We start from the raw sequence: 206628 nt of genomic DNA, 5'->3' as shown, positions 1-206628 counted from the left end.
CGTTTATCCCAAAAAGGTATTCAAGGGATCAGGATTGAGTTTTTCTTTCAGATCTGCTCGTATTCAAAAGACCGGACTTGAATTCCTGCCCTCGAACACTTCATGAAAGCTGGACAGTCGGTCAAAGAGCGCAGCCGAACATGTGAGCGTGTTTTCAGGCGGCGACGGTGAACTTTGACCAAATCAAATCAAATCAAATCAACTTTATTTATATAGCACCTTTCATACATGTAAAAACACAACCCAAAGTGCTTTACATTCAAAGAAAAGAAAATGAAACAAACCCCCCTTAACATCCCCACTCCCCGCAGAGATGATGATGACCAAGTGAGGAAACACCATTGTATGGGAGCCGTCCCCACGAGAGCCGTCCAAGCCCACGACTACAGGGGATGCCGCCACAGAGACCGCCCCGACCCAGACAGACAGGGGCCCATACCACGGTCATAAAGCCTTGGGGCAGGACTCCCCAACTATCGAGGCCCGGACAACCCCCAGGACGGCACCCCCCGCAGGCAGGCCAGACAGAGCTCCCGGAGTGGAGGGCCCCCATGAGGAGAACACTGGAGCTGGAAACTAAGACACAATAAATAAAATAAGTACTGAAAGAAATGGAAAAACCTCCTAAAACAACATAAATGAATGTTAATATAAATTACTAAGAGCAAAACAGAAGGTGCTGCAACAACTCATCCAATCGACCAGGAACTAAAAACAGCAAATCCTCAAAAGCCTCTCTCTGTGAGAAACAAACCTGCCAGAAACTCCCAGCAAGCTTTGCTTTTTGTAGTATCAATAATACCTACACTATCACCGTCTCATCCCAGGATTTCCACGCCGCAGTTGGGATAGATACGAAGGCAGTGAAAGTGTGCACGGAGCGGTGAGCGAAGCAGAGGTGGTACAATGTGAGAATGACTGAGCGTCGTCAATAAACGAGGCGCTGAAGGTTACCGTGGCCGCCTGGCTGCGGTCCAGTCCCGACTGCCCTATCGGTGCCTTCGACTAGCACAGGAAATGGCGCTGTGTCTGAAGCTAAAACGCCTCATTTTTCTCAGCACGCCGGGGGAAAAATGCGCTCTCTTAAAGCTCCCCGCTCGGACATATAAGGTTGTTCGCTTGCTTACCCTCGCCATGATGAAAGAAACAATCCATTATACATTTACAGGCTGCTGTTCGAACCTGCTCGAGTGCCGTATAGTCCTGTTTTTGTGTTCTTGTGAGCTGCACGGCCGTTGTGCTCATGCTCATTCGCCCGAAGCGCCGAAAAAATGAGACGTATTGAGAGAGTTTGATCACAAAGAGATTAAAGAGCTGCACTCCTTCGATCTTCAGTCCGGTTGAAGGCCGTCTTCTGCTGGGATGATGGCTCTGTTTCAGTCACATCCAGGACTGAGAGAGATGAATGAATGAATTACTGACATCACTCTCTTCAATACAAATCACTGAATTACAGAAGATGGAGATTTAAAACATTCGGCATCGCTATCAATGCGTGATGTCGGAGCAAAAGCAGAAAAACCTGGCAAAAAAAGAAAACAATGTTTTTTAAACAGCAGCCTGCCTTCACGGGGTGTCTGCTCTCATTTGCAGCAAAATGCCACGTTACATAAGTCATTATGCATCTGCAAGCGTGCTGCAATTGTTTTAAGTGCTCAAACTGATCACCACAGTCATCGCAGACGGCGGCACTAAACATCTAATTTATGTTTTCCGCACCAACCCTCTCATTGATGTGCAAAACAGGGTGAGAGGGAAGAAAAGACGCCGATATCTGATCTCTGCTGACTTATGAGGTCGGCGCCGGGCCGATCCTGCCAGACAATAAAAGATGCTCCCTCTTTGTTTATTAACCTCTGTTCCATCGTTGCTCTCAAAGCGTCCACCTTTCTAGTGCTGCGGATTATTTGTGGGGCCGCTGACAAACTGCCTCCGACCTCTTTGTCCAGACAGGCTCTCCTTCTTCACGGCGAATAAAGATTCAGCGCTTTCATGTGTCTGTTGGCAGAGCGACGGAGTTCGTGAAAAAAACATTCAGAGAGACAACAACAAAAACAAAAGCTCAAAGACGTCCGATTGTTACTGTGCGGTCCGACGTGAGGCCAGTCGGGGAGTCTTACATCTCGAGGAGACGGCCCGATTACACTACTGGGGAGCTTTGTTATGTAGTTGAAAGTTGCAGAAACACGTCTTAAAGGGATATTCCGGTATAAGTTTAATCCATGGTCTAAATCACCATGAAACTGTGTTAGACTCCCTCTCGAGAGATCAAGTTAGCAGACCGCTAATTTACGGAGTTTTATCAACCTCAGAAACGACCGCACGACAACAATACATTGCAGTAAATGGATCCAAATATAAACCGCCACCAAAAAGCCACAAATAATGCTCAGAACAGCACCAAACTTCAGCAACAGTACAAATAGGGTCTCAGCACATAGTCCGGGGCATCTAACCTCCGCTAGCTTAGCTTCCGCGGCTCATGGATGAAAATGTATGATTATGACTCCATGGAAAAGCATTCAAAGTTCATATGTGTCTTACCTGCCAGTTTATAACAGTTATTATCGAGAGCGGACAGGAAAAAAGAACGGAATTGAGCATTTCTAACCGCACTCGGTAATCGTCGCGTCGGGACTCTCCCGACCCGGAAGCTGATGGAGGAGAGTTGAAATCTGTTTTTAGCTTCACAATAGAAATCCAGCTAAGCTAGCGGAGGTTAGATGCCCCGGACTATGTGCTGAGACCCTATTTGTACTGTTGCTGAAGTTTGGTGCTGTTCTGAGCATTATTTGTGGCTTTTTGGTGGCGGTTTATATTTGGATCCATTTACTGCAGTGTATTGTTGTCGTGCGGTCGTTTCTGAGGTTGATAAAACTCCGTAAATTAGCGGTCTGCTAACTTGATCTCTCGAGAGGGAGTCTAACACAGTTTCACGGGGTGTTAGACCATGGATTAAATTTACACCGGAATATCCCTTTAACCCTTTCAGCTCACATGGAAAGGATTAACGCGAATGGCAGTTGTCATTTCCTGCAAGCAAAACACACACCGAGTTCAGCATTCTGCAGAAATAAAGGGCCGACGATGACGATTGAGACATGTGGGATGTGAAAGTGTTAATCGGGATGTGGAGCATTCAGAAAATGTATTTTTAACCACAGTTTGGGACACAAGGCCTGTGACCTATACAGGACAGTCAGCTAGGCCGAAAAGAAAAAAAAGACCACATTTCTCGACAGGAGGAGAAACGCACCTGCCGCTAATCATCGAGCGATATGTGACCATTCACAGGCTTCTGGGTGACGTGCAAATAAAATGTTGTTCAAGGGATGAAAGAGGGAGGCTCGGTTCTTTGATCGGCTGCATGTAAACGGGAACATTAGCTGAATATTCATGTTCATCAGCCACGTAAGCGCCGCTAATTGGGATAAGAGCGAAAGAATAAGACGTTTTGTACATGCACTCAACAATAAACAACGCCAGCTCCGCTTTGTGACGACACCACGCGGCCCTCGACCCCAAAAAAAAGAAACTACTGAACTGGGATCAGCTCGTACACTGCGACAGACACACTGTCAACTGTGCAGGTAAAACCTAAACTAGACTAAAGCGTATTAGACTCGCTAAAAATAAAGAAATGGCTTCAAGCAGGTAATTTTCCTGCTTATGATGACCTCAAGTGCGCAGTTATGAGTTTAACTTAAGCAGTAAGTGTAACAGCAGTATAAACCACAGCCCAGACGCTCAGCCCTTCAGATGTAATTATTATTGAAATTAGTGAAAGGAAGCTGTCACATTAACACTAATTACTTTGAGCTGATATATGCTTCTAATGCTGAGCTGAGTGTGAAAAAATGTGCAGATGTGACGGCTCGCTGTGTGCCACAAAAAACCTTGAGTTTGCCGTGAAAGCCGACAATACAAGGAAATAATTACGTGAGTGAATCGACGCTGAGCGAGACAGCCGTCACATTAACATCACAAAAGCCATAAAACCTACAGTGTTAACCCTCTAACAGAGACCTTCTCTCTAGTGACACATAGTCAAGGACTCCGTGAAAGAACCAGAAAAGAAGCTAAGAGGAGAATATTCAAGCGCGTTTCAGCTAATGCTTCCTACATTCAAGCACTCGTGACTCACCTGTGTCATCGCAATGCACCTTTCACATGACGACCGAGAGATACAAGGACACAACTGGAGCTTCACGCTACATTAAAGGGATATTCCGGTGTAAGTTTAATCCATGGTCTAACACGCCGTGAAACTGTGTTAGACTCCCTCTCGAGAGATCAAGTTAGCAGACCGCTAGCTAACGTAGTTTTAGCATCCTCAGAAACGACCGCACGTCAACGATACACTGCAGTAAATGGGTCCAAATATAAAACCACCATCAAAAAGCCACAAATAATGCTCAGAACAGCACCAAACTTCAGCAACATTAGAAACAGGGTCCCAGCACATATTTCGAGGCATCAAACATTTGATATAGTTGCCGTATTTGTCGGAAAAGATAAACAAATCTCACCACCCGAGAAGCCTTCCTTGTTGTGGGGAGGCCCTGTGAGTCGATTACCGAGTGCAGTAGAGTCCCGCAGTAATTAAAGTAAGTCTACTGCACTCAGTAATCGACTCACAGGGACCCATTTACTGCAGTGTATTGTTGTCGTGCGGTCATCTCTGAGGATGCTAAAACTACGTTAGCTAGCAGTCTGCAAACGTTATCTCTCGAGAGGGAGTCTAACACAGTTTCACGGTGTGTTACACCATGGATTAAATTTACACCGGAATATCCCTTTAAAGGTAAATGAAAGAAGCAGGACGGCAGAAATTCAAAGTAAGCAGACGCCAAGTTAAAGAAAAAGCTACATGCTAGCCTCGGCAGCCATTTTGACGAGGGCACAACGGAACAGTGACCACTGACTGCGGTCCAGAGAGGAGGACAGGTGAACCCCACATCCAGCTTCAGGTGTGTGTCTGAGGCCAACAGGTGACTGGACCTGCAGGACCAACAACCATTGCTGTGTCTCAATTCAGGGTCTGCATCCTTCGAAGGACCCGGCCTTTGAGTCCCTCAGAGAGACCTTGTTAACCGCGTCAGCCGTTGGTAAATGTGACGGTCTAGCCTTTAGGGCACTTCCTGGTTGCATCACCAGATGTTTTACCTTTACGTCACGATTTCTGCTGCCCAAGCCCGCCAAAATGACAGCGCGCAAAGAATCTTGGGATATGTGAGGCCACGAAGGATAGCAGCAGTGCATCCTCCAAAAACAGGGAAAAGAACTCAGCATCTGGAGGAGCCTTCGAAATGAGACAGCCTTCGAGCGGCGTAGTGACGTAATTGGCCTTTAAATGCTCCTCTGAAGGATGCAGACCCTGAATTGAGGTGGCAGCAGGTGTTTTAAAGGCTCCACTTCACACATAAGATATTTGAACTCACCAGAGATGTCAAAAAAATCACAGAAGTTGCTGATAACAACAGTCTTTGTCCTGTTCAGCCACATCTCATCACTTCACACCTCGTGTTTCAATTGTGTACATGGCTGCTATCACTTTTTAACCCCATTATAACCATTTTGACCCCATTATTACAAGTGAATTATCTCCTTATCTCAAGATAAGGAGATAATTATTTGTCTCTGAGGAAGAACAGCTGACAAGACTTACATCGTTTCACTAAAGCGAGGTGAAATGTTCAGTGTTAATGGCGTATTTTTAAGTAAAGGTTCTGATGATTGCATGTAGACTGAATGTAACTAAGTACAGTTACAACTGCTTCTTTATACATCCACTATATGCTTTTGGAGGAAAATACTGTAGTTTTCACTCACTTAGTTACTTGTTACTTTGCAGATTACATGCTGCTCCTCAGCCCAGGTAGTTTATTACTCTTTCAATTAATTCATTTGATCAGTCTGATTGAAAAAGCAACAAATGACACTGATTCTGATCATCAGAAAAATACTAAATAACCGATCCCATGATAATCTACCAGGCCAATAACCATTGTATACAGTTTATATGCATGTAAATATATGTACTATTTACTTTGTTACTTATTCTTTTTACAATATGGTGAAGTTGAGTGACTTTTACCAAAGTAATATTTCATTAATCTTTACTTTAAAGGGCTATTCCGGTAAATTTAATCCATGGTCTAAATCACCGTGAAACTGTGTTAGACTCCCTCTCGAGAGATCAAGTTAGCAGACCGCTAATTTACGGAGTTTTATCAACCTCAGAAACGACTGCACGACAACAATACACTGCAGTAAATGGATCCAAATATAAACCGCCACCAAAAAGCCACAAATAATGCTCAGAACAGCACCAAACTTCAGCAACAGTACAAATAGGGTCTCAGCACATAGTCCGGGGCATCTAACCTCCGCTAGCTATCCGTCCGTAAATTAGCGGTCTGCTAACTTGATCTCTCAAGAGGGAGTCTAACACAGTTTCACGGTGATTTAGACCATGGATTAAATTTACACCGGAATATCCCTTTAACTCAAGAACAACCTGTGGGAAGTTGTTACAGTACTGGATAACTGTGCTTTAACCAGGAATATTTGAGTCATATAAAGTTAAATCTTCATTTAACTTCCCAATGTGAAGTCCAATTGGACCATCTGCACTGGCCACCCTTGAATATGAGCAGAAAACATATTAGTCCAAGTCACTACAGGACATTTGGTTGCCTCTGCAGGAGAAACCAAATTTGATGTCAAATGCATCCAAACTAATCCAACCATGTCATTTAACATTAATACAAATTTATATATATGTAGGTCATAACTCACGGCACCACTCGCTCTCTTACCATGTCGGAAAAATATGCAATTTAGGGAGCAGTGACGGAGGCGAAGCTGACCTTCTGTCACGTTCTGTAAAAATGAAATGGAAACATTTTAACATGATCTCTCTGGAGATTTTTGTCTTCGGATTAGGCGGATCTGTCGTGGCGGTCTGACAATGCGGACTGACATTTAATGAGTCAATCATGGTCCAGCTTCTAAAAAGCCTGACCTTCATCCCCATTGTGTCTCTGACAGCCACATGTAAAGCTCGACCGTCGTCTTTAATCGTAGCCTTTGTATCGAGACAGTGCGCCGCGACGTCAGGCCTCTGGAGCCGTTCGTCCTCGGTGTCGTCTCCGACAGCTCGCTCCAGCCGGGCTCCGTCTGCGGCCCGGCTTCAGCCACACAGGTAATTTCTTTCACCAATGCAGTCTCTTCTCGGTCCTGCTTCTTCTGAGACTTGACATTTTTATTTCAGCCACTTGTCATTTAGACGAGCGAAATAACCTTTAATTAATCCAGAGAGAATCTGTAGAAGACAGCGTCCCTCAGAGTTTTTCCAAATGATGAAGTCTGTACTAGAATTATCCAGGGTTTACAAGTGATACCTTGCCTGAATGTTAACAGCACGTCGGTGTATTAACAGTGTGAGTCCTTGTCGAGTCTTGTGTGTTTTATTACGTCCTTTTCCCTGTCAACACACCCATAAAAAAAAAAAAAACTAGACTATCCAGCGTTGTTTACTCTGGCTTCTTCTCCCTCCAGGGCCCCTCCTCTTTGATGACACCTTGTAATATTAGCAAATTAACTGAAGCTCGACTCAGTTCGGCGGTTTTTCACAGAGCGAGGTCCCGCCGGCTCCCCCCGGTGCACGCCGCTTTTCAACGATTAGTTCAGGTACTGGAACCGAACAGTCACTTCGGCCTGAAGGGTTTGTTTGGTGGGGCGGGCTTTTGTAGCTTTGTTGTTAATGAGGTTGCTTCTTTTGTGTACGAGTTGAACATGTCTGCATTCATGTCATATATTCACATATTCTCATTCTGGAGAAAAAGCAATACATGTTAATCGAATCAAATCAAATTGCCTTGTAGGTTCAGAGTGTTCGAGCAGGAGCTGTAAGTGTGCTGTGTGCCCTCTAGTGCCTTTACTGGTGCACGATGCGTAGCTAAGCACAAAACCTGAAAGACTCTCGAGTTTGATCTATTTAGAGGACTTTCCGGCTCAAGTACAAATTAAATAAGCACGTATCTTTACGTAAAGGGGCAGTTCACCCCAAAATCAATGCATATTTTTGTATAAAACACTTGAAAAACTCAACAGCAATGTGTCTTTCCAAAAACATAACGACACTGTTCTTTAAAATAAAGCAAAGACCTGATGTGCTCAGGTTTCACGTCAACTGTTTTCTTTCTGTATCACCCAGCAGAGGGAAGCGTGCATCTGCTTCATGGACAAGTCGAGTCGAGCTAACTAAGCTAGCTAATTTAGCAGCAGCACTCTTAATGTTTACATCCCGCGCTGTTCACGAGCACGAGCCACTCATCCGTGATCAGATGCACGCTTGCTTCTGCACGGTGAAACGATTTAGTGCCTGAAAACATTTTTGATTTCAATTTGGTGGTGAACTGTTTTCAGATCCATTTTCTGGTTTTGCTTCCGCAGCACTGCGTCAGGTAAAGCAGCTTACGTTTGGTAACCTTCGTAAGAAAAGTTGTTTTTTGAATCTTGTTCCCAACGCGTCAAATAATGACACCTTGGGAATGGAGGCCGACCGGTCCTACGATTCCAAAGTTCCAAACAGCTGAAGACGTGACAGGAATCAGGTTAAACGAGAGGAGTGACACGCAGCAAAGGGCCCCAGGCCGGGACTCGAACCCAGGGCCGCTGCAGCGAGGACAAAGCCTCTGTACATGGGACATCCGCTCTACCAACGGAGCTAAACGGCGCCCTGAAAGTGTCAGTGTTTTTGGGAGGTGGGGAAAGTCAGAGCGTCGTTATTTGAGGGGTTTGGAATGAGGCTTAAAAATCAACTTCTCTTACAAATAGCACCTTTTAAGATGAAAATGAAGTGAAAGTTATTATGTAAGTTTCTCCTAATCAACTAAAGTAGATGGGGACTTGTTTTAAGTTTAAAAGATATATATATTTAAAACATAAACGACTCCCAAGTATCAGTAAAGCCCCGAGCTGCAAATGGATTTTAAAAAGTCAATATCTAGCTCGTGCATCCACTTCAGACAAGGTGTGCGCCGACACTTTTAGCTTAGCGGCTACTTCAGTTATTTGTGAGGATGCTGCAACGCCGTTTTGCTGTGAAGCTTCAGCAATGATTTGTGGACTGTGAGTAGATAATGACAGATTTCTTTTAATTTTTGGGTGTATTTATCCTTTAAAGATGGTAACTCAAATCCAAATAGAAAATTTGCTAAAAAAAAAACAACAAACACAAATCCCTCTTCTGGCTGCCTTTATGAAGGAATTTGCTCCGTTTCAGTATCATTTAGCTCGTTGCACCTTTAATGGCGAGGAAATTTTATCACATGTGGAAATTAGCCAATAAAAAGCAAACAACTGTTTGTGTTTCAATCGTGAGCATGGCCCCCTTTTTTTCTCTCAGATGACTGTGTTTGATGGTTTGTCATTTTGCATGCCTGGGAAGAGATCGCCTCATAAACGTCGATGACTTCTCAAGCATGCGAGAGCAGACCGGCTGGTCCGAAACACTGCGACGAGGCTGTTCATCTGGCTTCTCAGTGGTGACGCTGCACTCTGCTACTGGGACAGGCGAAGGCCCCGGTGGCTCCAGACTGTGGATGACTAACAAACGGGTCTGGAAATAAATAACGTTGTGACCCGAAGAAAAAAGTTCTACTTCCATCGCTGTAACCTCTGCAGTCGCTGAGCATTTTCTCAACCAGTGCATCAGATGTTGGATCACTGAGCTACAACACATCCAGCAGTAGCAGCAGAGATGAATATGGACTCGGTTATAAATCCGCCTGACTCCCGTCTCCGGGGGGTTCAATTTCAAATTCCACACATGATTTTTCAGCTTAAGTTATGCCATCGATTAGCGAGTTAAAATTGGACCATGTTGGCATGTTTCTCGAGCTGTTAGCACACTTGACAGCGTTGGATTAGCCGTGGAGTGGAAAAGCTCCGATGCCCCGCAGTCAGTGTGGGGTATCCTCGTGGTGGAGAACAAGTCGACAGCTGCACTCGTCCTTGGGAAGATAACCCGGGCACGAGCGGGGAAGAAAAGGCAGGGGGAAGAAGAGAGAAGAGCAGACATTTTACAAAGGTGATGAGAGAAAAATGAAATGCAGCATATTGGAGGTAATAAGAAAACGGACTGGTGCTGAATTTTAATACTTCCGGCTCCTCCTGTGGCATATTAGAATGGCTGGAGGATTAGATAGCAATAAGATGAAGCGCATTAACATATAACCTTCTTTCTTTTTTTTCCCCCCCCCCCCGACTCTGGAGATATGTGTTGGTCTTTGCCTGTCACCATGTGGACTGCGGTGTCTCCGGCCCCGTTCTGATGTAACACATTATTCCGATGCGCTCGAGGGGAGCGATGCACGAATTCCAGCGTCGGCGGTGCCAGCGACTTGAGTTTGGTTTTTTTGTTGTCTGTGTGCCTAGAGTCAGCCCACATCACATCTCCTGATAGATGATACCCTGACATACTCCCCTCCTCAAAAATCCCCCCTCCTCCTCCTCTGTTACCTCCCCCAGGAGATGCATGGATGAGCAAGCTTATTCTCCTCGTGGGGTGTTCCCCATGCATGACTGATGTTAAGATTAATATCCTTGACTGATTCCTGCTCCGCGGTGAGGAGAGGAGGAGGCCTATCACAGCACAGCCGCCCCCTCAGGAGCCCATTGATTTTCGCACCGTTCTGACAAACATGAACCTCCTCGGCCCACAGAATACTTTATTTGTTGTCCGTTTAGATGCCGTCTCCTCCGGCCCAGCTGTCCACATCTGCTTTTTTTTTTTTTAGCTCTGTTTGTCCCGCGCTTCTGTCAGCTGCACGGTATTCACCGCTAATCGCATCCACTTCAGGAATTAGTATGTAAATGTATGCAACATGTGAGTGATGCAAACTATAAAAAGGAATACGAATCTGCATATGTAGTCTCAAACACGTGCTTATTTATTTATGGTTGTTCGTCTTGCGTCGCCTAAATAGCTTTTGTTCTGTAAGCAGCTCTAATCTGCCTGCAGTCCAGCAGCAGAAAAAAAAAGATTAAATCAGTATTTCATAAAAGTTTCCAGATCAGCATTAAAGACAAAAAAAACAATCAGAACAGTAGCAGGGAGCATAATGAAATAAATGGAAGCGGACTAAAAGCACAAACATTTCTGATTAGCTGCAACCGGCTTGAATTAATGAATGTGTAATGTCCCAAATGTGGCAAGGCAGCTGCAGAAGTCGGCTCGGCTTCTCCCCCGTCATGCATGTGCAATGTGAACATGATACTATGACACTAAAATACTTGTTTGCAGTCCTTAATGTTATCTTAAAAGGTTGTGATTTGCAGTGAAGTTGCGCCTTCTCTCTAAATAAATCCTCCTCATGTGCAGTGAGAGCTGGAACCCACATAGAAACGTCGCCCCCTGCTGACACTCGCACTCACTCGCTCATCCCTTCAGAGAGAGAGAGCTGTTCTGCAGCAGGATTCAGATTCAACACCAAAAATTCATTTTTGTCGAGATAGTCTGTATTTTAACGTCGGGTGTCTGGAGCGCATAAGCTTACAGTGCAGAGTGCAGACGTTACAGGCGGCGCTTGACAAGTGTGAGACAGGATTTTGTGCATCTCTTCTTCGTGTGTGTTTGTGTCAGACTTAATCCCTTTTTATATTTCGAACAGCAGGGCTGATTCAGTTGTGACAACACTTGGCTCATGATTTTTGTGCTGCAGAGTCAAAACCAGCTTTGAATCCTAACGCTTTTTTTGGGGGGGGGGGGTTGACTCAGAGCTTTAAAAAAAAAACTGACGCGCCGCACTGTGTGAGCTCGTAAACGGCCTTTTTTTTCCCCCTTCAGGACAATTTGTCTTAATTATGGATAATAATTAAGACACCCACAGTCGATGTCTCAACCCCAAAACATGTTAAACAGTCGTCTCACACGCTTGCACCTCTGCTGGGAGGAGCAGCAGCAGCAGGAGATCCTTCCACTGTATCAAATCTGACAGAAGTGGAACATTTTGCTTCCCCGAAATGAGAAAAGTTGACATCCTACCTACGTGCAGGAATTACTGCTGAACATACTCTTGAATCCTGATCTCATGTATTGATGTTTTTGTTTTTTTTTGTTTTATGTGTTTGAATTTCAGTTGAAGACCTGTTGTTGCACAGTGTGAGGATTTGAATAGGTCTGATGAGAAGATAAAACAGCCGACAGGTTGTATTTCCATATTACAGATAAAAGCAGTCCATCTCATTGGACTAAGACTCTTTCACACTACTTCACATTAATGCTGAAAGTTAACATAACACAGCTTTATAACATTTTGGTGAGGGAACCTTCAACTCCCAAACAGTGTCATAAACAACTTTGGACACATTTTGAAATGTATGCAACTGTATGCTGCAGTTTTGAGAAGTTTAACTGCTGTAAATTAAACTATTGCTCATATTTGTTCCAGACTGGGACTGATTTGAAATGTGCCCTTGACAAATGCAACTTCTTCACTGATTGTTAGCTACAGGACAATCAATTAATAGTTAGTGTGGATGGGAATGGTCGCTTTAAAGGTGCCCTGCTGGAGAAAAACAGCATGTACCAGCAACAACATATGCCGGTCTTGCTAGTGACCAGGTATGGAGGCAGCATGTCAGGATACTTAAGGCCTGGACAGGCTGCAGCTAACTGGTTAGCATGCTAACTTCACTGGATATCATTCACTAGATATCACTAACTGTTATTTTAGTTAACCTGAGTTACATTTTTGATTGTTTTCAATTAAAATCTTACATATTGCACATTTAAAGTTAGACGTGGCAGGATTTTTGCTTGATTGAGGTAAGAGAAGGATGCATAGAGCTTTAAATTGACATGGTTACAAAGACTATCCTGTGGTCATCACAAAATGCTAAATAACTCTTACAATCACAAAAGCACAATAATAAAGCGAAGATCAACATGAGGCTGTTAATTAAGTATGTAAAATTAAATGTAAATATCACTTTTTAAGTACAGCACAGGATATAGATACAGAAAATAAACAGCGTACATATAAAGCAATACACATAAACATCATTTGCAGCCCTGTTGCCAGCAAAATAAGTCGGTACAAATGGGTGTTGAAGTGTGGCGAGAATATCATTTGCATACTGCTGCACAATCAAACAAGTCCCCTCGAGTGTTTCTGACATCGGGGTACAGTTGCACTTGTTTCTTTAAAGAGAATAAATATCGAAATGATGTATTCCTCTCTGGAGCAAAGCCGAAGCTAATGTTGAAACTGACAGCTTTTTCGGTGGGAAGAGCTGTCAGAAATACCGTATGCATGCTTCTCCATACTCCACAGGCAGTTATCTTCTGCTGTCTGCTGACGAGCGCCGCCGCCTTGAACCTATACGAGCAGACAGGAAGCTGTGCTGCTGCTCTCCTCCCTGCCCAGCTGTTCTTTCTCCTCCAATCTTCAGCTAATTGGCCCTTTTTTTCCCCCCCCACCAGACCTGAAGGGGCTTGTTTTTGCAAAGTTGCTCCTATCTGACAGTTTGTTACTTGAGGAGTTCAGTGTCTGGAGCCAGGAGGCCGGATCTCTATTTATCCCGCAGGATCAGGTGCTGGGAGGCCAGTTGATCTTTAGCCCTCTCTCTGCTCCCTGGACTTTATAGCAGACTTGTTAACTGAGTCAGAGGTTCTTTATTCCCTTATGGGACTGGGAGGAATTACTGTATTACCCTTTTAAGAGTGCTGAAAATGGGGTCAATTTAATTTTTCTGGGCAGTGAGTGATGGTGAAGAGTCTGCTGATGAGACGGTCTCCGCAGAGCGCCTTAATGGACGCCTCGATCACCTCAGCAATCAGTTCGGAGTAATCCAGGTTAATATGTTGAGGTCTTACAGAATTAAATCCCTTTTATACAAATACGAGTCTTCAGAAATGAGATAGAAAGAGGTCACTTTCATACGGCGGGCCTGAACTGCAAATCATAACGGCAAATGATGAAACACAACCGCGGATCACAAAACACAACGCGAAATAGGACAACACAACACTTCACATGCAACAACAAAACCACAGAACACAACGGCAAGTTAAAAAAACTCAACGGCAAACAGGAAAATGCAACAACTCACAAATCACAACAGCAAATACCAAAACTCAACTGCAAACAGGACAACGCAGCAATTCACAAAACACGACGACAAACGTGAAAATACAAATTATAAAACACAAGAAACAAAGAAAAAAACACAGCAGCAGATAACAAAACTCAACGACAAACAGGCCAACGCAAGAACTCACAAAACACCAAAACGAAAACAAAACACAGCAGCAAATAGAAAGACAGCGCAATCAGATCAGAAATCTAATTAACAACTGACAAAACAGAACAATAAATCAGTAAATTTCCAATTTCTTGATGTGTTTTTGAGTTGTTGACTGCACATCATACAGGGCCACCTTACTTTTGATTGGTCAGATCAGGATGTGGAGCTATAAATCCACTAATTAGTCCACATCTAAATCATGTTTATAGTGTATATAAAGCTAAAGGATCCTCTCCCACACATGAAAATGACTGTTTATACTGCAGTACACTCGCGACTTTCATGCTGCTGTGATTACGTTCCCGCTCGTGCATGTTATTTATTTATATACATATGAATTTTTAAGTCACTGTTTTCCCCCCCTTGTGCACTTAACAGCACATTATGTCATTAATAAATGAATCTTTTCATGTGAAACTCATCTTATCTAGGCGATCACTGTCAAGACTAGACACTGATGGCGCTCAGTTTCCCCACAAAACAAACCCCTCCGCAAGCAAACCGGAGCGCCACTTATTCCCTCATCGCGCATAGCAAAGTAGCTCTGGCCACAATTACAACGTTTCAACACGCCGTCGTTCGCACTCAGAACGCTGGACCTGCTTTTTCAAACGGGCCCCAGCGCCACACTGAGTGCTACACATACCCCGACACTAATGGAATCATGTCAGCGTGTGGTTATTTGAAAAAAAAATGTAAAAACCCAGAGCACCGGCCAATGAAAGCAGGCGCTGTGGGAGAAAACATTACATGCCTCTTTCACTTCTCTTCACTCACAAGCTCACGTCAGTCCGTTCCCCTGCACGCTCGTCGAGGCCACTTCATCTCCCCGTGCGAGTTTGTGAGAAAACATTTGGCGAGTTGGAGTTGGAATCCCGATCTGTGTGGAAGGGTGCGAACGTCACTACCCCCCCCCCCCCCCCCCGCAACGATGGGAACACAATGAGCCAAACGAGCATTGGAGGGAAACGGGGCTTTACAAATGAGTTCTCTGTGGACTTTGATATTGGCAAGTGTCTATTTTGTGATTCACTTCAATCAAACTTTGCTGCCTCACCCTCGCACATGAAGAGATTTCAAAGGAAGTATTTAGGTCACATCATAATCTAAATCGTGCAACCTTCCTATAGCTGCAGCCCGTATAGACGGGAAGATACATGCGATGCATTCATGAGGAAAGTTGAGCACTAACCAATAGAGCAACTTGTCGACCGGTAGCCATGATGGCAGTGACTTTAATGTGTAATCAAAGTGTCCCACAGTTACAAGTTCTTTTATGACCAATTACTCAGCATGGAGAACTCCTCTCTTGGATTTGACACCTTGCCAAGATCATCATGGCTAATCATTAACTGTAAAAAAAAAAAAAAAAAGTTATCCATTGCTTTCACTTTAACATTTATTATAACAGTAATATGGATAAAGTTTGTGCTGATGGCAGCACTACGGAGATTGTAAAAGGTTCGCCGGAATCAATTCATTTCTTTCATCCGGAACAGTGAATTTGTAAGAGAATATAGAGCGTTTACGACTAATGTTTCATTAAATACGCGGCTTTAAAGGTCATGTGTGAAGGATTTAGGGACTGAAATGGAATATTACATCGGCAGATATGCATTACAATGTTCAAAAATATGTTTTCAATAGCGTATAATCTCCTGAAACTAAGATTTGTTGTATTTTCACAACCTAGAATGAGCCTTTTATATCTACTCACCATGGAGATCAACATGTTCCATATTGTATACAAATCGAACACTATCTCTAAATGGCATAGGGCAGATTTCTATGTGCAACCGAACCTTCTGCCTCACACCCTAGGGCCCCTGCAGTTCGCGTATCGAACCAACCGCTCCGTCGATGACGCCATCACCACTACCCTCCACCTAGCACTCACCCACCTTACCTTTACCTTACCTCAGCTTTACCTGGATAAAAAGAACACTTACATCAGAATGCTGTTCATAGACTTCAGGTCAGCATTCAACACAATCAACCCCCAGCACCTGACTAGGAAGCTGAGCTTGCTGGGCCTGAACACATCCCTCTGTAACTGGATCCTGGACTTTCTGATGGGGAGACATCAGACAGTCCGGATCGGAAATAACACCTCCAGCACCACCACACTGAGCACAAGTATTTTTGCACTTGAGAACAGCTAAATGTATTATTTAAAAAATAAAAAAAAAAGCATTTGGTGTTGTTGTTGTTGTTTGTTTATTTGCTCTGTTTGTTTCTTGGAAAATGTTATTTCATTGCACCGTGTACTGTGTATATGGCTGGAATGACAATAAAACCCCTCTTGAATGTTGAATCTTGAAGTTGATGAAGACAATTCAAGCAATACAAGTCAAACATAATTATAGCCACATATTACAATGTTTGTCTCAGAGGGCTGCACATATAATAAAACAATAATCACGTCGCATCAATGGCCGAGCCAATTAAAACCATGTTTAGTAAAGTGAGAGTAACTTTATTCTGTAATTTAGGGCCCTTCTAAGGCTCAGCAATAATTAGCATTCACAATGATTACCAAAATGCAAATTTACCATAATTAAAAGAGACAGCTCAAAAAAGCATTTGAGATATCAAAGTCCTCCATTAATCCATGAGACTCTGTGCTGATAACAGAAGCAATTCTCTGAGACGCACAGATTTGTACTCATTTTTGATTTAATTGCCACACTAAAACCTACTGGTATGCCCTCTTACTGCTTCTGCACATATAATAATAATTTCCCAGTCTGGGATCATTAAAGTAATTCTATCTATCTATGTTACGGGGGAAAATGTACGGAGGTTTTACTGTGGCCTTAACGCATCGTGGCAACACCAGGTGATAAATAATTCTCTGTTGCGTGTGTATAACTGGCATAATTTAATTAACTGTATGAATGAATGGTAGATAAATACAGAAGTTAAATCGATATAATCGGAATTCATCTATCTGATAAAAGGTTCCAGGCAAGAACACATAATAGAAACAGAAATAATTGTTATTATTATGAAGTATGTCATTAATCCAGCATGTGGTGTGATGAAAGAATTCATTTGGCTGGAGAGCCTCTATTTTTTGGTAGAGTTTAAGAATAGAAAAATTGCCACAACTGCAATCACTGGCAATTTGCTCGATTTCTTTGATAAACGTGAATTGGTTCATTTACATATTTACCTGAACGCACCATTCCCAAGTATCACATATGTTGGGTTCTACTGTGCTCTCAGATTTGCCTCTCAGGCAAAGTACAGTGTTTTATGATCGGATGAGCCCACAAATTAACCACCTCTGAGCAAAATGTATAGGTAAATATTGCAAACACCATCTGTTGATACCACTAGTGTTATTATAAACAAATGCCACATGTATGAAATAAACGTATATTTACTTTTTGTCTTTATTAGTCCTGCTTTTGTCACAGGTGATAATTTTCCTACTTTAAAAAGAGCCTCTGAATGCAGCATCCTCGCCGTCCACCAATAGGATTTGAGCTCAACCTGAGAGGCAAATCACGGGGCGTTAAAAAACACCGTACGGCGCCGCTTCAGTTCAGCAAGGTAGGCTTGGTAGCTTGGTAGCATTGTAGCTAGGCTAGCTAACGTTACCTATCCGGTGTCTGCGCTGTTGCTAACACGCGCTAACCTAACGTCCCGTAAACTGCTTCACCTAGCATGGCACGAGCGCTTGCTTCATATGACGCCGTGCTAATTTGAATGTCCGCGTTAGCTTAGCTTTGGTTTTCCAGCAGTGTGAGAAGGGGAGGACGTGAGAGACGAGAGACGCCTGCCCACCAACAGCCGCTACGGAGAGTCTCGCCCACAGCTGCCTCCCGCCGCTAGCTTGAAGTTCCTCATCCGCCTGTGGATGAGGTAGTTTTTTGGGGGGAGGAGGTGGTGTTAGCTAGCTTAAACACACCAAGGCGGTGGATACATGTCTACCTCTCAACCGCGAGACCAACTACGAAAGGGAAATCTTGCAGTTCATGTTTCGCCAAGAAGTCGGTGTGACGTCTTTTATTCCATCTTGTTCGTATCTTTTCCAACAAGAGAAGAGGAATATGTCCAGATATAACATTTACAGCCTGTTGGACTGGGTCTACGGCGGGGTGGACCCGAAGTTTGAGGGCAACGGGGGCCCCGAGTGCGCCGCCTTCCTGGCGCCCCAACAGCGCATCAGTGAAAGTCTAGTGATCGTCCTCGTCTCCCTGGTGGAGGTCTGCGTGGCGCTGAGGAAGATCAACCTCTCCAAGGAGCTCAGGGTGGTCGGGAAAGACTGCACAAGGGCGAAGGAGGACAGTCTGGGCAAGAACCTGTTGCTGGTCGCCCTTTGTATGACTTTTGGAGTGGAGGTTGGGTTCAAATTCGCGACCAAGACTGTGATCTACCTGCTGAATCCCTGCCATGTCGTGACCATGGTGCAGGTAAGGATGACACCTTTGGGGCCTGAGGCTGGTGTGTGTGTGTGTGTGTGTGTGTGTGTGTGTGTTTGGTTGATAAGGCTACGTGTATGTGTGTGTTCACTCCCCGATGCTCTGCTAATATGAGAGCACCAAGTCTAGACATGCTTGTATTTAATTCCTTTTCCTCCTAACAGACTGAGTGACAATGATTTGTGTTTTTGCATGTTAATTCACTTTAATTGCATTGTTTTCATCAGCTACATCTGGAGCCTCGCCCATCGAACTGTACTGTGTGATGAAACACAGATGTGGTGTGTGTGTTGTACTTCCTGAGGAGGCAACATGATCTCATTTGAGCTCTGCAAAACCTGAGGTTGTAGTACTGAATGATCGTAATGATTAAGAAGGCCAATAACCGGATTTGTAGAGACGATACATTTGCATTAAAAGTGAAAAACTTAGTTTCAAAGTTTAAAGCTGCACTTTGTAGTTCAGGAGAAGGATTTTAAAGATCCTCATGGACAAACAAATTAAATAAACATGTTCATGACTGAATACTCAAACTGACCCTAAACGACAACACAATTTCAAACTGTTTCACTTTGTTTACATATGGCGGACCCTGCCACCTTTCTGGCTTTAAACAGTGAGTGTTCTAAAAAATGTGTTATTAACTCACTGATACTGCAGGTACTACAGTTCTGAGTTTAAATCACATATTGCCCCTTTTCAAGATGTACAGTTTCTTCATGTACGAAAACTTAAACTTAATTTGAGTATTTATTCCACTTTCTGTTATTTTTTTACTTTGGAGGCAAATACTGTACTTTTATTGAATCATAGTTATCTTATAACTTTTGGTTACTAGCTTGTTTGCATACTCAGATTATTAATACTTTATTAATATTTGGCATCAGAGCCAAAGTAGCACATTTGTAAACAAATTTATTGACCAATAAGAAAAAAGGATCAATATTGGATAAGATAACAGCCAAGCTGATAATCATTTGATCCCCTACTTTGTACAGCATTACACATTCTTCAGTTAGATTTTTGTTTTAATTCACCTCTTGGTCTGCTCAGACAATCTGTCCAATGTAAACCTGGTTATCTTAGCAGTTCTACCGGTAAAAAGAGGAAGGAAAAGATTTATGCATTTCCTTATTATATAGCTCCTTTAGAACACGATAGACTAACAAATGAGCAGTAATCAAAGTAACCAGTTGGGATTGTTATTTTGTATTTTGTTTGCGCGTTTGTAAAATGACAAAAGCTGATAATTAAAAAACAATAGAGGTGTCAGAAAAGGTCAAGAAGCCATCAGGCTTGTACAACAGACCTCCCGTCCTTTACAGGAAAAAAATCTAATTAAATGAATATCACATAATTTGGTAAATACAACAAATTAAATGACAAAAAAACACAATCAACAGAAAACTAATCATTCAAAAGATAATATGCCAGTAATCTGAAAAACAGGTAAAACACAAGATACATGTAGAAGTTCCGGGTCTTGTCTTGGAGGTGTAATGGGACACTTGTCTCGTCCATGTTGGGGAGGTGGTGACGGTCTAGACAGAATCTGCTGCCATGAAATAAGACGTGTTGTCTCAAGTTCAGCCCTTGAGGTATGCAACAGGAGCCTGGGCGTCACCTGATTTCAACCTATATCCTTGTTTTTACCAAAAAAGGCAATGTTCCCCAGGAGCTTATGGTTCAAAACAGAACAAAGGTTCTGTTGTCAGTGCTGCCATGAGAACGTACAGTACCTACCTGCATGTCTGTCTTTCACGCCGCCTGGTTGGCTGACCTTCATGGATCATGATTGCACACCATGGGTCATGAGGAACAGGTCCCTGCCAGTTTTAATGTATTTGTTATACACATCAACTACGGAGAAACAGCAATTTTGATGTGATTAATTCAGATAACATGGCGGTAGTGTGACAGCGAGCGGACGTTGATGAATGACTTGCTGTGATGACAAATTGACTGATGGTGGGAAGATGTCCTTGATGTGTTGAGGCCAAGGTAAAGATGATCCATAGTAGGTATTCATCACGCCTGTTGACATGCGAGTGTGAAATTTAAATAGTTTAAATAAGGAGGAGGAGCTCTGGAAGGAAGTGGAAGTTGCCGGTTTTGTTGTAACGTCTCTATTTTACCGTTGGAACAGGTTTACAGGAACAAGTTTTTTATTATCAGCAGGATGGCTCTACAGGGATGGCCTCCAGGAGTTTAATTGTTGCTGTGAATACAGCCAGGGGGCCTGACTGTGTGATATGAGAAAAATATGTGGAACGGGAGGAGGTGTGTTTTGCATTCTAATGTTGTTGAAGGCGATATGTGTGTGTGCGGGACGGTGCACTGTGGCCCTGCAGAGGATTCCTCAACAAGAGGGCTGGAGGGAGATTTAATATGTGTGGGATATTTAGCATCTTGGTGGTGGTGGTGAGGAACTTTCAATGTCTGACTGCCTAAGTTCACTTACATTAAGCGCACCCACCTGTTCCTTATTAGAGCTGATAACAATTGGTCAATATTATCAGCCAATCTTGGGTTATCACACACTCGTGTTGTCAGAAAAATGTATTTTTCAATACAATAAAAACAGTTTTAATCATCATTTTTCTGCGGTATTGACACATCAGTACCAGCTGGGCTTTCTCACTCTCTATTTTCTCCGATGGCAAGTTGACAACACACATCAGGGTTCCTGTCAGTGTATTCCAAGACCAGTGGCCTGCCAGGCCTAAGAACGCAGAACCATTTGAAGATTTTCTTTTAAACTAAAGTGGGTTATACAACTACCAAACCGCTTCCAAGGTTAAGTCAGTGCGTAGGTTGTGCGCAGAACGTTGCCAAGTGTGCCGTCAGGGTGAACTAATAGTGCAGTGTGTGTACAGTTTATCCAGTTTGTTGGTGAATAAATGATAAAACTCCTCAACTTCTCACCTGCACATTACCCCCTTTTACAGCTCATTACCCTGAATGTTGTGTGAAGCCATTACATATCAAATGTTTGGCAGCCACATTTAAGGGATCGTTGCAAATAAGGTTTATACCTCGACCGATATATTGGCATCAGAAGGTTTTTTTAATTGTCTTGCTCTAGTCATGAGAGTTGGTGTGTTTGCAGTCTGTGGGTGTGGCACCTTTTTTTTTAAATCCTGTCTGAGATCAAAGCATTCCATGAAGATTGCTAACATCCTCAGCTGGTCCTGTATCCTTTTTAGCTTGTTTTACTGAGCATGTATGCATAAAAACTGCATATCTGGAAGTACATTTTAGAGACTGAAAAATGTAGACTCCTGTAGGGTTTCCTGTTGAGCTTAGCAGAGTCAAGTGTGCAAGTTAACACAGTTGTCCTTGTCCACAAGCGCGCACTCCACCTGAGTGTTATTGAGCAGAATGTAAACACTTGACGGTGTTGCTGTGCCGCTGCAGGTTACCCGCCCTGCAGCCTGTTCACTGCATATTTTATAGTGGGACTGAAGAACAGTTTCGATGTTATTGCTACATACTCACACAGCAGACTGGTGCTTACGAGACAACATTTTTCAAAGACCTTGCTCTTCAGTACAAAAACATAAATATTGAATGAACTGAAATTTCACCACTGTCTAGCCAAAAATGCTGTTCTTGCTCATTCTTGTGTAAAGTGGCTGTGTCAGTTGCCAAGATCACACACATATCAAAAACACCAGGGCGAGCGGGCATCACTCAGTGCAAGGTGAGAGAGTCCCACTGGGGGTGAAGAGTTCAGTGTCTGATGACTGATGAGTTGATGCAACACATCTGACAACACAGATGTCTTTTATGTTTTCCTCCGTACAGAACATGAGCAGTCAGCTGGCAACACTGACGGACGTCTGACTGATCGCTGACTGATCAATTTACTGTCATGCATTTCCATCCAGTCCAGTGGATAAATATGGCTGAGGCTCCGTAAACAAATCAATTAACGGATAATATTAACAGATAACTCCACCATTTTTACACATTAAAGTGTGTTGTCAGGTAGAAGTAGTATGATATGTAAAAAATGGGACTGTCAAAGTTAACATAACATCCTCTTAACGCCTTTAATTTTTTTAACGCTTGATTAAAGCTCGGCATTAAAAAAAAAAAGAAACGTGCATTGTTTGATTTCAGCCGTCGATGGCACCTGTAGTCTTGATCCAGAGGGTGGCAGAAGAATAAGAAAGGGAATCAGAAGAAGAAGCAGCAGGGTTGGCGTTACCTCCAGGGAAAAAACACGGTGGACTGAAAAGCGAAAGGAAATGAAGAAAGGACTTACGAAAGGCAAATTCACTTTCTAAACACTGCCAGATGGTTCGGTCGATAGGACAAAAGTTACCTGCATGTACTGTCGACATGAAATGAGTTACCACTGAAGTACGTCGAGTCTCAAATATCATTTGCAAGTCAAACACATGGCAGATGCAGAGAGTCCACCGCTCCCCCCCCCTCGCCAAAAGCAGACATCACCATGTTTAGATCCCATTTAGGGTGAGGTTATATTTTTTGAGCCTTTTCTTTTCCTGCATGATTTGAAGTGGTGAACAAACACTTTCATAAAGCAAGCATATTTGGCTAACCCTTACCCTTTCTTATGTTGTTAAAAGTATTAAGAACATGAAAAAATACATTAAGGTACAGAACACAAAAAATGTGCCAAAAAAAATTGCGATTAATTTGCGATTTGTCGCGAGTCAATTATGGACAAATTGTGATTCATCGCGATTAAAAAAATTAATCATTTGACAGCCCTAGTAAAAAACTAAAACGGTTATGAAGGCTTTTGTGTGGAGGAAGCTGCATGTACTCTGATAAATTGCCCTCAAGTTGCATTGTGGGAGATGTAGATGCAAGCTTTTGAAATGCAGTCCACAAGTTCAGCATCGCTCTACTATAAATGGGACTTGCATTTCTATAGTTTCTACAGTTTTAAAACAAATGATCAAAACTGATACAGCAGAATCCCAGATATCACCTTTGTTATTCCACATATAATGTGTGTAATAACAAAGATGAATGTCATTCTTCTTCCCTTTTTAAAACTTGCGACCAATATTACCCACAATGCTATTGAGCTACTGAGTAACATCACTGGAGGAAATTAATCAGATCACATGTAACTTACTCTGGAGCCAGAAAAAAGACGTTCTTCTTATTTTTATATGCGTAGTAGCACGCTCCAAGAACTGTAAACACATGATAAAATGGAAAATTGGTGAAGTTACCCTTTTGCTTTAGATTGACTGAATCATATGAAATAATTTATTGTGATTCTTAGACCCCTTTTTTAATGTATAATGCAACTAAAAGCTGGTGTAAAAGGTGTAACATGAAAGCAGTTAGGACGTGAGGGGGAACAATCTGATATTCATATACCAGGAATCAAATTTCAGATGCTACAAAGGCTGTTATTGAAGTCTGCTGCAAATGTAATGACCATAACTGTGATTCACTCCGCTGCCTTGAATCGTTGAATGTGTCATTACTGTAAAAATTCTGTCCAGCCTTGCGGATGTGGACGTTCCAGGATGATAGAATAGGTTAAGGAAATTGGATTTCTCAGTTGTGTCCATGTGGTGTTCGAATGACTCATTACCTCCTCCAGGATTCTCCAGTGAGCTGGGAGTTTCCTTTTTAACGCATGGTGATAGGTACACTCCTTTCAGACACACAATGCCCTTATCGAGTGAACTTTCTTCCCTTGTAGATATTGCCAAGGGTCTGGTGTGACACTGAACATTCAGGTCATTTCAAAACAGTGATAAATACGAGGTAGGCTGATGATTAATATTGCTACAGGGTCCTTGAAAGAATCACAACTCACCCTTCTTCATAACAGGCCTCTGTCATTCTGCAGCAGCTTTGGCTCGGTTTAACAAGAGTTTACAAAGCTGCTTGGTTGCACACTGCTGCAATGAACATTACGACAATGTGCCTTGTCTTTGCACCACAGGTTGAGAGCTTGCCTATAAAGTGAAGTGCCGTGCTCCTAACAAGTGTGTAACAAACATCCACCATCAATATATCAGACTACAGTATCAGCATTATCTTTAAATACAGCCACATTTATCAGCTGTAGCCATAACACTCAGCGCAAACAGATCGTTCACTCAGTCGTACAGTTTACGCTTAAGGCACTGTGCTGTATAACCTAATGACTACACGCGTGAAAAGGAAGTATGGCTTATCAGTAATGAGTTCTGTCAATCTGTAAGTAGGCCATTGATCTTTTTTTTATCAGCAGTTTTCCAGCTTGAAAGGTCATTTACACAGTCACAGCTGTTTGGTTTATCTGCCAATGGCTGGTTAAGTTTGTGATGGCACTACTAAAATTATTAGTAGATAAATCCATAGTGAAGAAATCATTAGTTGCAGAAATGCACGCTAGTTCTTATGCAAAAACATATCAAAATAGGTTCCATTTCTACCAACGACAACAGTAAGATCCTACTTTCGAATGCACGACTAATAAGAATCTAATGATGTAATACTAATTTCTGCATTCAGAACTTTTATTTTTAATACTTAAAGTACATTTTCCTCAAGCAACATTTTCACAGTATGCTATTAGTACAAAGTAAAGGATCTGAGTACTTCTTCCACCGTCTCTGTCAAGAAACAAACTTCTTTTTTTTTTTAAGTCAGGATGGCAAATGTACAGCCTAGTGGTCTTGTGTGCAGTCTGCCCTGATGTGTGAGACAGGTACCAGCAAGTAGCTGCAGTCACAGAACATTGCTTCATGCTATAAGGGATAGTTAAGTTTCTCTAAGGTCTTCTCACACTGCACTTGCCTCCAAGCATAAAAAACATTCTTGCAACCCTGTAGCCCCAGGCTAAGATCTATTTCAAATAGGTGTATTCTTTGCACATTTCAAAGTAGGCTAACTCCAACTTTGGCCTAGGGCTTGCTTGGCCATGCTCAGGAGCAGGGTTATCCCCTGAAAATCGAATGAACATGCAGCTGAAGTAACCAGAGTAGTCATGCGTCATTCCAGAATGGAAACATTTTTCATGTGTTCCAACAGACCTTTAACCCAGGGCTAGTGGAAACACAACTCTTAGGGTCAACTCTTAGCCCTAGGGTGGTAGTATAAGGTGTGAAGAGCCCTGTCAGCAGTAACGTGTGCCAAGATGAGCTTAATAGTTACTGAAAGGTCGTGTGTACACTTGTAAAGTCCCTGTTCATGCAGCGATGCAATGGCATCTTCCTGCATTCTCCACAGCAGAGTTATGTGAAACTCTACTTGGCACGGATACATTTGAGCTAGCTAGATAACCTTAGTGTTGGTTGCATGCAGCCACCAGTGAACTAGGCCAACTTCACTGCAAACTCTCATCACCGAGATGATTGACCACAAAGACAAAATGTGAGTTTGCAGTGAAGTTGGCCTATTTCAGCAACCCACCAATGGCTTCTGAATTTAACTATTCACCACTAATTTGGCAAGTGGTTGGCACTTGTTTTGGATCCTATCTGCAACATTACAGAAATTTTTTTTTCTTAGATTATAACTGGGTTATACATAAACCCAACATTTAAAACCGCTGAGAGGTGACGTGAATAACACTAATCATCTTGTTGCAATCAAATGTCTGCTGTGAAATGCATGCAGACAAAGTAAATACAATTATGGCAACAGCAGTCATCAATGGCAGTCGCTCCAAACAGACTCCAAATTCCGTAGTCCCAATACATTCGAAGCATCTGTTTGGACGTCCAAGGGCAAGTCCAGTTCAGAGAGACCCCACTTTGGACCTGACTTGGCTTTGACTTGTTGAAGCATTGACACAGGACCTTAAGGGGTGTTCTGTAGTGTTTGGCACCAGGATGTTGTTAGTACTCCTGTCAGTTGCAATGCGAGGCCTACATAGAGCCGACCTCTTCCAACATATCCCCCCATATCCAGGATTGGCAACTGCCATTGAGGAGTGCTGTTGCCATGAGGGATCGTACTTGATCTGGAACAATGTTTGGGTGGGTGATGCATGTTAAGAGGCAAACACTTGAATGCCAGGACCCAAGGTTTCCCAGCAAGACGGTGCATTGTACCGAGATGATTTAGTTTTTGTTAGGGATTTTATTGTTGTGGCTCATCAGCATATTTTCACTGTACAAGTACGTGTTGAATGAAGGACGCTCCAATTGACCAAACAATAGCCAACATTATGTTACATTACCAACCCTATCAAAAGAAGTTACCTTCAAGTGTGTAGTTTTATTTCCAGTTATTCATTGGTTGTCTTCCAGTATTCTCTTCGGGGTGAATTTGTGAAGCTCTCTGAGATTTCACCATCTGTTATCTTACTTAGATAATTGTCTCTCTGAATGACTGCTCATTTTAAACCATCTGCCATCACCTGTAAGATTAGAAAATGGACGTCTTCCTATTTCACATCTTTCCCCATTCAACTGCGAGTAGGAAACAGGAAAGATGATGGCATGGCTCAGTCAGCTGTACCTCCCAGATGGATTTATATATTTCAGTGGTAAAATTAAATCTGGAGAAACGAGTGTCGGAGGTAATTGTGTGTTTTATGCCGCAACTACAGCGTCAAGGCTGGTTTGGCTCTGATGACTGTGATCATGCATGTGGGTATAGTCTGGGCCGGACTGTTTATTAGAGACGCAGAAGCTTGTGTACAGTTGGTTGGCCACTGGAAGAGTGACTCCTAAAGTTGCTCTTTTTCAAATCACTGACCGTATCATTACACCCAAGAAATATACTGGCTAATAAAAAACAGGCTTTATGTTAATTATGACAAACTCACTTGTCCCTGACCTTCAGATGGTGCATCTGATGACTTAACAATAAGAGTAGATCAGATAAGTTTGTTATCTATGTAGTGATAGATCTGTATCTTGTCTTCCAATTTCACTGGATTAAAGTTAAATTCAGATGCTGCATCTGAAGGTCAGGGACACTGAATAGTTTACAAGCTCATAGTTTCTCTCCACTTCAGCCAAAACTTATGTTGCAAACAAATATTCTTTTTATTTGTTACTTCGAATAAGGTCCCTGTTTGGAGCATTAACATGTGCTGAGGGTATTTCTGGCAGGTCCATGAATATAATTAAAACATTTTTTACTTCCAAATGCACAATTTAGAGTTTTCTGTACCTTTTTTTTTTTTAATCCAGTTTTTGTCGCTGAGTAAATTGACGACTCTAGACTTTTAGATGATTTAACAATGTTGACAGTAAAAGCACACAGCAGGAATTGTCTGCCCTTTCTGAAGGACTACGACAGCCACGTAATACCAACACATCCTGTGAAGTCTTGGCGAAATAACAACATTGCCCAGTTTGGTAGTTAAAGGAGCAACCTAACTAAACCAACATGCACAAGATGCATTCATTTCAGCAAGATACTGTTTAAATCTCAAAACATTGCTGTTTTGTATGTTTAATATGCAAAGACTGTTTAAAAAGAGTAGATCAGATAAGTGTGTGTTATCTATGTAGCGTTAGCCCTGTATCTCGTCTTCCAACTGCAGTGGATTATAGTTAAGTAGTGCTTCTCACCTACGAATAAGATCATGACTGCATGGGCCAGCATCTCAGACAGGGATTAATCCTAGTTGTAGACTGAAGTGGCCTTTTTAAATCAGATTAACTCAAATTGGCTTTCCCAAGCATTTTTTGGAAAAGGCCTTCATCAGCATAACCCAAGTTATACTAGTTAGTGCATGACAGCAGTGTGTCAACAGCAGCACATGGATTATTAGGTCAGTTTCAGTTTTGGACCAACATCCACACCCGTCCAACGAGTCCTTATCAACAGATACTACTTGATAAGTTATTTGCATGAAATCTATTTTTGTGTCTGTTTCCTGTGCTCAGTGGAAACGTAGAGATGTTGTCACTGCTGTAGCCCAGACATGAACATATACCCACTAGTAAGAACTGTGTTCATATGCAGCTGTTTACATTTGAGGAATAGCTTTTCATGTTGCAGAAATTCCCTTTGAGCAGCATATCAGGTCAAATTTCTATCGGGAAAAACAACTATGTACTGTCAGCTTACTTTGTGTAAAGTCACAAAGTGTTCAAAAGTAAATACATAAGTAGTTATGAGTATTGTAAGTACTAACATAAATACAAAAAGAAAAGGAACAACAAATTCCTACAATTCTTTTGAAATTCAGGATTAAAAATGTAACAATTTTTTTTGTTACACATCATGGTGCAAAACATGCTTGATGAAACCAAGAAACTTAATTTCTCATGACAGCAGGAGCAGGTTTAATGTGATGTGATGTGAGGTGTACAGCAGATCAGTCCCTGAGACTTATCCCCCTAGCTGGTGGGCATTTGAACAGATCTCAGGTAAATTGCTTTCTTGTAATGGTGTTTGCAGCCTTTGGCTTCCAGGAAAACCAACTCTGTTTTCTGTCAGATGGCGCTTTGAACCAATCCATGTTTGCTGTATCCTGCAGGCCCAATAGCACAGTGACTGAGCATGGATGAGATGTATAACTGGGAGCCACATTGTGTAACCTTCATTATCTTCAATTATGAAGTGAATAATTTTCATTCTTTTGACAGAGCAAATGAAGGAACCGGAAACTTTGAACTGGCGTCTCCTTTGTTTCCACATGTATGAATATCAGCTGCCTCCTCTCAAAGCTGTGAATCATCATCATTTGTTCCTTGAGCAATGCCAATACTTAGCAGTCATTTAAAGGTTTAAAATCCTACCCTTATTGTTGGACCACCCCCCGGGTCCATCGCAAATGTGCAGGTACTTTTCTTACATGGAACCAGAAGCACCTGGCAGTTGCCTGTGGGATGCTCCGTTAAAGGCTGCTGCTCTTATTAATAAAAACTTGTTAGAGCAACTTGTTCTTTTTCCGTACTTGCAGCTCTGAGCACTGGAAGCTCTTGAAGCTATTCCATAATGACTGAGTTTTATGCAATAATGCAATTTCTCATCTCTCTGTGCTTCCTTCTACAGATCTTCCTGCTGGCCTGCCCGCCAGGTAAAACGGCGATGGTTGTGTTTAGGTGAGTATTTGCCCCTGGCTCGTGTCTGTCTCTGTTGTTCTGTACTCTTGTTACATTCAGTGAAATTAATGAATGTATTCAGGCAATATAGATCTGATAGGTGAGCTCAAGTATTTAGTGCTACAACTCAAGGCTTCCTGCATTATTTAGTCCTCCACCTTCCATTTCAACCTGCCGGAGGAGGTTGAATGTAGTATAAAATGATTGGGCAAACTTACCCAAATGAAACACGGATTTTATTTTCATATAAAAGCAATTGCTGCATTTTATTTTAATTGCTTAGGCCTCCTCACAGTAAATTAGCGGTTCCCTGTGTTTTTTTTTGTAATGACTTTGTTGGGCTTTATAGTCTTCCCTCCTCAACAGCTGCTCTGGCCTGGGCAGTTAATTATTCAGGAGAAATGACTGTGTTTCAGCCGGTAGGGAACACAAAGTTGGATTTACTCAGAAATAAATACGAGCAAGGTCACTTTCTGTTGCTTTAGCCCATGGGACTCCCACGGTGAACAGCTGCAGTGAGTGGTAGCAGTTCTATCAAGGTAGCTGTGTCTTACCTGAAATGACCGAAAGGTAGCCGACTAAAAATCTTTGGAAAACAAAATACACCTCAGAAATATGTAACGCATCCGTCCGGCCAAGACATATTTAACTTATATAATATTGTATTGGCTTAGCAGACATTGCATGGGTGTTTCCCCTGAGAAATATTTGGACTTGTTTCTATCCTGCTTCAGGCTATTGACAGTTGCATAAACAGTGTGTTCTCTATGTGCTTGTTTAAGAACCAATGCAGACAAGAGGACTTGCACAGTGTTTGTACCATGAAAGTCAGCAGTACCTAAGATGATGGCATGAAAAGAAAGATACCGACTGATTTAAATAACAATTTCAGACCTGTTTGATTTGGCCACACCTGTGGTTGGCAAACACTCCCTGAGAAGCTACAGTACTTCCTCAGAAATACAGCAGAAGAGCAGCCAGTGCAACCACAAAAAAAATCATGTTTGAATAAAGAAATCAGTAACAACCACAAAAACAACACTGGCCAGAACATCATTGGTAACCATCTACTGAGCTTTGATGCCACGGTAGTGAGTATCCAATGTCGTATCACCAGAGTACTGAGTAGCTTGTTTTCATAAGGCTGTGAGAGTCTTGAACTCGTCCTCAACACTCCACCATAAAAGATAGTACAATTTGCATTTTGTTGCGCAACCCTACGTTGTAAAGTGACAGTTAGATCATGCGATCATTAAAACTTTAAAAGCCTCTGTGTTTCACCTGTTGAGGAGAAAAGTTTGGTTTGCAGTAACTTCATACACCTCGAACAGCAAAGAAAGGCAGCCTTTTCAGAGTTCGTTTTTATTTTTCCATTTGAATTTATAATTCCTGCCTCCTTTGCGCTTCATGCATAAGTGCAGCTCCAGCTTTTATACCAGTGCGGCCACATTGACTTAATCAAAAAACACACAGTACCAGAATCTGCATTCGAGAGTGGGTGGCCACTTTCAAACACTAGTAGCCTCCGTTCTGCCTGGTTTCAGCTCATTTTGTTCACTAGACAGACGAACCATTGTGTGAGAAACAAGCATGTATCATTATCTTGTGACAGCACAATAACATCAGAGACTTCATGCAGTGTGAGATGATGGATGAGATAAGAAACTCCTTTTTATTGATCACACGGAAGGGAAATTCAGGTGTGACGGAAGTAAATACAGATAAGCAAAGACATGTCGAAAATAAATAAATATATAAAAAGTAAAGAATAGATTCAGTAGAAACTACAGAAGTAATTGAATTCAGTAATCACACCCACATTTGAGGAATGGTGATATAACATCTCAGGCAAAATAAGGGTTTAATTTGTGGCGGCAAATTAGGAAAGTACAGTTCAAGTCCACCACTACACACATGTAATACCGTTATGTGTGGTATGAGTATATTAGAGGATGATGGTACAATATTACTATGCAGAGGTTACTAATGATCAATAAATGCAATGAATTCAAATTTGAATGAAGCCGACTGTTGTTTCAAAAAGGTCTGGCGGCCCCCGGAGTGACAGCCGGGCTCATCTGAGCCGACATTCCTACAGCACTGCTGTTTTCCCAGTGACCTTGGCTGTCACAACAGTTATTTTGGCTCATTTGACAAAGTGAGCAATCAGAGGATATAGATGTAGATCCGCACTCTGACACATAAGCTCGTGGGCTTTTCTGTACGGTGCTCTTAGAATAATTGTTGGTTAAAAGAAACATTTCTCCTGCTGTTGGATGTGCAGAAGGTGACTGAACAAGCATCACGCTCCCTCTGTCTGCAGGAGCAGACGAGCTGTGTGTGGACTGGATGGTGAGTGAGACGGGGTTAAATCTAACCGTACACTAATTCTGAATGAATAGCTAGAGTTACTGATTTGTCAGAATCATGACATCAACTGTGTGTGATTCCCTAATGGATCGTAAAAATGCCAAGAAGCGTCTGAGTGGATCCATCAGCGGCCTGACTTCTCTCGATCTACACTCCCAGCAGGAGCTGATCCTGCCAACAGATGAGAGACAGCTGCTGCTAACAGCATCAGAGAGGACTCTGATTGGTTTTCATCAACGTAGAACATAATCTACGCTGTCCTCCACCTGTTCCTCTGTTCTTACATCAGAACTAATCGATTCAAACTAATGTCAGTGCGATGATGCCTTCAGTGGCCAAATGATTGTTAAAATGTTCCTGGGAGTCTCAGGCAGGTGTGATGGAAGATATGAGGTTCATCAGATCTATTGACATCTCCGTGTTGTTCCTATTATCGCCTAATTGTTTTCCTCCTGTGTGTTTTCAGGCTGCAGGTCCACATGTTGAACGGTGCATTGCTGGCTTTAATGTTCCCTGTAGTCAACACAAGACTGGTAAGTAAACCAGTGTCTTTATCAAAGCCTCAGATCTTGTTCTGAAAGACTTCTGCTCTTATCTTTGCAAGCTCTTGTTCTGCCTCTGAGGTTAACACGGGTACGTGTCTTGTTCAGAGTCCATATATTTCATTTTTTGACAGCTTAACAGGAGAGCAAGTTTTATCCCTAAGCTTCAGTAAGTTTAGGACTTATTTTTTTGATCTCCTCCTTGTCAGATATGTGATGTTTTGAATAAATGTAGTTCCTCTACTAGAGCATGAATCTGAAGAATTACATCTCAGCATTCAGGAGCCAAAATGTCAGATCCAAATGGCAGAAAGTACGAGCGTGATTGATGGTGGAAAACTGCTGTTTTAGTGAAAGGAAATCTGAGTTCAGATCTGGCAACACCGCCTTCTCAAAAAGGCTTCGACTAACAGCTGCAGACGAGGAACAAATGCAGCAGATGATGTGCTAACTTTAAATTAAATTTGCTTAAATGACATCGAGCTTCGACAAAGCGCTGAGAACCCTAACATGAGCTCTGAGAAGGTCAAACTACAGAACAAGTCTTACCAAACTAAAGCGCCTGCCGCAACGCTATCTGATAAAGAACTTGTTTTCTCACGAGAGAGATACGACAGTTCAGGTGTGTTAATGGTGGGAACTTTTTATTTAACGTCAGTGTACATTATGTCATCAGTCGGCTGCCTTTTAAAAAGGTTTCAAAGCAGATAAACTTTTTAAATTATGCGTTTATTGACCTTTTTTATGTTGTTTTTGGAAATCCCTTTTCAAGCTTGAACTATTTTCATCGTACACCGAACTGTTAATTAGTTAAATGATTTATTACTATTTCCGTGATACTTGTGGTCGTCCAAAAAAGGAGTTTAAAATAATTAAAGTCCAGTTGCCTACGATGTAGCAATTTGTTCTTGAAGATCAGGAGGCTCTGAGTACATCATCATTATTGTGTCTTGAAAGAATTGAAATAGTTTATTATTTTCTTTCTACAGCTGCCGTTTGAGAAGGAGATCTACTACATCCAGCACTCCATGCTGTACCTGGTGCCTCTTTACCTTTTCAGGAAAGGAGGTAGGTGTTGACCTGATTGTTTCTCTCTACACTGACATTAACGGATACGATAAAATACCCTTCACATGCCGGGCTGTTGGTGATGTCGGAGGTACCTGCTCTTTCATTCTCTATGCCCGCATCGCAGCTAAACACTCGTGTGTTTATTCTAAACAAACCTGTTTCTGCTTGTTATATAATGCCGTCAGTCTTATCCACCATCTGCTGTAAAGATTTGCATGATACATACAGCAAATGTGAACATGCTTGAAGTGGGAAGAGAGTAATATGTCCAGTGTATATTCCAAAGGTCTTCCAAAGAGCAAAAGATTACTTTTGTGTGTCAGGGGAGGGATCCCAGTGCTCCTGTGGATATAAGAACAGCTTACTTAACCTTTAGGTAACCAACAGCACGTCAAACTCTGCAGCATTTCACCTTCCAGTCTGAAATTCAAACCTCCGGGCCATGTAACAAATGTGAAGGCATGTCTGCGTGAACCAAATACTGCAGCTTGGGCATTCACTGACAATATGCCCCTCAAGAAACAGCTGTCAGGTTGCCCTTACAGTTGTTCAGGGGCAAATGTTGAAAGTTCCCAGGTGTAACTGCAGGGAGAAGTGTCAGTGTGAAGCAGGAAATCGGCGCAGATTGAAACCACTTTGCTCCATCGACTTTTCCTGAATGATTAAAGAAGTTAAGAAAGCCTGAGATAGAAACGAGATAAACTAGAATGAGACGGGTCCGATTGGAATTACTGGTTACATCCACAAGGTTTGAAGCTTTCTATAAAATTAAGTATATTTAATTGGCAGAAGTAAGGTGAATGTCAGATATATTTATAGGGTGTAGCACAGTAATGGAATCTCTGCCCGCGGTGCCTCATTGTTCATTAGTAACAATGCTGGAGAGACAAAAGGACATCTTCATCGCTGTCGTTAAACCAATATAATTGCAGCACATTGAATGCCTTCCTTTGGTAAATGCCAGCAGTGAGGAAACAGGAAAAGCGAGTTTGACACCACATCCTGTTACTGCTTTAACTGCGGCTGCAGGATGTTGGCACGACTGACGTGTTACAGAGCGGAGAAGGGAAGAGAAAAAGCATTTGATTCCTTAATAGTTTAACTTTGTCCAAGATCCACAGGTGGCCAGAGCTGGCACGGAAGACAAACTATTCATGTGCTTTCTCTCGCTTTAAACCCTCCCCAGATGTTTTACAAGTGTTTCTCTCTGCAGGAGTGTACAAGCCGGAACCTCTGGGGGACATGTGGTGGGCGCTGCTCTCCACCGGCCTCCTCTTCCTCTATCACTTCGTCTTCTTGCAGGTTCTTGGCCTGGTAAGATGGAGCCCCCTGCTGGCCGTTACACGATATTTCATCACAACATGGATGTAATGATCATCCCCGTTACTCATATGACTGGTTTTATTTCTAAGGCGAGGCAGGATTATTCAGACACAAGGTAGTTCAGAAAAAATGAGAAAGTCAGATATAAGACATTGAGTCGTTATATATCTGTTTTATTGGAAAGTCAAAGTAAAGGGGAATGTTGTCAGCCCTGATTTAAAGAAGCTTTTGGTCAGGATCTGTTTTTTTACACAAGACAAATAACCACATTGTAAACCAGAACAAGTGGTGCAGCTCCATTTACTGTGTAAATGCTGTAAATACTGGTTTTATAGGAGAGCAGAGATAATGGGGCAGTTTATGTAGGAGAGACTTACAGAGACGTAACATACAACACAACTCCCAGTTCTCGGGTAACAACGACCGCCACCCCGTTTCATTAAAGACACGATGGGGACTGAGGATTTTATCACCTGGGATAAAGCTGAGTGGGATAAACTTTTGGACCACCGCGGCTCACTGGTTAGCATGATTACTTCAGTAGATATCTCTGCAGCGCATCAAAACTTTTACTCCTTCACATTCTGTTGATGATTTGAGCTCATTTCTAAACGTTGAAATTCTCACATATTGTACCTTTTTAATGTTTTAACTTTACAATATACTTAAAGTTTGATGGATAAAACTTGAGGCCTCTCAGTGACTGTTGGTGGGGGTCTACTTGTGACCACTGCTATATTAATTTTCGTGTGTTTTGCTTATATATCCTGGAGCTGGTTACTTCAAAATGAATATCCTGTTTTGTGATATTATTTTGTCCCTCGACATTCAAATGAGTCATGTGTTAAATACCAATTAGAAGTCTCTTTCTGTAAGAGCGAGTCTCTGAGGTTAATAAAGCTAAAGAATATATGGATGGACTAACTTTAAAAAGTGGCCAAAGCAGAGAGAAAACAGGTCGTTCTCTCCGTCGCTGAATGACAGACACTCGGTGTCGGTAATGTCTGGAAGTGTTTGTCATTTTTCTTCCCTCTGCCGATAATAAAGAATCATAAAAACACTGGAAATCTTTATAAGCCTAACTGAGGTTTAGACAGTCACAAAGTGCTTAAATAAGGTGAGTCATTCAGCAAATTTATGCGGTCAAATAATAGTTGTGGAGGATTTACAGGTCATGAAACCGTCCGCCGGGCAATTCGGTGATAGTGCTCTGGAGCAGAAATGAATGATTCTAAAGATATGAAGTGAACCGTGGCCCAAACCTCATTATCCAACAGGGCAGTACTTATTATTCTGATCTATCATATTAGAGCTCGTGCCTGCTCAACCTGTCCGTCTGCTCCCCCCCCTCCCCCACCTCCAGGTGACCGAGGTCAACCTGAACAACATGCTGTGCCCGGCCGTGTCCGATCCCTTCTATGGGCCTTGGTACCGGGTGTGGGCGACGGGCCACCAGACGCTGCTCACGCTCCTTCACGGGAAGTTCCTGACGCTCCTCTCGCAGCAGACGGGCTCCGTGTGCCGATACCTGCTGGACACACTCCGACTGCGCAGCAAGAAAGTCGACTGATTGTCCACAAAGACGCACACAGACCTCGCCTTTCATTCTAAATGCCTGCTCTCTTCATGGAGATTTTTTATTTTATTTTATTTTAAATCATCCTTTTAATGCATCGTTTGAGACTTACAATCTGTTTTACTGAAACACCGGAGCATTTCAGGGCCAGTGAATCAATGTGTCATTCATTTAGTGCTGTAGTTGGCTTGCATGCACAAACATAGGCGTTTTGAGGCTGGTAGTTAGCATCGTGGACTTGGAACGGAATATTTTTGTGGGGAACGCAATCTCCAGAAACATGTCGGTGAATTTGTGGGAGATTTCCCAGCTGCCTTTTTGTAAAAGTCCTGAGGACGGGAGTCACACAAATGTCACTTCTACACTGCAGTTGTTACACATTCAGTTCTTTGTGTTAGTTATGCTAGTAGGTAAAGCCGCCATTTTATTTGTCTCAAGTGCGTTTTTTGAAGAAAAAAAAATAATAAGATTGTGAATGTGAGCTGTCGTAAAAAGTTATTTGCTCGTTTGTAGTCGGGAGGATTTCTGTTCGACACGTATGATCGCCTCTTGATGTTGTCATGACTGAAAAAGGAAACTTATTTATGGTGTCCCTCTGTTCCCACTTTACTACACACAAACTCACAGGTTATATAAAAAAAAAAACATTGTTGTACGTGGCCTCTTTTGCATTTCTGTCTCCAGCCCTTTCAGATCATTCCAGTTGTGATAATCAGGGGACACGAGGGTGCTTTATTACGTGCTGAGATTCAAAAGCGATGAATGAGGATGTATGGATCTACACTTGGATGTTATTATTACCTCTGCCAAGCAGGTTACGTTTCTGTCTGTGTTATTTTTATTGTGATATTGGACCATTTCTGGTGAGAGATGAACTTCAGTGTCGTCGGGATGAATGTGTTTTTTGTTTTTTTTGCCAAGATTGAGCGGATCCTGATGAAATGTGCATCTGGGCTGGAAATAATGCATCGTAACACTTGAATAGAAATTGTTGCTTGATCCTCAAGTTACCTTACATCCTGAATTCACTCCACCATAATAACTGTAAACGAGTCGCAGTCTGGGGTTTTTGTATAGAAAAATAATAATAAATGCATCAGATGAATCTGCATGAAGTCACTTTGGGTCATCTGCTGACAACCCAGTGCAAAAGAAAGTATTTACTAGCAGTGATAATTTGGAATATGTCAGTCATGGTATATATCATTGCAAGTGTGAGGGAAGTGTGTATTACTGTAGCATAAACTGTACTTCACTGTAAAGAAGGGACGAGACAAACTTTTGTATTTCTATGGGTTTGACTGTATGTGCTGTATTGACAATAAAAATGATTTCAGTTGACCAAAGTTCTCGTTGTGTTTACCAAAGATATATTTTATTTTTCGTCTCTAATTTAAAAGTTTGTGCAGATAAAATAATTAAATGTATGACACTTTACCCAAATGTTACAGTGCATTAACAACCTTAATACGTAACAAATAACATTAAAGAGAATAAATGTAAAAATAGTCTATGAATAAATGCTTGATCCTATTTCATTGTTATATTATGTTTTTGTGAATGTCCCTTTATTTTAATATAATACTGAATAGATGAAGTTTTTTGAAGCTGGTGGCTGGAAAGACATTTTTATTGCTCTTCTCTGTTTTGTTCTGAGACGACGGTAATCTTTACTTTTTTTTCGGCAGACCAGGACTCGAACCCAAAGCCTCTGTACACGGGACACCCACTCTACCAACTGAGCTAATGGGTGCTGTGTTAGTAATCTCTAGCATTAGAAGTGACTCTTAAAAATGGAGAAAATAAACTTGAAGCATCAGATATGAAAGGTGATACCACTCTCACGTCTCTCCGATCAATATGAACCTGGAGTCAGCAGTTAGCTCAGCTGCTGGCTCCAGTTTCAGAGCTGTGTCGGAATAATCATAAAAAATTGAGTTCCAGTCACAAAAAAAACGAAAGTAAACAGTTGATCATAAACCTTTTATTTATTCATATGATGCATATCAGGTTGTAAGTGCTGATGTTTGCAGTGGTTTAGATTAGTTCGAAACGTTAATGTGAAGAAAGACTTCAACAGGAATCCCCCTCGTCTAACTCTCAGCGAGGAAGCAAACAATAAAAATCCATTTCCATTCTCAAACTATAAATAAAAGCGCCCCTGAGAGCAGAAAACACTGATGCCAAGCTGCAAGCCTGAGTCATGTACACTCAAGTTTTCTGCCCTGCATGTTTGGGTTCGCCGTTTCTCTGAAAGGCCACGAAGGGTAAAGAGCTGCGAGTGCAGCGCGGCGACTGAAGTGAGCAGCAGAGAGATTTTCACAGGCCTGCAAGCGCTTCATCAGCGCAGACGGTTCAAGAGAGGAGGTCAATCTAACACCACCAAAGAGGCCTCAAGGTGACTGAGGGATTAAGAGGAGGAATATGTTAAAATATGCAGCTCTTCTCTTCGAGCGCTTGTTGTCTGCACTTGAAACAAACCACACACAGCACAAGTCCACGATGGCGCCCCGGTTCATAAAATAAACTCGAGGTTCCATTGTGATTTCAGAGCAGAGGAAAGACAGAGACTTGACTTATCCTCTCTCTCTCTCTCTCTCTTGGTCAACCCCGACATAATCACTGCCAGAGGAAGTGAAAAGTACTTAGCGACGGCGTGTAATGGGATTGATAAGGTTGACACATTTGTGTCACACAAAATGGCACCGAGGGCAGTGTAAATCCCTGCTGAAATAAATTGAACTGAATGAGAAATGCTTTTAACGACACCAATTTCATTCACTCATCAGTGTCGTTTATTCAGGGTCGGACGGGTGGGAACCCCGAGGCGAGAGTCAGGAGAGACGGTGAGGAGCTGGTTGGATTGGATTGGATCTCAGGCCCAGCGCCGGGTTCATGCGTGGTTACACGGAATGAAACCGCCCGACTATCTCCGAGGCACTTGAAGCACTGGAGATCATGTTACAGGCGGCAAGGTGTTTTCAGATACACCTGCCCAGACATCTCCTGAGTTTGGCACCGCAACAAAAAGCTTTGCAGAAAGCAATATAGTGGGAGCGTCCAAATAACACAAATAAAGGAGGAATACGTATGACTGCCTGTCAAATTCATACTCAAAACAAATGGCGGAGCAGCATGTCGTTAGAGCTACCGCTAACTGCTGCTAACTGTAGCTGCTGTTAGCTCAGTTAGCCGTGCAGCTAGGAGTCCAAAGTGGGAGGTCATGATCACAGTGACGGTGATAACATGTTCACTGTAATGCAGCCTCAACACTTGTGTCAAATTTCAATGTACTTCAGAAACATTTCCAACTTTTCATTACGGATCAACGGCAAAGTTTGATGAACTTTGCCGTTGATCAGAATTGCTTTATAAGTAATGCTTATTAAGAATAACTTATAAGTTAAATACTAATAAGTTAAGGTTATAAGTTAATGAATGTCTACATAATGTCGGAAGTAAATAGACGATCACTATTCTCAAATAAATATGTCATCAATTAAATGGCTCAGGTGTCAACTTTACAACGTACACATTAATCCCCATCTTTATCAGCCATATGCTGACATAAGTTAGTACTTTAATGTGCATATAAATCATAAATAAATGTTAATAAGACATTATTGCTGTATCAACCAATCTGGATGCTGTATCGTAGGCAACTGGACCTGTTTCAGTTTGTTGGAAGACATTTCAGGCTTCTAAACTCTGTGTGGGAGTGTCCTCACAGAGTCGCCTTCCCACACGAAGGCCTGTTGGATCAACAAGTGGCCCGAACAACGCTCACACGTGTCCTTAACGACTCTGTAAGGACACTCCCACACAGAGTATAAAAGCCTGCGACTCCCCTCCAGGTAGTTAGAACTGAAGAAGCCTCTTCTTCAGTCCAGTTACCTACGATACAGCACTTAAAACTACCATGACCCGGACGACTGAGAACTTGATCAACCAATGGTAATGCAGCTTCTTCATAAACTATTAAACATTAACATATAAATGCATATTGTAGCATGAAAACACATAATATACTCAGAGCAAACAGATCAAGATCAACAAGGAAGCAAAACCGTTGACAAAGAATACAAGAAATAAGCTAAATTACACGATGCAAAGACCTTTTTGTTCAGCTGATCACTAATCAGTCGAACTTGATGATTCCATCCAGAACGTCTCTGAGTCCAAAAGAAAAACGACCTTCCTGAGTGTGAAACGACGTGCAGTGTCTGTGGATGTGTGCTGAAAGAAAGTAGAATGACACATGTTCTCTTTTCAGTTGATTTTATATTTTTTTATTGAATAAATGATTTTAAAAGGTAATAACAATGTTTAAAACTACATTATCTTCACAGCCATCGCGTACATACTCAGATAACCCATCTATATATATTCTCTCAACCCTCCCCACACTTTTTCTTTTGCATTTTTTTTTTTCTAAAATTTCTTTCTTTTTGTTTGTATTTTTTTTTTGTCTTGGTTTTTGTTTTTGTGTTTTTTTTTTCCTTTTCTAGTCATACTATCAGAATAAATGCCCATTTCAAGTCGCGTCACACTAACAGCAATTCAATAGGAAAGGAGGAAGGGGTCTAGCTCTACAGGGGGGGAGGGAGGGGGTGGATTTGAAGTTCCCAGTTCATATTATCCATCAACATTTTTTCAAGTGACTAAAGCAGAAAAAAAAAAAAAAAAAAAAAAGATCCAAAAAATCTAAAGGAAAAGAGAAACAAAAGTTGGTATGAGGAGTTACACCAGGCAACCCTCCCAGCCCATCAGGCCACTGCAACAGAAGAAAGTCGTTTTGTACAGTGACACGTCTGAGAAGTCAGTGTCTCAAAAATTCAGAACATAGAAAACCACTAAAATAATTTTGAAACTAGATCCAAAATATTCTTTTGAAAAGAATTTATTTTGATGTACAAAAACAGTCATTTTCTTTTTTTTTTTTATTTTCTTTTTTAAAATCTTTTTATTAATAAAAATTTCAAACACAAGTTTATTGTAGTTCTTATTTCATTTGTCATTATCATTATTATTATTGTTTCATTTATTCTTTTTTTTTTATTTATCTATTTTTTATTCATCTATCAGTGCGATTGTATACCAGTGCAGCTACTGGGTCCGGAGTAAAGAAAACAGGCTTTTTTCATCTTTAATGGCATAAAAAATAAGGAAAAATCCATCTTTTATACAAAGTATAACTGCTGGTCTTTAGGGAAAAAAACATTTATAAACCCATAAAGCTAGGAGGCACACCATGGGATTTTCATTTTTGTAAATAATAACAATAATAATAATAATAATAAACAAAACAAGTAACAACAATTTGCAACCACTTTTTTTTTTTTTACCATCCTTGATGCCATGTACGGCTTCAGAGATAGACAATGAAAAATTCATTGAAAAATCGGGTTGCGTCATAAGTCTAGACAGTTGAGAAATCGCACAAAAAAAATAATAAAATAAAAGACATAAACAACATTTTGTCAATGCAGGGGGTGTCTTTTGGAAGGACAGGAAGCCAGGCCTGTAGAGCAGCATCTGGGCATGGCCGCTGGCATCTTTGGTTCGGTCGAACATACGAAGGTAACACGAGCTTGAGCATTCCACGAAATATGAGAATGACCACGCAAGGAATGCTGAGGCTGAACTCTAACCCTGGTATGGAACCAAAACACAATCTGCTACAACAAACTACTAATGTCGTTCCATAAAAATCCCATGAGGTATCGATGCTTTAAACAGTTAGTCAGTGCAGAAACGGGACCAGTTTCTGCGCGCTCTTTTGTAAAACATTAACTCTGCGTCCCACTACCTTCGACATAGTTTGAGAGGCCGCGAGAGCCTCGACGACGGGACCTTTTTCACGAGTCCACGACTTCGCCTTTAACAGAGGTCAAACGATTCAGCAGCTGAAGGAAAACGGGAGGACGTGCTCGGAAAAAAAAAAAAAAAAAGAGCAGCGTCCCATCTTCCAGGAGAGGCAACGACCACTACTACTGCCACCATCTACCGAACGACACACATCACACCTTAACAAACTAGGCCATGAGGTCGGGCCACAGTGTGGGGGAGGGGGAGCAATCGGGGGGAGGAGGAGGAGGCTACGCGTGACTTCTTGTCCTTTCAAACCTGCAGGGGTGTTGACTTGCACTGGTAGGAAAAACAAAAAAACACCTGTTGAACAGATCTGCATATATCAAGGATAGTAAAGGTAACACATGTAGGATTTTCTCTTAATATATCGCTGTTCAATTGTAATAACAACCACTGACAGTACATTCTATAGCCCCATTATGACTGCAGGGACTTCTACCTCTTCATTATAAGTGTAAGAATAACGGTCTGTTTTTCCCATAGGGAATTGATCCCAAATCACCCACATTGAACTTAAAAAAAGCACAGATTCACGGGGCTACTGTTTGTTTTTGTTTTGTTTTTTCTCTCTCGCCGACGGTCACATCCTTTTTACGGTATTAAAAATGTGCCGCCGTGACTCAATTCACAGCAATACACTCAAGAGCAAATCTTACATGCAGCATCTTTAAGTATGATATGATCAATGAGTCCGCATGACCAGTCACGAGCTGTGACCACCCCAATATGAGGTCCGATAGCACCATATTTGTCTTTTAAATCTCTTAATGGTTAATAAGAGTGTCTAAGCCATAGATCAAGCATATCATGGATAAAACCATAGGTCTCATACTCATACATACATGCAACAAAATACATTGCATGTGTATACAAAGACATATATGTAAAAGAGCATGGTCAATTTGGTTTTGCAGCAGAAAAATTCAGGTTGTGCTGTATTAAATGGACCAGGAAATGAGCGCCTGACTGCTCCGCCTTTGAAAACGTTCGATGTAGTGTGTTTATCATAAATGCACACATTTTACAAGAGGCGTGAAAGCGTCTTCCCATGGTTTCAACGTTTAGGGAAACACCACCACAGTGCCCGGCTGTTTTTTGAGAGAGACAGAGTGTGAGTTTGTGTTTGTGTTTGTGTTTGTGTGTCTTTCAAAAATGAAAGAATTGAGGACCAGCAGCGGGGTAAGACTTGAGCAAACAGGAGACTGCAGGCATACAGGAGCCCCCATATGTCAGAGATAGTATCAGCAATAGCATTCGAGTGAGAGGAACGTCATCCGAGGCCATTTCCTACACTGTGGTGCGAGGATGGAGCTGGGAGAGAGAGCAAACCATGGGGGAGGCAGGAGCACTCAGAGCATCATCTACTGGTCCATCGTTTATTAAATCATTCGTTTAAGGCAACACAACTTAAATCTGGGTCATTTCGGGTTACTGTGGATGGAGTGCCAAAAGCCCTTGACGTTTTGCATAAAGAAAAATAACCTGTCAGTTAGTAAAGGCTGTTACGAAGACAGATGTTGGTCAGGTAACAAGAACCTCTCAAAAAATTCCAGTTCGCAAAACTAAAAAACCCAAAGCGAGCGGATCGACACGTTGATCCACAACGGTTCAGAACATTCTGGAAAAAGCAAAATCCAACTAGCCTAGTGTGTGTGGATGTGACTCACAACAAGTAATATTTGGATGGGAAATGGCTTCTTAACTCCTTACAAAGCCCTGGCTTTTTTATTTTGATTTGTAGACCTTAACTGCAAGCCGCTCGGCCCCATGCAGAGATTCTGCTCTAACTAACGCGACCGTGTTTGCTCGAACCTACTGCCAGACAGCTGACAAAACAGACCACGGATCGGAACACTTCTTGTGCCGTGGACACACAGATCAACGGGATCTCACCGAACAGCAGAGTATCAGAGGAGAGAACGGCGGTAGTGCGGTTTCAACAACTAAAATCGACTCACTGCAGCGCCGTGGCTGCTCGAGACTCTAACGAGAGCTATGACATGCACTCCTAAATGACACGAACATGTTTATTAGATCACTTACTTTGTGCGTCAAGTGGTGTGTCTTCATTCAAAATGACAATTTTTAATGCATCATACTACGTGGATGAGTGACAATGGTTAGCTATAATCTGAAAAGGCAAGACAATGTTTCCACGGTGACAATATACGAGACAAATGTGACAAATGACTGAAACGTTCCAGGTCCGACTGGTGTTCAGTGATGCAGCCCTGCCTGAGGCTGGCTGGTGTAAGGTTGCATTTAGAGGTTTAACATCCAATAGATCAGAGGTCACCCAATGCAAACGCTTCAAGCCAAACAACCGACGACTCTTACAAAGTGTGGAATAAAAAGAGAATATGGCTTTAAGTAGTTATAGCATGTCCCTGTCAAGTGACTCCCTGCCAGTTAACTCAGAAACCAACAGACACAGTAAATTCAAATCAAAGCATTGTTCATGCATTTACTTTTTTTTTTTCTTCCTCTTCTTCTCGGGACCTGCAGATACGCCTGCTCCCCCTCTCCAATGCGGGGAGGTCAGACCCACGTGTGGCCCATTTTACAAATATAATTAACAAATCACCTGCGCAGACAAAATGGCTTCCTCCACGATTACCTTAAATCTAAACAAAAAAGTTCAACAACAAAAAAGAAAAAGAGGGAACGTAGCTGTAAGCTCTAGCCAAACAAACGCAGTTCAAGGTTTACAGGTTCCACCACAAAACACTACGAATACTCAGGAGGTTTCCAAAAAAATCTCTGTAGGGAATCTTTAGGTGAAATCCAATTTCTAATTGACTCTACTGGTTTTTTATCTTGTGGCAGACCAGCATCTATATCCACACACAGAAACACACACACACACGACTGTGACCTGAAACAATAAACACTACCAGCGTGGGCTGGTTTGAGGGCGTCACAATCCTACAATCTATACTTTGGAGTACACAGATCCCAATATATAGTTCCGACTACAACACTACAAGTTTACAAGGCTAACAACCTCAACAATCAATCGTTTTTTTTTCTTTTTTGAGAGGAATCAGAAGAGAGACGACACAGCCTTTGTGAACTGCAGTTGCCTTGCTACATGGAATACATGTCTGAATAGTAAGAAAGAATAGAACGAGGAAAAAAAAAAACCAAGGAATTTTCTTAGTGAATGTAAAATCGTAGCAAAGCCTAAACGATATAAGCGCAAGGCTAATCCACCAGAAGAGACCTTCTTCCATCCACAGAATATAACGTGATTAGGTTTCGCTTAACATACTTAAGATTAATAAAATCTAGTATTTGTTTGATTTTTCAAAAAATATGAATGAAGGGGGTTATAGATATATGTATACATATGCTGCAAAAACTTAACCATAGGCAAAGAAAAGAAGAAACGTGGATTTCTTGCCATAATCAAATGATGCTTCGTTGCCACCCGTTGCCATGTCAACGTCTGGGAGACGGCCAGCATGGCAACGGAAACAATCATCATAAAATGGTACAGTAGTAGAAATAGCTAGACCAGGAGGGGGCGGGCTCTCCTGGGAAAAGGTCCGCGGAGAGGTCCAATGATTGGTCATGCGGCTCGCTGTCAGGAATAATGGTTGTAGGGTGGTAGAGGGTGCCCAATGCCATTCTGGTAGTGGTGATGCTGGCGGTGGGCGATGTACTCTGCATAACCCATTGTCATCTTCTCGCTACGGTACCTAGGAATGAGAAGAGAAGCGTCAGTAAAGGATCGGTGACCCTCGTGTCATGTTAGGAAAGCTGTGATAAGCCACAGTCTGTAGCTACTGTGACCCGGTCCAATCTATTCAACATACAACAGACTTTTTTTTGCACATTGCTGAACTCTCAGTGGACAGTTTTAAAAATAGTGTAAAAATCGATGGAGCGGAACCAGAGATGTCTTCTTTTTTTATCCCATGCATTACTATTCCTCCCCATCGAAGGCTGGCACCTACCTTACCCACAATGCACCTCAGATGCCAAAAGTTCATTAAGATGTTTGGGTGAGATGCTAGTGGCAGCATCACTTGAGGCACTTTATCAGATTCGAGGCAGCTCCCACTGGAGCCACAAAGGCTTTATACAACTTTTCAGCATATAGTTAAAAAGGCACAGTGTGCAAGTAGTGCTCCTCAAAATCTAGAAACAGACTTAATGGCAGAACATACGGTGCGTCGAAAAAGCAGGACAACACTGGCTTAGATCCCATATGTGACACTTGTTCTTTTAAAAATCATTTTATCTTCACAAGGTTCTGTTCTACCGATTCTGCTCGGCTGGCTAAAACAAACTCTAACGTGCTCATGTGCATTAATCAGTGACTTTGGTCAGAATAAGTTTTAATACTTTAGGTTTTGTGTTTGGTTACATGCCAAAAAAAAAAAAAAAAAGCAGTGACGATGTTTTTTCTGGGACCATCTCAAATTTTCATATGAATGAGTCTCCAATAAAATGTGTGTTTCTGATTTACTGCAGTGTTAAACTAATTAAGGCTAGAGCCTGATCGATACATCACCTATCACAGATATTTGCTGATATATATGTATATATTTCTAATAGGTAATAATGTGGGAAAAGATGCTTGGGTAGGTTATAATCATTTAACTCAAAATTAAGTTTATCTTTTCAGTGGTGGTGTTCATTTAGACAATAAGGTTGATTCTTAAACCAGAAAATTACAGTCATCACCCGAATTTTATATTTATTTTTCATTTTGCTCTCATGTTGTGATCACTGACGCTATGAACACGGGATCTTGTCAGCACAAGATCGATACGCAGATGTTAGTAATGTGTGATAAATTTTTTTTGACACCAGGATGCAAAGCTAACAATATCCCTGTGAAAGTATGTGGGTAAACAAAGTACATCTGTGACATTAACATATGACCATGTTTGAAGGTAATTCAGTAAAAGTGTATCCTCACCTGGTTAACTTAATGGTCTTCCTGAAGTCATTTGTGATGGGAGCTTTGTAACCTCCCTTTCGTAGTAAGGAATCTATGGTTTGAATGTGGTCCCAACCTTGATAAAATAAAGCGTTCTTTACACATTCCTGATAATCCACGTCTAGAAAAAAACACTTCATCACATAGAATGTATAAAAAGCAGATGAGGCTGCATCGTTTAGGGGCGCAAATGATCTCACCTTGCTCCTTTGCAACCTCTGGTAGGTAGGTGGCGGTGCGCTTTGATCCTTTTTCATTGAAAAACTCTATCCTAATACCGTGAACACCCACCTGGAATTCAAGACAGGAATAACAAAGAAACCATGTATTTCACCTTCACAAATTACTGCATCCAACAAAGTCAGATTCAACTTTTTAAACTTGAAGGAGCTACTGTGCATTTACAGCAGAAAGAGTGAGTCACCTATGCATGAGAGTGTCAGCAGCCTCAATGCAAAACATGTCGCTTACCTCCCAGTCAAGGTAATCACCGACGTCTTCAAAGTTGGTGAGAAGAGACACTGAGCAGAAGAGGCGAGGCAGCTCATCCCTTGTCATAGGGGGGAAGCGGCTGTCTTTAAGGGCACTGGAGACATACAAGCACAAAGAACATACCGCTGTAAGAAGTGATTCAGAAAACAGTTATCGCAGGCGAGTATCAGGAGGGCCAATAGGTTGATTGCTATGTTTAGGATTTGAATGCAATGAACTCGAGTAATTAATATATTTTAGTTTTTAAATTGAGGGCAAGTTTTTCACTCACACTTCCAGCGTGAGATGAAAGATAATCAAGGCCTTTTTTATCCAATGTAGATGGCCTATGAACATTAAGAGGTCAGCACGGCCGCAGCATCACGCCTGCTGCCAGCAGCTAAGTGGGGTTTCTTATGCATGTGTCAGCACTCAATACCAGTAAGCAGCTGCATGTTTTTGCATGCATTTGACAGGTCAGCTGTGTCTGCCCTCGGGTCAAGAAATGCTAATGAAAAACATTCTACACCAGGTTTTTACAGTGGGCTCTGTTTACGCTCAGGCTTTAAGTACACTTGAGGCTGTAGTTCTTAACAATCATCTGGTAATGTGCTGCCTCTCAGTCATGTGATGGGTCATGTCACATTCAAAAGATCAGTTTCATTAATATTGAATTCAGATTTCTAATTGAACACTTGTCGACCAAAGTGAGGCAGTGCCTGACCAGCGATTAACCCACCGTCTGGACAATCCATCCCTATGTGTGTTTAACCCGTGTGCTTATGTTTGCCTGGAGAGGTTATAACACTGTCAATAAAACTACACAAGGACTCTTTATTATCACAATGAATTAAAACATAGTTACAATAGTCCTTACATTACAGTAATAGTAAAAAGGTACCAATACATTTCATTTGTAGCACTGCCTATCCTCTTTATGTCAGTGCCAGCTCATCAAGAATGAAATGCTTTTATCAACTTTCTACATCATCCTCAGTGTTAAGACTAATCATGTTGCTAGCACACTCCAAATGCTGTTTTTCTGTTGATGAAAAATGCGTACACATACAGAGTAGATACCTTCTCTTTTTTTTTTATAATACTATTTAATTCAACCTTCATGGTGGGAAAAAATGGGTGAAGTAATTACTGTGAAAAAACAACAGTTGTATTTGCTCCAAGAGTAATTTAGTTCTAGTGACTGCAGAAAATCGCCCATTTTAAGGGTCTTGTTTCCAATAGACTCATTTACAGTGATTTACTACAATGTCATTCTAGCAATGAAAATATCTTACCTAGTAAGGGTGTACTCCCTGAGTCCTGAGTGCAGATTCATGGCAGAAAATGTACCTATACAACCCCTCAACCGCTTGTCTCTGCCTATTTTCCATGTGACAAACAGCGGGCTGAAAAACAAGGAGAAGAGATCGTGTTAAAGAAGTTAACTAACGTGCACAACACATGTACATTTCTGTTGTGTAGAAAGTTTGACGGATACAGCTCAATGTACACATCACCAGTTAACTCTGTTTCAGTGTGCCACAGTTGTTATTCACATCAGGCAAAACTGGCACCATTGTCTTTTACACCACAATGGATCAGTTTTCATCCAAGTCTGCAAGCTTTTGTTTATATCCATCTGTTCATCCATGACTGGATAGCTATCTTTTTTCCCCAAAGCAATACATTTTACGTTTCATGAAGTATGGTAAAGACCATGGGCATGTGCATTAGCAAAGAGAACTCCAAACTGATTACAAGAAGAACTTCTAACTTGAACGGATGTAACTGAGACCATCTCGCGATGGGATCACAGCAGCTGGGATGCCGTCAACATGTCCATGCTCCGGCCCATTACTACATTACTGCACAAGTGCTCAGTACTAATGGGCAGGACCGTGCCCATCTTTGAACAAAGCCTTTATTTTGATATCAGGTGCACACATCTAATCTTCCTAACTGCATCTTGCACAGTTGCAACACTATCATGGTGACAAAATCTGTCCGCAGACAGATAAGGTGCAAACCAGCTGCACTACAGTGGGTGTTAACAATTGGAACTAGGTGATTCGCAACAAATGTAGGCAAGGGGCCTAAAGTGGGGGACCAACTGCTACTTTCCTGCTTCCTACCTCCCTGGTTCTGGTACCCTTGCTGAGACAATTCCCATCTTCTGGGTGTTTGGGTGAACACTTCAAGAAAGGTCCTTTCTTTTCTATAGAGTACTGATACAGCAAAGCTTTTCTCTCTCTCTCTCTCTCTTGCTTGCTTGACTCATGTAAATATGTGTAAATTAAACTGTATAAAAAGGGAAAAAAAGAGGGGGGAAAAAAGAATTTCCCTTATGAATAATCTTCAATACAACAATCACCTTTGAAACTATCATAAAAAGTATTTTTTTCATGCATTAATTCACGAGCCAGTCTTTTTAGTTAAATGCTTCGAAATCCCAAATTTCTCAAAAGAAACATACATGAGACATTTCTCTTTGAACCAACCGTTCAATTTTATTTTTAGCTTTTTCACACATTAAACAATTGTTTTACAAAATCAAGATCAAAATTTGAAGCTCTGATTCAGTGAATCCTTTTTTTTTTTTTTTAATTACAAAGGAGTAAAATATTACAGCTACAACAGAAAGGTGCTCAAAGACTAATGAAAAACAAAGTGATGTCAAGTACATGTTGACGTGTCACAGACATTTCACCCAGCAGTTCCTCCTCAGAAAACCTTTGCATGGCAACTGTCCTATGGCTTCAGTTTACCCTTCGTGGATCATTTGCCCTCTACCAGTGAGGAAAGGCGAATGTCTTCTGGTGTTGTCCTAAAAACAAGAGAGCAACAGGGGCAAAGGTTGATGAAGAGGAGAAAATACTGCTTGTGTTTACTATTTGGCAGCACAAAGGATAAGATAGCATGTTCGTTATCTGGCTATTACTTTCAAACTGTAATCTTATATTAGCTCTTTCCTTAGCACACTATAGCTGCAAAATCTGTTGGCTTACATTTCACATATTACTTCTCTGATTAACTTTATCAGCCATTGTAAACTATAAAACCATTAAGTTAATTAAAGTTAACTAGCTTAAACAGCTGGCTGGTTATGCTAACGTACCTGAAAGAGCGCTCGCCGGCAGATGTGGTCCAGTGGTCTTCACGCAGTCAAAATGAAGAAATAAGCTTTTAAGGTTTTGTTGTGTTGGCTGAGGCAGCTACCTTTGTGTCACAGCTCTCAGCATGTGTCCCTCCATTTACAGAAGAAGACTTGCCTTTTTTTATTAAATGTCAACAACATGTACGCCGAACAGCCAGTCACCTCACCAGACAGCAACGTGCGCCGTCTCAACAAGCTTCACCATTGCTTTGGGTTATACCATTTTCATCATTTTGAAATAAATTTTGATATTTACAAGAAGCATGGTTCTTATTTTCAATGTTTTTGTGCCACCGTCTTAGAAAAATTATCACATCCACAATCTCAGGCCCTTCATTGTTTACTGGCTGAGCACAGCACTGCGTCTTTGTCAGATGTTGTGTTTGTTCCGAGCATTTCAATAATTCAATCTGACAATGCCCCCAAGTGAAGGACATGCCGAGGACACCACAGACCAGAAGTATGAGTTTCTCAGACCTGTGGGAGTTTTCACTTTGGAGGGCATTTGTAAATACATTCCTAGTTATGGTTGGCTGGCTGGGGTTAGACGTCGATTTCAAGTGTGTTCTTTGTTGACCCTTAAAGGCTGACAGACCTGAGCTCAATCAGAATGTGGTTCGTTTTCTACAAAGGGTTTAAATATGTTCAAATCAGTCATGATGTTAGATGGTCCATGTCCATAGCCAGCATCTAACTCCCAGTTGTATCAAACCACATTCACAATTTGAGCTTTACACGGTACTGCTAACAAAAGCATCACACACTCTAACAACAAGGCACTTACTCTGATTGCACAGGTGATGTCAGTTAATGTTTATGATGGTTTGATGCCTAGCGCGGACAGTGGGACCGTGCCTTGGAGAGAGCTTTATGGAGGGCACTATTACATTAACGTACAAGCGCCAGATTTTTATTTTGTTAACGGCAACACTAATCTGGCTTGCCAAGCTTGGCTCGGGCAACAGTGGAAGCCATGTATAAAATCAGTAACGTCTGAAATAAAAACCAAGAGGGTGTTTTATGCGTGTTTATTTGACATGAATTTGGTTAATCTAGTTTACACCAGAAAGGCACAGATCAGTGAGCTGTATCCACCACATCTGGCACATATCAAATCATTTTCCCAGTGTTTTGAATAGAATCTGACATATATTGAATGTGTAAAACCTTTCGCCTTGAGTCGGTTTGGAGATGGTCTCTAGATGGAAATCTTAGTGTGATGGATGTTGAAGATAGAGCTTGATAGTTAAGAGACTTGACATGCCAAAAGCAGCATTTGAAAAATACCCATTTGATGTGAATGTGCAAAGACAGCAGAAATGGGACTTGGTTAATCGTGTACAAACAGTGTGTATGAGAGATCGCTTCCTGTAATATCTATAATGATTACCAACAAAACAGCTTTGGGGTGTTAAACAAACGCCATAAACAATTCAAGCGTAAAATCAGAATTGCGTGCAGACTGTCCTCAACTCTTGATTTTACACTTGAATGTGTCACATGACAGCAAAAAAAAGGCACATTCACAAACATTATTGTTAGAAATACAAATTTTGAAACCTTTTAATGTAGCCCTTGTCAATAAGTTACCCCAAAAGTTTCTATGAACCGTGACTGCAGTTGTTCAACCATTCCTTTCATAGCCTCAAAGTGTAAGTTAAACGCCCATATAGTCGTGCACTATCACATTACAACACATGTATAAGGAGGGGTCGATACATTTCAGCGGAGTGCAGTTGTGGGGCACGACATGTACATTTAATCTTCTCCTAGTTAAACTGGTCACAACACGATTAAACTCGTGTTTGGTGAACGCTTCGAGTGTTTGAACGTTGTGTTTCTTTGTTTGCCACACGTATTGAAGACTGTCATGATGTTTACAGTGACATGTAGCCATAGGGAACTGCTTAGTCCTCAACACCAACCACATTTTTCTTTGTTGGCTGATGCTAAATCGGCTGTCATCGCTGAGTTTCCCTTCGACTCGACAGTTGGCAGTAAAGCAGACACGCTGTTAAAAACAACTCAGCTACACGATCGGTTATCTGACAGTGACGGCACAGAGACGTTTTAATACATTTACCATTAAATAAATTACCGCAAGCTCATTAGTGGCCGGTTGCTAAGCTAATGCAGCGCATAGCTAACAAAGCTAAGCCTGGTGGCAACCCGGAGTTCATTGAGGGCAACTTAAAAGAATAAGAATGCCAACATTTACTTTTAGGGTTTTCTATTATGGTAGTGTCAATGGACTGTCGTAAATGTAAAAACTGCAGCTGTTAAACCGAAAAAATAAGCGATGTTATCTTACTCGTTCCACCCTTTTTCTTTTAGCTTAAGTGTTTGGTGGCTTGCTAATGTTAGCATGTAGCACACAGGCTTAGCTAACGTTAGCCTGTGGTTGTTCGAGTTGGATAAACAGCAGAGCTAATATTGTGGGGGGGTTTTCCGCCAAGAAGCACATTAAATGTGAAAGCGACACGGTACATCATCCAGTCATGTGCATTATAAGATCGATAAACTCAAATAAAAAAACATTCATTGTAACGATAATGTGATGTGAGTGCAGCTACAGGCCAGTGCAGTCAGTCTCTGTTCGACGAGGCCCGAATTCCAAGTTGGTACAAATTAAGCTAGCATCGGGAGGGATTTAAACGTTAAATACAGCAAAAGTAAAATGTTGTCTCGACGTGACAGTCTGTGGCCTGAACAGTGGAGCGGGATCCGGAGGTGAATCAAGCCCAAAGAGTGCCGCTAAACACACATTCGCTGAGAGGGGGACACATCAGTGAGCTTTTAGTGACATGCAGCAAAACAACAAAAGACAAAAACAACAAAAAATACTCACTAGGGATCATTTGTAAACCTGGGTGTTCTCGGAGGTTGGTATCCGTACAGATGGCAATAAAGCACGTCAAAACAGAAGCAGCACATCTCCGCTGAGACGACCATTTTTCTGCCTCCACTTCCCGAACCGGGTCCCGAGCTGAGATTCGGGGAGAGGCCGGATGAAGTGTAACCGGCCGGGGCTGGGGACAGAGCGTTTGTGCCGCTGCTACCACTACTACTACTGCCGCCGCTAACGTTACCCCCGGGTCCCCCCAGGCCGTTGGCTCTGCTCACGTTCGCCCCTGCTGCAACGGTCGCGGAGGAGCCAATCCCCAACTCCGAGCCACAATGTCCGGTTCCTGCCACCCCGCTTCCCGCCCCCACCCCGCCGGGACCCCCCGACCCGGGCGATCCCGACAGTTTCTGCTTCTTCACCCCGCAGCACCCGGCCGCCATCTTGGAACAATCTGCACCGACACACCGCTTCCGACCCATAACCGTCACCGCGGGAAGGGTGGGGGGGAACGCCGACCAGACGTAGAAATCCCACTGCGTTGATACGTACGACGGACAATACTCCACTTTCACTCTTTTGTTTTTTTTGTGTCGGACGACGAAATAACCGATGTGGTGAGAAGACTGCAATGTCACCCTCGCGTTGCCTTTAAAGATGCGTGACTTCGCTACGCAAAATCCATAGCTGGACGAACGCCGTTTCCATGAGTAGTCAGCCAGTCCAGCTTTTTTTTTTTTTTTTTTTTTTTTTTTTTTGGACCACGGTGTTCCGAGTGGATCACCGATAACGTCAAAAAATAAAAGTCCAAAGCCCACCCCCCCTAAAAAAAAAAAAAATATTCAGCCCCCCTTTTCTCTCCCTTCAATACGCCACCATCCGAGCCGATCTCAAGTCAGTTCCCCCCGTCAGCATACAAGTTCAGGGAGTGCACGGTCCGAACAGGCCGCAGATGACAGTACCCGGGCGGTCCAGATGTGAAGCCGACAGCCAGTGTGCCGAAGCCCCGCAGCACACCTCTCCAAGTGGAAGCCGGGAGCTTGAGTACGCAGGACCCATAAAAGCTTCAGCACGCAGCGTCGCTTCTTCTCATTGCACCAGCGTGTTGTTGTCGTTGTTGGGTATTTTTTTTTTTTATTATTTTTTTTGGGGGGCCTCACGAACTTCTAATTACACAACAGGCCCAGTATGTTGGAATTCCAGACGCTGGGGTAATAACGCAGAGTAAAATGGCATCTGACAATGCGGGGTTGGCATGGCACAATGAACCGCGTCAGCACCACCGAGCAAGAAGTCATGTCAGTCCACGTTCAGCCCACCACAGTTTGCACCTGCATCATGTCTGCTGCTCTTTGGACCTGGGCTTTTTTTTAAAAAAAAAAAAGAAAAAGAAAAATCTCAATAAACACCCTCCAGCGTCAGATGCAGAGCTCAAAGTTTTCAGTATAGGTTTGTTTGGAGGCTGTCATCCGTGTATGAGGACACACAGAGAGGATCATTCTAGTCCGGGTAGAGAAATCCTCCAGGTTCTGGCAGAGGGAGAGAAAAAAAAAACCCAATCGCTCCGCAACCCGTCTCTCAGCTTGCTACCGTTCGGTGCTGTTCGGGTGGTGGAAGCAGAAGAAGAAGGAGAAGGAGAGGAGGGAGAAGCCCTGTGTGATCGGGTCTGTGTGCATCGGTGTCGTCGGCCACTCCGGAAGCGGATTCAGAGAAATGTGTTGCGCCCGGTTCTACACATAATGCGTAGCTTCTCGGGGAACCAGACGGTTCAGAAGAGAGAGAATCTACGGTGCTGTGGAGGCATGCGCGCTCTCGACGTCCCGTACGCGTGGATGCGTGCGTGCGCTGCGTGCGTGCGCTGCGTGAAAGTATCGGTATCCCTAAGCTATAAAAGGCGTACAGCCATAGATAGGGTTCTGTAGGGGTTCTGGACTTTATGGATCATGAGAGGGGAGTTGATTTAGTCATTTATTCTGGAAACAGTCCCTCTGTCTGCTTCTGTTAAAGACTTATACACAGATGTTTTCCTGTAAATAGTTTCTTATTTGATTCAGAGTGACTATGACATCTTCTTTATATCAGTCTGTGTGTCAGGACCGTCTGTAGATGTTCTCCGGGCCCCGTCTCGTGACCACATCTCATCTAGGGACCCCCCAAAACTGTGAACATACACACTGAAATGTCTCCGGTCCGTGTCATGTCTACATCTGAATGTCAGTGATTAATAAACATTGTAGGATCAGCTGATGATGATGATGATGATGATAACGCCCTTGCTCACACTGCTGGACGTAGATGGTGGTGTTTAGGGGTTCTGGACTTCAGGGGATCATGCGAGGGGAGTTGATTTAGTCATTTATTCTGGAGACAGCCCCTCTCTCAGTACACAGATGTTTTCTTATAAATAGTCCCTTGTTTGATTCAGAGTGTTATCTTCTTCATGTCATGTCTGCGTTCAGGGCCGTTTGTAGATATTCTCGGGCCCCCTCCTCGTGACCACATCTCATCTAGGACCCCCCGAAACTGGACACTGAAATGTCTCCCGTCTGTGTCATGTCTACATCTGAATGTCAGCGATTAATAACCATTGTAGGATCAGCTGATGATGATGATAATCACACCCTGACTCACACTGCTGGGCTGAGTGTGCTGCAAAGTAAAAAAAAAACACTGAACGCCTGACGGAGTGAAATACGGCCCGGGTCGGTGGCACGGGAGGGGGCTCAGGAGAGGTTGATCTCTGGGTTACTAAATATAAAACATGTAGACATTGACATTATGGAATTCAGGGCGTGTTTAATGCGAAATCAGCCTCGTACACCTTTAACTGATGTAAGGCGGCATGTGTAAATGTTGACGACTGTCTGGAAAAAACTCAAGGCGCAAATGACTCGGGCAGTTGTTTTCCCGTACTTTAATTCATGGCAAATGTGTCAGGAGGAATATATTTGGTTATTAGTCATCTCTCTTCTAGGTTTGTGCTCCCAAATATATTTAAAAACTTAGTCTAAGCTGCGAACTTTGGAGAGGAAAGACGATAAGGTCGTATAAATCATCTGAGAGGAAGATGATCCCTGTCGCTGAGCGTTTAAAGCCCGGCTGACAATAGAGAACCTGTAATATCCTCGGTGCTATTTTCTTTATGTGAGGTGTTGATTCCCATTCTAAATTCATCCTCCGCACTCCACCCCTTAAAAATCTGTTTTATTTTTACGACTCCATGACTCTTGACTATTTATATAACTTCTTTAGGACAACAAACTAGCATTCATTAGTGTAGCAGACTGATAAATGAATAACTGAACCGTGAACAGCAGCAGCAGCGCTAATGAAGCTGACGTTAATGTCTGCAGTATTGCAGCGCTTGTGCTTTATGTTAAAGCCGTCTTCAGGTTAATGTGCCTTTCAGTGTCCATTTGCTTCATCCTTCCCCCCCATTCGTTGTCAAGTCCCGACATATATGAGTTTATCATCTGAGCCGCAGCAGCAGCAGCGAGCAGACACCCCCCTCCCATAAAGTGCCTCATGACTGACTCAGCAGAAGGCTTCAAACCTAAAATGTACTGCTAATTATTGTTGGCTCTTGACCGACTGATATTGACTGAGCATTTTCCTGGTAACAGGCCTCTCCGGGCCGGCTGAAGTGCACTCAAGGCTTAATAACTTTAGATTAAGTGCAGGTTTGAGTGTAACCATCATCCTACTGCATGAATGACGCTCCTCTATGAAATGTAGTAAACCTACTTTAATCAATCAAGAAATTAGGGCAGGGTATCACCAGGTACCTCGCGATACGATACTGTCACGATATTTTGCCCACGATAACGATAATATCACGATACGACGATTCTGCGATAATCGATATATTGCAAGAAATTTCATCCACGATACATCACGATATCTGTGTCACTGAAGAAATTCTGAATTTATTGACTGCCCTGAATCCATTTCACAGGAATTACAAAACATTGTCAATCAATTTCACATGAATGACAGCCAAGTAAACAAAGAGTATATTGCACAGTGACTCTGCTTAACACACACACTGACTACAACTATCATTAAATATTGATATGTGTGGGTTTCGGAGCTGCTTAAACCATTTTAAAAATGTTATTTGGTTGTATACCTATGTTTGAATAAAGATAAAGTTGTCCTTCGAAGAGGGGTGGTGGTGGTGGTGTCTTTTTTTTTTTTTTGTACATTTTTTAAATATCGATATTTGGCGCCAGTGTATCGATGACGTACCTCAAGACGAAATATCACGATATATCGTACTATCGATATTTTGGCACACCCCTACTAGAAATTATGTTGTCCTAAAGAAACTGATGTGGTAACTGGCTTTAGATATATATGTTTTCATTATGTATTATACATGAACTGTAAATGAGGCAAGTGCTCATAATTACATATTTTTTAATGATTTTAAAGGCAAATGACAGTTAAGCCCTTAAAAAAAATTGTTGCACCACCTCCTTCCAGAAAATCCAGAGAATTTAAATATTTACAATATTAGTGAGGTTATAATACAAATTCAGAAATATTAATCTTTTCCATAACAAGCTGTTCTCAGAGGAAAATAAGGTCCCCAGAAGACTGAGGCTAGACAGGTGGCAGGGTCCGCCAAATATGAACACAAATCTCACCGAAGTATGACATTGTGTGTGATCAATTTGTTTATTATGTTCATTCAGCCATGAAAATGAAGATAGTTTGTTTATTCAGTTTACTTTATGCGAAAAATCATCTTTCTTTTTATAAAACTACAAGTGCACTTTTAAAGGTTGTGCTCATTTTAATTACTTTTGGGTTGTTTAGACTTTTAACTGCACCTTAATTAACTCCACCTTTACCTACTGCTATTACTTTGATCTAAAAGCATTGTATCGTATTGTCATCATCAGATCATTATGATTGTCTCTCTAGAAAAGCAGACCTGCTCTCAGCTTTGTGAGGATACCTATTTTCAAAGCCAGTCCAAGGTTTTTTAAAAGTAACTTATTTAGTTGAAGAGGTAGAAGAATTTCCTCGACACACAAAGGAACACTTAATCCTCCAGTTTATTGAAAAGAAAATGCAATTAAATTGGAGATACACGGTTTTCAGTGTGCAATATTTTCCTCATAGAAGTCTAAAGTTACATAAAATGGAAATTCTCAGGTGAAGAACAATACTTGAGTAAACGCACGGTTACATATCATCACTGCTGCTCATCAAAACAGTTCATATAAATGCTCTTGCAGTAGGATCAACTCTCACACGACTTTCCTCATGTGTGGAGGTTATTTGACAGTATTCAAAATGTAAAAATGTCCCACTTACTCTTTTTATGACAGCAGAAACTGTCATCTCACTCTGCGTTGGAATATACATCAGCCCTCAGCCGCTGTAGCCTTATGTGATGTGATATGATATAAAGTCATGATATGTATTCAAATGAACTCATACCAGACTTCATTATCGTTTTAGTGCTTTTGTTTAATCTAAATTCTTTTGATGACATTTTGAAATGTTCCGCAGTCGAAAGGGGGAGACCATCATTATAGAGCGTTTAGCTCAGCGGAGCGTGAAGCTGGTATGTAGCCGACGTATGGCTCAGAGAAGCTGACCGGAGTGTTATCCTCTTCACAACGCCATTCATGCAGCCGTTGGATTTTTTTTCAGGCACGGGTGATGTCACTGCAATGCAATCCAGCCCAATGCAGATGATCTTTTGAAAACTACAACAGGAAAGGGGGGAAGCGGGCTGAATTTCCTCCCATTCCAAATACAGTGTAAGAGTGAGGACTGCTGTTCAAGGTCACCGCGGCTTTGACTAAGTCCACTCAGCTGAGCCGACAGCGTTATTGTTGGCGTCGTAATCTTCCGATTTAAGGCGACTTCTCACATGCACAGTCATCATTTAGTGATTATGTATGGAGAGAATAGGCCAGTTTGTTCCATTCATTCGCTGTCTGTTCTATTCTGGGGAGCAGAGACAATCTGGCGTGTTGTTATTAGACCTTGTGGTGGAATTTCCCACAGCAGCAGCAGGAGGACTCGTTCCGCTCACAGCGTACAGCGGCTGGCTGAAAACTGAGAGTGAGCCACACTTGTGATGATTCAAATAAACAGAGAGTTCAGTAAAACTTCACATGTACTTCAAAAATGTCCAAAAATACCAAATAACGCTGCGTATACACAACTCCACCCCTGGTCGATTGAATCATACACGAATAATATAACGGCTGTGATACACCAGCAGGGGTTTGATCAATACCAACGAGCCAATTGATCACTCCTCCATTCTCCCGCTGAGATTTCTGGATGATAAAACAATCACTTACTGTTGGATAATCTCATGTTTTGGCGGAAAATATCTCCACCCACTGAGGTTTTTAAGGCACTCTGAATCCCCCTGTATACCTTGTTGTGTGGTTTCAATCGCTCAGTAATGGATGATAAACAATCGACACAGTTACACAAGACATTTTACCACATTAAAGGTGCACTGCGTAGTTTTGGGGAAGAAATTTTAATCACTGACTGATTTTCCATGCACACACAAACTAAATAAACCAACTCCAATCATGTTAATGACTAAATGAACTGAAAAAGAAGGAGAGAAACCCTTTTTATACTGTTTTACTTCATATTTGGCGGACCCTGCCACCTTTCTAGCCTCAAACCGTGTTCTGGGGACCTTATTTTTCTCTGGCAAAAGCTTGTTTATTCAGTTACGGCAACATAGATATATCTGCAATCTGGATTATTACCTCATTAATATTTTAAATATTAAGAAATCTGAGTTTGAGTTTCTCCTCCAAAACTACATAGTGCCCCTTTAATGTTCATTAAATACCTCTAATAGACACGTGCTCTCGTAGCGAATGCCTGCACTCGCTAATTTGATTTGCTGACCACACTTCATTTCTTGTATGCGGGGTCAACAGGGTCAGTCACAGGAGGGTTGGAGTCTGAGCCAAACATCTGTATCGCAGAGGATGAGATCCATCGATGTAGCAGCATTCCCAGATGTCACAACGTTGATAAAGGTCATGGATTGCAAAGGGCCCAATTACAACACGGCTGTCAGTGTTTGCTCCTCCTGTAACGTGTCATAAATCCTCTCGGTGGAGCAGGGTTTGGATGCAGGAGAACTCTTACGGTGACACTGGTGTGCAAACACCATTTGGGGAATATTAATGCACGCGTAATTGCAGTCCACGCTCTTACTTCTGGCACTTTGCTGCCTGCTTAGTTACTGTCTTCCCTTGTCATCACTTTGTCTGGACTCAGCTGTTTTCCCCCTCTGGCTCCCAGTGTAATGACCTTTCTCCTCCAGCCAGAACACAAGAGTCACTCCCTCATTTTCCATTGTAGGCTGAAAACTCATCTCATCAAGAGGGATGTCATGTCACCCACTCAGCTTCCCTTTCTGCTCTGTCCTCCTCCATTGGCACTTATCTTGAAGTGAAAAAGAAAAAAAAAAAAACTCCACCGAGCTTTTTTATTTCTTAACTTGGCATTACTGTCAAGACCATTACTGAGTCACACGCTGTTGCATGGGCAGCACGGCTTACTCCCTTCACTCCTCACACCCTTATAATGGCTGTTTTGTAAAACTGGTCATCTTTAGGCCATGAGCTGTATTTTCTAATTCCCCTAATTGATTTCCAGCTGGGAGTTCAGAGAACCGGGGGAGTGTTCGTGTTTCCACTGCTTGCACACACGCTTTACAGCGGAATGATGGCGATGAGCTGTCATAACATCAGAACTGTTAGATGATTATAGTGAGACCTGTTTTCGCCTATAATTCTTACATATTACACATTTAACTCATGGCCCAATGTCCCTCCAGATTCTCATTATCCATTCATTTCATCAGCTGGCGATAAATCAGGAGGCGGTGAAATGATAACGACTTGTCAAATTCCCTACATCCATCCGACTTGCAGCCTGGAACGCAGCAGTATAACATCATCCCAGCAGTCGAGCTTCACACCCTGAACGTGATGTCAGTGGAAAATGGCCTGTACAGCTCATCTGGCCACAAGACCGGAGATGCAAAATTCATTTAAAAAGACATTATTTACACCCTTGATGCATGGTCCACTACAAATTGAGTTTGCTAATGTTTTGAGCTTGGCAGCAGCAGGAAGTGAGGACGCTGGCATAGATAAGGGTGTAAATTAAATCAATTGGGGATCTTGAATGCTTCTGGTGACTTGGATAACATCAGATCGGATGCATGCGGAGCCATTTTATGCTTTTATTTTCTGCTGTTTTTTTAATGTGTTTAAAACACATCCCCGTCTGCTTCAGTTGCTCAGGAGAATGCTGTAATGCTGTTCTGCTTTGAAGCTCCAGAAAAGCTTGTTTTACTTTCCATCTGCATGGGTGTGAGTACTGTAGACAATGACTGAATTTGTATTTTTGGGTGAACCCGTCCTTTAACCCTGCAAGCTTGGGTCTTATGCATGCAAGAAATCAGCACAGAATCCCTGTTAGCTATTCATTCGGTTCGTTTGACTAAAAAAATAGTATGCACAGACATTTTTATCGCGCTCACAGTCCGACACAGTATTGCCATTCTGCTCATGAAAGGATTATTCAGGGAGCTACATTATCGGTTATGTGCTCAGCTCATTGGGACACCCGTCTGAATACTGATGACTCATTTACAGACTGGATTAATTTCAACAGTCAGAATGAATAGAAGCCCTTTGAGTTTTTGAACCCGATTAATTTGTTTACCGCCGGCTCCTTCAAACGTAGCCTCCCAGTTTTCTGAATGCACCAAAGAAAGGCTAAATATGGAAGAAAATCAGGATTTGTTAGACCACTGACACCAAAAAGGGAGAGTAAATTAAAATAAAACTAAACAAATAAATAACTCTGCTGCGTTGGGATCAATTGGGGATCTTCAAAATATCCCAAATTTAGTAGAAAAAGAGCAGAAATTGTCTTAATGTTGTTATTTTTTACCATTGAGGTATTGTGCACATACTGTAGTTCCATCTTTGTCCTGAGGGTGTCAGTGTCGCTGTCGACCCGCGGTTACGCTGCCGTGTGGCAGCCGTAGAAGAAGAAAGGGGGCGGAGCTCAGTGTTTGAAAGTGGCGGGCACTGCAGTGACAACAATCATCTCATAGACATCGGTGTAAGGGCTGAAGTTAATTGAGTTAGCCGCAACAAGTTGTGTTTTATTTATAGCGTCCAGTATCACAGCTTGCTGTTATCAACCATAACCGCTGAATGCTTCTGGAGTGATATTTAAACGCTGGCACGGGAGGGAACGTGACAAGGTAATGCTATAAGGTCCAACATCTTGCTAACGTTAATGAGTGCAGCTATCAAGCTAGTCAGTTAACGGTGAACTGACGCCAACTTTAACTTAATTGTCATCCATCAGCAGGACTTAACGAGATTTTGTTCGTCCACTGGTGACGCTTTTTGCTTTTAGTTCAATAGAAAGTGCACGTTGCACGGCTGCTAAACAATAAATGGGTCGCTTGTTTTGAAGTATGTCTTCATTTAAAAGAAGGGAACGTTTTAGCTCGCTAGCTAACTTGCTTTAGTGCGATGCAGACGGATCGACTGAGTTACGTAACAGTTAAAGAAGAAGTCATGTTAATCGCATAGCTCGGTTGTGAGCTGTCTGGACGAAAGATAAGAGAGGATAATCCTTTAATTAGAAAGTTAAAGTGTAAGATGGACTGTATGTTATGATGTCATCCTCGGATAAGTCATGGAGCTGCTGCATAGATGGAAAATAATGAACCAACTGTCTGGACACAGTGACGACACCCATTGTGGTTTCAGGGAGTCATGTGGACATTTTCGGATTCATCACTGGAAGCCATACTCTGATTAGGATGTTGCATCTCAAACCAAACCATAAACATTACTTGTGGTTAGTCATAGTGAAAGCACTGCAAAGTGTCTTTGATGGTATTAAATGTGGAGACAGTCATTGACACTGACAGAAACTGAAACTTGCGGGAAATGTATAATGAGTAATTTTTGTTTTGGGGTGAGATTTCCTCTTTGTTTTTAGTGCTACAATTCTGGCCCCAACCAGTTAACATTGCCTTCAAGATATGGATTAAATGTGTCCATACCAAATGCAACTGTATATGTTACTATTAAGGATTTCACAATTGATGCTTAGATTATTTATTTTGTTTTTTTTTCAGCACTTACGGCCATGCTATTGTTTGACTCGCATCTGGATTCATAAAGATCAGGAGATCGCTGGTTTTATTCTCTGACAACTGTTTATCTTCTGACAACTTTACATCTTCAAATTCTTTAAAAAGATTTTGCAACAACAGTTTAACTTTATCCATGTGACTTTTGGCAAGTTAAGTCAGCATTGTAAATCTAGGTGTTGTATTGTAGGCAACTGGACTTGTTTCAGTTTCTTGAGGACGTTTCACCTCCAGACTGCAACAAATAATATCATCCTTCAGGGATTCAACAGTTTACAAAAAGTTAGAATTTCACTTTGTTACATAGTTCTGTTTCTCACATTTTTCCCAAATCCATCTTCCCAAGCGAATCAACAAAGGATCTCTAGCAATGTTTAAAAGATATTGAAAGCTTGTTTTGATTTAGTATCTACATTTTGGCACTATTGTTATTGAGATCTTTACTGTCACCCCTTTATAATCATACATGTCTGTTCACGTGATCTTTTATTATCTATGTCAGCAATGAGTAAAAGCCTAGCATTCAGTGTCGGTGTCGACGCTGTTTAAACTCCTGTTCAGAAAATGAAGGTTTATAAAAGTCTTCTGCCCATTGGACTGATCTTCCCTGGCTTCATTATGTGAACCTCTTATGTTTCTAGGTATAGGAGTGTTGCACCATGGCGAATGAGGATGCAAAGGTGATCCCAGTGCGGGTTGCCTTGCGATGTCGGCCGCTGGTGCCTAAAGAAATCAATGAGGGATGTCAGAGCTGTCTCACTTTTGTGCCTGGGGAGCCACAGGTGTGTGTGCGCAACAACAGTACTGGAGAACACTTTTTGTTGTCTGTTTTCAAGTTACATTTTATGCAAAGTATATTATATGTGTGTATGTTTTGCTTTCAGGTGATCGTTGGCACAGAGAAAGCGTTCACCTATGATTATGTATTCGATCCCACTGCTGAACAAGAGGAAGTCTTCCATACGGCCGTGTCCTCCTTATTGAATGGGCTTTTCAAAGGTATGTGTAGCTTTTAACATTATGGTGGATTGGATTTGATCGCTATCTTTTCTGTTTTGGGAAGAACTTTATCGTTTCATGTTGACCAAAAAAAGCACATATTATCTTTTGAATTATTTCTGGTCCTCACTACATTGTCCTTGTTTGTAGGCTACCATGCCACAGTTCTTGCATACGGACAGACGGGATCAGGGAAGACCTTCTCCATGGGAGGAACGTACACATCAGCACAAGAAAACGATTCTTCAGTGGGAGTTATTCCACGAGTTATCAGAAGGATTTTTGAGGAAAAGGAGAACAGGGCAGACTGTGAATTCCTTCTAGCAGTATCCTATCTGGAGGTTGGTGGACCTGTTGTCTGCACTGTGTGGATCTCTTATAGTTAATGTCATTTAGGCATTTATTGTTTTTCCTGGCATTCAGTAAATGTTATTCCATTGCTCCGTGGCCTTTTCAAGTAATTTAATTAAGGTTTCCTGCTTTTGATTATAGATCTATAATGAAGATATATTGGACTTGCTGTGTTCGTCTAAAGATAAACCTGCCCTTAGCATCCGGGAAGATCCTAAAGAGGGCATTAAGGTGAGTGACGGACCTGTTAACAAGAATAAACACAAATATTGTCACATTTCTTTGAAGCTCATACTATATATAGAAAGATAAACCTTACTGAACTGAATTCACGTCTAATTCTAAACCTTGATGACATTTTTCATGTCGGCGCATGTTTAAATCTAATCTTGTGTTTCTGTTTTCCAGATTGTGGGTTTAACTGAGAGGCAGGTGTTCTCAGCCCAGGAGATGGTTGGATGTCTGGAGCTCGGAAATTCTGCTCGCACTGTGGGTTCCACGGCGATGAACGCAGCTTCTTCACGTTCACACGCCATCTTCACCATCACTCTGGAGCAGCGCAGAGGGAAAGACAAGTACGTTTGGTGTCTTCTTTCATAATAACTTCAGCTAACATTCGTTTCGTTTAACCTTTGCATACATTTTGTTTGCGCACAGAATAAACTTTTACTGACATGTACACAAAATGCAGGTCGACTGCTTTACTCTAGTGTGTTCGGGTAAACAATCATAACGAGCATCTTTATTGAAACAGTTCTTATTGTATTGTTTTATCATCCTGTTATGGAAATAATAATTTGAATGTAACATTCACTTTACTTAGAAAGTTAGAAATGTTTTTTGCCTTGGGCTATATTAAGGTGTATCTAGATTAGCTTTGGATTTACTGCAACCACTGTGAAATCAAGTTAAGTATCCTCATTCCTTTATTAGATTGTGAAGCCCTGTAGAAAGTTTACTAAAGGGTGAACTACAATAAATGAATTTGAATGAGGATGAAAGACGTAATATGCATCATTAAAATAATGTAGGAGAAAATAGCAATGTTCCAGTTAGCCATAACTAGGTATTTTTCAATTGGACCAAAACTGATTTGACTGATTTTTGTGTTTATGCTGCTATTTTTCATAAAAATGACACTTGGCATTGTGTTCATAGGTCCTCATTCTTTTGCATATAAATCAGTATTTGGAAAACATTACCTTCTCCAGGCTGAATATTTGTATAATCTTCTGTTCCAGAGCTGATTCAGTTGTTTCTAAATTGCACCTCGTGGATCTGGCTGGTTCAGAAAGGCAAAAGAAAACCAAAGCAGAGGGAGATCGTTTAAAAGAAGGTGAACTGAACGTGGTTTTCTACAGTTTTACTCAGTTAAAAGTTTTCAGACGGGAATTTGTGATTCTCCCGAAGAAATATAACGTACTGTAACATTTCCGTGTTGTCTCTTTTGTATTGTGAACATCTGTTTTGATGCCATTCATTTTCATCGTCAGGCATCAGCATCAATCGCGGCCTTTTGTCTTTGGGTAATGTGATCAGTGCCTTGGGGGATGAAAGCAAGAAAAATACCTTTGTTCCCTACAGAGACTCCAAGCTCACCCGCCTGCTTCAAGGTAAGCTTTGATTTTAGATGTTCAAAAGTTACTTAGTGGTCATTATTGCTGGCTCGGATACAGTCCTCACTTCAAGGACCTTCAAACACCAGCAAATCATGGTTGGAAAGCACATGGAAGGCATCCTGCTTTGATGGTGGAATGGAAAGTTTTCATGCATGCATCTGTTCTATCACAAAAAGAATAAACATTATTGTGCTGCTCTTTTGATAGAATTGTTGTTTAACCCAAAAATGGCAACAGTAGTGGTTAAAGTGCATGAGAACAAGCCAGTATTCAATGATTCAACACAGAGAATGACTGCAGAATGATCTAGAAAAACTATTTTGTGAACTTTCCATGTTTGTTTCATCAGATTCTTTAGGAGGCAACAGCCACACTTTGATGATTGCCTGCATCAGTCCTGCAGACTCAAACATGGAGGAGACCATCAACACACTGCGATATGCTGACAGAGCTCGCAAGATTAAAAACAAACCTATCGTCAATCTCGACCCCAGAGCTGCAGAAATGAACCGCTTGAAGCAACAGGTACACAAGTTCAGTTACTTGTTTTCAATTTGGAAACCTTTGTTTGCTCAGACTGCAGTTTGCATAAAGGGATCGAAGACTGACGAGACAGAACTTATATAATACACGTGTTACTTCTTGTCCCATTTAAAGTTTAATAAACGTCTTGCTTTACACACTTGTTCAGGTTCAGGAGCTGCAGGTGATGCTGCTTCATGCCCGTGGAGGAGTAGCCCCAATGCTCTCTGGGTAAGAAATACATTTCACAATAAACCAATGAGCCGCCAGGATGTCAAATAGATGCATCCCAGGGAGGCTATTACCCATAACAAAGAGCCTTAACGGTTACTTGGTCCCTGTGTTACAGGCCCGAGCCAGCAGAAAATGTGTCTAAGCTGCTGGAAAGGAACCGCGCTCTGCAGGACGAGAACAATAAGCTGAGCAGGGAGCTGAGCGAGGCGGCCGGACAGACTGCCTTCATGTTTGAGAAGATCATTACGGTGAGCCAGACCCAAACAGCATTTACTAATCCTTCGTCCACAGTCATTGTTGTTAGTAAAACTGTTGCTATGAGTGAGTATGTGTTAGTTTGTGGGGTAGAGAAAAGAAAAGAACCGAAGCTGGCTCTAAGATTAAACATGAATGGGTGAAAAAAAAGTACTTAATTTACAGTCTGGTATTAATTCTTTCTCTCATATTTCTTTGTTGTGAATCCATTGTGTTTATCAAACTGTGTTTTACTTTACAGACGGAACAAACAAATGAGAAACTACAAAGCAAACTGGAACAACTGCGGCACCACGCAGCGTAAGTTTACAAAGGCATGATGTCAGCAGTGCTTCAGGACGGATCCAACAAAGCTTCAAGAAAACTATGTCTTTGAAAGCTTTGTTTGGTTTTTAAGATTTCAGGCATTTCATGTTGACCACACTTTATTTACCTTCATTTCAGATGTACAGTGGATCTTGAGAAACTGTTGGAAACACTGGAGGACCAGGAGTTGAAGGAGAACGTCGAGGTGATGAGAAACCTGCAAGACGTCATCTTGGAGCTCAAGGTACACAACTGTGCTTTTATTACAATCCACCAAAACACGACATTGTGAATTTTAGTAACGGTCACATTTGCTTTGGCTATTATATTTAACTTTTTATTCAACTGTTCTAGGGTTGGGGGGAAAAAAACACATTGTGCCGTCACATTGATTATATTTAGAAGAATCAGGTCAGATGCATTTACAGAATTTCATGGTTTATCTTTCTTTTCTCTTCTTTTTTTCTTTTAAGAATGAGAGCTCAGGCATCGCCGCCTCCATCGATGCTATGGCTGCAGGAGAGGATGATGCTGAATTGTCTCGGAGTGGCAGTAAAAATGAGGCAGATGAGTCGCCATCAGTACGTTGACAGTTTTATCGTCCTTGTATTATATCATTATTAGATTGTTTATGTAATAGTTACTTTACTAAATTGCAAATTCTCCCTTATCTTTTACTTTTTTCTGAACCAAATGTAAATTATCGTGTGTTCCACCTGTAACACATTCAACAGGATGTTACTGCCATGGGTGGTAAGGAGTCTCCAGAGGCCTTCACAACCCATCATGCACTGCGGCAGGCCCAGCTCTCCAAGGAACTGATCGAGCTGAACAAAGTCTTGTGCTTGAAGGAAGCTTTTGTGAGGAAAATGTGCCAGAATGACACGCAGCTGGAGCCGATGGCATCAGAGCACCAGGTGAGAGATTTTACCAAAAGTATATTTATGGAAAAAGTTGGTTAACATGACATGACAAGTTGAGTTGACATTTGTGATATTATATATGTATATTTTGTCCATCAGAAAAATGTCCACACTCTCCAGTCGGCAGTGGATTCACTGCAGAAGGAGAAAGAGGAACTCGTCTTGGCTCTTCAGTCTGTGAAGAAAGATACCAACCAGGCAAAGTATGGACCCTTTTTTTGGGGGGGGTTAATTTGTTTTGACATAAAAGTAGAGCACTCTCAAAAACCTCACTCTACATTTCTTCTTCCTTCATCTGACACACTCCACCTGCTTCCAGGCTTAGCGAGCAGCGGAGGAAGAGACTTCAGGAGCTGGAGGGCCAGCTCACCGACATGAAGAAGAAGCTTCTCGAGCAGTCAAAGATGCTGAAACTCAAAGAGTCCTCGGTTCAGAAAGTTAGCAAGCTCATGCAGGAAATACAGGTGAGTTGTTTTTTATTTTTATTTTATATGGCGATTGGTCCTCTGTGCATGTTCAGTGCAATGTATTGCTGTTTTCATTCCAAAGATGATGATGTAGGTTTATATTAAGTTTTTAGTTTGCCAAAATGCAAAAAATAATCCTTTTTGATTGGTTATTGCTAATCTCATGGGTCACGTTGTTAGGGGAAATAGTACTTTGTGCATTTTATGTTCCCCTATGGCTAAAGAACATGTTTTTGAATAGGGCTGGGTATCACCAGGTACCTCGCGATACGATACTATCACGATATTTTGCCCACGATAACAATAATATCACGATACAGCAATTCTGCGATAAACGATATATTGCAAGAAATTTCATCCACGATACATCACAATATCTGTGTCACTGAAGAAATTCTGAATTTATTGACTGCACTGAATCCATTTCACAGGAATTACAAAACATTGTCAATCAATTTCACATGAATGACAGCCAAGTAAACAAAGAGTATATTGCACAGTGACTCTACTTAACACACACACTGACTACAACTATCATTAAATATCGATATGTGTGGGTTTCAGAGCTGCTTAAACCATTTTTTAAAATGTTATTTGGGTGTATACCTATGTTTTAATAAAGATAAAATTGTCCTCCGAAGAGGGGTGGTGGTGGTTCCATTTTTATATATCAATATTTGGTGCCAGTGTATCGATAACGTACCTCAAGACGAAATATCGCGATATATTGTAGTATCGATATTTTGGCACACCCCTATTTTTGAAAGGCCATGCCGTCTCTCAGGCGCCACAATGCTTCATTTGTAGTGGGTATGTCTTGAAATGACCTGTTGAGGTTTCCAGATGTTAATGTATTCAAACAGCTGTCAAATCTAAGAACAGTGACACTGTGTCTTCATAGGCCATGAAGTCTCAGCGCACACAGCTGATGAGGCAGATGAGGGATGATTCTGACAAGTTCAGACAGTGGAAGAGCCAGAAGGACCGAGAGGTGCTGCAGCTGAAGGAGAAGGTTTGTGAAGATCTTCTCGAGACAATGCAGGACATTGGATTTATAATTTCACACAATCAAATCCTCTAAATCCTTTTCTCCTGACAGTTATTATTTGAGGTTCCTTGGCTTCATGTATTTTGTATCTTTCTGACAGGATCGTAAACGCCAGTACGAGTTGCTTAAACTTGGGCGGGATTTCGAGAAACAGGCCAATGTTCTGCGTCGTAAAACGGAGGAGGTGAGGGATCTTTATCTATTGTTTGTACACTTTTAAATTGTGCTGGATTTCATTTTCAACATGTGCATATAAAACATGTATTACAGTTTTTATTTTTGTTTACTTTGCTCCCCTACAGGCTGCAGCTGCAAACAAACGATTGAAAGATGCCCTTCAGAAGAGAAGCGAGGTGGCAGACAAACGCAAAGACTTCCACAGCAGAGGAATGGAGGGAGCCGCTGCACGAGTTAAGGTAGTAAGGCTTGGTTCAAGGGATTCTGTTTCTAAAAGCCCTGAATGTGCTCTACTATACTTCACTTGGTGCAACAAAAGATGATTTATTATGAAGGGTGCAGGGATGCACGTTATAACGGTTGCTGATTAGTAAATTAAGTGTTTTGTTTCAGAAAAAAATCTCTAAGTATTTTCGCTGAAGTTGTCCTGAAGTACCAACAGTGTTGTTTGTCCATATGAATCTACCCGGCAAGGTTTGACAAAGAAAATTAATCTGCTTTAACTCAACGATTGTGTTCATGTGATCAGACATGGTTTCTCAATGAAGTGGAGTTGATGGTCAGCACAGATGAGGCACGACGCCACCTCAACGACCTGCTAGATGACAGAAAGGTCTTGGCCCAAGAGATCAGCCACCTCAAACAGCAGATGGATGCAGGGGAGCGACCCGCTGCAAAAATCAGGGTGAGATGTAAATTCTCTACTGTTCAGCATGCTCACATTTAGAACAAGTGGACATCCAATGCACAAGCCGATAGATATGTTACAGGGAATCAATCCTTTTGCTTTTTGCTGTCCCTTTTCTGCAGCGTCGCACACTGATCATCTCCGAGCTGGAGAGCCAGGGGGCGCTGGAGGCACCTCTGGCCAAACAGGTGGAGAACCTGGAGACAGAGATGGGCCTCAGGTGAGTCTGACAAAGCAGCTCAGTTCTGGTCTGAAACAGTTCTGCAAATGTGAGCCATTATCCTACACAACAGCTGATGGCATGCCTTTATCGTTTAACAACTGTTTGTGCTCTTAATTCAGGTCAATGTGAGCTTTTACAGTTCATCAGAAATATCTACAGATAACATAAGTCTAGTTTCTTATTCCGGGGATTATCCAGATGTGCAGTGATTAACAGGGTTCATACAAAGTCTTGGAAAGTTTAACTTTATTTTAAGGTCAGGAATATGTTTAAATTTGAATAGATCTTGAAAAATGACATCGTCATGCATGCTATCGCAGGTATGTATTAACCTGCACCTCTGGGTTGCATCGCAGAAAACTAAAGTGTTGTGACTCATAAAATGGTGTAGCAATGCTTGATTTGTATGTCCGCAGGAATGCCCAGATCGCTGACCTTCAGCAGAAAGTTCTTGCTGCCGATGGCGAGGGGCGTCTGAAACAGCGCATAGATGGCATTACAAGCATAGTCGATGCCAAGTATGCCCTCAAGGTCCTGATGTCTGAGGTGAGCAAAATGCTAATGCATTGCTTTAAATTCACACCAGTGTGTTTAAACTAGTAATAAAACTTAATCGGTTGCTCTTCATATTTATGAAAAATAAACCCATCAACTTCTACGTTCTATTCAGCTGGTGTCTGCTAAAACAGCCAGTGCCAAGCTAGAGAGTGAAGTCAAACAGGAAAAGGGAAACGCACAAGATTTGAGGAAGATGCTGGCGGATGAGAGAAGTGTCATGTCAACCATGGACATGGAGCATCAGCAGCAGCTGGTGGAACTGGAGCAGAGGCATCAAGAGAAGGTGTTTATAACTTTTACTCACGTACCAGTTGACATCTCTTTGTAGATACATGAATATTTATGAATTCTTCCCTTCAATATATTCTTTCTTCCCCCCTTTGCATAGGTCTTTTACCTCCTTAACCAGCTACAGAGCAAACCCATCAGTGAAGAGTCAGACGAAAGGAAGCAGACCGATGAGAGTTCGAAGGAGAATGAACTTCTTCTCGAGCGCCTCAAAGTCAAGGTTTGTCTCAAGCAGCTGAAGGTTTAATCAACCTTTGTCTCTGTATTTCTCCTCGTTTTTTAAAGGAGGAGTCGTACAGAATTATCTGCAAAAGTTAATCATTATTTGAAACATTGTTTCAGGAAGAAGAATTGCGAGGATTGAGTGAACAGAACCAGAAACTCATGGAGGAGAATGAGCAATACAGACAGGTAACTTTATGATTCAGTTAATTGATATATGCTGTTTTGATTTATTTAATAATCACATTTTTCCCACAGGATTTCATGAAACTATGGTGGGTGGTTCCCAGACCTCTAGAGGGGTCCTGGTTCACAAATCTGAAGGTGTTATTGATAACATTCACCTTCTAAATGTGGCAAAATACCCCAAAAAGTTGATTGCTGATGAACCTCAGATACCACAAGATAGCAACAACGTCGTACTGTTGGCTCACAAACTTTGGAACCAAACTTCAAAATTATTATACAGAAATAATAAACAAAACTGTTATTTTTGACTTGCCAGCATTTTAAAGTTGATGACTCACAATCATGGTAATGGACACCCCCACAAGGGAGGGGTCATGGAAAACATGCAGGCAAGAACACAATCTCTACGACGTGCCAGAGGAAGAAAACGAACCAGGGCAGGCCGCACACGGAGTGCTTCAAGAGGCCGGTTCGGATCACTGAGATTTGATCTCCACCTGGGCCACAGCCAGGGTCAGAAGCCTCAAACAAACCCTGGAAAATGGAGATCGATCCAGACGTGTGTCAAGTGCCAAAGAAGTTTGTCCCAGCCTGACCACCAGGACATCAGCTGAACTCAACTGGTACATATTCACCACTGGACTTTTTTTAAGCTGTTTGTCAGCAATGAGCCCACTCCAACTATTTGCCATAACACAAACAAACAGGCCAAGGAAAGCATTGCAAATGGAAAAAAATATTCACAGACCAAAATCAACCTTCCAGACTTTTTCAGATATGTGGGACTGTCTTTCTTTTTTTGCGTCGTTGAGACTGAGTAACATCTGGGCTTACTGGAGAAAAAATACAGTTTTCAGCATTCAGTTTCCATCCAGTGTGATGCCACTGGACAGGTACGAGGTCGTGTCAGGGAACATCCACATGAGTGACCCTGGTGAAAGTGATGAGAACGAAGGGGACACCAGATTATGACCGCATGTTTGGACTGAAGCCCCTCATGGACGCCATCAGACTAGCATGCCAAGGCTTTTTCCACCCTGGGCAGAACCATTCAATTGACGAGAGGATGGTGGAAACGAAGGCTCAACACAGCATGAAAAAGTTTATACAATCAAAGCCGACCAAGTGGGGCCACAGACTCTTTGTTTTGGCCGACAGCAGTGATGGCTACACTGCAAGTCACAGTTTGCCTGTAACGTTCCCTGATAAAACCATCATACAGCAGCTGTGGCTATCATCTGTATGTAGACAACTTCTGCATTTCTGGAGGCCCCCCCCTGCCAAAAAAAACAGTGAGCACGTACCTCTGCCGACCTCTTACCAATCTGAAATGAACAAGATGGCCTCGTACGGACGTGTGCACTGCAGGCAGACCAGGGAGGTCAATCAGTCCACTCCCTGGAAATGTCAGGATTGTGATGTTGCCCTCTGTCTCATAGCTGACAGGAACTGCTTTGAGAAATGGCATCAGTGATGCCGTAGATGGAAAAACATAAACACCACGAAGAAAACAGATCCCGGAGGCATCAGGTGGATCTGTGACGCTTGCAAAGGCGTTAATATTACACTTCTGATCTTGACATGGCATGAAACTGCATTCATCTTGACTTCTGCTGTGTGAATTGGCTCAAATTAAACCATGTCTGGTTTTGTTTCCTCAACAGAAATTCTCGTTGCTCCACCTGGCGAGTTCAAAGAAAATCCTTGCACCTGCAGCCAACATTGAAAACAGCCCAGATGACTCGTTTGAGTACGTTCCTCCAAAGGTCAGTGTATGCAGATATTCTTCTTCCTCCAGTCCATTGTGTGTTTTTATCCAAGGTTATGTATTTTTTTTGGGCCAAGTTAAGGTTATTTCCCAGTTATGTTTTATTCAAGGCCAGTGTTGAAACCAAAAGGAAGCATTGCACCGAGAATGACTGATTCTGTGAACAGAATCCTTTTTATACATTTAATTCAAAACGGGCCTTTCAGCTGGACTCCAGGGATTGTAAACAGAGACGTCATTTCATTTCTTTGTGTTTGTTGAATTTCCTTTTCTGAGAAGCCTAAAGCGAAGCGCTTCACCACAGCCAAAGCCCCGCTGAGTGCAGCCATCAACATTGAAGAACTGATGTCTCCCAGCGAGGACGAGCACGACCAGGAAGAGGACGAGTGGCGTCCTGAGAAACCTGAGAAGTGCCGCAGAACCTCAAAGAAAACAAAAGCAGTTGGGGTGAGAGTGGGATTGAGACCGGGGGGGGTCAAACCAGTGAACTCCTTATGATTGCAAGGATATGTAATGAATGCTATGTGTTTTTTATTTGTTTCAGTGTGCGTGTAAAGGTCGCTGCGTCAACAAGCAGTGCAAGTGCCGCAAAGGAAAGCTGGCGTGTGGGGAGAACTGTCAGTGTGATCATGAGAAGTGTCGAAACATGGACGTCCAGGTGCCTGCGGAGGTGAGTTATCTGATCATTTTCAGCCGTTTACATGTAACTTCTATTTATGTGACGCACTGTTTTGTCCAGCAGCATCCTAATAAATAATAAACTGTAATAATCTGCTCCCTAGCTAACAGGCTACTACATAGTTTACCATTTAATACCACAGCCACAGATGTGATTCTTCCGTCCAGTCAGATCCTGCTTGTAATTCTAGTTTTTTTTTCCTCCCTCATTCAGGATGTAAGTCAGACGGAAAGTGTTTCCAGAGACTCAATGTCTCTTCAAGATCCCGCGTCCGTCAGCCCCGACAACGCCACCTTCTTCAAGCCGCCGTCCTGTACACCTACGAAGAGGGTAAGCTGGCTCCTCCTGTAAACAGGGTGTTTTCCCACCTGTAGTTCAGTTAATTTGGTATAGGGGAGGATTAACGGTTGCATTTTTAGTTCCTGTTCACATTGACATTTTTCAAACGAACCCAGAAGAGTAAACGTGGAGTCGTACAGACTGACGGGTAACTCATTGATTGAAGAGTTTAATCGGTTGTCATCATTAGTGCATCATCACAAACCCACAGGGGGAAAATCAAATGGCACTGCAGTCTATGCAGCTCTTTAAAGCTTCTGATGTGCATTTAATTCGGTGTCACAGAGAGCTCATGAGGAAATAACTAATCAAGAACATTACTTTATTAATAACATCAATTGTAATGATTCAGGGCTTCTTCCTGTGAGATTCCTGTCACAGTTTTTAATGGACTTTAATAAACTGTCACAGTACGATGGAGTTGGATTCAACACGGCAGTTTTAACAACTTTTGACATTTCACTCAGGTAAATTATCGCATTGACGTGCCAAGCCTCGATGTGACTGATAGAAATGACTTCAGATCTTGACGGATCAATCACAAGATCACTTCCTGAACAGTTCATGACCAGCAGATGGATTAATTAGTAACACAGTGCTAAAAGCATATCCATTGTCATAAATTCTGCAGTTGTCAGGTGGCTTTCAGACAAATTAACCCACCGGAGTCCCACATCTTCTCTTTGTTCGGTTGTTTGATTGAAGACAGCTTTAACACACCAGGGTCTGTTTAACATAATCAAACAGGTTAGATGTGAAAGCACCGTTAGATACATGAAGAAGGAATAATCATCCATGTGGTGGCTCTGTGATTGATTAGCATGCATGTGGACGTTATATTCAAGACTTGGTAAAAGATGTTGACAAATCCGAACAGTTCGTTCTGAAGTCTTTTAGTTATCAATTTGTCATTACATTGTTATTCCTGTTGATTTAGGTAAACATCTCAGACTGTAAAATGTAAAAACTGTACATGTGTATATTTTTGCCTGACATAGTTGTTCCCACTCACACTTAAAGGGATATTCCGGTGTAAATTTAATCCACGGTCTAAATCACCGTGAAACTGTGTTAGACTCCCTCTCGAGAGATCAAGTTAGCAGACCGCTAATTTACGGAGTTTTATCAACCTCAGAAACGACCGCACGACAACAATACACTGCAGTAAATGGATCCAAATATAAACCGCCACCAAAAAGCCACAAATAATGCTCAGAACAGCACCAAACTTCAGCAACAGTACAAATAGGGTCTCAGCACATAGTCCGGGGCATCTAACCTCCGCTAGTTTAGCTGGATGAAAAGCTGACTAAATTTACCACTCTTCTGCAGCAGCTTCCTGTTGACGGGAAGTCCCGACGAGTCGATTACCGAGTGCCGTAGAGTTCCGCGGCTCATGGATGAAAATGTATGATTATGACTCCATGGGAAAGCAATCAAAGTTCATATGTGTCTTACCTGCCAGTTTATAACAGTTATTATCGAGAGCGGACAGGGAAAAGAACGGAATTGAACATTTCTAACCGCACTCGGTAATCGTCGCGTCGGGACTTCCCCGACCCGGAAGCTGATGGAGGAGAGTTGAAATCTGTTTTTAGCTTCACAATAGAAATCCAGCTAAGCTAGCGGAGGTTAGATGCCCCGGACTATGTGCTGAGACCCTATTTGTACTGTTGCTGAAGTTTGGTGCTGTTCTGAGCATTATTTGTGGCTTTTTGGTGGCGGTTTATATTTGGATCCATTTACTGCAGTGTATTGTTGTCGTGCGGTCGTTTCTGAGGTTGACAAATCTGCTAACTTGATCTCTCGAGAGGGAGTCTAACACAGTTTCACGGTGATTTAGACCATGGATTAAACTTACACCGGAATATCCCTTTAAAATGCTGTAACACCGGCGTGCTGATCATCGCAGGTGCTGCAGGAAATCGGAGACATGGGACACGCCACTGCAGACCTGAAGCTGGTCAGGAAGCCCGTCTTCCCAGAGGAGGAGGAGGACGACGATGACGAGGAGGAGGAGAGAACGACGGCGAGCTTCCTCAAGAAGAAGAAAAGAATCCTGACGAGTTTTCAGAACAGCTTTTTCTCTGGCTGCACTCCAATCAGAGAGGAATTTTAACCAGGGTAGGGAGTTTTACGTCAGGTTGTCCACATGTGCTTAAATGTTTCGTCCACGTCGTGTCTGTTTTTATATATGTGACCTAAGTGTTGTGTACTGTAACTGGAGAGTAGCTGCTGATTCTTTGTTTTCTGTAGAGGGTAACAGAAGGACTGTGAATAGTTATGAACTTTTGATTGATTCCCTGAAGCCGAGACGTAATTATTTTAGTTTAACGTAGCACATGATGTTCACTAAGACTAAATTTACTTTGCTGGTATTTCAAATCGGTTGTCCAGACATCTACAGAACTATTCACCACATCATTTTATCACAGGATCAACTTGGATCAACCCTCAGGGTTTGGTTTCACTGTGCTTTTACTATCAGAGCTGAATAAAGTCTGACGGTCAAATCTTTCTTTTAAAATAAGAACTAACTTGGTTTTGTTTTTGGTTTTTTTTGGGGGTCTGAATGTGTTTAATGTCTCCACATCATGAGCTGATGTAAGATAATTTATTTCATTCATTAGTCTGTTGAACACGATTAATGTTTTAACTTTCATTGCTGATTCTTAGCGGCACTTAATCTCAAGTGGAAAGAGCTTTCTGACATTGTATTAAACGAGTAAATCTTAAAGTAGAGCTGTAGTGACTTTTTTTGCTTAACAAAAGAAAATTAGTTGCCGGATATTAATTGTTTCAGTCACTTTTCAAACCAAAATGTCATACACGAACTGGTTCCAGCTTCCTTAATGAGTCATGTGTGACAGTGACGGAGGAGTTTTTGACTTCTAGTTGAACAAAAATGGCAACAAAACCTGAAGTTATTTTAAAAAATTTTAAAAAAAAAAGTAAATTATGAGTACAATTTCACCGGACTAGGTTTTATTTATTTCTTTGTTATGATGGAATTTGATCAAAAGACACAAATGTCAACACGAGCATCTCGACACATCATCAGTAATCATCACATTTTGCTACACAGCCTTTTACATGTTTCACATTGTTTTTTAGTATCAGATGAATAAAATAGTGCAATTTATATAAAACTAAACTGTGTCTGTGCTTTAATTGTTGATTTCCTCAAAGGTAAATTGAAATATTTTACACATTAAAGTGTTTTAAAGGCTTTAGTGTCTCCAGAGGAAGCTGCATGGCCTCCATCGATTGTTGCTGAGTGGCGTCTAAATTGCATTGTGGGTAATGTAGGCACAAAGCCATAATCCTCACCGAAGCTAAAAGTGTTGCCACGCAGTTTGGGGCCTCGGGGAAGCCGTTTTATATTTCATTTGGTTGTTTTAGGTTTTACTACAAGTCCTCAGCTACTTCAGTCGATTATGAGAATACTGTGGAGCTTCAGAAACTACAAAACTTCCCCCAAGTTGTTTTTTGTCCAATCCAACACCAACATATATTGTAGAGGAAGAAAACTGAAGCACGCAGCAGCTAGTGGGCGGCTGAAGTGATGACTATGAGAATACTGTGAGAAGTTGTGAGTTGTTTGTTGTTTTTCATAATTTTCGGTCTTAAAACGAGCTTGAACTTTATTAAAGCTCTGTAGGAAGCTGAATTATAGGTCAACTAGTTATTTAACAGGCTCTTATGGTGGCACTATATGATTATACTGCCTCGTAGTTCACGATGGATCATCACACATCTGTGGGCAATTTTTTTTTTTTTTTTTTTTTTTCATGAATCAGGATTTTAAAGCTCTCACAAGTTGTTGACATTTCTGGCTTTTCATTTTCCAGCCTGTACTTTTCCACTTCCACATCTCCACCTGGTGGCATTTCAAAATTCATCATTTCCAGAAAACTCCCTGAACATTTTCACCTGATCAGCAGCAGATGTTGGTGCTCTCGAGGTGGAGGATGTTTTCCTAATGGCTGCCTCCCCAGAACACAAGACAAAGCAGTATTGTCTGACTGAACAATATGTTTATTGATCATTTTTTTTTAGATTAAAAAGCACAGAGGAGGAAAAACACTCAAGATATGTTTGCCCAAAATAAAGGACACAGATGGAAGGTGGAGGAATACATGAGAGACGTTACAGATTCAAATGTATGAGTGTCGGTAATCCTGCATGAAAGTGAAGCGGCAGAGAGATTTCATCAGGCCTTCAGGGAAATGGGTTATGAAGGCTCCCTCCATGAATACAGAAAATATTCATTTTGTCTGAATAACAGCATCGGATCTCTGACGGTGGGATGAAAGAGGAAATGAGAGGGCGCTTTGCATTTAATGAGAGTCGCTCATTCAGCCAGGAGAGCTGAGGAGGCAAAGGCTTTGTTCAGGCTTTTTTAGAAATGTGTCGGTGACGAGCGGCCTCGGCTCAGAGTCGAATCCTGCCGCTGCAGTTCAGTCTGTCGCCATCAGAGGTCAGAGTTCATCTTTACAGCTCCATGAATATCACATGCGTAAACTTCTAAGTTGCGTCTTAAGTGTACTGACACTTTATACTTCCATTCTTTGAATTATGGAGACAAATCTTGTAGTTTATTTACTCCAGCACGTTTGTTTCTGATAACTTGAGTCACTCTGCAGACGGCGTGCTGCTGCGTCAGAGGCAAAGCAGCAATAATCAGAAAAACTTACATTTGATATCAGATATTTAACTTTTTTACTCAAATACAAACTGCATACGGGTGAATTTAAAGTATTGAAAGTATTAGTATTCAAATGCCATCTTTTTCACTACTACTTCGACTCAAGTACGACTTTGAGTACTTTTTAAAACTCTGCGTCCTTCAAATGTTTTTCATAAAATAACGTTCTTCTACTCGGCTGCGTTGATGACTTGCAACCTGACGATGATCGACCGGAGACTCGACTTGGACTCGGACATTATAAAGGCTTGTGACTTCGTTTGACTTATAAATAAGTTTTCATGAGTTATTTGTGTTTTGTTTGAGTGCATGTATTTCACTGAACACCAACAAGTATAATACACATCGGTTGATCGGATGAGATAAATGGCTGATATCATTATCAGACAGATACTGAAACCTTCTGTTTTCCATTTTGTGAAGACCGTTTGAATATGAATGCAGTAAAAAAGGGACGTAACTTTGACTTCCGCCTCGCTTGCAAAACATCAGAAATTGATCTATCCCACCATCTTTAGTTCCAATTAAAAAAACACAAAGAAAGATCTCAATGTTTCTTTGTGTATATAAGTTCAGTGGCCACATGTCGGCTGGTGATGTGTTTCAAATCTCAGTCAACGCTGTTCAACAAGTCAAGAAGGACAGATAGAAACTTCGGAGGAGCCTGGACGACTCCACGACGATTCATCCTGCAGTTCATTTGGATTTCATGCTTTCATGTTCTCTTTGGTGGAACCGTCAGAATCTCATGATGATCTCATGACCTTCGGTGCCTGTTGGAACCGGCTCCTCCCACGCTGCTTTCTGCTCTCTTTTTTTCGACAAAAACAGCAATCCAGGCAGTTCTTAGAGAACAGCAGGCAATATAATGGCTCAGGACTGATAGAGTTCAGTGGACATTGACCCAAGCCCTGAAGTTTTATATATACATATAGATCATATATATTTCTATTTTATTTGCCTTGAATATTTGAGTTGTGTGCTTTGTTTTGGATATGTGTCCTGCAGCTTTAGTCCCTTTTCTTCCAAATTCAACATCAATGCTTCATGGAGGTCCGACCTTTGCACAAGATGGGGTCGGGCTCGAGGGTCGAAGGGAATCGGGGGAAGCTGGGAAGGTACTGACGTCTTAACAAACATCTCAGGGGTCAGAGAGGGTCAAGAAACAAGGCTGAAGAGGGCCTCGTTCTGCTCCACCTTGTTTCTCCAGAGAAAAGTTTATTGCTCCTCCTGTAGACGAGCTTGTAGATCATTACTGAGCCTCTCGTTATCAAACAGCGCTCACCAAAAGAGCCCGAAGGCTTTTTTTATCGAGGCTCGCGCTTCCCCCACATTTTATGATTGCTTCTACGTGTCCGGATCAAGAATATGAACAAAGATCATCTCCAGATTCAGCAGCGAGGATTTCTTTGAGGATCAGCAGACATGAACGCTTGATCCCACGGAGGAGAAAGTGTTGGAGGTTGTTCATTTGACTGCATTCATTATATTTCGCAGTTTGTCTACAGCTTGCTGTGAAGTGAACTTCCTCTTATTAGAGTAAAAAGACACTTTTTAGCCTGTAGAAATGTCATCATGTCTTTTATAATTGCCATTCTGCAGACGTCTGAGCCTGAGGGCGCTCGGGCGTGGCTCAAAATATCTCAAGTGAGACAAAACTGTTCCAACTTTGGAATACGGGATCCGATTGCTCTTAGAACGAAGGCCTCTTGTTGTTATTGAAGGCAAACTGCAGGTGGATTGCAGAAATATGAGCTGCTGCACCTGCAACTGGATGTCTGTTGATTCAGTGTTTCAAAATCTAAACTAGCCAACCAGAAAGAGAAACAGATGCAAGAAACATAAGTCATCAGTACGGAAGAGGATTAGGGCCACATGTGACTTTTTGTTTTAGTTCGGCCTTTAAAGTCAGAATTCTGAGATTAAAGTCAGAATTCTGACTTTAATCTCAGAATTCTGACTTTAATCTCAGAATTCTGACTTTAATCTCAGAATTATGACTTTTTTCTCAGAATTATGACTTTTTTCTCAGACTTCTGACTTTAATCTCAGAATTATGACTTTTTTGTCAGAATTCTGAGAAAAAAGTCAGAATTCTGAGAGTCAGAACTAAAAAAAAAAAACTCATATGTGGCCCTAATCCTCTTCCGTACATCAGGAATCAGATGTGTGGCCGGTCAAAGTTTTGAAGTAGCATGGTGGGAAACTGGAGTCATGAAATATCTTTTAAGATGCTCAATTTCTCAGTGAAGCTGGCAGTGTGACATCATCCCTCCGCAGCTCTCACCAGAAGTCATTTAGTCAGAATTCTGACTTTAATCTCAGATTTATGACTTTTTTTCTCAGAATTCTGACTTTACAGACTTCTGAATTTAATCTCAGAATTCTGACTTTTTTTCTCAGAATTCTGACTTTAATCTCAGAATTCTGACTTTAATCTCAGAATTCTGACTTTTTTCTCAGAATTCTGACTTTAATCTCAGAATTCTGACTTTTTTCTCAGAATTCTGACTTTACAGACTTCTGAATTTAATCTCAGAATTCTGACTTTTTTCTCAGAATTCTGACTTTTTTCTCAGAATTCTGACTTTAATCTCAGAATTCTGACTTTTTTCTCAGAATTCTGACTTTTTTTCTCAGAATTCTGACTTTAATCTCAGAATTCTGACTTTTTTCTCAGAATTCTGACTTTTTTCTCAGAATTCTGACTTTATTTTCAGAATTCTGACTTTTTTCTCAGAATTCTGACTTTATTTTCAGAATTCTGACTTTTTTCTCAGAATTCTGACTTTTTTTCTCAGAATTCTGACTTTAATCTCAGAATTCTGACTTTTTTCTCAGAATTCTGACTTTTTTCTCAGAATTCTGACTTTATTTTCAGAATTCTGACTTTTTTCTCAGAATTCTGACTTTAATCTCAGAATTCTGACTATATTCTCAGAATTCTGAGAAAAAAGTCAGAACTAAAAAAAATGTTCATATGTGGCCCTAATCCTCTTCCGTATATCAGGAATCAGATGTGTGGCCGGTCGAAGTTTTGAAGTAGCATGGTGGGAAACAGTGGAGTCATGAAATCTCTTTTAAGCTGCTCAGCTTCTCAGTGAAGCTGCAGTGTGACATCATCCCTCTGAAGCTCTCACCAGAAGTCATTTAAGCACAAATAAAAAGATCATTCGCAGACACAAAAACTGTAATGAAGGAAACAGGAAGCAGCAGACCGAAGCTAGAGATCGTTTCGACGTCAAATAATTAGATGGAGGCCAGAAAAACGGAACCGCTTGTCCATTAAAGGAACATCAACCGCTCTAACAGAGTCGGTCGTTTCTGAAATAGATCGTCGTCAGCTTAAAATTGGAGGTCTGTGACCTTGTGCAAGATATCATTCCAGGCTCAGCAGATTGATGTTGTTATCTGATCTAAATTGCGGCAAAAAAAATAAGATTATGACCTCCGGCGCCGTCGATTCAAAGCGAGGAACGCCTTTATCTGTTTGGCAGATTAATGCTGTGCACGTATGCTCCCTCGCAGAGACACTGGACTCTGCACTCATACCAATCCCTCCAACTTCTGATAAGATAGCCCAAGTTTATGAATAAAAGAGGAGGCAGAAGCAAAGTAAAAATTATGCTTTTACTTCACGGCGTGTCATTTTTTTTTTTAATACGTTAAAGGAGTTTTAGCTGCGGGCGTAGAGATGAAGTGGTGATTCCGTCTACGTGGGGACAGAAATCAGGAGGAACAACAGCGTTTCCTGCTGGTGTGCGTTCGGCTTCAATACGACTCTGTGAATAATCTGTCAGATCACCAGATAGCACTTCTTTTATTGTCCAGGCGCTCGTCTGACGGATCACAGAGGACGAGATATTAAAATAATATCCACGACAAAAACGAGTCAGGTCCACAAATCCAGCACCGCCCGCGGGGGCTGAGAGGGGAAATATACTGGACTGATGGAAAAGAGATAGGAGCTCATTCAAACCAGTAAAATCAGACAACTTTACGTGACGGCTGCACAACATGGACGTGAAGTTCCATTCGGCCCTCCAGACTTTTATCGCAATGAAATTAAAGGATAAATCCACCCAAAAATAAAAAAAATCGGTCATTATCTTCCCACAAAGTCGGTGAAACGTCACAATCCACAACATTTCTGGAGCTTCACAGCAAAACAGAGTCACATCATTCTCCTAAACACCTGACGTGGATGGGGACTTGTTTGGATAAGTAATAAAACAACTGAATAATCATAAATAAAATGGCCCCGCAGAGCTCGTTCAGACTTCTGGACGGCAGAACTTCACCCAACTGCATTTTTTCCATTTTTGTGTGAACTTTTCCTTTAAGCTCAATAAACAAAAGTTATAAATATACTTTTGCTGTTTCCTCAAAGGAAGTCAGTTGAGGGAATTTGGGATCCCAGAACCAGTTTGCATCTTAACAATCCAATCAGTATTTGCTGTTGGTCCAGTTTCAGTTTCAGGTTTTAGGTGATTTAAGCGTTAACACTTTACCACCTGTACTTTCTGTCACATGTCATGAGTCACTTTACAGTCGCCCTTAAGTTAAAGGATTACATACGTGGAGGACTTTATCGCTCGGGGTCATTAACCCTTAACTTTTCTGTATTCCGTCATTTAAAAAGGGCTTCTTTACTCGCAGTTTACCTGCCGTGATTGTTACTCATTACATGATTAATAATCTGTAAGCATCAAAGTGCACTCTGCACCCTCTTAAACACACCGTTCAATCAGCCCCTTTTATTGCGCTTTCCTTCACTCTCGCTAACGTGACCGAAGTCTTTCTCTGCTTCCTGCTGCTCTCTTGCTTCACGGCCTCCAGTTTTTTCATATCTCCTCAATTCCCGTCAAGGTGCGTAGGTGTGTGTGTGTGTGTTCGTGCATGTGAGCCTGCAGCAGTAAATGTATATTGGGCTCACGTGCCGATACCTGAGTGCATCTCACCTGGTCCTGACGCACAGGAGGCTCTTACACAATATAAAAAAAACCCTCAAATGATATGAAGAACTTCTAGAATTATGAGATTGAGGTTTTCCAAAGACTCATAAAGGCACATTTTTTTTTTGCATGGGCAGTTTGTCTTTCACCTTCCAGGCCATGTGAGGCATTGAATACATATTCAGCACAGGGGACAAAAGAGATGTGCTTGTCGCCGGGCCCTACCCTCCGTGTGGGTCGGTGTGGAATCAGGATGTTGGACTGAGGGGCAGGGCGCCGGGCCTGTTAAATATTGACTGCAAGTGTAATAATTAACCATCCGCCAACTCCTGATCTCTTAAACTGGCTGCTCGGCCTCGCTGCCATTGCTTCGCCGTCGTTGCTGGCGTTTGCATTTACTCTTTCGGTCGCTCCTCGCTGTCGGTGTCTTTCTCCTGCCTTCGTCTTTCCTCCTCTGTTCCCACTTTTTCTCTACCTTCTCCCCCTCCTGCTCCTCCGCTCCGTCCTCGGCTCCCCCCCTCCGAGTCTCGACACCTGACTGCTCTTTAAACCTTTGGCCTCGTCCTGTGAAAGCCAGCAGGCCGCGGTGCATCTAAAGGTGAGTTCGAGTGAAAACCAAGACTGCGTTTGTGTGAAGTTTTACGTATTAATTCAAAAGAATACGTGACAAAATCAGGCTGTAAATCAGAAAAAAAAATACACATTTACGCATCAGACAAAAACGTTCTTTCTTTTTTGCTGTTTTCCGATGTTCCACAGCGTATTTCTGTATTTGTCGGGACCAGGAGTGTTGTAAGAATCAGAGCCACGGTTATAGAATAAAACAAACTCGGTCTAATTGTGCAGATTTTCTATTAAATGTTTGGGTTCTGCGAGGAGGCACGAAGCCATTGATGCCACCTGATGGTTCAGTTCAACAGGGGGGAAAAAGAAAACAGCCATGTTACAGGCGTAGGTGTGTTACTCACAGAGCTGCCGATCCTTTAATTGCTTTATTGTTCTGTTTTTCTCTTCGGTTTTACTGCGAGTCAAAGTCTACAGAGATTATTACCTCGCGGCCCCGAACAAGTCAGGATGAACCAGAAACAGAAAAAAAACCCTCTGATCTGATAAAACACTGACAAACTACGAAGCCGATCTTTTAGTAATTATGAGGACGAATGTCAGTGTGAGCAGGAAATGCAGAGCCTTGCGGGTACATAGGTCAGACACACCCTGATATTCACATATTGAAAAGCGCCCTCATGTTGACAGCTACCATAAAATCTGTGTTATCTGCACAGGCCTTGGCCCTTTGGCCGTGCTGTTGGAAGAGAGTGAGCAATGATGCCGTTTACTTCAGGCAATAAAAACTGGGTGGAGGAAATTGCCGGGTCAAAGTCGCTCGCAGAGTGGACACTCCTCGCGTACTAAAGCTGCCGCCTCCGAGTTCGAATCCTGACTTAACCTCGGAGCTTCTCCCTCGCTCATGTTCTCCTCTTCCTCTCTGTCTTTTGCCTCAGGGATTTCTCCACGGCAGGAACTGGAAGTGTGATCTCAGCGTTGGTGTGTGTGTCCGTTTGGAAGAAGGACTGGAAGGAGAAGGCGCTCGCTGGATGTAACAGCAACTCCATGTGGAAAGCTGTGTGTGTTCCAGTGGAGGTGCTGTTACCTGCAGAGAGACGCCCAACGCGACACCTCAACTCCAAGGTTTTCTGGGGACGTTTCACTTCGATCGAGGGGTTTCTCCACATGGGGCACGAGGTGATGACCTATGAATTGACAGCCAGTGAGTGTAACATCTGCCTGTCAGTTCTGTAGGCCACTGCTGCGTTTGTCCTGCTGAACATCAACAAGCTCCTGGTGTCATGGACGTTTCTACAACTGGTGACTTTTTGTGACTTCTTACGTTATTGGCTGTTGTTTCTGAAGCATCTTTTGCAAATTAAATAAATCTGAATTTGTTGCTCTGTGTGCAGATGAGTCTGTCATTTATCTCCTTCGACTGATAAATCTTGCCGGAGGCGGCCGAGTGCATTCAGATGTGCGTTTAATAAACAGCTTACCTTGAATATGCATAAACGAGAAAGATAAGAGAGAGGCAGAACGTTATGCAAACATAATTATGACACACAAATGTAATTACAGGGCCATTAAAGGGGTGGTGAGGATGCAGATACATACAAAAAAAAAAACATTTATTGACTTAATATCAAACTGTTCAGCCTCTTTAAATACAACTCGGATGAGGAAGCGTCAACGGCTTTCTCGACTGCACATTTCAGCCTCGTTCAGAGGGCCGAAAGTCACAATAATGAGCTTTATACTCACATTAAACTGATCATGTATAAATGTTAAATAATTAAACAGTTAATTACACAGGGTTCGTACGGGTGCTTGAAATCCTTGAAAGTGCTTGAATTTCAATGTTGTGTTTTCAAGGTCTGAAAAGTGCTTGGATTTTAGTTTAAGTGCTTGAAAGTGCTTGACATTATAACTCTGTGTCTTTCACAAAATTGGGATCAGACCGGATAATTAATTTCTGAAGTTTTTGCTGTTATGAAACATAATTTTAGATGTTTACAGCATAATATATACATAATTGTGATAAAAAGTGAAGAATAAAATCACGAGTATATATATTCCTGTAGATAAGTACTTTATCCCAGCAATAAGGTGCTGGAAAATCTTGAAAATTACCCTTAAAAGTGCTTGAAAAGTGCTTGAATTTGACCTTGAAAAATGTGTACGAACCCTGATTACAATATGTCAATTCAAAAATTGACTTGACAATTGCCTGCATCAATGACCGATCAGTGACCCAAACTTCACTTTTGCATTCTGTTCTATCAATAATTCACCATTTTCAAAGGCAGGGCAAGTTTATTTGTATAGCAGCATTCTGAGAGCTTTAAAGAGTAGTGGTGAGATTTTTAAAAATATACCCTTTGACAGGCAGAAAGCCTGTGCAGAGATTTAAAAGACTGGTGCAATGTGCTCCACTTTCTTGATGTTAGGGAGGATTCTGGCAGCAGCACTCTGGATTTGTAATCGCCTTATGTGGCTGTCAAAATTCAGTAAATACACCAAGATCTCTGGCATGGTTTGCAGATTTTAGGGTCACAGATTCAAGGTGAGGCTTTTTAATCTTGTTCGGGGCCAGACACAATAACTTTCCGGTGCTCAGTTGGAGAATAATTCTGGAACATCCACTTACGGATTTGTCTGATGGACTTATTCAGCAAATGTCTGTAGTCGTGTGGTGTCACTGTCCTATACTTGTATGTCATCCGCATTAAGTGTGGTCACAATATTCCATTATATGAGCGAGGGGGGGAACTGGCACATGTTCAGAGAGACCCGGGTATTTGTTATAATACAATGTATAATTCTGCTAATCTCATCAGTGCTTTTGCAATATGTAATAAACAGAAAATAGTGACTTATCCTGAGTGACAGCATGTGTACCTGTTACTGAAGTGTCACCATGTGGACGGTAGGTAATCCTGCAACATGGTCAGAATACCTTCTTCAGCCACAGTGATTCCATATAGAGCATGTGAATATACCACATGAACTGCCTCACAAATAAGTTGGGTCATGGGTTCTTTAAAGTGTGAGATTGTAGGCCTCCCCTCGGTCAAAGCTCAGGAAAAAGTTGACTGCTTTTGGCGTATTTCAGTTCCTGCGTGTCTGTGGGATCACCTAGCAGCTACATGATCGCCCACACAGCCGAGAGTTGGGTTCAAGTAGCCTCATATTGCTGTTTGACATGTTTAAAACGGCATGTAAATTCCCCAGAATCTCATTAAAAAATGTAAAGATATGCAGGCAATCCTTGAACCTGATCCCCCTATGATATCTAATAGTGATTAAAAAAAAAAAAAAGATCCTTTATTTTCACTTTGAGTCTCTGAGTTTGAGTTAAGTTCACATATAACTACAAAATGATAACAAAAATACAAATTACTTCAACAAAAAATGACAGAATTTTCTAATTAAACCAGCACAAATACAACAACTGTAAGACGAGGCAGATGTAAGGAGTTGTGGTCCGGAAAAACCAACCACCAGAAGAATATTTTCTGCTGGTTTGTTGTGTTTTCATCAGAATGCAAAATGATCTGGCATGGTTGGGGCCTGTTCATGCAGGGGCCTGACAAATATACACACAAGTTGAAAATGCTGCCTTTGCTGCCACCTAGCAGTGGATAAAGCAGCCATAATGCACACATGCAGTACTAAATCAGTGTCGGTTGTAGTCACAAAGGCACCACACATGACATGCAGCTTGCCTGGTAGGTATAAAACATTGGATTTAGTTGGTTTAAGGGATAAGTCAAGGAAAAATATGTGCAGTATGTCCAGAGGGTACAGCCATCACAGTTATTATGGATCCCAATGTTTTTCCTTGTAAGATCCACCCTACACCATCTGATTGGCCTTAGTCAGGATAAACCAATAAGAAGCAGAGTTAGGCTAGGACAACGAGTACTAGCCAATAAGAAGCAGAGTAAGGCAGGACGAAGCGTTACAGCGAAGGCGGAAGTGCAGGGGAGTGAATCATACTTATCCTTACATGTTCCTCGTGAATCGTAATGTTTTCAACGGATATGGTCTTTAATTCAATAAACACTCATTCAAAACAAATAAACCGAGTTAAACACAATGTTTATATGTCAGTTAAAGGCTTACAGTCAGTCTGACAGAGTTATGGGACGAACAAATCGTTAAATTGATTTATTTTGATATTCAGAGAAACGCCGCCATCTTGCGGTGAAGCAGCGGACCAGCACTTCCCGTGACGCAGAGAAACGCGGTAAAACGACGTAAAACGACATTCCGGTTTTGCACACAAGGCGGCTCAGCAGCATGGCATCCAACAGCACCATGGCTAACGTTAACGGACGGGAGACCGTCTCCCTGAACGGGGAGCCGGTCGTGAAGCGGCCGCGGGAGTGCTCCTCGCAGGTTACGGCTCTCCGCGTCCCGAAGGAGCCTCAGAACAAAGTGACCGTCGTGCTCGGGGCTCAGTGGGGCGACGAGGGCAAAGGAAAAGTTGTGGACTTGCTCGCAATGGATGCGGATATCGTCTGCAGGTGCCAGGTAACTCAACTCACACTGTTTATTTAACCTCACAGTCTGCGTTCGACTTCACACGTCGTGATAACTGACACGTCCGCTGAGTTTTTTGTCGAACGTCGTTACCGTTAATCAGCCGTTAAATATTCATGACCCGTTAACGACGTCAACCACCTTGTGTGACCTCCCGGATGTAGAGGTGCTAAGTTGATGCTAATGAGGACTGCTAAGCCTGGTGTTATTCCTGTTTTTATCTGCTCATGTCGGATCAAATATGTGACTGAATTCAGCTCCTGACCTCCATACACTCATAGCACGTATCCGGTGGACCGTATCCGGTTATGTAAGGCAGCTGGCCGCCTGTGGTTACCCAGCTGTTCCTCTCCCTCCTTCCCTCTCCTCTCCAGTCATGTCAGCAGCATGTATGGAAGAAAAACAAAAATGGCAGTTGGGTTGTCTTTCAATCAAAACAGATCATGTGTTGTGCACAGTTGCCCTCAGTTGTGACTGATTCTCTTGTTTACCTCACCCCCCTCAGTGTTGTCTCTCATCAGAACTACCCACCATGATGTGTCCATGTTTGTTTTGTGTGTCTGCAGGGGGGCAACAACGCAGGTCACACGGTGGTGGTGGACTCGGTGGAGTATGACTTCCACCTGCTGCCCAGCGGAGTGCTCAACAAGAAGGCCGTCTCCTTCATCGGTATGAGACAATCCCTTGTTTCTCAGTTTTTGAAAGACACTTCAAGGTGGCGGGAAGATAAATGGTCCTGATAAAATCACGAGTTTATGACTCTTATCAGTGTGTTAACCAGAGCAGACAGAGAGCGTGTTCTTGTTGTGACTGCTGTACACGGATTGTCCAGTTTATTAAGTACACTAAGCTATGTACATTTACATTTAGGGGTTATTTATTGGACGCTTTTGTCCAAAGTGACTTGCATTGAATCATACATACATCCATACACTGATGGCGGTGGCTGACCAGCACATCAGGAGCAGTTTGGGGTTCAGTTTCTTGCCCAAGGACACTTGCCGACCAGGGGAAACAAACCAGTGACCTTCCGATAAAAAGACTCTGTCACTACCCCTGAACCACAGAAACCTCTACATTGAGTGCTACTTTCCTGTTGCTTCTAATCTAATGTCTTTGATTGAAGCTTATCTAAAGTCTTTATTTATATTTCCTCATATTTCTAGTCATCTTGTTTCTAATACTTACTGTCCACCCCACATATATCAACAAGAGTTGACTAAAACAACAGAAGCACACAAAACAGTGCAAACTACAATCTCCAGAATAACCATAAAGATGACCTCTCTCAATTTACACAGTGCAGCCTTAATGAAGGCAGGATTTATTGCAGTGCTTTTGAATTAAGACTGAATTAGTTTTATCCAGGTGTCGCTAGGAAACAAACTATGCATGGGTGTATATATAGAAAAATCAACACTAGTGTGCATAGTTACACAAAGGTTAACTAAAGGTGAATCTAATCGAAAGAACGGAAAAATAAACTCAATGCAAATAAACCCAGTTTTGCTTTGCTGCTCTGGAGTCACCATTTAAATCTGTAAGTGTTTTGCATTTCCTCTTTTTAAACAACCGCCTTTTTTTTCTTTCAGTACTATTTTAAAAACATGAAAAGAGGAAACATTAAAGGAACACTTTAGTAACAGTATAGGATATGTTTTCTAAATAAACCCTCAGGGGAAAACATTAGCAGTCTGCTAACCAGTAAATCGTGTCTAATGTGGTTGTGCATGAAGTTATCTCTCATGAGGATTTTTACGTTACAGGCAACGGAGTGGTGATACACCTGCCGGGTCTGTTTGACGAGGCTGCCAAGAACCTGCAGAAAGGCAAAGGTAAGGTTTCCTTTTAATGGGGGCGATGCAGTGAATTTGGAATAATGTCCTCCTGAGACTTGACACAGCTTTTTCTATCCGTTTTGAGTTTTTGTGTACACATGAACACTTAAGGTCAATGAAAACAGACTTTTGGAAAACTCCTTGGTTTTCAGTGTTTATGTACAGACAGGCAGAAACAGAGACATTTGGAAATGTTTCTTTGTCTATCGTGACTTATTAATGTATGCATGTATGTATGTATGTAGCATCATTGTGAACGACCCAAACAGGAAGCAAACATGGGCGTCTGCATCATCTTTAAAAAAAAAAACTTTCACTTTCTGCCCGGCCAGACAAACACTGAAAGCATATTTTTTTAACAAGCTAAAGCCTTTTTTTGTAAATAAATATTTTTTAAGAAGAGTAGATGGGGAAAGCGCAGGTGTAATTTAGGAAATTAATAATGGCTGATTTGTATAAAGCTGTTCAACTCTCAGGCTCCTGCTATTGTGCATGTTGGCTCTCTGTCATGGTTTTTATTAGAGACTCAAGGCAGCGACGTCGTGGGTAATGGGGGTGAACGCCTTGTTTGCCGTACTTGGCAACACATCAGAAAAGTCTTAAAGGGTAGTTATAGATGTAGTAGTATAGTTGGGGGTGTGAGAATACACTCGACTCGCAGGGCTATGGTGATTTTTGCCCGGGGCGTCATGCAGGCTAGGACCGCCGGTGGCTGTGGTGGTTCTGTAGGTGTCTTTGCATAGTGCCTGTGTCAGCTGCGCTGTACGGCACTGTTTTCTCAGAGTGCTTACATATTGTTCGTGTCGTGTCTGTCACTCTGTCGCCATTTATTGTTTCCACCAGGTACCCAAAATGCAGCCACATTAACAATTTACAAGTGGCGGGGGCATATTCTATTTCTATATCGTCATGTTTTTAAAATCGGCAGATGATCTGGCACGAGACACTGGTGTTGCTTAGTAAACAGTTTCTACCATTGTTTGCCAGACGCTGAAGCTGTCCCTCTACACTCACAGCTGAAAGTCCCTGTTGTGACTCTTTAACATACCAGTTGAGAGCCACACTTCATGTTATTAGCACGCCTCTGCATTGCTGCTCTCACAAAAGGCCTTCCTGGTGTGCTGACGTTTAATGTTGGGATTATTGTGTTGCATGCAGGATTACAAGGATGGGAGGAGAGGTTAAAGATTTCCGATCGTGCCCACATTGGTGAGTAAAAGTTTCGTTAATTACGTTTCTGATTTATAAAAATGTTTTTTGATGTTGACGTCCCTTCCCTCCTCCTCTAGTGTTCAACTTCCATCAAGCTGTCGATGGCATCCAGGAGCAGCAGCGGCAGCAACAAGAAGGGAAAAAGTAAATCTACTCATTAGTTTCAATCAAGGTCCATATTACAGTGTGTACTATTAAAAATGATTAATTTTCTATTCATTCATATTATTAACATTGTGGTTTTATTTCTTGTCCAGTTTGGGAACCACTAAGAAGGGTATCGGTCCTGCCTACTCCTCCAAAGCTGCTCGGAACGGTATTCGAGTGTGTGACCTGGTCTCAGATTTCAAGGTTTTCCAGGACAAGTGAGTTGTTTGAACCCTTCTAACTTCTTTTATGTGTTGCCATATCATCAGTGATCAGTGTTTGAAGGCCTTATGTCAGATTTTGATCCCCGAACTTATGATTGAGTTCAGGAATACAAAGCAATCATCTTCATTTGTGGGAGGAAATGTAAGATATTCAGGTGTTTGCAGTTTACAACAATATGAGCCGATTTATTTGTCAGGCGCTTTAACACATTCCTTCAGTATCTTGTCCTGCCACCAGGGGGCAACACCTCACTGTGGTATACTCAGCTGACTGACTTTAACAAACACACTCTCTCTTCCTCGCAGGTTTCGTATGTTGGCAGAACATTTCCTGACGATGTATCCAAACCTCAACATCGATATCGATGGTGAACTGGAGCAGCTGAAGGTGAGGACGAGTCATCATGTGGAGCCGAGAAACACTGACAGATCCACATATGATAGTATTTCTGAGTTCAGTTGCTCGGCTTTGATATTTTAACAGCAGACCCTGTTCATGATGGTCTAAATATGTGTTGCTGTCCCTGTGTTTCAGGGCTATGCAGAGCGGCTGCGTCCTCTGGTGACTGATGGGGTTTACTTCATGCACAAAGCTCTCAATGGACCCAGCAAGAAAATCCTGGTGGAGGGGGCCAACGCTGCTCTCCTGGATATCGACTTTGGTGAGCACCGCTTGGTTTGAGGAATTAATTATGGGGATGGCTGGATGGATGTTGGGCCTCCTCAGGTTGACAGATACGTCTCTGTTCAGGAACTTATCCCTTCGTGACGTCCTCCAACTGCACCGTGGGAGGAGTGTGCACCGGCCTCGGCGTGCCTCCATCATACGTCGGCCGAGTATACGGTGTCGTCAAAGCGTACACCACCCGGGTGGGCGTCGGTGCTTTCCCGACAGAGCAGGATAATGTGAGTTAAGACACGTTTGGAAAAGGCTGTTATTCAGTGTTGTAATGAGAAAGATCCTGTTGATTAGAGATGTATTATTAAGCTTGTCGGACCTCAGTCACATCATCAGGGTTGCAGCTTGAGGCTTCAGAGGGCAGACTTGTGGTCAGATGCATGTCAGCTGATTCTGCACTTAGGTGTGCATGTTAACAAGACACTTTACCCCCAGCTGCTCACGTGTTGACAGAAGAGCAGTGCGGCTGTGCTGATCAGCTTCCACGTGTGAGTGTGTGTGTGAAAACAGGATGTTACTGGAAAAGTGTCCAGATGATCGTCCCTGAAAAAATAACGGGTCCAACAGGCCAAATTAACACGATCTCACTTAGAATGTCTGGATTCTTCGTGTTGATTTTGACAGTGTGTGCTTCTTGTTGTCTTTTAGGAGACTGGAGATCTGTTACAGACCAGAGGCAGAGAGTTCGGTGTGACGACGGGCAGGAGGAGGCGCTGTGGGTGGCTGGACTTGATTTTGGTGCGATACGCCCACATGGTCAACGGCTTTTCTGCGTAAGAAACCATCACACCATCTCAGAATATTATCCTCACATGCTGATGTGATTACTGGAGTTAGTTCAGACACCATACACTCTGTCTGGCTCTTGTTTTTTATGTCTTTTCTCTTCTTTATTTTCTTTTTTGCAGAATCGCGCTGACGAAGCTGGACATTTTGGACACGCTGCCAGAGATTAAAGTAGGCGTGGCCTATAACGTTGATGGAAAACCTCTACCAAGTTTCCCCGGTAGGTCATTCCCACTAAACTGGTTTATAGTTGTGCTTGTTTGTCTGAAAAAAAATTACTTTAACAAGGCATTAGTATAATTACTTTAAAGAAGCATCGTGTTGCTTTAAAGTACAGAGCAGAGTCCGATGACTGCAGAGCTGCAACTAAAGGTTATTTTGATTTTCTGTCAATTATGATTAAAACACCAGGAAAATAATGAAGTTCCAGAAAACATCGTTAACATCTTTAAACAGCTTTTTCGTGCCAGTCTTGTCACGACACACCCAAAGATAAACATCCTTAGCAAAGCTGCAAATCTGTGAATGTTTGACACTCGTGCTTAAATTAAGACCAAGCGACTGTAATATTTTCTTAATGTGTGACTGAGAATATTGAAGTTTTAAGATGATTCTTCGATCCATAAAGGTTTTATTGACAGAACTTTAGGACCTGTATTCACTCACTCTCTCCTACTCACACGTTGGTTTCCTGTGAATAAACATGGCTTTTATATATATTTTACACAGGTCAGCTTTTAGTAGCAGGAAATGCGACAGCTGGGGATTTAAAAAATCTCTTTTGTAGCAGATTTGAAGGGGCATTTATCTGCTGTATCTCTGCCGCCGCTGCCTAATGGAACAAATTCAATTATTAAGCTAATGAAGCAGATGATGATGAAACAACTTCCCTGTTTTTCCTCTTATGACACTGCAGCTGCTCTCAACCTGCACGTTAACACTGATTTCCCTTTTTTATACAGTGCATTCATCAGCGCTGTGGTTTATTCTGGATGTTTGATGAAGTGGCTCTTTTCTTGTGCTCGCCGACATTTCCATGATTAATTACACGCAGGAGCCCGAACAAAAACATTTCATCTCTCACTCTGTGCTTCTGTTGTAGCCAACATGGACGTTCTGACACGGGTGTCAGTGGAGTACAAGACGTTGCCGGGCTGGTGCTGCAGCACCGAGGCGGCCCGGAGCTTCGAGGACCTGCCGTCACAGGCACAAAGTTACATTCGGTTCATCGAGGACTTCCTGCAAGTGCCAGGTCCGTAAAGAGGATTAATGGAGCGACTGCAGCCAAACTGTTTCCCCCTTTGCCAAACCTGCCAGTCACATCTCGTCTTTGTTTCTTTCTCATTTCAGTGAAGTGGGTCGGAGTCGGCAAGTCCAGAGAGAGCATGATCAAACTGTTTTGATCCGCCTGCAGTCCTCCTCAGCAACAGCTCAGATGATAATTTCAGGTTTATACAGGATTACCGGAGGGATTTAAAATGCAAACTCTTATCCTAAAGGAAATACGTCACCAGCAAGGCTATTTGTGAAACTTTTAGTTGCTGCTTGTGCTTCACATTCACAATAATTCCTCTTCGATATATAATTTATGCATTCCACATGATGTTTCTGTATTTATTAGGGTGTTAATTTTTAAACATGGTGCAGATGGATCACTCAGTCTTTATTCCATTCCACATTTAAAGCTTTTGTTTTTCCTTTTTTTTGTGAGCATTTGAGGCTAATTAACATTAATTGACATCTGTTCATCATGTTAGTTTTTTAACATTTATTCTGAGAGCAATCGATGAACAGACGTAGAATCTTTCATATTAAAGGGCGTCACATTCGGGCTTTGTAATGAGAGGGACAGAACGGTTGAAGTCAGTACGATTGTGAACTTTTTCTATTGAATAATTTTAAAGACATGTCAAAAACATGAATGCATCTCAAGTCGTCGAGTTTGTAACTATTTTTCATCCTGATTGTTGGAATGAACACGGTTTTTAAATCATCCTCAAGACAGACGAGTCAACACTACGCAAATCTGAGTTTGAACAGGTGTTGTCTTCATAATAACGGAGGAATAGTAAATAGGAAATCCACGTCCACACAGAGGCGTTCAGTGATGTTTGAGAAGTTTGTGTAAATGTAAAGAAAAAATGACCAATAGGCAATAATGTACCGGAGTACATTAGTGTGTTTCCTACAACTTTCATTCATTTTGTCAATGTAAAAGACTTACCAGCTTGCTGTTATCAATAAAAGGAAACTGTAACTTGAACATTGTTCTGCTCCTGTTGTGCTGTTTGCTCCTCTTGCCCCTGTTTGGGTTTAAAGGTCTAATAATTATGGGTTTCTGTTAACAAACATCTCGTATGACTCAAAGTGTCTCCACAGCAAAATGTTAGCTAGTTTAAAGCAGCTCTAATAAATGTTTGTCTTTTAATGGAAGATAAAATGAAATGTGAAAATATTTGCACCTTCAAACACCTCTACGTCTCATCCTGTAAGATCTTTTCTCTCGCTCTTTCTTACTTCACGCCCTCCTTCAGTTATGCTGACTTCCTCTCTCGATTCAAAAAGCTTTTCAGGACTGGGATGGATTTGATTTAAGCGTAAAGTGGATTCCCTGCAGAATCGATCGGAGGTGTAACGGTGAACTGGAGCTTCTCAGATATTCCAATCTTCCTAATGCGTTAAAGGCCCGACACACACCCACACAGGTGTTTTCCAGCTATTCTGGCTGATTAAAACTTCCGCCCGGGTCATTAAAGCTTCTATACGGCGTGTTTCCAAGAACTAAAAGTATAGTCAAGGAAAGATAAACATCCACACAGTCCTGAGAAGAGGTGAAATTAAAATAATGACTGAAAATATGTTGAAAGAAATGCTTCAGCTGTTTGATCTAAATGCTTGTTTGTGATACATTTATGCTCGAGGTAAGTTGAAGGAAGTTTTGCCTTAAACTGTTCCGTTTTTTATTTTAAAGTCAGACACCTTTGTTGACTGATGACATTGGAGTTTTGCTACCAAACTTTAGCCGGTTAGCTTCTGTTAGCTCGAGCAACAACAGTGCCGAAGTAATTCTGACCCGCTCATTCAGCTTCTTCTGCAGATAAACACAGCTCAAGTGTACGCCAATGAACCTTTTACAGTCCCCGTTAACAGCCTAGCTAGGCTACATAGCCTGCTAACTAGCATCCCAGTAAAGAGACGTGCTGTGTTGATATCCATACTTCCATGAGTACACTTACACGTAGTACACTATCCGTACTTACTAAGTACGCAGATTTCAGCAGGTGAGTGTTGTTCCAAATCTAATACTCCGTGGTGCACTTACCGGAAATTACGACAGCGACAGCCGCCGCGGCTCATCACCTGCCAAAAACATCCCGCTTTGAACGGTGAACAAAAGACATCTACGACTTTACTTTTTAACAATTACAGTCCTACAATCCTGCAATATGGCTCCGCTGCAGGCGCTGTTGTCTCGGTAGCTATTTTAAAAAAAAAATCTGTGCTGAGCACCTCTGCCTGGCTCCGCTTCTTCCGCTACGTAGACAAGATGGCGGCCGTTGAGTGCGTAAAGTGTACATCGTTGCACACTCAACGTTTTTGCCGTTATGAGGGCAACATCCGGGTCCTTTAAGTACACTTCTTTTCGCCGCGATCAATATCGGAACACCCCAAGTACTCAAACTAAGTATAGTGAGTACGGGAAGTATGGATATCGGAACACGGCAACGGTGTCAACAGCCGCTATCTGTTACCACTATAACTGTACGAATATGGTAGCGCTAAGATTACATTTCACGTAGGTGTAAAAACCTTTGTTTTCCTAAAACGTTTATGTAGTTTGCCGATTTTATGTTAGTTTTTGATGCTTTAAAGCCAAAATGAGATACAAACAGTGGGAGTTTAAAAAAGAAACAAAAGTGTGAAGTATATTATAATTATAAGTGTGAATGTTGTGTCTTTTAAATGACTGCCAAACAAATAAACCCTCATACGAAGTCGAAATCTTTGTGACACACGGCGGTGGTGCTCATACCGCTTCTGTCCACAGGGGTCGCCAGAATCAACTCCTGAAAACTCCTCGCAGCTGCTTTAACTCGTAAATAATAACAGAAAATGACGGTTAAGTGTCACAGTAACGAGTTGAGTTTAATAATTTCTGGAATTATCTCACAACAAATCGGTTCATTTACACACTTTCCTCAATGTTATTTCCTTTTTTTTCTTATTCAGTGTTGATCACGTCGGAGCTCCGTACGTCACCACATCCAGCGTTCTTCTTGAAGCCTTATTGATTGTGTGTGCTTTTTGAATTATTAATATACATGTAAATAGAATAAACAAGTTAACAGGCAATTACTTTAAACGTTCAAAAACATGATTCCACCACTTTACACTGTGTAGAATCAAGAATACTTGTGCTGCGGCTCCATTGGGTGAAAAAATGTATTTTTCTGAAGTTTTCTCTTTCACTGCAGGTTGAAAGTGCGTCTGCCATTAATTGAACCAAAGTTGCCGACGTTTGCTAACCAATCAATTTCCAGTCCGAGAAGTCCCTGCATCATCAAAAATGCCAGAAAGTGGATGCAAGAAGGCTTAATTGAAAATAAAGTGCTCGTAATAGCAGTGTGGTCCTCCTCCTCCCCCCTCACGTTCCCGCTGTCCCCCCTGCCTCCCTGTCTTTTGTTTACCACCACCTTCCCGTACTTGTAATTGGGAGAACATTTATTATCAATCAACTTGAGCGTCTTCTCAGATGTTTGTCCCTCCTCAGATCAGATCTTCTGTTTTTCTGGACCCTTATTAATTTATCTTTATTAAAAAAGGACACCTGGAATTGAAGCCATCGACCTGCAAGAAGTAAGAAATCTAAGGTTTATTTCTTAGATGTCTTTGCATGTTTTGACCAGGAGCTGTGATGGGAAAGCAGAATAATTGAGCTTTTCAGCGGAAACAGCAGCAATGTTTGCATTCTTGAGCGTTTTCTCCACCGATGGAGCATCAGAAGAGGTTTTCTGACGATGATTTATTCAGTCGGATGCAAAGTTTTGTGTGAGCGACGCAGAAAACTACAAGATGTTGCTTCTCCTGCAGTATTCTCCCTCCTCGCTGTATTCACTCAGAGCGTTCTGATCAACGTTGATCGCTGCATTTATTTCTCCTCAGAATAAATAATCATCTCTTGATCGCATGGACTCCACACACACACACTGCACCGTGTCGTGATTTATGCAGCCGGAGCGATCACACACCTGTTTCACTGCCGTCCGGCTGAGTTCAGGGAGACAGCAGCTCTCACACAGATTGAATTGAAGGAGCTAAATGTGTTTAACGGTTTATTTGGTGAGTGCATGAAAATATAAATCTAATTCTGCAGCTCAGCGAGTAGAGATCAAGTACCGGGTGTTTGCTGGAAAAGATGGAGACGGATGTGTCATGTTCGATTTCATTATTTAATATACGCGATCATTTGACAAATGCTTTTAAATACATCAACTTCTTTAGTGAATGTGTACATATATATGTGTTTTTATTCCTCGACATTAAAAAAACCTTCTTTGTATCCGTGTGTTCAGTTCCACTACACACCGTCACATACAGTTTATTCAAATAATAATGTAATAATTTCATCAATATGTAATCGTACCTTAAATCGTAATGAAATGTTCCACTTCACCTGTCTGGAAATGCAAATATATACGTAATGTAAAATGTAACAACGCCTTCTTGACCTGGATGTAATAAAATGTCCTGACATATTATTTACATACATGTCATTTGTTTTTAAATGCCTAATGTGATAACGCAGTGGAAATGTAAAGTGTGTAAGTAGCATATGACGCTGACTTAATGTGTGGAAATGTAAACAGCAGGATTTTATTCAGAATCTAAATTTAGATCAGAGGGGAGGTGGTTCTCCGTCCTCATCCATTAGACGAGAGCGGATCTTAAATATTAGAGTAATTATAATATTGGCTAATGCTAAGCTAAAGCTAACATTACACAAGGGCGAACTGAAGGTCGATCTTAATACTTAATGTGAAATAATAAGGCACTTTTAAGATTCAACGCAAAAACGCAGTCACGATTTTTGCTCTTTTAACTCTAATAAAGTGTCAAATAAAATATTATAACATCAGTCAAAACATTTGATTATTCTGTTTTACACTATTAAATTTTCAGGATTAAATTATTGTGTCCAACATGCATTAATAATTTCTTTTATTTTAAAAGAAATCCTTTGGTTCCCATAAGAGTAGAAAAAAGTCGCAGCCTCGTGTTTCTCAGAGGTTTGTGTCAAACATCTCCTCCAGTCAGATGTGATGGATTGATCTGCAGATGTGCTGATCAATAGAGGAGCATAAGAGTGATCGGCTGGCAGAGTGCAAAAAAAAAAAAAAAGTCCAATCAACACAATAAAATGACATTAAGTCTTTTAAATAAATACAGAGAGAATCCATTCTATTTGAGTTTGCTCGCTGGATCATGCTTGAAATTAACAACAATATCTAAATACAGACATGTCACGCTAACATTGACTGACACTGGCTATTGATCAGACAAAGATTATTTCATCAATCTTGCAAAAATTAAACTGCAGTTAAATCAGTAGAAACACACCTTGTTGCACGAGCGAGCGAACAAACATTTACCTGGGGAAAAGTGCACCGCTAACATCCGTTAGCCGGTTAGCTGGAGATTTAAACGGCATGTAAACATACCTGCAAATATAACTCCAGTCCATTTGACTATCCGGTGTAGTCCTCATCGTTCAGCACCGCCGCGAACACGCGAGCTGTCGGCTACAGAGCAGCTTTGTTTATCTGTCAGCCTGCCAGCTGCTGTCCATCACACCGTCGCCCCTCCAGAGAGGGAGAGGTGAACTTCTGAGGCCTGTTCACACGGAGATACTGCTCTCAGTTGACCCCGCGCTGGAAATGTACTGACGCAATTAGCCGCATTTATAACAAAGTGTAGAGTTCCCCGCTTTGTGCCCGCGCTTACAGCTCATTTCCATCAAGTGAAACGCGCTCTGTGGCTGCACTTGAACGTGACGACCTTTTGTTGCTCTTTCGTCGCTTTTAAAGCATCAACATGGCCGATCTCACACCACAGCTGCTCCCCGCTGTTCAGAAGAGTCTGTTCAACCCTGCAGCACCGAAGAGCCACAAAACCACCACAGCTTTCAGGAAAACACCCGAGATGGACGTTAGACGGGCCAGAAGACGACATTTAGCAGAACATTATGACGTACTGTTGATGTCATCACTTCATCAATTCATCAAACTAGACATTTTTGTGAGATTCTTTAATTGGCACGTGAATTCTTGACGTGGTTTGTGAGGTCACAGTGATCTTTGAGCACCAAAATGTAATCAGTTCTTTCTTTGAATCCAGTTCCTGAGAGTTTACGCCCACAAAGAACGAGGTGGACGGAGGGATAACACGAAAAAACATAATGCCTCCGCTAAGAATGTCGCCGGCACGGAGGCAGAAATACGACGCAAAAATCACAGAGATGTAGAATTTCATGTGACTCATATTACCACGTGACCTTTTGGTGTTGCCGTAGATTTTTATCCTTTGCAAATTACGGACACGGCAGATTCACAGAAGAACTCGACAGACGACTCATCAGTAAAACATCGACATTATTTGTGGGGACGTCGTGATGTCAGCTGGAACAACGAATCACATACAGTTCGTCTCAAAGTCTGATGAGTCTTTTTCCTATATTTAACCAGCCTCTGGACACCTCGGATGTTTCGTTGACAGCTTTAAAAGGCGTCGTAAAAAAAAAAAAAAAAAAAAAAAGAGTCGCTGTGACACAGAAGAACAGCCGCACACACTCATCACTCAGCAGCGTCCAGCAGAACCGGTTCAAATCGGTTCACGGGTTGAAAACAGCACGTTTGTTCGGACTTTTCTGATCTGCAGGCTCTTTAAACTGTCCTAAAATGTGCCAAACGTACAATATGTATGAATCCAGTTTTCTCCTCGCAGCTGAACATTGTGTTTCTGCTCTGTTGCTCTCAGCGGCGGCTGCCGCGTGTCAGGCCCGTATATCAGGCCGAAGCGAGATGAGCTGAGTTATTGTTGCGAGAGGAAACATGGACTTGGAATTTGAGCCGGTACGAGTAACAGTACAAGGTCACTGTAAGAGGATTAAACGCGGCATCCGCGGCACGTACGTAACCATTTATGTTCATGCCCAAACAGACAGCCCGGCCCCTGAAGCTGTGACTAATAATTTGTTACTTTCCACTCCTGATTAGGATGCTGAGCGTTGCCGGAATGATTATTGATTGAATACCGTCATCCAAACTCCAAACCCGCCCAGCAGCTGTAGAATATAACTCCGATCTTCTTTGTGGTGGACGACACCGACACACACAGAAGCAGTCATTAAAATCTGTCATTCTCCTGATTGATTACACAGATTAGTGCTTTGGCTGCTCTGTATTAAGTGGCCTGTTGGTGCTTTACTTTAAACTGTCGAGCTGAGTAACAGACGGATATATCTGATCTCTTCACGCAGCGATGTTCGTCTCTAACTGAGCAACATCTTGGATATTCGCCAGCTTGGCTTTATAATCTTATTCATGCGACTGCGCCGCCTGTTTGTTACCTCAATTTCTTTAAAAATATGATTCAGCCTCGAGTTTTTACAGCTGTTCCCATTTGTGTGGTTTGCTTGTTTCAGTGCTGTGCTGCATTCCCAAAGATAAGAAGGAAAATAGCAACAACAATTAACATTAATTATTACCTGGACTGTATCCACATGGCGGCCATTTTCCTTTGACTTCACATCCGGGTTGGGAAGCTCAAACGTTGAGCTGATGTTACACCGCTGTGTTCTGCCTTACAAGTCGTACAAACGTGGTGAAGTTTGTCAAATATTAACAAGGATTTTTGTTCAGCATCACCCTGATTACCTCGACACAAATAGCATCTTATTATACATTTACTAAACATAGAATAGTTTGCGATTTGATTACGTTTACGATTACGTTTAACTTCCCTGACCACTTCTGCATGTCTTTGGATTGTGGGTGGAAGCCGGAGTACCTGGAGAAAACCCCACGCAGTCTACAATGCAAGGTCCGCACAGAAAGGCGCCGCCCCAGCCGGGTCTGGAACCCAGGTTCTTCTTGCAATTTCAGGCAATCAACCGAAAACTCACTGACTTTGAGACAAGGGGAACTGTAAAAGCAAAAATGCTAACTGTCTTCTGGGTTTTAGGACTCATTTACAGCACTCGGTTGTCTTTACAGCTGCTGATCAGTCAGGAAGTAGTGAAATGAAACAGTTTGTCAGATTTGCCTGCATTCATACAACTTGCATCCTGTAACACAGAGGTGCTACACTGAGACTTCCACCATGAGCGTGATGTCAGAGGAAAATGGCCGCTGTTTGAATATGGTCTATGCAAGCAACATAGCTAGCACAAAGTAGAGAAGCTAGCTAGGAATGACCACGTCCATCACTCGAAAAATGGGATGCTAACATGCTAACCTAAGAAGCTGTACAGAAGAACACTACAGGCCTACTTCTGTTGTATTAGCATGTTAGCATCGCTTTTACGAGCATCTGAGTATGTTAGCATGCTGATACGGGAGCGTGCCTATGTTCCCACATTCCTTTCAAGATTTTTTTTCCAAAATTAGGCCCTATGTTACCACATTTCCTCAGAAAATGTCCTAGAAATGTGGGACCACTGGGCTGACCCCGCTGATACCAGCTCAAAAAGCACAGTGCAGCCTCAGGCAACCGTTAGCATTAGCACCCTGCAGATTTAAAAACTACACTATTGTACAGTTAGGCTGACTATAACATTACACAGTAACTAGAGGCTAATCATAATTACTCTGACAAGCAACCAAGGCTTTATTTGTGATTGAATATGAGTCAAACCTTCTACGACGAAAGAGGCACTTTTAAGATTTACCGTAGTTTCGTTTTCGGGCAAGCTAATTTTCAATGGGAGTGCTACGGGAACTTTTAGGCTAGCATCAAAATCTCTAAGAAGGCTCGACACAAAATGAAACTTTGCTCGTAGAATCACCAGGGTCTCTACACATGAACACGAGCACTGAGAACATTGTTTGTGTACGCAGAGTTTACCAAAAAGAAGGTTTTTGAACTACTCACCGTTGGAGCTGGATCTCTGGCGCGCTGCCGTCATGGCAGACAAAAAGTGTCGATCCCCAAGTGAGACCTAACAGGCAGGAAAGTAATGGAGGACCTCCTACCTGTTAGGTCGCACTCTGGGACCGACACTTTTTGCCTGCCATGATGGTGGCGCGCCGGAGGTGCTACTGCTAATGTGAGTTGTCCAAAAACCTTCTTTTTAGTAAACTCTGTATACACAAACAATGTTCTCAATGCTCGTGTTCATGTGTAGAGACCCTGGTGATACTACGAGCAAAGTTTCATGTTGTGTCGAGCCTTCTTACTGTTTAAAAAATAGCGATTTTGATGCTAGCGTAAAAGTGCTCGTAGCACTCCATTGAAAATTAGCTTGCCCGAAAACAAAACTACGGTAAATCTTAAAAGTGCCTCTTTTGTCGTAATTATGCATTTACACAAAGGTTTGACTCATATTCAATCACAAATAAAGCCTTGGTTGCTTTTTGGCGTGAGCTTTACTTTAAAGTTGCTATATGCAACATTTAGCAACATTAGTGATTGCACCATCTGCAGAACAAACAGACAAAGTACGCTATCGTGCCGTCTCCAGCTGGTCGCCACTGACAGCAGACGTGTCACTCACTTACACATCACGGAAAGCAAATCCAGCTCCGACTACCAAAGCAAATAGCGCAGAAGCTCGGATGTAAACACGCATAGCGGTCAGGACGCCATCACTCCACAACATCTTTATATAGCACGTCGTTGACTGCTGCCATGTTGCCGTCCGACATCTCATTCATAGAAGCTTTAACATATGAAACCAGGAATCAGAAAAAATAAATGCCCTGACGTGAACCGGTTGATGTGTGAGGGGGAAACATCTGAGAGTCCACTTCAGTGTCCTGGATTTGCCTGAGAAACCTTATCCTAACCCTTGTACACACACACACACACACACACACAGACACACGGGGGGGGGAAGAGAGCAGCAGCAGTTCTGTCAAGAAGAAGATGGGATGGTGAGAGGAGGGTGAAGGAGGGCTGAGCTGGCTTCCCCCCCTGCGGACTCGGCAGTGAAACACCAATCGGACCTCTGTGAATCTCTCCGACATTGATCTCATAAAGATATTGGCAGCGTGCAGAGACATGACTGCAGCCGTCACCGCTGCTGCACGTCGCTCTAACACAGATTCACTGGAGGAAAGTGTGGGAATAGTGGAACACGGAGAACAAACTGACGTGAAAAAACAGGAAGCCGAGGAAAAGAAATCCTAAAATCTTCCCAATCATCATCACGGCTCTCCCTCTCTCTCTCTCTCCCTCTCTGTCTCTTTAATTCACTCTCTCACTCTCTCTATATAAAGTCAGTTTGATTGAGTATCTTTTTCGTTTGTGGGCTCAGCAACAGCCTCCCTCCTCACACACACACACACACACACACACACACACCTCCCTGTATGCGGCTGCCTGAACCCATGAAACGCTCTGCATGAGGCGACTGGTACTCTGGATTCCTATGAGCCTTCATTTTGAGGTAAGAACACGCGGGCGGGACCGTCTGGTACCGTGCATCTTTACGGACCCTGAGGGACTCTAAGTGGTAATAAAATGGGATCACTACGGCTGTTGGAAGCAGCAGCAGCGCTGTCGGCACTTAATGCAAGCCATATTACAATGTCCATTTGTCTAGTTGTGTGTGATCTGTCTGGCATTCTGTGTTTGCAAATCTGAGGAAGGTGCACAGCTGACAACCTGCATAGTAGATGTTTCAGTGTCATGCATCTCGCTTGGTACGTGTTGGTAAATGTTGAAAGAGCATTTTTAAACGGTCACTTGTGTTTAATGTGCTCACTGTGTCTCCATAATTCATGAACCATCCCAGTACATTTGTGACCCACGTGGACCGTCACACATGTGTTGTACAAATGCATGAACTATATGTAAGAAGCAGGCATTTAAAGTAATCTTGATCCAGGTACGAGTTTTTATATTTCTGCTGCATTGTGTCCAATTTCGTAAGTGGACAGTGTCTTTGTGTATTCTCAGCAGCTGTAAAACTGTTCGGGGGAGCGAGTGTATATTTCGCTGTCACCGTGCGACAGTTTATTGCTCTAATTTTGGATGGAGACCAACGGACCTGCTGACGAAAAAGAGCTGCAGTCACCGAACTTTAGGAGCGAGGAGCTTGTTCCCCTCTCTCTGTTTTTATACATTTTTAATCCGGCCTGCAGTCTAGTGATGCAGACTGAAGTTGGAAGTGTCAGGCCCGCCGGTCCAAATGATCAAATCCTTCCCTCTTAAATCGTTTCTGAAACTTCCGGAAAACAAAGGGAGTGTCCGACACATCTATCAGTTTCTCAACTCCATCGCTTTAACAAGGTAAAGGCGCATCAGAGTGCAGAGCCTTGGCTCCAGTTTCACTTTGAAATGAGAATGCCTTCTTGGTTTTCGAGCCGTCGATGAACGGCATCATCATCATCAGCAGCACACCGAAGCCTCTTCAACACTTGCAGAAATGACTGGAGCTCTCTGAGGTTCTCATCTGCTGCTTTTTTCAAGGTATCTGCACTCAAATCTTCATCTACACTGAGGCGTCGTTGTAGATGCTCTCGTCGAGGCTCGTCCTCACTGCAGACAGCTTTTGTGTTTTTCGGGGGGGGGGGAAGTGCACTTGTTGTTCTTGACTTATTGACGTGAGTGCATTGGATCGTAAACAGCATATGAAAATGTGTGTGTGTCTGGTTCTGTCCAGTGTCCCCTCCTTCAGAGTGTGAGGTGGACGGGCTCCCCAGTGGCTACGGATCCAGGGACAAAATCCTCCAGCCCGGGGAGAAGAAGGACTGGAAGAAGATAAAACGGACTCGCAGGTGAGCTCATCATCTGTCGGTTTATAACGTGGACCGTTTCTGTTTGATAGCTACACCTGCGATCATCTCTGTTCGAATGTCAGGCCGTTTTATCAGAGATGTTGCACTGACTGTGTGTCTGCCGTGTGGTGAGGCTTGAATCCATTTAATGCCTCATGTGCAGCTAATAGTCAGACTGCTGCCGGCCTGTGTGCAGCGGTCAGTGTGAAACCCCCCTCGTGTCTGTGTGGTTGCTGATGTTTTCAGCTGCAGGAGCTGGGATTCGGGCCACGCCAGCGCCGAGGCTGGCAAAGAGCAACAGCAGTCTTCGTTTGGAATCGGTGGAGGTGTCGCCATGCGCTGCTCCACCTTGCTCGCCATCCTCACCGGGGTGCTTCTGTACTTGGTGCTGGGAGCCGTGGTGTTCCGCGCCCTGGAGGCTCCGCGAGAGGAAGGCAAGCACATGCAGCTGCAGGACGCCCGCAGAGACTTCTTGATGAACTTCACGTGTGTCGGCCCCGACAACCTGCAGGATCTAATAGAGGTACGGTGGAGAAAATCACTGCCTGGCTTTGTGTTTTGACAGATAAACAGGCGGCTTGCTGAGGTGTAGTCTCTGAGCTGAGCACCTCCTCCCCTCTGTTCTTGCAGTTTTCCAGTGGGTGGGTGGCGTCTGGTGCCTCTTCCTCTTCAATTCAGAGACTATAAATGATGTTGAGCGTCCTGGTGGCACATCACAACCAACTTATGTCAGTTTTGTGTAACCTAAAGCAGATTGTCACCTCTTCTGGATTGTGACTCCTTCAAATTAAGTATTGTCTGTTTGTGATGCCGAGCGGTGATTTTCCTTTTTGCCTTTTACTGGCCTGACTGGGTATTATTATATATAACATATTTATTTTATCTCAGAAATGATCATGTGACCCAATAGTTCTTATTTAGGGGCCCTTTTAAGGTCCAGACCACTAGATCAACAACTTGAAATGAAACTTAGCACAGCGTGTGACTGATCATAATGCTACATGTGACAGATGTTTGATTTATAGATGACTTTCAAGATTAAAGGCCGCCTCAAAAAGTCGAAATGACATGAAAGTAATATGTGAAAATTAGATTCAAGCTGATTGAGACACAAATTTGGCCTCGAGGATGCAAAGCGGAGACATCAGGCAGGACTGAAGAGGAGAGAGAGAGACCTCAAAACTAAAAATATGTGGCAGGCAATCCAGAACATCACCAGCTACAAAAAGCAGAGAGCGTCCATCATGTGTGTGGCCACGCTGCCAGATGAGCTTAACATATTCTATGCATGCTTTGATCCTCTCAACAAAGCATCAGCTGTCAGGTGCACTCAGTGTCACTCTCCACAGCGATGCAAGGAAAATCACCACGAGTGTGAATATGAGTTAACGTACGGAGCCTGATTACGTCTCTTAAAACATGTCAGCTACAACTAACAGCTGACGATTTAACAGTCCACTGTCACAGGAGAAAATTACTTCACCTTTGTTCCCATCTCTAAAAAGTCTGCTGTGTTTCCGAGCACATTAAAGAAAGCTAGCATGGACTCTTACCGGTATGCACAGAGGATGCCACATCCACTGCCCTCCACTCGGTCGTCACACATCGATTACAAAACATAAACACTCTTCGCTTGAAATTGAACTCTGCAATTGGATATTGGACTTCCTCACAAGCAGACCCCAGACAGTTCAGATCAGCACACGCTCGACTGCCTCTGGTTCCAGCTGTAGACCCACGACCGTACTCCGAAACATCAAGAGAACCCGGTTGTCATGTACGCAGACGACGCCACCATCACCATCCGCATCACAAACAACAACAACAATCCACCTCACCTGTGACAGTCCAAAGGATAGACGGTTATAGATAATAGATTGATATTCTTCTATATTCTTTAATATTATAGTTGTGTTCACTTCTACTTCTGTCTGACAGCTTACAGAGTCTCAGCAACCAAACCACAGGTTGTTGTTTACATATAAACAAACTCCCGAGAGCATCTGGAGATTACAGACTGACCACCTCTCGTAGCTAAAAATATCATTTGGCCCGGCGTCTGACAGATATCAAACAGACTCTGCATCGTGTTTTATAATCGATGGGATGTTGTTTGACTCGGACAGTACAACTTATATCCAGTCGGTTCTGTGGGTCGTCAGGGTGACCCGTAAGATTTTGTACGGTGTTTGGCATCAGACAGTTTGCGCCCTCTGTGACCCGGTGGAGCGGTTCAGCAGAACTTTTGACCGGAGAACAGGTGTGGTCAGGGCAGCTATGTAAGGAAGGGTCTAGTCTCGTCTAGTGTGTGTGTGTGTGTGCAAAAACATGAAAGCTGATCCGTTCGCAGGTCAAGCGTTACGAGGCTAGTTGGCAGAGGTGCCGTGATCCCAAGATGTTTGTCCTCGCTCCAGAATGACAGTTGTAAATTACGGTTTTAGCCTGGAAAGCGATCTAAAGATGCAGCGGTGGACATTTGCAAAAAGGTTAAAGGGGCTGAAGGACGTGACAGAAGCAAATGGTGCGGCCTGTCGTGCATCCTGTGCTGATTGAATGAGAAGACTGAAAGGCTAACGAGGACACATGCATTACGCTTCATAATATTAGCAGTGCTCGGATATGGAACCCTTACGTGTTCAAGATCTAAAAAAATATAATAGATTTTATGAAATAATCACATGAACACATTTTTTGATATTAGAAAATTAGCTGAAATATATAGATGAATGAAAAATGTCAAAAATAATCCTTCAGAGAACAACTCTGTTCATTAATAATGATGTTTTTTTTCCAAAATATCTGATTAAAATTGGGTTTTTATTTCACAATTTTCCAAATTCAGGTCAAGATTGATTTTCTAATGTAACTTTCCATGACGGTGGTGAAAATCATTGCCCTCTAAACTTCCAGTTAATGTTGTCTAGCCTACCAAGTGACAAACAAATAAAGCCAGTTAGCTCCTGTTAGCGAGAGAAACAAAACAACCTGAAGCTATTCTTAATCAAGCGGCTGCAGCTGTAAACCAACACAGCCTAAACTTAACGAGGCTGCACATGCTAACCTAGCTAGTTAACTAGCGAAGCCGGTGCGTGAGTTTAGATCATTATTATATTATTCAGAATAAGGGCCAGATTATCAGTGTTAGCTCGCTCTCGTTGGTCAGACTAGATAAGCTCCCAACCTGCCAGAGCCGGGTAGATAAACGCCATTAGCTTGTCTTGTTAAGCTAAATAGATTAAATAAGATGTTAGCTTCTGTAACGGAGCTAAAACTAGCTGATTCAGAGTGCCGTTCTTGTCGCTCTAGCTAACGGGAGCTAACGTAAATGTGAAAAAAGTGACGAAACCACTGTCATGAAAAGTGACATAATAAAATAAAAAAGATGCTATATTGGAATAAATTCAGCTAAATTTTTAGGCATATTACAAACTTGATAAAAGAATATTAAACAGCATATAATAATAAGATATTCATCACTTCTAAAATTATTTCACCAAATAAAAAACACTTTGGGGCTCCATAGATAAAAGCAACAATAGGGATGATTAAATATTCATCTTTGAGAAAAGAAGATAACATAAAGAATCTGTTGGCGTCCTAAAAACAAACTTAATAAATAAAGTCAATAAATAAGCACCCTGTGATTTGATTGTATCTATTGTTAGGTGCTGTTGGAAAGATTATTAGAATAGTTTAGATGAGCCGTCATTATAGCGTACTTATAAAAACCTGAGCACATGTGCATCTACTGACAGCTTATATAAGAGCTGAAGTCATGTCGCTCATGAGGGAACAGCTGTTCTTCTCACGATGTTCTTCGACGAGCAGCATTGTGTCTCAGGTTTCCACAGAACCGCCGTCAGCTGATGTGTCAACAGATCTTCAAAAGACTCGAGTCCCGTCCGACTACAATGTGTTTTCAACTTCAGTGAAGTGAGATGTCACGCGGCACTCTTGTACCGCGGATTATCCTGCGTCTGCTGGTAGTACATGTTGTGATGACTGTGACACGGCAGGTGTGCAGGTGTGCAGGTGTTTGTGGTCTAACCAGTCGTCAGAGTCGCACAGTCAGCTGTGTCAGCATAATCCCCTCTGTTAGATAATATTACAGGATTTAAATTCAGCTAAACAGTCTAACAGAGTTGAATGTGAGACAGTTTTTATTTATTTTTGATCTAAATACTTCAGACACGTTTCCTGCTGTGGTGGACAGACAGCATGACTGACCTCACAATTCACCCTTCGACCCTGAATTCCTTCAAGTTAACATGTGCCAGTTGAAGAGACACAAGTCGTTCTAGTCTCAAAACAAAAGCCCAGTTTCTCAAAGTATTTACCTGTTGTTATAGTCACTGTGGCCACCTGGTCCCACCCGGTACAAGTCAATGATTATTACCTCTGCCGAGGTGGTTATGTCTTCGCCTGTGTTTGTTGGTTTGTTGGTTTGTAGGCAGGATTACACAAAAACTACTACACAGACTTCCACAAAACCTGGATGGGAGATGGCTCTTGGCCCAGATTAGACCCCATTAACTTTTGGTGCTGATCCAGGATTTTGTTTGTCACTTACGGGATAGGGCGTTGTCAACATCTTTGTTAATTTCTTAGGGAATATTGCTGCATGGATTTGGTTGAAAAGAAATCTGGCGAGGACAATTTGATGTGGATCATGATGAAAATCCTGATGTAGTGATGAATTTCTCTTTTATTATCAACCTAATATTGTGTAAATATGTGAATAGACCCAATGAATTTAAAACTTAAGTTATTTCAAAGTAAAATAACTAATATAAAAGCAATGAATCAGTTTTCCCAAATGAGTTGGGACCAACAGATGCAGCGATCATAACTTAACATAACTTATTAGAAGTCATAACAGGGTCTTTATTTAATCACAGCTTCATCATAGTCAGTTTTAAATTCAGAGTTAACAAACGTCCTCAAGGAGCAACAGACAACAAAACAGATAATTAGATGAGGAGATTAGATTATCTGTACTGGCAGCGGTTCGATAAACTCTGGACAGAACGGAGCCGACACAGTTATAGATCACAGGTCGCTTCTTTGTCGCTGACTGCTGATGCAGTGACAACGCATTTTCTACAACACAGCATTTACTGTGGAACACTTAAAGCCCTGCAGCTGATTTGTCAAGTGATAAACAGATATTTAATTGGACAATAAAAAGAATCTCAGGCTCATCAAATGATAGAATCACTTAATGCAACTGAATTAATCGATAGATCTTTATCGTCAATTATTGAACTATTTCTTAAACTCAACCACTTAACTCCTGTTCTTCTCCACTGTCCCATCCCAGGAAGTGGTGGAGGCCGTCAGTGCAGGTGTGGATCCCAGCAGCAACCTCACCTTCGTCAGCCAATGGGATCTGGCCAGTGCCTTTTTTTTCTCAGGGACAATCATCACAACAATCGGTGGGTGTCCACCAGAACCATCAATAAATTCTGATGGAGTATTTGTGACTTGAATCTGAGCTTTTTTTTTAACATGCTGTGTCTCCTCCTCCTCTGACCTCGCATCGTACAGGTTTTGGAAACATCTCCCCCAAAACAGAAGGCGGGCAGCTGTTCTGCATTTTCTACGCGCTGGTGGGAATCCCGCTGTTTGGTATCCTGCTCGCTGGAGTCGGAGACCACCTGGGTACTGGACTGAGGAAAACTGTAGCCAAAATAGAGATGCTCTTCCTGGTCAGACCCTTAACAGAGCATTCAGTCTTTTCTCCTGTACGTTCTCTCTATTCGTCTCACCCCCCCGACTACCTTGTTTCACTCTGCTGACAGAAATGGCGAGTTAGTCCGACGATTGTGCGGGTGATCTCCGCCGTCCTGTCCATCCTGCTGGGCTGCGTGCTCTTTGTTGCCGTGCCCATCTTCGTCTTCCAAGAGGTGGAGAAGTGGACTCTTCTGGAGTCGGCCTACTTTGTAGTCATCACCCTGACAACGGTGGGATTTGGAGACTACGTTGCAGGTATACAACAGTTCATCTTCCTGACAGACGGGCCCCCAAATGGATATTATTATGATTATGATGTTTAGATTCAAAACTATGTTCCCATTCCAACATGCTGTGTATTCATACTTTCCAACGCTCCATTGCTGAGGACTCTGGTGTTCAAACCTCGAGGTATCACAATATGGCAGAGTGATCTCTGTGGGTGTTGAGATGGTTCCAGATCCTTTGAGTAAAGCAAAAGTGTAGCCTATTCATTATTAGGGCTGGGTATCACCAGGTACCTCACGATACGATACTATCACAATGTTTTGCCCATTGTAACGATAATATCACGATACAGCGATTCTGCGATAATCGATATATTGCAAGAAATTTCATCCACGATACATCACGATATCTGTGTCACTGAAGAAATTCAGAATTTATTGACTGCACTGAATCCATTTCACAGGAATTACAAAACATTGTCAATCAATTTCACATGGATGACAGCAACTTGAATCTTATTAAATATTGATTTTGGCGCCAGTGTATCGATGACGTACCTCAATACAAAATATCGTGATATATCGTAGTATCGATATTTTGGTACACCCCTACTCATGATCTTACTAAAGGCTTATTTATTATCATTGATAATTTGACTGATTGGTTTAGAGCTGAAGCTGTTCTTCTTGTTTACCTCAATAATATCGCATCATGTAAGCTTGTCACAAGTTTTGGAAGCAAAAATCATAATCTGTAAGTAACTAAGGATGACAAATGGAGTTCAATAGAAAGTGCAGTGTTTCCCTTAGGGTTAAGGTTAGAAGCAGGGAAATGTCCTGAATATATAACAAGAACAAATTATATTTAGACTCCAGTAAATGTAGTGTTTCAGGGAGAGGTTCATGTCAGGACACTGTTAGAGACCATCGACTGTCATCGTGCAGGAATTTAGCTTTATACTACCTTTATGTGCATTTATATGCTGCATATATATTTTAGATTATAGAGTGGTTCACTCTCAAATCCAACTCCAGTATTGTATCAAATGTTGCTAATCTGTCTGTAAACGGTGACCAGAGGATGGAAGAGGACATCTCCTGGCTTTACCAGGAGCCCCGAAACATTGTCAACTAATTCTACATTCAGAGAATTCAAAGTTGAGAATAATACATGAAGGAGGTCTTGCTGAACATTATTTCATGTCATCTTGCTTCATTACACAGCTCAATAATCATTTCCTCAGAACATTTCCCTGTTTGCTGACAGCAGCCGGAGCAGAAACGTTGTTTTCACTGCCGTCTAATTTGTTACATTTTGATTTTCGCTTGCTTTTACATATTTTTTTAACTTGTTCTATGAAAGCATCACTCTGCTCGTATGACTTAATCAGTCATTCATGAATATTCCTGTCATCTGTGATGCATCAAGTTCACTTAGCACGGACAATTTTCATTCACCTCATCAATTATTCAGGGTTTTCTTTCTTATAACAGATGAATTATTGATCATCTACTCTGCTATGTAATACCTGCTAAATGTGTGTTTTCTCCACAGAAAGATGATGGATGGATGGAGGGATGGGTAGATGGATGGATGGATGGATAGATGGAAGATGGGTAAATGGATGGATGGAAGGATGGAAGGAAGGATGGATGGATGGATGGTTGGAAGGATGGAAGGATGGATGGATGGATGGATGGATGGATGGATGGTTGGATAGATGGATGGATGGATGGATGGGTGGTTGGAAGGATGGATGGATGGTTGGAAGGAAGGATGGATGGATGGTTGGAAGGATGGATGGATGGATGGTTGGATGGATGGATGGATGGATGGATGGATGGATGGATGGATGGAAGGATGGATGGTTGGATGGAAGGATGGATGGATGGATGGATGGATGGATGGTTGAATGGTTGGATAGATGGATGGATGGATGGATGGATGGAAGGATGATGGATGGATGGATGGATGGATGGATGGATGGATGGAAGGAAGGATGGATGGATGGTTGGAAGGATGGATGGATGGATGGATGGAAGGATGGATGGATGGATGGTTGGAAGGATGGATGGATGGATGGATGGAAGGATGGATGGATGGTTGGATGGAAGTATAGATGGATGGATGGATGGATGTGCTGCGTTTCCTTCTGTAAACTCCGTCTTCGGCTCTTTTCACAGGGGACTCTGGACTCGCGGGCAGTGACCACTGGTACAAGCCTCTGGTGTGGTTCTGGATCTTGCTGGGTCTCGCCTACTTTGCCTCCATCCTGACGATGATTGGTAACTGGCTCCGGGTTTTATCCAAGAAGACCAGAGCTGAGGTACTTCTTCTTTTCTCACATCTGTTTTATCACGGCTTCTCTCTGCCACATCCTCTCCGTCACCTCTGGTCTCATCCTCTTCCTTTAGATGGAGGAACTTCGAGCTCACGCCACCGACTGGACTCAAAACATCCAGAATATGTCGGTGGATTTTCGCATTCCAGGAAAAATCGATGACCCCTTCAAACGTCGTCGGCGAAAGCGCCGCCACGGCACTCGTAGTCAGGGTCACAGCATGTCAGCTAATGGGGAGGCTGTGGGGAAAGAAGACCCGAATGTGAGTCAGACTGGGTCTGAATCTTACACCTCTTCCTCCGTCTCTAACGAATCAGGCTCTGGATCAGAATCAGACTCTCAGGCGACTCAGACGGATAGAGTGCCTGAGGAGAAAGCAGCAGAGGCTGAAAAGGAGGCGACTCCTCCAGACCCCCACCTGTCTCAGCCTCTGGACTACTTTGGGGAGAACCTTGCGTTTATCGATGAGTCTTCGGACACTCAGAGCTGTAAACTACACTTGGATCCTCTGCTGGATACGTCGCTACCCAACTCTGCACGTTCTCGCCATCACAAGAGGAGACGCCACAGGAGACCTGTTCCACCCAGAAGCCCTAGAAAGGACCGCTCCAACCCGGCCAGGAGGGAACCCAACGGAAACCCAAAACCAGTTCCAAATCTACCAAATGTACCACTGAAGCCTTAAGACGGGAGCTGAATACAGACACTGCAAAAGCTGGCACAAGTATCGACTCGAGCGATATCAAACGTGTTCAGCGGAGTTTCTCAGTGTAGCATTTTATTTGTGTACATGTACTTGCTTGTTAAAATCCTGCTGCAGAAGCCTTAGCCCACAGGTGGTTTTGCATTTAATGCTCTAAGCATGCGAGTGTGTATGCCTCAGTCACATATGATGCTGTGATTTTTATGCCAATGTTCCCATTTCTTCCTGAGGAGTTACTGCTCTCTGTTGGTCCGAGGGCAGAACTGCACTTCCACTCTCTCCACACGAGGTCTCCAGCCTTTTACTAATCCAATGAGGAGAGGTTGCTTTGGTCCCAGACAGTTTCTCTTGAATCCTGCCAACAGTTAAACGGGTACTAAACACGCTCTTGTACATTTTGTTTTGGTATTTAAGAGAAGTTTTTTTAAATACTATGTACAGCCATAATATTTTCATTTTGATGGCCAAATGCACTAATCCCACTGTACTGCATCTATGTAATAAAGATTTTTTTTAAATGAAAGCAAAACTGTGTCTTACACAGTATTTTTTAGACGTTCAAGCTTATGAGCCTCTCTGAGAAACATGATAAAAGCTGTTGAGCAAACATATTGAGTAAATGCACAAAGATGACACGTCCTGTTCTTCCATGAAAAAAAAAGTAGGTCAGCTTTTCTAAGGTGCCAAATGGAGAGCCGAATCACAATGGAGGGTTTAAATGTTTCTCCAGAGACCAAACAGGAATCATCCAGCCACTGAAAACCAGCATCTGGCAACAATATGGGTCCCGCACTTATCGTAACCATGGCAGCATCATGACAATCATCTATGGACTGGAATATATCTGCTTACAATTCTCGATAACTCAGCTCAAATATCTTTTCTCCAGAATCAGTCACATCGCAGCTGAGAGCATGAGCCTCCTCCAGGATCAAACCAGGGTAAAATGTCTTTTAGATAATTAAATCTAGTCTTTTCATTGACCATCACGTCTTTTTGATGTGGGGAGATGTTTGGAAAATATTTTTGGTTGTTATAATCAGAGAAAAGTAGTCACATATGAAGGATACGTCAGCTACTGTACTTAAGTGTGAGTACAGTTACATTACTGAAACATTACATGTAAAATATCTGGTGTTCAAATAATACTTAAGGAAAAGTACAAATGTTTCTGTTTCTCCATATCTTCGGTATGAATTACTCCACGTTCCTGCTCTGTGGTCGTGGTCACCTCTAAAAACCTGCGCCTGCTCCGGAAGTTTGTCGTTCTGTCGATGTGTCAAGAGTTTTAACTGGTCCATTTGTGATCAGATCGCCTTATTGGCTGCAAACAATACAGATGAAAGGTTTAGATATGAATGCAAATTGTACTCAGTGCTCAATTATGATATTAAAAGTAACTAAGTACATTCTGTGATACATGTTTAATCACAGAATTGAAAAAGTACTCAGTACGCCACCAAAATGACTTAATTACGGTAATTTGAGTGGCTGTAATCGTTTACTTCCATTACTGCTTAGCATGCTAACATTTGCCAAGCAGCACAAAACAATAGTGGCTGATGGGGATGTCACCAAGCAAAATACTAGAAAAATCAACATTTTGACACGATGAAGGCTCGAGGAAAGGCCGGTCCAACGTGGTGGTTCTTATTATTTTGTGTACGCAGAGGGAGGAATGCGTCTTGTAATTTCATGGCGAGGCTGAAAACATTCCCCTGGCTTCAGTGCTCAGACAGGTCAGACCGCAGGGGGCATCCCATTAGCTCACCTGCAGCGAGTGCCATGTATTTAGACTGAGTCCTCACTGCAGCAGCTTGTGTTTGATTCCATCCCATCATCCTCCTGCCTGCCCTGTGCTGCAGGATCTGAATAGCACACATACAGAGTAAATGTCCTTCAAGTTGTCAATACGGGCCTCAAAGCATGTTCTTTGGCCGCTAAGCTCGTCCATGTAAGTGATACTCCTCTGGAAACTCTACCTAAGTGTTCCTATTTGAAAAAAAAAAGGCACCAAGGACAAACACGGGACAACAGCTTTTCTTCTGTGTCATGTTTTTTGTAAAGAGAAGCTGATAACGTCGCAAAATATTTAAAACATAAGAGTTGATGTTGGCAGTAATCCCCCTCTCTGAGTCAGTTACTGCACATTCCTGTCTCTGTGAACACAACCAGCAGATGGCACACACTGACAGGTTTCCCTCCCCGAGACGCCCCAAAACTAAATCAAACAGCTGACTTCTTGGATGCACTCAGCGTCTTTCACTGAAACTGATTCGCCGATCGGAATGAACTGGAAATGAGACAAATTGCTGTCCGCCTTCTGTCGCCCTGCTGCCATTGTTTTTTTGTTTTTTTTTATGACGAGTGGGCAAAATGTTTTTAAAGGGGGCCCCGAGGCAGGTTGAATGTGCGTCTAACCTTTTTGTGGGAAACGTGACACACATCCATCCTGCAGGATATGCGGAGGAAAAAAAAGGCAGCGTTGTGGCGTCGCGATCAGGAAGTCAGCCGACAGTGATGATGTGCTGTGGCAGTGGGTGACCTTTCAGTGGAGGACACACGCTCAGCTGCTGTGACGTCATTGCTGCAGTTTCCCCTCTGCAGCCGCTAGAGGGCAAAACTACTGATGTAGGCGAAAGCTTGACTTTGAGTTAAAGGGAAAATCCACCCTAAATTAGGCATCCTGGAGGGCCTGCTGTACTGGTGTGTTAGTCCTTTGCACACATTGCACTATTTACTACTGTTTATAGTGTTTATTACTTCAGTCCTCTGGGATCAATACATCCATCTACATTGTGTTGTAGTAAGACTCAACATCTTTATCTTTGCTTGATGTACTACTATTCAGTTGGTATCTTACCTCTTTTATAGCATATTTACTTAGCTGCATACTTCTCGTGGGCCTGCTTGTACACGGCCAATAAAGATATTTTATTTCCTATTCAGACACAAATCCTGGAGTTTGGATAATTCAAATATTGGTCAGATGGATGAAACATCCTCTGAGTGAGCAAAGCATCTTTTTCTTTAGTATGAACATGAGCAACGTGTGCGCCGACGCCAAAATATCTGTGATAAGCCAATATCGGCCGATTACTATCAGCCAACCGATACATCAGTCGGGCTCTACTGACAATTCCTAAAGAATAATGTGATGACATTATAAGAAATGTTGATCTGATCTCCAACTTAGTGTAACGGCTTCTCATATTTCTAGACATTGACCTTAAACTTAATATAAATGCAGCGAGTAACACGAGCAGAAACTGAAAACCATCACGTTAAATCCTTAAACCCGGTCGGTATCCATTCATACTGCAGGCTGTTATAACGATCACGGTGTTTATAGTAGAGGTGGAGACCGTTTCTCCATCAGTTGTGTTATCTGTGACTCACTGATGCAGTGCCCCAATGCTATTTGTGTAACACAGCCACAATGGCTTCTTAGTATTCATGTAGCTGATCAGCTGACACCTGTCTGAGGTCAGGACCTGCTGTTAGGAGCACCCCGGGGACCCCAGCTGGCATTCACGGTGTGATTCTACCCCTCAAAAACAGATCCTGGTCTACACACTGTCACATGCCAGACAGCTGAATATAGGCTATATATATATATATATATACATACATACTATAACGCAGTACATCTCAAAACACAAACTGCCTCTAACAAGTCCAATCCCACGTTTTTTTTTTAAGTGGATCTAATGGATGTGGCATGATTCGGATTCGCCTCTAACAGGATGATCATGCAGACTCTGCAGCAGTGTGATGCAGCCCCGCAGAATTGCAGTGTCTGCAGCAGAGACTCGGTGACCTTGCTTCAAGGTCGCAATGACACTGCCGTCAGTTTTTCCTCTCATGCGCGCACCACGACAAACCCTGTCCCGAGCCCCGAGCCCGCTGCACACATGTGACCACACCAAGACACACACACACACACACACACACACTGCTGTCCTGCACTTATGACACAGCCAGGGTAACGCAATAGTGGCTTTAGCGCTTATTGGTTTTGAACAGACTGGACTATTTGGTCTGTAATTGCTGCCAGGTGAATGCTGGAGTCTCATCCAAAAGCGTCACCAGCACCAGCGACTATATTGTGTTTCAATCCAGCGTCCCAGCTTCTTTTTTTTAATCATCTTTTATTGTTAAATTGCTGAACAAGGTTGTCAACTCCTCTCTGGCAACTTGTCTCCTCTCTCTTTGTGTGCCAGCTGTTCGCAGGCGCACGGGCAGCCTATTTCCAGACGCAGAAGGACAAGAAATCCATGTTGTCTTTATTATCTACATTAAACATAAATAAACACACACAGGACACCATTAAAACACGTCGTTTTATTCATAACGCTTTCTCGCACTTTTCTTTTTTGCTTTCAGACTACTATCCCTTAATTATCTCCCTTTCTTATCCCACTGATCTCCTGATCTCCTCTTCGCCTGGCTCCTGTCCAAATAGTGTAGTGGTGGAGTGAGCCGGTTAGTGTCACAAGACCGACAGCATGACTACATTTTCCACAGAGGTGTAGTAGTCTACTGTAAGGGGGACATGCATGCTGCCTGTTCTCCCGATCCTTTCCTGCAGAGCGCTCCTCTCAATCTTGTAACAGAAATAATAAAAAAAAAAAAAAAAAGAAAAAAATATCCTCACAGCCACTCATAATATTTAACAGTGTGGCTATTTCAGATTAAAAGCACCACGATTATGATAATAATCATTTTTAAAAAAAGTGCTACACCAGCACAAGGTGCAGAATAAGGTCAATAGAAAGTTACATTAGGATTAACGCAGACTGGGTCATGTCTTTTTTTTTTTTTTTTTTTTTTTTCACGAGTTGCAGGCCCGTATTATAATGCTGATGACGTGGGTGGAGGGCGCGTGCGGACGTAACGGAGACTCAGCGGACGCAAATCGGGCAGAGGGCGGAGACAAGGGGCTGACGTCACGAGGCTGCATCAAGCTAGCGGGCGAAAGCTCGGGCGGGAACCGGAAGTCGCCTGGCTTGCGCATGTTGAACATTAGCAATATTAGCTAATTATATGATTCCGGTGTGTGTCAGTATGTTGCGCACTTAAATGATGGCTCTCTTGTGTTAGAATCCAGGGAGTCGTCTAGCAGGAGTACGCTTAAAAAGCTCTACGAGTCGTGAGTTTTATTGTGAAACGCGCTCTTCGCCGGATGTTCGGTTTCCGTCGTTGAAAGTCTTGACGCCGATGTCCAACTACAACCTCGGTTGTGGCAGCCGAAGACGCGAATTTATATATCAGCAGCGTACGGAACCGAGCAGGCGGATAAGACGCCGTGTCGCCGGTTGTTGTTATCGCCTTATCTACACGGTTAACGTAGGGATGCGATGTGAGGAACCCCGCGAGGCTTGGACAGCGCCGTTAAACCGGTCAAACCGTCAGTGGACTTGCCAGCCGCAGAGACTTGACTGACTTCAGATTAAAAAAAAAAACAACAAAAAAAAAAACACACAACCCTGCGATGTTTTTACATTTCCCAGTAAGTAGCTTTCTTTACATTACACAGATTAAGAGAGCGTGTTTCAGCTATTATCATTATTATTATTATTTTCTATTTTCTTGTATCTTATTTTGAAACAGTGGAGATGTCAGCTGTCTGGACGGTAGCCTGATGTGCATGCACGATTCGCCTGGCAGAGCTAAGTTCGCGTGGCCACGTTATTTAACGGGGGTATGGGGGCACGAACTGCTAAATAAATATAAACTAAAACTGTGTAATAATGTGGAGATAAACGCTTCCTGTCCGGATTACACGACACTCGTACGCTACTGATTGATTCGCACGTAAATAAACGCCGTGACACTCAATGCAATGGCGCTAATCGACGATAAGCCGCACAGAAATGTATTCAAAATATGATATGCATGGTGACTTCTTGAGTAAATTAAGCGTGCAAAGGCCCCTGGAGTGACCACGATGCAGCAGATGAGCGTCCTCGCGTGGCTCACAGCGTGTCGTCCTCACTTAAAACGCGAGCACTTCTTCAACTGTACACACTTTTTGCTTTTACATGTGTCTTTTAACCCCCTATTCTAGATTTTTTTCCGCCATATCTTAACACACTGAACTGTGCAAGACCCCCGAGCCTGCTTGACCAGGATTGAGGTCACCGATCTTAAGGCATAATCCACTATGGCAATTAACCTTTCACCGGTCCGAGATCAGTAGGCAAGGTCACCCCTGGGTGCTGTTCTCGCCGTCTCCACAGTGCGCCGCATCTAAAAAAGCCTCAAACTAACACTGAGTTGAATTTACAGTCAAGTGAGATGCCTTATCAGTGTCAATGTCCCCAAACAAGACCATGATAAGACAGCTTTAAAACCATTAAAAGACCAAAAGGAAAGGCTGGTTTGTGCTCTTTGACATGTCACTTTATTCGTGTACATGGGAAAAGTGCATCAGAAGGATTAGCACAAATAAATGAGTTTGTTTAATCGCCTGCATTGATTAAAATCTACATGAAATCTCCTTTTTTAAATGCCGTCTTAAGACGAGTCAAGTTCTGATCAATTACAAAGAACGTGGCTTGTTTCCACATACTACAATCGTGTTGCACAAGTCTGGCGTCGCTTAGAAAACATTCTTTGCTGCAATTTGGCATTAAACGATGTCTTCTTTTCCCCCAGAGCCAGTCAGGTTAACACTGTAAAGCGTAACTGAGACTACGGTATGGTTCGGGATGTAAAGGCTTCATTTATTAATGTTTATTAAACTGGTCTCTTCAATTATTTACAGGGAGTTATCACCAAACTCCGGCTTATGACTTTGTGTAAGTGAGAGACAAGGTGTTGGCTTTACTCTGTCTGTCCTTCAAGCATTCCTGCGACTGTGACCTTTGGAGTTTGTCACGCAGCGTAAGGGGGAGGGTACTCGTGCAGCGTGCAGAAACCTGGATAGATACAGTGGAATATGTATCCGAGGAAGGACAAGTCACAGATACGATCACACGCCTGACTTGCCAGAGAGGAAACAAAAAGTATTGCCAGCACATAGCTGGTGCGTGTCAAGATTGGCACTGCTATTTATTGTAAAGATCCTTTTAAATCATGGTTGTTATGAGGTGGGACAATGTGTAGAGTTACGGCGTTTGAAATGACAAGTTGCAGGTGGGAACCTGAAAAAGCGACTTGGCCGTAAATTCTTTGATGACACTTGTAAAAACCTTTGCTTACTTCGCAGGTGTCCTGATTTCTGCACACTTCGACTGAAAGCAATAGCACCTCTTGAGCTGCCGCTGGGAGTCACTGATATATAGGCTTCAACTTCAGCAACCAGGTAATCTGTTTTTTACATCACCTTTTTATGTTTATGACATATTATGTTAGGCTTTCAGAAAGGATTATGTCTGTTATTTGTGTTCTGTATCCTCCCACTTCCTCAGAGGTCATTCTTGTGAGGCTGTATTGGACTTTTACCTCCATATGTTAATGTCTTCTTAAGGAAACACTGGGGAGGTGTAGGGCTGCAGCAAAATGCATATTATGGAATTATTTTTTAAGGTATTGGCCTCTCATTTACATCCAGAATTGGCTAAAACAGCATAGTGTGCATCATTCTGTTGCAATCAAGCATCTCATAAGGCACGTCGAAAGGGAGGGCTGTGATTGAGACAAATACTGTGTGGCAGGAAGACAACATTTGAGTTCAGTTGTTGTAAATTGTAGAAATCAGTGGCACGCAAATGTTAAGGACCCCTGAATCGACACTTTGATAAGCGTCCCAGAGTCCCTCATCTAATAACATCTTTGCTTTTAGATGTTTTATAACAGAACGTGTGAAACCCATGACCAAACATTGTCCCGCATTCTGTCTTTACGTTACTAATGGATGGAAATTTAGTGAAAACAAATGATTAAATCTTGCTTTCAATTACTCCCCTTTTTGCTCCCGGGTCCCTTGGGATCCCTCCAGGACCCCTGGGTGTCACTTTGAGCCCCACAGTTATAAATCATTGAACATTTCCCAAAAAATCCTGAAGAGAAAGTATTAATATCAGTGTGAGAGGGCCTCCGTGGTGCCACAAGTTTAAAGGTCTTTGTTTTTAGGGACGCTTCCTGCAGCAAATGTAGCAAGACCGACCACTTCCATGCCATTTATGAGTAATCTGAGTAATTTATTAGACTAATGATTCATGTGTAACACACTGACAGTTGCCATTCATCACATTACAACCTTATATCAAGTTGACAATCAGGCCTGCACATATTTCTGACCTTTTGTGATGCTCCTCCATCATGATAATACAGTGTAGTGTAGAGTAATGTAGTGTAAAGTTAAGCACATGTACATTAAAGCATATGAAAGTAGCTTTACACAGTCAGGCTGCCTCTTGAGCTCCAGTGTTTTAGCTCCATCCACAATCATGTACCTGCAGTTTTTAGAGAGAAAGCCGGATTGTAGCCCGGCCCATCTCCCCCAACACAGCACACACAAGCCGACACGAGCTAGCAAAGAGGCGCTGGCAGTCTGGCAGAGCGATTTTCTCTTTAAACCTGTGCCATGATATCACGCCGCCGGGAGACTTAAGTGCTATACTAGTCACCGTTATCAGGTAAGATGCAGCCTAGTCCGGGTTAGAGTGACAGAAATAACCCGTCGGCCACAGGAGAGAGAGAGCTGGTCAGTCAGGATTAACGCTAGCCACTGCTAGCTTACTTAGCTTGTTGTTGAAGCTAATGCTAGCTGCTACGCCAAAAAAAAAAACCCAGAAAAACATGCTGATACGTTAGTTTACAGCACACACGACGCGTGTCTATGACGAGTTAAATAGATAACAGAGCACTTCCGCCCACCTCGCGTGCTTTCAGGCTCAGTTTAATGTGTTTTAATCAATATTTAGAGTGACCACGTAGCTGTTATTGCGTGCTTTATGACATGTTTCTTCACTGACACCGATGATCCACGTTTGAGGAGGCAGATGTGGAAGTGGCCAGAGGTGCACATGGTGGAGAAGGGGGTACTTGTTGGCGTCCTTTTAATGTTTTACCACATTGTCTGTTTTTTATTATTATCTGGGCTCATGTACAAGCCCTGATGTTGTTGGCTGATCCATTCCCCCAGCTTGCAAACTCAGTGCAAAGCGAGCTAAACTTTAAACAGGCTAGGATCTGCTGTGACCCCCCTGCCGCTTGCCAAACAGTGCTACAATCAAGTCCAGAGGGGGCAAACTCCACAGAAAGTGTGGACTGCCAGCTACTATAGGACAGGATTATCTGCGGCAGGACTAAATATGATTAAGGCACGCTTGGTTTGCGGTGAGTGATATCTTGAGAAGGTATTACATCCCCCTGTGCTCAGCGGATGGCAGGTAAAAAAAAGTCTTAATCTACAGCCGTACTTCACTGTATGAGATACTGTCATGTGTGAATGTAAAACACGCGACACTTCCTGTGGTTTTATTTGCAAGTTGGCATCCAGGAAATTACGATTAATCTTCATCAGTGCAGTTTTAGACACCTGAGCTCCGATCACCTTCAAATCACATCACATGTTCATGCGCAGGGTGAAGGATGGAGGTCGAAGTGTTCAGACGATAAGTAAGTAGAACGTGTACAGAAAATCAAGTTTCCCTGATAGTAGTTTTGATTTACAGTTGTCATTATAGATAATCTATAGTATAGTGATATATAACACATTCATAGACATGCAGATTGACAGACCAGGATCGAGCTCTGATTGATTATATGCCATAAACACAGATTGCTGTCTGTCAATCGGCGCGTAGTGAACGTATTTAGTGACAGCGTGTCGGTGCCTACCTGTAGTGAAATCTGCAAATCAAACGGACGATTACTCTCTTAATTAGGCCGGTGGTAACTCGATCCAGTGTGTACAGAACAAACAACTGCATTTAATGTTGTCAGCGCGGGCCGGGCAAACTGAACCGGCTATAAGCAATGCATTTTAAATATTGCAACACTCTGCACACAGATTATCAGCCCAGCTGATAATAGAGGAACGCGTTGTTGGTAATTACAGTGTGTTGCCTTGTATGTGCGCTGTGCACGCAAAAGAAAATCAAAAGTCACTCTCAGGTCTTAACCGCATCAACGGCCATTTAGGCAGCAGAGATTTCATCTCGTCGTCTTCACACAGCGCTCTATTAAGTTGGAACAAGAGCGCGATCGTTGGAGTCTCTGCATTAATGCATCCATTGACGAGTTAAAGCCCGCGGACAGATGTGGCACAAATTACAATTCATGCCATATTGACCGCCTGCTCCTTTTTTACCCGTTCTTTCTGATAAGTGAAGCGCTGCTCACTTAACTTTTAAAAACAGTGGGATCTACATTTGTCATACTTTGCTAAGAAGTCAATTTCAGACAATATGATGAATTATTAGCGATTCGTCTTTGTTTGGCGTGACTATAAACTCCCTTGGCCTCCTTATACGGGTGTAATTGCAGTAGTTGTTCGCTCTTACTACACACTTCTGAATGAATTATTGCCATAATTTGGGCACGGCAGAGTAGAGGTCACAAGAAGAGCCTGACTGATACTCGATTCTTTTGTGTCGATGCTGATACCAATATTAGGGAGCAAGAGAGATTCTGATATCGACATTTAGGCCGATAAACTCACATTTTTTGTCTGGATTGTCTGACATTATGAAATACACAGAATGTATACATAAATTCCACATTTTTTTGCAGCGATCCCTCAAATGTGCTTTGTCAAACACAAGACTCTTTCTCTGCATTTTGTTCGGCAATGAAAAAGTGTTTTCGACAACATATACGCCCACGCTGAGCCCGATACATCTGAGTTAGGTCAATATCGCTGATGCAGTTTAATACGTTAGGTTAAATATTGTTTGAAAATGCGTCGCGTATATTCCAGCCTAGACGCGATTCCATTTGTATTTGACTTGGAAGAAATGACATTTAAGTGCTAATCGTGCACATCTCTGGTGGTCGCTGTGCTCAGTCACTCGAACGCTGGATGGCCATTTGTTACGACTACAGACGGCTTTTAGTTAAATGATCTTCTTTATAATGGAACGCGATGTACGACTGACATTAAGAGCCCTGACAGAAGTCGGCTGCTGGAAGGTCACAACCGGACACACACTTAAGAAATTAAACCTCTTCTTTCTCCTGTCATAAGGATTTTAGTCGTGAGGAGTTCTCTTGTCTCCCTCGGTAAACATCTGGGCAGCATTTTAAAATCAATACAATTTAATCAGTCTGTCCGTGTTACGCTGTCTAAACTTTGTAGCAGTTTGATTCTCACATTTGCCGCAATCTTGACCTTGGACAATCCGAAGAAAACTGACAAATCTTTGGCGTGTGAGAGAGACACATTTTCACGACTTGGAGGTATATTTCATTATTGTTTGCGCTCTCTCAGAGATAGAGGAGGTAATTGTAAGAGTTTACTAATAGATTTAATGATATAGTCGGTGATTGTGCCCCCCTGCAGTACCAGAACTGTGCCACAGATGTTTCTGGCTTATTTGAGAAGTTATGGGTGCAATATAACTGCATATTAGCCATAATCTTTCCACTCATTAGCCGTCTGTGTGGTTTGTATTTTAATTCACGGACACATTTCCTTTCATAGCAAGCGTGAAGTATTTACCGTGTTTGTTCCCGTAATGAAATAGAGAAGTACAGACAGCCTTTGGCAGGCAGGGTGCTGCAGTGCTCTTACTGCCATACTTGAACAGAAGTTATGTGTCTGAATAGGGAAGAGCGGTCACTGTTCATGAGCATAGCGACCTTCATCCAGTCACCTTGGCTATTTTAATGTCTAGAAATGTCACAGACAAAGACTTCACACTGCGGGGGATGACTCCAGGACTGTATGGTTTTATTTTAGGCGTGGATGTTTTCTGGATTGGTGAATCTTAGGTGGTTTCTTTCTTTTTTTTTGACGGCTTATAAAACCGTACCGAGGAAAAAATAGCACAAACACCACGGAGACTAAGTGCTGCTTTAGAACAAGAGAGGGAACAAGGAGGTCTTTTGTGACGTTAGCGTGCTCATAATGCAAAAAAAAATTCTGTGCTTTACGCAGCTCATGCTTCCAGCTAAGAGATTGGATCATGATCTTAATGTGAAATAACTGCAGTGAACTTGGTTAGCAGTCGCTTGGTGTAGACGGCCTTTAACCGATCTTAGACGTTGGTTTAAATGCTACATACTTTTGTTTTTTTTACTGGATTAAGGCAACATTAATTTCAGGTCTTCAGTCCCAGTTAGGAAATTTGGATCCATTTTGATTTTGGCTGCCTGTTTCTTTCCAATTCCTGCATTTTACATTCAACCGTGCCATATGGATGATCCAAAGCCAGATGTTCAATCAGTAAAGCTTTGTAATATTTGGTGTGAGGGCTTGGAGACTGTGTTCAAGGCAGTAGTAAGGTCCTGTAGCTTTTCCACCTCTTTTTTCGTTTAAATATAATATGAAGAAATACCAAATTCAGACTCTTACAAGATTACAGTTATTGTGATTGTGAAAATCTATTATTTGAAGCCTGTTTACGCGTTCATATTCTGACCTTTGCTGCTCCAAAAGTCATATTTTCGTCTTCTTTCACCTGCTGGCATGATAGTGGTTGAAAAAGACGTGAGTTTAAAGGTCAGTGCCTTAACCCTCGTTGTTTTTTTTGTCCCCTCTAGGCATCATGTCTTCCAGGGAGCGTCGGTCAGATGTCTACATAAAGGCGGAACCGAGCAGTCCAGAGGGAGGCGGGGGAGGTCGGACCAGCCCCGGCGGAGCCTCCTCAGACTCCTCTCAAAGCGGAGGTGGTGGAACCAGAGGGGACGGCGCTAAGCGCTACTCCCCGCCACTCTACACGCCAGCTCTGCGGTGCCATTTCAAGGACGAGGCCGGCGACGGGGCCGAGGAGGGCTCCACTGGGAACGGAGCAGGGCGATGCAAGTACGCCCTGAGCACGCTGCCCAAGAGGCTGTGTTTAGTCTGTGGGGACGTGGCTTCGGGTTACCACTACGGCGTGGCGTCCTGCGAGGCCTGCAAAGCATTCTTCAAGAGAACCATCCAAGGTGTGTTTTATAGCAGAACAACAGTGATCACTTAATGTTTTTACCAGATGGTACAAAAATCTAGTTAAATGACACTATTGACCAGCAGCTCCCAGGAAAGAAATTGGCAAATTATATTTTAGACCATTATTGGATTATAGTTTTCCACATACAGCTGCTCACTGCCAGCTTTCCATTAAAAGCTTTTATTTAACTTTCAAACATAAGAGCACAAACTGGAATAGACAAGCCACGTAGGACCCCATCATAGACCAGCGGTACTGTACTTTAACTTGCTTTAGAGCACTACCACCCCGTCTGGTTCGTTCTGGCCTGAGTAAATGTGTAAAAGACCAGGAAGATGTAAGAAACAAAAGAGGGTGGTTGTCCTCCACATCATATGCTCATTCATACTTGTATTTATTTACCATCTTCTGACCTGTAACACTTTCTGTTCCTCTGTAAAGGTAACATTGAATACAGCTGTCCGGCATCGAACGAGTGTGAGATCACCAAGAGGCGCAGAAAGGCTTGTCAGGCATGCCGCTTCACCAAGTGCCTCAAAGTAGGCATGCTGAAAGAGGGTGAGCGCTCTCGGTTCTTTTTCTTTTATTTATTTATTTATATGTGAACGGTCTTTGTGCTGATATTTTAAATGTGCCGTTGGTTTGTGGCTCTTGTTTTCCCCGCATTGATCTTAGAACCGCTCTGATTTTTCACAATGCAGGAGTCCGCCTTGACAGAGTCAGAGGTGGAAGGCAGAAGTACAAGAGGCGCCCAGAAGTGGAGAATGCAACATACCAGAGTGCCCCTCTACCACTGACAAAGGAGAGTGAAAAAGGTGGGATTTATATTCTCGCCTTGTCATGAGTGTTTTGTTCTGCAACAGACTGCGCGGTGTAACACTACTTAGAAAATCAGATGAGATGAAAAGCATCGCAACGACGACTTATTTTTGTTTTACTATCAGATGGCAGCTATCAGTCAAAGCTACACGACTCCCCACTCATAAAATATATTTTGAATTTGATTCTCATCAATCTGTTTAGTTTTTTTTTTGCATTGAAAGGCGTCGTGCTGTTGCTAGGCAGAACAGTATCAGCTGGCACACTGCACTGAGTTTTTACATTTTAAACTTGAGGTGCTCAGAGTGCCCCGTCCAAAAAAAATGTGACACTCAGCTTGCTGGCACCACAACACGCACCTGAACTCATTGGAATGGGTTAGAAAACAGCGCCCTCTACTGCCAGAACACGTCGTTGGACATTTTCAGACAATTCAAGAGTGAAATACCAATTTGCACAAATTCTGACGTCCTTGGAGCTGAGCAAGTTCAAAGGAAAAAAGTCTCATTGGAACTCCTAGAAATTAGATTATGTGTCTGTTGACATGAAGTCACTCAGCAGGTCTAAAGCCTTTATTTGAAATATGGTTATGGATATAGTGCATTTTATAGTGCAGTTAAAACCAGTGCAGAGCAACATGTTATTTAAAACTAAATGTAATGTATTAGTTTGGATAATGAGAATGATTTGTGCACCATATTAATCCATTCTGTGTCTATTTTGTGACGTAGGTTCCTCCAACATCATCGTGTCCCACCTTCTAGTGGCAGAGCCAGAGAAGTTATTTGCCATGCCCGACCCTCTGCAGCCCGACACGGCCCAGCGCACGCTCACAACCCTCTGTGACCTTGCTGACCGCGAGCTGGTCGTCATCATTGGCTGGGCCAAACACATTCCTGGTAAGAGATGCAGAGAGGATAACATGGAGGTGAAGAGCGAGTGATAGCGTGGCAGCGGTGGAAGGGACGCAGTGATCGAATCTCACAGACCAGGAAGAGACTTGCTGCGTCATGTCTGACTCAGACATCTGCATTTATTTAAAGGAACTAGAATACTTTATAAAGCACCTAATTGGTGTAACAAACTAAATGGGTTAAAGAAAATGTCTGGAATAAATAGTCAGGATAAATGACGTTATTGGTGTGTGTGTGCTGTGTTAGAAGAGGAGGTTCTCACTGAACTGATGCAGTGTTAAACTGTTTGACAAGCTAGAGTCGGGTCACCAGCTGCCTACAGTATGTCGCCTCATTATTTGTAAAGACCGTTTGCAAGTCTGCCTCCTCTTCATTTAAAAGCCTCACTCTCTGTGTTTATTCCGCTGCAGGCTTCCTGTCACTGTCCCTAGCAGACCAGATGTCCGTGCTGCAGTCCGTGTGGCTGGAGGTGCTGGTGCTGGGCGTAGCGTACCGCTCGCTCGGCTGCGAGGACGAGGTGGTGTTCGCCGAGGATTTTGTCCTTGATGAGGAAATGTCACGTGTTGCAGGACTGACGGAGCTAAACGCAGCAATTAGTCAACTCGCTCGCCGTTTCAGGGCGCTAAACGTGGACCGGGAGGAGTTTGTCATGCTAAAAGCCATCGCTCTCACTAATTCAGGTACTTATTCTGGTGAATTGAACATTTATCCACACATAAATGGTTGTACAAAAAATATACTCGATGACTCCAAACTAATATTACACAACATATTAACAGTGAGCCTTTTAAAGTGAATTCACCCCATGTTTAGCCTACAATTAAAGGGTGCATGTGCTAATGTCGGAGGATATTTTTACATTTTTCTGATATATAACATCAAGCTTATTACCGCCTCAACTAAATAACTAAATCTTACTCAGTTTCCAGTGAATCAGATACTTCATTAGGAGTAGCATTAACAAATATTAATGCAATCGAACACGACAGCGACTCCAACCTTTACGGAGATAACGATGTTCAGTTTTTGTTCCACCTTTTTTAGAGACGTCTTGATTCAACTTTTTTGTCAATCAAGTAGCCGCAGTTTGCGGTGCTGCTTAATTAATTAGTCACAGTGAAAGGTGTTTCTTAAATGTAGTAGCGCCTGACTGACACCAACACTGACATTAAGGAGAAAAACAGGTTACAAGTTATGTAAAGGAGGCATAATTTAGCAGTGCACTTTAGAGAAACAGTAAAATTAACTTGGAATTTAATGACTGATAATTAACGATGATTACCTCATGCATCTTTTTCTGCATTATAACCTCTAAAAGAGGAATGTTGTCATACCGAGAGATCTTGTGTTCGGTGCATTAAATGCTACTACATGATAAAAAAGAATATTTACACTTCTTAATAGTCTCCTAGTCTTTGGCAGGCAAAAGGTTTGCGAAAACAAACAGTGAAGACTAGAAATAGTTGTGACAAGTTTACCAGTCGTAACCTTTACGTAGACCCCCCTTAAAGAATCACTTAGTATTACTGTCAACAGCAGATCCTGCAGCAGGTCCTGCTTTCAGTACAGATCCACCGCTTGTTTTGTAAACAAAGGCTGTCATTAGTTTGTGTTTTCTGTGTGTTACTGGGCAACACAGGCTTTTCTTTCTGTGACAAAAAGCTTAGAAAATTAAGAAAACACCCTGCTCTCGGCCTAACCAATGCGCTCCCTGCTGTTCTGTCAGACTCTGTTTACATCGAGGACATGGAGGCTGTGCAGAAGCTGCGGGACCTCCTCCATCAGGCCCTGCTGGAGCTGGAATGTCAGCGGCGCCCAGACGATCCCCAGCGGGCAGGACGTCTCCTTTTAACATTGCCTCTCCTCCGACAGACAGCCGGTCGTGCTCTCACCACCTTCTACAGTATCAAGACCCGTGGTGGCGTACCCATGCACAAACTATTCCTGGAGATGCTGGAAGCCATGATGGACTCTCCCTAGAGCCGATAGCAGCAGAAGTAAAGAGGACGCAGAGAAAGACCCAACAGAGACCTAGTCTTCAAGAGTGGATGAGTGGTTTTGTGAGAAAGGAGAGATTATATTAGAGAGTTAATAATGAGGAAAATGGTCCGTTTCCCCTAAGCGACATGAAGAAAGGAAAAGAATATGAGAAATGAAAAACCTTGTAATCATGTCCCAAAGTGGGTATTGGTTATTTGATAGTAAGATGTAACTGCCAAACTTCTGTAAAAGGCTCCGAGATCCGAGAGTGAAAACATATAACATAAATGCCAGAAAACTTGTCAGTATCAACTATTTTCATGGCGTGTTTCATCACAGCATCGATCTGCAGTTGCACAACCGCTGAAGAACATCATTTAGGTTCCCATGAACAGACTGCAACCACGTGGCTTTTTGAACATTTCAAAAAATAATGCAACATCTTCTCATGAAAGCCATAACGACATATCCGGAGAAAGGCTTGAGGGTCCAGGACAGGGTCAGATTGACATGCACATGGAGTGCTTTTATTTACTATAGTTTAGTGTGCCGTTGTAGGCAAATTCATAGGAATTACTTGCAATATGTTAAAAGCAATATAACAACTCGATTATTGTCTGTCACATTTAAAATGTGGATAAACTGGTGAGACGGCTGCTGTGCGTGTACATCAGTAGTTCTCAGCTCTCAGGAGCCCAAGTGTTGACTTCTTTTTAAATCTAACTTCTAGTAGAAAGGCTGGTGTGGGTCGGGGGGAAAGAAAACCTCAAGCACTTCCGGGGTCAAATGCGGGAGTTGGAAACCACTGGTGTACATAGTCTGTGCAGGATTCTTTATAAAAGGTTGTGCAATCGATTTGTAGTCCAGGAGAAGTGCATATGAAGATTGTGTGCTCGTGATATGCTCTACTTGGAGGGTAATATATTCAGTGTTGTATGTTAATCCTGTTGGTACACACACAAAAAAACTGGCCTCCATACCAGCAAGTGTGTGCGTTCGTGTGCAGTCTGAACCAATGAGCTACACTGAGATCAGGGAAGAACACGACTCTTTGACATTAAAGCCAGTGTGGCAACAAGAGTGGTTAGAAAAGAAATGCATATGCCTCATCTGCTTTTTTGTACTCGCCTCCTCCTCCTCCACTAGATCTAACCACTTCAGCAGCTGTGCTGTCCAGAAATAATGGTCTGACCTCACGGACCTGTTTGATTCGTGGACTATAACGTCGGAACACTAACTCATATGATTGATGCGTGTGTGATGAGATTTTTGCTGCATTTTTCTGCAGCAGTGGAGAACAAAGCATAAAAAAAGATCTCGGTTGTTTCAATGTGAGATCCCTCCTTTGTGTACGTGCATCTGTTGAACTAACTTTAAGTAGCCGTTACGGGCTCCGGGCTGCAAGAAATGCAACATATGCAACATCTTCCTTTTGGGGTGTTGAAAACTTGTGTCCTGAAAGTCCGCCTCATTGTTCAGCAGGTTTGTATACTTACAATAGAAGTGATCATTGTAGGAAGCTTCACATGCAATGCAAGGCTACAGCATCTGATGCTGACATCAGATGAGTAAATATATTTAGTGGCCAAAGGGCCATTGATCTTTTAGCCATGTACAGTTCCATTTAAATAAAACAGAAACATGCAATTTATAGTGGAAGATAATAAAGCCAGCAAATGTGATACATTTTTTCCCCCATTTGAATTATATTTGTGCAGCTTACAGTGTTCTGAAATTTGTAAAGACTTGAAACTTGCTTTTTCATACATTTTCCTTTCTAGGATTTAAGGGTATTTTATTTACATCGTGACACTGTCGTGGGTTTGGTATTGAATTGAAGCTTTCCATTCAGGATGTTATGAATACTAATTTTTTTTTTTTTTTTTTATGTGAGCAGTGGTGTGTTTTCTGAAGCTGATTGTCATTTTTAGGGATCAATTTACATGGCTCTATAGATGTTAGCAGTATGGTGAGGCTACAGAGGGGCTACCTCAGGAGGCGCAGTAAGCCAGATGGCCAAATAACTGTGGAGACAAATGTAATTGTTGATCTTTTGATTTGTCAATGTTGGGTTTTACTGAATGTCTTGCAGTTGCGCAAACACCAGAGATAATTTCCTCCTTTGTTTTCACAACTTTTTTTTTGTTTTTACGGTGTTGACGGCTCACTTGATCATGCTTTATAAGACGCCCCCATGGTACAAAGTGTCTCACACTGGAAAGGGCTGGCCTACAGTTGGCATGGTAACGGCGCAGTTTGCAAACTTTAGGTCCTTTTTACGTCGGTTCAAATTGAAAACGGTTCGACTTTGGTGATTCGTAGGTTGCAGCTTACGTGTTCCTGACATCTTAAAAAAGATTTTGTGGTCTCTTGATTTGTTGACTAACCTAATTTCTCAAATCGTAATCCCGAATCTGAAGTGAACAAATAAATATAGATGCCAGAGTATTAAGAGCTGTTAATGTTTCTTCATAGTAACTTACACAAAGGTTGATTTTTTTTTTTTCGCATTAGCATACAATATGGTTTTAGGTACGCCGGGTTAGGTCGGAGCCAAGGTCATCTGATGTGTCACTGTTAAAAAATTATACAGTCATTTGTAGTTTTATTAAATATGTGCGCATTAATATAAATGAGCAATACAATAAATTACCAAACCTCACACATTTCCTTGTATAGCCACAGTGTACATTTAACATTGCCAGTTATAATGAAGAATAGCAACTAAACGTTATATTATTTAGAAGTTCAAATCAATGTTTGTATTTTGAAAAGACTATTTAAATGATTAAATTCTATTTTTTACTCAATTTACCGTTGTTTGTTGACACTGCTTTATTTTTGTGTGTGATATTGGCTGTGAATTTCTGTGTGTAGGCTATTTTTTTCTTGTTTTTTTTTTTTTTTCCGTTTTGTTTCTTTTTAGAGAAAAGCAGTTTGATGTCCTTGTCTAAAACATGTCCACATAAAAATCACTGTGAAAAAGTGAGATCTTCCACTGTCTGACGCAACAGGGAGTGGATTACTGTAGGTGCTTTGTGTTGTGTAATAAATGGACACACCACCACCACACATCACCGGTGTCACCTCTCCCTGTGTATATTTATGTATGTATGTATGTATGTGTGTGTATGTGTGTGTTTATTAGATTTGGGACAGCGTGATAAAGACTACTGCTGAAAACTCTCAACTTCATGATTAATATTTGTGACCGTAACGCACTTTTATATCTACACACACTGATAACTGATGAGGATGAGGGAAGACGATAAATCCTGAGAAACAAATGGGCTGAAAATAATCAATAGAAGATGATTTTGAATACTTGACCATTAACACATACATGTGTTTGTGTATTCATGTTTGCGGCTCTGCATCACTTTGACTGCAGGTGTCAGTTATGTGATTCAGCAATGACAGCTGCTATATTAACCCTGACATGTCTGTGAAGGACTGCCAATGAGTGTGCACGAGCTAAGGTATTAAATAGGCTGAGGGTTTGTAATCGGCACTACGTTTACTATGGCTACAGACGGCTACAGTCGCCTAAAGAGACACTATGTAGTTTGGGAGAAAACATTCAAATTCAGATTTTTAATATCTACAATATTAAAGAGGTAATAGTACATACGCAGACATGTTTATGTTTTCCATAACTGATTAAACAAACCGAGTAAACATTCTCAGAGGAGAATAAGGTCCCCCAGAACTCTGAAAAAACTGGATAGTGCACCTTCAACACTGCTTTGAGTTGAAGCACACATTCAAAAGACTGTTTGTACAGCTAGAAAGGTGGCAGGGTCCGCCACATATAAACTAACCACAGAACTAAATTGTGTTGTCCTTTAAGGTCTGTTTGTTTATTTTATTAGGCATAAAAAAAACTGAATAACGCACCTTCAACACTGCTTTGAGTTGAAGCGTTCAGTTACAGTTAATGGTGGCAGGGTCCGCCACATGTAAACGAAGTAAAACAGTACTAAATTGTGTCATCCTTAAAGGCCCGTTTGTTTATTCTGTTGTTAAAATAAAAAGGCATAAAAAACTGAATAACGCACCTTCAACACTTCTTTGAGTTTAAGCGTTCAGTTACAGTTAAGGGTGGCATGGTCCGCCACATATAAACTTAAATGTCTTCCCCAAATCTACATTCTGCACCTTTAATATTTAACAGATAAGATAGATGTTTTGGAAAGTCAATTTTCAATCTGCTGCTTTCAAAAACATCAGTAAAGGTAAAAACAACGCTGTAGCTTCAGTTGATACACACCACTTTAGACATATGGGCTTCTTGCTAGCAGATGGCGCAGTAAATAAAGATTTAGCAGCAGGCCCCAAATCTGGTAGCTCGGGTTAAGCGAGTGAGTCCCAGCAGCCAAACCTCGATGTGGGACAGGCAGTGACAGGACAGGTAGAGTTACAGTAAGACGCAGGTCGAGACGTGTTTTGAGAGCCGAGACGCAGGACACCATATCCTCCAGGGCTGACATTACTGTAACATATTACTTAACACGGCAGCTAGCTAGCCGGCTAGCTAGATAAATAGCGAGCCACGATGCTGTCCATTACAGGCTCCCTCATCAAGAACACCCGTGTCGTCCAGTGCGTACGACTGCTCCACACTTCTCCCATCGCCAGGATGCCGATTCAGGTGAGACTCGCACCTTTAGCTTCGCGTTAGCTGCGTGTGCTACACAGCTCGTGCCAAAGACGTTAGGTTGTATGTACTTATATATATTTTACATAGAAACAGCTGAAGTTGCTAACGTTACATCGGCTACATCCTAAGCATCGATCTGTGTAGCTCACCGTTGCTAGCTTTCTCTCTTTAACCCGTCGCCATGACAGCCGTTACCTGGGACGACTGAGGTGGTTTTGTTTTCAAAAATCAGGACTTGATTTGAACGCATCATATGCAAACTGTTAATACAAGAAGCTAACTGTCGTCTGACTCGATCAGCGCCATGTTATCTATTTATTTATATATATTTTTTTTACTTGTAGCTACACACTCACCTAAAAATATAACACCGTATTAAAAACATTTTGTAGTTAAAGACTAAACACGCGTTGAAACGTTGTTTTAAATAGTGTCAGTGCATAATTGTGTAGGTAAAAGAGTGACTTGCAACTCGGGGTTAACTTGCAGCTAACGTTAAAAGTGTGTCACCCAGCTGCCACTGCACACATATATCAGAGTTCACGCTTATTTTCATGTGTGTTGTGTATTAATCATGCCGTCAATTCACACAATGAGTGGGATTTAAACGTATGTAACTTTATAGTCCGTCAATGTCAGACTTAATTTTAGGCATTCGGCCATTTTAACGAGCGTCCTGCATGTGTACGCGGTGGTTTGTCGCTACCTGGTGGCCGCAGGCTGAACTGCTTACCTGAAACAATTCACATTTCAATTATCTGCTCTGCATCTTCCACTGCAGCACCAGGCTCTGCTCTCCTGAGAGGGTTAATTACAGACTGGTTTATTCAAATGATCCTCCTGGCGATTAGGTTGAGTGGATGTGGAAATGATTAGTGCTGTTTAGTCTGTACACAATGATTAAAAACAACCGTACACATCGGTCTGCTTTCTACAAGAAGCTTCAGCCATAAAGCGACAATGCAAATACAAAAATAAATCATCTCTGTGTATACTTTGAATATTTGTTGACACTTTATGGACATAATGAATCATAATAATGAATGGTAGTCTACTTTCTCGTTCACTGTCTTCTCAATCGCCATAAATCGCCAGGTTGGTGAGCAACTCCCCGCAGTGGAGGTCCAGGAGGGGGAGCCAGGAAATAAGGTGGCTATGGATCAGCTCTTCAAGGGGAAGAAGGGGGTCCTCTTTGCCGTACCTGGAGCCTTTACCCCTGGTTGTTCCAAGGTAGAGTCCCTGATGTCATTTTTTTTTTTTTTTTTTGCAGTTTGCACACAGTCACCTTTGCTGACGTTGTAATTCTCTGGTTACTTTCAGACTCACCTCCCGGGTTTTGTGGAGCAGGCCAGCGAGTTGAAGGGCAAAGGAATACAGGAGGTCGCTTGCATTTCTGTCAATGACGCGTTTGTCATGGCTGCCTGGGGAAAAGAGCACGGAACAGATGGCAAGGTATGGACTACGTAGTTGATACGTTGACATGATTTTAGTGCACTGGCCTGTTTGCACAAGAGAGACATTTTGGAACCATCTAACTATAACACAAGCTTTTGGTTTTTGTGACAATAGTAAATGGGTGATACATTTAAGTAATATCTTGTAAAGTCAGTTGATGATACAGCAGCACTGAAAAGAGACATGAAATGCACTGTAATATTTCTGATATTAATAAAAGTTGACCTTCTACTTTCTCCTGCAGGTCCGGATGCTGGCTGATCCCACTGGAGCTTTTACGAAGGTAAAACTAAATGTCTGGGATATTTTAAGTTATATCTAATGTTGCCATGTTTACTCATCTGTCTCTTTCTTTTCCGCCTCTTAGGCAGTTGACCTGCTGCTTGACAGTGATCAGATTGTGCAGGTTCTTGGGAACAAGCGATCCAAGAGGTAATGATTGTTGAGCCTTTGTCAGCCTTGCAGTCAACAGATCAAATGCATATGTTTACTGATCTTTTTATTATCATTTAAAGCCAGTTTGAACTTGTCATTGGGTTGGAAATCACTCCCTATTCACTAAAATAGTGCTGGATATTAACAATTTTATTGTGGCTTTCAGACTGATTTAAGCATTTAGGAGTTATTGAACCTTTGCCATTGGACTCTTTTCATGCTGCAGACATCAATGATAGATTTAGAGTAGTATTTAATGTTTATAACACTGTGTACTTGTGTTTCAGATATTCGATGTTGGTGGAGGATGGAGTCGTGAAGAAGATCAATGTGGAGCCTGACGGCACTGGGCTGACCTGCAGCCTGGCCTCCAGTATTCTGTCTGACCTGTAGTGTTATTAGAGCTTAGTAAAACTGTGAACCCTGAGTTCCTGTTACTGTTGCACTAACAAAGCCCTGTCCCAACCCTTTACAAGCGCTTCATCCTTTACCCAAAGACGGATGCAAATGTCACTGTGGATGCTAATGTCAAATACAGAGCTGGAAGGTAATTAATGCGCACAACTTTGACCTAAATGGCACTCCAGATCAACACGCACCATCCTCTGTATACTGTTACATGTGAGTAAATAAAGTTCACCCTGAAAGCAATAATCACCATTTTCTGTATTGCTCATCGTGTTTGTGTGTGTTTGTGTGTGAGAATAAAATATCCCACATAACAGCTGTGGTGAACGATGCAGTAGGATAAAATGCCCAGGATCAGAATGTGATGAATAGGGTATAATTATGTAAGAAAGAAGGCTACATTTGCAATCTGAACAATTTTTAAATACGGGTTTAATACGTTCTTCACCAGCATATCCTATTTTAAAAACACATTGCTATAAACATTCATACAAACTCTATGTCCCAACGATGGACATGAGCTGAGAGCTGTTCCCTTGTGTTGGGTAGCTACTGTGTATATTAATCCTTAGTTCTTTTTTCATGACTCAACGCAACTTAATTATTAGTCGCTTGTATTGTAAGAAACATTCATGACATAAGACTGGATCAATGCTCCTTGGATTATCAGAAGAAACCATGAATTGCTGCCAGTGCCTGTGCACTCTTAGCCCTTTGCACCTTTGCATTCTTGTAACTTGTATGTACATTATTGGTTAAATGTTTATTTTACCTATCTTTGTTCAGCTTGGGTGTTCTTGTTTAGAGCTATATGTCTATCTATCTTCATGGAAATTGTTCTTTGAACTATGTGTAATACCAAGAGCAACTTAAAACCGCAGTCATATTCCCAGTATGTGTACACATACTTGGTCAACATCATTGATTGTGATGTTGCAAAGCCTGCAAGCCTGTTTATCCTGTGTGGCAATCATCAGGTCCAAACTCACCGCTGTATGAACTCCGTGACGTAATGACGCAAGAAACCAACGCATTGCATTGTGGGTGCCGGTGCCTGGACAGAAACAGAAAGTACACGACTGTTGAGCGAACTACGGTGAAACACGGCTTATACACAACATTGAAAGGTAAGTTAATACTCAGGCACATCAACGTTATCTTCTCGAAGTCAGCAGCTAAAATATACCACAAACAGAATAGCACGACGCAGTAAGAAGCTGTTAAGAGTTATTAGCGACGCACCGTGTGAGCGTTAATTTGAACGCGCCTGAATTCAAAGCTAACGGTAATGTTTCACTGCAGCTTCACGCGGCTAACTTAGTCGACTGCGCTACGGGGAAGATTATTTCAGGACCGCGTCATCTTTAAAAAAAAACCCACACACATCAGTGCTTACGAGCAGGGGCGACTTTCAGACAAACAAGCGGTTACGTACTTAGAAGCTAGTGAGCGTTAGCTCGTTGTGCTAAAGCTAGTAGCGCTAGGATGCATTGCGCGCGCAATTCAATGTCGGAAATTATTACTAGTCGTTCTGATGTGAAGGTGTTGAGATGCTGGATAAGAGCAAGCAGCGTTGGTTTCGCCACTGTCGACCTGTTTGCAGTCGTCGGGATTTCTGTCGAAGGAACTTTGATACCAATAAAAACACGCTCTTGTCGCAGTGTTGGCTAACTTTACTGTTGGTATGTCTGTTATCTTCACACGTCTACAATCACTTGATTGATTCCAGCAAACAGACTGTAGCTCTTTAATATTTGGAGTTTAAAACTGAAAAATGCACAGGTCTATTCTGTACTGTAGAATAACAATGCAGTGTTATTACTGCCTGTCTTATAGTTGTTTTTATTGTTCATTATTTGCATACTGGGTTTGAAACGAAACTCAACGTGAGGTTGGACTCATAAAGACTTTCATTCATACAAAGCAAAGCTTGGGCGTGTCTCGTTTACATACTAACAAATTAATTTAAATCCAGGAGAATTGTTGGCAGTAATCCTACCCTCTTTTGTCCTCTACTTTTATTACAATAAACCAAACATACTAGACGTCTGTAGTAAAGTGAAGATTGGTAACACAGTAATTAGTGCATGACCTCAAACAAGGTAGACCAGTTTCATTTTCATGTATGTTAAGTTTCCAAATGACTGCTTACAGGGAAATGTGGATGAAAACATTCAACGAAAAGGGAGTCAGAAGTTTTTTTCCCTGCAAAAATGTGATTGGGAAAGTTTAAATTGATTGTGTCATTTGCCCTGTTGCATGAATTTCACTGTTTGTTGGTTGGTTTTAATGTCCATTGCTTTCTCTGTGTTACAGTTCTGCAGCTGGTGACCTGTGAGTGCCTACGAAGCAGCCATGTCGTCAACATCCCAAAAACATAAAGATTTCGTGGCCGAGCCGATGGGTGAGAAGCCCGTGATGGCTCTTGCTGGCATTGGAGAGGCTCTTGGCAGAAGACTAGAGGAGAAAGGTTTTGACAAGGTGATTTGATCTGATTCTTTAAATGTTTCAATCCAGCGTAAACATATTTGGTATGAATCAAGGAACATGAAGAATACTTTGTCAATAGAGGGTGCTTATCTTTGCTGCTGTGGTGGTATCATCACAGTAATTGAATCAGTGTCTTGAAATCAATACAACAAATTTAAGTAGCAGAAAAAGCATTGTAGAAAAGCAGCTGTTAATGTGGCCTTGAGTACGAAGCAGTATGAGGTCTTTGCTGTGTTGATTTTCAACTCATGTTAACATAATAATAATGATAATAACCTCGTTAATGTTATACTTGCCATCTGGTGATTAAAATGAAGCGCGACCCGAGTGACAGGTTATCCACCATTCTTTTAATTACTCATGGCATGGCATGACAAGGCAGCTGCCACATTTTAAGTATGGGTGGGAACACTACATGTCAGTTAGTTTGACACAATACATTCCTGCAAATGTTTCTTCAAATGATGTCTCTCTGGCTGCTGACACACTAGAGGGCTTTAATTTGATACTGGCAGTGTTGAGTTTGTATTGACATTATAATGCAGGAACTGAAACTAGGCTTGGTGCCAATGTATTGTATAGCATGTAAGACAGATGAATGGCTAAAACAAACATCGGTGATTGAATGAATCATCTGCTACTTGACAGCCGGGCGTGGATGTGGAAAGTCCTATCGTACGTGCACTCCTGTCTTATTTTGACTTTCTATCGTGTGTTCATCTCTTCCTCAACAGGCGTACGTCGTCCTCGGGCAGTTCCTGGTGCTAAAGAAAGATGAAGAGCTTTTCCGGGACTGGCTGAAGGATACTTGCCAGGCAAATTCAAAGCAACAAGGTGACTGCTACGGCTGTCTTAAAGAATGGTGTGATGCCTTCCTATAAAGCAATCGCCACTGTTTTCTACGTCTGAAGTCCAAACTGTACATTACCTCTTCACTCATATTGATTCAATTCAGCTACACCATATATGTGAACTGACACTGTAGACACTGAGTGTTATTGACATCAGCTTGTTTTTAAATTATACTTAAAGCTGTAAGTGTATTTCTAAAATCCCTCGACCCCTTAACAGGACTTGGACACGCCCATCTCATGGCCTTAGAGACAGTTGGAGACTGGTAGTCTAGAACTACTTGTCATTCTTTATATTGCCATTAAAATGGTAGTTTGGATGGATAATTACAGATGTGACAGATCTGTTCGTCTGTGAATTGTCAGCAGGCATTTTGACTTTTCATAGCAGTAAAATCACAAGTGTGTCCAAGACGATTAATGGTTTCTTTTCATTACAGTTTACCAGTAAGTCTCAACCCTGAGCCACACTGGTACACCCAAATGTAGCACCCTTTATTAACATGAATACATCTGCGTTTGACAAGTCAACATGTCTGCTGTGAATAGACTGAATGTTAGTTTCCAGTTTTGGGAAAGAGCTGCTCAAGTTTGTACTGATGTTTACCCAAGAAGATCAGAATGCTGCATGTTGAATTTTAAATGTTCATCGGTTGTTGGTCATGGAATAAGATTTTATCTTTCTAAGCTACATGTGGCTCGTTTGTTCTCATTTAAACTTTCAGAAACATTTGGATTTCAGTTTGGCACGCATTCTTCTTTCTACCTAGCGCGATGACTTAGCAGTACAGTCGATACTCATATTTGTACTCACCTTCTTAGGCCTTTTGCCCCATTTTGCTGTTTTTTATTTTTAAACCCATTGGAAAGTTGATGTAAGATGTGTTTTTTTTTTTAACTTGCACATCATATCACAGCTAAGCATCATGTTCTATTCACAAACAATGTTTAAATTACTTCTTGGAGAGGTGGATTGTCTGAAGTGTCTTGCAGAGGATGAGATTTTACAAAAGCTAAACCTCAGACTGGTGGTGACGTGACAGTCTTGGTGGGGATGTGTTTTTATCACAATAGCGTTTAACTTGTGGTCCGGAAAATGTTGGAGCAGCACGGCCAGACACCAACATCTGGTCTGCTGAAACCTTGATGGAACCTGAAGATGGAGATGTACTGTATATAAATAAAGATGCCCATGCAACAAACTCGAACAATGTCAGAAATCGTGTCCATCTATTGCTGATGAGTGAGCTGCAACCTTTACATTTAAAGAAGCCGTTTACAAGCCAGAAAATACTGAAATCAGAATTGACTGAAACAGAAACCATTTGATAACAGATATTCTATTGTCTATTGATCAGTGCAAATCAATCAGCACCCTGTTTGTTCGCTCATTAACAGTAAAGACGCTGAGGTAGTTGATCTGCTGTACTCGTTTGATTGTTTGTATTTGAAGCTTCAACAGAATCTTGTTTCTTATTCTGCACAAAATCTAAAAATGTAGGGATGGAATTGTATACATGATAAATATCTCTAAAGCATTTAATAAATGTTAGGCGTTAAATCAAATCCTATAGTTATGACCAAGAAGTAGAACAGACTGATAAGATAGAAAACATAACATCACTTTAAGGAAAAAGACATCAAAACAATGGTATAATATCAGTATATTGTCCAGATTAAAAACCCAACAATCCAATAAATGTTAACTCTTCGGCTTGGATCTTTATGACGGAGCTTCATGTTGTGTCTGACTGTCTTTCTAAACATGAGATGCCTTAATGCATGTTAGATGAATATATGCTCTGCAGTAGTGCACGTCCACGCTGTGTTACGTATCATCCTCGACACATCACCGGCTCTTTGAAGAGGAAATTGTCTAGCAGCTTTTATTTTTTTAAACTGTCTCATATGTTTCGCATTTGACTGTGTAATTGCTTCAGTTATTATGTTATTATCAAAACCATAAAATAAAGGGCAACGTGTCAGATTTGGACATGAGTGGGGTTTTCTTATTTTTGTTTTCATGCGTTGATGAATAAAATGACACGGACAGAAACCATTTGATAACAGGAGACTTTATTTCAATGCCTGATATTCCATGGTCGCTTTCTTGCCAACGCTCCAAATTTGACATTTGCAAGACACTGAAAATACATGTGTTAATTTTTGAAATGATCCAGAGCAGGAGGGGTTCCCAAAAAGTTGATACGGTGATCATGTCTGAGGGAACTTACAAAATGAGATCAGTTTTCTTTTTTTTGTGTGCGAGGAAATGATCTAACAGAAGTAAACCACTGTCTGTACTGTCAATGTTGAAATAACCACGAAGAAAGTCACATGAATAAGTAGAAACGCCAGGTGCCTCCTTTACGTTTTTTGGACCCCTCTGCTCTGGAGAACCTCTCGGACCTGATTGGTTAAAATGACGATGCACACCTGTTCTTTTAAAAGTACATTATAACCGCTGTATTTATTTTTTTGCCTTTTAAAGAAATAGAAAATTGTTCACGTAACAGACTCATAGTAACTGATTAGCTGATTTTGCTTTAATGGCTTACATCATATACTGAATGTCCATAACCCCTGGAATGTTTCTCTTTTTTTGGGAGGGGGGGGATCTGTGTGCTATATCGAACTATAAAATCTGGATCTGACGGTGATCAAATGCTTAGAATTGTCGCTTAAGTTTCACAGTAGCACCTATGCAAACACACACACGTCCACATCCACACTACAGCAACAAGTATAGAAATGAGCGAGAATGTTAAAATCTTCATAAAACCTTGAAATAAAAAATAAAAATATGATAATAATCCACTCAAACAGCTGTTGTCCTTAGATGCAAGTAACTGCCGAAACTGGAAACAGAAGCATTAATCTGTAGAAGAGTGTTATTACCTCCAGATACAAGTAGCTCTGACTCAGTTATGACCTAACATAGGCTTGTCTTGTCTAAAGATTTTTAAATGTGTGGTCCATATTTACGAGAACTGACCTGATCAGAACCTCATCTTCCACCTGCAGCACCACCGTGATCCAGAGACCTCGTGTGGGGATTAGTTCAAAGTTAACAAAAGCTGTTAGAATCTGTTCCTGGGTCTGTTAAAAACACTCACCGCTCGGACTGTTTCCTTTTTCGGCAGTTACCTGTAAATATATATACGAGCATGAAATGTTTGTGTTTTCCAACCCGATGATAGCTATTTTTTTTTTAAATGTCTTATCTTTTCAATAACTCTTTATTGATTGACTGTGTAGGTTTTGTTCCAGATTCTTGTTTTTGCTCTCCCCCTCTAACACAGAGACAGTTGTTAGCAGATAAAGAATTTCGTGTTGTACTTGATCTCATGTACTGTACATCGGCAGCTTTTATGCAAGGTTACTATAGTACATTGATGTCTTATTTAGATTGGAAGTACATGTACACACTTTACATACATGTACATACTGTACAGTTGTACTTTTTGAATCACAACAATCCCTGATTGGTCTCAAAGCAGAGCGCAGAAGAATTTCTTCTCCCTGAAGGGGTTCTCTGAGGTGGGCACGGGGGAGATCAGGGGGTCGTCACAGGAGTGTGCGTCGCAGTACGCCATCAGGTCGGCCGCTGCCTTTGAAACCTGGAGAGGAAGGTGGTGGTCAGAGTCCGGGTGGATCAGGAACAATTCAACAGACAATAACAGTGAAAATAACCCTTTGTGCTTTGATTGTTCTTTATCTGTTGGTCTCTGGTCGGAGGTTGTGGTGCATTTAGAGACCACAAGAGTTCTCCACAAGGAAATGTATGCAATATTTAACTGACAGCTGTTTTCTGCTCAGTCTGATTAATCTTATGTTAACATATTCTTAACCCTCATCTAACTTGTATTTGTAGTCTAATGTCGAGCTGCTTAGTCAGTTAAATTATTAAATTCCAACTTGTATTATCGATCAATCGTTTTAATCATTTTCAAACAAAAATTATTTTCGCCCGCATTTGATGGTTCCAGCCTCTTAAAGGGTAAGATCACCAAATTTACACATTAAAGGGGCAATATGTCCAAATTTACGTTTAATTTTAGCTCATCGGGTCATCAACAGCATGTGAAGAAATAACATTGTGTGTTTACATTGTGTGTTTTGTACTGCAGAGACATATCCTGATGATAGCATGCTAGCCAGCTAGCCCTGGCACCTCCCAGTCCAAAACTTGTGTGCTTATGTTAAAAAACACCAACACTCTGAGCTCCCAGTCAGGAATCACTACATGCACGGCTAACTAGCAAATGGCGGCTACAGTTAGCAGCAGTTAGCTGATACTCTGGTGATATTCTGCCCCCTGTTTGTTTTGAGCAGCCGGACAACTCTTACAAATTCAGAAATGTTCAGGTATCTTGGTGAGTACGACTGCATATGTGAAAACAGTCATATTAAGTCTTGTGGCTCCAGAGGAAGCATGTATGTATGTCACTCAGGAGCAAGGTTGCATTGTGGGTAATGTAGGCACCAGGCTTAGAAAAGAAGTTGATATCTGGTTGTGCTGCATTGATTTTGATCATTTGTTTTTAAACTGTCTATAATGAGTTAAAAACCTAGCATCTACATTACCCACAATGCAATGTGGCAGATTTATCAGATTACATGTAGCTTCAGCTGGAGCCACAATCTACTTTATACTACTTTCTTTATACTTCTCAAGACCTGTAAACACTTTAAACGGGAGGATTTGCTGCTTTTCTTTGCTATTTTATGACAGTTAATGATGAATCTTTGGGTTTTGGACTGTTGGTTTGACAAAAGAAGCTAACTGAAGACGTCACTTTGGGGTCTGGGGAACTGGTGAAGAGCATTTTTCACAATTTTTGACATTTTAGAGATCAAATGGTTCATCAATTAATCAATATTGTTGTTAGTTGCAGCCTTATCGTTTAATGTTAAGACAGTATGTACCACTGTCTTACATCTCTGGTAATGAGTTATTTTCCATTATTGCTAGCAGCGCTAAGATGCATTCAGGCGCAATTTAATGTCAGAAATTATTACTAGTAATCGCAGTGTTGGCTAACTTTACTGTTGATATGTCTGTTATTTTCACACGTTTACGACTGCCTTTGTTTTTAGCACCCCCCCCATCCTCTGTATGACAGTCTACAGACCACCCCGCTATTCTGCCTCTTTTAACAGTGAATTCTCAGAGCTACTGTCAATAACCCACAGCAATTATAATAGAATATTAATAACTGGAGATTTTAATTTACACATAGATAATTCCTCAGATCCTATGTCGAGAGAATTTTTAAACCTTCTACACTGCCTAGATTTTAATCAACACATCACACAGCCGACCCACAGCAGGGGGCGCACTCTGGACCTGGTCATAATCTATGGCCTGTCTGTTGGTGCGCCCTCTGTTGTGGACCTGGCTGTGTCTGACCCCTTTTGTGTGTTTTTTACAATCACCAGTTTTAACCAGCGGGAGGCCCCAGTGAGAACAGTGAGGAAACGCTACCTAACTTCTGAAGTGGCTGCAAATTTTATCCAGATTTTACAGAGCACTCCTGCAGAAATTTTACCAGCACCATGTGATTTTATTGTTGACAGCTTTAACCATAAGATGAAATCAGCGCTGGACTCGGTGGCTCCACTCTTAATAAAAACAATTAATACAAGACCTACACCCCCGTGGAGAAATACAGAAATTAAAATCTCAAGAGAAACTGCAGGAGTGCTGAGAGGAGATGGAGAAAAACAAAATTAACAGTTCACCATGAAATTTTACGTGGACATCTCAAAACATATAATAATGCAGTCAAACAGGCAAGAATCTCCCACTTCCATAAAATCATCAACGACCATAGAAACAGCCAAAAATTCCTCTTCTCCCCAATTGACCTTTTAACAAACAAAAAATTTAATAGATCCTCCAAAACACCAACTGACGCCCTTTGCAAGGACTTTGCAGACCACTTCAGAGGTAAAATCAATGACATCAGATCAAGTCTCTTACCTCAACAGATTTTAAATGTCGACACACCTGAATCATTAATTTTACCCGAGGAAACATTGGAGAGTTTTGCCCTGGTTGATGCGAGGATACTTGGTCGAGTCCTCTCCCAAGTAAAGCCCACAACCTGCCTATTAGACCCAATTCCCACACCGTTTTTTAAAACACTTTGTGGATTCTTTGAGGATCAGCTGTTATACATGGTGAATTGCTCTCTTCAGACGGGTGTCTTCCCCGCCTCCTTTAAAACGGCGGTGGTGAAGCCCCTTCTGAAGACGAGCAACTTAGATCCCAACATCTTTAATAATTATCGGCCTGTATCCAACTTACCGTTTTTCAGTAAAATTTTGGAAAAACTTGTTTCAAGCAAGTAAATGATTTTTTAATCGCAAACAGCATTTTAGAAAAGTATCAGTCTGGTTTCAGGCCGAACCACAGTACAGAGACAGCCCTTTTAAAGATTTTAAATGACATCAGGTGCAACTTGGATAACAATAAACTCACAGTCTTGGTACTACTGGATCTAACCGCTGCCTTACAGTAGACCATCACATTTTATTAAATAGACTAAGAAACCTGGTCGGCCTCTCTGGTACTGTTCTTAACTGGTTCGTCTCTTACCTCACAGATCGACACTTCTTTGTAAGTATGGATACATGTTCCTCAGAAACCCACAAAATAAAGTGTGGAGTTCCCCAAGGGTCAATTTTAGGTCCAACTCTTTTTAATCTTTACATGCTTCCCCTTGGGGACGTCATCAGGAGGCACGGCATCAGCTTTCATAGTTATGCTGACGATACGCAACTGTATATCGCCGTGTCTCCTGATGACACAGGGCCTATTGATGTCCTTTTTAACTGCATTTTAGATATCAAGACATGGATGGCAGCGAATTTCCTACAGCTCAACCAGGACAAAACAGAGGTTTTACTCATTGGTCCTGAGGGCCAGAAAGAGAAACTTTTACCAAAGTTAAAGGATTTTAAACCATCACAATCTGTAAAAAATCTGGGTGTGATTTTTGACTCTGAGCTCAGTTTGATTCCACACATCAAAAATATAACAAAGATTGGTTTTTATCATCTTAAGAATATCGCCAGAGTCCGCCCGTTTCTCTCTCTCAGGCCAGCACAGAGGTGCTGATGCATGCTTTTATCTCTTGTCGCTCAGATTACTGTAACGCCTCTCTGGCCTTCCCAAAAAAAGCATCTCGATTTTACAATTACTACAAAACTCAGCCGCACGAGTGCTGACAAGGACCAGAGGGCGGGAGCTCATTACACCGGTTTTAAAGTCGCTGCATTGGCTCCCTGTGCGTTTCAGGATTGATTTTAAGGTTCTTTTACTAGTTTTTAAGTGTCTTAACGGTCTTGGGCCTTTTTATTTATCTGACCTGCTTTTAGTCTATCAGCCCCCGAGGACCCTGAGGTCCTCCGGCACTGGCCTTTTGACCATACCACAGGTTAGTTCAAAAAAGCACAGGGAGGCGGCTTTCAGTTATTATGGGCCCCGACTGTGGAACAACCTGCCGGAGAACCTCAGGGTCGCGGAGACTGTTGAGGTTTTTAAAAAGAGGCTCAAGACCCATCTTTTTAACCAGGCCTCTTTGTTTTAATGTTTTAGTCTCTCGTGTTTTTAGCCGTTATGCTTTTTGCTTTATTTTACTGTTGCAGACTGTCAGTTTTTAGTCTCCTGTGTTTCCTCATGGGGGCCTGCCGGGCTGGGAGTTGTCTCTGGTCTGGCCAGTGGGGGTGCTGTCTCGGGGGCTGTTTCGGCCCGGGCGGTTAGAGGGCTCCGCACCGAGGTGTGGGGCCTCCTGTCTGCCCGGGTTGGGGTGGTCCCTGTGGCCGCTCTGTCTGCGGCCTTGGACCGGGATTGCTCTCAGTGTGGCTGGCCCCCCCCCAAAGGTAGCTTCCTCCATGCCTTAAGGTCTCGCTGCCCAGCCATGTCTCTTCAGTTACAACTAGTGTATGTGTGGATATGAGTGTGTGAGTCTGTGTGTCTGCGTGCGTATGTGCGATTGTCTGTTTGAGTGTGTATGTCTCTGTGCATGTCTGTGGGGGTGGGAGGGTTGGGTTCTTTTAATTTTCTTCTCTTGATTTTATTTACAGTTTCTCTTTTCTGTTGTTGTTTTTAATCTATGTAAGGCACTTTGAGTTACTCCTCTGTATGAAAAGCGCCATACAAATAAAGATTGATTGATTGATTGACTTGATTGATTCCAGCAAACAGACTGTAGCTCTTTAATATTTGGAGTTCAAAACTGAAATATGCACAGGTCTACTCTCTACTGTAGAATAACAATGCAGTGTTGTTATGTCTTATCATTGTTTTCATAGTTCAGTACTTGCAGATCTGGTTTGAAATGGAACTCACAGTGAAGTTGGACTCTTAAAGGCTTTTATTCATTACAAAGCTTGGGCATGTCTCGTTTACATACCAACAAATGAAAGTAAATCTAGGAGACTCATTGGCAGTAATCCTACCCTCTTTTGTCCTCTACACTAAATATAATGAGCCAAACATACTAGGCATCTGTAGTAGAGTGAAGATTGTCTGCGAACAAACTTCACCGTCACCAGGTAACACAATTATAAGCGTCTGACCTCAAACAAGGTAACTCAGTTTTTCATTTTTCATGTATGTTAAGTTTCCAAATGACTGCTTACAGGGAAATGTGCATGAAAACATTCAATTGAAAGGGAGTCGGAGGTTTTTTTCCTGCAAAAATGTTTTAGTGAAAGTTTAAGTGATTGTGTCAGATTTGCCCTGTTGCATGAATTTCACTGTTTGTTTTAATGTCCATTGTGGTCTCTGTGTTACAGTTCCGCGGCTGGTGATCTCTGAGTGCTTACGAAGCAGCCATGTCGTCAACATCCAAAAAACATGACAATTTCGTTTCTCAGCCGATGGGTGAGAAGTCCGTGAGGGCTCTGCCTGGCATTGGAGAGGTTCTTGGCGGAAGACTGATGACTAATGGTTTTGGCGAGGTGATTTGATCTGATTCTTTAAACTTTTTTATCCATTACAAACACATTTGGTATGAACTGAGGAACATGTAGAATGCTCTGTCAATAGAGGTGCTTATCTTGACTATTCTCACAGTAATTGGATCAGTGTCTTGAAATCAATACGACAAATTTAAATTGCAGAAAAAGCATTGTATAAAAACAGCTGTTAATGTGGCTTTTGAGTACGAACCAGTATGAGGTAGTGTTGTCACTATGACTTCCTAAAATATCTCCATACCGATACAGAAACGATACCACGGCGGAAAACTAAGACATCATTACATAAAAAGTTATGGAATAAAATATTAGATGACAGAATGTGGAACTTAAAATGATTTTTTTTTTTTTTAATTAAAACACTTAAACTTAAAAATTCAAAATAAAAATATATATTTTTGTAGAAGCTGTATCCAAGAAGACAAGTGTCTTCTTGTTTTGTTCATTTGTCTTGTTTGCTCTCAGAGATTATTAAATAACCTGATTTTCCATTAACAGCTCAGTGCATGTAGTAGAAAAAAATTAACAGCACATTAATTACAATATTATTCAGCATAAAAATAATGAACATCGATTAGATTAACTGTGAGTTTGGCAATTCATAAAACAAGATAATACTTTATTCGTCCCACAAAGGGGAAATTTGCAATTAGCATTGCATGTTGCTAAAGTTCAAACCCTGGATTATTAGCCTGCAAACTACATTAGTGCACTAAAGTACAACACAAATGACCCAGACCTGGTGGAGGTCTGTGCTCCAGTCAGACCATTTTCTAATAGGCTCTGTTGGTCATTACGGATTTAAAGCATCGTTTACAGAAGGGCTTTGTGGTGTCCGTGGGCTTACCTTAACTGTTGGCAACGCCTCTATGCGTCTGCTTTTTCAACAAGCCCAGGACTGTCGGCAGGAGCACTCATGCCACTTTCAGCTTTGTGTCGCTCTGCTCTGTGACTGTCTGTCACCGTGACACCACGCACACTCTGGCTGCAGGCAGTAAGGAAGCAGAGAGAAGCTGCACACAGACACGCTGCCTCGCTGTCGCACAAAGTTCATCAAGTACTGATACTAATAAAATGTGAAAAAATTTAGTTTTTAACGGTTGGGTACCGCGGTACCTTTCTAGTATCGGTTTACCGTGCAACACTAGTATGAGGACTTTACCAGGTTGATTTTTAACTCGTGTTAACATGATAGTAATGGTAATAACCAGGTTATTATTATACTTGCAGAGTAGTTGGATTCAAATAAAGCGTGACCTTGATTGACAGGTTATTTGCCATTCTTTAAAATTACTCATGGAATGGCATCCACAAGGGAGCAGCCACATTTTAAGTACTAGTGCAGTGCCCGTAAGAAAAATGTATTCCTATAGAAAAGTGGGAGGTTAAGCAGCTTTTTCATGGATGGCCAAATGAGGCTGTATTTGAAGGTGGGACATCAGTGATATTTAGGTTTGTTGTGAAATCCGATATTACAGGGTATAATTGGCTGTTTTTGACTATTTTTGATTTTGCCATTATATTTCACCTTAAAAATTATTTACTTGGTGTCATTATTTTCAGCACAACCTCACATGTGTGACTGTACAGTTATTTTTTTATTTTGACAAACTGTATTAACACAATGAACCTAAAATCACAAAAAAACATAAAATCAGAGTAGAAAAAGTTAGATTTTTTTACTCTGAAAACCACAAATATGTTTAACAAACCATTTTTTATTACTTATAATGCAAATTCTAAATTGTTGTTTGCTAAATATGTGCATAAATTTACAAAGTTTTATGTAACTATTTACATTTAAATGCAGGCAATGCTCATTCAGTCGTCTCCTCATTGTTTTGACTCATTAAACAAAAAACCGACTCCACTACACACTAAACACACTACACCAAACACTACATAACACACTAACTATACACTCCAAACACGCTAAATGTCACAAATCTCTCAACTCTCAATATCGTTGTCTATACACCGACTGTCCTGTCATTCATCCGCCTCCGTCCCTCCCACAACTTCCTGTTCCTCAACAACCAAACTTGCTGCTTGGACACTTTCGTGACAAAAGCCCGTTTTTGCTGTTTCTTCCTGCACCAGACACAAAGCAAACGTGACGGCAATGTTCGCGAAAAAGCGTGTTGGACATTATTTACCCTAAGTCCGGTTTTGGACGTGCGGGTGCGTCCGGTCCATCGACTCGGGAGGTGGGCCATGTGGGCTAGCAGCTAGCTACACACGAACATCCACAGATTCCGATTCCACTTTGTTGTCCGCGCGTCTCCGGATCTCCTCAGACCCGAACAGACTCGGTCCGGACTCGTTTAGTCTCATTAATCCACAACAGTCAGTTTAGATGCACAGAACAGAACAGAATGCGACTGAACCGCCGGCAAAATCCCGGTCCAGCTCGCGCCGCTGCAGGTATAAATCAGCTTGTTTCTTAAGGTGTGTCATGGGCTTCAGCTCTGCAGTGATTGGCTCTGGTGCGCACGTGACTGTGGTGGCTCCGGTGGACAATGCTCACGAATTTGTAAATCATTTATGAAATAATTTATTAACGGTATCATTGCAGTCCAAACCAATGCGAAGTCACACACCCTTGAACCACGCAGCAGCCATGTTGTAAGTCTCAGGTCAGTCTGATCCTGATCCACAGAGATATTTGAGGCACACACACATACACAGACAGACAGACAGACAGACAGAGATTCCTTGCTTTTATAGAGAGATGGGTGGGAACCCTTCATGTCACTTAGTTTGTATTGACATCATAATGCAGTAGCTTTAACAAGACAAATGGGACTGAAACTAGGCTTGGTGTCAATGTATTGTGCAGCATGTAAGATAGATGAATGACTAAAACAAACATGGGCAATAAAATTAGACATCTGCTTCTTGACCGTGGATGTGAAAAGTCCTATCGTACGCGCACTCCTGTCTTAAATTGACTTTCTGTTGTGTGTTCATCACTCCCTCCACAGGCTTCCGACGTCCTCGGGCAGTACCTGAAGCTAGACAAAGACCCGGAGCGTTTCCATGGCTGGCTGAAGGAGACTTGCAATGCAAATTCAAAGCAAAGAAGTGACTGCTACGACGGTCTTGAAGATTGGTGTGCCAACAACCTATAAAGCAATCGCCACTGTTTTCTACGTCTGAAGTCCAAACTGTACATTACCTTTTCACTCATATTGATTCAATTCAGCTACACCATATATGTAAACTGACACTATAGACACTGAATGTTCATCGGTTGTTCATCGGTTGTTGGTCATGGAATAAGATTTTTTCTTTCTACGCTACATGTGGCTCGTTTGTTCTACGTTTAAACTTTCAGAAACATTTGGATTTCAGTTTGGCACACATTCTTCTTTCTACCTAGCGTGATGACTTAGCAGTACAGTCCATATTCATATTTGTACTCACCTTCTTTGACCTTTCACCCCATTTTCCTGTTTTGTTTTTTTTAACCCATTGGAAAGTTGATGTAAGATGTTTTTTTTTTTCTAACTTGCACATCATATCACAGTCAAGTATCATGTTCTATCCACAAACAATGTTTAAATTACTTCTTGGAGAGGTGGATTGTCTGCAGAGGATGCAATTTTACAAAAGCTAAACCTCAGACTGGTGGTGATGTGACGGTCTTGGTGGTGGATGTGTTTTTATTACATAAAACGTTTAACTTGTGATCCGGAAAATGTTGGAGCAGCACGGCCAGACACCAACATCTGGTCTGCTGAAACCTTGATGGAACCTGAAGATGGAGATGTACTCTATATAAATAAAGATGCCCATGCAACAAACTCGAACGATGTCGTGACAGAGTTTAGATGCTGAATAAGAGCAGGCAGCGTTAGTTTCACCAGTGTCAACCTCACTGCAGTCATCAGGATCTCTGTTGAAGGAACTTTGACACCAATAAAAACACGCTCTTGTCGCAGTGTTGGCGAACTTTACTGTTGATATGTCTGTTATTTTCACATGCTTACGACCACTTGATTGATTCCAGCAAACAGACTGTAGCTCTTTAATATTTGGAGTTTAAAACTGAAATATGCACAGCTCTACTCTGTACTGTAGAATAACAATGCAGTGTTATTATGTCTTATCATTGTTTTCATAGTTCAGTACTTGCAGATCTGGTTTGAAATGGAACTCACAGTGAAGTTGGACTCATAAAGGCTTTCATTCATACAAAGCTTGGGTGTGTCTGGTTTACATACCAACAAATTAAAGTAAATCCAGGAGACTCATTGGCAGTAATCCTACCCTCTTTTGTCCTCTACACTAAATATAAGAAGCCAAGCATACTAGGCGTCTGTAGTAGAGTGAAGATTGTCTGCGAACAAACTTGACCGTCACCAGGTAACACAATTATAAGCGTCTGACCTCAAACAAGGTAACTCAGTTTTTCATTTTTCATGTATGTTGAGTTTCTAAATGACTGCTTACAGGGAAATGTGCATGAAAACATTCAACTGAAAGGGAGTCAGAAGTTTTTTTTCCCTGCGAAAATGTGTTAGTGAAAGTTTAAATTATTCTGTCACATTCACCCTGTTGCATGAATTTCACAGTTTATTTGTTTTAATGTCCATTGTGGTCTCTGTGTTACAGTTCCACAGCTGGTGATCTGTGAGGGCCTACGAAGCAGCCATGTCGTCAACATCCCAAAAACATAACGATTTTGTGGCCGAGCCGATGGGTGACAAGCCCGTGACGGCTCTGCCTGGCATTGGAGAGATTCTTGGCGGAAGACTGAAGGAGAAAGGTTTTGGCAAGGTGATTTGATTGGATTCTTTAAACTTTTTAATCCATTATAAACACATTTGGTATGAACTGAGGAACATGTAGAATGCTCTGTCAATAGAGGGTGCTTATCTTGGCTATTCTCACAGTAATTGGATCAGTGTCTTGAAATCAATACGACAAATTCAAATTGCAGAAAAAGCATTGTATAAAAACAGCTGTTTCTGTGGCTTTTGAGTACGAACCAGTATGAGGTAGTGTTGTCACTATGACTTCCTATGAATTCATGGACAACCTGACAGTAACAACAGTATCAGTTCCTGGATGCAGATGGATCCTCCAGGGCTTGGAGAGACTAACCATCTGGGCTCGGATGCGCTTCAAGCCGGAAAAATCCAGGTCTCTGGTCCTGAAGAGAGGGAAGGTGATCAACCGGTTCCACTTCTCTCTAGGAGGTACCTGCATACCATCAGTCACAGAGAAACCCGTGAAGAGCCTCGGAAAAACCTTTGACTGCTCCCTAAAAGATGCCGCTTCCATCAAGGCAACTAATGAACAACTGGAGCGTTGACTGACAACAGTCGACAAGTCAGGTCTTCCGGGGAAATTCAAGGCATGGTTATACCAGCATGGCATCCTGCCTAGAATACTGTGGCCATTGCTGGTATACAAATTTTCCATCTCTACTGTGGAAGGACTCGAGAGGAGGGTCAGCAGCCACCTGCGACGTTGGTTGGGCTTACCTCGAAGCCTAAGCAGCATCGCCCTCTACGGTAACAAGAACAAGCTGACGCTCCCCATCAACAGCCTTACCGAGGAGTTCATGGTCACCAGAGCAAGGGAGGTGCTCCAATACCGGGAATCAAAGGACCTGAAAGTATCTCAAGCGGGCATTGAGGAGAGGACTGGCAGAAAGTGGAGGGCTCAGGAGACCATGGACCAGGCAGAATCATGGCTGCGTCACAAAGAGCTTGTGGGATCGGTGGCAACTGGCTGTGCAGGTCTGGGAACAATTCCGACAATCCACTACAACAAACTTGAGGGCAAGGAAAGGCGGGACCTTGTTCAACGCGAAGTGAGAGCCGGGGTCGAGGAACAGCGTGCAAGCCAGACAGTGGGATTGAGACAATAGGGCACATGGACCAGATGGGAAGAAGCCATGGATAGGAAGATCTCGTGGCCTGAGTTGTGGAAGGCGGAACCCTACCGCATCAAATTCCTCATTCAGTCTGTCTATGATGTCCTGCCCAGCCCGTCGACCCTCTTCTGTTGGGGAAAGGTCGACACTCCAGCATGTCCCTTGTGCCAAGGAAGAGGAACTCTGGAGCACATCCTCAGCAGCTGTCCCAAAGCACTTAGAGATGGTCGCTATCGCTGGCGCCATGACCAGGTGCTGAAGGCGGTTGCTGAGTCCATCAACACTGCCATCGACCAGAATAAGCGCTCGCAACCACCAAGGCATGAAATTTCATTCGTGCGAGCTGGAGAACAACTACCCTCCCGACCGAAAGCCCAAACAGGCCTCCTGGGAGCAGCAAAGGACTGGCAGCTAAGGGTGGACCTGGGAAAACAGCTTTGATTCCCTGAAAACATCATGGAAACCAGCCTTAGACCAGACATCGTCCTGCTCTCAGAGTCATCCAAGCAAGTCATTTTGTTGGAGCTAACGGTGCCCTGGGAGGAGAGGATGAAGGAAGCCAGTGAGAGGAAGAGAGAGAAATACGCGGAGCTGGTGGAGGAGTGCCGCAGACGGGGGTGGCGTGCAAGGTGCTTTCCCATTGAAGTTGGAGGACGGGGCTTTGCAGGAAAGTCACTCTGTAAGGCCTACAGCCTCCTGGGCATCACCGGAGCACGCAAAAGAAAAGCCATCAATACAGCATCCGAGGCTGCAGAGAAAGCCTCACGATGGCTGTGGATCAGGAGGGACAAGCAGTGGGCGACAGCTTCTTGGACACAGGCCGGGAACTGATCACTCTCGGTCGGGTCGCCTGGGTGAGGGGGTCTGAAGTTGAAAGACCCGAAACCCCCCGTGACCCCAGGTACTATCACTGAAGATGTGTCCAAGAGACTGCATCACAAGATGTATGTAGCAACCTAAAATATCTCCATACCCATTTGTCTTGTTTGTTCTCAGAGATTATTAAATAACCTGATTTTCCGTTAAAAGCTCAGTGCTTGTAGTAGAACTTAAGTACAACACAAATGACCCAGACCTGGTGGAGGTCTGTGCTCTAATCAGACCATTTTCTAATAATATGAATTACAATTACAAATGCGTGCTAATGTGCCCTCTTGGGAGGCAAAAACGTGTGCTAAAGTGCCTTCTTGGGTGGCAAAAATGCATGCTAAAGTGCCCTCTTGGGAGGCAAAAACGTGTGCTAAAGTGCCTTCTTGGGTGGCAAAACACACTAAACTGCCCTCTTAGGTGAAAATAAAACACTTAATTGCTCTCTTGGGTGGTTAAAACAAGTTTAAGCGTACTCCTGTTTGGCAAACCATGATAACCTGCCCTCTAGTCTTGGGTGGTATAAACGCGTGCTTAAGTGCCCTCGTGGTTGGTAAAACACAACTGCTCTCTTGGGTGGAAAAACACACTAAACTGCTGCCATTGGATGGAGAAAATTGATTCCAATTAAGGCATGCAAGCTTTCCCAGAGTCATTTTATGGTCTCAACAAGTTAAACCCTGTTTATGTTCAATACACTTTGTATGGCCATTAGCCCATATTTTCTGTTTTTTTTTTTTTATTAATTAATTAATTTCTTATTTGCAAACGGCCGATGGGCTAATGAACTTTCTAGATTTGATTTTTAATTTACAATTTAGGCTAGGTCATTTAGATTCATTGTATTTAGTAAATGATGGAATAAATTGATAGCAGCTAGATAGATGGTAACTTAAGTTTTAAGAACACATTCCCGTTGTTAAAATAAGTCCATTCCATCCATTTAAGTATTCAGTTTTAGACACACTCTCTCTCAAATGGTCACATGTCAGTGGGGACTTAATACTGACTGAGGCGCAACCCGGCATCCTACGGCTGTGTGAGGTAGGTAGCTAATATAGCAGGCTGTCTATTAAGTTACCAATTTTGCATTACTAAATACTAGTGTATGTAGCCTGGTGCTATTATTAGGTAGAGATGCCTATCACATGTTTAAGCCTAGGCTAAGGAGCTAGCCTAGGTAAGTCTTGCGGGAATAGCTTTTTAAAGCTAGCCAGTAAAATTAAAAGTGGGGTTAGCATTGCATATCAGGGTTTACGCCAGGTTTAAGTTGACCCCCCGCCAGGCTAAGCATTTGGGATTTTTTACTCTATTTTAATTTTTAAAAATGCCTTTCTTTAAAATGCCTTTTTAAGTGCACAGCTCAGTTGGAAACATATACAGTGGCTTGCAAAAGTATTCACCCCCCTTGAACTTTTCCACATTTTGTCACGTTACAGCCACAAACGTAATTGTTTTAATGGGATTTCATGTGATAGACCAACACAAAGTGGTGCATAATTGTGAAGTGGAAGGAAAATGATACAAGGTTTTCAAACATTTCTAAAAATAGAAAACTGAAAAGTGTGGTGTGCAAAAGTATTCACCCCCCTTTACTCTGATACACTTAAATAAAATCCAGTGCAACCAACTGCCTTCAGAAGTGACCTAATTAGTAAATGGAGTCCACCTGTGTGTAATATAATCTCAGTGTAAATACATCTGATATGTGAAGGCCTCAGAGGTTTGCTACAGAACATTGTTGAACAAACAGCATCATGAAGCCCAAGGAACACACCGGACAGGTCAGGGATAAAGTTGTGGAGAAGTTTAAAGCATGGTTAGGATATGAAAAAATATCCCAAGCTTTGAACATCTCACAGAGCACTGTTCAATCCATGGGATGGGAAGATGGATGGAGCCAAATACAGGACAATCTTGGAAGAAAACCTGTTAGAGTCTGCAAAAGACTTGAGACTGGGGCGGAGGTTCACCTTCCAGCAGGACAACGAGCCTAAACATACAGCCAGAGTTACAATGGAATGGTTTAGATCAAAGAATATTCATGTGTTAGAACGGCCCAGTCAAAGTCCAGGCCTAAATCCAAGTGAGAATCTATGGCAAGACTTGAAAATTGCTGTTCACAGACACTCTCCGTCCAATCAGACTATACTTGAGCTATTTTGCAAGAAGGAATGGGCAAAGACTTGCAGCTGTCATTGCAGGGAAAGGTGGTTCTACAAAGTAGACTCAGGGGGGTGAATACTTTTTCACACCACACTCTTCTGTTTTTTATTTTTAAAAATGTTTAAAAACCATGTATCATTTTCCTTCCACTTCATGACAAAAAGTGGAAAAGTTCAAGGGGGGTGAATACTTTTGCAAGCCACTGTATGTCCATGCTTCATCATAGTTTGTTTCTTTTGAGGTGTCAAATAAATATTTTAAATGTGTATTGTTCCCTGTGTTTTTATCACAGAGCCCTATTGGGTGAGGAAAACACACTAAACTCCAGAAGACTATTAAGACCAAGAAATACTATGAAACATTACTGTTGCAATGACTTTTATGCTGGACCCCTTTTTGATCTATATTGAGCCAGAACTATATCTCCCAGAACCAGTTTGGATTATCTGGTGCTAATCTGGTGTTAAAATGCACTAGAATACAGGAAATGGCATCTACTTAATTGAAAATCTTCTGGGGGAGGACCCCCAGACCCCCTAGGGTTTTATTTTCTTCATACATCCATGTCTCTGTGTGTTCTTCACAGTCCAATGTTGAATCTACACAGTTCTCGTGGATGCTGATCCTAACTACAAATTAACTTGAGTAGTCTGTCTAGTTAGTCTGTTTTAAGGCTATTTAATGTGCCATTTGTATAACATATAAACATGTCTAAAGTGCTCTAGGCAACACAGAACTTAGTGCCCTCTTCAGTGGCGAGAACGCGCTGTATGTGCCCTTTTTTTTCTTTTCGCCCCTGCCCTTCAAAAAGTGTGCACACCACTGCTTGTGAACACCAGCGCATGTTCTGGTAAAGTTCATGTTACCAGTGTGAACGTTGCGTTTGCATACAGAGATGTGTGGAATCACATTGGACTCTTAAACAGTTAGCTTTACCCCTGACTGCCTCGTGCGACTCTGCTGGTGAAAAAAAGTTGCTTGTCACAACCCCCCCCCCCCCCCCCAAAAAAAAAAAAAAACTTGCTTGACTTCCATCTAACCTTCCACCTAACCTGCAGCTCTTTTAACTGTTTGAACAAGTCCGCATTGCCCTCACTGTTGGCAACATGAGTGAAATATTTACATATTTCGCTCCGTGCGTCTGCTTCTTCAACAAGCCTAGTACTGTTGGCAGGAGCTCTTATGCCACTTCCAGCCGTGTCTTTGCCGGGTTGATTTTTAACTCGTGTTAACATAATAGTAATGGTAATAACCAGGTTATTATCATACTTGCCCAGTGGTTGGATTCAAATGAAGTGTGACCTGATTGACAGGTTATTCACCGTTCTTTTAATTACTCGTGGCACGGCAGCCACATTTTAAGTATGGGTGGGAACCCTGCATGTCAGTTAGTTTGACACAACACATTCCTGCAAATGTTTCTTCAAATGATGTCTCTCTGGCTGCTGACACACTAGAGGGCTTTAATTTGATACTGGCAGTGTTGAGTTTGTATTGACATTATAATGCAGTAGCTTTAACAAGACAAATGGGACTGAAACTAGGCTTGGTGTCAATGTATTGTGTAGCATGTAAGATAGCTAAATGGCTAAAACAAACATGGGCAATAAAATTAGACACCTGCTACTTGACAACTGGGCAGTGGATGTGGAAAGTCCTATCGTACGTGCACTCCTGTCTTAATTTGACTTTCTGTTGTGTGTTCATCTCTCCCTCCACAGGCGTACAACGTCCTCGGGAATTTCCTGGCGCTAAACAGAGACGAAAAGCGTTTCCGGGACTGGCTGAAGGATACTTGCCAGGCAAGTTCAGAGCAACAAAGTGACTGCTACGGCTGTCTTAAAGATTGGTGTGCCAACAACCTATAAAGCAATCGCCACTGTTTTCTATGTCTGAAGTCCAAACTGTACATCATCTCTTCACTCATATTGATTCAATTCAGCTACACCATATATGTGAACTGACACTGTAGACACTGAATGTTCATACATTGTTGGTCATGGAATAAGATGTTATCTTTAAACGCTACATGTGGCTCGTTTGTTCTACGTTTAAACTTTCAGAATAATTTGGATTTCAGTTTGGCACGCATTCTTCTTTCTACCTAGCGCGATGACTTAGCAGTACAGTCCATACTTATATTTGTACTCACCTTCTTAGGCCTTTCGCCCCATTTTCCTGTTTTGTTTTTTTTAACCCATTGGAAAGTTGATGTAAGATGTGTTTTTTTTCTAACTGGCACATCATATCACAGCTTTAGTATCATGTTCTGTCCACAAACAATGTTTAAATTACCGTTTAAATTACCAACATCTGGTCTGCTGAAACCTTGATGGAACCTGAAGATGGAGATGTACTCTATATAAATAAAGATGCCCATGCAACAAACTCGAACAATGTCAGAAATCGTGTCCGTCTATTGCTGATGAGTGAGCTGCAGCCTTTACATTTAAAGAAGCCGTTTACAAGCCAGACAATACTGAAATTGAACTGATTGAAACAGAAACCATTTGATAAGATAATCTATTGTCTATTGATCAGAGCAAATCAATCAGCACCCTGTTTGTTCGCTCATTAACAGTAAAGACGCTGAGGTAGTTGATCTGCTGTACTCGTTTGATTGTTTGTATTTGAAGCTTCAATAGAATCTTGTTTCTTATTCTGCACAAAATCTAAAAATGTAGGGATGGAATTGTATACATGATTAATATCTCTAAAGCATTTAATAAATTGGCATTAAATCAAATCCTATAGTTATGACCAAGAAGTAGAACAGGCTGATAAGATAGAAAACACAACATCACTTTAAGGAAAAAGACATCAAAACAATGGTATAATATCAGTATATAGTCCAGATTAAAAACCCAACAATCCAATAAATGTTAACTCTTCGGCTTGGATCTTTATGACGGAGCTTCATGTTGTGTTTGACTGTCTTTCTAAACATGAGATGCCTTAATGCATGTTAGATGAATATATGCTCTGCAGTAGTGCACGTCCACGCTGTGTTACGTATCATCCTCGACACATCACCGGCTCTTTGAAGAGGAAATTGTCTAGCAGCTTTTATTTTTTTAAACTGTCTCATATGTTTCGCATTTGACTGTGTAATTGCTTCAGTTATTATGTTATTATCAAAACCATAAAATAAAGGGCAACGTGTCAGATTTGGACATGAGTGGGGTTTTCTTATTTTTGTTTTCATGCGTTGATGAATAAAATGACACGGACAGAAACCATTTGATAACAGGAGACTTTATTTCAATGCCTGATATTCCATGGTCGCTTTCTTGCCAACGCTCCAAATTTGACATTTGCAAGACACTGAAAATACATGTGTTAATTTTTGAAATGATCCAGAGCAGGAGGGGTTCCCAAAAAGTTGATACGGTGATCATGTCTGAGGGAACTTCCAAAATGAGATCAGTTTTCTTTTTTTTGTGTGCGAGGAAATGATCTAACAGAAGTAAACCACTGTCTGTACTGTCAATGTTGAAATAACCACGAAGAAAGTCACATGAATAAGTAGAAACGCCAGGTGCCTCCTTTACGTTTTTTGGACCCCTCTGCTCTGGAGAACCTCTCGGACCTGATTGGTTAAAATGACGATGCACACCTGTTCTTTTAAAAGTACATTATAACCGCTGTATTTATTTTTTTGCCTTTTAAAGAAATAGAAAATTGTTCACGTAACAGACTCATAGTAACTGATTAGCTGATTTTGCTTTAATGGCTTACATCATATACTGAATGTCCATAACCCCTGGAATGTTTCTCTTTTTTTGGGAGGGGGGGGATCTGTGTGCTATATCGAACTATAAAATCTGGATCTGACGGTGATCAAATGCTTAGAATTGTCGCTTAAGTTTCACAGTAGCACCTATGCAAACACACACACGTCCACATCCACACTACAGCAACAAGTATAGAAATGAGCGAGAATGTTAAAATCTTCATAAAACCTTGAAATAAAAAATAAAAATATGATAATAATCCACTCAAACAGCTGTTGTCCTTAGATGCAAGTAACTGCCGAAACTGGAAACAGAAGCATTAATCTGTAGAAGAGTGTTATTACCTCCAGATACAAGTAGCTCTGACTCAGTTATGACCTAACATAGGCTTGTCTTGTCTTCAGATTTTTAAATGTGTGGTCCATATTTACGAGAACTGACCTGATCAGAACCTCATCTTCCACCTGCAGCACCACCGTGATCCAGAGACCTCGTGTGGGGATTAGTTCAAAGTTAACAAAAGCTGTTAGAATCTGTTCCTGGGTCTGTTAAAAACACTCACCGCTCGGACTGTTTCCTTTTTCGGCAGTTACCTGAAAATATATATACGAGCATGAAATGTCTGTTTTCCAACCCGATGATAGCTATTTTTTTTTAAATGTCTTATCTTTTCAATAACTCTTTATTGATTGACTGTGTAGGTTTGTTCCAGATTCTTGTTTTTGCTCTCCCCCTCTAACACCGAGACAGTCGTTAGCAGATAAAGAATTTCGTGTTGTACTTGATCTCATGTACTGTACATCGGCAGCTTTTATGCAAGGTTACTATAGTACATTGATGTCTTATTTAGATTGGAAGTACATGTACACACTGTACATACATGTACATACTGTACAGTTGTACTTTTTGAATCACAACAATCCCTGATTGGTCTCAAAGCAGAGCGCAGAAGAATTTCTTCTCCCTGAAGGGGTTCTCTGAGGTGGGCACGGGGGAGATCAGGGGGTCGTCACAGGAGTGTGCGTCGCAGTACGCCATCAGGTCGGCCGCTGCCTTTGAAACCTGGAGAGGAGGGTGGTGGTCAGAGTCCGGGTGGATCAGGAACAATTCAACAGACAATAACAGGAATAACAGTGAAAATAATCCTTTGTGCTTTGATTGTTCTTTATCTGTTGGTCTCTGGTCGGAGGTTGTGGTGCATTTAGAGACCACAAGAGTTCTCCACAAGGAAATGTATGCAATATTTAACTGACAGCTGTTTTTTGCTCAGTCTGGATAATCCTTCATATTTTAACATGTTAGAAAATCCCACATCTCACTTTTATTTGTAGTCTAATGCTGAGCTGCTTAGTTAAAACGATTAAATGCCAATTATCGATTAATCGTTTGAGTCAGTTTCAAGCAAAGGGCCTTAAAGGGTAACACCACCAATTTTACACTTGTAATATGTAAGAATTTTAGTTTAAGTTTTAGAAAATGAACAAAGGTCATCAACAGGATGTGTAGAAATAAGTTGTTTACATTGTGTGTATTGTACTGCAGAGACATATCCTGAAGTTAGCATGCTAGCCAGCTAGCCCTGGCCCCTCCCAGTCCAAAACTCCTGTGCTTACGTTAAAAAACACCAACACTCTGAGCTCCCTGTCTGGAATCACTACATGCACGGCTAACTAGCTAATGGCAGCTACAGTTAGCAGCAGTTAGCTGATACGCGTTAAGGTTCAGGTGTCTTGGTGAGTACAACTGCATATGTGAAAAAGTCGTATAAAGACTTGTGGCTCCAGAAGAAACTCCAGCTCAGACTGACTGCCTCCAGTGATGTCACTCAGTAGCTAGGTTGCATTGTGGGTAATGTAGGCACCAGGCTTGGAAAAAGAAGAAGAATGAGTGGAATAAAAAGAAAGTTGATATCTAGTTGTGCTGCATTGGTTTTGATCATTTGTTTTTAAACCGTCTATAATGAGTTAAAAGCCTAGCGTCTACATTACCCACAATGCAATGTGGCAGATTTATCAGTTAACATGCAGCTTCCTCTGAAGCCAAAAGACGATACCACTTTCTTTTTCACTTCTCAAGGACTGTAAACACAATTTAATGTGTAAAATCAGAGGAGTTACACTTTAAACGGGAGGATTTGCTGCTTTTCTTTGCTATTTAATGACAGTTAATGATGAATCTTTGGGTTTTGGGCTGTTGGTTTGACAAAAGAAGCAAACTGAAGATGTCACTTTGGGCTCTGGGAAACTGGTGAGGAGCATTTTACACAATTTATGACATTTTATAGATCAAATGGTTCATCGATTAATCAATATTGTTGTTGTTAGTTGCAGCCTTATCATTTAAAGTTAAGACAGTATGTACCACTGTCTTAGATCCCTGATATTGATGAGTTATTTTATGTTTTTGGCTCCAAATGGCTCAAACGAATGTATTCAATCTGGACATTTCATTGTTTGCAGTGTGTAATCCTGACACTACCTCATAAGAATGACGGTCTCCATGTACAACCAAATCGTCGTATTCAGTCCTGGGTTTTAAACGTTAGTCCGAACACTTGAGCTCAGATATAGCAAATGGAGACTTGGCAATATCGGTCAAGAACTAAAACTGAACGTTTCATATGTTTCTCTGTGAAATCTAGAAAAAATAGAGAGTGTTGAATGTGTCTGGACGTAGAAAATGTGAATGGGTATAATACCAGCAAGGTGAGCAGGTTGAAACTAATTGATTCACTTAAAGAATGCAGTGACAAAGATATGACGATACAGTACAGCACAAAAATAGACAATGAAACAATACAGATTCAATAATAGTAGAAAAAAAGAGTGTAATGTATAGAAATACTGGGATACAGTTTTTATTGATAAGTTCAATGGTGGGTTAAATTCCTAATTCAGTCCCAGGATGCCTCTGAATGTTACGGTGTGTGTTCCTATCTAAAATGGTCCCTAAAACATGATTATTAGCGTATAAATGTTTGTCCCTTACTTCATTTTTACGCTGACAGATTGTTCTTGGTGCCACTCAAAGGTTGTTTTTGATGCCACAAACATGAAAGACGCCGTTTGGAAACTCTCCAAGGAGCAGCGGCGACTTGAAGTGTATCTGAGAAGGTCACCGGTTGCTTTTGTTCCTCTTCAAACCGATGTCTTTTAATTAGAGTTTGTCAAAAACGCTCCTTTTAACTGTGATGTGAGGCTTTACGTGCACAAAAGAGGCTCAGATACAAGTCAGATCTGTCTCTTTTAATCTGAGGGCAAGTTTATGTATCTTTTAAAGCTAGTGTGGTTACGATATTATGACAGGAGCATAACATACAGCACAATTTCAGTGTCTATTCCCCACCTTTGCATCCCTCGTGTTTTATCTATCCGACTCGGGAGGTGTTCAGATTGTCTTACCTTTATCCTGCAGAAACTAGCCTCTATCTTCAGTTGTTCCACCAGCTTCCTGGCTTGGCCGACGCTCATGGTGCTGTTCACTGGGGTGTCTCCTTTCATGCTGGCCACAAACAAGAGCAGCATTTAAAGCTTCATAGGTGCATTTGAAAAAAAAAGCATAAAATGCAAATGTGTGTTCTGTAAAATGTCTGCATTTCTTTTTTGAAAATGCAGAAATCACAGCATGGTTTCTTGATAGCAAAATTAGCCTTTTAAGACAGCATTCTACGTGGTTGATCAAATGAACTACGTGTGTGACATCATATTGCTCTATAATGTGATATATGATAATACCTGTGCTGAAAAAACATACATTTTGATTGCTTATTTATATATTTTGGCTGCAAAAGAAAGCAAGCATGAAACCAGTCAGTCTCCAGCTATGAAGTATAAATATCTGTCAATATTGTGTCATCAGACCGGGCACAGCTGCTGTATTATGTCATCTTATATGGCAACAAATGCATTCATACTTCATCAAATGCAAAAAAAAAGGAGGCATGTAAACTGGGCCAAATGGTCAGATTCATCCACCGTGGCCCACAGATTCTCCCACCACGAGCACGAGCAACCAGAGAAATGTCAAATGTAGAATGAAATAAGCACTGCAGCCACACACACACACACACACACACTGTTGAAATAATGACTATATATGCACATGACTGAGAATAAATATGTAAAAGGATGGATTGTCAACAGGAAGGAAGGGGAAAAAAAAAAAACAGCGAAGGAGCGAATCTACTTGAACCATTCTGGACCTTTCCCCATTGTCTTCTCCCTTCTCCCTCCATCAGCCCCCTTTTCTCCTTACCCGTATAATATTCCTCTTCAGGTGCAATCTTCCCCCCTCTCTCTTCGCTCTCTCTTTTCCACAGTTTTTCTGCCTCTCTGGTGTCCCTCTGTCGGCTCGTGTTTGGTGGTGTCAGTGTAAGCCGGACCCCACCCCTCACAGACAACAGCCTGGATGGTACCCTGCTCTGTACAGTCCAGTGCACTGCAATTCTGCCACAATGAGCACTAGGTTTGTGGTGGATGGTTAGGATCACCCCCCTCGGTGGTGAGTGGTACCTGCCAGACGGAGGGAGGGGGGAGGTATGTGTGATGGTCTTCTTATGAGGGTGGATCGTACCATGTCTGCGACAGGGAAATTGGGGCCAACTGGAATCTTTCTGGTTTCAAATCTGTGACATGGAGCAGGATGTTCTATGTTGTGTGTGGTTTTTTAGTGCTACAAGATTATATACAGCTTGCCATGTGATTTCAAGAGGCCTGGATCGTTACGTGTGTCTGTGCCTTTTGTGATGATGCCCACCCTCTCCTCTGTTGCTATGGGGACTGCTGCAGTCTAGTGTAGTGGTTTACATCACAGTTCAAACTGTTACATGGGGGCTTATATGTAAATCAGGCAGTCATTTCACCCATAGCACACACACACAGTCGCTTTTAAATAGAGGAATAATACACGGAAGGTGAAATGTGTGTGTAGGAGAACGCAGAGTGAATGTATGTACGTGTTCTCTCACATCAGAGACCCTGTGGAGGAAAAGAGCTCCGTTAGCACAACGGACACAACCGTTCTTTCTAGGTCGTAACACTGTTTGAGTGAAAATGCAGAGCGTTGTATTTATAAACTGTCACCTTAAATGTTATTTTTACAAAAGTACATCTTCTATGTGGTCGTAATACATAGAAAAAGTTGGTAACCGGCAGGTAACGTCTACGAAAACGGCCCCGGCGCCATCTTTGCTAAGCTAATGGCGCTATGATTATCTCCGTCGCTTCGCTTTCCCGGCAGTGACCTATCTTGTAGTTTTACCATCTCTGGCAGCGAGGCGGCGGTTTGGCGCTCTTGCTAATTTGTCCTTCGTGCTTGCCGTTGTACATAAAATGAAAGAAAATAACAAATTGCGTTGTTGTGGCTTTGTGTTTGGTGGTGAGGAGTCTTTACACACTCAAAGCAGGATTAAATAAATTATATCTTTTATTTTATAGTCACATAACAAAACGATTAATGAGATTATACTATATATTTATTTCTTCCATGCCCTCATTATTTTCTTTTATCTGTTTGTATAATTCTGTATTTCTTCTTCATTAATATTGATTGTTAAAGGTTTGTAGCTCCCACGAATTTCACTAAAATCTGTAAAACAAAAATAAATTAAAAGCAATTTATATACACGTTACAAGTACATATGAAATGACTTACCTCCATCAAATTGTCATCAACATTTTGCTTGATTTATGTTTAAATAAATGTTTATTTTTTAATGTTGAAATGACTAATTTCAGCCTTGGTTCTTGCAGATGCGCTCCAGGAGGAGAGGTCATTGTGAGCAGCAGGTTATTTGGATTTATAAGCTGCGGCTTCAGTTGAAGGACTCCATCTGCTGGATGATGCTGGCAGGATTTGACTGCATCACTGATCTGCAAAGACCACAAGGCGGCTCCTAATGAACCAGCTGGGAGAAATGTGAACCCCCGAGCTCCTTCTGAGGTAAAGAGTGAAATCAAGTGAGTGGAATTCTAATAACTTGTTTACATGAACATGGTGGAGAAATCTCACCTTCTCTCTGGAGTAAATTCGTTCTCAGAGCCAGAGGTGAACTGTCTTCATCGTCTTATGTTATGTTTTAGACAAAAAGGGACCCAAATGTAAGACACACAGACAGGCAGGTAATTGAACAAGTGTGAGTTTTATTAACTTAAAGACGATAGGGATGATCCAAAATCAAAGGTCCAATTGCAGGAGACAGAAGTCAAGAGACAGAAAACTAAAAGAACTACAAAAATACAAAAATGCAGTGGGAAAACAGGCAGGTACACGAGACACACAGGGCTGATGTGTGGAAACAGAACAGGAATTCAGGAGAAACATGAAAACAGAAGAACTGACAAAGAGAAAAACACTGAGGACTAATTAACACATGAGAGACAGATGAACAGGAAACGAGGCAGGACATGAAAAGCAGGAAAAACACGACACATGAGGAGAGAACTTCAAAATAAAACAGGTGATGTGTGAACAACAAACTCAAACCATGGCATTTAAATTGCAGTGAAATGTTGAGAGAAGGTTTGAGCAGTAAATAATATTGACTGCGTGTCGGTGGTTTGACCAGATCCACCGTTAACCGGGAACAATTTTCTAAGAAACTGTACTGTTTCTTAGAGTAAAATGTGTATATTTTAAAAGAAATATATTGATTAGAAACTGAGAAGCCCTGTTTATAAAATCTTCTTGTCATACAGGAGAAACATGGGTGTAACTGATAGCATTAAGGATGAGACTCTCCCGAATAAAGAAGGAACTCACTGAGCTGCACAGCTGTGATTAATGACACGATTAATGGCTGCAATACATTAAAGGTGTGTCGCCACTAATCATGTCATCCATCACGCTGCTTTTCAAGCTCTGCAGTTTACAATTAACTCTTTACTTTTACCCCCCTTATGTAGCAAGTGTCTTTATCTCGCTATACTGTAGCTGTGAGCAGATTACAAGTAGTTTTAGCTATAATACCCATAATGCAACACCCAGACTACAAATATCACAATTCTACACTGGTTTTCAGTTAACTCGTAATAAGAATATATTTATTTAAATCCTCGTTTTAATTCCGCAGGGACGTTGGCATCATGGCTTGTAATTTGTGGAGTTTTAATCCTTTGCACCCCTTTTTATTTTTTATTTTTTTGCTTTGGCACAAACTCTGATAAAAACAGTGACAGCAGGTACAAACCAGTACGCGGCTGCGAGGGCCGAGTCTAAAGCGCTCAGCAGATGGTCCTCGAGAGCTCCTGTTTCATCTCTGCAGGTTGCGCTCTGCTGTAATTAGTGTGGGTGCACCCCATCCCGCTAATAACTTATCTCATAATGCGCCGCCTTAATTATAAAAACATCACGGTTAGACGTGTGCGTGACGATGCAGCACACCAGTGAGCTGTGAGCTTTAAATGTCTTTCCACAATAAGAAGAATCCAGCCACAGTTTGAGTTACACCGTTAACCCTCTCCTATGTTTAATTATCTCTTATGCTATATATATGACATTAATTAATAATCCTTAATTAAGATGAATTTAATTACTGTCACGGCACACTGGAGCCTTCAAGTCTTGGGACCTCACAGCTGAGACAGCCCGAGTTTTCTCTCTTTCTCATTTGATTCAAATCAAATTTCAGTCTCTGATGCAAGTAGTGATTTATTAAATCAGGTCAGTTTGACAGATGTGAGTGATTAGACAGTTTGATTTGTCTCATGCAGACCTCACACACCTTAAAGCTGTCTTGTAATCTACCTGTGCAGCGCCGTCAGATTATCGTCGCCTGTCAAACAAACCGAACCGCCCTTTGGAATAAAACCTTTGCGTGACCCTGTCGATGCTTTGTTGACATTTTGATTTGAAGCCGTGCAGCAGATAGTGCACTTCTGTGCCGCGGGGACGGATGTCAATAAATATTGAAACAATGTTGGTAAATGATTTTCATTTCAGCCCATTTGGGCCATTGATTCCGTGATTGGACCCCGATGGCGGACGGACGCTGAAATGCTGTGAATGTTTCAGGCTCGGTTGTAACTCTGGTGTTGATATTGAAGAGAATAAATGCACGATGCATTATCTGTCTGACTGTGAGCATTAATGTCGGATGACTGGGGGCTTTTTAACACAGCTGCTGCATCTAAATGTTCTCCAGAATCGAACACGGCCTCTGCATCCATGAGAGCAGTTAAACGTCCACTAACTATTCTGAGAGATCCTCCAGGTAATACTTGTAGAGCTGATGAGCTGCTGTGTGACTTACCTGAACGTTGACAGTCCAGTGGACGGCTGACGACGTGAAATCTGAATAAATCGATTACCTCATTGGAGGTGACAGCATTCAGCGTTCAGGATGATTCCCCCCTGAGCGACACATCAGTAATTATGATTTTATATTTGATTTGGTGAATCAAAAAACCTCTTTTTATATTCCAGTTCTTGCCAAAATATTATGTTATTATCTAGATTAGTGCCAACAGACTTGATGTGCAACCTGTTTCCTCTGTACTACTAAATGTTTTTTGTCTAGTATGTTTTGGAGGAAATGTAATCGCTGCAGTTTCCAGAGTTCAGAGGACATTTTGTGCCTTTTGTAGAAACATTCATCAAAAAGATTTCCTCATCACGTCTTAAGAAATGTTTATACATTGTATGATGTATTGATGATGTTTGGAGTCCGTATACGCTGCTCACAGAAACAGAAATGATGAAGATGGATTAGCAAATCTCACAGTTTAAGAAAAGAGGCTGTTTTTTTGGTTGTTCTGCGGCAGAGACTTCTGTATCGCCGATGTCCGACGGCTGTACGGTGGCCGTTGTTGGTTTAGGTATCACGTATCACTGATACTGCTGGTTATCAGTGATGTTTTGGGTGGTTTTAATCTCTCGCTGCAGAGCCGTCCCGTCCTGGGCCGTGCACAAACCACGCTAATATCTTTAACTACAGCTACCTGTGTTTCATTCTTTAGCTACAATGGAGCTTTGAGCTAAATGCTAACAACTGTAACAGCAGCAAAATCACAGAATAACAAATGAAGTCATCAGCAAATACGCAGATAATACTTTATGATAATAAGCAGCAGAAAGAAACATACGTGTTTCAACCCTCTGCTGCTGCTGACGAGCTCATTTGTTAACAAGCTCACGATGTTGTTTATAACATCAGCAGGTAATGTTTTGTTTCCGCAGAAAATATCCACCTTTTTCATAATTTTGGCGTGTTAGCATGCTAACATTTGCTAATTAGCATGAAACACAAAGTACAGCTGAGGCTTTTTTTTTGCAAATATTAGGTCTTAAAGTGAAACTCTCGCCAAAAAGCAAAATGCAGCTTTTTTTGTGAGTCAAACCTTCGTGTAAAAGCATAATTATGACGAAAGAGGCATTTTTAAGATTTACCGTATTTTCGTTTTTGGGTCACTCATTTTCAACGGGAGTGCTACGGGCAAATTAGCGATAGCATCAAAATCTGTTTTTAAAACAGTAAGAAGTCTCGACACAACATGAAACTTTGCTGGTAGTATCACCAGGGTCTCTACACATGAACACGAGCATTGAGAACATTGTTTGTGTACACAGAGTTTACTAAAAAGAAGGTTTTTGAACAACTCATGTTAGCAGTAGCTTGTTCTGCTCGCCGCCGCCATGGCAGCCGAGAAGTGTCAATCTCCGAATGTGACGTAACCTGGAGGACAGTTAAGGTGGAACTACTGTCTTCCGGCAACAACTATCCACGTGAGATCTCACGTGACTTTTCCAGCTTTTGATTTTAGTATTGTTTCTTATATGAGGCTCCTTTTTAAACTTCAAGGTCAATATTGTTTTTCGCTAACGACAAAACAACAAATTATCCTGCATTTATATGGAACTAAGCTTTAGGAGCGTTCCACCTTAACTGTCCTCCAGGTTGCGTCACATTCTGAGATCGACACTTCTCGGCTGCCATGACGGTGGCGAGCGGAACAAGCAACTGCTAACGTGAGTTGTTTAAAAACCTTCTTTTTAGTAAACTCTGTGTACGCAAACAATGTTCTCAATGCTCGTGTTCATGTGTAGAGACCCTGGTGATACTACGAGCAAAGTTTCATGTTGTGTCGAGCCTTCTTACTGTTTTAAAAATAGAGATTTTGATGCTATCGCTAATTTGCCCGTAGCACTCCCATTGAAATGAGTTTGACCTGAAAACAAAAACACGGTAAATCTTAAGAGTGCCTCTTTCATTGTAATTATGCTTTTACACGAAGATTTGACTCATATGCATTCACAAAAAAGCCTAGTTTCACTTTAAACCATTCTTTGGTAGATTTTAAGGCTCGTTGAATTGGACAAATACATCTTTTGACCTGATGATGGAGCTAGATGAAAAGTTTACACCTCGAATGTCCGTGCCCAATTATTATTCTGCACCTCTAGCGTAACTCTAGGCTAAAACTGAGAGTAGGTTTGAACAGAGAAGAGTTGCAACTTGATTTTTTAAGAGACATTATCTAAAACAAACAGTTACATACAGTCAGTCTGGTCCTGCTCCACATGCTTTTCATCTGCAGCAGTTATTGTGCGGCAGACAGTGAGTTTGTTTTAACCTCTCCCCGATCGATCCGACCCCCCGGGGGTGCCAACACAAACCAGCTCTTATGCAATGATGAGCAAAGCAGATCTGGGTGGAGTGATCATCCGAATCATCAATCGCAATTGGCCGTTCGTATTGACGGTAATGCAACAGCTCGATACTCGGACCACAAATAGACGCTCCTGACTACATTCAGAGCGTCACTGTCACACTGTTTGTTGTGTTCACACAGAAAAACAAACAGAAAACTCCCCAAAATGGTTATTTCTCTTCATTTTTTAATATTTTTTTTTATTCAAAAAGAGCCAGTTCCAGTGTGTTTACTAGAAATTAACATGGAGAACAACTTCACAATCCAGCCATCAGGTTTGTTTTTTTTTGTTTGCACTGCACACTTTAGGATGCTATTTAAGGTAACATTATCATATTCATCTATAACCAACAGAAGAGAAGACAAGACGGCAATTAAAATCACTTGATGGGGGGGGAAATCTCCAAGTCATGTCACCAACACAGGAACCAAATTATTCAGAGCTGCTGCTAAAATCGAACAGAAATGGAAGAGAGAGAAGAAGAAGTGTGAACTGAAGAGCAGCCGAACTCTTCTGAAAGACTTTGTTTTTTTTTATTAATCTCTTTACGCAGCGTGTTTGACTATCAGCTGTTCTGCCAGGGCGGGAGTTTGACGTCACGCCAATAAAGTAGAGTCGCATCTAAACTCGGTGGTCGAGTTCCCACACGGGATGCTGCTGTCAAAACCTCTCAACTAGTTTCTAATCCGCGAACATCTCTGGGAAAGTCATGGCTGCGTGGAAGGCCTGTGTATATTTAAGATAATAATCTTGACACTGACTTTGTTAACTACAGTTTCTCTGAAGCGTATGTCAGCATAAACCCCACTTGACTGTTCTGCATATTATTTTGTGCTACATTGCATTTTTATATTTCATTTTTCAGGACTTTCAAGTCGGAGATCTGCTCGAGACTCTCAAAGTCTGTTTGCCCAGAAAGCTTGTGGAAGCTGAGAATATATTTTTCATAAGGAGGCAAATTAAATCAGGTCCAAACATTTTATTTAAATGCAGGTTTCTTGTAAGCGCTGACGTCAGAAAAAACAAACATCTACAACACAAGAAGCCCCTGATTCTTCCTTCTCTAACCTGCGGAGGTCCGTTTATAATCTTGCATGTATTACTGGAATTGTAATAATCATTACTATTGTTCAGTATTAATTTCGTCTACCAATTCTATTTTTTAAAAGTACTTGACGTCACATTGTAACATGAGATCAATTACATATAATCTATACACTGTATGTGCTGTAAACAGAATATATATATATATTTTTTGCACAGTGGAAAATTACATGTGGCAGATTGTTACCTGTCAAAAAACAAATCATGACAGATGCAGGTTGTGAATGTTTGTTAACATGTTCAGATTTGTATCACAGTTATATTAAACATGTGCAGTGACAGAAGCAGCATCTTAAGAACAGCTGAGCCAACGACTTAAATCAGAATGCTAACACACACATGTTTAACACCTCACTTTAGCATGTTAGCATTAGTGCTAATTAGCACCAATCAAGAAGCACATCTGAGGCTCAAAGGAATTTTATTACTTTTGCAGACACTTGGTAAAAAAAACCCCCAAAGTACTGGATAAACAGATGTTTAAAAAAGGATTGAAGTTTTTACAAATCATCTTCTGGGGACCGTGAATGTCCGAAACCAAATTTACTGGCAGTTCACGCAATCGTTTACGAGATCTTTTCAATTAAAGAAAGTCAACCTCGTGGTGACGCTGCAGGAAAAGTCAGGGGATGATGAAAATTTGGTAGGATGCATCATCTGGGAACCACGAATGTCTGAGGAACATCAACAGTTATAGATATTCCTAATGAGGAGCAAAGTGTTGGACCAACCTGCACTGTTTATAAACTGATTACGTCGGATTTAAGTCGAGGAAACTATTACATTTAATGTTCTAAATAAAGTTGTACAAGCTAATTGTAAGTGTGCAGGCCAACAATGTGAAATCCCAAAAGCTATTCAGCTTGTTTGGCTAAAAAAATTGATTAGAAATATTCTGAGATCTTCGTTTAATCCGGTCACAGATGTGTTTGTTTCACCCCAATCTTAATATGCTGCATGTCAACACTGCTGCGTACACACATGCACTTTTAATTACACACGGCAACATGTGATACAAATATGCTTCTTCAGATATTTCAGCTACAGAATAAATTATTTTTACTTGACAGTTTTGATTCCGGGTTGTTGTCAAATAATCCTAATTAGACGTTAGGCGTTAAACTGAAGGGCAAAATGAAAACTGCTGCAGAAAAAGCAACATCGCAGTTTTAAGGAAGCGCACTGAGCGATGAGACGGGCCTTTAAAAACAGTTTACTGCTACATTTGTCTGTTTTCTTTCTATCATGCTTGTAGAGGAAGACCATCGAGAGGAGCTACAGATCCTACGTTTGTGCACACGATCAATCTGAGATTAATACGCTGCGACGAGGCGGCACGAAGAAGCTTGGATTGAATTTTGGAACGAATGTAAAGCTGGTTCTTCTGTACGTCGAGCCCAGTTTCTACCAGCCACCTTTAGCGATGTTCTCCGACTTTGCATCGGCTAGAACGTGACGTACAAAAAGAAAAAAAAAAAAGTCTTTGTGATATAGCAGCATTGTATTAGTCACAGTGCATGAAGGTAAAAACGTCGTCTAAATACAGGGACCGGGTTACTACAATATGAAAATATTACATTTGCTCGAGAGGAACAGTCCGTTATGAAAAGGAGGAGGGCGACAGAAGAGCATCACAGGTTAGATAACATGAGTTCTCGGGTCTCTGGAGGTCGGACGGTGGGGCGGAACAGCACGGCGTTACTATGAGAGTCATACCTGAAGAGTTCTTACCCCCTTTGTTAGGAAGGAAGGAGGTGATCTGCTTTTTGTTTTTTCTTGAATCGTTGCATCATCGTCGTCGTTGAATCCGCGTCCTTCAGTTGAATATTTGGTACAAGGAAATGTTGTTTTTTTTTTAAAATGAGCAAGAAAATACAAACAGGAATAATTAAGTTGCCACAAATAAGCACGGATATACAACGTTCCTGGAAAAAGTTATCGTACATACAAGAAACAACGGTTCCTCTTTTTTTTTTTTTTTCAACAGAAGGTTTTTGTACACACACACACACACACACACACTGACGCTCACGGAGACACTGGCCCTTCAGTTTGTGTGAGATAAAGAGAAAATGTTCCTTTCGGCGCGTCTCTGACGTTGAGTACAAACGACTGAGGTCAGCGTTGACACGGCAAGAAGCCCGCACAGCGCGGACTTAAAAGAAATCGCTCCGACAGCCATTTTGCATATAAAGTCTGTATAAAAACAAATCATGGAGCGTCAGCAACAGGCCCTCTGCAAAAGGTTAATCCTACACCTACTGTGAGCGGAGAGACCGGAGAAGTGAACAGCATGTTTGGTTGAAGTCTCTCCAGCTTGAAAAGAAAAAGGCGAGAGGTACAAACAGGATGTGGACCCTCGTTTACTGAGGTCTGATAACAAGTGGAACTGAAACCTGTCCTTATCGTCGCTGCAGAGGTGGAAGATGTCGTTCTGCCCTGAACGGCCTTTCGTACAAAACAAAGATTCATGTAAAAAAAACAGTATGTGCATAACCGACATGATGAAGAAGTTTGACTGTAGAAAAATATATAGCCTATATCAAAGTCACTTAGCCAGAAAATAAATCCAACCAGCAAGAAGTCAGGATCGTTTTACAAAGTCGAGGAGCGAACGACACACGGCTGAACTGAACTGAAGGCATTTTGGTTGTAGAAACTTGTCACAGGGCGTTTTTCTTTAAGTTTAAATCTGGGAAAAGGGGGCGACTCGGGTTCAAATATGACAAGAAGTTAAAAAGAAACACTAACAAAGCTTGGACGTTATATTCACTCTCCGTACTTTAAATTTGTTTGGGTTTTTTCTGGACACGAGCGACTTCTGTACGTTCCCTCTTTAAAGGGCAGCTCCACTAATGTCGCACATTAAAAAGTTGTATCTGTTTATCTCTTGTGTCAGCGGAGGAAGCTGCATTTAATTTGATGAACTGCCTCCAGTGATGTCGCTCAGTGGCTAAGTTGCATTGTGGGTAATGTAGGCACCGGTTGTACACCTCAACACGCCGGTCAAGCAGCTCCAACAGCTCAGGAACATCATGACGTCACAGTGCATTTAAACTCTGACTGTTTGGATATCAAACGTCATCACTTCATTATTTTATCTTATTAGACATTTGTGTAAAATTGTATCATGGTTATCATATTAACTCTTGAGTTATGGCTAAAATATTAAATCCACCAAAATCCTTAAGTCAAAGTTTCTATCAAATTTGGAGAAATGACCTCAGTGCGCGAGATAATGGGGCGCCATGAGGTCTCAGTGACCTTTGACCTTTTGGCCACCAAAGTCTGGTCGGTTCATCCGGCTGTGGCTGCCGCCGGCGTGGAGGCATTAAAATGCGACATCCAATTTGAAAATCTTGTTTAAAAACTGTCAGGTTAGTGTGCAGTGAGTCGGTCGACTAGTGGAATACTTCCTGGTGCCTACATTACCCACAATTCAACGTAGTGCCATGAGTGACATCACTGGAGCAGCTTCTTTCTCCATTCTTCACATCTGCTTCAAAACTGTAAACACACTTTAATGTGTAAAACTGGTGGAGTGGCCCTTTAACCCAAAGTGTGTCAAATGATCGTTAATCAATAACATATGTGTGCCTGTCGCTGGACCATCAGGGTCCCTGTCAGACTGCACAACCAGTTATTTAAAAGAAAAATACACAGATAAGTTAAAACAATAAGCGTCCCCTCTTCTTTCACCTTCTTTTGCATAAAGGAACTGAATTATTCTCCACACGTTCGTCATATTTGACCCAGTTTAACGACCGATTCCACCGCAGCAAAAACATTTTCCTCTGTTGCAAACGCTCAAGTCGTAAAATGACTGCATGTTATCAAAAGTGTGTTATGGTGTCAGCGTAGAAAATGTGCAAAATAACTCTCATCTTTAGCTCACAGATTAGAAAACGTCAATTTTGCTGATATAATATGCAGTTTGAGCAGGAAGTTATGAAGCTCTGCGAGTCTAATAGTGTTTTTCGTGGAGTTTATAGCCCCGATTTTATGAGCTGCACAACACAGAAGGCAATCTGCTCTGACCTTGTGCATTATAATTGATTTATGGGCCTCTCGTGGGAACAGTTTGGTAACTGCTCTGTCATAAAAACACACTTTTAAACAGCCCCATATTTAATAAATTCCAAAGCCCTGTTGTGTTTTTTTTCTTTCTTTTTTGCCGACCCAGAAGATTAACTGTGCAGATTGGCTGAACCTACAACTGGGACTCAAGGCCTCGACCACATAACTGTACGAAAGAAAGAATTCACAGTGAATCACGTCACTTTCTCCGATCAAAACAAAAGCCTTCGTAATAAAACATGCATAGTCAACCAGGGGCACAGTTAAGAAGATCAGTAAGGATAATAAGGCAAAGGAACATTAATCAGCTACGAAATCACCATCTATTCTCTCCTTCACATATTAAAGTAACTAAATATAAAGTAGATTTTGGCTTTAAGAGTGTTTGTGACAAAGGGAAGATACTGTACGCTGTATACGTTTTTCAAATTGGTTCTTGGTTCTCAAATAAAACTTAGGATGTTAAAAACCACATACGCAAGTCAAGAAATCAAGAATTATATAACAATTCCCACAATTAAGGAGGATGTTAAATGTGGCGTCTTTACTGCCACCGTGTCGTAAAATCGAGCCACCGTGTGCTCTTTAAATTGAAGAAACATCCGTCTGTGCGCCATGAAACAGTGTAAAAATTAATAAAAAAATAACGCATTTCTCTTACGAATTAACCTCAAAATAAAAAGTGCACAGTTGAGGGAAGGTCTGTTTGTTTTAAAGCACATTATAAGAACACCTGCCGACTCCACACCTGGAGTCAAACATCCTGGAAATCATAAAAAATAAAAGCATTAAAAAAACCTCTGGAATAACTGTTGAGTTGTTTGTTTGTGTTCAGAATGAGCTTACGTCAGTGTGTTCACCTGCGTATTAACGCGTTGTACTTCTTAGGACACATTTACACCGATTGATAACAGCTGTACTTTGCATTTTTGTTACTCACAACACGTCACACATGAGAGGTTTTTAACTGCAAAGCTCTTGGATTATTAACACACAGGCTGCTGCACTGAAATAAAACCATTCTTACACATTTCCATAATCCGCTCGTCCCCTTTTTTGTGATAAGTTTCCAGGTAAATGCTACTCAATGCTACCGACTAGGTCCGTGCTTCTCTATTGCACAGTTCTCACATAAACATGATCATATTAACCCAAAAAAAAAAACAGTGACTGAGGTCTGTGCGACAGATTCTTTCTCATCGTTGGCGATACTGAAAAACAAACGCATGGGAGGTAAAGTGCATTGTGTTGTAATAACCTGTGTGTTGCTACATGTGGCGGCGTTGGAGATGAAGTAGGTACGTTCCATTTTTTTTTTTTGCGTTACCGTTCTGCATGCATTTTTAACGACTAATGGCAGCAAAGTCACTGTGTGTTTGTGTGTTTGTGGCTGAATGTAAACGACGGGGAAACGAAGCGGAAGAACCATCAGAATACAACAAAAGAGATATCTGAGAGTGATGTTAGGTCTATACAAAATATTGGCACATTATCTTATAAACAGTGTACTGGATGATGGTCACGTTGTCTAAGAGTTAACGACCTAAACAACAGAAGCATCCAGTCTTTTGTCTCGTGTTTCACAGTATTAAAAGTGCACTAAATGCCCTTCGTTTTCCCAATCGTAATATTCCTCGTCACGGCTGCACTCTCACGTTAATGCCACTTTAATCTCTCCTCGTTAGCGCTCTCAGCCCTGACCTTTTTTCTCACACCTGCGTCTCCACACCGTTAAGTTTAGGCATCAGGATACGAGGAGTCACCCCGGAGTTGAGGTCCCTCTCGAACTCCAAAAGCTGGCCCATGAAGTTTAGATTCGGGGACACCACGGGACGACGGCTCCTCACGTATTTGTAGGCATCTGTCATTGTCATGAGGGTGTGCTTCATAAGATAGGCGATGACAATGGTTGCAGAACGGGACACGCCCGCCTGGCAGTGTACCAACACTCCCTGTCCACTCTGATATGCCTCCTCTGGGGAAGAGAACAACAAAACAAATGAGCTCAATTTAGCTGAATTCAAGGACTAAACAACTGTCTCAATGCTACATGGTGGCTGGCTGTGAATACAGAAAGTACATCCTGCAGAATTAAGACAGTTTACAACATATTCCTACATTATTTCAGACAGTCGCTATATAAACTTGTCTGAAGGTGAATCTCTTCTACCTTCAGTGTGGGCGACATGAGCAGGTTCTATAATTAACCTCAGTAGTCGGGAACACAACAGGCAGCAGCTTTGGAACGGAACGAAACTCACTGCTACATACCCCAAAGATATAAAAGGTAGCACACACACAACCAAATCTTCAGGACTTCCAATTTCACGTACTTAGTCTGGCCATGTAAACCAACATGCAACCCCAAGTTACATTCCGTCTAAGGCACCTTTCAACAACTCCAAAGCCTCCAAACATCAAATAATCTGTATTTGCAATTGGAATATAAAATATGGTAGTTAAACAAGCTGCCAGTCAACGATTTGGAGGTATATATTAACCTCTTAATGAACGCCCCCATTTTAAGGTTCTTTTTCCAAAATGACATACCGAAATTAAAAGCACGACAGCTCCCACATAGTTTGAGACTCAGGGATGTGCTTGGAAAGGTAACACCCTCAAGTTTTTTGTGTGATTCTATGACATATTGACACAGAATTACAGAGGTTGGAACACAGGTTTTGGTTTCCGTCCAAAAACAAGGGTGTTCCTATGTTGGAACGGTGTTCCTTAAGGGGTTAACTGATTGCTAACCAGGGGTGCATCTAGAAATGTTTTATTTCGAGGGGCCAGAAGGGGCCAATGAAACTCTTGGGGTGGGGGGCTTTAACAGCTAGGTTAGCCCAGGTGACTGTACGCAACACACAAGTCTCAGCTCCAAACAACACCCAGGTGTTTCCATCCAAGACACATCTATTGGTGGCTAGCTAGCAGCTAAGGAAACACAAACACTGTTTGGGTTACCGTGAGGTGTATTACTCTCCTCACACCTACCGCCACTTCACCAAGCCAATATGTTGTGGACTACTCTCTACACTGGACTGACTCTACAGCATACCGTCACAAATACTACGATATATCAGAATCTCACCAATGAACTCAAAAACCTCCTCAAAGTACTGCCGGAGGTTTTGCTTGCTGTTATCGGTGGCCGGCAGCCTTTTGTAGCGCAGTCCAGAGTTGACGTGGTAGAGGGGCAGGTGTGTCGTCACGTTGACCACGTAGCCGATGTTGAGGCGCAGCAGCAGGTCCAGGTCTTGGGCGTCTCTCTCGTTCCCCAGGAACAGGAAGGGCAGGATGGGACTGATGACGGCGTTCTCCGCATCAGGAGTCATCACACTCTCATCGGACAGAGAAGCCGGCAATGAAGAAGAGAGCGGCAGGGAAAGGTGCACTGGAAGAAGACGGGAGAGATAAACATGTGTAGAAACATCGCCTGTCGTGTGTGAGGACAGTTACATGCAAATAATAAATCGCCAATGAAATCACTGATTCAAAGGGGGGTTATGTTAGTCTGGAAGCTAAATAGCTGTGTTTTTTTTTTTGGCTTTGAAGCAGTCAGGACCATTAGCACTTGCTACAACATCTTGCTGAATGTGGCTGCATCTGTTTAAACCACACGGCAAAATTATTTAACACGTCAAGAGGAGCGGGCTCAGAATCATGACAGCATATGCCAAACACAGACGGGCTGCACTCCCTAAAAGGAACACCAGTCGCACATTGAAACCAACAGGGATCTTTTGATGGACAACTGTGTTGTATAAGGGGGTTGAAAAATACAGCTAAATGACATTCAACCCAAGATGACCCAGCATTATGTCAGTGATTGCAGTGGAAAATAACCTACTTCTACTGTAGATATTATAATATATTCTACCACTTGCACAGGTGAACTGTAAGCATGTCTTACTTCTGCTGTTCTCCTCATCTTGCTCTCTGTTCAGAGAGTTGAGAGCCAGGTGAAGTGACTGGGCCGACGGCAGAGAATGTCCTCCCTCCCTGTCTCTCTGCCAGGGTTTGGGTTTGATGAGTGTGCTCGGGGCGGACGGCGGAGGTGAGAAGGACACAGGTGATGGTGGGGAGGCAGAGCGGGGAGAAGGGGAATGTGGATATGCTGCATCTCCGTCTTGCTCAGAACCGTCGCCCATCCCTACATCGTCGCCTTTATTCAAGAGCCTCTTCAACGAGCTCCGGCCATCGTCGTACCCAGATGACCTGTGGCCCATAAAATCGAGGGCGGCCATTTTCCCCTGCTGAAGCCGCCTTCGTCCAGCATGGTCTGTTAGCTGAGGCTGCGTGTATTCCTGGAGGTTTTGACAGTCCAGAAGGACGAGGCCTGTTCCGTTACTGCCATTTTGGGCCTGGCTTGCGCAGCTCTTCCCCACTCCTCCTCCCATCCCGGCACAGTGATTCTTTTGGGCTTTGGAATGGGTCATCTTCTTGGCCAGTTCTTCGGGCCAGATAGTGCGCACGCTGTAGTCATCATCATCAGCTTGGTACATACCCATCTGATGACCTGCTCCTACGCCTCTTCCCGGGGGTTTGCCTCGGCGAGGGTTGAATGTCACCACTATGGGGTCGCTGCTGCAGTAGCTGCAGGTGGAGCTGCCTGTCTGAGAGGCTTTGGGGTTGCAGCCCGTGACGCAGCTCTGAATTGCCCGGAGAGGTGCCGAGGAGGCTAGTGGGGCACAGGGCAGGCATCCTCCTACCAGTTTTTTGCGAAGGATAGCAGGACTCTCGAAGTTCCCGGCCTCACCAGAGCAGGAGGCACAGCGGAGAGGTTTGAACAGGGTTGCTCGGCAGTCAGACACAGTGCTGTTAGAGGAGGAGGTGTTGGAGGTGGAGGCGGTGGAAAGACACCCACCCAGATTTCTGAGGCCCATTTCTTTGCTTCCTTTCTTCACTGCTCCGACATTGTGACCACAGGAGAACGAGGTGGACGAGCTTCCTCCACCTCCTTGGCAGCTTGCTGAATGGCTCTTACACCCTCTGCATCTTACCAACCTCCAGCAGCCGCAACTGAACGGGTGGGTGCAGTCGATGGTGCAGGTGTGGTCAGGGCTGGGGAACCCTCCGGCGTGGGAGGAGCAGGGGGAGAGGGGTAGACCATGAAGGATGTGAGGGCGGTGATCCCTGTTGCGGGACGTGTGCGGCTGGCTGAGTTGCTGGAAGGAGATCGGGACATGGGAGGGTTGGGAGGGAGGGGAAGAGGAGTAGTTGGAGTTTAGGATGGCAGCATGAGGCACGGGGACGGAGTTGTGGTGGTAGGGAAGACTATGACTATTATGGCTTTGATGGACAGTTCCCAGTTTGGAATTCTTTCTGTGACCTAGAGAGGGAAATTCTTGGTCGGTTCTGTTAAGAAAACTGGTGTTTTCCTTTTCCCTTTCACTCCTGAACTTATGCTGCTGTGCCTGAGCGGGGACGAATTGTAGGACGCCTCCGGGGGAAGACGTCAGCTGACTGTAGCGACTTCGCTGCGACTTGTGTTCGGCTCCACCTGGCCTCCCTGCAGTTCCAGTTTTTCTCTCACATTGTCCTTGATCCGACTGTGTAGAGACACATTTTCCTTTGCCACCTTTAACACTTCCGCTGCGTCCTAACGAGTTGCTGAATCCTCCTCCACGTCCTCCTTTGTCCACTGTCACCCTGATATCAATAGTATGAGTGTGGGAGGGGAGCCGTGGGCCGAGAGTTACTGTGCCATTGCTGTGGCAGTGGCTAGGGATGTGTCGGACACCCGCTGGGATGACAGGCTGGTCGGCCTTGAATTTCTGCACGCGGGAGGATCTGCGCTTGCATTCCAGAGTCAGAGATTTACAGGAGGGTGAGTAGAAATGGGACTGAGAAGGGTGGAGATGGGGAGGGTGGGCGACGTGTCCATTGGAAGAGGCTGATATCTGAGAGGAGTGCTGCGGGATGGTTTGCGGAGAAGCCTCACAGAGGACTAAGTTTTTAGGGCGCTGAATGACCACTATGCGCTCATCAAGAGGCAGGGGAGGCATCTGGGTTTATGCAAAGCTGTCCGATAAAGAGGGAGACAGACAGAAAAGAGAGAAAGTCAGGAAATTACTTTAATCTGACAAACACAGGAAATGTGGGTTGTACTTTACATTCCAGTAGTTTAAACTCAGACACACGCAGAATGCTGCAGCTATTATATATTTATACCATGTAGCGCTTACACAAAATGTGAGCTTTATTCTGTTTTTATTTCAAGATTGATGATCAGTTATTTTGTGAAATGTAAAGTAAAACCCCCAAAATCCAACTACAAGAATGACAGCACATGTTGACCACAAGAAAACAATACATTTGTTTATGTTTTGCACATTTTCCAAGTCATCTCCAGGGTGTCTTTTTACAAAACATACACAGAATATACGAAAAACCAACAATGTTGCATCTCAACATCTCGCACTTTATTTCCTTTCACATGTGCTGAAAATGAAAGGAGAAATTGAACACCCACTGCGGCGCATGTTTCATTGTGATGGATAACACTGTAGTGATTCCAAATCCATTTAAAAACATGCACATCGCAGTCTGTGACCTGCTTATACCACGGCCACTCCCCAGGCATGTAATGCTCATCTTCATTTCTAGGAGTTTGACATTTAAATGTAAACTATTTACAAGTAATATCATGGTACAAAACAGCGTACCTGTTTGATGTTAGCAGCTAATAATCCCAACTAATCCTAATGGCAGTGAGAAGTCCAAAAAAAGCGGCATCGAATGACTTTCACCCGTCTGATGTGTCCTCATTCTTAGCGAGACACATCGAGTCACGTGATATAATAAGCCGACTCAAGTCATGGCTAAATATACTGTGAAACATAGCTGTCAGTTGCATGTTCGCCGCTCTATAATGATGCCAAAGCTTGCAGTTAAGCCACAAATGCACATACGAAAGCCTCTCTGATGTGTACGTGCTACGTAAAATGGAATAAATTGGGATGTACTGCTTGTTTTGGACCTCAGACTAAGCTAATGGCACAGCCGGCGTCTTCACTCTAAAGCCTGTTTAATGCTGGAGAACTGCGTGATTGTCTGAAATGAAACACTTTATCTCTCCGAGCCATCCAAGTCCATTCACTCACTCATTCAGCCTCCGGGATAAACTAAATCAACAGACTCCTTTGGGCCAATTAGAAAAATGAGCATTTTTTTTTCCAGGCCGTGGTATAAACAGAAGGTCACCACACACACAATGATACAACTCGGCTGGAGAGAACGTTTTCTCACCATGACACAGCAAAAAGAGATTAACTGACTGTAGCTTATAAATATGCACTTTGTAGTAAAAACACATATATAGAGGAGCTTTTTTATTTGTCTCATTAAATTGCCTTTTCTGATGGATGCTGTAAATTAACAGGCTGGTACGTAAAACTTTAGGACTTAAGAAACTTAAAGTTGTATATTAATTCGGTACATTTATTATACGGCCGCTCTGAAACGTTAAGATGACAAATTATTGTTGTTAAAGTGAAAATCCTCCCTGTGATACACACACACACACGGTTAAATACAAATCCTCCTGAGGTGTTCGTGCACACAGGAGTTGTTTGGTTGATGAAGCACTTTAATTTACTTTTTGCCTCCACTGGTGGCGTCGCTGTAGGCGCGGCGGGTCAGCTGTTAGCATGCTAATGTTGGCATTGAGCTCAAGGTACAGCTGAGTCGTCGAGGTGCAGACGTCTGTTTGAAGGAGAGACGTGTGATTTATTTTACTGCAGACGTGACAAATATTCATTCTTCTTTGCATCTCAGCCTCGTGTTTGATGTCTTTTTTCCTCGTGTGATCGTAACAAGTAAACTGATGATCCACCTGCAATTAGCACACCAGAACTCAAGGGTTTTACCTTTTGATGTGTTAGATCAGGAGGTTATATTTTTAGCCACGGCTCTCGGCACGGCAGCGTTGCCTGTCAGCAGCTCCGTCCACCACCGGACTGACGCATTTCAGGAACTAATTGGTGGTTTGCCGTGACATTTTGTACAGACGCTCGAGATGCCCGGAGGATGAATTCTCCTCCAGTGCGAGCACCAGATTGACATTTTTTTAATTTTGGGGGATGAATTGTTTTTTACTTTGGCGACGCCTTAGCTTTCAAAATGTTGTTATCCTATATTTAAGTTTAGCTGCTGCACTTTGTGTTTAGCACAGAAGTTAACATGCTAACACCTTAGAGGCTACACACTTACTATTATTGGATTATTTTACCCAAAAATGGAAATTCCTTAATTATCTACTGTACTACTGTGTATCCCCGTGCTGATTGAAAAGTTATACGATATTTCTTAGTCCACAAAACATTTCTTGAGCAAAAAAAGGTGTTTCAGCATTCTTTTAAACAACTGTAAAAGATGGGGACTTGTTTTAATGTGATAATTAACAACCAAAAATAAACATAAAATGGATTTTGAAAACGTTATTTACACCCTTGATGCACTTCCGACAGGGTAATGAGCAAATGCTTTCAGCTTAGCGGCTACAGTGAAGATTTTGGCTTTAAAAAAAATTTAAATAACTTTTTTTAATCACAATTTTGGAATCTCACCCATTTTTCAGTTGGTTGTGAGAATGCTGCGATGCTTTTTGGCCGTGAAGCTCCAGAAATGATCTGACTTTTCCATCAGCGTGTTGGTTAATTGGTCAGTTTTTGGTCAGTGGTCAGTAAATATTACTATATGACAACATATTTTTCACGCTCTAGTTATATCTAGCCATGCGGATAATTTATTTCTCCAGGATTTTGAGGGATCCACAATCTTTCTGCCGTCACCCAAAATAGAAATGAATACAATTATTTTGCGGCGCTCTCGGCAGCGCTGAGCTCTAAAAGCCCCAAAGACGTCTTGGTGAATAATGTTTTTCTGGGACTATTTTCTACCAAAGAAGCGATCGAAATCATTTTCTTTGCTAAGGTATTAAGGTAGATGTTACAGAGAAAGATATCTAACAAGTAAAATAGGATCGATCTACGTGGCTACAAACGTAAGTGAGAAAGTATGTTTTTGATGTATTTAGATAAAGAAACTTTTTCAAACGCCTCAATAGATGAACGTAGAAATGTACCAGCCTCCAGTAACATTGTTCAACAAACAACCTAGCCTTTAACTGCCACATACATCACATATAAGTGTTTGTTAAGGTGGATTTTCATTTTCAAACCCTTCAAGTCATATTTATCCAGAATCTCTCAGGGGAGAGGAAGAACCAGAGATTCACAGGGAGGAACAGAAAGCAGAGGAAGACACCGTCCGACGGAAACAAAGTGGAAGGAGAGAGAAAATACAGGGGGGACAGATTATAACGTGACACTGTTGAAGAAGCACAGACTTCAGGGGAGGAAGGGGGCACGTCAGAAATAATCTGGGGACGCCTTCAGGTCCCGACACAACACAGATACCGACCCATGGAGGAAGCGAACCGCGCTCCAGCGTCCCCATGCTCAAATCCACGCACAGAGTCTGGTGACGGGATCCTCATCTCTGTTTTTTTTTTTTCCTTTTTCAGCCTTGCCTGTGGTGGTGGAGGGGGGGTGGAGGGTTACATTGACCCAGTTTTATCATGGTGGAAGTCACTATCACTCTGATCACTTTTCTCTCACACACACTGTAAACTGCAGGCCGGCTGCCGGCCTTTTCACTCACTCACAGTCACGGCGTCAGCAGAGAAAACTGAACCGAGGCACGGCAGCGATGCCTTTTGAAATATCAGCAGTGCGTATAAATAACAAAATATCATTCTCTACTTACTACACAGAAGCATTAGGAGACAATACACCATCTGACTGACCTGTAAACATATCTGTGTTGTGAAAATCTGACATTTTTAACAATTTCATGTTATTAAACTTAATATTTCCTTCTTTTACATTAACATGGCAACTGGTGTTAGTTTTCAGACTTTGATTTTACATAAAAACATCTATAATGCACCCATAAAATCTTTCGTGATGGTAAAAACTGAACTAGTGGTTCCCAACATTTTTAGGTTGGTGCTGTTTACAAAAAAATGGTGTCTGTTTGGAGCCCCGTATTTAATTTCAGACATCTTTGAGTTGTTAACAGTTCCACCAAACGCACCTTTCTGATTTTATTTAACTGTAACTATACTGAAGCCCTGCTGATGACTTTAGCTTCTCGACAAAATGTCGTAAAACAAAGTGTCGTACAGTCAGCTGGAAGCCCGATCAATATCTTTACGACACAGGGGCGGCCCCTGTGTCGTAAAGATATTGATCGGAAAAGTTGATGAAGCTGCTCTTAATATCTGTTCAGAATCATGCAGACCGACAGATTTGTACATCGGAAACTTTTGCATTGGACAGAAACCAAAAAACTCAAAAAACAAAATAAACACACTGTACATTTACATCTCTGCACCTGGATGCAGACAGCGACATGATTCACCTTAAAAACCCCCACGTGTAACTGCGCGTCTGCTGATCGGGAGGCTAATTGAAATTGTGGTTAATTAACTGTGTTTATGTGAAATCACTCCACTTGACTAGTCCCAATTAATCTGTCTTTTTCTAACGCGCTAATGGAGTCGGATGAAAGGCTGCGAGCGGCTCGCTCTGCCGACACACAACGCTGAGTGCTGTCGTGCGTTCGCTGCGACTGTCTTTTAAAAGCCAAACGGCACAAAATGCACAAAACTGTCAAATGGAGGAAGCTGTTGCTCGCATGATCAAAGACACAGACTCGTTCTTTTTTTGTGATTTGACAGCTTGTTTTTTTTTTTACAATAATGGCCGTCTTGTTAATAGCTTCAATTTCCAGATCCCAGATCAGCAGATCTGACAGCTGTGAACAACACAGAGCAGAGCAGACAAGAGGAAACAAGCTCAACGGTGACTAAGGAAAAATTAAGAAAATAACTCAATTTAGTGGCGCACACTGATGTCCCACGGACCATCAGACGATCTGTAAATGTCTTTGATATTGCGCACTACACCCAGGCACAATAATAAACTCCTACACCTTTTTGTAAGAATCACAGCCGAGTCTCAGGTGCACCGCTCGTATCCGTATGTGAGATTGCATAATACATCTGCTCAGCATACATGACTCCAGAGGACGACAGTAACGTGTGAATAAGTTATGAATCCTCCTTGGAGGAGAAGCTGAAGGCTGAACAGCCACCGAGACTCCTGTGAGAAATCTCCTCAACATCCGGCTGAGCAAACGAACGCCGCAGAGTGGATGAAGGCGCGGCGAGAGGCACATGTTAATGTGTGCGCATGATAAGGTCAACAGTGCATCAGCAGCACCAAACAAACCAAGAAAGAAACACACAAAAACAAAGGAGAAGAAAAGGAAGAAACAGAAAAAGAAGAAGCAGAAAAAGAAGGAGAGGAAGAACAACATGAAGAAGAAAAAGAGGGAGAAGAAGACAAGGAAGAAAAAGGAGAAGAAGATAAGAAGGAGAAGGACAAAAAGGGGAAGAAGGAGAAGAACAACAAAAAGAAGAAGAAGAAGGAGAAGGAGAATAAGGACAAGAAGAAGAGGAAGAAGAAGAAGAAAAGGAGGAAGAAGAAGGAGAATAAGGACAAGAGAAGAGGAAGAAGAAGAAGAAAAGGAGGAAGAAGAAGGAGAATAAGGACAAGCAGAAGAGGAAGAAGGAGAATAAGGACAAGAAGAAGAGGAAGAAGAAGGAGAAGGGGAAGAAGGAGAAGGAGAATAAGGACAAGAAGAAGAGGAAGAAGAAGGAGAAGGGGAAGAAGGAGAAGGAGAACAGAACAAAGATAACAGCTTTACCTCTCGCGGGCATGAGAGGCGTTTGACAGAAGAGAGCGGCGCTCATACTAATGTTGTTTTTTCCAGATGATTTAACGCTTTCCCAAACACCTGAGCAGAAAACCTGCAGCACAGCAAACACTTTGCCTCACACCTGTGACCTGCGCCGTGATAATAAAAACTCATTAATCGCGTCCTTAAAAGGAGAACAGGAAGCGAGCCGAGCGCCGGGGGAGGAATTAAAGCCGAAAGCAGACTATAAAGATTATCGCAGCGTAGGTTTTGGGCCGTGTGGTGTTTTCAGTACAGTCGGTCTCCAGCTGCAGAGTCGATGCAGTGAGGGGTTTTTTTTGTTGGGGGAACAAGCTGTTGAGGGGGCTGGTGGTGTTTTTTGGGAGCAGATGGCCGTCTGGCTGTGCAAGATTGATGGCGTTCCCTCTCTCTCTCTATCCACCCCGGCTGTATGCGGCTCCTTCATCAAAAAAAAAAGGCACCTGACAGCTAAAACAACCCACGCAAAGCTGAGCGGACGACGCCAGCAAAAAGAAAAAGCAGGCAGTGATGTGAGGATGTGCTGCTGAATTACCGTCCTCTGCTGCATGAGAGCACCGAACAGGTTTTTCTAGATTGTGGACGAAATTAGTCATCTGAGTCACTTGTTTTTTATCCAGAGGCTGATGTGCAGGCTGCTTCTGTCAGAGGACAATCCGCATCCCCACTTTTTTATTTTTCATTTTTTCTTGCTCGTGTTTTTCGCTTCGAGACGGCACAAAACGACAGAAAGGCCAGTCGGCTTCTCTCTTTATGTGGTGGTCCTCACACATAACCGAACTGACAGATGGAGACAAGAGCTAAGGGCGTAAAGAAGAGAACTCTAATGTTTGTGATAATAATAATAATAATGATAATAATGATAATGATAGCTTTGAGGGCGACACCGTTGGTGGTGCAGAGTCTGAAGGATGCACATCCACACACAGACTCAGGAGGTTTACAGGAGCTGCTGATGTGACTGAAAATCAATGAACAGGATTTTACACTCTGAGTACACAATGTCTGATCCTATCACATGAAAAGAACCAGTGATATTAAAGGAATAGTTTGACAAAATAAGGAAATACACTCTGTAACGGGCAATTTATTAGGAGCGGTGACTGTCTGGAACAAATCCTACAACCCAGAAATCAGTCAGCATCTTTGAACTCTCAGTTCCCTCGTCTTGATGTTAATCCGTTTTCATTTATACGCCTGAAATAAAGACTGCTGTGAACACACCGCTGAAGAGTTTTAGACGTTTTCTTCTACGACATTAAATATGTCAGTAAATACCAACGCCTGAGTTAGCCCGTCATTCACAAGCGGCAACATGAGACGTCTTTAAGCCGAACACGCAACTCGTCGACTCACAAGTTCGACTTTACCGGCTGCTAATGATTCTAACTCCGACTTTACAAGATGTAGATTAATCAGTTTACAGGAAAGTGTTTAGTTTTTGTCGAGGGCGCCAGGCCGATGCTACTTCCTGGTTAGCCTACAAGGACACATCATCCTCGTAGTCCACTATAGTCAAACTCAAAACTGTGACATCACATGTAAATTAACGAGCTCTAGAGCTTTAGACCTGTTTTCTGCCCACCTTCGGTCTTCATGCTAAGCTAAGCTAAGCTAACCGTTTCCTGGCTGTTTTTGAGCAGTATCAATCCTCTCAGCCAACTCTCAGTTCACAAGCAGATTTTCCTACTTGCTGAGCTATTCCTTTTAAAGGGACAGTGTGTAATATATCAAGTATTTAGCGCCATCTAGCTGTGAGGTTCTACACTGCAACACTCCTTTGCTCACCCCTCCCGTTCTGAAGACGTTGGAGACGTTCCGGAAGCTACGGTGGCCCTGACGGACAAAAAACTCATTTTCAAAATATGGACTCTTTCCCAACAGCGTAGAGGATTTCTACTGATTCAAGTAATGAGGTAAAGATGTAGTTAGTTATTGTTATTGTTGGTGACGAGCGCTTTTGCTGAGCTCCCTCTCAGTTTCGCAGTCAAGCTAGCTCTGAGCGAAAACGCGTTTAGCCTTATTACGTAGTACCACGTAGTGCTTTGTGTCCCTCTCGGCAGTCCATAGTTTTTCTAAAACTGGAAAGACATGGCGGCCTCCATAGAGCTTGCCCGTGCTATGTATATTCAGATAGGTAATTCTTCGCTCAGGAGGATAAGTCAGATTGTTGGCAGAGGTAATTGTACACCAATGAGGACTTACATATGAACGAAGACGTTGATTTGAGTTAATAAATTACTTAAATCGTTACACACTCTCCCTTTAAATTTGGATTAAAAAAAATAGATGTTTTCATTCTTTAAATGAACAAACAACCAAAAAGTAATCCACTACATCAGCCTTGCAGCAGACCGAGCCCTCTCAAGCTGGACTGCATGCTGAAACATATATTTATATACGTTTATATATGTTTATTATCTTTCTTTTACCAGCAAACAGCCAAACAGCCTGTGTGAGCTGTCTTGAGTCAGCTTCTTCTTTATAGTTAGCCTTTCATCATACTCAGATTTGTGCTGAGACACAAAACAGAATTAGGTAAATTATTGTAAAAGCTGCGAGGGGAATAAAAGAGTTTCCTTCACAGGCCTGCACAGATGTCGATATCAGAGAACAGGCTTTATTCACAAATCATCAGAGAGGAGCAGAAAATTATTAAACATTGAACATTATTAAACATTAAAGCGAGATCTGGCATCCAATTTTAACAAGCCAAAGCATCAGAACACAGACGCTCGGATGCTAAACACTAAAAAATACATTCGCTCTGTTGGTAGAATTCAATTCCAACACCAAATTGGGGTTAAAGTCATTTGAAATAAACACAAAGCGTCTTGACACGGGTGTCAAAGAAACATGTAGGGTCTCCCCTTCAACATCCAGCGGGGTGGAAATATTAATTGTAAGTGCAGCAGAACGCACAAACATGAATGATAATGACTTCAAAAGCACCCCGTACAGATGGCCGCTCGCCAATCTGGGAGAAAATCACATTTTAACGAGATATTCAACCTCTTACTTCTACAACGTGAGTCACTCAGTTACCAGCAGCAAGAACATGAGTCACAGTGAGCTCATATTCGTCTCAGTTTCATCATCGATTAACTGCTGCTGATTACCGTCATGATTAATCGATTAATGGTTTAGTTCATGAAATGTCATCAGAACTTCCCAGAGCCGAAACTGACGTCTTCAAATAGCTGATTTTGTCCAAACAACAATCTGAAAGCAGCAGATGTTTGAGATTTTTGTTTTAAAAATGACTAAAACGATTAAACATCTGTCAAAGTAGTTGGATTGACTAATTTTCCTATTGATTTACAGTTCTAGGATATCTACAGTATATTTATCTATATCTGTAATCTGGTCACAAAGCACTGAAAGAACATTTTTAAACATTCAGGCTCATTAAAATGTACAATAATTAATATTTAAAATCAATACAAACGTTGCTGTTTCACAAGATCTCAAGCATGTATTTAATGTTTACATGTCAACTGTTTCTATAATAACTTAACTTAACAACAAAATGTATAAAATGGTCACCTATTAAAGTCATAAGGGTTGGAATATTAATTGCTGCTATGTGTAGATGCCATTAGCTTGTTAGCCGTGCAGCTAGTGGTCCAGACTGGAGAATGGATGAGCCGTGGCTAACTGGTTAGCATGCTAGCTTTAACAGATATCTCTGCAACACACGCTACGGATGTCTGTCGGATAACATCAAAACTCCTGGAGAGGAAATTCAAACTCAGGATTTTAATATTTACAACAATATAGACGAAGAAATTATATATTTTTTCCCCATAACTGAATAAACAAGATGCTCTGAGAGGAAAATAAGGTCCCCAGAACACTGTTTGAAGCTAGAAAGATGGCAGGGTCCGCCACATGTATACAAAGTAAAGCAGTAGTAACTTGTGTTGTTTGAGTTGGTTGATTCAGTCGTGTAAACAAAGAGAGTTTGTTTATTAAGGCATAAAAAAAAAAATCAATGAGCTTCTGATTTCCTCCAAAACTACGTAGTGCACCTTTAAGTTGCCCTCGAGTGGAGTGAGACAGCAGAAGAAGAAAACAAAAGGATCACTCTGCATTGTAACAGCGACAGAAAGTGGAGTTAAGTCATCATGAGAGTTTAATCAGGATTACTTTACACGTCTAATGATGTCAGATTAACTCGGGACAAAAGGGAAATGACTCCTGCTGTGTGCGATGACTCGGCCGTGACTCAGCGCGTTTTGTCAACGATGCCGTTATAATAGTACAATAATGACACACGAGGACGAGCGACGTGTTGATTTACGTCACTGTCAAACCGTCTAAAATAACTGTAGATTGTCTTTTGGGGTAATTTTTTGGATTTTAAAACGCACGCATCTTTCGGGCTGACTGCTAATGCACGTTAGCATATTGCTGAATTTGCCTTTTTTTTTTTTAATAAATGTAATCTGCTTTGTTTCAGCGTCTCATCAGAGCTCGCACCACTACAGGCTGCTGAGGGGAAGTCAGAATAATCACATCACATAATCGCCACAGTCAGCGGACAGAAAGCGACGGCGCAAACCGGCCAATCGGAGGGCAGCATGAGACATTCAGACATTTTTTTTCTTTCCCTTTTACTATTCAGCTCAAGACAAATGCTTTTTTTTTAAGGATATAAAGCATCTAAAATCCCTTCACATGTTACATTTAATGATTTCATAGGTGAAGGAAAAAAAAAAGGGGATTGGTGGCACTTTGGCTGCAGGGCGGCAATTTGAAATCCTGACCATGAAGAATCTAATCTTTTAATGACGGAGCGAAGCTAATCAGCTACAGAAATCTCCTCTATCAGCTCCACCATTTCTATTAATGCCACAAAATTGTAAAGGTTAAAAAAGTAAGACCTCCAATTTAATACAGAAATCCAAAAAAAACGACTCTCCTAAAAATAGAGAGCCGAGAATAGAAACCGACAAAAGCAGCTTAGAGAAAAAGGTTTTGTGCTCGGCGGAGGATTTGAGCCCTCTGTCAAAAACAGATAAGAGGGAACAGTATTATGCCTTGAATATATTTTAAAACTCTTTGAAGACTTATCTCTCTTTAAAAAAAAAAAAAGAAAGAAAAGCGCACTGTCATGGTTAGTGATGACTCGGAAACGGCCAATCTGCCAAAATGCCAAATGTCAATGCAGCCGGACGCTCGCGCCAAAAGTGTTTTCTGTCACCACGACTGAATCTCACAAACAAACACAGACGTGGAGTAATAAACGTAATCACTGTACGAACGTGGTCTAATATTACACGCTGAAAGCTACACTGTGTATTCTGATCTCCAGTTTCTGCCCTCCTGAGACACGCAGGCGAGGGAATCAAGCACACACAGGTCCAGCTCTTTTTCAAAAATGTGTATCCGGGCCCAAAACCACCTTAAAGGGATATTCCGGTGTAAGTTTAATCCATGCATCCAATACATTGCAGTAAATGGATCCAAATATAAACCGCCACCAAAAAGCCACAAATAATGCTCAGAACAGCACCAAACTTCAGCAACAGTACAAATAGGGTCTCAGCACATAGTCCGGGGCATCTAACCTCCGCTAGCTTAGCTGGATTTCTATGTGGAAGCTAAAAACAGATTTCAACTCTCCTCCATCAGCTTCCGGGTCGGGGAAGTCCCGACGCGACGATTACCGAGTGCGGTTAGAAATGCTCAATTCCGTTCTTTTCCCTGTCCGCTCTCGATAATAACTGTTATAAACTGGCAGGTAAGACACATATGAACTTTGATTGCTTTTCCATGGAGTCATAATCATACATTTTCATCCATGAGCCGCGGAACTCTACTGCACTCGGTAATCGACTCGTCGGGACTTCCCGTCAACAGGAAGCTGCTGCAGAAGAGTGGTAAATTTAGTCAGCTTTTCAGTAGAAATCCAGCTAAGCTAGCGGAGGTTAGATGCCCCGGACTATGTGCTGAGACCCTATTTGTACTGTTGCTGAAGTTTGGTGCTGTTCTGAGCATTATTTGTGGCTTTTTGGTGGCGGTTTATATTTGGATCCATTTACTGCAGTGTGTTGTTGTCGTGCGGTCGTTTCTGAGGTTGATAAAACTCAGTAAATTAGCGGTCTGCTAACTTGATCTCTCGAGAGGGAGTCTAACACAGTTTCACGGTGTGTTAGACCATGGATTAAACACTGGAATATTCCTTTAACAGGAAAAAATAATTCTGTTGGACAGCGGTTTGCTCAACTCGAACAAAATAAATCAACAGCAACATCTGTTAGCAGTAACAACAGTCTGTTTCTATTCCCCCTCTGGATCTGACGCCAGACCATCTTCATATCCTTGAAAAAAAAACAAAAAGAAAGTATGACTGTGCATGAAAACAACAACAACACACGGAACAACAAGGAAGAAACCCCGAGGACGTCCCGGCGTCTCCCTCAGCACCACAGTCGGCCCGCAGCATCAACATCGAGAAGAAAAGGGACGCTTAATGAAATGATCATTATTAATGGTCGGAGTAATTGAGCTTTTTGTCTGAAGCGAACAAAAAAAAGCCCTCGCGACATGTTTTATTATTTCATATTTTAACATCGAGGAGCTTGTTGTGATCTCAGGAGGCCGACACACTAACACTCACTTACAGCAGCGTCTCGTCTCTTTAACAGGCAGTTTAGTTACACTGTGAAAAAAAAAAAGGGGGATTTGCTGGAAAAAACGCACTTCAATTGAAGCAAGTTTGTTGTTACTTGTGTGTTGCTAAGTGACAGTTTGGTGGGTTTTTTTGGTTGGCAAACGTTTCTTTTGGTTCAGTTTACAAATGGCTAACTTTAAAAACAATCACTACGATACTTTCCTTCTTGTCACTTCTCCGACCGGCATTTTTCCGCGGTAACAGGACGCTAATCCTCCTTCTCAGAGCCGATTGGTGCGGCGTATCATTCACACGTGAATATCTAGGTTGGCTACTATTATTATCCTGACTGCTTGTTCAGTTTACAAATGGCTAACTTTAAAAAAGAAACTGGGATTTTACCATCAATGATAAGTGCGATACCTTTCCAGAATTACTACCGCGTCTTGTCACGTCTCCGGGATGCCGATCCTCCTTCTCACAGCCGATTGGTGAATATCTAGGTTGGATACTTTGATTGAGTGAATACTACCAACACTATTATTATTCCAACTGCTGGATATCCATGAAGGGATGAAGGTTAGCACACACACCAGCTGTTTTTATACTGAGCAGCATGCCGGCAATTTGACCTAGCATTTTTGCAGCTCGGTCCGCAGATTTAGACAGAAGGCGGTAAATCGGGGTTTGTTGTGGTCCACCAGTATGACTCCTCGGAGGGAACACTTATTTCCACCTCCATTGCTGTAAACCCGAGCCGTCGATGTGCCGGCCCCTGCGTGAGATGGGCGGAGGTGTCGATGACGTGCACTGTTGTGCGACCCACAGCCGGGGAGTTTTAAAACCAGGAAACAGCTGATCACAGTAGTCAGTCCATCACTTCATCCGCAGACGTCAAGATGAGCAACTGGACAGCCGCTGAGATCCAGGAGATGCTAGCGTCTCCTCGGTCTCTGTAGCTGTCTTAGTTGTCCGCTTGTTGTTGTAGCGGCAAGCTACTAACGGTCGCTACTTTCAAATTAAAAGCCCCCCGCTAAGAACCCAGCTCTAAACTCCAATGGGGTGCAATGTAAAGCTCTTATTTTGAAGACAAATTCGTCCTGCTTCGCTGTTCACACCCAACTTTGTGCTTTACGTCACGTCACATGTTTACGCCAAGTGGCGGCTTTTTGGAAAAGAAGGAATATCACACCTCCTTTTTAGAAAGACAAGGCGGCACATTGCAGCCTTTACCTTGCTGCAAATGTGCCGCCTCTTCTATCTAACAGGGACTTCTCTCTTCTTCAGTACAGATCTTTAATTTCCCCAATTTATTCTGGCCATTTCTAACAAACATGCAAACATTTCCAAACATCAGAACGCCACCTTCATCTGCTTTGAATATTTACCTGTTGTAACATACACCTCTGGTTTATCACCCTTTTATAAAAACATACGGGAAGGAGCATCCATTCAACGATTAACTATTATTATTGCTCAGCCTGCTTAGCTAGCACATCTGACGCCTTAAAGGGAAACTGGTACGTCAGATGTTACGATAGTTTAGATCCGTGAGCGCCGGTAACATCAGCAATCACCGCTATTCGTTCACGTACGCAGATGACACACACATTTACACTGCATTAGTTACATGTAGCTCGCTGTATAATTAATGACAGATAGCTTTCTATCCCTGAATAATGCATCCGCTGTCTACCTGCTCCGTCTTATTCCTCAGCCATCAGAGACTCAGATCTCATCGTGCACCGGGCGAAAGAGACGTCACTGTTCGTCTGACGGATAAACAAACAGTCACGTCTCGGAGTTTTACTCTCTCTGACATGTGAAGACGACAACTCGGCCTTAAGTTAATGTGGCTTCGGGGCGTCATGATGGATATTTTTCATGAGTTTTGTTGACCGAGCTCAACCAGGAAACACAAAACAAGGACTCAAACTTCTTATTATCAGAAAATGATGTCATTCATCACTCAGCAGCGGTTTAGATCGACATCCCCATGAGTCATCCTTCTGTTTCACTCTAAATGGATTGATCCGGAGTTAATCAGTTTAGTGGGTTTTCTTTTTAAATCTTTGCAGTCATGTAGTCTGTAAGATCTCATGATACAGTCTGTCTCTCAGGGGGGAAGGATGAAACTCGATTGAATCCGTTCGGCACGTTGAAACATGACACCATCGCCCGATAATGGCTGCAGATGAGAACAGTGAGTCAACTCTTGACTGTCTACGGTATAAATCCAGGCCAGGAAATAACCAACATCTGACCTCAGAGCAGCTTCAAACTGTGAGCTGCATGATGAGTCTCAGTGGGGGCGGTCACTACGAGCCAACAGAACCAGAATAACATCCAGAACTCTGCTGGATTGGACGTCCAGGGGAGGGGGTTTTAATTAGAAGAGACGGATCTTGATTGACTGATTTGTTTGTGCCTGAACAAAACTAATTAAACAAACAAACAATTTCACAACATTTGGCGGACCCTGCCACCTCTCTAGCTCCAAACACCGTTCTTAGGAGCTCTTTCTTTATTGATAATGTGAATATTTACAATTATGAGTTTGGATTTCTTCCCCCGAACAACATACGACCCCTTTAAAAATGTTTTTCCACACGTCTCTGCATTTGCTAAAACACTGCAGCGACTCTTCTCTGTGTTACAAACACCTGCTGTCGTCTGATCACGGCTCTTTAATTTTTTTTTTTTGGCAGCTGAGTGTCAAAAACAAATCGTTGCGTTCAGCCGTCAGCACGCCGTGTGTTTGATTCAGCAGCCGGACGTCCATGACGGACGCATCCTCTGCACGTTCCTCCCTTTTTATCTGACGGGCAGTTGTGCACATCTGACTGACAAAACACTCACACTGTGCTGCACGGCGTCTCTGCAGAACCAAACCAGAATCACAGTTATTAATATTTACACTCTTCCTCTGCATTGTTGCTCTGCAGGGCCAGTGGTGGAAAATCTATGAGCGCTGCCGTCGCTAGATGGCGCACATCCTGATTTATCTGTATTTTTTATTTATTTTTAATCGCGTCTTTCGTTGCACATTCTTTGAATCTTTACCATGATGAGATGTGAAGCCGGTGTGTGTGTGTGTGTGTGTGTGTGTGTGTGTGTGTGTGCGACAGGGCCCCAGCCCAGCAGACAGCAGCAGCAGCAGCAGCAGGCCGGTCCGTCCACTCACTCTCTGTGATCCGGTTCTGGACGTGCAGCTCATCTGTTCGTCCCCACTCGGCTGCAGCACACGAATAAACCGCCTGCACGCTTTATTATTATTATTATTATTATTATTACCATCATGGCAGCAGTGAATAAAAAGCTTGACCTCCTTCGTGCAGCGCTGGGTGACACACGAGGATCCGCGCTCGGACGGATTTAACGCGTAAATGTTGCGGATTCAGAGGCTTCAGACGGAGGATGGAGGATTCAGAGCTGATGATGGAGGAGGTCGTGGTGGTGGAGGGGGGGAGAGTCACAGGCGACGGGCCGAGCGGAGCGACCACAACAATAAGTAACGACAGTGAAAAAGAAAAAGGTGACTTACATCAACAGCGGCAGTCCTGTAGTGAATCCATTATTCATGCGCAGCGGAGGACAGATCCTCGCGTCTGGAGCGACCCGACGCGTTGGTACGATCCAGATGTGTAACACCTTCCCTGCCTGCTGCTCTCCTCCATCTATTACTATTATTATTGTTAATATTTCTTAAAACAAAAGAAAGAAGCTGGTTTGGTCGGTAGACGCAGCAGCAGCTCTGCAGGAGTGTCACAGTGGACGGCAGGTAAATACAAACATGTCATCATCAGGAGTGCTTGTCTCACTCAGCGGGCGTCACGTCGGCGCGTGTGTCACTCTGAGCGGCGGTGCGCGTGTGAGGAGACACTGACGGGGGGAGGTGGGCTCTATTGTCTTCACTGTGGATGACATCATCCCAGACCAATGGCGAAACGCACGAGAGGAAGGGGCTCAGGGGCGAGCACGCAGCACGTGCGGGCTGGTGGGGAAGGAGGAAGAAGAGGAGGAGGAGGAGGGAGAGGAGGAGGTGCTCAAACAACAACACTGCAAAATAATAAAATAATAATAATAATGACGATGATAATAATAATAATAATAATAATAATAATAATAATAATAATAATAATAATGATGATGATGATGATAATATTAATAATAATTGTATTATTGTTATTATTATTAATAATAATAACAATAACGATAATAATGATATGGATAATAATAATAATAATATGGATCATAATAATAACGATGATGATGATGAAAATAAGGACTCAAATATATAATAATGATAATAACGATGGTGATGACGATAATAATCATCACAATGATCATAATAATGAGAATAATAATAATATTATTAACAATTATGATAATAATAATAATAATAATAATAATAATGACAGTACAGCAGGATATTTTAAATCACCTAGATCAAATATAAACATCTTAAAGATCAACTCATCAGCATTAAGCACCAGTGGAGGAATGTAACTAAGTACATTTACTCAAATATTATTTCCAACAACATATTTGGGACTGTACTTTTTTATTCCATTACATATAATTTAACAGCTAAAGTCATTAAACACAATACTTCATATAATCTGGGAAGTCACATTGAGATCATGGTCTAATTAACGAGTGAGTACAGAATAAAATACAATTAAACAAACTGATGTTTAATAATCAAAGAGAAGAAGATTTAAATACGTTGTTGGTGTAGGTGTGAAAAATGTTATAAAAATAAAAGAATCATGTTAAAATCTGTAAAAGACAACCACTTGATAATGTTCATAGATGCATTTGAATGAATAGGTGCAATAATGTATATATAGAAAAGAAAATACAACCATGTTATAAAAAACAATCACACTATCACACTAGTCAAAGTGTTCTTATTGCTCCGCTGATGCCAGTGAGTCGACTTTCAGTCTACTCTGTTAATTATCCAGATAAAATGAGGCAAAAGTTGTCGATCCAGATTACTGTTTAGTACAGGAACTAATAAATAATAACATTTATATAATAAATAGGTGATGTGAGGGAGAAAAACATCCCCCTTCTCTCCACTCGCTCGTAGCAGAAGCAGAGTGGCTGTTTAGATTAATATGTTATCGTCCGTGACGCTGAAACCAAAAGATTTCAGTCGTCTCAGGTGGATGAAACCAGGTCCAATCCCCGGCCCGGGTCCAGGTACAGGAGTTCTGATACATGCTCATGAGCCTCCCTGCCACTAGAGGGCCAGACAAAGAGAACAAGAGCATCAGCTGCCTTCATTTAATAATACTGTGAAAACAAAATGTGTTCGAGACACAAATAGTCGAATTAAATGTAGAATATTGTTTTATACTTTTACTATAAATCTATCACAAACTTCTGCGTCTAAATAGATAAATAAATAAATGAATGAGCATAATAACAATCATGTGGCCGTTAAGTTGTGTTGTTTGTTGTGTGTGTACGGGGCCCCAAAGAAAACATATTTATAATTGTTCTATATTTGATTATTGCTATTATTACTCAATTAAATGATCCGAGTACTCAGAAATATAACGGAAATATGTTCTTCTCATATAAACATTACATTTTTGACGCTGTAGTTTATCATGATTTGTACCTGGTAGTGTGTAAATTAATAAAAACGTGATTATTATTATATTATTGGATATTATTACTGATGCATGATGATTTGAGCATGATTTTATAATGTTTTATAGCTGGTGATAAATGTCAGTGACAGTTTATTATAGACAAAGTAATTCAAAGGTAAATAATGAATAAATACATAAACACAGTTATTAAATTTATTACCAAAAATTGGCACCGTAACCTTCAATCAGCTCTTTAATTAATTACCAACAATGATGATAATATTTGCAGGTATGTGTACACTTGTGTTAAAGTGTTTTCTTTTTAAATTGGTGCGTATAATTTGTATTTTCTCGGCTCTTTAGTAACGGATTAATTCATTTTCCATTAGAAGTAATTCCGAAACACTCACACTCGTGTTATTAACTGTATGAGGATGTTATTTCTGTC

At 42.0% G+C, this 206628-nt stretch overlaps 12 protein-coding genes across 19 annotated transcripts; 9 read left to right on the top strand and 3 right to left on the bottom strand.

Moving 5' to 3' along the window:
- The first annotated feature begins 17836 nt into the window (after nt 1–17836).
- Nucleotides 17837–37969, top strand: tmem164 (transmembrane protein 164). Its single transcript, XM_030438498.1, has 6 exons — nt 17837–18740; nt 29697–29746; nt 32583–32649; nt 33648–33726; nt 34943–35043; nt 36416–37969. The coding sequence occupies exons 1-6, from the start codon at nt 18303–18305 to the stop codon at nt 36620–36622; spliced, it is 942 nt and encodes a 313-aa protein (XP_030294358.1). The 5' UTR covers nt 17837–18302; the 3' UTR covers nt 36623–37969.
- Nucleotides 37970–40894: 2925 nt separating this feature from the next.
- ammecr1 (AMMECR nuclear protein 1) lies at nt 40895–55734 on the bottom strand. Of its 2 annotated transcripts, XM_030437615.1 has the most exons (6): nt 53924–54712; nt 49217–49327; nt 47922–48036; nt 47651–47741; nt 47430–47526; nt 40895–46200 (listed from the first exon to the last, which is right to left on the bottom strand). In XM_030437615.1, the coding sequence occupies exons 1-6, from the start codon at nt 54397–54399 to the stop codon at nt 46086–46088; spliced, it is 1005 nt and encodes a 334-aa protein (XP_030293475.1). In that variant the 5' UTR covers nt 54400–54712; the 3' UTR covers nt 40895–46085. The 2 variants fall into 2 exon arrangements, with proteins under 2 accessions (XP_030293475.1, XP_030293476.1); XM_030437616.1 differs by lacking the exon at nt 49217–49327 and having other exon boundaries at nt 53924–55734.
- A 7259-nt stretch (nt 55735–62993) lies between these two features.
- kif4 (kinesin family member 4) lies at nt 62994–79121 on the top strand. 3 transcript variants are annotated; one of them, XM_030438893.1, is made up of 31 exons: nt 62994–63061; nt 64754–64894; nt 64997–65111; nt 65262–65452; nt 65604–65693; nt 65871–66037; nt 66704–66798; nt 66956–67075; nt 67431–67606; nt 67773–67834; nt 67953–68085; nt 68334–68392; nt 68537–68642; nt 68872–68979; nt 69133–69315; nt 69421–69524; nt 69641–69785; nt 70690–70800; nt 70937–71020; nt 71139–71252; nt 71543–71698; nt 71824–71921; nt 72341–72470; nt 72595–72765; nt 72871–72990; nt 73113–73181; nt 74846–74947; nt 75226–75396; nt 75494–75619; nt 75842–75958; nt 77880–79121. In XM_030438893.1, exons 2-31 carry the CDS (start codon nt 64772–64774, stop codon nt 78084–78086), a joined length of 3753 nt encoding a protein of 1250 aa, XP_030294753.1. In that variant the 5' UTR covers nt 62994–63061; nt 64754–64771; the 3' UTR covers nt 78087–79121. The 3 variants fall into 3 exon arrangements, with proteins under 3 accessions (XP_030294753.1, XP_030294752.1, XP_030294754.1); XM_030438892.1 differs by having other exon boundaries at nt 63028–63206; XM_030438894.1 differs by having other exon boundaries at nt 63029–63206; nt 75229–75396.
- An 11243-nt stretch (nt 79122–90364) lies between these two features.
- Nucleotides 90365–97873, top strand: adssl (adenylosuccinate synthase, like). The gene is made up of 13 exons (XM_030438782.1): nt 90365–90715; nt 91291–91393; nt 92491–92559; nt 93721–93771; nt 93852–93918; nt 94032–94139; nt 94452–94533; nt 94681–94807; nt 94897–95051; nt 95473–95597; nt 95733–95830; nt 96713–96862; nt 96961–97873. Exons 1-13 carry the CDS (start codon nt 90482–90484, stop codon nt 97011–97013), a joined length of 1422 nt encoding a protein of 473 aa, XP_030294642.1. The 5' UTR covers nt 90365–90481; the 3' UTR covers nt 97014–97873.
- An 8977-nt stretch (nt 97874–106850) lies between these two features.
- kcnk4b (potassium channel, subfamily K, member 4b) lies at nt 106851–118131 on the top strand. 2 transcript variants are annotated; one of them, XM_030437286.1, is made up of 8 exons: nt 106851–107275; nt 108494–108608; nt 108855–109131; nt 113929–114043; nt 114156–114316; nt 114410–114596; nt 116753–116895; nt 116984–118131. In XM_030437286.1, exons 3-8 carry the CDS (start codon nt 108943–108945, stop codon nt 117593–117595), a joined length of 1407 nt encoding a protein of 468 aa, XP_030293146.1. In that variant the 5' UTR covers nt 106851–107275; nt 108494–108608; nt 108855–108942; the 3' UTR covers nt 117596–118131. The 2 variants fall into 2 exon arrangements, with proteins under 2 accessions (XP_030293146.1, XP_030293147.1); XM_030437287.1 differs by lacking the exon at nt 106851–107275 and adding an exon at nt 107300–108300.
- Nucleotides 118132–122797: 4666 nt separating this feature from the next.
- Nucleotides 122798–137558, top strand: esrra (estrogen-related receptor alpha). Of its 3 annotated transcripts, XM_030437710.1 has the most exons (8): nt 122798–123125; nt 124827–124922; nt 130271–130654; nt 131101–131217; nt 131361–131474; nt 132210–132377; nt 132803–133072; nt 134119–137558. In XM_030437710.1, the coding sequence occupies exons 3-8, from the start codon at nt 130276–130278 to the stop codon at nt 134370–134372; spliced, it is 1302 nt and encodes a 433-aa protein (XP_030293570.1). In that variant the 5' UTR covers nt 122798–123125; nt 124827–124922; nt 130271–130275; the 3' UTR covers nt 134373–137558. The 3 variants fall into 3 exon arrangements, with proteins under 3 accessions (XP_030293570.1, XP_030293571.1, XP_030293572.1); XM_030437711.1 differs by lacking the exon at nt 122798–123125 and having other exon boundaries at nt 124770–124922; XM_030437712.1 differs by lacking the exons at nt 122798–123125; nt 124827–124922 and adding an exon at nt 126041–126198.
- A 1066-nt stretch (nt 137559–138624) lies between these two features.
- Nucleotides 138625–141579, top strand: prdx5 (peroxiredoxin 5). Its single transcript, XM_030437713.1, has 6 exons — nt 138625–139023; nt 140128–140262; nt 140353–140484; nt 140732–140770; nt 140855–140919; nt 141210–141579. The coding sequence occupies exons 1-6, from the start codon at nt 138928–138930 to the stop codon at nt 141313–141315; spliced, it is 573 nt and encodes a 190-aa protein (XP_030293573.1). The 5' UTR covers nt 138625–138927; the 3' UTR covers nt 141316–141579.
- Nucleotides 141580–142300: 721 nt separating this feature from the next.
- LOC115593975 (barrier-to-autointegration factor) lies at nt 142301–146664 on the top strand. The gene is made up of 3 exons (XM_030437714.1): nt 142301–142457; nt 143647–143811; nt 144555–146664. The coding sequence occupies exons 2-3, from the start codon at nt 143686–143688 to the stop codon at nt 144699–144701; spliced, it is 273 nt and encodes a 90-aa protein (XP_030293574.1). The 5' UTR covers nt 142301–142457; nt 143647–143685; the 3' UTR covers nt 144702–146664.
- Nucleotides 146665–153186: 6522 nt separating this feature from the next.
- Nucleotides 153187–157621, top strand: LOC115593976 (barrier-to-autointegration factor-like). Its single transcript, XM_030437715.1, has 3 exons — nt 153187–153270; nt 153480–153644; nt 156647–157621. The coding sequence occupies exons 2-3, from the start codon at nt 153519–153521 to the stop codon at nt 156791–156793; spliced, it is 273 nt and encodes a 90-aa protein (XP_030293575.1). The 5' UTR covers nt 153187–153270; nt 153480–153518; the 3' UTR covers nt 156794–157621.
- A 355-nt stretch (nt 157622–157976) lies between these two features.
- LOC115593977 (barrier-to-autointegration factor-like) lies at nt 157977–164771 on the top strand. The gene is made up of 3 exons (XM_030437716.1): nt 157977–158064; nt 158280–158444; nt 164304–164771. The coding sequence occupies exons 2-3, from the start codon at nt 158319–158321 to the stop codon at nt 164448–164450; spliced, it is 273 nt and encodes a 90-aa protein (XP_030293576.1). The 5' UTR covers nt 157977–158064; nt 158280–158318; the 3' UTR covers nt 164451–164771.
- Nucleotides 164772–165819: 1048 nt separating this feature from the next.
- Nucleotides 165820–170797, bottom strand: gng3 (guanine nucleotide binding protein (G protein), gamma 3). Its single transcript, XM_030437717.1, has 3 exons — nt 170571–170797; nt 169718–169817; nt 165820–167378 (listed from the first exon to the last, which is right to left on the bottom strand). Exons 2-3 carry the CDS (start codon nt 169814–169816, stop codon nt 167250–167252), a joined length of 228 nt encoding a protein of 75 aa, XP_030293577.1. The 5' UTR covers nt 169817; nt 170571–170797; the 3' UTR covers nt 165820–167249.
- Nucleotides 170798–177132: 6335 nt separating this feature from the next.
- On the bottom strand, nt 177133–204481 carry LOC115593971 (dual specificity protein phosphatase 10). Of its 2 annotated transcripts, none has more exons than XM_030437708.1 (4): nt 204116–204481; nt 186058–188168; nt 185236–185538; nt 177133–184119 (listed from the first exon to the last, which is right to left on the bottom strand). In XM_030437708.1, the coding sequence occupies exons 2-4, from the start codon at nt 188150–188152 to the stop codon at nt 183854–183856; spliced, it is 2664 nt and encodes an 887-aa protein (XP_030293568.1). In that variant the 5' UTR covers nt 188153–188168; nt 204116–204481; the 3' UTR covers nt 177133–183853. The 2 variants fall into 2 exon arrangements, with proteins under 2 accessions (XP_030293568.1, XP_030293569.1); XM_030437709.1 differs by lacking the exon at nt 204116–204481 and adding an exon at nt 191571–191674.
- Nucleotides 204482–206628: the final 2147 nt, after the last annotated feature.

The sequence above is a fragment of the Sparus aurata genome, chromosome 13 (genome assembly GCF_900880675.1).
Source record: "Sparus aurata chromosome 13, fSpaAur1.1, whole genome shotgun sequence".
Taxonomy (NCBI): domain Eukaryota; kingdom Metazoa; phylum Chordata; class Actinopteri; order Spariformes; family Sparidae; genus Sparus; species Sparus aurata.
Note: the sequence above shows the minus strand (reverse complement) of the source record. Positions and strands in the feature narration are given on the sequence as shown.

What these genes read in the sequence shown, in the direction of transcription:
- tmem164 (XM_030438498.1), top strand. Translation starts at nt 18,303, where the DNA reads ATGTTTCGCCAAGAAGTCGGTGTGACGTCTTTTATTCCATCTTGTTCG. An exon ending in ATGTCGTGACCATGGTGCAG is followed by an intron (nt 18,741 to 29,696) that starts GTAAGGATGACA and finishes TTCCTTCTACAG; the next exon opens with ATCTTCCTGCTGGCCTGCCC. An exon ending in TCTTGCAGGTTCTTGGCCTG is followed by an intron (nt 35,044 to 36,415) that starts GTAAGATGGAGC and finishes CCCCACCTCCAG; the next exon opens with GTGACCGAGGTCAACCTGAA.
- ammecr1 (XM_030437615.1), bottom strand. Translation starts at nt 54,399, where the DNA reads ATGGGTCGGAAGCGGTGTGTCGGTGCAGATTGTTCCAAGATGGCGGCC. An exon ending in AGGGAGTACACCCTTACTAG is followed by an intron (nt 48,037 to 49,216) that starts GTAAGATATTTT and finishes GTATGTCTCCAG; the next exon opens with TGCCCTTAAAGACAGCCGCT. An exon ending in AAGACCATTAAGTTAACCAG is followed by an intron (nt 46,201 to 47,429) that starts GTGAGGATACAC and finishes TCTCATTCCTAG; the next exon opens with GTACCGTAGCGAGAAGATGA.
- kif4 (XM_030438893.1), top strand. Translation starts at nt 64,772, where the DNA reads ATGGCGAATGAGGATGCAAAGGTGATCCCAGTGCGGGTTGCCTTGCGA. An exon ending in ATTGAATGGGCTTTTCAAAG is followed by an intron (nt 65,112 to 65,261) that starts GTATGTGTAGCT and finishes CCTTGTTTGTAG; the next exon opens with GCTACCATGCCACAGTTCTT. An exon ending in GCTCACCCGCCTGCTTCAAG is followed by an intron (nt 67,076 to 67,430) that starts GTAAGCTTTGAT and finishes TTGTTTCATCAG; the next exon opens with ATTCTTTAGGAGGCAACAGC.
- adssl (XM_030438782.1), top strand. Translation starts at nt 90,482, where the DNA reads ATGGCATCCAACAGCACCATGGCTAACGTTAACGGACGGGAGACCGTC. An exon ending in TCTCCTGGATATCGACTTTG is followed by an intron (nt 94,808 to 94,896) that starts GTGAGCACCGCT and finishes GTCTCTGTTCAG; the next exon opens with GAACTTATCCCTTCGTGACG. An exon ending in ATGGTCAACGGCTTTTCTGC is followed by an intron (nt 95,598 to 95,732) that starts GTAAGAAACCAT and finishes TCTTTTTTGCAG; the next exon opens with AATCGCGCTGACGAAGCTGG.
- kcnk4b (XM_030437286.1), top strand. Translation starts at nt 108,943, where the DNA reads ATGCGCTGCTCCACCTTGCTCGCCATCCTCACCGGGGTGCTTCTGTAC. An exon ending in ACCTGCAGGATCTAATAGAG is followed by an intron (nt 109,132 to 113,928) that starts GTACGGTGGAGA and finishes GTCCCATCCCAG; the next exon opens with GAAGTGGTGGAGGCCGTCAG. An exon ending in CCAAGAAGACCAGAGCTGAG is followed by an intron (nt 116,896 to 116,983) that starts GTACTTCTTCTT and finishes CTCTTCCTTTAG; the next exon opens with ATGGAGGAACTTCGAGCTCA.
- esrra (XM_030437710.1), top strand. Translation starts at nt 130,276, where the DNA reads ATGTCTTCCAGGGAGCGTCGGTCAGATGTCTACATAAAGGCGGAACCG. An exon ending in CTTCAAGAGAACCATCCAAG is followed by an intron (nt 130,655 to 131,100) that starts GTGTGTTTTATA and finishes TCCTCTGTAAAG; the next exon opens with GTAACATTGAATACAGCTGT. An exon ending in GACAAAGGAGAGTGAAAAAG is followed by an intron (nt 131,475 to 132,209) that starts GTGGGATTTATA and finishes TTTGTGACGTAG; the next exon opens with GTTCCTCCAACATCATCGTG.
- prdx5 (XM_030437713.1), top strand. Translation starts at nt 138,928, where the DNA reads ATGCTGTCCATTACAGGCTCCCTCATCAAGAACACCCGTGTCGTCCAG. An exon ending in TCGCCAGGATGCCGATTCAG is followed by an intron (nt 139,024 to 140,127) that starts GTGAGACTCGCA and finishes ATAAATCGCCAG; the next exon opens with GTTGGTGAGCAACTCCCCGC. An exon ending in AGCACGGAACAGATGGCAAG is followed by an intron (nt 140,485 to 140,731) that starts GTATGGACTACG and finishes TTTCTCCTGCAG; the next exon opens with GTCCGGATGCTGGCTGATCC.
- LOC115593975 (XM_030437714.1), top strand. Translation starts at nt 143,686, where the DNA reads ATGTCGTCAACATCCCAAAAACATAAAGATTTCGTGGCCGAGCCGATG. An exon ending in AGGAGAAAGGTTTTGACAAG is followed by an intron (nt 143,812 to 144,554) that starts GTGATTTGATCT and finishes CTTCCTCAACAG; the next exon opens with GCGTACGTCGTCCTCGGGCA.
- LOC115593976 (XM_030437715.1), top strand. Translation starts at nt 153,519, where the DNA reads ATGTCGTCAACATCCAAAAAACATGACAATTTCGTTTCTCAGCCGATG. An exon ending in TGACTAATGGTTTTGGCGAG is followed by an intron (nt 153,645 to 156,646) that starts GTGATTTGATCT and finishes CTCCCTCCACAG; the next exon opens with GCTTCCGACGTCCTCGGGCA.
- LOC115593977 (XM_030437716.1), top strand. Translation starts at nt 158,319, where the DNA reads ATGTCGTCAACATCCCAAAAACATAACGATTTTGTGGCCGAGCCGATG. An exon ending in AGGAGAAAGGTTTTGGCAAG is followed by an intron (nt 158,445 to 164,303) that starts GTGATTTGATTG and finishes CTCCCTCCACAG; the next exon opens with GCGTACAACGTCCTCGGGAA.
- gng3 (XM_030437717.1), bottom strand. Translation starts at nt 169,816, where the DNA reads ATGAAAGGAGACACCCCAGTGAACAGCACCATGAGCGTCGGCCAAGCC. An exon ending in CTAGTTTCTGCAGGATAAAG is followed by an intron (nt 167,379 to 169,717) that starts GTAAGACAATCT and finishes CCTCCTCTCCAG; the next exon opens with GTTTCAAAGGCAGCGGCCGA.
- LOC115593971 (XM_030437708.1), bottom strand. Translation starts at nt 188,152, where the DNA reads ATGCCTCCCCTGCCTCTTGATGAGCGCATAGTGGTCATTCAGCGCCCT. An exon ending in AGATGAGGAGAACAGCAGAA is followed by an intron (nt 185,539 to 186,057) that starts GTAAGACATGCT and finishes GTCTTCTTCCAG; the next exon opens with TGCACCTTTCCCTGCCGCTC. An exon ending in GGAGGTTTTTGAGTTCATTG is followed by an intron (nt 184,120 to 185,235) that starts GTGAGATTCTGA and finishes TCTCTTCCCCAG; the next exon opens with AGGAGGCATATCAGAGTGGA.